The 288,358-nt window shown below is 37.1% G+C and overlaps 10 protein-coding genes across 16 annotated transcripts in view; 2 read left to right on the plus strand and 8 right to left on the minus strand.

Moving 5' to 3' along the window:
- Positions 1–16,685: 16,685 nt before the first annotated feature.
- Positions 16,686–19,285, minus strand: ccdc25 (coiled-coil domain containing 25). Its single transcript, XM_079889509.1, has 9 exons — positions 18,983–19,285; positions 18,710–18,757; positions 18,590–18,629; positions 18,448–18,499; positions 18,301–18,376; positions 18,115–18,218; positions 17,698–17,900; positions 17,292–17,337; positions 16,686–17,206 (listed from the first exon to the last, which is right to left on the minus strand). The coding sequence occupies exons 1-9, from the start codon at positions 19,005–19,007 to the stop codon at positions 17,177–17,179; spliced, it is 624 nt and encodes a 207-aa protein (XP_079745635.1). The 5' UTR covers positions 19,008–19,285; the 3' UTR covers positions 16,686–17,176.
- Positions 19,286–19,642: 357 nt separating this feature from the next.
- On the plus strand, positions 19,643–23,540 carry esco2 (establishment of sister chromatid cohesion N-acetyltransferase 2). 2 transcript variants are annotated; one of them, XM_079887220.1, is made up of 11 exons: positions 19,643–19,763; positions 20,197–20,251; positions 20,349–21,246; positions 21,329–21,407; positions 21,655–21,691; positions 21,923–22,061; positions 22,145–22,276; positions 22,363–22,452; positions 22,535–22,678; positions 22,768–22,952; positions 23,050–23,540. In XM_079887220.1, exons 2-11 carry the CDS (start codon positions 20,208–20,210, stop codon positions 23,180–23,182), a joined length of 1,881 nt encoding a protein of 626 aa, XP_079743346.1. In that variant the 5' UTR covers positions 19,643–19,763; positions 20,197–20,207; the 3' UTR covers positions 23,183–23,540. The 2 variants fall into 2 exon arrangements, with proteins under 2 accessions (XP_079743346.1, XP_079743347.1); XM_079887221.1 differs by having other exon boundaries at positions 19,647–19,763; positions 21,658–21,691.
- Positions 23,541–23,954: 414 nt separating this feature from the next.
- Positions 23,955–27,453, minus strand: pbk (PDZ binding kinase). The gene is made up of 8 exons (XM_079889023.1): positions 27,363–27,453; positions 27,122–27,195; positions 26,443–26,536; positions 26,211–26,350; positions 25,956–26,125; positions 24,863–24,992; positions 24,603–24,785; positions 23,955–24,519 (listed from the first exon to the last, which is right to left on the minus strand). The coding sequence occupies exons 2-8, from the start codon at positions 27,189–27,191 to the stop codon at positions 24,284–24,286; spliced, it is 1,023 nt and encodes a 340-aa protein (XP_079745149.1). The 5' UTR covers positions 27,192–27,195; positions 27,363–27,453; the 3' UTR covers positions 23,955–24,283.
- A 4,260-nt stretch (positions 27,454–31,713) lies between these two features.
- slc35d3 (solute carrier family 35 member D3) lies at positions 31,714–33,927 on the minus strand. The gene is made up of 2 exons (XM_079889430.1): positions 33,392–33,927; positions 31,714–32,574 (listed from the first exon to the last, which is right to left on the minus strand). Exons 1-2 carry the CDS (start codon positions 33,825–33,827, stop codon positions 31,745–31,747), a joined length of 1,266 nt encoding a protein of 421 aa, XP_079745556.1. The 5' UTR covers positions 33,828–33,927; the 3' UTR covers positions 31,714–31,744.
- Positions 33,928–36,385: 2,458 nt separating this feature from the next.
- Positions 36,386–62,476, minus strand: pex7 (peroxisomal biogenesis factor 7). The gene is made up of 10 exons (XM_079889443.1): positions 62,104–62,476; positions 61,970–62,027; positions 61,239–61,389; positions 61,073–61,150; positions 59,511–59,619; positions 50,552–50,658; positions 49,278–49,391; positions 47,686–47,741; positions 43,050–43,149; positions 36,386–37,492 (listed from the first exon to the last, which is right to left on the minus strand). The coding sequence occupies exons 1-10, from the start codon at positions 62,207–62,209 to the stop codon at positions 37,427–37,429; spliced, it is 945 nt and encodes a 314-aa protein (XP_079745569.1). The 5' UTR covers positions 62,210–62,476; the 3' UTR covers positions 36,386–37,426.
- A 2,014-nt stretch (positions 62,477–64,490) lies between these two features.
- hey2 (hes-related family bHLH transcription factor with YRPW motif 2) lies at positions 64,491–115,133 on the minus strand. 3 transcript variants are annotated; one of them, XM_079889375.1, is made up of 12 exons: positions 114,869–115,133; positions 114,418–114,551; positions 86,807–86,956; positions 84,472–84,564; positions 81,387–81,533; positions 77,258–77,355; positions 71,540–71,681; positions 67,790–67,962; positions 66,763–66,841; positions 66,580–66,663; positions 66,345–66,426; positions 64,491–65,941 (listed from the first exon to the last, which is right to left on the minus strand). In XM_079889375.1, exons 7-12 carry the CDS (start codon positions 71,564–71,566, stop codon positions 65,277–65,279), a joined length of 1,110 nt encoding a protein of 369 aa, XP_079745501.1. In that variant the 5' UTR covers positions 71,567–71,681; positions 77,258–77,355; positions 81,387–81,533; positions 84,472–84,564; positions 86,807–86,956; positions 114,418–114,551; positions 114,869–115,133; the 3' UTR covers positions 64,491–65,276. The 3 variants fall into 3 exon arrangements, with proteins under 3 accessions (XP_079745501.1, XP_079745503.1, XP_079745502.1); XM_079889377.1 differs by lacking the exons at positions 71,540–71,681; positions 77,258–77,355; positions 81,387–81,533; ... (2 more) ...; positions 114,418–114,551; positions 114,869–115,133 and adding an exon at positions 68,445–68,485; XM_079889376.1 differs by lacking the exons at positions 71,540–71,681; positions 77,258–77,355; positions 81,387–81,533; ... (2 more) ...; positions 114,418–114,551; positions 114,869–115,133 and adding an exon at positions 68,445–68,485 and having other exon boundaries at positions 67,790–67,965.
- Positions 114,512–117,754, plus strand: hddc2 (HD domain containing 2). The gene is made up of 6 exons (XM_079889393.1): positions 114,512–114,616; positions 114,692–114,813; positions 115,755–115,857; positions 115,939–116,007; positions 116,098–116,236; positions 117,565–117,754. The coding sequence occupies exons 1-6, from the start codon at positions 114,572–114,574 to the stop codon at positions 117,699–117,701; spliced, it is 615 nt and encodes a 204-aa protein (XP_079745519.1). The 5' UTR covers positions 114,512–114,571; the 3' UTR covers positions 117,702–117,754.
- On the minus strand, positions 117,743–135,834 carry tpd52l1 (tpd52 like 1). 3 transcript variants are annotated; one of them, XM_079889388.1, is made up of 9 exons: positions 135,688–135,831; positions 134,219–134,260; positions 133,738–133,761; positions 126,446–126,561; positions 125,661–125,809; positions 122,661–122,762; positions 119,782–119,820; positions 119,402–119,462; positions 118,009–119,234 (listed from the first exon to the last, which is right to left on the minus strand). In XM_079889388.1, exons 1-9 carry the CDS (start codon positions 135,704–135,706, stop codon positions 119,112–119,114), a joined length of 675 nt encoding a protein of 224 aa, XP_079745514.1. In that variant the 5' UTR covers positions 135,707–135,831; the 3' UTR covers positions 118,009–119,111. The 3 variants fall into 3 exon arrangements, with proteins under 3 accessions (XP_079745516.1, XP_079745514.1, XP_079745515.1); XM_079889389.1 differs by lacking the exons at positions 133,738–133,761; positions 134,219–134,260 and having other exon boundaries at positions 135,688–135,816; XM_079889390.1 differs by lacking the exons at positions 119,782–119,820; positions 133,738–133,761; positions 134,219–134,260 and having other exon boundaries at positions 117,743–119,234; positions 135,688–135,834.
- Positions 135,835–143,998: 8,164 nt separating this feature from the next.
- On the minus strand, positions 143,999–159,232 carry rnf217 (ring finger protein 217). The gene is made up of 6 exons (XM_079889199.1): positions 158,279–159,232; positions 148,132–148,362; positions 147,816–147,980; positions 146,414–146,615; positions 145,889–145,960; positions 143,999–144,781 (listed from the first exon to the last, which is right to left on the minus strand). The coding sequence occupies exons 1-6, from the start codon at positions 159,128–159,130 to the stop codon at positions 144,702–144,704; spliced, it is 1,602 nt and encodes a 533-aa protein (XP_079745325.1). The 5' UTR covers positions 159,131–159,232; the 3' UTR covers positions 143,999–144,701.
- A 6,766-nt stretch (positions 159,233–165,998) lies between these two features.
- The window catches only part of nkain2 (sodium/potassium transporting ATPase interacting 2), a gene marked incomplete at its 3' end in the record, with an annotated part of 155,370 nt that continues 33,010 nt past the window's right edge, over positions 165,999–288,358 (minus strand). The window contains exons 2-7 of one of the 2 annotated variants that reach the window (XM_079889391.1): positions 274,056–274,193; positions 263,573–263,653; positions 208,427–208,627; positions 178,170–178,230; positions 171,805–171,886; positions 165,999–167,742 (exon numbers count right to left, since the gene is read on the minus strand). In XM_079889391.1, the coding sequence (XP_079745517.1) occupies positions 167,733–167,742; positions 171,805–171,886; positions 178,170–178,230; positions 208,427–208,627; positions 263,573–263,653; positions 274,056–274,193 (573 nt within the window). Of the gene's footprint in view, positions 167,743–171,800; positions 171,887–178,169; positions 178,231–208,426; positions 208,628–263,572; positions 263,654–274,055; positions 274,194–288,358 lie in introns of those variants that run through there. The other variant, XM_079889392.1, reaches the window with a different exon arrangement.

Consider the following 288,358-nt stretch of genomic DNA (forward strand, 5'->3'; position numbering starts at 1 on the left):
TGGGTTGATTGTGCTGGGTCAAAAAGTTGGGTTGTTTGGGGTACTGTAAACACATTATTGGGTTGCTCATGCTGGGTCAAATGAGTTGTAAGGGGGTCATTCACAAATAAACCGCTGGTTGGGTTATTTTGACCCAGCAACTGGTTACTTTTTTCATTCTTGCGGAACTTTCTGGATTCTTCACTTCTGACTCGAGGAGCACGCCACTCGGAGCAGGCAGTGTTTTATGGTAAGTTAATATGAATGTTTACCTATATTTTTAATAAGTTGTGGTGGTAGCAGCAAGCTAATTTCACTGTTCAACATAGGCTACAGTCTTTGATATGGAAGTGTGAGGGGTAACGTATTTATTCTGTGAAACATTAATCAGCCACAGCTAGCCGGTTATTTTTTTTTACAAAAGGCTGCATCGTTATATCCTTAGTTTAAATTAAACCAGCTATATCAGCAGCCTTTTGAAAATGTAAATTCTAAATTCATCATGTAATTATCGTAGGCCTATTCATTGTGGACGTTGCGTATTTAAAAGTAAGAAAAGTGTTTTGTATGAAATCCATACGCGCAGTTTCCCTCACAGGGCTCGCACGTAAAATCAGCGGGAAATGAATCTTTAATGTACGTTAGGCTAGCTAGTGATTTGTGAGTGAAAAGTCTGCTGGCGTAGTTTTAGAAATACTCGTCTGAAGAAGTGACTGAGGTAAGTTCCAGCACAGTCTGCGTGTGTCTTCTGTAATGTCTCGAACCATCGTTTCTGCCAAAAAAAAAGGCTTTCAAGAGCTTGAAATTTGAATTTAAAACTTAAAAAATGTAAACTTACATGATAGCCTACCCTACCACCATGCATGTCATCTTTCATTTTATTGTGTGTAACGTTAAGTTAACATCTAAACGAGGCGATCATCAGCGCTGCCAGTCAGGAGATTAACGAGCAGCTTTGTGGGTTTGTGAGTTTTAATGTTAAAGACACTATCAACATTACAGTAATATTTTACTTTTAATAAAATAATGTTTTATTTTAATGCCTTAATGTTAAAAAATATTTGTCCAAATTACTCTTTTATTACTATTACTATAATTCAGTTTTCACATTTGGTCATTTGGTAATGTTTGCAATAATAATTGCATATTCAATAATAAATTGATACTTCCACAAAAAAAAGCAGTTTTATTGCAACACTCTCTAAGTGATTGTCCGGGAAGCAGACACACTCTGTCAGTTTAAATCTAAACTAAAACGCATCTCTTTTACCTGGCATTCATATAGAACATTATACATTTCTATTATTCAAATCAGTTAAATGATTATTAGGCTGCATAGGTCAGCCGGAACCGGGGACACTTTCCTATAACACCTGATGTACTCATTATTTAATAAGAAGAATGGCATCTATGCTAATGTATGTCTTTCTGTTCATTCTAAAGTTTACTGAAGTCAGCCGGATCCAGGCCGTATCCAGATCAGAAGGTGGACCTGCGCCTGGACCCATCCATGATGCATCCCTGAAGTGCCAGCCTCATCCGCCCTGTGAAGGCCTCATCGACACGACTGATCCTCAACAAACTCGTCTCCATACCGGTGTGATGACTCCAACTTCCAACCAGATAGAACTGGATAAATATTCTGAATTTTCTTATTCTATCTGACCTCTGATCTGTAATGCTGCCTGGATCATAATCATACACTGTTCGCTCGATGGCCAGAGGAGAACTGAACGACTGAGCCTTCTTCCCAAGGTTTTTCTTTCTCCGTTCTGTCACTGATGGAGTTTTGGTTCTTTGCCACTGTTGCCTTGGCTTTTGGCTTGCTTAGTTGGGGACATTTAATATTCAACAATATTATTGATTTGCCTTAAGGTGGACGATGACGCAATTTTCTTCTAGAAACAAACTTTGTTGTATTATATTCATGTTACAGTATCACTGTGAAGCTGCTTTGATACAGTCTGTATTGTAAAAAGCGCTATATAAATAAAGATGACTTGACTTGTGTAATCAACAGGTGAGGACCAACATGGTTGAATATTTACAAAATGAGATGACTGGTGAATTGCTGCACATTCCTTGCCTCAGGGATGAAATGAGGTGGGCCTTTTTGTCAGACCTTTGACATTGATTAACATTTGTATTTGATAAAGAAAAGTATTAAAGAAATGTATAAAATAAAATAAAATAAAAAATGAGATTGAAATCATACAGTGGCCTCTCTGGTTTATTGTATTACAGAGATAATAATTATTTAATTCATAATATAAAAAATATTTGTTTCTAATTTTATTAAGGCAATGAGACAAGAAATAACCCAGCACATGAGTAAGATTTAACCCAGCAAGAGGGTTAATTTCACCCACTGGTTGGGTCAAATGAATGACCCAGAAATATGGGTTAAATGGTAAAACCCAGCACTTGGGTCAAACCAACCCAGCGCGTGTTCTGTCCAATAGTGACCCAGCGGTGTGGTTAAGGTTGGGTTATTTTTTAACCCAGCAGTTTTCTGCAGCTGGCCTGAAGGTTTAGGCCCCATCCACTATAATAGTGCACGACACTTCAAGGAAGTTTCCTCTTGCCAAAGAAAACATGATGATCTCAATAACAGGTCAGAGATTCTCACAAAGCAAAACGTTACATAATTATTCAATGGCTAACAGCTCAATATTCTTACTTTCCAAGACGTGTCCTTACACCATCCATCAAAGCTGCCAAACGTAATAACCCAGGCGAAGTAATAATGTTCAAAGTTTATATTAATCATCAAAACGCACTCAAATGCTATTTGAAACTTCTCTATTGTCAGAAACAGACCTCAAACTTCAAGCCAAATGAATTTTAGCCCAGTGTATCTTTAATAACTTTCATTAATGTGTTTGCAGATGTCCCAGTGTCAAACCCTGACCTCCTCTGCTGCTCTACGGCAAAGAAAACTGGATCGACACAATGACAGAATTCACTCAGGAAGTCATGGGCCGTGAGAAAAATCTGTCTACCTCTTCTGTCAAAAAGAGCGATATATGAAAACAATGTACAGTAGATACATATTTCTTGTGCTTTAAGTTTAAAATAGAAAAAAAATGGAAAGCTAGAGGGTGTCATGTTTTCCCTCTCCTGAATAACACATGACTTGCCAGAGTAAACTGCGCCAGATGTTAAGCCACGGGCTGAGGCCAATTTCATTTTCTTTCATGCTGAATTCATTTCACGCAAGCATTTTCTCACTTAGATGTTTCATAAATTGTCTGTAGCAACAAAGGTAATGTCGAAGGGAGATTAAAAGAAATATTAAGAACTATTAAATATTTTGTGCTAAAGGCTTTAAAAAAAACAAGTTTGTGGGGTTAAATAACTGATCCTGTGGAAAACTCCCCTGAATGTTATGACTTGTGACATTATTATTGCATGGAAATTAATTTGGGGACCGAACTTGTGTTTGATATTTTTAATGGTATGCCGTTAGGACAGGGTTAGCTTATGATTTAAACAAGCAACTGCACTACGCAACAAAAAATTATAAAAGCTCTACAAACAGATTATGTCAAACGTCTAGACAGCCGCCAGAGTGTGTTGAAGTCAGAGCTAATTTTAAACCATTACTTCAGGGCGCAAGTTAAATGCTGCTGTTGTGATGGCAAATCTAAATAGTTTACAGGGAATTATTGTGCAAAATAAGTTTAAGAGCCAGTAATTTTTTATTTTTTTTAAAGAAATTAATGCTTTTTTAATTTATTTAGCAAGGACACATTAAATTGATCAAAAGTGCATGGCAGTAAAGGCTTTTATATTATAAGAAGATTTCTATTTCAAATAAATGCTTTTTATTTATCAAAGAATAATCCTGAAAAAAAATGTATCATGGTTTCCACTAAAATATTAAGCAGCACTACTGTTTTTGATATTGATAATAATAAGAAATGTTTCTTGAGCTGCAAATCAGCATATTGGAATGGATCATGTGACACTGAAGACTGGCGTAATGATGCTGAAAATTCAGCTTTGCTGAATTTATATTTTGTATAAATAAAAAAATAATTGAAAAAATAGTAATTTTAAACCCTTTTTACTATTCTTTAACAAATGAATACAGCCTTGGTGAACATAAAAGACTTCTTCCAAAAACATAAAAAAAATCTTACCCAGCCCAAACTTTTGAACCGATCCTTCCAATGCTTTCCTCAGCTACAGCTAGCATGACATTGCTCTTTTAAGAATGTGAGAGCATGCATGAGACCATGAGTTGAGAGGAAGTCAAGTTAAGAAGCAAATGATGAGCTTCACAGTTGTAGGACATGGCCTGTTCGACATGAATCATGACTGAGAGCTGGTTTGGTACAGTATGACTTTGTGATGGAGGACACGGTGAACATTATCTAGAGTAATTTCCTTGCACAGCTGTCGAAAACTAATTTTCCAGGAAAGGTTCTCACAGTACTGCTGCATTACTGTTTCATATTCACTTTGCAAATGGTCTTTTTAAATGCGTCAAAAGGGGCAAACGGCGCACCTCATGAAGCCACCAAGGTCATGATGTATGTTCTAACAACATGGCCAGACATTGTAGACATCCTGTACAGCATAACTTTAGTTTTTAGCCAGTGCTCAGGGAACAGTAAATTACACATAAACCTTAACAGACTATAAACCCAGACAATTAATAGTCTCAGTGAAAGGTCCTTTTGTGACAACCTGAACAAAACCAGAACCTCTGGACAGACCTGTTTAGCATCTACATGGTGGGTTTAAAAATCAAATAACACTGCAGATCAAATTTGAGAGGGTGGGGAGTATTCATTTTATGCTAATTTGCATAAAATGTATGACACTGGTGTGATTTGATTTTAATAAATAGTGTTAATGTAAATTATGTTATAAATACAATAGTATAGTTGCAAGTAAGCATACATTTTATTAATCCTTTATGTAATGTTTTTAATGCCTTTCATTTACATCAAATGAAACTGGAATGGGAATTTACATCAGTCACAACCTCATTTCAGAAGTCCACCACACGCCACCAATTTAATACAAGAGATATCGTTTCTTTCTTATTCTGTTTGTTACTTTTAAGTTAAATGATCCAAATAATTGAATTGAAGCTGCAGAAATGGTTTGAAATCAAACCAAATAAAACATGAACATATTTATTTGGATTTCATTATACAGACACACTCAGAGACTCCTTATTAAAACCATATGGAGGAAATGCTTCTCTCAAAACAAACGCCATCAGTTTGGAGCTTTTGGCAGAGGGAATGGTGTGATGCTTTATTGTAAAGAAAGAAAGAAAGAAAAGAAACAACTCTGGTATGTCAGTAACAGTAAACAAGGGTGGGTTCGATTTTCATCAAACATAAAAAAAAAATCATCTGGCAATGGCTGTTGAGTCAAATTGATTTAACCCTTAAACTTTATAATAAGACCAAGTTATTCCAGATTTCTGTTTGCAGGAGAAGCATTTAGATATAAATACAAAAGATATGCATTCAGTATATTACGTATTAAGTGAGCTTTGTTGTGAAATGCTTAAAGAGTTTGTTTGCAGCAATAGGTTCTCAAACTCATTTTTTCTTGGCATGTGTGTAATTAAACTATGCTTGGCAAATAGCAAATACCAAAACATGTCAAATGGGAAAATAAATGTACATTTGATAAGGACATTGGGAATATTCTCATTCTTTTTAGAAGAAAAACTTTCCGCAAAATATCATTGATTTATTGGATTAAGACAGGCGGAATATTTAACATTTTTGAATAAAATCCCCGAGAGCCCACTGCCTCTGCTAAGACATTTTACACTTATCCATGTGTTGTTTTCGTCAATCGAGCCTTGGAAAGTTGTTTCGTTTGAAATAATTTGTGAAGTGCATGCATGAAGAAAGCCAAGAGATGTTAATCTTCCAGCCATTCAGTTCAAAAGACTAAATGCAAGAAAGTTTTTTTCCAGTGTAATACAGTTTTTTTTCCATTACGGATTATATAATCAGCATAAAAATTTTATATAAAAAAGTTGAATTGCAAAATGCACATAATGTCCTAGTGTTTGGTTTGTCCTCATGCTTTAATGACAGCATGCGTGAAAGTTTGTGTACTATGTTTGTTGCCTATTAACTGTTCATTTATAATTTTAATGAAGGGTTTTCTTAGCTTAAGGAGTTTCAAAAGCTTGATTTTGCTATAAACTGACTTGTCTCTTAATCAGCACAAATTGACAATTTACTTGATCCACAAAGAATATTAAAGGGATAGTTCACTCCAAAATTAACATTTTATCATCATTTACTCACCATCATGTTGTTCCAAACCTGTATGAGCACTAAAGAAGATATTTTAAAGAATGTTGGTAACCTGACAGTTGACGGCACCCATTGACTTCCATAACAGGAAAAAAATATTATGGAAGTCAATGGGTGCCATCAATTGTCTGGTTATCAACATTCTTTAAAATATCTTCTTTTGTGTTCAACAGAAAGAAACTCGTAAAGGTTTGGAAAAACAAGAGTGTGAGTAAATAATGGAAAATTTTTAGTTTGTGGGTGAAGGGATAGTCAAACCAAAAATGAAAATTGCTTTACTTACCGTCATGTCGTTCCAAATATCTATGACTTTCTTTATTCTGTGATTCAAGATAAAGAAGATATTTGCTGGCAGGTTTATAATGACGTAAGATTTTTGGGTGGACTATCCTTTCCGTCCGTAGGAGTTATGTATCATCTGAAGTTTCCTGTTATGCATACAGCTCGGCCCTCATTTTGCATTTTCCCCTAGTCTTGACATGATTCCAACCTCCCTCCAGCTTAGCGGTGGATTTCTGCTATAGATTAATCAGCAGTTTTTGACTGTTTTGCACTGCTGTTTTGGTTTCTCAGTAATCTTATACATTGAGCTCAAGTACTCAGATTTTGATCTGAAATGGCACTGCATAGCATCTTCCGTAGGGCAATAAATCCCAGCTGTTTCCCTTTTACATACTTTGTTAACATGCCACAACAACATTGCGAGTGGCGGACATAAAATGAATGCTACATCAGCTCTGCCCTCATTTGGCTGTGACACCTTGCATGTGTTTAAACCCCCTCCTTTACCTCTCCATATGGTTTTTGAAAGGTTTTGGGTGCGTCCACCTCATTGGGTGTTCACCTCGTACAGTGATTGTAATATTATTTTCCACTGGCCTGCCTTGGTGGAGAGGAACCCGCAGCTGTAGTAACAGCCCCTGACCCCCTTCTTAAACGCAGGGGTGACATCTGGACCCTGTTAGCTATACTTGCCAGTCAAGTCCTGTACCTCCCCGAGGGCTCCTCATAGGCAACCGCAGATGAACAACTCAGCATAAAAGCCAAGACCCTCCTCTTCGTCCCACGCCATGTTGCCATTTTCTCTAATTGCGCTTGGAGGACGTTTTGAGGAGGCTGCGACTGCTTATATACTCATTTATATAAACGCCTCCACTGTCTCCATGCAGTCTCATGTGTGGCATTGTTTACATATATGGTAATTAGATGAAATGAACGCTGTAGGCATGCCAAGTGTGATGTAGGCCTCTATTCTGCGTGATATTTATGTTACGTCACATGTTGGTTTGTTTGTCAATGTAATTGCTTACCTCCAGGTTGGTCTGGAATGGAGTGGAAGGTAATTATATTTATGTCAGTTATTCTGATCCTGGTTATTGTATGGCTAGTAATCAAATGAATACAAATGCATATATCAAAATAAAAAATATTTATAATTGTAAAATAACTATAGGCATGAAATATTGATTTGATTCAATATTGAACATGTTAGAAGAAAGAAACAACTAAGTTATGCCAGAAATATTGAACTAGCACAATGTACAAGAACAACAAACAGATAAATAATTTGGCAGTCTTTTCACCAAAAATATTTGTCTGCTGATCGGCCAATCAGAATAGAGTATTACAGAGTCATGCAATAATGTGTGTATAATGAAAACGAACTAAATATGATATATTCATGTTTTATTTGATTTCAAATTATTTCTGCAGATTGGGTAAAATTATTTGGGTCTCATATATATATATATATATATATATATATATATTAGGGCTGTCAAAAGATTAATCGCGATTAATCGCATCCAAAATAAAAGTTTGTGTTTACATAATATATGTGTGTGTACTGTGTATAAGTATTTTGTATATATAAATACACACACATGCATGTATATATTTAAGAAATATTTGCATACATATACTATATATATATTTATATAGTTTATTTTATATATAAATATAATTTTTTTTATATATAAATAACACATTTTTCTTAAATATATACATGCATGTGTGTGTATTTATATATACAAATTTAATTATACACAGTACACACACATATATTATTAAAAACAAACTTTTATTTTGGATGCGATTAATCGTGATTAATCTTTTGACAGCCCTAATATATATATGACATAACATAAATAACAATATACTGTATATGAGTAAAAAAATTTAAGGGATCATCCCGGTCATGTAATAAATAATGTAAAAATGTATCATCTTTTATTGGAAAATTAAACATCATTTGATCAAACTTTGATGATTGCCTTAATCTTTTAACCGAGAAGATAGTGAACGAACTATTTAAAACAAATCACCTGTCAAGTTTATAATATATATCACGTCAGCATACAAGAGTCAAATTGGACGACAGGGACTCATCTTTAAGATGTTTAAAATATTTCAACCAGGAATGTCAGAATCAGAATGCGTAGTTTGTGCATAAAAAATGTCCGTCAAAACCAACACGTTGTATGATGTTCACTAACCTGGCAAAGTTTTTCAACTGGATTGGCATTTGTTCTCTTTAGCATGTAGTGTGAATTATTTCACTCAGTTCCCTAATCATTCTGATTCAATTTCAGCTGGTGAAGAATAAATCTATACTCGCGTGCTTTATGTATTACGTTTGGTATTGTCTCTGACAGACAGCATGTTGAATCCTCTCAGCCGCTAGTGTGGGTTCTTCAGGAAATGCATGCACTCGTTGGACATCTGCTTCACGTAAATACTACTGTGTATTGTGCACGTTATTTTTGACAGACATGAAATGTTGTGATGTTCGAATGATGTGAATTTGAAAACAGATGGATCTATAAGGTTACAATTACTTATTTCTTAGCCGGCAAGTAGGCTATTCAGTGAAGTGATTCATGCCAATAAGTGTGTTACGCCGATGTTTTTAATTCTAATATTCAAACTGACAGCCCGTCTAAGTTTTTGACAGACGTGATAACATGCATAAGGGGTGTATTATGTTTGATTTTTGGGTAATTATAAAATGTATTGGAGACGTTTGAAAAGGGAATAATATATATATATATATACACACATCTGAGATCAATATGCAGTCATCCCCCCCCCCCCCCCTCCTTTTTTTGACATTTAACTTGGTTTTATAGATATCATAAACTTATAGCTAATATAATTTCTTGTATTAACTGAGTATATTGTATTGTTGGATAACATGCATGAGCCCCATTTGTACATTTATGCATTTTGCAGACACTTTTATCCAAAGTGACTTTGCATTCAAGCACTGCACATTGTATAATGGACATTTTAGTAAATCAGCAGTCAGATTTGTTCAGCTTTCTCCAAAAACAAAGATGGTGAGGCAGTGACTGCAGTTCTAAAGCATTCTGCATAAAGAATGTAAAAGGATGCTTTTCTAAACATCATGTCTATTTTGACTATTGTTTCCAAAATTACAAGAAATTATTTAATAGGCTTTGTATGGTCACCCTGAAATGAAAACCCTTTATAAGCAATGTGGTTAAACAGGCAAAACAATAAAAATACAGACTGTTTTATAACAGGCCATTGTAGCTTTGTTGTTGAGAATTGACAAGGTTCATGCAGTGAGACATTGAACCAGTTACTGAGACGAAATGGCAACTTAAGTCGACCACAATAAAGCAGCTTTATTTCACAATAGATAAAAATAAACAAGCACATTTGGACATAAAGAGAATGACTTCCAGACCACAAAGATTACACTGACGCCTCCCTCTGACAAACCCTCAACCACAGGGACTGGGACTGTGGGACAACCTCATTCTGGGACTGAAACCGCAGCCCCCTCCTTAACGTGTTTTGCTGTAAGTGTCATCGAGAAAGCGGAGGGACTGTATGTATAAAATGCTTGATTTGCATTTGCCAATGATTTCATTTACTCAAGAGATCTAAACTCATGAACTCTTCTGTGGGACAGTTTTGAGAGAGAAGACTTTCTCCATATGGCATGTTCAAGTGATGTTTTATGTTTTCAGATGCAATGCTAATATCCTTAGCTGTTGTGCTCCATGGTTCCTCCTGGGCTTGTATTCAAAGATCCAGAATCATATGGTTGGACTCCCAAGTGAATCTCAGTGCATGACAGTGCCAAGAGTTTTTTGGACTGATGGTGAGTGTCACATGACCTTGATTTAATGGCTCCCTCTGGTGCAATCCTCGCACATTCTCCAGCTTTCCACACATGCCTGAGCTGCTCTGTTCGTTCTACAGAAATGTCTCTGAAGAAAGAATTTTTGCTTTGCCCTACTTAGGATTGCTGAACTTTTGACCCAAATATGCTATGGAAATGCTGTTCTAACACTGTGAGTTGATATGAATGTTGAATTACAAATAACTTTACTAGCTATGTCTGCTTTTAATCAGCATAGGTGTTTTGGAAACATACTGGTTTCTAGCAGTGGTGTTATTGTTAATAAAGCTAAAACTAAAACTATTAAAAAATATTGTTTGAAAATAAAGCTAAAATAATATGTTATACTATATATATATATCAGCAGTGTTATTTAGTATTATTTTTATAGTATTTTTGTTTTTATTAATCATTTGAATTAGGTTTTGTTATTATATCTTCAGTTTTCAAGTAATTTTGTCATGTGCTTTTGTCATTTTTATTATTTATAAATATTTAATAAAGCTAAAACTATTTAAAAATATTGTTTTAAAATAAAGCTAAAATAACACGTTATACTATATATATATATATATATATATATATATATATATATATATATATATATATATATATATATATATATATATATATATATATATATATCAGCAGTGTTATTTAGTATTATTTTTATAGTATTATTGTTTTTCTTAATCATTTGAATTAGGTTTTGTTATTATATCTTATTATATCTTCAGTTTTTTTGTCATGTGCTTTTGTCATTTTTATTATTTATAAATATAAATATTTCTGTTTAACTTTAATTTATTGCAGTTTTATTTTCTTCAACTTAAACCTGTTTATTTCACTTAGTTCAGTTTATTTTTGTTTATTTTTTTAAGTCTTTTTAAATTTTAGTTTACCATAACAGTTTTTTTAGTTTACCATAAAGTTTGGCTGATTACATTCACATAAATGTATATTATAATACATTTACTGTAAAAAAAAAAAAAAAAAAATATATATATATATATATATATTATATATATATATATATATATATATATATATATATATATATATATATATATATATATGGTTTAACTTAAAAAAAAGTAAGTTACCTGGTTGCCTTAAAATTTTGAGTTCATTGAAATTAAGAATTTGAGTTAATACTGGAGATTGGTTTAATAAATAGAAACTCTCAAATATTATGTTATCTGAAACCACATTAATTATCTAAGTTGATTTGACAAAGGTGTGATAAATCATGAAAATAATTGTTTACAGAGTTTGAAATAAAATAACATGCAAATAACAAATAGGCCTATGTATTCTGCTGCATTCTGATTTTTTTGCAAGCAATATATCACAGATATTTCATTTAAAAAAATCTACTGTAACTTAGGGAAGTTTTTGCAATTTATTATTAAGATATATTTGAAAGTCCGTCAATGTAGAAAGATGCTTTTTGCTGCAAGTGGTGCTCACTTCAGAGACCTAGTCCAGCTTCACCTAATTAGGTTCAAGTTTAGGGATAAGGATATGGGCAGGGCTAGGGTGTGGCTGGACCTTCAAGCTCCTCCCATTACATTCAGAGAGGGTGTGGCTAGATGTCCAGCTCCCCCCATTGGCTCTGCAGTGAGCAGCTTTTGCTGACAGTCAGATGCTGTAGTTACAACATCTAGCATACTGCAAGGGTTAACTGAGCCATGCAAACCATTGCAATGATCTCCAAAATGTGTGAATGAGCAAATATGACAGCAAGCAGGTTGTGTACAATGGAGGATCACACACCACACGGGCAGCTGCCATTCAGATGAATGTTCCTTTGATGTCCTTCCTTCTCCACCAGCTGGGAAACCAACCAGGTACAATGTTTTGAAAAACAGCTTCCACCTTAAGCTGATTTTAGCTGGATTTTCTAGCAATGTTAAAAAAAAAATTGCAAGGTGAGATAAGGTTTTGACTGGAAATCTTATGCTGCTGGTGTAAGCTTTTCATACGTGCCAGAGGAATTTGTGTTGTCAGCTGGATGGGTTGAATAGATCAGTGGGTCACGTCTCTGTTGATCTTGTCCAATCACTGTGTCAGGGGCCTCTGGAGTGAATCATCAGCATGAAGTACGCTGTCGATAAGTCAAGCACAAAATAAACCTCTAACTGTACCCATGGGGAGAGCTCATGTGTTATGAAGAAATGAAGCTGAGATGCTTTCCACTGGGTTGAGGGTGGTTGAATGTTAATGTTCATAATTTCTGAAACAATTATCATAGTTAAGCAAATGTGGTTGGAAAGCGGTGTAGGGATTTTGTAAAGATGTTACTGTAAAGAAGAGCTATAAGTCAAACAAGTGATGCATTTATGGTTTACAGATGTGGCTTTTTCACAAGGTAATCACAACTTCATTTAACTGTAGAGTGCATATTTAACATTTCTCCTGTAGAATTCATAGGTGGGGAATAGCTAAATGATGTCATTATAAAAATGTTATAATGGATTGTGTGAGGGTTAGGTTTAGGGGTAGTGCATATAAAATATTAGCTCAGTATAAAAGTAATAGAAGTCAATGGAAAGCCTGCATCGTGGTAGAAAAACAAATGTGTTTGGTCATGTTTATTTAAAATATACATTTATGTACCAATGTCAAAATCATTACTGTCACGTTTGATCAATTTAATACATCCTTGATGTTAATTTTATTAAAAAAAAAAACGTTTATGTGTATGCAGAAAACTTGGCACGTCTTGAAATGTGAAAGAGTGGCATTGCATATAGGATAATGATGAGAAGGCCTGTACTGTCTTATTGATATGATTTCACTACATTCTTTTTCAAATGAAGTTAATGCTTTATAATCACGATCCTTTGACAGTTGTTTTTCACAGCGGTTCATAAAGCAGCTCTTTATCACATTGTTTGCTGTATTCTCGCTCCCCGACGGTGCAGGAACTGTTGAATCAGACCCATGTGTACCACACATTTCCTCACATCACAGTGGCTCTTCTCCAGGCCTGTTCTTTTCTGCGCCCACTTTATGACCTTGTTTGCTTTTGTTGAAGGCTCCAGCTGGCCTGACCGGTTCGGAAGACCACAGAGGCACATCCCTTCTCATTTGTGCGGCGGTCCACGCTTCTCACTGCTTTCCTGCCTCTTTATCCCCACTCTTTCAGTGTGAGTGGACGTGTGTGGTCCCTGCCAACAGTTATGGCCGCAGCATGTGCTAATGGCCAGCGAAGATGTGAAGTATAGCTGACAGGGTCTGGTTTGTGCCCCACAGCCACATCTAGAGAGACTTTTTTTTTTCTAAACATGAGGTTAATGGAGCAGACAGGTTATGTGTGGCAGGCCATCCACCCAGCGGAGGTCTAAGGTAACTGTGACGGTGGATGATTGGACTAAACGAGTGTTTGTTAGGATTTCAGGAAGTTTTCTCTGCTTTGTTGATGCTAACTTCGGCCATGCACAGGTATGTGTATACATGGTCTGATAGTCCAAAAGAAATCCTCCATACACTCTTAAAATAAATGTTCCAAAAGTGAGTTTTCGCAGTGATGCCATGAAGAAATATTTTGGGTTCCCTAAAGAACCCTTCAACGAACAGTTAAAGAACCATTGTGTAAAGAACATTTTAATTATGTAAAGAACATTTTTCCACTATATAGAACCTTTTGTGGAATGGAAAGGTTCCATTGATGTTTAAAGGCACACTATGCAAGATTTGTACCTTAATATAACAGCTTAGAAATCATTTCGATGGTAAACGAACTCGTAGTAGGGCGAATCATCCTGATAGTAAAGTTTGAGAGGTAAATACAAGTACTCCACAGCGACTCTAGGGGTCGCTGTTTGAGAAAAATGTAAACTGCATAGTGTGCCTTTAAGGTTCTTTATGAAACCATCAATGCCAATAAAAAACTTTATTTTTAAAGGGATAATTCTGTCATTACTCATCCTCAGGTTGTCAAACCAGACAGTTGACAGGACCCATTGACTTCCATGTTTTTTTGTTTTTGTTTTTCTACTATGGAAGTCAATGGGTCCTGTCAACTGTCTGGTTACTGACATTCTTTAAAATATCTTCTTTTGTGTTCAACAGAAGAAAGAAACTCGTGCAGGTTTGGAACAACATGAGGGTGAGTAAATGATGACAAAATGTTCATTTTTGGGTGAACTATCCCTTTAAGAGTGTAGGGATCTTGCTGCTTCCTGATAGGTTAAGGTTCTCTTTTTTGTCGTTTAATTTTTGAATTACTTTTTTTTACACAAAATGACACCAAAGTGTATGTGCCAGTATGATTTAGTCATCTAGACATTGTAACTCCAAGTTTAAATCCAATTAGCTTAATACAAGCCACTCTTTTTGTAAATGCGTCGCTGGATAGGCCTGTGTTATAATAGTGCAATGCCACTGGCTTGAAAAGAATGTGACTGAATCTTTCCTATAAACAGAGCAGAAACATCCCGCCAGTGAAGGACAGCTGAGGTGCCAGTCCGAGGTCATATTTTCCAGCCCGGCCTTGGACAGGAGACGACGCCTTCACACAATAACTCCTTTCTTTTGTGTCTGTCTGTACTGCAACAACTAGTGTGCTTGCTCTGTAGGGGTGTGTGGTCTGTCAGCAGCTTTTAGATTCCTAGCCTATGATATTTCTGATCGCAGCATACCAATGTCAATGCTATTATTGTACCACTAATTTGATTTGGATGGGTCTTATTTAAATGAAATAATACAACAAAATAAAATAATTCTGGCATAATGATTTAAAATGAATTGTAATGTTTCTTGCTAGACCGTGGCAAAATCAAACAAATCAGGGTTCAAGGTTAGACCTTTAGATTAACCAATACATTTAAGTTTTTAAAATTATTTATTTATTTATTTATTTTTACGAAACGGTAAAGTTTATGAAATGTAAATGTCATAAACTAACATGAAATGTGTAAATTTTCTGGTAGCACCTCTTGAAAAAGAAATGACAATTTTTAAAAAGAGCTTTAGGATCTGTTTTGTGTCCAATTGTGGAAATTGCCTTAAATAAACCAATACATTCTAATATTCAGTGCACTTCTTTATAGAAATTGTAAGGGGTTTTACAGTCAAAGACCCAGAACCAGATATGATGAATGAATTAAAGAAAAGATTTACTGAAGATATGCAGTTTCATCAGCAGAAGTCACCTTCAATACTCACAAAGAGTTCGTAGGCCGCCCCGCTTACAATTACAAAGATCACAGCAGTTAAACCCTTCACCAAAGTCTAAGCTACGTCCTTGCTTCAAGTTGCAGTTTCTGATTGGCTAAGAAATAGATAAACATAGTAATTTTCCACACATATACAGATAGACTGAAGCATATCTCCATCGATTATGCAGCTGACACTCGGACCCTGAAGTCAGGCACGTCGTGACCTTCCAGGTCACAGATTTGGGTTGCTGGGCGCCAGCATGTCCAGAACAACAACTCAGTCAATCTCCAACAATGCCAGTGGTTCCTTAACCTGTAAGCAAGAAGACTAACACACACACTCACACACAGCTTTTCCAAGGTTGGATTTGGCCAGGCTCTAACTATAAACAGGAGAGTCGTCTCAAAACATCAAGATAATGTGTTCTTTCTCTCAAGGAGAGCTACACTTTAGTCTAATTAGAAAGTAAGGCTTTAACTGAAAAAGGTTCCCTTAAATTATAGAATTCAATGACCCCTGTGACCATAGTTGTCAGAGTACCCTAGAAAAACAGATGTATGCAGACATTAGAGAATGCATGAAAAGAACATGTCAGTAATCACGTTAACTTCTAAAACAAAGTAAAATCTCATAAGCCTAGAGAAGTCATCCCACTCATGTGATATTTAGAAGGAAAAATATTGATTAATATCTTAATTATAATCAATCATTACAAATACATTGAAGCAGCAGTTTATTACAAAATCCACACCCATCTGGTCGTTTTCATATTATGCGGTGAAATGCTGCCATCTAGTGGATGTTTTCGCCTTTTCCCAGTGACAATAAAGAAACCTCAAGCAACGTATTTCTCCTCAAATCGAATAGATTGCCAATTTGACTTGAAAGCAAAATATACCACTGAAAAGAAAACCTAAACAAAGTAAAACACATAACATGTAGTTTTATATTTTAAATCATTTAACACATTTTAATGTAATTCTACATTCATCCAGCCCATCGATAGACCTGAATATTCAAGATAAAAAGTGTGTGCGTATCTATCTATCTATATACACACCATCAAACAAACAGAAATGAACCGAGAATGTCAAAGATTTTTATTTATTTTAGAACATCAAAAAAGGAAACGTCTTGAGCTTGTCGCTCAAAGCTATCATTCCAGAAAGGCATCATTTATAAGCACAAATACCCTCTAGGTTTTAGTGTACACACAGCCATTAACATATCTCCACTGTGAATATCTTTTAATTCGTTCAAAAACATCAACAAAAAAAAACCTGTTTGAAGTACAGAATCAGCAGATATTCTCAATTTCTTTTTGTTTAAATGAACCATCTACTCTTTTATCATTTAAAGAGTATTTTTTACATACTTTACATATTGCATTTAATTTTCAAAGGAATGACAAAGCAAGATGATCTAGAGCGCTCTTGGAATTGTGCTTTATTGGCACAAGTACTGATTCCTTCTGATTGCTTATTTCTGAAGCCTGCTATGACGTCCTTTCACAAACTTGAAGATACTGTGGGGGGAAGATGGTGGTTCTTCTTTATCGCAGATCCATTTATTGATTTTACATGAAGTCATCTGAATCATTGCCATCCTGCAGAGAAAATGATAATTTCAAAGTCACAACAGAATATATGTCAATGCTCAGCAATGTATATTAAACTCTAAGGACGTATTACCTCATTTGTGGTCATGTTGTCACTCTTCATGAGCGCTGAATAATTCCTGCAGGAAAGTAGATGTTACATGCAAGTTCACAAAATGAATGCCTGTACCTGTAAATAACAGCTCTCAAAAGGACTGATTATTAAATGTTATTTTCTTACATTTAACATTTAAAATGTTGTATATACAGTGGAGTGCATAAGTCTGAGACCACATTGAAAATATTGCACAAACGCTGCTGTAACTGAAGTAAAAAAAAGTTGATTTAACAAATGATTAATTTTTTTTTTAATTACTCAAATCGTTTTGCTGATAATATAATTTGTAATGAAAAAATAAATAAAATAAAAGCATTTTGCAAAACAATTGTTTGTGTTGAGATTATAATATGTATCTCAACATCTTAACAATATGCAGTACCTTAATTCTTCCATCTCTTTTTTATTTTTTATTTCCTCCTTCTCTTTCTTCTTCTGATCTTGTATTTGAGCCTTCTTCTCATTTCTTTCCTCTCTGTCCCGAGACTCCTTCTCAGCGGCCAGATCAGGATAGCGCTCCTCTTTCGTTTTCTCTAGTCTGTTGACAATTTCGTTGATTTTCTTTTCTACAGTCACAATTTTCACCTGTTGATATTGAAGTGCAGTTGAATAAAATACAGAATTTGCAATTATTTACAAGATTTCATAGTACAATAGTAATCCCTGAACACTTCAAAATCATATAAACTGTTCAGACAGGCAGTAAAAGTTTTTTTTTTTTGTACAAATACAAGGGGTTGCAGTGTGCACAAAATCATAGTGCTTATTATCAAGCAAGCATCATTATCTCTCATCGTACCTCCTTCTGCCGATGGAAGCCTATCTGACCGACATCCATGTCTGCTGTTTTTTTCAGATTCCCCCATGGTGTGTAGACAACATTAATATTGTTCATTTTGCATCCTGTAAAAAAATACAGTTGAGATCCCACCTTCAAAACACTGTTAACAAACAAGTTTCGATGTTTCTCGTAAAGAAGCGGCACCTTGAATACTGTTGTTTTTGACCAGCTGGGCACAGTCAATCAGGACTTCTTTTGGCAAGTCTTCTATCGGTACACCCTTTAATCAATTAACAGTTGTCAACACAGAAATATTACAAATACTAAAATCCGTTTCACTTCTCAAAATACCTTTGGCATTCTTAGATACACATGAGCAGACGAAAGCTTGTCCACGTGGAACCTGGAATCACAGAAACATTCATTGCAGATCAAAACTAGAAGAAAAATAATACTTCATTCGTGGTGTCAAGCACCAAATAAACGTTCTCACCAAATATCTTCAGGCCATCCATACTTTATCAGATCTTCATCTGTTGAAAAACAAAAACAGGTATTAACGGTCTGACAAGCACAGAATGCTGAAAAGTATTATGATAAAACAAGCACTTACTTTCATATTTATCTTTGCCCATGTAGATGGTATAGGGCGGTGAGACAACTGTAAAAGATAGCATGTATTGCAACTTTTAAAAAGCACTGTTTATTCTTTCTATAAAACTGAAGAACCAACAATATAATCTCACCATGTCAAGCTAACTCACATATATTGCAGTCTTTTTGTTGTATGCTCTATATTTTGAAGCATTATCATTATTTCGTATTCATACTATCTTTGTTGACAACATAAACATGGTCTTGCCTGGGCGCACAATTCACAACTCACCGTTGCTTTTAAAGTAAAACACCATCTTTCCGCAAAGACACAACCTTTGAAATGTATTCAACAAAACAGTGAGCACATCAGAGGTAAATCATCTGAATCAGAGACACATGTCATGTGGACCATCCATTCCGACCACAACAGGAACCAAGCATCGCTGATTCGCTGCAACGAAGGAGCGATTCCCAAGTCGTGAAAGAATTGTTCGTTTGAATCGGATCTTTTCAATGAATTGGTTGGTTGAACCATGTGCCCCAGCATCGAACTGTCCGCTCACGCCAGCTACTACATAATATTTCTGCCACAAAGATGTGGTAAAAGTAGTAAGAGAGATTAGTATGCGGTTCCGAATTCAGATCAACACAGACACGAATCAGAGTTGATTTAAAATAATAAATAACTTTTGCAGACTAATGTAAATATGGTTTGTGTTTGATGTAGATACAATTATTATTTTTATTTTTTTATTCTAAAATACTTTATTTTTACAATAACCAAGTGGCAGCAAGAAACTGAATTAGGGAACTTGAACGTACAGTCCGACAGGACCGGTTCTTTAAAACAAACCGTTCAAAGGAACCGATTCGCAGAGATGAATCCGACTTCCCATTACTAACCGGATGTTGTCATGCAACACACGCTGTTTCCGTTTCCGTGTGCGCCACAACTGGCTCTGGCGCGGTGTTCAAAGCAGATCGCGGGTGAGGGGGAGAGTTTTGCCGCGATTATTTTGTTCCAGTGTTTTCTCTCAAATCAAAAAACAGAAGCGGATTTATTTGACCTGGTAAGTCATCAACTACAGATATTGTTATCGTGTCAGTGTTTAAATGAAATTTGTGACGATGATCATATCAAGCATGTATTTTCAGGGAGATTTTGCTTCTTGTCACTTGGCGCCTAGAAAATAATTGCGGTAAAAACAAGTGAGATGTGAAGTTGTATATGCTGTATGCTTTATACTCCGGGCCAAACTACATATACATGTAAGTCCTGTATCATAGCAGTAAGTTTGACAGGAAAACATTCAGTTTGATTCTTTTAAATCTCTCAATTTAATGACACACAATATTCTCACTGTCTACTGACGCAATTGAGTGTTTGTGTACTAATAATCTCAATGTAATATAATGTTAGAAAAAACAATATTGCAGAAACATAAGAATGTTCCAGAAATGAAAACAGTGGCGTCCTATAGAATTGTTGTCTTCTCATTTCAGGTGATTTGAAGATGTTATCCCGAAAAAGAAAACATAGCTCTCCTGATGCTGAAAGGTATGTGGTGTAATTTTGTTAGATATTAGATCGTGAAATGTTCTTTGCGCTTATGACTCAGATTGCGAACCATGTTTTCCTTTGTAACCTTCCACAGTAACCCATCTAAGAAACCAATAATAAGCCCGAGAAGTTCTCCAAGACGGACAACTCGACAAAAAGAGAACATTCCCATCTCGCTGGCATCACCCCAAAAAATTCCCAGTACACCTAAGAAGATGCAGAGGACCTCTTCACTAGAATCTCCTCCGAAACGGATCTCGCCACGCAAAACAGTATTAGGAGCAAAATCTTTCTACAGCAAGCAGAAGCCCCTGTATCTCACGCCTCTTGAAAGGAAACTGTTGAAGGAAACCAAGTCACCACCGTCAGCCCCTAGCAAAGAGCCATCACACCCCCCTTCAACTGCTGAGAATCCTGTTAAAAAACCAGTGAGGAGGGTTCAGAAGAAAAGCAGTGGCACTGGTCCACAGTCCAACCTGAAAGGTTACTTCACTGCTAAACCCAAAGGGAAAAGTCCCTCTGACACACAAACGGATCAGTCGTCAAAGGTCACGTTTCCCCCCATTTCATTTAGCTCCATGAAATCCAAAGGTAAACCCAAGCTTGTTGTGGGAGCAGCTTTCTTCAGCACTGGAAAAAAGGCCAATTCATTGTACAAGAAGTCTGCACACAACTCAAAGCCTAAACAGCCCTCAACTTACGAGAAACCCAACTCTCAGAAACCCGTGAAGAAGAAGGAAGTGACGTCGGCACCAGGAGAGCGTTCCCCTGTCCGCCGTGCCGTCTTCTTAAAAAAGCACCCGGAAGTGGACAACGCAGCCAAAGCTCCCCATGATGAAGATGCTGAGAGCAGCGAGTCGACACAAGTGCTGTTAAGTCCTAAGAATGTGTCTCCTCGGGTCCTGGCTGATTTGCATGGCATTACCAAAGATTTAAAGGTGATTTTGAGGAGATCCGTTAGCCCAAACAAATCCTTTGAAGCTGGTAGCCAGGTAAGATTGAACTATTGAATTATAAGATAATAACTTCAAAAAGCTTTCATCATCTGTTTCTCAAACTGAAAATGTTTTCCAGGACTCACCCGCAAAAACTGATTCAGTGTTTGATGTGTGTGACATTCCATCAGAACACAACAGCTCTCATGATGATGATGGTAACATCTACAAATGATCTATCTATATAATGTATAATCTATGTCTCTCTGTCTATATATATATATATATATATATATAAATAAAATAAATTTAAAATAAATTTAAAATAATTTAAAATTAAATAAGTAATAAAAAAAATATATATAATATAATAATATATTATTTATATATTATTGATTGTGTGAATATGTAAATAATATCTGATATTTTTTAAAAGATGATTTATTATTATTTCTCTCTGTTCAGAAGACTCATCTTTATATCCCATCTTTGGCACTAAAAGGTAAGTCCATCATATACTAATTCTTCCCCTAATGCAGTTGTGGCAAAATATTGAAGGGTACGATACATGGAAACTCCATAAAACTAGTGTGATATAATAACTCATGACATTGTTTTTTTGCCATGTTATATTCTTTCTTTCATATTTAATGTCATGACCGTGTAAAGTCGGTAAACTTTACATTGAATGCGTTTAGTTTGAGCCTTATTAGTTGTTCTTTCTTGGTCTTAGATCTCAGAAAAAAGGGATTTTGTCACCACCACTGAACACCAGCACTCCTGCACTGACTGGCACTCCTGCGTTTAAGGCCAAAGAGAGGAGCGCTTTGAGAAGAGAGATGAAGAAGCAAACGGATAACCAGCTCATCATTGTGAGTAGAAGGTGCAGTTGTTCAATGGAAATAAACGGGTGGTTCTTCACCTCTTGTTAATGGTTAATGTGTCTGCTCTTTAGGATGCTGGTCAGAAGCAGTTTGGCGCTACTTCATGCGGGTCCTGTGGGATGCTGTACAGTACAGATAGTCCCGAGGACAACTTCCAGCACACGCAGTTCCATCAGCGCTTCTTGGACACCATTAAGTTTGTGGTGAGCTGTCATGAAGTTGTCATCAATGCAGTTTACCGATTCTGCTACTAAAATGTTGCAATTTCACATCAATTTGTATGTTTTAGGGTTGGAAAAAGGAGAGGGTTGTGGCAGAGTTCTGGGATGGAAAGATCATTCTTGTTCTTCCTGAGGATCCAAAGTATGCCACAAAAAAGGTATGCAGGTTGTTAGAGCTGAAATGCGTCTTATGCCGAGTTAAATCATCAGTATTTTCTAACTTGTGCTGCTTTGTTCCAGGCAGAGGACGTGAGACGGATCGCAGACAGTGAACTGGGCTTTCAGCAGATCACACTCAGTAGCCCGAGCTCGGCTAAAACCTACCTGTTCATTAACAGTGACAGGATGGTTGTGGGATGTCTGGTGGCGGAGAATATTAGACAGGTGAGTCTTTGTCTACCTGAAGACTTTACCTCAGAATGGCAGTGATGAACTAAAGGAAAACTGATCTTACCGAACCCGATGTTTTCCAGGCCTTTCGTGTGCTGGAGCAGGCAGAGAAACCCAAAGACATGAACAAGGAGGATTTCATGGAGCGCCACAGAGCCTGGTGCTGCTCTACCGTGCCGGAAAAAGCCCTTTGTGGCGTCAGTCGCATCTGGGTCTTCAGTCTGATGAGGAGGAAGGGCATCGCCACTCGCCTTCTGGACACTGTCAGGTACCAGACATTTTCAGTGCATTAATAGGATGAAAGATCTTATAGGGGGAGTTAGCATAAATGATGTATATAAAACTATTGTTTCTTACTGATTCAGGAACTCTTTCATGTACGGGAGCCATCTGACCAAAGAAGAAATCGCCTTTTCTGACCCAACACCAGAGGGGAAGCTGTTTGCCACAAAATACTGCCAGACACCAACATTTCTGGTGTACAACTTCATCAGTTAAAGGAAAAACAACTACACTAGGCTTTAGTTTGACTGCATTTGTTAATGCTTTTGTAAGTTTTTTTCACATAAAAAATGTAAAACAAAATGTTATATGTTCAAGTGAAGTTCAGTCTAACATGATAAACATCTCATTTTATTGTGTTTTAGAGACTGATGTTTTGTCTTTAATGCTGAATTCATATTAAAGGCACGGTTTACTTCACAAACCCTGGCTGATTATTGTAAGCTAGCAGGTCCTAAAGGTTCCTGTTTGGAAAATGATTATAATTCCTTCAAGTTGGTTGTAAAATGAACAAAAACGTTCCGTTGAACTGCTCCTTTGTACATATTTTTTTAAATAAATGGTCATGTTCATGTTTTGTCTTGTACTTGTTGTGAATCAAGCTGAGTTATACAGCTTAGGTGACTGATCACTATTTAAGTTTTCAGTTTGTAATTACCCTTTTGCCTTCGTTAATTTTATATAGTTCTGTGGTGCAATGACATTTTAAGTTTTTTAATTAGTCTGCCCATTAAGAACTTGCATTCATTCTAAAAGAATTAGCCAAATGCTTTAGCATGAGCAGAGGTTTCGAACTTAAATTGTAAAAAAACAACAACCTTAAATCAAGAACTTTATTTTAGTTCTGTTCCACATGTACTTGTAGTAATTACAAGGTACTAACCCTAAACCTACTCTTAAACCTTACCTTAACTCATGTATTTACCTTTTAACCAGTACTTTCTTAGGTAAGTACACATACTGTAAAATAACATGCAACGACATTTCTAAGTTGAACACAAATTACTTTAATTATGGTCAGTAAGAACTTAAAGATTCCCATCAAGTAATGAGTCAGGTGTGCTGATTTAATACACAAAGACCATAGTTCAAATAGACACTTTAATTCAAATTGCACTGTAACTACAGTATCTAGAAAATGTCTGAACGTCAACAGAGTACATACGAACATATGTAACATGACAATCCTCAACAGAAAAATATTTACAATGTGACAAAGAAACAGCTCACAAAGTAAAATTAGAGACAGAAAAGCAGAGCAGAAACCAGACCCAACCTGTAAACATACCAATATATTTTACATTGATGGGAGGGAATTTAATCAATTGTAATGACCTCACTGTTTTTGTCACAAAGCTGGTTGTTGGATTCCAGCACCTGAACAATGTGAGCTGCAGAGGGTCTTTTATGAGGGTCTTCCTCAGTACAGAGACAGAAGAGCTCCACCATCCTCTGGTAAGACCCTCCAAGAGTGGCTGCGTCCAAAGCTGGTCGAGTTCCCAACCTCTCGTAATACGCATCTTCATCAAAACCATCCTCATCGAAGGAGTCATCTAAGAAAAAGACAGAATAGATGATTTGAAAAAGTATGAAAAGTGCCAAATCTACTCGCTATAGGATATTACAGTAAGTTTACCATCATCATTATCACCACTCTCAGTGTCCAGCAACTCCAGGTGAGGAACAGAAAGTGTCATCATCTCCCACAGCGTGAGTCCATATGCAAAGATATCAGCTTTGTCAGTGATAACCCCATCCTCCAAGGCTTCCTTAGGGTTCCACGGCTCCGTCCCAATGTAATGGGCCTTTGGATCGCTCACTGAGGAAAGATGGGTTTAAATTTGTGTTTTTAATTAACAAATGACGGAAAATGACTCATGTTAAGTCTTTTCATACCCTGCATGTTTTCATCCAGTGGCAGTGACACACCAACATCACAGATTTTGATGCTTTCAAAGTCGCCCTTGATGACAACATTGCATGACTTCATGTCTCCATGCAAAAGCCTTTTCTCATTATGCAGGTACTGAAGAAAAACAACAATAAAACACTTGTAGGAGCTTGGGATTACACAATAATCACATTTGATTATGGAAAAAGTAGAGGCCTGTTCACACAAGGACGATAATTATAACATAGTTATAAAAATCTTTCTACATGTAAAATAATAGAGTCCACACCACAACTACAACAATAATGGCAAAGAGGAACGATATCATTGGATACACTTTCAAAATGATTTTTTCCAGATGATCAATGTTAAAACCAGTTCACACCAAGAACGATAATTATAACGATTATATTAGTGTCTACACGTACGCACAATATTATTGTGTATTATAAGTATCCGCTCCAGTTATATCGTCTGGCTCTAAAATCAGGATGAATTCTATGGATGCTTGATTCCGCCACTGAATTAAAAGGTAATTGTGATTTTACATCTCGCAATTCAGACTTTTTTCCCTCAGAATTGTGAGATATAAACTCGAAATTGTGAGATATGAAGTTGCAATTCTGAGAAATAAAGTCTGAATTGCAAAATGTAAACTCGCAATTCTGAGAAAAAAGTCTGAATTGCGAAATATAAACAATTCTGAGAAACAAACTAGCAATTCTGACTCTTTCCCTCACAATTGCGACTTTATTTTTCAGAATTTCAAGTTTACATCTAGCAGTTCTGACTTTATATCTGAGGGGAGGGGAAAAAAAGTCAAAATTGTGAGATGAAAAGTCACAATTAGCTTTTGTATTTTTCATTCCATGGTGGAATAAAGCTTCCATACTCATCAGCTGGAAAAAAATCGTTGTGAAAAGGTGATTCCAACAATATCGTTCCTCTGTACCGTTATCGTTATAGTTGTGGTGTGGGCTCTGCTATTGTTTTACATCTAGAACGATTTTTAAACCTACATCTTTATTGTTAAATAGTAATCGTCCTTGGTGCAAAAAATGCCTCAAAAGTAAATGTACAAATGACTCACAACCACACCTGTAAACCACGTGCGACGTGAAGAGCCACTTTTTCAATAGTGGCCACTGGAAATGCCTGAAGACCCTCTTCACTTCTTTTCTCAATGAGGTCATTCAGAGACTGCTCTCCACCGTACTCCATCGCTAAACACTTAGAGCCGTCCTTTGCTGTGGTAAAAGCTCTGAAGCCTTTCAAAAATGAATTACAAACAAGATATTTGGCTTATAATCCTTATATTTATCTTTACCTGTAATATTTTAAAGAAATACTTGCCAACAATATTGGGGTGGTGCAGGTCTTTTAAGATCTTTGCCTCCTCGGTCAGACGCTTCTGATAAACATTCATTTGGCTTTTTTCACACTTGCTGTTGATCTTCTTAATGGCCCATGGTGAATGAGTCTGCTTGCCCATCCTGGTGTTAATATTGGCATAGATGTTTAAACTTGTCCATTACATTAACATGGAGTAGGTAGTACAAATATGCATCAAATCTAATGTATGAACCTGTTCATGAGATAGACATTGACTCCAGTCCCGCAGCCGAGCTTCTTCATGAAGGGAGAGGCAGGGATGGTGACTGGGGTTCCACATGCACCGACTGATAACAAACAACACATTGAAGACATTGTTAACTAACTTATTTTAACCAACGACCACATTTGGATCAAAACCATCTCGATGATGAGAAAGCCAATATGTGACCCTGGATCACAAAACCAGTCTTATGTTGCACGGGTATATTTGTGGCAATAGCCAACAAAACATTGTATGGGTCAAAATTATAGATTTTTCTTTTATGCCAAAAATCATTAGGATATTAAGTGAAGATCATGTTCCATGAAGATATTTTGTAAATTTCCCACCTTAAATATATAAAACATTTGTTTTTGTGAATGAATGCAGCACAATGGCCAATAGAAATGGACAACTTTAAAGGCGATTTTCTAAATATTTTGATTTTTCTGCACCCTCAGATTCCAGACTTTCAAATAGTTGTATCTCGGCCAAATATTGTCCTATCCTAACAAACCATACATCAATGGAAAGATTATGTATTCAGCTTTCAGTTGATGTATAAATCTCAATTTAAAAAAAATTACACATAAGACTGGTTTTGTGGTCCAGGGTCACATATAACGTGTAAATATAGATTAAAGTATCAGACGTTTAAAGACTACTCTACCTGGACTTTTCACTTTTGCAGGCTTGCAAGGCGTTTTAAAGGCACCAGGTAATTCTTTGTTGGCCTCCATTTCTCTAAAATTAAAGAATAAGAGATCATAATTTTGTTTACAATAACAGTTACCACAATCCGTACGACAAACATTAGACACAAGTTTAGTCACAACCAATTAAACACAAAAAAATCTAACCACAATTCGTAATATAACATATAGATAATGTAAATATTTCTTTTTAATTACAATAGAGATGCTGAAAAACGCGCCCGTATTTCAAAATTCACCGGTTTGGTTGACGTCAAACGTACGTACAGCAAGCAACAGTGTCCGTAGAGGGACAAAACTGATTGCGTGGTTTTTCGTTTATTTTTTCAGATCCCTTTTTCCTAATTTTATTCTCCAGTGGAAATTTGATTCTCTCAATCTGAAAGAACAGTAAATTAAACCGAATAAAAACGAATAAAAATGTAAAAATGAAAGAATAAAATAAAAGGCCAGTGTTGTTTCAAAATTAATTCTATAATATTATTCGTTTTCATTAATATTTTTAAACAACAAGACGCCTTTTATTTCGGAAGGGTTTGTGCTATTTCTTTTGGTGTAAAAAGTAGAAAAATTGCGCACATTCAATGTAGATTAACTGAAATAGTTAGAAATATATGTGTTTTTATATATACGCGAAGTGCATAAACTAGTCTCTTAAGCATATACTTAATGATTAGCCTATTTTTTAAAGTTCTACACAACAGCTTATTTTTATCATAAAACTGCAACACCATTATTTTGTAAACCGATGCAATGTACTAACCTTTGTCCACTAGATGGCAATATGCATGCATGATTAGGGATAGTATTAAAATTATGTCATTATTTGCTCACTCTCATGTTGTTTCAAACCTGTATGAATTTCCTTCTTCTGCTGAACACAGAAGAACATATTTTGAAAAATATGGATAAACAAACAGTTGATGGACCTCATTGACTTCCCGTATGGAAAAAAATACTATGGACGTCAATGGGGTCCCACTATGGTTACAGACATTCTTCAAAATATCTTCTTTTGTGTTCAGCAGAAGAAATAAACTTGAGGGTAAGTAAATGACAGAATTGGGTGAACCAGTTGCAATCGTGCAAACAATATTTCTTAAATGTTCTGCTATGCCAAAGCCTAGATAACCAAGTGGCCCATTGAACAAACATGCTTTTATTTTATTTTTGTGTTTCACTGCAGAGTTCCATTTTTCAAGCTTTTGTATTCAATACTCAGGGCAGAGAAGAGAGATAATAAAACCCACTTTGAAGGCAAAAACATGAACAGCCTGATTAGGTAAAGATATGCAAATCACTTTTACATTCAAGATTTGAATGTGCTGATTAAAGAGAGAATAAAAGATTAGAGGAGAAGAATTATCCATTAAAACAGCAATGACCCAAATTCCTGTTCAAAACAAAATATATAAATATGTGCTGTACTTTATATGACTGTGATGTTGCATGTTTGGTGAGGAAATCAGCTGTTGCCATTAATCTAAAGAACAATCTGTCCTGGACATATCTATTTGACCATTGAATTTTAAATTAAACTTCCACTGGCCATAAATCATATTAAGAATGGGAACATAAAACCAAACAAATGCTTCATGAAAAGTATGAAATGTGATCAGTACAACACCACAAAGCACATCTTTCCCACATATGGCTTCAAGCATGACATTAACTTTTTATACGTTTGGCTCTAAGGGTTTGTGCTATATTGTCTGGCAAATTGTCTTTTCGTAATATGCCTTGAGCAAAATGAAGAAGATAATACTCCATGCTGCTATCTATTATAACTGAAAAATGATAACAAAAGCACCTGGTTCTCATGAGAAGTTTATTTGTTTTCACTTGTTCACTGTCAGGCAAAGATGATTTTAAATGGAGGAAAGCCATGGGTAGTAACATGAATGTGCTCTAGCATAACAACAGATAATACTGTTCTGAGAGGCCTGAACTTTACATTTATTTATTAATTTTTTTATTATTATTATTGGTTATGAAAACATTAAGGGAATATTCCATTTTATAATTTTGCAACCATGTTATTTTTGAATGTTCTCTGAAACAATTTAAAAAACTTTACATGAACGTCCAACTAAATTGTTTCAGGAAAATGTATACACTGTAAAGAATTATAATCAATAAGTTGTGACAACATATGTTTTTACATTGCAATTTTTAAGTTTAATTTTAAGTTTAACTAAAGTTTAGTTTTAATTCAGCCAGCGCTCATACCTGTATTTACTTCCTGTTTTCGGTCAAAGTCCACAGTAGTCGATTGTCGAGTTCACGCGCATAGGTTTAGTTACCTATTATCACGCGCGTGAACTCGACAATCGACTACTGTGGACTTCGACCGAAAACAGGAAGTAAATACAGGTATTTGCGCTGGCTGAATAAACATCACTTTTATTAATATCTTTCACATCTACTGCAGTCAGATTCACCCGTGTTCACTCTGAAGGAATCACTCACAATGGCTGGGCACTTGTAATGACACATCAAGGATGTTAAGAGGCTAAAAGCAGGTTTAAAACTTGCCCCATTGAAGTCAACAGGGTGCAAATTTTAAAAAGAGGATAACACGGTGTAGGCAACACCGATTTTTGTCGTTGTTCTCTGTACTGACAGCACTCCAAATTTACAAAAAAATGAGCTCAATGTTAAAATTGACCGGAGTTCTCCTTTACATTTTTTAAGTACAGTGTATATATTGTTATTGTGCTAATGTTTTGAGAACATTATAAAGATAACTCTGAATGCACAATCTATTAACGTTACTGGAAGAACATTTGTTCAACTTTAAGAAAACCTTTAGCCAAAGTTCTGAGAATGTTCCCTGTGAGCTGGGAAGGAGATGCTTATCTGACTGAAAATGAAGATTGCTAGCAAACCAAAAAAATTTGCTTTTGAAAAAGTTTTGAAAGGCACCTTTGGATGTATTATCCCACCGTAAAGTGCTGACTGTGAAAGCAACCGATGTACTCTTGTTTTAGCAAGTACACTAAAGAGGCATGTTCACTGTGTGTGTGTGTGTGTGTTACATAAAGAAATGCTGTAGAGCTTCTAAATTTAGAAATATATATTTCTTTCTGTTTTGCATTTTCAGTAGTCAGTCCCTAAAGCTTTTGCTGATAGGAACCCACTCAAATGCATCCAACATTACATTTAGTGAAGTCAGCTACAACATCGATAGATATTGACTTCAATATCATGGAGTGGTTCTCAGCTGTGTCAGATTTTAAGATTGAACAAGAAGTGGCAACCCAAGACAGTATCAAAAGTAAACACAAATGTCGCAAACACTGAACTATATTTTGATTATTTGTTCTGATGTGATCCCCAAAAGGCTTTGTCTTTTTCTTGTCTCTTGATTTCATATTCTCGACAGACAATCATCCACAATCACGAAACACGTGATGGACGACTCAAACCTTATGTATCCTTGCTGCAAGTATTTAATATAGTCTAGGACTGATCATATTTTCTTTTACCTTGCATAATTGTGTTAATTATCGAGATTGAAGGCACGTCACACAACCAGTCAATGTTGTCATTGCTTTATCTGGCAAAATGCAACAAAAATGAGTAGCATTTTCCCTTCCCTATTCAAGTTTAGTTGAATTTTATTATTTGAAAAAATTGTTTTTGTCCCATTGTCAAAATAGACTTGCAATCCATTTCTGGATTGTGAGCCACCAATTGAGAATCACTGATAAATAAAGTATCTATATTGTTTTGTTAAGATGGTTGGTCTCCTAGATGGTTGGAAGTTAAAGAGGATTTTAAATAATTGCACAGTTTTATCAAGGTAAAGCAGTTGGGAAACCTGTATTATACATTTTTTTTTAAAGATGATACAAAAAGAACATAATTTTGATGTAAAATCATTTTAAATTAATTTCACATTCTACATGCAAATGGGAAAATTCAATGCCTCCTATTCAAGAATTGCATTCGTAGACAAAACACTATACAGGCACAGGCACTACGTGCATAGAAACATAAATAATCATTCAAAATAAAAGCAATCCAATTCAATTAAAGGGATGGATACTCCACACAAAAAAAATAAAATTCTATAATTTACCCTCATGTCATTCCTTTCTTCTGTGGAAGATATTTTGAAGAATGTTGGTAACCAAACAGTTTTGGTTCCCATCGACTTCCCATTGTATTTTTTGTCCATATAATGGAAGTCAATAGGAATGGAAACTGTTTGGTTACCAGCGTTCTTCAAAATATCTTTATGATCCACAGAACAAAGAAAGTCACACAAGAACGATATGAGGGTGAGTAAATGATGACAGAATTTAAATTTTTGGGTGGACTATCCCTATTAAGATATTAGATTTTTTTTCCAATAGTCATTTCAAACTGATCCTAAAATAAAAGAATCTTTTATTTTAAGTCAATAAATTGGCTCATCTGTCATGTGATTATACTCCCTCTACTGTACAAACAGACCTTTTTTATAAAAAATAAATGTTTTTCATAAAATCATGTTCAGGAGAGAAAAAGGCAAACATTGTTCACACCATCAACAATACTTCAACAATTATCATGCACTTCGTTAAAACCAATCATCAAGGACTTTGGACCTCCATATTATCAAGTAAAGTGTCTTTCTTAAAGACCTTTAAGGTGCGAATGGATCTCCAGACCCCTACATAACTGTCGCTCAGAGATTGTCTCGTAGGATCCTCTGATGGGACCCCCGGCCTTTCTAATTCTATGGACTCCGCCACTTTATTCTCACGAATGGGACCCTGGTCATAGCCATCAGCTGATGGCGTCAGGCTGCCATTGGGAACGTTCTCCAGACCATTTGGAACAGTTTCCGTATCTCCATCAGGCTTGGCTGGTTCCACATAAGGTTCTCCTGGAAGTTCTCCGTTTTTAGCGGACTCATCCATATCCTGGTAGGCCAGCTTCTTTCTGGTTTCGTGATACTTCACCGCACAGTAGGTGATGGAGCCGACGGTGTTCACTACCACGCCAGCCACGAACAGTTTGGTTGGCATCACGTCAGAGAAAGCCAGCATGCCCACGGTGATAGTAGCTATGCTCTTGACCACCCCCACAAAACTGGTGGTGACGGCAGAGTTGATATATGTACAGTGTAGTGTGGTAAAGTTCATCGCACAGCCAATGATGATGCAGGTACAGAAGATTCCTGTGATATACGGGTTCTTCCAACCTTCATATGTCCACATGTCAATGGCATCCATGCTTACAATGGAACAGATGAAGAGGACAGGAGAAGCCACCACTGCAATGGTGTACTGGGCCGTGAGTGGCCCATAATCACTGTCTGCACTCACTTTTTGGATGAGTACCAAATAAGTGGCGTGGACAATCACAGCTAAAACGCCAGTCACGTAGCCAAAAGGGTCACCTGTTAGATCTCCAGCACCTGCACAAGAACAGAGCGACACGGGGCAGAGTTAAAGAGACTGCGCCATACATGATTTATGTTCATTCAAATGAAACTCTGTGTGAGAGAAATATTTCATGCAGACATCACATGCATAGAATCTCATATTATGGACAAGACAGCAATTAGGCAAGATTAGTGTAGATGCTTTTAATTCTACACTGGATTCTAGACTTTATGGGGCGCTAGTAATCAAACTGGGGCAAGTTGTCACACTGGCTGTATAGGTTTTGATTCAGAGGACCAATAACACATATGCATGCAAATCTATATGAATCTAAAAAAATATCTAGAAAACCTTCTTAAGTTAGAATATCTTTACAATATTTATCCTCAAACCTAATTAGCCTATATAATATTTTTGTAGCTGTTGGTTAACAAATGAAAACTAGGGATTTTGTTTGTCCATAAATGTCACATTTATGTGGTCATGTTTGCTCTACATGCTACAAATATATATGCCACTTTAATAACTACTTTATTAATTACAATATTTATTTTCAAATTTTTTGCTGTTTCATGAATTCTGTTTACATTTTGCTGAAACCCTAATAAGCTGTTTAGTGACAGGTTCCATTGAAAAAACTTTCCCCCATATAGTGTGAAAACATGCCCCTATAGTGGGAAATTATTTCTCTTTTTCCCCCTGGCAATCGCGGTGATGTTCAAAGGCTTTTTTTTTTGTACCCAAGACTTTAAGGTATGTGCAATACTAACAATAAAAACTGTGATTACAAGTTTAATATAAAAAATAAAGAACTAATATATTATCTATAAATGTCCAAAATATTCCTACCAGCCAGTGCTGCTCCGCCAGTGGTGATGAGAACTGCTGTGATCACCCCAGCTGATGGATACCCATTCTTCAGCACACACACTCCAATCCCTAACGTTACCAAGGGCAGGCATCGCTTAAACACAACATACATGGGTAAACTCAGCCCCCTGAGAGACCAGAGGGTCAGCGTGGACTGCAAAGTTGACAAAATACAGACACTCGCAAAAACTTTCACTAACTGGAAGCTGAAGGGTGGTATATCTATTTTGCCCAGTCTCCTCAGCACCTCTAGTGTGAGAGCCGCAGTGCCGCTGGTCATAAACTGAATTAAAGTCAGATACGTGAAGTTATAGGTCGTAATGAGGAATTTTAACAAAATATTTAGCGATCCCGAAAAGAATCCATGGGCAACGGCCACCGAAATGCCCAGCAAACGTCCTTTGCAAACTTCCATGTCTTCCTTCGACTGGGGGTTCCCGGCGTCTCCGTATTACGCGCTGAGCTATGAGTTCACTGCTGAATATTCACGTGCACTCTCCTCTCGCGCGCGCGTAATTCACACAACACACGCGCTAGTGCTGAGCGCTGCTGAATAAATGCGACACGCGCTGCAGCTCTGACTGTCTCCTCTGTACAATGATTGAATTGGAGTCAACTGCAGCCAATCCATTTACTTTGATGTACTTTATTTCTCCAGGTAGTTTACAGATGTAAAAAATACAAGCTGTGGGCAATTTAGATCTGTCAACCAATGCGCAAAGTATAAGGTGTTAAATAGGCTAAAGTCACCATGAAATCAAAATTGAAGCTTTTTTTTTACTTTTAGTATGAATTTGTTAGCCTAACTGTTATCTATAAGCTAGTGTTGCTCCAAAATACTGACACAAATTCGCATTTAGAAGATATAAGCATTCAAAACTTACAGTCTCTCACTTTCCGCCAATATCGATCAGCGATTTTGATGACATCACTCTGCACTTCAGCTTCTCATCAGATTTTCTGTCCAATCAAATGCTCTCTAGAATCTAAAGTGTCCCGCCCCCTACACTATAGATGCTAAAGCTGCATCTGAAAATGGTCACTTTTCTATTTTCTACATAGTGAATGGCACATGGTGCACTGTATTGGGGATAGGGAACGATTCAGACAGTGTAAATATGATTTCAATTGGGGTGAATGAAGTCTGGTTTCATGTTTGTGTCACGCGAACTGCTAGCGCGCACACATTCTGCTCCGATCCAGATACACGATAGCACAAAGCGGATCATATGCGCGAGCCGGCACAGACCAGAAAATGTATCGGACCCATTTGAATTTTAAAGCGATATGGTTAGAGATTAGGAGGAAACTGCGGCTTTACCAGCCTCAACAGCTCTGGCCAAGCTGTGATATAACGAAACGCCATTGGCTAATTTAAAAAAGGGGAGGAGCTGTTCAATGTACAACACATTGAGAAATACTATGGGCCCTATCTTGCACCCAGCGCAATTGACTTTGTACACCGACGCATGTATCATTCCTATTTTGCACCCGCGCAAAGCGCGTTTTTTCCTCCACAGAAGCACGTCGCTAAATTAGGGAATGAACTTGCGCTCCCTGGGCGGTTCAGCGCAAAAAAGGAGGCGTGTTCCAGCGCAAACGTTCCTTCATGCTATTTTGCAGGTTTAGAAAACAGTTGCGCCACTAACCAGGAAAAAATGGTTTAAAGTCAGTGGCGCGTTGCGCATGTTATTCATATGCTATTTTAAGGGCGCATGCTTGGCCATAATCAATGTAGCGTGTGCACAACGCGCATACACTTTGATTCTCTCATCTACACAGAAGCAGCAGTTTTCATTTTTGCAAACCATACATTATTACGATAGATAGATAGATAGATAGATATACAATTTATTATAAAAGCATACAGCTTACACATTTACCCAAATTATCATACGCCTTTTTAACCGAAGTTAATTTGGGTGGGTTTCTCCATCCCCAACGTCCCTGACGAGAGCGTTGCTCTCCTCGGCTGTGAACCGCTCCTGGCGCGCGTCTGGCAAATCCGCCGTTATAATAGGAATCCGCTTTAGAACAAGCGCGCCTGTTCTTAAAGGGAATGTGAGATGACGCTCTGATTGGTTTATTTCACGTTACGCCCAAACCACACCTATGAATAATGAAGCTACTTCAGACCAACCCATTTTAGATTTGCGCCGGGCGCAAGAGTCATTTATCCCGCCGGGAAAATAGCAACAGCGCCAAGACCCGCCCACAAAGTTACTTGCGCTTTGCGCTTTGACACTTGCGTTTCAGATCGTTAAAATAGGGCCCTATGTGTTTCAAGGCACTTCAGTGGGCTTTTAACCCCCCCAAATAAAACTTTTTTTTTTTTTTATCTATACAGGCTATACAGGCATTTCACCTGGGTTTTAAAACTTTTTTGTCAATATAAAGGTTAGATTACAGGGACGCTCGGGAAGATATCGAGTTTGCCTAAGGACTAAACCTTTAATTAAGTGGGTTAAAAAAAAAAATTGTGTCTTTTTTTATATTAAGTTCAAGAAAGGTTGTTTGGCTGTACGAGAACAGATTGCGTGTCTAAAATGTTCTGTATAGTCAAACTCCCTGAAAGTGTTTATATAATTGCCACACCAGCTTAAGCTCTGAACATGGAAGCAATATCTAAAGTCACAGTTTGAGCTTCAAAACTTTCTGTTTACAATTTCAAAGGCTTCATATCAGTTCTGGCCATTCAAGGTCATTTGGATAACGACAAGCCATTGGAAAATCCTTGACAGCCACTATACAACTTACAGTACACTGTCTTTTATTGTTGAAGCCCAAAACTCACTTGAAGAATAAAGGGGATTGGGCTTTTTCTGTTTTCAGATCGAGGTTGTGGAATGCCTGACATCAGATGCGTTTTCTCCATTGAAATATTTAAATCTCAAATGAAAACTTGTTTTCTCTGGATTTTAATTATTGATATTTGGAGCTTTTTTATTGTTATATTTGATGTTTTCTTTTTTTAATATCAACTGTATCTTTATATACTATATAGCGCTTTGGTCTGTAGTGTAGTTGTAAAAGGTTGTAAAAAAAATTAAAAAACTTGATAAAATGCTACAAAATTTGGTTACACTTTATTTTAAGGTGTGCTTGTTACAGTTTAATTATGCATTTAAGTACTGAGTAATATTAATGAACTACATGTACTTACTAGGGTTAGGAAAATGGGTTGGTTTAGGGTTAGTTGCATGTAATTATGCACAATTTATAGTTATTACTACAGTAACTATATGTAACAAAGACACTATAAAATAAAGTGTTACCCAAAATTTATACATGAATATGATACTCATGGTATATACTAAAGTACCATAGTATTACTTGATAACATGTTACCGCTACATTACTTTTTTTCTTAACACTATATCACTGTTACACCTCTAAATGCTTGTATACTTGGCATTTGTATTCCTAAATTTTGCCCCAAGTAAAATATATCAAACAATATTCACTATGTGTCTCAAACTTTGATATGATATTCACCTATTTGTCTGCTGCAATCTAAACTGAACACAGTGCTGGAAGCAATAATAAAAATATGAATAAGATTTTTAACAAACCAGGCTCATCATTTGACTTGAGTATGATTCAATCTCATTTGATTGAGAATGAAAAATTGCATTGATTTATTAATATCAGTTTAACAAACTGGAAACAATCCGGTAGGGAACAAAAATACGTACTACATAATTTAGCTTTAGACAACAATAAGGCACTCACTGTTCAAGGTAAACTCACTTAGTTTGATTTTACACTTAAGAAACACTATAATAACATTACACTCCAAAAAGCGAGCAGTTTTCACACTCGGTGACAGCACGAGATTCCCCGTCCTCTGTACTGCGCTCCCGATGCAATGATCCTGATCCGTCCCACGGGTTCTCCTTTAATAGCGTCATTAGGAAAACCGCAGTGAAATCTTGGCAAACTCTGCACCTGTGATTAAAACAGAGCCGTGACTCCCCCGTGCGCTGCGGACCCATCTTTCTGGTGCATCAACTCCTACTGGGCGGCCAGGCATGAAGGGGTGAAGACTTTTACAGTCTCATCCCAAGAGCAGTCCACAACCTGTAAAAAAGAAAAGAAAAAAAAGGGAAGTCACACAATTAGAATGGCATCCATGTAATGTAAAAAATCTGATAATTAACTAAGGACATTAACTCTCTCCCCGTTAAAAACGTTAAAAAATGAAAGTTGCCAGCCACCACCAGCATTTTTGATTATTTTCACAAAATTTTCATGGCCTCCAAAATATTTCATGACAGAACTAGGTATTTCATTGATTTGATTATAAGGTGTAATATAAAAGGTTAACATGCTTTAACGTTCAAAAAACACATTATTTTTCACATGCTGTACATTATTGCAGCTCCTCTATTCCCAATCTATCTGAAACGCGCTGATTTCTACAAAGCCCTTCCAAGGCATTTAGAGCCTGATTTGGATTCTAAAAATGCGGATGATCTGTCGGAACCAACTTTGCAAGCACGACTTGAGCAGAACATTTGACAGTGATAAGTAGTCTTTTGTGTACTCTTCTAGGTTCAGGAAGATGTCCTCTGTAAAATGAACTGTGCATAAGCAAACATTTAGATTGTACTGGAACAGCTTTATTAATAAATCTGAACCTTTGAGAGCAAAAGCTATTTTGCTTTTGGACGGGCATTATGCTAATATTTCACTTTGTGACATGGATGTCTGTGGATGTAATATCTGGACTTGAGGTTTTAAGATGGATGCTGGTATGTTGGTACTGCATAACTGGTTACAAATTTAAAAGGGTAATTTCATGAGAACTTCTGAAATTCTTTATCTTTTTAGATAAAAGTGCTTGAAAATAACATTGAAAAATGATCACTGTAGCTCAACAAACTTTACTAATATTACAAATGGACATCAGGTAGAGGGAAGAGGGAGAGGGAGAGAGAGAGAGCGAGAGAGAGAGAGAGAGCACCCATGATATTGAGAAACAAAGGGATTTCTATGCACATGCTGCTTTACTGAAATGCACAATAATGATGTTCAGACAATGATTTGCTTGGAATGGTTTGTTTCTTTTGATTCTGCTTCAAAGACTTTTTAAAGCCTCTCCTTTTGAGCATGTAAGGAATACAAGTGCACAAAAAATTGCTACCGTACCATGTACAACTCAACAAAGAACCTCTGTTATGTTTTCCTCATGACAAATCGTAATAGAAATATCAAGACAAATTTAATAAGGGCAGCTGACATAACATGGACATAAACTTGTGATTATTATTATTATTTCAACTCTCTAACTATTCCCTGGACTAGAATAGAATGGACTGGAATAGATTTTAAGGAATAGAATAGAAGGCACAGTGTGTCCTATGACAATATGAAAGTGATATAGTGATGCCAAAGCAAAGTTCCGCTCCCTTTATTGCAGTCCTTTTCTCCGTGTCTCATTACTCCAGAGCGCTCCAGCAGAAAGCCTGTGACTCACCCATTGAGGGAAAAAAGTCCTTCATTAATTACTTAACTGCAAAATGTACAACAGAGACCGAGTGCCAGAGAGCAGCCCACAGTGCAGAAAAACCAGATGCAGAGAGTGAGGCGGAGCAGGCGCGAGGAGTGAACGGGTGGTCAGCTGATAACACAACGTTCAATATAACTGGAGGCAAGAGAGCAAGAATGTGATTCAGAGCTCCGTTCTTCTCATCTGAGGAACAATATCTGAGCACAGAATGCATGTCCTCTTTGGCAGAAACATTCTAGCTCCTTGTCAAAAGGTACAAAGTATGATGCATCACCTGCTGTGGGTGTAGATGAAGGTGGAGCGGGGCTTTTTCTCAAGAACCGCTTACAGTATAATTATACTTCACTTTGTTCAAACTACAGATGTTCAGTGCGGAGAGCAAATCTGAGCAGAGGTGATCAATCAACCTGATATGAATATAGTAAGGTATGAGTATAGTAACCATATTTTCCATGAGAAGTCTAAGTATGTGCATAAACTTTTGATAGACTGATATATCAGCTATTTGAAATAACTGAAATTGACCTATAATCAGGCCTGGTTAGCCAGTAAAGGACACTGGTCGTGTTAAAAATGTATATGCGTGAGTATTTAACAATGGCTCAGACTGATTTGTGGGTTTGGATATTGGCCTTGACAGCACCTACGAGCAGCACGAGGTGTGTGCGTGCGTTTGTGTGTACGGTTGGCAGAGAACAGGGAGGCTGCGGTAGAAAAAGCTCTTCACAGTTCTTGCCCTCGTCTTGCAGGAACAACCCACACCACCTGTAGCCTGCCAACAGCTGCACTTACGCCCCACGCCGAACTAACAATAAGAGAGAACCCATACATACAGAATTTTCCAATCCTGCAATTTTGCTGACACACTGCGGTCCATTTTTTTGTGATTTCTCTAGTTGCGCGCTATTAGTATAAGAGACTCATCACGTCTTGTAAGAAACTCACAAAATGGGCAAGACATCTAAGTGAGCTTAAAAGCTTCCCAAATTTGCATTCTGATTGACAGTAAACTCTACATTACCAAAATGAGATGTGAGGGTAATGGCAAAGCCATTATATCCTGAAAATAATGTAAATAACTTTCAGGATGCTTCGACAGCGCAAAAAGGAATCTTTAGGCCTTGAAACAGAAGCTCAAACCCGAGATGTGGATTGTGATAAAAAAAACTACAGAAATTAAGTAATCAAATAAAGTAAACTTTTATTTATTTATTTAAAATTAAAATATAAAAAAAAAAAAAAAAAAAAAAAAATATATATATATATATATATATATATATACACAGTGCTATGCATAAGTTTAGACACCCATGCTAAAGTTGACTAAAAAGAGGAATAAAAAATCATCTTTTGGAAATTTAACTTAATGCCTTAATTAAAAAAATAGGAAAAATCCAACCTTTAAGGACACCAATTCAGTATGCCATCCAGGATACTATGCATCCTGATAAAGTTCCCTTGGCCTTTGGAATTAAAATAGCCCCACATCATCACATAGCCTTCACCATACCTAGAGATTGGCATGGATTACTTTCCATAAGATCATCTCTCAATGCAAATCAAACCAGCTATTAGGCTAACTGAAATAAAACCATGCCAATCTCTAGGTATGGTGAAGGCTATGTGATGATGTGGGGCTATTTTAATTCCAAAGGCCAAGGGAACTCTATCAGGATGCATAGTATCCTGGATCCATGAAGTAACTGGCCTTTAAAAATAAAAATCTGCCTGCCTCTATGGGAATTTAACATAGGGGTGTCCAAACTTATGCACCCTGTATTTTAAGGAAGAACATTTATTTATTTACGATACATTATTCATTCACAAAGAAAATTGGTGTCCTTAAAGGTTGGATTTTTCCTAATTTTTTTAATTAAGGCATTAAGTTCAATTTCCAAAAGATGATTTTTTATTCCTCTTTTTAGTCAACTTTAGCATGGGTGTTTAAACTTATGCATAACACTGTATATATATATATATATATATATATAAATAATGTAAAAAAAGAAGTCTCTTATGCCTTGGTGAAGGTTGCATTTATTTGATCAAAATACAGTAAAAACAATAACATTGTGAAATATTAAGATAACTGTTTTGTATTTTAATTGAATGTATTAATGCAATTTATTCCTGGGAATCATTACTCCAGTCTTTAGTGTCACATGATCTTTCAGAAATAATTATAATGTGCTGATTTTGTGCTAAAGAAACATTTCTTATTATTATCATTGTTGAAATCTTTGGAAACCGTGATACATTTTTCACGATTCTTTGATGAACAGAAAGTTCAAAAGAACAGAATTTATTTGAATTAGAAATCTATTGTTACATTATAAATGTCTTTGTCACATTTTATTAACTTAAAGCTTCTAGTGTAATAAAAGTATTCTTTTTTTCTTCCAAAAGACAATTCTTACCCCAAACATTTGACAGAATACTCTAATCAACACAAAAATACACTGAACACGCAAATATTAGGTGACACAATGCATTTTCAGTTAGATATATAACAGCTTACTTTCCAGTACTGCATAAAATTAAATTACCTTATGACTTATTTCTCTTGACTGCATAAAATTAATTGAAAATCAATCAAACAAATCTAATGCATCATGCTCCATGTAAACAGATGGAAAGACCTTTATATTTACAGGCTTCAAAGAGGGTCTGAGGTGACTTATAGTTCACAAGAGCTTCAATGTTAAATCTGAGAAAAATGTCACGGTGGAGCTGAGGAGAGGTTTGCTGCAGACATCTCGTGTCAGCTCAGTGATGGCTCATTGACTGCTCTGACTTTTATTCATCACTGTGAGTGCTGAAGTCAGACAGGACCAGCTCCCCAGAGGACAGCGGCCCACATCTCAATGAGCTGAGTGCTCAGTTACTGTACGTGACCGATTCTATGTGCGCATGGCATAGAACCTCTCCACGGATGAATGTTTTCCGCAACAGACAAGACATCTCAGTTGAAGTGAGGTCAACAGACCAGGCTGTACAGTGAGGGTTAATAAAAAGTAATAGCTGCAGATGGAGTCATGGAAATATTGATTTAAGTTTCTCAATTACTGGTCCATCAGAACAGATGTCATTAAATTGCAGGTTTTGCAAAATGATATAGCCTAAAGATATTGTTCAGCATTTTGGAAATATATGATATATAACTTATATTTTATGTGTTTGCTCTGAGATGGCTAAAAATGCAGAAAAACAGTAATATTGTGAAATATTATTACAATTGAAATCTTTTCTATTTTTTAAAATATTTTTAAACATACTTTTTTGTCACAAAAGATCACAGAAAGCAAGACTGTAAGATATAGTATTAAACAAGCAGATCTCAATATTGTTCAGCCTTTTGATGATATTTGATATATAACTTATTTTTATGTATTTGCTCTGAAATGGCTAATTTTTTTTATTTGATCAGAAGTACTATACATTTTAAACTAACACCCACTGGAGATTCAAGTAGATTTTTTGTATGTCATTTTTTTTAAAACTAATATATATATATATATATATATATATATATATATATATATATATATATATATATATATATATATATAATATATATATAAAATCTATATTTTTTAAAAAGATAAAAAAAAAATAAAATAACAATTTAGTCCAACAACTAAATGAACACGCAGACAAATTATATTTCACTTTCATTTATATTATATAAATTAATATAATATACCAAAATTTGTCAATAATCAGCAATATTTCACAACATATATTTTAATAGATCATTGTAATACATGTGATGACAAGTTATGAAACAATTTTTTGATCACTTAAAATGCACATACATTTTTTGCACAAAATTTTTTTTACGCGGCATTTTTTTTGTATTACAATGTGCCATTTTTGGACTACTTAAGCTTACAGTCCAAGGATTGCTTGGAGCCTTTTTGCTGGTTTACTGAACTTTCTCCTAATATTAATTTCCTTTTTGCCACTTATTGAAAGGAGAGCATGGGAGGATACGTCTGGATTAGGTGGAATGGAAATGGGAGCTAAACTGGATTTGAACTCAAGTTGCCTACAGTATATGAGCACTATAGTGAAGACTGAAGTCAATAAGTGTTGCCCCACAGTAGTGTGTTTTGGTGAGTTTACCTGGTTGGGGATGTGCAGGTTGAAATCCAGGCCACACACGAACTCTGAGTGGTGCTCCAGTGTCTCCAGCAGTGGCTGGTTCTTGGAGTAGTCCCAGAATCTGTGGACGCAGAGCAGCAGAAGGCAATCATGCTAATTGAACGGCCGTTTGTCTTTTCTGAAAGCCCTGACGCAGCCCTGGCTCACCAGGCCCCGACTGATCCATTCAGCAAATGTAATTAAATCACCTCTCTGGAAAAAAACTCCCTGTCTAAAAGAAAACATTAGGCAGGCATTAATACTAACATTGCCATAGAGCAGAAGTGAAGGATATTATTTATAAGCACAGATTTTCACCCACAGTCATTGCAGAAAAATGCAGATGACCAAATCCAAATTAAATACAACTACATAGAGTTGCACAATTAATCGTTAAAAGATCGCAATCTCGATTCAAACACCCAAGCATTGATTCGGCTAGATGTCTATTAAACCTTTGAGAGATACGATCACAGCGAACATCCAAATCTGCATTGGGGCTGCCTGCAGTTGTCAGGTATAAAATAGCCACACAGTATCATTATTTCTGTGTAACAATAATTCAAATGATCACAGAAGTGCTGGGATAAAAGTTTATAGCTCGGATATAAATACTGATGTTTATGGTGGCGTTCAGTATAGATTAAATCACCTTTTGAGAGTAACTCGACGCTTCAAATAAAGATAGCATCAATTACATCGTTACACCAGTAGGTGGCAACATGTGACTATGTATTTGTCATTGAATTATTCATTCAAGAGATTTGTTCAAAAAACACTGATTCATCCTAGCCTGGGTTTCCCCATGCTGCCTTGCACGCAGTGCGATTTTATTCACGCTGCTAGGCAGCCTGGATACCATGGACCAGATTTTCCCCTCAAAAAGGGAACCAATCACAGAACGGGGAGGGAGCAGCAAGACGATGACGACGTCTATGCGACACACCGAAGCAGTTTGTTTATATCTATGGATCCAACATGGTATCAGACGCGAAGTTACCTTTCGATGCAGCCGTAGATAGTGTTCTAAGTAGTTTAGAACGCAAGTTTATTTCATCTTCTTTCTCGTCGAATTTCTGTCGCTCTACATACGTCATCTGGTATAATTGAAACGATTGGCTATGAGCTACGTGCAGGCGCATTTGATAGACATTCGTAGCGCCCAATAAACGGCTCTGGGCATTCGTAAACCACGCCTCAAATACGAGAAAATGAACATGTGGTTCCCAGACCACGTCTCAATGAGAAGAGGTCTGACGTTAGCCAGGCTAGATTCATCCAGTAATGAAACTCTTTATGAGTGAGTCATTGAATCATTCATTCAAACTGATTTAAAAAAAAAAGCTAATAATTCAAATTAATTAAATATTTTTTATATAGACTGCAGTAATTAACATTTTTTCAGAACGTTATTTAGTTTAGATGTCTATTCAGAATCAACGGGAAATCGTAATCTCTTATTTTGTTTATTTTGTAGTTTGATATTCAGAACACTGATATCTGTCGTACTTCATTTAAAGCAATGCATCAACCTAAACAAACTGTTGTCATTGAAAGAAAGAAAAAAGCAGAGAACAATACAGCGAAACCAATATCCCAGCCTAATTAGTTGTTAAATAACACACAGAAAGACAATTTTCCTTCTGTAGAGCACCCCGTATTAGCAACTGCCATCATAGCAACTCAGAAAAGCCAGCTGTCATGTATGAAAGAGGACACCTTATCTCCCGTAAACCTGACAGATCTAAAAGAGACTGGGTTAAGTAAACAGCTAGGTGTGTGTGGCAGCAGGTGGCTCACATGTTCTTTTGAACACAAACCCTTCAAAAAGGCTTTGTATTTAAATAAACACACATTTCTCTTTAATGCAAGGGAACAAAAAAGATTCACGTTGTTCTGTTCCTCCTGCGGAAATCACTTCTGGTAATTACCTCACGGTCGGTATCATCACAGTTTACTCTGAATGTAAAACTAATTAAATGACACCTTGGTCAAGTATGAGTGCCTTTCCTATTCAAATAGCAAATTTCCTGTAATAATTAGAATTGATTTCTATGAAAGCAAAACCACAAATACCAGTTCTAAAGCAAATTAGCTATAATTAATCTTAAATGAACTGAGAAAATAACAAACTAAAAGTTTAACAAATATAAAATTTTCAATTTAGGTACAGTAATACTAATATAGCTCCTTGTGCAATTTGTATATGGCCATTCACACTGACAGCAATTTTATGGAAAATCTGATCATAAATGAGATGAATTGCAACAAATATTCGATTTTTTCGATTTTTCCACTGCAAAAGACAAGAGATGCAAGCGCAATGGTCAAACACGTATGGCTTATATGTGTTTATATAAAGAAACAATAGAAAAGTAGCGCAGTAGAATGGAAATACGCGTTCTGTGTTAGCCGGCCCCAACTCAAATAACCCGTTACAACTGAGGTCTGCAGAAGAGCATCTCTGAACAAACAACACATCAAATCTTGAAGCAGAAGAGCTACGGCAGCAGAAGACACACCGGTGACACTTCTGTCAGATGAGAACAGGAAACTGAGGACACAATTCACACAGGCTCACCAAAATTGGACAATAGAAGATTGGAAAAACGTTGCCTGGTCTGATGAGTCTTGATTTCTGCTGTGACTTTCAGATGGTCGAGTCAGAATTTGGCGTAAATAACATAATAGCATGGATCCATCCCACCTGACCCTGCTGGTGGTGTAATTTTGTTGGGGATATTTTCTTGGCACACTTTGGGCCCCTTAGTACCAACTGAGCATAATTCAAACATCACAGCCTAGCTGAGTATTGATGCTAATCATGTCCATCCCAGAATCATGTACCTACTACTTCCATCAGGATAAAGCACAAAGCTCAAATTAGCACATGCTAGTGATTTCACTATCCTCAAATGGGCTCCACAGTCACCAGATCTCAATCCAATAAAGCACCTTTGGGTTGTGCTGGAACGGGAGATTCACATCATGAATGTGTAGCCGTCAAATCTGCAGATTTGCAAATATATATATAGATAGATGTTAACTGAATTTTAGCATACAGACTCTCCCCACCACACACATAAACATACATTTATTACCATTATATCAGCTTTTTGGATGCATGAATAATTGAATACAGGTTTCTTTCTTTTGTTTTTACTAGGGAACTGGGTGGTATAAAAAGGTTTAGATTATCGTACTACACAAATTCGCAGTGTTTATTTACAGATTGGCCGGCTCCAGGCTTAGATAAACAATGTTTAAACAATAAGGTGACTGGAAGGAAAATCAAACTCGCCTCTAATAAGACCACTGCTCAATGTGCAAGTCAATTCTCATTTTAAAAGCTTGTCAGCCCAGATAAAGTGCTCTCTGCAGTCTTTCTCTAACAGCCACGGCAAAGATCAGTTGTCACTTTTTAGGGACAACAACGGGGCTCTCACAACAGAACAAGACTATCTAAGGAATGCAATTTTCAGTTTTCAAAACGAGTTATTAACAGGCTATCAATTACAACAGTCACATGTCCCTTAGTATACCCCAAAAAAAAAAACAGAAATGTGTAGCAGTATTTTTGTTAAAGCACTTAATTTTTCTACAAAAAAGTGTTATCTAAATTATACAAATTATGTGGTAGAGCTTCATTGAACCTGGAACATTACTAGATGTCTGACAGGAGCATAAAGGCATACAAATCATGAAATGCAATGTCAGTCTTCTGTTAACTATAGTATTATAATTAGTATGTTCTTCAAAGGCCTAAAAATATCCATCAGACTTTATCACAATTAACGGTTATTAAGACTGAGGGTATATTTGTATAAAACTAATTTGTGGTTCCTTTATCAAATTGCAGCTACTAGGCAGCCAGCAATCTTGGAAATAATGAACCCAAAAATTGGCTTTTGCTTTACAACCGTGATTTCTGCTGATACGTCCTTGACGGTCCTATTAATGATCATTCTCCCAGTGCAAAAACGCAATAATCTCCACGCTCAATAAAAACACAACCATGCACAAACAGAATAAACCCACTGCAAAAGGAAATAAAACAGTCTACCCTGAAATGAAATCAATGGCTTTTACAACCCCGTTTGATGGCAAAGGGATCAGTTCTTCTGCAACCGTGCCAGCAATGCAGACTTCACCATTCATCCAAAGGCCACTAGGAAAGATCATCTGTCCTCAACATGGACGAGTAGATTTGAATAATTAATGGAAAACTGTGGGAAGGTTCTTTAGAAATCTTTCTGTGTTTTTGATGGAAGACACATCATTTCAGTAAAAAAAAATCTCAATAATTTGATTTCTGTTGCTAATTGATCATTTAATTTTCTTGAAGTGATCAGTGTAAGATTGTAAACAGATGTAATTTCTTTGTGAAGGAAGGAAACTCTCACAGGAAAGAGAGAGAACAATGACATATCTAAAAATTGACTCATTGTGGCTGAGTTTAATTCATCCAATCATACAAGAGTTAGTTCCAGTCCTCCAATTCGCTAGGACAATTTTGCACTAGGTTTATAGAACTGTACATAAAAAGTAGCAAACATGCTGTTGTGTTGATAATCAGAAGAACAGAACAGATGCATCTGTGGTCAAACATTTGGCTTACCTGACTGTGAAATCATATGAGCAGGATGCGAGGACGGTCTTGTAAAATGGGCAGAACTAGAAAGGATGGACAAATGAAAGAAGAATTAATACAGTGGCTGCTGGACAAAAAAAAAATCAATTGATGTGTATGCTGATATCTTTATCAATGAACACTACATTAAAATGCAATATTTAATGTGGCCCAAATCCTTTCATCATTTGGTAGATAGTATAAACAACAAAAAATCTGTTCCCTTGTTCCCTTAAATAGAAGTTTTGAAGCACGAAACAAAAATCACGTGAGCCAACCCACTACACATAATGATGATGTTATTAAAATACAAACCAATATTTAATAATATTTCAGCATAAACACATCGCTAGACAGGTAATGAACTAATGAACATAATCTAGCTAACATTTATAGTTCATTTGCAGCTTATAAAGTTTATGTAACAAGCAAGTATTTATAATGTATTTTAAATAACAAACAAATAATGTCAGAAAGATATCAGTTCTCATAAATACCAGTGGGGATGTTGTACAATGAGGACATTGTCCTGTGGTCGGAAACAGAGTCATCAGTGTACCAATGTGTAGTGAGCCACGGCCCTTACTGTCCTTGCTAGCAAGCTAAAATGATTTGATCAACTTAGGTCTTGGAGATCTTATATCTATATTCACATCACAAATATTGTCATTACCCTACAGGAAGAGTTTTTTGATAATCTGCAGAACAGTAAATGTGAAAGACAAGGAATGAACCTCTTCATCACTGATACAGTATAAGATGACATAACAATAATATAAAAAGTGTTCATTTAAAAGCTATTTGATATCATTATATTCAGCAACATACAATCTCATGCTTCACAGCCCTCCTCTATTCCCAGTGTAATAGCGAAACTCTGTGTTCGTAGCTCCTTATTTCACACATTTCAACATTACCTGAAAGCTGAGAGCAAAACCATTAACTTGAAACAGCTTGTGATTTCACCCTGACCCAGCTGTCTGTGAAAAGTGAGTTTTATTCCCACAGTCAAAAGTGGGTTTTATTCCCACAGCTCCATTTGGAGATACAAGGATCCTCAAGGGGCATAAAATCAGATGGAAGGACTATTTGCGTATGTTTTGTTCACAGGTTTTGCAGCAGGCTGGTCAGGTGCAAAGTGCACTGAACTCTTTAATCGACATAATTGCTGACTGTTTGAACACTCACGCGCTCACATTTTCTCCAAATCAATTACACAGATCCCTAAAGATAATCTGTTTATATACGGAAATCCATAGCTGTCACATACAGTACAGAAATACGCTTTGAGTTTCACACAGATAGAAGCTGCAGCAAGCCTCATTAATGTTCAACAGACTTGTTAAGTTAATTTAAGTCAAAGCAATGACCAAACTAATGTAACATTGAACGCAGATGTAGTAAGATTCTTCATCCTTTATCCAGCGGAATATTTCAAACTGTTTTGTGATGTTACCCCCTTTACACAAAGTTTGCATGACCCTTGAAATCACATGATTCAAGACACTCTTCTGGAAGAAATTAAGACCAGCTTTTGAACTAAAACACTAAAAATTAGTTGGCCAGTCAACTAGAAATACCTTTACTCTGCGGATGGCGTAAGAATGGCCCATCATTTGAGCTAGAGGATTTCGGATGTTCCGTAAGTCCCACACTCGGAGACTGCAGTCCACGGCTCCAGTGACCAGAACATTCTAAGAACCGAATAGAAATGAGAGAAAATGTAATTTCAGATCTTGTTATATAATTTAAAGACAATATGAATGGAATTAAACACTACTGCACACCATTTAATTTATACAGCATACTATGTTTTTTTATAAATAGTATGTGCAGTACACAGTACGCTACATTGTTGGTCACATGACTCCACTACATTACATGCTTAATTTAGTCAGTGGTATCTAGTAAAATACACAAGCTTGGAGTCACTAAGATTTTTTAAAGATATCAATACTTATTAATTTATTACAGCAAGGGAACATTAAAGGTATAATGGAGGATTTTTTACTTCCGGGTGGATCACCTATACTATTGGTCCTCCTAATTGTCAATCATTCTGGTGAATCAATCAAACTTATTCAAAAAGTGGAGAGGAAATTAAAAATTCCACAATTTAGTCTTATCTAAAATTCAGAAAGATCCTCCACTATACCTTTAAATTAATCAAAAGTGACAGTAAAGGCATTCAATGTTACAAAGAAGTTGTATTTCAAATAAATGCTGTTCCTTTGAGCTTTCTATTAATCAAAAAATCCTGAAAAAAAACTTTCCACAAACAATTATAAATTTCAACACTGATAATAATAAGCAATGTTCCCTAAGCACCAAATTAGCATATTAGAATGATTTCTGAAGGATCATGTGACACTGAAGTGCAACATCACCACAGGAATAAATTTAAGGTAAAAAAAATAATAAATTAGAATTAGAATAGAAAATAGAAAAAGTTATATTACAGTTTTTCAAATAAATGTAGCTAGCTTTGAACACTAGTTTACGTTAATACTTTAAATTATTTCAATACTTAAAAGTAATCATAATCTTGTTTAATGTGCCATTTGTCTGATAATTTCCTCAAAAAGTATTTTAAAACTTTTTCTGGATACAGAACATACTATGTGCAGTAATTTCCTGTATATTCTGAAAATTGAAGAAATAGCAGTACATCGTTTTGAACATACCTCATTCCTGAACAGATGCATAGGATCATTATGTCTATCTTCCGTAAGTGCTCTGAAACACTTCGGTACAATTCCACTTAAATATATATAGTATCATAAACTGTGTTTTGAAACTCAAATCCCATTTGTGCCCACAGACAGTCAATGAACTGAATAGAGGAAATGCTCACCTGGTCGTATTTGCACCAATCACAGCTGAGCGCTTCCGCCCTGTGTGCAGGAATGGCCAGCCGGCAGGATCCCGCTTTCACATCCCAAACTCGCAGTGTCCCATCCCCTATAGCAACAGAGATGAACATCAATTCTCAAGCGTCCGACCTTTAAATCTTATAAAAAGCCACAAAATTTCTCATATAATTTCCCAGTTTGCGATCTCAGCAGAATCCCCTGAACCATAACATTCATTTCAAGGGCCACTTGCACTCGGCGTGAATGAACCCAGGGCAAGGGCGACGAGGGAAATGTCACTGGCCAGTCCTCTGTACGCTGCACAGGCCACAGATTTCTAAAGGGAATTTCTCTTGTCATATCTCTTTTTACGCCTTTTATCTTACCTTCTTGCAGTAAAAGTTCCAATCATTCACTTTTTAAGTATAAATGTAGTACTAACAGCCTGGTGAAAAAATTTCATATGATCACTAAAACCACAGGTCCCACTTTGAATAACCTAGGATGTTCCAAAAATACATAAATAACTATATATCATGCAGAAGCTTAAACATAAACTCATCATAACGATATTAAAGCATATCTGGAAAGCTCACAGACAATAATGAATATTTAAAGTTGGGATGAAACTGAAGTTTTCTTCCATATTGTTCTATCCAAGAGGGAGGGAAAGCTATTTTGATTAAAGATTATGAGGGCACATGAATTAAAAAGAAAATGATATGCACATATAAGTCATTTATAATAAATACTGCAATATTCCATAAAGAATAAGAATTGTCAGTTTGGATTTTGTGGTGACCATTTAAAAGTGTGCTAAGGAAAGAATCTCTATAATTATTGCGAACAAACCCCTAAAGTATTAACATTTTTGGTATGCATCTCATCTTGTACCATTTGCAGCACGAACATGAATGATACCTCAAATAGCAACACACTAGCTTGGTATCACACAAACCCAGTCTGGAGTAAATATGTTCAAAAAATATGTCTCAATCCTAAGTACGGCATCAAAATACATTGCATTTATTGACGATCCAATAGATCGCCATTTAAATGAATAGCCCTACTCTAGTTAATTACATCTCAGGAGACTTACGCCAATGACTATTGTAACCCCTATTGATTTGATGATCTGCAACTGATGGAATAAATAAAAGTCACTCTGAAGTGCGACCCGCAGGGAGTTCCTGCCTGAGCTGCGCAGACACAATAAATTAAGCCTATCCCATAAACACTTTAAAGTACTGTAGGAAGATTTAAACAGAGTAGTGTTTTTGTATCACGATATACTGCAACATGGTTCCATTTTCCATTTTAACATTGTAGCATCAGGAAAAAGTGTCAGAGAATCTAAAATATGGGACCTATAGATATGATTATGATTTTTCTTTTTGTAATTCGATAGCATTACCAAACTTTGCTATGTCTTTTGCCTACATCATCTATTTTTAAAGATATTTTTCAAATGCTTTTTATGTATAGGTTTTATGATTTTACCCTTGTCACAGATACAGACTTTAATTTTAAAATATGAAAAGCCACCATAAAAATCTTACATTTTTTAAATTATGAAAATGTTAACAAAGAGTAAACCTTTTCAGCAAATATTGTGCGAAAATAATGTATTCAAATCCTCAGCTAAGATCTTTAAATCACAATGCCCCACCACTCCAGCTCCAAAAGCTGATGAGAATGTGTCAGAAAACATCACAAACAAGGCCTCAATGTGTAGGAGGCAGCTTGTAGATGGAAATACAAATTGTTTCAAGGTTTTGAGGAAAATTAATTACGTCAATATTTCAATGAGCTCAAGTTTAACAATAACTTTGATATGTGGTCTGCTTTAGGCACTTCTATTTGAATCATAGCGGAACAGATCTCTTACTGAGATTGTTGGCATGCAAGCGTTCTGCATTAAAGATTTCATTGGCATCCCCGTCAGAGAAGCCAGGGCTCCTGCTATCACTGCATTGAGTGGGAGGAGGTGAAATCTCTGATAAGGGAGGTGCTGAAATTGTCTCTTCAAAGAAGAGCGGCACTTGTAGGCCCTGTTGAATACATTATCAGATGACATAACAAACTAGGAAATTAAGATTAAATTAACATTAAAAGTAAGAGTTAGACTACTATATACACACAATTCAATATAAGCAATATGTACATATATATTATTACATTTTAAAATGTAATTTATTCCTGTGATGACAAAGCTGAATTTTCAGCATCATTAGCCACATGATCCGCCAGAAATCATTCTAATATGCAGATTTGCTGCAGAAACATTTATTTTTATTATCAATGTTGAAAACAGTTGTGCTGCTTAATAATTTGGTGGAAATCATGATACAAGAGTTCAAAAGAACAGATTTTTTTTTTTATTAAATCTTTTGTAATGAAATAAATGCCTTTACTATCACTTTTGATCAATATATAATGTGTCCTTGCTGAATAAAATTATTAATTGACTGACCCCAAATCTCATTTAATAAAATGTATTTAATATATATAAAATTGATTTAGACCCTAATATGAAATATCATAAGATTAAGAGAGAATTTTATTATTGATATTTATTTAAATATTCATACAATGAAATATGTCAACATTATATCACACAGTACGATTTAGCACATTCTGTGTATTTTTTGTCTCACCAAAGAAATGAAAGCTATGGAGTCATGTGGAGGTACTGACGTCAGTGTCCATACAAAGACTGGTCACACTGAAATACCAAAATACCAATTTGGCATTTGGCATTTGCATACTGAAGAGACATAAGGAATGTAACTTTCTGCAAGCCTGATGTTTATACATAAACTCTTTCAGAGTCACAATCGGCCCTCTTAAATCTGTGCATGAAAGCTGTGGAAAGTTGCCACATACATGGAAAGTGAAAACCTGATGCTGGCTTTATGTTATCTGCTTACATAAGTGGTTTCTGTGCTGAGAAAAGCCAGCATATATATAACTTAAACATCTTTGCTGAGGCGGCATTTAATGGAAACCGCTTCTCACATGATCACATTCGGCATTAGGTACTGGGATTTAGTATTGATTTTCAGACACATCTCATTACACACATGGTGCCAACATTTAATAGCAAAAGAAAAGGGTCCTCCATCAGCAAAGGAGTGTGATATTCTTACTTCAGCTCCTGAGGAGGGCTCAACTCAATATGAAAGACATGAATGAGATTTTATGCATATGATCTCTCAAGGAACCAAATGGGCTTCATGTGTGTACATACGTGGAATGAATTCAGGGCCAGTTTTTAATGTCTGATGCACAATAAAGGGTGCTTGACTCCTCGTCACCGTTCATGCATAAAATGCATTATAAATTGATGCATATCTCCATTGGTGCTCCATTGAATAAATAAATTAAGGTTTGCAACGTTGTGAGGGTGAGAAAATGATGGTACAATTTTCATTTCTAGATGAACTATTTGTTTTAGACCAGGGTTCACCAATCTCGGTCCTGGAGGGCCGATGTCCTGCAGAGTTTAGCTCCAACCCCAATTAAACACACCTGAACCAGCTAATCAAGGTCTCACTAGGCATACTAGAAACTTTCAAACAGGTGTGTTGGAGCTGGTTGGAGCTAAACTCTGCAGGACAGCGGCCCTCCAGGACCGAGATTGGTGAACCCTGTTTTAGACACTGAGACTCTGAGATCACATCAGCAGTAAGTGGGTGCTGCAGGCCCAATGTGCTGCTGATAAGATCACAACAGAGCCGTTTGGAGCTGATGAACCCTGTGCTCTGATGGCAAAGCCTGCAGGTTTAGAGCTGCAATGTAGTGATCAGTCCCTGATACATCTGAAAAAATGTGTGCTCATGAGACCCTTGTGAGTCTTCTTACACACACACATGCAGCAGGGAACTACACTGCGACCAAAATGGTCGCATGCGACCTTTTGAAATGCCATTGCGACCCTAATTTTTAATGGGTTGCAAATGTATGACTGATTATTTTTGTACCTACCTTATATTTTAGGCAATATGCTATGATTTACTATGAACATTTATTCAAACAGAAATGTGTATTTTAATAATACGTTTTATAACGTGCTCTGAGCATTCAACACATCAAGTTGGGTTCGGTTTTCGGTACGCATTTTCCAGTTGCATTTTCCAGGTACGCAGTTGGACCATTTTTCCTACCGACCAAAATTTCGTTATTTCAAATGTAAGCGCGCTCATAATGAGACGTCGGCGCGACCACAACATTGCCCAACATCAAATGGCAAACGTAATGCAAGCGGAACGAAACTGCTCGTTATAGTGTGGTTGAAGGACCGTTTATCAGTTTGGACCAGTGCAGCGCGAGCCGATCGTGATCATGCCACACTGTTACTACACAGCGCTAATAAGAGATCCAGTAAAGAAAGCATTTGAATTCGCCACAGAAGTAATAACATCGCTGCGAGATCTAGTGAGAAACATTCACATTTCTCCGTTATTAACGGATCAAACAGCGTTGACGTGGAAACCAGGAAGAAACATTGTGCCATGAATGAACTATCCAGTGTCCACAGATCTGCAACATTTACCATGGATTTACTGTAGTAACACTAACTGCAACCATGGAAGTTTGGCAGGAATAGTAGGCTATAATGCCTTCAAGTAGGCTAACATTACGTCGGTTTTATTTTGACATTATGGATACAATTGCTGCCCTCAAATGTTAATCTGAACTAAAATAAACCTTTGTTTATAACTACTACAATATTACATTTCATGTCAAGGAGCTGTTTTGTTTTATAATATGCTCCTAAGAAAAGTAAATTATAGCTCCAGAATTGCTCAAAGTAAAAAAAAATAAAAAAAATAAATAAAAAATAAAAAATAATAATATATATATATATATATATATATATATATATATATATATATATATATATATATATACTTTATGATGTTAGTTTTAATTAAAAAAAAAGATTTAAAAAAATTAAATCAAGGAAATTTCTCTGGCATTTCTTTCTTTTTGCTGTATCAAAAACGTACCGAACCGTGACACAAGTGTATCGTATCGAACCGAACCATGAATTTTGTGAACCGTTACACCCCTATACGGACATATGAATTTCGACACCAGTGGCTCGAAGAATACCAGTGGTTAAGGTACCAAGATGGAGCAATGCACTGTGTGTATTGTAAATTCTGTGGGCCTTCAATTGCAGGACTGTCCAAATTTGTAACTACGTCAAAACAATTCAAACACGAATCATTGAAGCTTCACAATGACAGTATGAAGCACGCGAAGTGTAGAGACAGTTGTGTACTGTATTTTCTATTGCAGTAAATCTATCCCAACCAATGTTAAAGAAAACAAGAAGGCATGTGGTTTAAAAGATGGCAAGTAAAATAAAAAGTAGCCTACATCTTACTATAAATAATTTGTGCGACCAAATCATGTTTTGCGCCAGTAGCCTAACTGAAAAAGTTCGTAACGCAAGTGCCACCAGTGGAAAAGGTTAGTTCCCTGTGCAGATCACTTTGAAGAGTACAAGCAAAAAAAAAAAAGTAGGCTACAAGCAATCATGATTATGCTACGGAGCACTTGCGCTACGAACTTTTTCAGTTAGGCTACTGGCGCAAAACATGATTTGGTCGCACAAATTATTTATAGTAAGATGTACTACTTTTTATTTTACTTTTGCAAAAAAAATAATAATACGGACTTTCGCGAGCTCACGCGTTACAATTTCCGGTTTGCGTTATAGCGTCATTAATACAGATGTGGAAATACGGATTATGTATGTATGTATGTATCATTTATGTATGTATGCCAACATAGGGGGGGGGGGGGGGGGGGGGGGGAGAACAAAATATTAACATAAAAAAGTACAAAATATTAAAGGGATAGTTAACAAGAAAGTGAAAATATTCACACTTGTTCCAAACCAGGAGGAACTTCTTCTGAGGAACACAAAAGCAGAATATTAGGCATTGGCAGCCTCAGTATCCATTTACAACCATTGTATGAAAAATATGAAAGCAAATGATGACAAAGGATGCTGATGACTGTTCAATGAACATTCTGCAAAATATTTTTGTGTTCACAGAAGTCTGAAAAAGACAATGTTTTAAATTTATACAAAATATAAAAATATAAATTTTAGATAAAGGTTTGAATTTTTTTATTCATTTATATAGCGCTTTTAACAATATGGTTGCAAAGCAGCTTTTGCATAGATAATAGGAAATTACTGTAACAGATTGTTTATAGGCTTTACAACAGCTCTTGGATAAAGTTCTACACGTCCGCATCATGTTGTTTTCTTTCTTTTTCAAAGGCATGACATTTTGTAGTCATTTTGAATGTACACAAATAAAAATATACATTTTACTGTTTCGAATGACAGAGTATGAAACGATAAAGTATAAAGTTATTTCCCCAGCTGAGGAACAAATCCAAGTGATGGCGCCGGCGCATCGCGCTTTAACAACATCGGTTCACTTCTGGCATTAACTTGACATCGCAGCCTGTTCATTATTAAATTAAAACGCAGTTAACCAAACACATAAAAAGTTATTCCGCTTGAATTGGTATGTTGTTGTACAATTAAGGCTGTGCCGACAGTCGCCACCAAGGCTACTTGCTGTTATTCCAAATTTCCCTTGCTGTGAAGATGCTGATAGCCTATACGTGTATATTAGGACTCGACTGAAGTAGCCTACGAATCCAAATGTTACATTGAAAATATGGAAACTTTGGACCGAACGAAAGATGCGCGAACCCAACTTTGCGGTATAGTTTCAGTTTTGAATCAAATAAATTCGTTTAGGCTTGGTGTTTAAAATAGGCTAAAGGTTGTTTGTAATAAAGGGCACAATGGGCTATTTTTATAGGCTACAATGTATTTTTTTTTATTATAAGTGGTTACTTATTTTTCATTTCTTGTTGTTTTCTGATACCAGTCATTTAAGGATTTGGCTAGCCAGTAAGGGTAAGTAAAATACGCATATGTTATTAATAGTATTTATAATGTTAATGTTGTATTTTATTTACAGGTCTTTTACACTATTTCTGAAAAGACTAGCCAAATAATATAATGCGTGTTTCCCTCTCAACATGACTGAGTGTGCCACGCACAAGCGCGCATCCTTATTATAGGCTAATACATTTGAATAAAAAAGGCCTACATCATAAAACTCAGAAGAGTATGTATTTTAATATCTCTGATGTTCTCTGTTCTCTGGTTGTTATAGTCAGTCTGAATGACAGTTCATGTCATGCCAATCAATCAAAACTCGAAAATAAAACGGGTAAACGGACTTCTAGACCTCAAAATGCGTTTTAAATGTCGCTCAGTGATTATATATATGTGTCGAAATGAAAGAACTGAAACAATGTCTTTATACTGAAGTCCTAATTTAAAATAGATTTCGATTAATTCATGCGCATCCATATCCATCCTCTTGTTTTCTTAGTAAGAGATGGCAGTGACGCAAATTGAACGCAAATTGAACGCAAACCGGAATTTGTATCGCGTGAGTTTCTCGTGCGCACGCGAAAATCCGTATTACATCACAAAGCAGATTACTAATTCATATTAAATCTATAAAAAAAGAAGCACATATTAATATTTTTTGTTGTAGTTGAGAAAACAGGGGAATTTAGATACATGTTAGGGGGCATGGCTAAAGGGATACTTCACTCAAAAATGAAAGTTCTGCCAACATTTATTCACACTCAGGTTGTTCTAAACATGCATGAATTTCTTTCTTCTGTTGAACATAAAGGAAAACATTTAAAAAGAATGTTGGTAACTAAACAGTAGGAGAGAGAACTTCGTTCAAGGTTTAGAAAAACTTGAGAGTGAATAAATGATTCATCATTTTTTCATCACAATCATTTTTTGGGTGAACTATCCCTTTAACTACATTTACTTTGGGCAATTTTCCTCATAATTAATTGTACTAAATTAACACATTAAATTAAAATTCAAAACTAAAGAAAAAAAAAGCGAGCTGAAGAGGATGATGAAAGCTCGCTGCTGACCTCATGGGGTGAATGATAGTACTGCATGATGAGGTGAATCATTTGCCTACTAGACATAATTAAATAACACAAGCTCAGTCTGCACCTCAATTTGTTTTTTCTGTTAATTATATTGAGGGGAATGAGATTTTGAAATGGTGCTACATGTGTCAAAACACAAACTGTATTTCCTTATTTATTGCAACTTATAAGTTGCTCTCTAGTGTATAATTCGCCTGCGATGCAATTTTAATGAGCCAAACATTACAGCAAAATCAAAACAGGGCATATACACAAACAAGCAATTTACTAACAGTTTGGTTTTAGGACAGGGTTATCATAGGTATTAGGGTTATAATATAATAGGTTATAATAACTAAAAATAAATAAAATACTTGAAATAAAATAAATGTTAACTGATCAAATAAAATAGACAAACTTGTTTTCTTTCAGCTATTGCCAAGGCAACATTATCATTTAGTTTAATTTGATGTACTAAAATAACAAAAAATAAAATAAAAATGAACAAAAACTATGGACACATAATTTTTTTTATAAATGACAAAAACACAAAAAATACTAAAATGTATCTAAAATAAAAATTGCCAATATACATATAAAAATCTAATTATTAATAAAAACTAGTTTCTTAATGATAGTAAAACAACACTGTTTCAAGATTCCATACCTCATCTTCTCATCAAAATTGTCAGTCCTCTCCCATCTCTCAAAATATAATTAGCAAAAAGACCCTTGAACTGGTAACTTGTACTGATAGTTCCTTAGGAATCAAACCCATTGTGTGGGTTTACTTTGGTGTTGCTCTACCACATGTTCCACAAACTTGCATATGCATGTCTGATCACCCCTAGATTATTTCTAGTCTGCATCCCAACACAGCAATTTTCCGAACGAAAGCAGCAATCCTTCCAAGCTTCATGGGAGAACAGATACAGCTCATTATCCTACCTGAGGCTGAAGCAAAGCATGCTGGGATATAAGGAGACCAGATGGTGCTGTATATGACACCCTCATGACCCTGCAGGGAGCTCACTAACTGACATCGCTCCGGATCCCACTGTGTGGAAAACAGGACAACCATGTAACATCATAAGCAGTATGTTTGATCGCCAATGCACATGAAAGAATGTTTTCATCTTTCTTTTAAAGGTTAAACAAATCTGTTTAATTTGGTATCCCAATAATGCATGAGTATATGGTTAGTTGCATTTAATTTTTTGTATTTAGCATTGTTTAGTGCGGCATGAAACCGAAGTTGCGATTGTCTTTTCTTCCCTTTTGTGATGTATATCTGAGTGAAACGGCTTCTCGAACAAGAAATAACTGTAGGAGAGGACTTCATTTTGTCCATCGGAAATTAATTGGATTGTTGTGGTTTGCTATTGCTGTGACAGGTTGTTCTGCACTCACACCGAAAAACACGTAATTAGAGAAGAAAAGAGATGTTATGAAAGCTTGTTCCGCCACAGAATAAAAGTAAAAAAGTACTTTTTATCTCACAATTCTAACTTTTTTTCCTCGCATAAAAAGTGGTGGAAACAAGCTTCGATAAGATGTTGCTGCAAGAGGGAGGAAAGTTATTATGATTAATTATTATACTAATTTTAATAATAGTAATTATTATGATTGTATTTTGTTTTTAAATAATAATGATGTGCATGGAAAAATAATTTATAATACATACTGCTGTATTGCATGAACTGCATTTATTTAAAATAAATGTAAATTGAATTTAATGTTCTTTGAGGTCCACTTGTAATGTTAGAAATACAGACCCTTTCCAAAAAATTAGAATATCATGGAAAAGTTTATTTATTTCCATAATTCCATTCAAAACGTTAAACTTCCATAGATTATAGATTCAGGGCCCACAACTTAAACGATTTCAAGTATTTAGTTGTTTATTTGTACATAATTTGGGCTTCCAGCTCATAAAACCCACGAAAACAGGATTTCAAAAAATTCGAATATTACATGAAATCACACAGTAATTACACAGTGATACCATGGTCATTGAACCAGGTTTTTTTTTTTTTTTGGCAGTGTGGGCAGGTGCAAATCCTGAATTTTGCTCTCAAAGCCCTGAATCTATAATCTATGGAAGTTTAACGTTTTGAATGGAATTATGGAAATAAATAAACTTTTCCATGATATTCAAATTTTTTGGAAAGGGTCTGTATTTGTACATAAAAAACATCCTAATTTAGAAGTAATAGGCTATTTGCTATTTTCCCTATCCCGTTTTGACCCTCTCTTTAAAACACTCCCCGCTACATGTGTGGAATGGTTTTGATAACACAGTTATAGTTGTAGTTGACAGGATAACTTGCGGTGTTTCATGTAAATTTGTGGCACTGTCATTCTTATATTCATCGTTCATCATTTCAGTAAAGTGAAAGTGCATATCAAACAATCTGTTACAGACAAAGCAATAGTGACACATGGTAAAAACATTACTGACACTTGTGTGTTTTGACATTACTGTCAACCGGACATAAAACTCCACTTACCACTTTTGCCGTGTGATCCCAAGACCCTGATACCACCAGGTTCTCTCCCTGTGTCTGACTCCAGTCTACTGAATACACCTGTAAGGCCAGATGTTTTGCAGTCTAGAGGTTATGAAGTGCAGGAAGCTTTAGCATGCTGTTTTGGAAGTTAAAAGTGTGAACTGACCTCTTGTGTGTGCCCTTTCAGCACCTGCAGAAGACCTTGCGGGTTGGCCGTGTCCCAGATCTGCAAAGATCCATCACCTCCTGCCGTCACCAGCACATGTTCATTGTTCTCGCTCCACGTCACATCGAAGAGGCCGTTATTCCAGTCAAAACTGCCCATGAGACAAAAAGATAGTAAACGATCAGTCACATCACTGACTCCACTTGTCCTCATATCACTGCAAGATTACACGGATTTACAATGGCCTCAAAAACGTATGAATGTCAATGGCATTCAAAATATAATACAAAAACAAAGTGTTATCTGCAAAGAAATGATTCTAGATGTTTAATGAATAATTACAAATAATAATAATAATGATGATAATAATAATACATTATATTTTGCTCAAAGAAAACAGAACCCATTTTCAGGTCCAATACGATTTTGCTGCATTGGAACATTACTTTCATGACAATTACGAAAACTTCCCCAATATTATAAATTCTTAATGCAAAAAAAAAAAAAAGAAAAGAAAAAGTACATTTGTAAAATTCTGTTTTAATTGTATATCAGTAATATTTGTGGGGTGATTTTCATTACTGTAAAGCAACATAATTTCACAAAAAAAAAAAAACAATAACAAATAAATACATAAACTAAACTGTTGTCTGTTTCTTTTGGTTTTGGTGATCTATGACACACACATATTTGCAGATGCTTTATTTAATTCCCTAAAAAATGCAAATTACCTCCTCACAAGTGAAACATCTGCTTCTCTCTGCTCCAGCACAAGAAGTGTCCCACATCCTAACAGACACAAAAGAGGTTTTCATTGGCATTTACGTCAATATCATCTAACCATGGTCATGCAAACTAATATTACCTGCTATTCCATAATACTGAGAGGAAGCACAGGCGACAGTAGAAGCGACAAAAGGTGAAACCTCCACCGCATATCCATGACGTCCTGGAGATTTAAACGACTTCATACTCTCTAATAACTAACGTTATATTATACAGAAATAACAGCGCCTAGGTCATTGTACTATTGACTCTAAAGTCCATCAAATATGTAATCACATGTAATAATAACTTCTTTTTTTTTTGGTAAAACGCCAAGCACTCGAAAGTTCGATAAATTCCCAACAATTAATACAACAGTAGATTAAGAAATTAATGCATTTGCCGGGTACACTCAAATGTATGGCAAACATGTGTATACCCAAGTACCAGATGTTTACTTCCGTGTTTTGACTGCGTAGAGAACGCAAAGCTGTGATTGGTCGGGTGAGGATGACGCCATCTCGGTCATTAGTTAAGTAGTTATGATTGTTTACATTAATATGCTATTTTCCCTTTTTTATTCAAGGTGGTTTTCTAAAATGAGAACTTGATCAGAAAATATTTGTAAAATACCATTCGCACGTATTTGCAAAAAACGAGTGACTGAATTTAGAACAAGTTGCAGATTAAAATGATCTCGCACCAGATGGCAGCATTTCTCTGGTAAAGATCACTTTTTTTTGCCTTTTCAGGTTTCACACATCTAATAATTTAAAACATTTTCTTGTAGTGTCATCATTAATGTAGTGTCACTACTAATGACACTTCATTTAGTTTTATGATAATAATTATGGCACTATGATATATTCGATAGGACTAAATGAGGCAATATTTTATGTATTTACGTTACGTATGTAGTATTTACATGGTATTCCGAGGTATGTCAAATAATTTGTTAAGTAATATTTTACAGTACGTGCACTTACCTAAGAAAGTACTGGTTAATGTAAGGTATCCATGGCCATGGGTTAAGTTTAGGTTAGGGGTAGGTTCAGGGTTAGGACCTAGTCATTATAATATAGGTAATTCATATAGGTAACACACACACATCTATATCTATATCTCTATATATATACACTGTGTATATATATATATATATATATATATATATATATATATATATATATATATATATATATATATATATATATACTGTGTGTGTGTGTGTATATATATATATATATATATATATATATATATATATATATATATATATATATTATATATATATATATATATATGTATATATATATATATATACCATACATACACACATTATGAAATACTCCAGATAATCCCAAACAGTAGAGGTTAAAAAGTCTAAATGACTGTGTACAAACTCACTGTGCCCTTGAGCCAAGAATATGACCTGTCTGAGTTGTGAATATCTATATGCTGCTTTTATCTTGTGGTCTGGTTTATGAAGCACATCTTGTAGTAGCTAAACCATTTTCATGTGTGGAAAGTAATGAAGCTGACAGGCTTACTGACCACGTTCACACCACTGACTCTTTGCCTGTGTGATGTTTTGGGGAGATCATGTGCGGCCTTGATATATGACGGCCACTTCAAAGGCAGGGGCCCGGCGTGAGAACCAGCCGCTCTAAAGCAGATAACCGGCGGATTTATGGCCTCGCACTTTTCCCATGATTGCCGGTGGGTAGCAGGCGCTGTTTTCCTTAATCCCCATTCACTTGGAAATGCTGATACTTTTTCTCTTAAGGACTTTAATGGTGTGACAGTGATTTACTAATGTAAATCTGTCTAACAGACCCTGGCATAATGGGACTGGATTAGGCCGGCATAAAGACCCATCTTGGGGAGGAGTGACTGGTGTTGTTGTGCTTTCATGTGGTGCACACTACTGCAGTCCGGCCGGCGGTTCGTTCACGCCCGCCAGAACAGCTACATAAGTTTTGACTTGAGCTGTCCCTGAGGGACCAAGGGGGACCTTGAGGGACCGTGCCTTCAAATAACAGTAAACAGCAAATGAGAACTGCTTTTGTTTTTAAGACATTGTTGCAGCGTCAGCATACAATGGCATTGAGACATTTCATAAATAAAAGGGAACATATTTGAAAAAATTGCTGGTGACTGTAACGACTTTGACTGTTGATGTACGCGTTTTATTCAATAAATGTGTTTGCAGCTTACTTTAAAGTTTGTCGACAGATTTATAACTGTTGAAGTAGCACTTATAATTGCAGTTGTTTGTTTGACTTTTAGTGGCTTCTTTTGCATTATTAGAAAAACACATAAAAGAACGCAAATATTTTTTTCGACCATACAATTTCAAGAACTCAAATTATGCTATGGGAAAACAATTACTTTCTCTCATAACATTCCACGATCTGTTGTGGTGAAGGCAAATGGAATGATGGTTTTATGGCAATATGTGCCAGAATGAAAGAAAACACTCAGTTTCTTCAGGGACATCAGTTTTTTTTCTTTTTTGCATTGAAAAAGGTTACATCTTACAGAGCGTGGTAGGGTTATTAAAAAGGTCACAAAGTTACAGTAGTAGAAAATCTCACATATGAGTATTAGTGAATGTTATTTTTAAAAAATTTCAGTAGGCCTATTGTGTAAAGTGGAGAAGATCCCGTCTCCCCCCGCCCTCCCCCCCCAAAAAAAAACCAGTAGTGATTGAAGTGCATCATACCAATTAACTCATCTAATTTCAATATAAACTCTAGTTACAATCTTACACATATACAGATTTACAAACTGGATTGTTAAATCATAGATTACAAAACTGATTCACACCTCACTTTAGTGATTATCTGCAAAACCTTTGGTTTGTCTTTGAACAAGCTGTTTTTTTTTATTTAAACTCGAAATCTACTATGTGTGTGTTTGTGAAAATCTGACAATATGCTTTTCTATGGAGAAATATCAAAGCATACATATCAATTGCAGCATTTTAGCAGTGTTTATGCAGGCACTATCCCATAGCGCAGTCCTTTACCCAAAGTTAAAAAAGTATTTTTCTTTAAAAATGACAATCACTCTTCATCCTTACGGGTGTCCACGCAGTGTGATGTGTAAAAGTCTGTCTTTCTTTCCCTCCCAGATTTGATGTTGCATATGTGCACAGGAAGTGTAGAGAAAAAAAGCCCATGGTGCTGACCAAAGCAGGCACAATAGCTGTTTTCTTTCCTTTATGTACAAAGTGTGGAAGACGTCCAGATGCAACAAGAGCAAATCCAACACTTAAAACGCTCCCACTTCAGTCCCCCACGGTCGATATGGTTTGCTGCTGCTTCCGCTGTTCCCGCTGCTCTGTTGGGATGTGGTGGATGTGGAAACGGAAGAGCTCACGGTGGAAGAAGCCACCGAAGATGCCGTTACGCTGGGGCTGAAGAGCGGGAATCCGCTAAACGACAGAGGGAAGGTTTGCGCTGCAGCTGCGGCGGCCGCTGCGTGAACGGTCGCCGATATTGAAAGCAGCGAGGTGGAGAGCGGCGGCACGCAAGGAGCGACGCTGCCTGTAGAGGGCGCTCTGAGTGCGGAGTCACTGTGGGTGTAGGAGGAGGTCAGCAGGGCTGCACCCCTCTGAGGAACCTCAGATAGCCTACTAGAGGAACTCTCTGAGGATGGAAGTCCGGTCTGGTGCAGAAACGCAGTGGGGATGGGATGCAAAGCGGCAGCCCAGTGATGCGGGTGGAGGGCCTGCTGGTGATGGGCTATGGATGTGGTCATGGCGGCCGCTTCCCTCTGCGAGGCGCAGCTGCTGAGGTGAGAAACCAAGCGGACGCGGAGCGGGTCGCTGGAGTCCAGACCTTCCACGGAGCTCAAATACCTCGCCACTTCAGTCAGACACTCCCGAAAGCCAATGCTCATGAAGTCCATGGCCAGAGAATGAGCATCAAAATATCCTGAAAGGGACAGAGAGAAGTGAGGCTTTAATCATGATGAATCAAATGCAACCCCACTGTGTTGGAGAGGCTAAACCTAAGCAGACTAGGATTGTGACCTGACCTGTTTGTATGTTTGTTTTGTCACCCCTCTGCTTCGGTTTTAACACTCATTGGAAAGCCCTAACAAACCCCCAACAGTGCAGCCTGTGAATGTGGCCCCACTCCCCTCCCATGGATTTATGAAAGCAAACACAATCCCAGGGTCAAGTGCTTCTTTTGTCCTGCCGGCACTTTCCCACGAGTTCAATCCTACCATTAACATTGATTTCCACTTTAATCTGGTCAAAAGGGAACTCTGTGCTCAAGTTTCACTACGGCGTTAGGTGGAGTGCAATACAGGAGCCAATAACAAGCAGTCTACCTTTTCCTCCTGTGGCCTGGAGCATCTTCAAATGATCCACTGTCATCTGCAATATTTCCGCTTTCTCTAACTTGGCAGATCCCTTGGGAGAAGAAATAGGATATGTTTTTAATATGATAGCTTTGATGAAATAATGTGGCAACATCCTCTTCCACTTACTTTTGATTTATTATAATTATTATTAGAAATAATACTTTCATAAAGCATAATAAAGCACACAGGGATGTGAACTCACCTGTTTCTCAAATGCTGTTGGCACCAGACGACGTAACTCTGATAAACTATTATTTATTCGGTCCCTCCGTCTTTTCTCAATGATCTGCAATATATAAAACAATCGACAATGTATCAGTATTCTAAATAAAGTATTTAAATTTTTTTAACAAATATGAAAATTATCTAAAAAGTTATGAATTACCCCTCTCCGCTTCTTTCTAGCCATGACTTGGGATGTTGTGGTAGGTGAGCCACATCTTATAAATGAACCGTTGCTTTGACTTTGGGGGGAAAGGAATGAAAACTTATCAGTGCAATGTAAAAAGTGTTCATAGTTACCATTAAAAGTACTTTTTTGATCAAGTCCTATTAAATTATATTTTTGATTTTCGACTAACAATACCAGTTAATTTAAATATGAACCATATGAAACATTTTTAGGTTAACTATAATGTTTGAAAATGATAACTGATAACACTTCAGTAAAACTTGCAGATGTAAGTCATTACCAAACATAAATACTTAATATAAAAGTCCATTAATATCTATAGCCTACATTCAAATAGATAGAAATATCTATAAAACTTTACAATAATGTTTAGTAACATGTAAACAATACTTTAAAAAAATGGTTACATACAATTGGTACATTTAGGATCCATTTCCACTTGATCAAACCCATCAAATTATTGTTGGTGCAATCTAATGTAGTCTAATGTTTGATTTAGTCATATTAAATAACATTTTGACTCAAATTAAAACAGTTCGTTCCACATTTTTAGGTAACATGACAATATACAACTTAGTTACAAACTTTATTTAGTTAACTATAGTAGTTTATGTATATTCACCATATATGAACAATATTACATTACATTAAACAGGAACTATTTTCCTGTTGAGCATTACATACTAATGTTTGTTAATTTTATTAAGTATTACCAAAGCTTTTTGTGTGTGTCATACAAACTGAGTTTATCTATAATGTCTAAGATTAAAATAATAAAAAAATATTACAATTATATTTAAAAAAATTAAAAAAAATATTAATTATAATTATCAACTTATAAATTAACTAGAATGTTTTTAAATAATACATTTAATTATATTACAGGCCTATATATATTTATATTGTAAAAATGTCCAAAGGTTAAGATCTTAAGATAACACCTAAAAGTGAATCCTCAGCTACAGAACAACAAACAAGCATCCCATGCATGCATGCTTACCCCGAGTAGTTATTCTCACTTCCCACATCAATAGTTTCATCCATGTCGCTGTCGGACGTGCTGTCCTCACAAGGCCGCTTCATGATGCAGTGCGCACAGGTACAGTCACCAAACACTCTGAGCGCCTTTCCCACGAACCGCTGGAGCCTCAGTCTCGCATTCACGCCCACGTCCTGCTTTGGGAACACCCACCGAAAAAAAAAGAAAACACGCCCCGAGCCACCGAATGGAGGTCTCAAACTTCATTCCCCTGATAATTGACTCTGCCCAGCTTCAGCACTCGCGTTCTGCACCCGAGGGCCCCAGAAGCGTGAGAAACACTTTACACAAGAAAGGCGACGGTGTTTCACAGCCTGGCTGAGCTTGGACACAGTGTGCAGATAGGCAGGAAATCTAGGTAAAGGGTTTCTGGCAAGGCTAATTTCAGGATGCAGAGTGACTTGCCAAAATGTATACTTCAGCGCGCGAATTATTAAGGAAGGAATTCCTGTCAGTAAGTTTGTTCAGGTTCGTCTCGCGCATCCTAAATTGTTTTAGCTTCCCTTTGCACAGTTAGCTAACCTTCAAATATCCTGAAGACGTTTTAAATAGAAGAAAAATTTATTTTAAATCTATATTAATATGAAAATAACGACAGAATGTTTTTTCGACTTACCATCACACAGACAGCGATCAAGCTCCGTTGCTATGGTTAACGTTACCTCACGTGCAAATGTGTAGCTTACACAATCGGACAAACTTGTATTTTTACTTTTAGGTTACTGAAAGATTTAAACGTATATATTATATGTAAAATAAAAGTAAACAAAACCATATTCTTCTACCTACAAAAGTTCTAGTCGTTTTAATAACAATCAACAAAAAGTTAAAATTGGTCAAGTGTATATTGCCTTATCATATATATTATATAAAACAAGTATAAACGCAAATAAAGTATATACTAAATATTTTAAAGACAACATAGGCTATATTTTTACATTTTTTTAGAAGCAAAAATTACCTTAAATCTAAAAAAAAAGGAAAAAAAGAATTATATTACTTAGGCCTATATTTTACCGTTAAAGGCAGGGTAGGCGATTTGTTCCAGAAACATTTTTTGGTAAGGTCCTTGCACAAATTACCCCCAAAAAATTTCGAATGCGTTTTTTTCGTATTCGTCATTCGGTGGCTCTGAATTGTCAAAACACCAGTCAAAATGCTTGCTACAGATGCGAATTTTTTTATGACGGACGAAAGTTTCGGAGGCAAGTGTGTAAGCGTGATTGACATAACGTGAGGTCGTATTTATTTTTTAACATGCAAAAATTTCGGATGCGAATTTCAGACTCAAGTGTGCAAGGACCTTCATGCTGGTTGAAAGTCTATTCCCATCTTGATAGCAATCACTAAGTTAAGTGGTCTAAATATATTTAAATGTAGCCTATATATCATCTGTGGAAGGCATAGGACCAAAAAGATTTTCATCCAATCATTGCATTCGGTCCAAATGTATTTTCGTATGTATTTTCATACCTTCGTGCACCCTGCTTATGCAGACATAATGTAAAGTTATGTGCTTTGAGACATGAGGTAACGTCTCGTGATGCTTTGCAAGCTATTTGTGTTTTGAAGGAGCCGTGGCTTTGTAGACACTCTGAAGGGAGGGTGGGATCTTATGCTTTCAAAGCTAACTTGCTATCTTGCTATTGCTAGCCGCTCCGAAGAATTGCTTACCCTACCTTTAAAAATGTATATTTAAGGAAGCATTAATTGTAAAATATTGTGTTTTTTTTTTTTTTTACAGTGTTATGCACTATTGCAGTATGTACATATGGACATACTCAAATGTTTCAATAAACCTTAATTATATTGAGATTATACAAGTATATTTCAAGTTGTTATCGGGAGCCCGTCTCATGTATTTCATATAGCGCAAAACAGTATGTTGACAAACAGAACACACTCCTAAATATATGCATACACACAGACACACTTTCACACATGGGCTCCCCATCTAGTTGGAGGCTCCAGCTGTAGTGAATTTCCTGGGTTAAACGGTGAAGACAGCACATTGTTTGGGCTCACAAAACCCCCCCTTTGTCATGTGCCTTCCCCCTGGTGGAGCGTAGCACAGTCTCCCAGGCAGCCCGCCAGTGTGATGACTCGTTCCCACAGCTCGAGCCCTGCGCTGAAACCCAATCACCATGTGAGAGACGGCCAGGAACACAAGGAGGGCCGGCAGGGCCGCTGCCACTGGGAGGTTACCGTGAGCCAAGCGTCACCCACACCACTGCGGACGCAGCCCGTAACCCTATTCTTCACATTGTTTGTTTGTTGCAAGTCCAATTTAACTAACATGATATAAAACCTTAGAAATATCAAGCTGGCATTGTGGCCTTTCACACATTAAGTTATATAGTGTCAAACTATATTTTGTTGTTAATTATATCTATGAACTTAAAGGGGTGGTTGAATATGATTTCACTTTTCTAACTTTAGTTAGTGTGTGTAATGTTGCTGTTTGAGCATAAACAACATCTGCAAAGTTACGACACTCAAAGTTCAAAGCAAAGGGAGATATTTGCTTTTAAAGAAATCACTTTTTAAGGACTACAACAAACGGCTGGTAATGACTACACAACATTCCTCCCGGGTTAGTGACATCATGAACCCTAAAATTGACATAAACCCCGCCCCCGGAGCACGATTTATAGATTATCAAGACAGAATATGCTAATCAATGACTAGAAGATAACTACACAAAAGCTACATAACTTCATCAACTAACCATTCAGAAATGTCCTGTTGCTTCTACATGTTGTCACTTCTTCTTGAGTCTCTCCATCATTCTGACTTCGGTTTGAACATAAAAGGCTAAAAGTTTTTGAAATTTTCAGTGCATGTGTGTGTGTGAGGTAAAAGGACACAAGCTGCTGAAGCTCCGCCCCCCATGCCGGGAGCAGCAGCTCATTTGCATTTAAAGGGACAGACACAAAAACGGTGCGTTTTTGATCGCCCTCAAAAAGTGACAAATTTAGCATGCTATATAAAAATATCTGTGGGGTATTTTGAGGTAAAACTTCACATACACAGATTTATTTTACATCTTGTGAAAAGGGCATTATACCACCCCTTTAATATTCAATTTTATGTAAATGTCTACAATGTAACATTATGGACAAATTATTTTTTTTAACTTTAAAAGTATATGTGGCGAGCAGGATGAGGCCTGCATTTCACAATAAAATGACGTTTACCACCCAAGAATTTCTAAAAACAACCATCATAACTAAAAATAATTTTGTGTGGTAAAATTATAAATTAAATATTTTAAATACAATAAAATGTTTATAAATAAAATGTAATCATTAATAATAGTAATTTTAATATAAATGAATTATTTTAATCCAAAAAGTATTATATTTAAACATATATAAATGTCTTTATATAAATGTGCATTTCACAATAAAATATCAAACCAAGTGGCATTTAAAGAATGACAGAAACACACACTCGACAAACATTTTACAAACCAAATAGGAGATTTTTAATGGTAAAAACAATAGCAATACAGTACTGTTCAAAATGATGGACTGGACATTTTCAAACTGGGTAATGTGATGAACCCATGTAGTGGTTTGATATTTTGCTATCTAATGCAATAAAAAAAGTTTGTAGATTTTGTATGAGAATTGAATTGAGATAAGTTTGATTTAGCTGTCCAAAAAATGTATGATCTCCTAATATAATGAATATTATAAAGACACAAACCTCAGTACTGCTGAAGGGTTTCTGCATCACCCACTGCCTTTAACACCCTGCACCAGACCCAGTCCTCAGCACAGATAGCTCCAATCAAGCTGTCAACAGCCTCTCATAGCCCAGGGCAGCCTGCAGCTCTCCCAGGTGTGACCTAAAGTATATAAGGGCTAATTAAAGCAGTCTGTCCGGCTTCACAGACCCGGACTTTCCCTCGTTTTCCCCTGTTGATGGATATGCCCACTCAAGAATGTTCAAAGTTCTTTTTAGGATAAATAAAGACAGTATAATGAAAATATTGACAGGAGAGCAGATATACACCAAGCCCTAAAGGTTTGTTTCACTCTATTTATTGCATTTGCATATTGTTATTGTTCTACACATCTACAAAAGGTCTGCTGAATCAGACCCGGTCTCCTTATATCTATGTTTTTATCCATTTATTTAAAAGGGACAGTGCACGTTATTAGCATTTCTGTAAACGGACCAGTTCACTCAAAGGACAATTACGATAACTGTTAAGTTTTAATAATTATTCTAATTCTGTGAGAATAGGGAAGTCCACACCACAACTATAACGATAACGGCACAGAGAAACTATATTGTTGGAATTACTTTCAGAACATTTTTTTTCTCCAGATGATGAATGATAATAATATTGGCACATTTGGCAGCCAATCAGAATCCATCCTGTTTTCAGAGCTGGAGCATTTAAAGCGGCAGACGGCAAAACTGCAGCACGTGCTTATAATACAAAGAACATTATTTTGCGTAGGTGTGGGTAATAATAGTTATCATTCTTGGAGTGAATGGGCCTTTAGCATTAGGGATATTTGTCATCTGTAGACCCAGGACAGAATATTACAGGGTCATCCTAAAGACAAATACAAAATAAGTAAAAATGACTACAATGATTTTTATATATACTGGATTTAAATAGGCAAATGCTTAAGAGTCTATGATTGGATCATTATTGCAGTGATTATTATGTGTCTAGCATGTTATATGTTTGGCAACAGTTCTTCTAACCCTAATTAATGGAGTGTGTAGCTTTTCATTTCTTAAACAACCATGTAGGAAGACACATCATGCTCATATTCCAGGATGACAATGTCAAGATTCATCAGGCTCGAATTGTGAAAGAATGGTTGGGAGGGAGCATGAAGAATTGATGCACCTCTTGGTGGAAATAACATCACATCATTTATTTCCATCAAGAAGTGCATACATTTTTGTTCAATATATTGTAATGACAATGCAAGAGTCCAGCACTCTGTTAAGTCTCCTCCAGCACATCCCAAACATTTTCAATGAGTTTAAGGTCTGGATTCAGAGGTGCCAATTCATGTGTGAAAATGATTATTCATGCTCCTCCCAAACATTCTTTCACAGTTTGAGCCTGATGAATCTTGGCATTGTCATCCTGGAATATGGCAACATATAATATGCTAGAAACATAATAATAACTGCAATAATGATCCAATCATAGACTCTTAAAGCGATAGATCACCCAAAAATGAAAAATTTGTCATCACTTATTCACCCTCAATTTGTTCCAAATCTGTATCTGTTGAACACAAAATAAGATATTTTAACTCTTTCCCTGCCATTGACGAGTTATCTCTTAATTTATGAGAAAATGCTTCACTGCCATTGACGAGTTTTTACGGCTTTCCGTGTTATCAGTAGCCGTTAGGGGTGTAACGGTACGTGTATTCGTACCGAACCGTTTCGGTACAGGGCTTTCGGTTCGGTGCACGTGTGTACCGAATGACTGAATGCAATATTTTGTGTGCGGAACATAGGTACATTTTCGTGTTTCCACACGAACATATTAAGTGGCGGAAGTCTCCGCGTTCAGCGCAAATCCCGCCCTGCAGCTGATTCTAAAGTTTTATCCGTCGTCACTGTAACCTAAACCAATGAAATAGACTGCAGGGCGAAAAAAAAGCTTTTCCGCTCCGTGTGCGCCGCCGCACTCTCCGTTCCGTGTGTGTGTGTGTGTCGGCCCGCTGCGCTCTCTGCTCAATGTTCGAGTCCGTGTTTGCGCTGCGCGTTCTGCTCTGTCGTTAACGGCCCAAACACTCCAATCATGTACCGATCACGCACTGGAAAAGCAAAGTCCGCTCAAATAAGGTGAAATTTCTCAGTAGTACACTTCTGTTTGCTGAGCTGGTATAGTTATGCTGGCAACAATGGTAAAATGACCTGCTCTGATCACATGCTCTGGTAATAATAGCTTTGTAGGCTACTATAGCTTTGGACTATATTTTATTTTGATAATTATTAAAAAAGTGGAAAAAAAAATCTTAAATTGATTATGTTGATTGATTATTGAAAAATAATAATACATTGATATATTTATGCTTAATATTATTTTAATATAGGGCTATTTTCTGTTCCTTTTTTCCCCCGTGTTTCATTTAATTAGGTGATTATAAGTTTAATTATTGATGATTACAAGCTTGGAGGAATTGCAATTAATTACAGCAAATTGTGCAATTAATTAGTTCTTTTTTTTTTATCGATTCCCAGCCTTAATTTTTAAATATGAGCAGGCCTACAAGCTGGGATTGGTAATGCTGCACTGTAATCATAGTTATTTATTTATATTTTTCATTATATTTTATTATGTGATATTGGTTTGAGACTGAGAGTATTTTATTTAGTGGAGAACTTTGCAGCAGTATTTTATTTCTTATTCTTTTATTTTATTTTATATCTATTTTATTATATTTTATTAAAAAGTGTTTAAAAAAAGTGTCAACAAATTGTTAAAAAAAGTTTATAGTAATAAACAACCTGCAGTTTAATGTTTGCATTTCTTTCCCTTACTGTACCGAAAATAAACCGAACCGTGACTTTAAAACCGAGGTACGTACCGAACCGTGATTTTTGTGTACCGTTACACCCCTAGTAGCCGTGTTTCCATTACCCTTCAAATTGCGCAAACTGAAATTGCGAATTGAAAATACGCCCAATGGAAACACGAAACAAAAGCTTTTTTAATGAAACTTACCCACATTTAGGTGTTGATAAAAAAATAATACATGAGGTTAGAATAAAAAGGTTGTATACATACAACAAAATATTCTGGCGGCCATGAAAATTTTGTGAAAATTACCAAAAACTCTCGCGGTGGCTTGCAATAAAATGTTTACACGCTGGCGGAGAAAGAGTTAAAGAATGTTGGTAACCAGATTGATGTTGATGGTAGCCATTGACTTCCATAGTAGAAAAATAAACTAGGTTACCAACATTCTTTAAAATATCTTTTGTGTTTTTTTTGGCTGGGCACACACATATATACACACAAAGCGAACAGAAAACATGCACATATTACATATATCTTTATATTAGATGTTGTGAAAAGAGGTTTTCACTCCTATTCTGTTTAGTTTTTTAGCATTTCATCCTTGGCTTATAGAAAACAAGTGCTAGTGATATCAGTCCGGGGCAGGACTACAAAACAAAAACCGGAATATGGCCTCCACCAAGTCTGCCAGCGGGCAGCGTGGAGCTAAAGCTTGTCATTGTCACCTCTGAGACGTCTCAGCATGTGGCCAAGCAGGTCCAAACTTGGGACGCAACTTAGTGCAAGCGTTTGCGTGTGTTTCTTCTATTCCCAGGCAGGAGGAAGGATTCCTTTCATCCCAAACATGCTTGCGTGGAGAAGGCGGGCGGGCGGCCCTGCCCCTGGGCCCGGCGAAAGGGGCCCAGCCCTGATGTGCCATGCTATCAGTGGTTCCCAAGGCTGGCCAGCCTGGGAAAAGCTGGGTGGACCCGTTCCAAAATCAGCATTACATGCATTATTGTTCTTACCCTCCCCGAGTCCCAAGCACACAATGAAAACAACAGCAACAGCCACAATCTCAAGCCCTTCTCTGAACACAAGGCTGCCCTTAGTCACTCGCAAACTGCCTTTTTAAAACCAAGTTAACTGCTTCATTGCAACGGACACTGTTGCCCGGGCAGCAGCTTCCTCAGCCCCGACTCTTCCTTGAGAGTACACTGACCTGTTTTAGATTCAGGGCAAACAAACATTTGTCCTGTTAAATTAAAGTATAGTGCAAGTAAAATGGTTGGGAAAACATGGCCATTTATTGCTCTTCAGTAAATACATCTGAGAACCAGTGGCTAGCTGCATAAACTGCTAAGACTAGTCTTACATGTTAGTCATACATTTTTTTAAGACAGTAAATAACTTACTTAAAACATAAATTGGTCATTCCCCTTGGTCACACTAGTTCTTAAGACATAGTCTTAACATAATGGCTGTTTATGCAACTGGCCACAGGATTCACTTTTATGCTAATGTTATGATACCCTAACTGGGGAACCTGGCTTAAAAAACAGTTTAAACCAGTCTAAGGTGGTTTTCTGGTCCTCAAGCCAGGCCTAACTGGTCTTCATCTGGTCTGAACAGCTGAGAACTGCTGAAAACCTTTGTAAAAGGCTGACTCGAACTGGTTTTTAAGAAGTTTCAACAACGCCTGGACCAACAGAAGTAAAAGCAACTAGGAAGTTACTGAGATCATAATCTAGCTCCATCCTTTCGTGTTCCTCAAGGGATGCTCTTGTGATTAGTGAATGAAGTTTGCATGAATGAAAAATGTTTGCTGATCAAAAATAACTGGTATCGGACTGATCTTGCTGATCAGACAACAAAGATTTTAAGATTATGACTAACCTGATTGTTTTCTTTGGTGACTTCTGGATTTAAACACAAGAAGGTTCCATTTCAGCGCCAAACTGAAACAATTAACCCCTGAGTAAATAATCTACTTCTTTCTCATTGTTATCCAATCTGTCCGAGACAAATGGGCATCTGTTTATTTTTCCTGTCAGTGGAAGAGCGAACAGCCACAAACTGACGATATCCTAGGATTGTGGACTTCTGACTCCAAAGTCATATTATAGGCGCTTTATTAGTGTTTAAGGTCACAGAGAGACAAGCAAGTGCATCCTATATCAGGAAGCCTTTTGCGTCTCTGGAGTGAAATATTTGGCTTTTAGTTGGAGCGCCGGCCGTGAGTCGGAAATCCTGGGAAGCGAGTTCATGGCAGACAGGCTCCAGGCGTCGTATGGGCCAACGTTGAAGAGAATGGGTCAGAATAATAGGGCCCTTCCTGCCATTCTCAGATTCAGGGCAGTATTTCTGTCACGGCTTTCCATCGAACTGTGTCTGGCATTTTGCTTCGGCACTCATCAACCCGCATGCTACGCTCAGAAACAAACTAATCTGCACTGCAAGTGCCATTTGGCTCAACACAAAGTGTCTGTCAGAATTATGTCAGCATCATTGTGGTGATTTTGCATGGCTATCAAGGGAGTAAATACTCATGTAAACAAGTTTATCAGTCTTTAAAAGACATTTTAAACTCTGCTATAGTGTGTACTGGTATGGGTTTATAATACAAAAATTGCATATATGGAGTGAGAACACACACAGACAGGTGCCCCTTCACTACTTCCTGTCATATGACCTGAGCTTCCTGTCAGGATACATGAGCTTGAGGAAGCCATAGGTTTCCCATTCAGCTCTCATTGTTCAAACATTGTTAACCATATTGTTTTGCATCCCTTTAATTCACTGTGGCACCTTCGTTATTTGCACAATAGCTTTGTTTCCACGGCCAAAACCTGGAACCCACAGGTCAGCTCTTCAGACAAAGTTCTAGAGCTAAATATTAAAATAAATGAACATTGAGGCATTTTTAATTTCCTTACCTTCTGAGCATTTGATCCGAACACTCAAACATGCCACAGAAGTGCATGTTGATCATTGTATTAAGGCAGCGCTAAGACGGCTTCATTTAGAGTTCAACCTACAGAAATACAACAATTTTCAGTTTAGTTCAGTTCAGCAAACTCATCCATTATGGATAAATGTTTGTATGTCATGTCTTTTGTCAAAAGCTTCATTTATTTAAATCAGGATTGAGATTTCAATTTAGAATTGGTTCCCTTTTAATTTTGTGATTTGCAATTCAAAGAAATTCTACAAAAGCACTGAATCTTGGCAATCGGGGTGTTCTTCCATCCAGGTTCACAAAGGTTAAACATATAAAATATATATATATTTTTAAATATGATCTATCCATCCATTCATCTAATCTAAATTTAATTTTAACAATTCCATATCCGGTTTGCTACCTCAATTCAAATACAATTACAAATTCAATTACCAAATCAATAAAAAACTACTAATTTAAAAAGTATTCTCAATTAAATTCTGAATGCCGCACAACCAAGATTCAAATAGTCATACATATACATACAGTATATACAGTAATATAATATTATTCATACATTAATACAACATAATTGCAGTCATTAGCTATATTTTTCAACATTTTCATTTAACTCATTCCCCGCCAGGTAAAAAAAAAAGAACAAAAAAGAAAAAAAAAGTTGCCAGCCACCACCAGCGTTTTTAATAATTTTCACAAAACTTTCATGACCCCCTGAATATTTTGTTGTATGAATATTGGAACATGCAATATATCAAAAGAAAGAACAGAACAGTTTGTTTAAAAGCCTCTGCTTTTAAACAAACAAAAAAGTGTTTATTCTATTATTTTATTGAGTTTTATTCTAGCTTAGTGCATTCTTTTTTTCTCAAAACTTGAATGTGGGTAAGTTTAATAAAAAAGCAACATTGAGCAAATTAAGATTTTTTTTTTTTTTTTTTTGAAAATCGCGGTTTTGTCAAAAACTACATCCAAATCGGATTCAGACGATGATCAAAACATAGATGGAGTAGATCGAGTACATCAACACCCCCTAAGGTTGCACAGTTCTATACTACTTCCTGGGTCGACATTTCATTCGGTAACATTTTGATTTATACAATGTTTAATGTTAATATCTTACAAATGCATATGATATCGCTTGTTTCTGCTTCTTCCTCGCATGTGTTTTGATCAGGAGATTCAGTACTTTTTCAGAAGATGCCTAATAGTGCCCCCTACCGTATAACAGTGAAAACACGGAAAGCCGGAAAATTCAATGGCGGGAAAGTGTTGTCTCGCAAATGATAGAAATTGCCGTCAATGGTGGGGAAAGAGTAAAGAGAAGACGACACTTAACAAAAGCATTGATGTTTCTGTTTGACACTGAAAATCTTAACCGTTTAATCCAATTGCATTAGCAGTCTGGCTCTGCTCCCATATCGGTGGCTTCTGGCTCGCTCTGCTTGCAGGGAAGCAGCTGCCCTGGACAACCCCAGTCGGAGCAGACAGGCAAATGTGTTAAAGTAATTAACAGACAAGAAAGAGGAAGTCATCAGCTACACATTAAGTGACCTGACCACTGTGAAATCACTACTCTATATGGCAGGATACAACCACAGTCAGAGAAAGAGATTATGCTTTCACACGTGGCACCAGTCAGTGAAGGCCAACAAGATTATCTTCTCTTCAATACTAAAAACAAACAGAAGAAAGGAGGGGTGTCCTCTTAGGACACCTGTGCTAATCATCACTTGTTAGTATTTTATTATTTATAATATATATTATTTAAATATTTAAACAAAGTTGATATGTAACCCTCTTGAAAGATAGGGGTTAACATTTAACAATTATCTGTGAAGGCGAATTTTGTTTTTCAAAACATGAGCTTGTGCACAGTTTATCTTGTGCTCTGGAAAACACCAAGATATAATAACACCGTGAACCGAAGCCATTCACCAATCGTTCCCTGAGTTTTAAGACGTTTGGGTATCACAGGCAGTGAGGAAGCACAAGGTTAGAGAGATCCAGGAAAGAGCTTTCTGCTAATCTCTAACAGGCTAAGACCCCACAGAGCCAAAACACTGATATGGTGTGTCACTGACTGGTGATAAACAATGCTGCATATTGTTGTTTTGGGCTGCACCCTCTGGTTCTTTATCAGCAAGCATCCTTCCACTCCCCATGATTGTGAAATGGCAATGGGTGTGCTACAGAGTGATGGACTTGTATAATAAATGGCAATAAATGGCAATGAAGTTGATCATGGTTAAGAGAAATTCAATGCACTTTGAGTATTTTGTTTTCATGTGACCTTTAGACGGTGGGTTTATCTGAAAAAGCGTTAAGACCCGTTAACACCAAGGATCACACGATAAATATAATGATAAAGACAGTTCTAAAAATCTTTCTAAATATTAAAAATGAGCAGAGTCCACACCACAGCTATAACGGTAATGACACAGAGAAACAATCACGTTGGAATCTCTTTCAGAACGATTTCATTCCAGCTGATGAAAGATAAAAACATTGACAGCCAATCAGAATCCATTCTGCTTTAAAGAGCTCAAGCATTAAAAGCGGCAGACGAGAAAACTGCAGTGGTTTTTATTGTTTATTAAAGTCTTTTAGGCTCACAAAGACTGCATTTATTTGGTCAAAAATACAGTAAAACAGTAATATATGAAAAATGATCACAATTTAGAACTGTTTTCCATTTTCACATCTTCGTTGATGTACATCTCTGTACATTTCAGCTGTGTCATGATCCTTCAGAAATCATTCATATGCTGATTTTGTGGTCAAGAGCATTTATTATTATTATCAATGTTAAAAACAAGAATGATATTTAATTAAAAAAAAATTGGGGGGGAAACCATGATATATTTTACTCTGGATTCTTTGAAGAATATAAAGAGACCAGAAAAACAATTATTTGAAATATAAAACTTCAATAACTTTACACATCTTTACTGTAACTGTAAAACTACTTCTAAAAAAAAGTAGGGCTGTGAAAAGATTAATCACGATTAATCGCATCCAAAATAAAAGTTTGTGTTTACATAATATATGTGTTTGTACTTGGTATAATTATTTTGTATATATAAATACACACACATGCATGTATATATTTAAGAAATATTTGCATACATATACTGTATATATTTATATATAATTTATATTATATATAAGTATAATTTTTTTATATATAAATAACACAGTTTTTCTTAAATATATACATGCATGTGTGTGTATTTATATATACAAATTTAATTATACACAGTACACACACATATTATTTAAACACAAACTTTTATTTTGGATGCGATCCTTTTACAGCCCTAAAAAAAAGTATTAGTTTATTTAAAAAAAATGCAGTCTTACTGACTCCAAACTTTTGAAAGGTAGTGTATCCTAATATAATGTTTGGACAATGGTAATCATGGATGAATCTAGAGTTTTAGTCATAGGAGGACTGAGCCACTTATCTGAATATGAGCCGTTATAGCAAAAAGAAAAAATCTTTAAGAGTGAGAACTCACAGCTAATTCATGCTTGATTGACATAATTTTTTTTAACTGCCTAATTACTTTATTTTCACAACTAGTAAGGTAGGATTCTGAATGAAATAATTTCAGATATCCTTCTCCAGCGACTGTTTTCACATAATCCCAGATTTTTAAGGTGTCTGCTAACCTAATCGCTGATTTTCGGGGGCTAAAATGAAAGGCAAGGGGAGCTGAAGGTGATAATGCAGTTTCAAGATTCAAGAATTTCAGACTAATTTTGAACTAGCCTAAATCTGTGTGTGGTTTATTTTAGGTCTGATTGGCTGGACCCCGTCATTGTATTGGAAGTCCAGACACTCTGACTTATCAGTGCGAGCAGTTGAAAAGCAGTAGCGCACATGCTTGACCCCAGGCCTTCTGGTCTTACTGTTATCACCCGAGACAGCACTGTTGAATCTGGGGGAGAATGTGACAACAGCAGGCTCAGCTCATCTTATCAAGCTGAGTGAGGGCCACCAGCTGACCATACGCAGACCCCAGATCAGCAACACGTCGGCTAATTCTTCATACACCCTGCAGGGGAAAACCTGGACTGAGGGTCCTAGCACTGGAAAATACCTGTCATCAGAAGAGCCGCGATCAGCTGCAGGAATCTTGCTACGTTCACACCGGGAGAAACGCAGAGGGAGAGGTGTCCACGACAGCTCACAGATACTCTGCCGCTGTCTTTCCCATTGGCAGAAGACTTGTCACTGTCTATCAAAGCTGAAAAAGTTCAATAAAATGGGTTATTTGTACAGAAATAGACATAATCCGTTTCATACAACTGTAAGCCACAATTTAATTTAAAGTGCATAAAGAATAGTTCACCTAAAAAGAAAACAGTTTGTCATTATTTACCCACTCTTATGTCCTTCCATAACCAATTTTTTTTCTGTTTAACACAATTGCACGAGATTGCTTTGAGGAACAGAAAATATTTCTGTATTTCAGTGATTGACAGTGGTTTATGTGCAAAATGGCTTTACTGACACACACATACTGTGAAATGCTACCGCATAGGTACTGACCGCAAGAAAGCATCTTATTCAAGGGCCTAAGCTGGTATTGGTGTAAATAATGTGTGGGTTTGTTGTTTGCTTCCATGTGGACTATATTTTGTACATACACAAAGCAGTCTGAAAATTGAATGAAGGCTATACGAAACATGAAGGCTGACATAGTGGTCACTTATACAAAATCCATGGATTCCACAAAAATTTTAAGCAGCACAACTGTTTTCAACAATAATAATAATTGTTTCTTGAGCAGCAAATCAGCATATTAATGATCTCTGAAGGATCATGTGACACTGAAGACTGGGGTAATGATGCTGAAAATGCAGCTTTGCCATCAGGAGTCAATTTTAAAATATTTTAAAATAGAAAACAGTCATTTTAAATTGTAATAATATTTTAAAATATTGCATTTCTAATTAAATAAATGACTGAGAGCATAAGAGAGTTCTTTCAAAAACAATGAAAATCTTACAGACCCCAAACTTTTGAATTGTATATCAATGGCTGATTACTTCACTCCTGTAGCAATTCTCCACCCAAACTCCAGATATATTTCTATCATCTATTAATTAATGTACTTTAATTGGGAATACAAGGAGGATAATTTAAGCAAAATTTTCATACAAACAAGCTAAAATTATACTAGTGTATTGTAAGCTTGCTGATAGACCCAACTATATGATTAAAACATATTATTTTGCATTTAATCCATAAACTGTAAAAATTTGAATACGGTATCAAAATGAACTACAATGAAATGTATTTAGAGAACTAAAATATCCCTAAACTGAGAGACCTTTCATTTCAGTAGCCTGCCACACGCCACTGGGTTGTGGTGTAAATATTGTGTGGGTTGATTGTTTGCTTATGTTTCAAGTATATACTTCATAAAAGGAATATAGAAGCTAAACATTATCAACTTTAATCGAGCAAACTATTTACATGATGACTATAAAGTTTAGACTGTAAATGGCAGGTCAGTTTTTGAATAGGCAACAGGATCATTTCAGCAATCCAACTGCTGCAAAATACTCTACGTTTTTCTGTCGAACAATATGTCTCCAGGTGCCAATATCATTTTCGTCAAAAGACATCAATCTCATTCATAAAGCCGATGCCATCTTGGAAGGAAGTGTAGTGCTACTGTACAGAATGGCGACAGCTGTGGCTTTCATTGTTTGTAGCCACACTTTCTTTCTTCCTGTAATATAGTGGTCAGCTAACATTACAGGTCAAGCTACTCTGGCCACTCTAGCTTTACTGCAGCAGAGGCTGGCGTTCGGTCAGAGATCAGAGAGCTGGCTTCCAGAGAGGGTCAGTCAGGGTAAGTAGTTGGCGATGACAGGCAGCTGGCAAAGACCATCCCGAGGATATATTGCCATGCTGAAGAATGATCAATGGCTATAAGAACAGAACATATCAGCTTCATTTACATGATTACACTTCTATTCAAAAGTTCAGGGTCAGTTTTTCAGCAAGGATGCATTAAATTGATCAAATAAATTCAAATAAATGCTGTTCTTTTGAACTTTCTACTGTATCTTAGAATCCTGACAAAAAGTATCACTGTTTACACAAAAATATTAAGCAGCACACCGTTTTCAGCATTGCTGATAATAAATGTTTCTTGAGCAGCAAATTAGCATATTAGAATGAATTCTGAAATGTGACACTGAAGACTGGAGTAATAATGCTGAGCTTTGCCTTCACAGTAATACATTACATTTTAAAATATTCAAATAGAAAATAGCTATTTTAAATGGGAACGATATTTCACAATGTTCTTGATTTGATATTAAAAGGATAGTTCAAAACTATGTCATTTATATAATTCAAAACCATATATTATTTTTTATTTAGTGACAAGAGTCTTTGAATATATCTTTTCCATATTATAACAGTTTATAATGACTATGGCCATAAAAGTACACCAATCATGCAATATCTTTGATTAGCCTTAAATAAAATGTATATTCTGCAGGTTTAGGACAATTTTCATGTTTGTGTGAACTATTCCTTGAAATGTTTGAGGGAAGTTTAGGGAATCCCTGCAACCCTTGACACTTCTTTGTGAATCTGATATGATTAATGACTGAGACAAGAAGGGGAAGCAAACCCTTGACACGCTCTCACTGTCTGAGCTGCTTCTATCATAAGGATCTATCTCTCATTCAGCCTGAATGTTTACTTTGGATTATACTAGGTGCTTCCAGACCTCTGAGAACTCACATCCCGATGGACAAGCTGATACATCCTGTTGCACTCAAACATCCATGCACTTCCCTGTAGAACACCGAAAAAGCCCTCAGTAGCTAAACTAGCTGGATATCAAGGTTGTAAAACATGTAACAGACGCTTCTGCTAATCTTTAATGACATTTCCGTGATAATTAAAGCTTGTTGTGTTTTGCATGACAGGTGCTGGTCAGGTCTTTCATGAGTGAATTATAGACTATAAAACAAGACATGAGAGGGTTTGTGTGATGTCACATCGCAGGTATGAGACACATCTGATTCAAAGTGTTTAAAATAGCATTTATGACTTAAATAAAAATTGTAGCACACTAGAAAAGTATTTCATCTACTGAATTAACTTGAATATTTCAGTGATTAAAATGTAAGGGCAAACAAAAATCCATTACATACCAAAGTTGTCTACATGTCTGTATGCCTCCTCTTCCATTAGTCAATCTCATTGGTGCCCAAGAAATACATTAGCTGATTGGCTTGCCATCCCATCTGCAAGAAGATAAACTGCATGAGAATGTAAAAATGACACATTCTTAAAACAGTGAATGAAATAATAACAGAAACTATCTACAAAAATCATCCATACAAAATACCGTATTTTTGCCTATTGTGTTGATTATGATCACAGGGGCCTTTACTAATTGTAATTAAAGGTGCAATCTGTACATTTCTGAGATTAAAGGGTCATTTCACCCGTGGAGACATGAATGTGTATTGAAAGTGGGTCATTTATGTAGAGGAAATGTGAAATTATTTTTGAATTTGGAGCTTTCTAGACTGAGAAAAGCCAGAAAATGTATTTTTGGCTTATGTGGATGAAAGACAACAACTCCCAGAATGCACTTGCTTCGCTGCCCTACAAGGCCACTCCCAAGCCACGCCTACCGGTAAGACAGCGCTGCGCAGTTGAAAACAAAAACATCAAGGCAAGGCTAGACTACGAGTGAGTCTCCGTGACGAGTTTGCCCAAAATGTCCGGGATTCGGCTTTTGCGTTCTACAGTCGCCATTCATCATGTTTACTGTGGCGAGCAGGACGAGGCTGAGGGGCGCGGGAGAACGGCGCGAGGCCGGTGGCGTGATTACTGACGACCGACACCTGTGAGGCACTGTTCTCGTATCTCGCACGGAGGAGCAGGTATTTTCTTAGCAATGGTAAAACACACATCAACCGATCACGCCACCGGCCTCGCGTCTTTCAACCGATCACGCCACCGGCCTCGCGTCTTTCTCCCGCGGCGCTAGCCTCGTCCTGCTCCCTGTATTACTGTGATTACTAATGAGCGCGCCTGTGAGATGCACCGGTCTCATGGGCTATCTCTCACGGAGGTGCGGGTATTTTCTTAGCAATGTTAAAACGCAAATCAACCGATCACTTGTTTAGCATTCATGTAAACATTACATTCAGATTCACCAATCGGGGTGAATTCAGTTAGATTGAAACAAAAGGTGAGCATGTAAACAATGGATGGCGACCGCAGAAAGCAAAAGCTGAATCCCGGACATTTTTGTCGATCTCGACGGCCGGACATGTCCGGGAAATAGAGTATGGTAACCCCTACTACTCAGCTTTCTTCGTCCCTGTTTTCTGCAGGTTTCTGCCGTTGAAATCAAACGCACTCGCACTGATCTGTGATAGGTCTGTTAGCGCATTAGGTCCAACCCCCTATGGGCGGGTTTGAAAGGGTGGATCTAGTGCTTGTAGTCTTAACAGAAATCCCCCCCTCTTACACTTCCTCCTACAATGACGCAAAATGACGATTTTTGCGTCATTGTAGGAGGAAGTATAAAGAGGTAAATACAGATTTCTCTCGTCTCGGGGGAAAATGAAAAAATGTTGCATGACCATTCAATAGTATGACTGGGTTTCTAACAATGCAAAGCTTAATGCAAATGGGTGAAGTGTCCCTTTAATATAATATTTTTTTGGCCTGGTTTCACAGATAGGGCTTACATAAAGCCATAACCTTAGTTTAATTAGGAAATTTAAGTAGCTTTTATAAACATGCATTAGAAAAAACATTACTGGTGTGCATCTTAACACAAAACAATGGCAGTGACATATTTTAAGATATGTCAGTGCAAATTGCTTTCAGTTAAAACATAAGCCTTGTCTGCGAAACTGTTTTTTATGAGTTTTATGATTTTTTAAACAAAAATATTAAGCAGCACAATTGTTTTTAATATTGAAAACCGCATTTTTGACACTGGCATCAAATCAGCATATTTCCACAATATTAATGTTTTACTGTATTTTTGATCCAATAAATGCAGCTGGTTAACATAAAAAAATCTTACCGACCCCAAACTTTTGAATGGAACGTAGTGTTTTCTCTCATACAAAGCACATCATTGTGTTGATGTTTGTTTTACACTTTATAAAGGCACAAATATGCATTTAGCACAAATGTGGTCTACTGTATTAATTATTAATTTACAGATAATTACTGATTTACAGATAGAAAACAGTACATAATTTGAAACATTTCTAAAAAGAAATAACTTATGTGTAGGCTTTAAAAAAAAAAAAAAAAAAAAATGGAACATTGAAATATTGTTTGCCAACACATCACAGAGGAACTGGCACGGAAAGTCCCTAGGACAGTGTAACAGTGCTCTCTGACCCTGTGTGGTGGTCTACGAGACAGAGGGGGTCAAAAGAAAAGTCTAGATGTGGCTCTGAAGTTGAAAGTCTATGGGGTTTCTGAGCAGCCCTGTTTGATGTAGCTCACCACGGTTGCTGCTGCCGCACGCCTGTGAAGATGTTTTTGTGTGATGGCAGCTGGAGACTCAATCGCCCTCTCTCTCACAGAGAAATCTGCATGACCCATTCTGATTGAGGAAACAGCGTTATGAGGGTCTTGACCCAGAGCTGGAAAATTCTGTGGGGGTTTGAGATGGTGACAGATAATGAGTACAGATCTTCTAGGGATAGTCTTCACATAAAGAGTTTTTTGCTTCTTATATTAAAATCACAGGCCTTTATATAGATACATTTTTTACATTTAGCAGTCACTTATATATTGCATTCACAAAATACATTTTTAGTTCATGCATTCTCAAGCCATAATCTTGGCATTGATAGCATGGCTAACAATTACCCTAAATTTAAAAGAAACATACTTAGGCTATTCTGTTAGGTTTTGTTTTGAACTTTCAACAAAGTATCAAAGTAACAACTGTTTTCATATTGCAATAATTTAAATAATCAACAATTATGTCTCCATCATTATATATGCCTATATAGGTATATACTGTATTATATAGGCCTATATGTATGTATGTATGTGTGTGTATACACATGTATGTGTGTGTATATATATTTGGTATAGTTACATCAAAATGTATTCCGTTATAGTAACAATTTACTTCATAAAAAGGTATTCAGTAAAGTAACCCAAGCACCACAAAGGAATGCAATCTGATGACATTTAGATTCCTTCAAGGAATATGTAATATGTAAATAAAGCTAAATTTAGGAGAATGATTGCAAAACTGTATACAACCCCTGTGTGTGTGTGTGTGTGTGTGTACACACGCACACTGTATACAATATGTACGTATGTAAAAATGCTCAATTAAAATGTAAAATTATGAAGTTTCGTATTTAAAACATGAAAATTTATAGCATAATTTCTGTAAAAGTTAATTGTGTGAAAACGCATTATTGTCTCTCGCAGTTTTTAAAGTTTGCAGCTTCTGCGCCACAATGTAAATACGCATAAGACTTTAGCCAAAATCCCGCTTTTTGGTAAATAAGGAAACAAGGGCCGGAGCTCAGAGAGGTCTGACCAACCGAGCGGCTTCTGCTGCGGTGTCCGAGGCTGCAGCGGCCGGTGTCGGTGGTGCTGTTAAAGCCGGTGAAGAGAGTGAGGCAGAGGGGGGTTATCGGCTCTCTGTGGGGAAAATAACAGCCCCAAGGTAGACCGCGGCAAACAGGAAGGGTGTGGACAGGATCCGAGCGCAGCTGCTGCCGCTGAGCAGCGTCTGTTCCCTCTGACTTTGATGTGTGGGCACACCGTGCTCTGTGCCACGAGATAAACACTCTGGGAGCGAGGAATTGTTTGTGTTACGCATAGCTCCGTAATGACATGCAGCCTGTGAGAAAGTCAACTGCCGCCGACAGACCCGCGGGAAGCACGTGTGGAGACCGTGACCCTGAGCTAATTGATGAGTGCATGATGTCATTGATGAGTCATAGGTGGCTCCTTTATTACCTAATTTTAAATTGAACCATTGCATTGGTTTGTATTGTATTGTGATATAATATAGAAATAATACTTTTTCAAATTATTATTATTATAATTACCTTTTTCTGAAGCAGTTCCTTTTCTGCCAATGTCATGGCATGGGCCATGCTGGCTATTATCAATTCTTAACAAATGGCTAGTGTTCATGTTCTAATCAATAAAATAAAGTCCTGCCCTACATTTATTCTCGTTGAACATGCTGTTTTACTTTTTTTTTTTTTTTTTTTTTTTTTTTTTTTTTTACATAACATTGCTGAGAATAAATTGGGTTGCTATGACAATTCACATTGACTTTAACTTTATTTATTTCATTTTTGTTTTAATATGAATATAGTATTCTCACCTCCACCATTTTACTGTTACTTTGATAGCATGGCTAACAATTACCCTAAATTTGAAAGAAACATATAGGCTATATTATAGCTTTTGTTTTAAACTTTCAACTAAGTAACAAAGTAACAACTGTTTTCATATTGCATCCCGTACATTCACCTTGGGAATACTGGATGTGGTGAAAGACTTGTGGCATTGACTGGGAGGGAGGCGGACATTCTTCAAGGGTCTAAATAAAGTCTGTGAGACACTCTTTCTCATGAGCCCGGCATGTTGACTCATGAAGCATCAACAGAGGGCAGAGTGTGTGTGGCCTTAAATCAATGCTCAGCATTTGAAACAGAGTCTGTCTGACAGAAAACAAGTGACTGGTTTAGTGTTAGCAAAGCACTGCATGATCATATGGAAATAACCATATGAGTAGGCCTGCAGTTCTGCATGCTGCATGTTAGCCTAAGGGCTCTCTTCCAAATGGAGGGTTGCCGGTTGTTTGGCTTCATCCCTCATTGGTCATCAATGGTCAGTTAGACCCCTGGCTTTTTAAATAGGCCCCTGGGGTACTAAAAAAGCAATTACGAACAAGTCAGTTTGCTCAGTCTGTTTCAAGTACTTTTCAAGTTTATTTTAGTGACACAGTGCAGTAATAGGCCACAAAAGAGAACCTGAAATTCTTAAATTATTGTTACTATAAATTATTATTCATAATAATTATAATAATAATGGTCATTGCAAGTTGCAAAAACCTTCAGATCATGATTATCAAGGTAAAACTATATTGTATGAGCTGTTTTGTTTTATTGTTTTATTCGTTTTAAATGAGATTTGCGATTTTTACAACATGATTTTTGATTGTGTAATTTCAATAAGCAACTTCATTTATTAATACACAAACACACACAAAATATGTATGAATATGAATCACACATAAATATGAATCAAATATAACTTAAATGTAAAAATATATTTTTTAATTAAATGTAAAGAAATTATCATATTAAACCCATTTTATATATATGTATATTGTCAAGATTCCTGTCTTGTGTTCCCCTTGTCTTGTGTGGACTTAAGTTATTTCCTGTTCTGTACCAGGTTTTGTAGTCCTTTGTAGTTTTTCTTGTTGATTAGTTGCTTGAGTGTATATACCCAAGTTTATCATGTTCTTTGTCTGGTGTTGTCCTTCTATGTATGTTATGTGTGCGCTTGGTTTCAGTTTTCTTTGCCTTCCTTGCCCGTGTCTGCATTTATCAGTTTTGTCTGGATTTTCTTTTATTATGTTTGTTTGAATAAATGTTTGCTGCATCTGAATCCCACTCTCGTTCCTCTGAAACAGCCACCGTTATGTATACAAACAATTTAACAGATAATTGAATATATAATTGAATATAGTTTAATTGCACATAGCTATAATTAATTTATTATCAATTCAAAGTGCCTAATGTCTTTTTAGATCTTGATTTACATTTAACTTTGATGCTTAAAGTAGGTAGGTACTTGTTGAATCGCTAACCTTATCAGTCACAGAATTGTAGTAAGATAGTAATAGTAAGACTTTTAGTGTTTGGTCAACATTCACTGACGGGAAAAAAGAGGCGAGACTTAAATGTTTTTTTAAGAAGAACTATACTTCGCTCATTAATTGTGGTCAGTTTTCCAAAGAGATCAGTGCATCAATGTCAGTATCAACGTCCTTCAACACAATGTCTGTTTTATGCTGAATACAAGCTTTTCAGAGCCAGACCTCTCTTCCTCTGGCACTCTCCATTGTCATTTTCACTCTCTGGCTTGTGACACTTTTGCGGTCTACTGAGTAGACAATGGTTTTTTTGAGCCATTGTTTGGATCTATTTATAAAGCGAGAGAGCGGTGAGAGGCAAACAAGCTCTCAGGTCCCATAGGTATTGCTGTAACCAGTGTTTCCAAAGACGTTTGTGTGCCATAAACCTCTAATTAGGTAATTGGGAATAATGGAATATTGTATTTGTTTTGACTAGTCATCATGAGTTCCCCGTTAGTTTGTGGTATTGCATGAAATCAAGAACATGCAGCAATGGGAAATTGTTGAAGAATATAACTTTTTTTACAATTCATTTTTATAATTAACAGACATACAGCACACACTGCTATAGGAACCAACTGGCAAAGCTTAAAAAACAACAAAAAAACAACTGTAGTCTACACAGTTGAAAATGTTAAATATGATCTGTCAGACATAGTTATACAGTACAGCATAAAAGCGATGCAGACAGCGGTGCCAGCGCAGGAATGGTTTCACAAGCCAGTGATTTGTTATTATAATGAAATCAGAAATATTCATTACAAATTACCATCGCAATAGGGCTTTTGGCTAGCTGCTTTCCATTTCCATATTTAAATCGGCCATATAAACCTAAATCTTATTGACAGTGCATGACAGAAGTGTGTAATTCGGTCACGTTTGATGAAGAAAAGCTCGATTATTTGAGTTCATGGACTACATCGCTGTCTTTCAGGCATGTACAAAACCCTGGCCCACTTAGAATGAGAGAGGGTGGTTCGCTTTCGGGCACAATGGGCCAAGCCCGTCAGTGCAGTGCACAATTATGCAAAATCAACCAGCTACTTACACGACTCGGGCCTTTATTTGCGTGACCTCAGCGTGTCAGAGCATGCATTGTAGCTTTGCAACCCCACACGTTCCAGAGATGCAAGCAGTGGGGTGCAGGATGCAGAGTCTTAGCTCTTGCACATTCCTGTGAGGAACGCAGGATGTGTGGGAAAGACCTTGAGGTTGGATCAGCTGATTCATCCTCATGTTTAATTCTTGGTACAGTTTCCATTTGTACTGGGGGTCTGGCTCCATCACACAGGGTTCAGCTCCATCAGAATATAGACAGTGGCTGCCGTGACTTCTAAATTGCTTTGATTGTGCTCATGCAAATGGATCCTAAATAAAATGGCCTTTGTATGTTGAATTGGGTTTCAAAGACTCAGTGAGAGATATACCGGGACCACCACCACACTAATCAAAGCGAAAACTGGGGCCTTATAGAGAAAAGCCTGAACAAGTCAATGAGAGGGCTTAACTGATCTCTATTTCTTTTAAGGCATTAGAAACGGCCTTTTTTCACCGTTCGTAAACAAGTCATAGATATTAAGAAGAAAAAAGAGCAGCACCATAAATCAGTTTGTGTGCAAATATATTTTCGCAAAATGTTTATTGAGTTTTAGCGTTCATGTGGAATCTTTTCAAATTAGCATCCTTAAATTATACTTTAATTAGTGAGTGAGAGTGTGACAGTGGAAATTAGTGCGTCTCAATGACGCACGAGAATAAGCCGAGGGAGTTCGCCGCTCAAATGACTGTGAGAATTGTGTGGAGGCTAAGAATGTAATTATGCGTTCCATGAAAGAAAAGGCTTGCGGTGGGTCAGTGATGACTTACTTGTAATTTAACAATAACCATTTTACTGCAAGAGCTAAAAGATTTCTCAGACAGCACTCTGGGCAACAAATCTGGCTAAATGTACAGTAACAAAAAAAACCAAAAAAAAAAACTGGCAGCTATAGCCTATAGTTGTCAAAATTACATTGACAACATCATCAGTACTGATATAAAGTTAATATATCCACCTACGCTACGTCAATGACTAAAATCTGCTTTGCACCCTAAAATATACTAATTACCAAAATAAGTAGTAAAATAGAAGGCCACAAGATAAAAATGGATTATGAACAATGGCTAAAAACCACATAGTCTGAGCAATGCGTTGAACAAAAAAACTAAATCAGGATACAGGACACAAATATAAACAATAACTAATGTACAAAAATAAAATTATATATTTTTTTAAATAAAATATCATTAAACTTGATGTGAACATCCTTTTACTGTTTTTCACCGTAATTCTTACTTACAGTAATACCGTTTCCTGTATTTTACAGTATAATTATTGTCATGGTAAACTTAATATATTTTTTCACCGACTGAGGAAAAATAACTTACAGTTAACCAATTAACTGGACTTTTTTTCTGTAGCATTTTACAGTTTTTCCCTTAAAACAAATACAATTCTGAACATTTTACAGTACATTATTTTAGTATCATTTCTTGAAAAGATAGAACGAGGTGTAATTATTGGTTGTAGGCAAAATTCATGGATTTAGTGACATTGCAATTTGGTGAAAGAGCAGAAAGAGCTCAATGGTTGGACAGCAACCAAGTTTAATTTAAAAAGTAATTTAACATTTTATTTCAGAAAATAAAATGTTTTATTTACTACTAAAATGGACAGAACTGTGAATGTAAAACATTTTTTTTTATTTAGTTTAACAGTCCAAGAACAATCTGTAAATTCTATTATCTGCATGTTAAACCGTCAGCACATGAACTCATTGTAAATAAATTATCTTTAACCGCAAAGCTTGCTAAATGTAAACTGCAGTAACCACAAAACCCCCTGTCACTCTGGTGGTTGGCTCACATAACTAATGATCACATGACCGGGGAGCAGGTGAGCATATGCTCCCACCACCTGTTTAATATTTAACAGTGGGAACGAGGACTTTGAGGAAGCCCCATGGCGTCTGCAGTGTCTGTGTTTCTGTGGTAACGTGATTGTTAGTGCTTGTTGGAAGGCACAAGGTCCAACACAACACAATTAGGCTGGCTGGCAGCAGAGGAGCGAGCTAATGCTGATTATAATTACGTGTTGATCTCATCGCCTCCTCCTCCATCAACAGGCTCGTTTAAAAACAGATATCCGTTAGGATTGTTTTCACACGGAGTTTCCGAACGAGACTGCAGTGATGATGTTGCACTGGACATTTAGCTTTTGTCGAACACAAAGACATCATCACAGTGCTAATTATTCAATATCCTGTGCATCAATGATCGATCAAATATTTTTAACAAAGTTATAAAATGTGAAAATCATTCTCTATTCATTGCTAGAAACTAGCAATCTAATGAAACCTTTTTTGTTGTTGCAAGAAACAAGTCATTTTTAATGATTTTTAATATAAATTTTGGTAAGACTTTAGTTTAGGGTCCAATTCTCACTAGTTGCTTATTAGCTTGCAAATTACTTGGATATTGGCTGTTTATTAGTACTTGCAAAGCACATATTAATGCTTTATTCGCATGACCTTATTCTGTATCCTTAATCCTATCCCATTCCTAAATTTAACAACTGCCTTATTAAGGCAAAATTTGTAGTTAATAGTTATAGTGAGAATTATACCCTAATCTAAAGTGTGACCTAAATTGTTTATAACAGTGACATAAAAAATAATTAATAATAATAAAAAACGTTCATAAAAAAGTAATAATATTTTGTATTATATTGTGTCTGTTCATATGTTTCATGCAGACAAATATACATGCAAATTAAACACATTCTAAATAAACAATATTTTTTATTTCATAAATATGTTTGAAATTGTATTTTAATATAAAATGTATTATTAAACAAACTCTCTCTCTCTCTCTATATATATATATATAGTTTTACATAAATTTACAAACATCATCAAACTCATACATTTACAGAATAAAAAATATGTAAAAAAAAATGTATATATATATATATATATATATATATATATATAGAGAGAGAGAGAGAGAGAGAGAGAGAGAGAGAGAGAGAGCTAGGTTTACATTCTAAAATAACACACATCATCAATCATATAGAAGCAAAAACATATTTGTACTGTTCAGTGCCTTACATCTGTAATCATCAACAACATTTCAGCTCTGAACTGTGCTCAAGTCAAACAAGCATCACATACAGCTGTCTGAGTTTATTTTTCCAAACCACAGATGAAAAGAGTGAGCAACTTTAACAAATTATGGTTCTTCTGCCCAGGAGTGGTGAGTGTGACATGCTTTCATGACATGCCTTCCCTATAAATGTGAGCCAAGTGCCCAACCAGAGACAAAACATCAGCTCTTGGCAGGTTACAAGGCTCTCTGCAGTAAGTACCTGTGGGGGTGAGCGACCAGAGCTGGAGAAAGCTAATGTGAGTCCTTCAGGGATCCTCTGCTTTGAACTGGGGTCCTGCCCACACCAGAGCTTCCTTCGCGGAGAGCTCGGGCTGTGCCAATTTGGCATCCTCCCGTACTCACACTGCTCCGCACTGACAGTTAAATTGATTCTGGCACCGCGTCGTGCCACCTGCAGCTAGCCCTCTCCTCACCCATGCGAGGTCCTGTCAAACCAGTCTACTGTCACAGGCAGTGGTGCACGCTTTTCAAAGAGTTGGCTGCAGATGTTAACTCAAGTGGGAAAACGTTTTTGTTTAAAATTATGATGAGGTTTTTGTTGCCTTGACAGATTCAGATCACAAGATGCTTAAAACGAGTGCGATTTGAGATTAGCTTGACACAAATTTCCAGGCAACTACAAGGGTCTCATAAACTATGTTTCATCCAAAGTTGCGAATTTAACTATAATATAACTATAATGTAATATAACTACTATGAATATCGCATAAAACATTTGCAAATAAAGCACCGATTCAATCCCATGTGTTCAAGAGAACAAAATTGTCTCTTCCTGGGAAACTGGTGCAAAATATCTGTAATAAAAATGGACATTGCTGCAATTAAAGAAGCCACTGTGTCTCTTTTTTGCGCATCATGCAGATGAAATGCAATAAAATTCTGAGGTGTTTGGGACAGGTCTGGGAGATAAATACTCAATGACTTGGTTTCAGAATGATCAAACCAACATTTGAGATGCTGCGCAACTGGGGTGCGTTTCCCGAAAGCATCGTTGGCCAACTATGGTCGCAAGTTCATCGCAATGTCCATTGAACTCTATTTGTAACGACGGAACTTGCGACCATAGTTGGCCAACGATGCTTTCGGGAAACGCACCCCTGGTTAGTCCAGTTATCCAATCAGAAAAGTCATGAGTTTTTGCTGTGCATTGAGGGATTTATTCGGTAAATGTGTTTCCATCGTCATCTTATTGGATAACAAAAAAATATTATACATACCTCATATCCCAAGAGGTGGATGGAAACATAGCTATATTGCATTCATTCCAATTCAATCTTTCTCAAAGAACAACAAGATCAAAATAAAATAAGTATTGAAGAGCTTTGAATTGATGGTCTACAGAAGAACTCTAAGGTTAATGGATAGACATGCAGAACATCTGCCAGTCAAAGTTCCTGGGTCTGGGAAAGTATCCTCTATGAAAGAAGACCTTCATAAATGTCACATCTCTCTGATTCCCATCACATCTAAAATAAGAAGCATGAGAAGTGACGGATATTGGCTACTTTCATCTTTTCGAACAATACTGAATCTCTGTATGGGAGACAGCCTTCATGCCTTAATTGAATTACCATCCTGTTATTGGTCTGTGGGATACTGAATGTGCCATACTATGGTGATTCAGACAGTGGCCAACTTCTCCAACCATTTTCCCATGTCTTTTGCGCAAGTGAATTGGCACAGGTCCTCAATGTTTTCCCCCTTAGCAATCAGAATTTTTTTGGTCAAGTTGAATGTGTTGAATGATTGAGTTACTGAACATGCTTTATTTTCTGACCAGGCACCCCATTGGGAGTAGCCCCTTGTCCTCAAGCATACGTTGGGTTACTAATAAGACTAAACGTTCGTGCTGGGATAATAGGCCCTTGACAAGTAGAAAGCATAACAACCACAGCAGTCATTTCCTGATCGGTCTTAAGAGCTCTGGTCTTGCAGGCCAGCGTGTCTGGTTGCTGGGCATTGAGTGAGTTTAAAAAAAAATAATACCCAGATTAATCTACCGTCTACACATTTCTGCCTGTCACTTATCTCTTATCAGAGAAGGGCTGGGTCTTTTCCCTTACAGGTTCACCAGATGAAATAATACTGGAGTGCTGCAGGTTTTGGGTGGGGTGGGAGACAACGAACAAATGACTCTGATTCTATACACAGTCACACTTACTAGCTGGAATCTCACGCACATCTGGTGCAGATATGATATATCTCAGTTATTCGATGCATTTGGAGTGTTCAGATGCTTGAACTTTATGAAATGCATTCTTACAACAATATGGCAAATGTTTAGAAGCACAAAAATATGTGTCTGATTGTGAGCTGTCAAACAACTATGACAGCCCCTTCACCCATCTACCTCCTCACCCCGAGGACTTTAAACAAGGAAAAAAATGTATGTAAAATATTGAAATTAGAAAAACAAAAATTCAATAAATGTCATTAAAAAAAACTCTCTGTCATACTAAATATTAGCTACATAATTTTCCCCTTATGCACGGCTAAACACTGCATAAGGAAAAATGTACATAAAAAGATTGATATACATATTTTTTTAAGAGACGGATAAAAAAAATCATAGTTTTTGTGTCCTATAAAAAAATAATATATCATATTTTATGTTATAAATAATTTTGTTATATTACATATTTTTATATAAAATGTAATAATAAACTAATTACATTTGTAAAATAAGTAAATGAAAAATATAGGGATACAAAGAGGGTGACACTTTCTTAATTTTCTTAAAAAAAATGATATACAGTATATATATTATATTTTATGTTATATTTTTTAATGTGACATTTTTATGCAAAATTAAATTTTTAAAATAAGTTTATATATATATATATATATATATGTAATACATTTTACTTATTTAGTGCCTTTACTCATCTCCGGATTATTTTAAATGCACACAACGCAAACATTAAGAAAGCTTTGTGGATTTGTGTCAACTCCTCTGGAGAGCCAGGGATAATTGTGTGTGATCTTATGAATGAGAGTTATTCATTTTACAAACCAAGAGGAAAAATGGTGGGAGGTAAGTCAAACTCTTTTGCCTAATGAAAATCATCACAAGAGAGGTTGTTTGGAAAGCCAAATGGAAGATAACATATGGTTTAGGCCAGGAATATAACAGTGGATATTTTGTTGTTATTTATGAACTCTAGACATCTATGGGGTCCCATTATGCCCTTTTACGATTTTGTTTTTGGGGTGTACCGGAATATGTTTTCATGCTTGATTTAAAAAAAAAAACCCTCATTATTTTTCACACATTTTACATTATTACAGCTCCTCTCTCCCCACAGTCTTTCTCAAACGCGCCGTCTAGGTCCTGTTTCGATGAAGCCCTTCCATCCGAAATACGAATTGTGCTGTGATTGGTTAGCTGGCCCAGTGTGTTGTGTTTGGCACCGCTTAGCGCGTGTTCGTGAAACGTTCGGCCCATAAGTCCATAACTGCGAGTTCTTCTCTAGTGTAAATGTAAATATTACGGATGGCGTCAATTTCTAAACCAATTCGAGCCTGATTCAGACCCTGACAATGTTAATAAACAAGAACGGATTTCATGCATGGACATTGCAAGCACGGATTTCACAGGATGTTTCAGAGTGGTGTGTTTTTTGTAATTAATACATTACATGATGTTATCCACCATTTAATTGTGATATTTGTCAGAAAACTAAGGTAATACAAACAGTAATTGGTAAGAAAACCATGGTTAAAATTCCTAAGGAGCAGTGAACCGTCATGTCAAAAGCGAGAGCTTACAGAAGCAACAGAAAACAAGCTGTTCTCCATAAAATGTGCAGCGCACAGATTTTAACCACTGTAAGTTTTTCCACCTTAAAGGAGACATATCATGCTTTTAAATTGTTCCTTTTTACATATAAATCATACATTTGTAGTCTATATAAAGCGGAACTGCAATGCTTGGGTCTGAATTCCTCATTATTATAGCTCCACAAGCCCCCTTTCTACCCCTTTTCTGACGTGCGTCTGAAAGCAACTCGTTTTGGTGCGGTCTCTTTAAATACAATTGAGACACTTCATACCCCGCCCCCTCTCCAGGTTGCAGAGGTTCAACTCCACCCCGTTCGGCCATTTTTGTAGTCTGATAGCAGAGATAGGATTATCTAGCGGCACATAAACTTTTTATTCACACGTTATTAACAAAATGTCAACAACGGAAGACTTGTCCAGCCAGCCTTACATGTTCGAGCCAGAGTCGGAGCCGGAGCGAGATGAAAATGAAGACGACGAACCTGCAGAACGTCTTCATATGGATGTATCGCAATGGTGTGTTACTGTATTTACACATGAAACTTTGGTCTTCCGACCTTTTACCACCGTGTCGATTTATTTTGATTAGTATGTGCGAGGGAGAGAGAGCAAGACAGCGTCCAGTTTGAAGACGGTGATGTCTTGTTTACACTTTCGCCCGGCTCCGAAGAGAGAGAGAGAGTGAGCGCGCGCGACCGGGTCTCTCTGCTGGTTCTTTCAGTCAAACATGCGCCACAAGCGCGGCAGTTCATCTACATTATATAATGAAGCGTTTGGGTTACTACATCCAACAACCGAACATTTTAACTTACCCTCTCATAACTTCTGCATCCTTTAGCTTGGACTACAAAATTGCAGCGAGAAATAATAATGGCGGATTGCTCGAAGTGTTGGGCTGGAAGTCGATGTCCTTATTTGGCAGTTCCGCTGCAAATACTGTGACGTAATAGTTCAAAAAACGTCATAGATAACAGAAAAATCGGAACAGGTTGAAAAATATGACCAAAACAGAATATAAAGATATCAACGAAGCACCTGAAGAGAATAATTTCATCTTTTCTGTACTTCTAAACACTCCAAATATACAACAAAATGCATTTAAGGGCTAAAAAAGTGCATTTAGCATGATATGTCCCCTTTAAGAAGGCCAAACAAAGGGGTTTTGGAACCGGTGTGAGAAAAAAAAGCATCTCTTTGACATTCGCAGAAACTCAACCAAGCCTCGTCCCCTTTTTTATGTTATCCGTGGGCGGGGATTATTTAAATGAGTAACATTATGACTTTATAAGCAAACGCATTGAAACAATCTGTTTGTTGTAGTTCTTGGAAAGTGGATTCTGATAAAATATCTCCCTTTGGAGTGTACTTAGACCATAAAAAAGATCTGCAAGGTTACAGGACAAAGCTCAAACAGCAACATCACACAATAGCTAAAGTTGAAGAACTGGAAAAGCATAATAAGACCCCTTTAAGATTAAGTTAATGTATCTACAGCCTCTGATACCCTGTGTTTATATCTGTAGGCTTTGCTCACATCCTTAGCTTGAAGACATGAACTATTACATTCTTATGCTGAGGACACACTTAACGACTATAGCTGAAACATTCTAAGACTTAACTGAACACACTTTTTAAACGGATTTTAAACACGACTGTGAACACCGACTGAACGCAACTGTGTCTGACTATGCGCGTTTGGGCATGATCAGTCGAAAGTATCAAATTAAATTCATAATCGGCCTTACAGTCGTTAAGTGTATCCGGGGCTTTACGGAAAGGCACTAAACATGTAACAGACAACTGCCTGCACAACAAGGAAACTAATAAGCTAAAGCCAGCAGCCCATAGCCCATTTTTTTATACTGATTTTCAGTTGTTAGCTTAATTTTAATAAACATTACAAATGTTGCGATGAAGAAGAAGTTGTGCACCCATGTCGGAGAGCGTAGGTTAACACCTCTCCAACTCCTTGCTTGCCGAGTCATGGCCTAACCAACTGTTTTGACCATTCTTTGAAATAAGAAATGGTTCTTGAGCTCTAAATCAGCATGTTAGAATGATTTCTGAAGGATCATGTGACACTGAAGACCAGAATAATGGCTGCTGAAAATTCAGCGTTGCCATCATAGGAATAAATAAAATTGCACAATATATTAAAATAGAAAACAAATATTTTAAATTGTAATAATATTTCACAATATAACCATTTTTACTGTATTTCTGATCCAATAAAGGCAGACGTTGTGAGCAAACAAAAAATCTTACCAACCGCAAACTTTTGAACAGTAGTGCATATATTATATTATTTCATATATTACCACATACTACTGAAATAAATATGCACTCTTTTTTTTTGTGCAGCGTGAAACATGCCATAAACACATTGGTCTATGTACGCTGTAGACATCAAGGCAGCTCACTAATCTCAGTGTCCATGAAGGAAGGATATAAAAAAAATCCCTCAACCCACATACACACACACACACACACACACAAAGTGGTCAAACACTCTAATGTCCCGGTCTCTATGATGTTCAGACACTCACTATCTCTGTGAAGTCCTTCTCTCACACACACAAATGCTCCTGTTTCACACACAACGCTGTGTCTCACACACAGCTCTCCCTTTTCTTTAATCTCTCCAACCACCTCCCCCAAAAACACTCCTCAGCACGTACACACTCTGCAGACCTCCCTCAGAGCTTGTACTCATCTCATCTCTGAACCGCATGAAAATAAGTTTGAAAGTAACTGAGAGGGAGAGATGGGAAAGGTGAAAAGAGGATGGAGAGACATGAGATGAGTGGGACTTGAGCTGTGAGAGGCTAGAGAGAAATAACGAGAGATGGAGAGAAAGAGGCAGGGCAACTGCAGGGTTAAGTGTATCTGGTGACGGGAAGAGAGAGAAAGCTAATGTCCAGCTCGCAAATGAATTGTTCATTCGAGTAAATCTTTTCAATTAATCAGCTGAACCGGTTCGCATAATCAGTCTGAATGATTTGTTTTAAAAAACAAAAGTTAAAAAAAAAGTTAAAAAAAAAAGTTAAAAAAATGATTGCAGTTCTCCTCTGAAAAGTGGTGTTGGTGTTAACTAAAAATAAAACTATTAAAACATTTTTTTCGTTAATTAAAATAAAATAAAAAATAAATATTATATGCAAAACTTAAACTTAAAAAACAAATGAAAATTAGACATGCTGCTTTGGCAACTAAGATTAAGTACTCAAACGACTAAAAACAAATAAAAATAAATTAAGGCTAAATAGAATTTTTTTTAAATAAAAGCTTATAAAAATGACAAAAGCACATAACACAATTACTAAAACTTACACTAACATTAAAAAAAATACAGAAAATATCAAAATAAAAGCTATAGTTCAAAATATGATTAAATGCTATATTATATAAATAATACCAAAATAACACTGTTTCGAACTTGCCAACTTCCAATCATCCAGGTTAACTACTCACCATGTGACAACTGTGTTGTTAACCACTCGCTGACTCAGCGAAACAAGAACATTTTCTTTCAAACATGTTCATCTTCATCCATGTTTATGAGTCCCCCAGAACTGTGAACCGCTTCTTTCGGTTTGATTCATAGCTGAGAATGGACGAGTAAGCATGTTGAGTGAAACAAGGATTTGACTGTTGGAAGTTGGAACAGAACAGAAATAATGTATAAAAGAAACCATACAGGAAATATGTTTAAGACGGGACAGCTGGAGCATTTTCTGAAAGACAGAAAAAATAATGCATATGGCTTTATTGGAATGATTAAAGAACCACTGAATTGATTCCTTTGAATCGTTTCATTGCTCAAAAGATTTGATTAACTGAAATGAATTGAACGTCCCATCACTATAGTGAAAGGGAAAAGTAATGGCTTTCCTCCAGAACTCTCTCCTCCACCCTCTCTCAGGGTTGTACTCATGGCTCTTTGGCCAGGGAGGGAGAGGAGCATCGCTGACTTTCTCGGCCCCTGCGCACAAACCACAGAGAGCTTTTTGTGATGGAAGCCCACGCCTGTCACTTACATTCGATCCTCCCGGACACGCTGCAGTGGCGGCCTACCGGGGTCGCCCCCAGGGCACCGATCAGGTGACCTTCCCACCACGTTCACAACTCCTTCAGCAGCAGGAACAACAGCATGTCTCTAGAGGCAGGCACACACGTATTTAACACACACACACACACACACACACACACACACACACACACACACACACACACACACACACACACACACACACACACATCTTACCCTTTGTGGATTACATCCACGTTTAGATACATTAAAGCACACTCACAAATGCACACACACACACACACACACACACACACACACACACACACACACACACACACTTCTCTTTCCCACGGATACACATTGTTCACTTCCCAAGCCTCATTAATTCAGTACATACAAAAAGTAACAAATAAAAAGTACATTCCTTTCTGAACTTAGGAATTATCTCACATTCACATTCACATTCATTTACAGGATTGTCTTTATGTTGCTTCAGTGCTATTTTTTAAACATGATTTATAAAATTAAGTACTCACCATTTTAAAAATAGCACAGAAGCAGGCAATTCCCTGCTGTGCACACCTTCTATCTCCAGGCATCTTATGAGGAGACATTAAGTATGTCGGAATTACCTTCAATTTGTCTGATTTGACCATCTGGGATTCTCACTATCTGGATTGACTTCCTCCCATTCAACTTTGTTCTTGACTTCTATTCTTTGAAACTCTCCCATGCAGTGTGAACGAGTTACATGGACGCACTGTGTCTTGGCCAGGGCACCGAGGGCTAAGGAGGGTCCAGCCCAGCCGATGAGCTTTCGCGATAGGCCCTCTCTGACTCCAGAATTGAGTTTCAGGACATTATGGACTGTTGATATTGTCATGTTATCGTCTCAGATGCTAGTGCTATACAGTTGAAATCTTAAATGATCAAAAAACGACCAAGTTTCTGGAAATGATAAATACTGCTGGTTCTGGAGGAGAGAATTTCAGCACCTAAAGTGCATATTTTCATGATTTTGAACATTTGAGAAACTTAACTGTAGGTCAAAAATGTCAACAACAACAAAAAATAACAAAAAAATAATAATACATTGCAGAAAAAGTGTAATGATCTCTGATGTCTGCAGTGAAATAAAGGAGATCATTGAGCTTTGTACTGTTTATCTGTGATAAAATATCATATAAATCAATTTTAGAAAATATGGGGGGAAATGCTGAAATATTAAAAACAGATTTAAGTGTACTTAAAAAGTTCTAACCAAGACAAGTTTTGTATAAGAATATAATATTGCCACAACAACAACATACACAGAAACACGCCTACCCATCACAAAAGGCCTTCTGCTATTTTAGATTTGCAAAAAAAACAAAAAAAAAAACTTACGATTTTCTGTATGATTTATAAGATTGTTTCCCCATGGGGACCGAAAAAAATTCCCCACAAGGTCAAAATTGACTGGTATTGCTATACTTTTGGTCCTCGTAATGTAGGGAATACCAGGACCACACAAACACACACACACGTTAATTTTAACCCTTGTGCATCCTTATGGACATTTTTGTCTTTTTCAGTTTTGTTTTATTGATAATTTTGCCTGTGTTAATGCTAACTGCATAGAATTTGGCACAGGAGTGTATTTTCATTGGAATTTAACTATTTCACCACAATTTCCTTTTAAAAAAATCTATTTTTGCACTACAAGATAGTTCCTCTCAGCACCTTTTTGACAAAAATGTCCCCATTGAAATCCATTAAAACTGCACAGTCCTTATGGAGCACCCCCTATTGACGATAAAAAGTAATGGCAATATAATTGGTCTGCACTTGCTTCATAAAACCTGCAAGTAAAGTCATTGGGTTCAGATTCACGAGTATGCTTGTAAAAAAATGTTCTTCTAAAAGGCAGGCTGGTGTTTTAGGGCCAGCACAATGAGTCTGTGCGGCAGTGTGCTCACAGCACTTCCCAGTGTTGTACTGAGAGATCCCCTCACTGATAAACAGTGCCCTCTCCACCCTTACACGTCTCTATCAAGATCTGGAACCGCTGCCACTTTAGTACCGTTCCCACATTGGCCTGATGCATACGCATGCAACGCACTAACACACTCCTCTACCACGTCCTCGCATTCAACATGCCCTTAGGAAATCCAAGGGAAGTTACAGTGCAGGCGGTTAAAGCAATGTACCAATGTAAAAATATCCCTTTGTGTGAGTGTTTTATCACATCTTTTGGGTTTCTTTGCATGCATGGTTTATAAGATTGATGGGTTGGACTGCGGTGTTAAATTGTTTTTAGGTTGTTTGCTCATAATACACTCCACTAATTAGCATTTGATTAACAGTAACTCACTGCAGTGGAGGCTGTTATAGTGGAACATTAAGCCCCTCGGGAAACTGTGGATAGCAGAGTTTAATACGGGGGAGGTGGTTAGAGTGAAGAACAAGAGAATATTTCATGAGAGATATGTCTATTCTGCCGCTGTCAGATCAAACATCAGTCTAAAGATGTAGTGTAGTTCAAACAAAAATGAAAATTCTGTCAGCGTTTACTCACCCAAAACTGTACAAGTTTCTTTCTTATGTGGAAAAATAAATGGTGGGAAGTCAAGAGGGTCCAATGTTGGTTTGTATAGACAAAATAGTTAAATAGTTCATATCTTTTTGTGTTCCACAGAAAAAAATAATTTCTATATACATTTAAATACACTACTGCTCATAAGTTTGGGGTTGGTAAGATTTGTTAATATTTTTTAAAGTAGTCTCTAACGCTCATAAAGGCTGCATTTATTTAATCAAAAATCTATAAAAACAGTAATATTGTGAATATTATTACAATTCAAAATAACGGTTTTCAATTTTATAAGATTTTCAAATGCAATTTATTCCTGTGATGATAAAGCTGAATTTTCAGCATCATTACATACATTATCATTATAGTCTTCAGTGTCACATGAGCCTTCAGAAATCACTCTAATATGCTGCTCAAGAAACATTTCTTTTTTTATTTTAAAGTTGAAAACAGTTTGGTTGCTTAAAATGTTTGTGGAAAGTGATATTTTTATTTTTTTCAGGATTCTTTGATGAAGAGAAAGCTAAAAAAAAAAATTTTTTTTTTTTGGAACATTTTAAATATCTTTTCTAAACGCACCCTTGCTGAATAACAAACTTACTGGCCCTAACTTTTGAATGGTAGTGTAAATTTAAAGTTTGTCACAGCATTCTTTTTAATTGATAAAATGTTCGACGTTTGAGAGATTAGACTGAACCAAATGAACTACTATCAAATCTACAAACATTACAACATGGAAAAAAGTCTAAATATAGGTCTAAAGATGAGGAAGACCAATAAGTAAGAGTGGCCAAAGCCAGAGAAACATCCTTCTTAAAACATCCTAGTCACAAACATGACTCTCATTCCTTAAACCAATGATTTACTGCTGTCAAATCAGGGTGGAGAAGTCTGTCTGGAGGGGGAAAAAAGTGTCGCCCTTTCATGAAAAATGGAGATCTGTCGGAAACGGTGAGGGCGAGCGAGCAGTGCCATGGGGTTGCCGGTGTGCAGTGAGGAAGCGCAGGGGAAAGCCTGCATCTGGTCACTAATGAGCCGCTCACAGGCAGCGGCGTTCTCATCAGCTCTGTTTGTTTTCACAGGCCTCTCTGTGTCCACTCCACGATTGTTTTGCTTGGTAGGCCCTGCCGTCGTTCTCAGGCTCTCGGACCCTTATTTATCAAGCGACTGCCCTGTTTTTTTTTTTCTTTGCCTCGAATTCATTGGGCTAAATATAATCTCTCCTTCCTTCTCGCCCAGTCACTTGCATTGTGACAGACAGTGGTTTCTCAGCAACATCGGTGAGAAGAGATAGATTGGGGGTGTTTCCCATTGCTTTAACCTTCTCTGGCTGTGGTCCAATGAATGCAACGCGAACAGGATGTAGTGCAAACATTCTCTCAAATGCGTGCGGTTGCTTTTTAGATGGGATTTTTAGGATTAATAGCTCTAAAGTAAAAAAATATGAACTTCCTGAACTGGAACTATGAAGCTATGTGAAGTTTTTTTTTAATATACATGCATTTTTAAATCATTTTTATTGACAATGACCACAAAAACACTTTTTTGACTATTAAAGTTTGTTTAAAAAAATGTAAGTAATAATCCATTTTGTCATAATCCATTCTTCATGTTGTTCCAAACCCATAAGACTTTTATACTTGGGTGTAGTTTTCCATAAAATGCAAGAACATATTTTTGTTTTGCAGTAATCACTTGCCGATTGTGCATCTATTCAGCTAAAAAAAGAAAGAGAAAAAGTTTTATTATATTTTATGCGGTTATTTATATATATATAAGCTATATAACAGTATCTCACAAAAGTGAGTACACCCCTCACATTTCAGCAAACATTTTAGTATGTCTTCTCAAGGGACAATACTATAGAAATTAAACTTGGATGACACAGTTTTGACATGTTCACTTAGGGTGTACTCACTTTTGTTGATAATAATGGCTGTAAATTGAGTTACTTTCAGAGGACAGTAAATATACACTGCTATACAAGCAGCACATTGACTACTCTAAAATATATCCAAGTTTCATTTCTATTCTATTGTCCCTTGAGTATATATACTAAAATGTTTGCTGAAGTGTGAGGGGTGTACTCACTTTTGTGAGATACTGTATATATATATTCTTTCTGGTCTCATTGACAGACATAGGTCGTCTGTTTTTACAGCTTGAAAATACAACCACATGACTTGTGATCAGTAATCCCTCTTATCGTGGACATGTTGTGACTCCCCCTGCCATAATTCCTGATCAGTGATCCTTAAATGCTAATATTACTTCTGTGCTTTTTTGGTCCTTTATAGTAGTCCCGCACATTTCTGTCCACGGTGAACGCTCGAAACGCTCGACCAGCTTAGGGATAAAAGTTGGTCCTCAGACCCCTAAAACCCTCCTGAATACCCTTTCAGGCGGCCAGCGCGGGGGGTTTGGACTCTGATCCACGCTCCTTTTTTACAAGTACCACCGTTCAAACCTGACAGCAGGCCAGCACTTCAGAAGACTGATTCAAAGGTATGGCCATGGGCCGCTGTTCAATGGGTCCTACCCATCACATGCTCTTTGGCTAAATCATCATGACCTGAGATTTCAACCACTCCGCCACACTCTTTCCCAGGCTTTTCTCCTCGTGCATGCTCTGGTGACAGCCAAACCGCCAGCTAGAACGAACCCCCACCCTCTTCCTTTTTCTCTTCAAACATTTCCTAACCAGACTGGTTCTATGAAAATACATAACCGATGCGTCCCCAAGAGAAAAGAGGGGCCGAAAGAGAAAAAAAGAGACTCCATGTTGCATTATGCAATGGAAAGGGGCCGTCGCTGGGCAGACAGTGGCACTCTGTGTGAGAGAGCGTGGGGCATGGCGGGGCGGCGTGGTGCTGGTGTTGCGCTGGGAACGGGGCGATCTTGGTGAGCCGTGGGAGCGACGGCGAGGAGGACAGGGCTCCTGGCGGCACTGTGCTTCTCTCCCCCAGCCCTTTATCTCTCACGCGGGAGAAGTGGGTCAGCTTTTGGGGCCGAGGTACGGTTACATTTGAGAGCCTCCACTGAATGAGCTCCACTCCCTTGATTACAGGGCAACGTTTCAAAACGCAATTTATCAGAAGTGTTACAAAAGATGACATGAGAAACTGACGGGAAATCTTTAGGCCTGCAGTACGTAATCTGGGAACAGGAGCTGATACGAGATTTAGTATCATTTGTGTTCATTGAAAATTATGACAATTTTATGTCCTCTAAACTCTTTGGATGTTCTAAAATAATCAGTACTATAACAGCAGTGCATAAACACTCACTGTTTGTAACACTCTGCATTTCTATTCACTAGCTAGCAACTGTAGCAGAACAAAAATAGACAAAAACTGCCTAAATCAATAATTAACTCACGTTACATTAGTTGCTATTGCTTCGTGGTTATATAGTTTTTGTATAAAAGCAATAAAACAATCTCTAAATGCTGTTGTACTGAATTTCAGACATCTGTGATTACCTGCAGCTCTTTAAAATCTATACAGTATTAAAGGGAAAGTTCACCATCAAAAATGAAAATCTTTTACTCATCCTCATGCCGTTCCAAACCTGTATGCCTTTCTTTCTCCTGCATGCATAAGACTCAGGACTTTCATTTTTGGGTGAACTATCCCTATAAGTACGTGAGTAAGTGAGTGAATGAGCGAGAGACTGACTGACAGACAGACTGATAGACAAAGTAATGGTCCAGAAAATGTCAATGATGTATCTCAATGCGCTTCCTGCAAAATCAAGAGCTAAATATTTTGGCATAAATATCTTAGCATAAAAACAATCTTTCTTGGTATACATTACAGACCAGCCTTAAGTTTAAGTTTAGCTTAGCTAAATATCAAGTCAGCATGTCATTTATGCCAGGCTGCTCTTTTAGGCATCATCGCTGGAGTTAAATTTCAGAGCCAAAATGATGGCATTTCAACATGTTTGTCGTCAAAGAGGACGTAGTGCTACTGCGTTTAAAGCGCGTCAATAATCGATTCCATGGCCGCCAAAGGCTTCACCTCCACTTTAACAAGAAGTGAGCAGAGCGGAGGCACAGACCTCTCACTGTGCATCACCGCCGCAGCCTCTCACGGGCTCTAAATCAAAGCTCAGGAGCCATGAATGACAATGTCCCTTTCTTCAGACTCTTCCCTCTGAGGAAGAAAGGCCTGCGAACCCCCAATGTGATCCCTGAGAGGGAACAGCGTGGCCTCCCCCCCCCCCCCCTTCCCACCGCTGAACTCAGTTTATGGCCGGGCTGAGGTTGCTCACTTCAAGGTAGTGTTCTTTTGAACAGTGGCGTTGCCGGGGCTCGTGTTACACCTGCCCCCGCTCTAACCTCTCCTCATTCACACGGCCCTCCGGGACAAGGCCCTTCTCTGTCTGCCTGCCCTGCCGCACAAAGCACCCACAAGCCATCACTGCCAGTGCTGTTTGTTAGCCACCATCGCCCCAGCACTGTCCGCTCACACAATGTGTGACTGTGGTGGAAAGGCCCCCCTGACACCCGGCATAGGCAGCCGGGGGGATTCCAGATCCAACACCCATCGCCATGGCAATCTACGGAAAAGAAGGTTTATGTTTTATTTATGTAAATGTATACCTTGAAGCACTGTAAGTCGATTTGGATAAAAGTCTCCCGAATGAGTCAATGTAAAGCTTTATATATAACGTTCAAATTAACCCAAGGAATTGCTTCTTAAACGTTTCTGATCCAAATGTCATCCATTTGTTTTTTACATGCTTTACAGCTATAGGAATATATCTGTATACAATACTGATCATCAGAAGATTGAGATGTTTTTAAAGAAGTCTCTCATGCTCACAAAGGCTGCATATTTGATCAAAAATACAGTAAAAACAGTAGTATTGTGAAATATTATTACAATTTAAAATTCAAAGCTGAATTTAAAGCATCATTACTTCAGTCTTCAGTGTCACATGATCCTTCAGAAATCATTCTAATTTGCTGATTTGATTAAACATTTCTTAATATTATCAATTTAGAAAACAACTGTACTGCACAATATTTTTCAGGATTCTTTAATGAACAAAGTTCAAACAACATTTATTTAAAATAAAATTGTTTGTTATAATGTTACAGTTAAGGTTAGGGCCTTCGCTGTGACCTGAGTAATTAAATGCATCTGTGCTGAATAAAAGTATTAATTTAAAAAATATTTCTCATACTGCATACAACATTTTGAGCAGTAGTGCATGTGGCAATCAGTTTATTTTAAGTCAATTTAAGACATGCTAATTTGTATTCTTTATAGTATCATTAAAGATTCTGGCCATAATTACTCTGCATATTTATTAGTTATTCTGCAAAGTGATTTAATAAACTCATTACAACAGAAGCACAATAAATAGCAAAGTGTGCTATGAGTTATAGAGTCGTTTGTTTCTGTATAGATGTTCTTTTAAGGAAAGAAATGTCTGCAGAAATTAGATTTCTGCATGCATAAAGGATTACTTTCATTGGGAACTGCCCAGAAATATAAGATATTATAAAATAATATCCCATTACAGTCATATTTCCAAATAAGACTGATTATACAGGAATATGCCAACGCAACACATCTTTGGATTTCTAAGAACAGAATATTGGTTATTGTAAACAACTAGTCACTGCTAAAAATGATTCTGTGGCCAAGAATAAAAAACAAACAAAGTAAATTCTATATTTTAGTACTCAATTTAAGCTTGTAGAAATTAAAACGTAAATACCAACGTTACCAAAATCAATTAACACCTACTCAACTTTCTGATACTAGAGTTCCCATCATGCAGTGGGGTATGCATAATTCATAAGGTTGCATTTTCACTGTTTTCCAGCTGCATTTACACTGTTTTTGTTGTTAGGTTTAGTAACTGGCTGTTTTGTGACATCTGGAGTTCATTATACTCAAAATGACCCATTCATACTCAAAAATGATCCAATGAAAGTTACCATTATTGTGTACCAAGTATTGAGATGGGTATTGCATATACTTATATTATGTAGATATGTTATCTACACAGTATATTTACTTAGATGCCCAAAGTAAAGCTCTTTAGCTAGATTTAGTGTTTTATTATTTAAGTAAAATGTACATAAAACAGATATTAGCCAAGTAAAAATTATTCATCGAATTTAAACCAGCCAAGTTAAAGTTATTTATTTATTTTCTTAACTTAACTTATTTAAGTAGATTGTACGTATTCCACGTGTGAAATTGAAAAAATTAAGTACATTTTACTTTTTTTTTGTGTGTGTGTGTGTGTGTGTTGTTTACATGGCACACATTATAAAAATATGGCCAAATTGTGATCAATATAAAAGTTGTGCATGTAGATGAGTTACTTTTCTGACCCTTAACAATCTGGCACGTCACTTTCACTTGACTATAAAGCAGTATGTGGTCAGAGCTGCAGAAGTTCTTTGCTCTGTAAACAGAGCGGCCCGTGAATCTAATCACAAACACAGACAACGCAGCACAGAGCAGGACGGCCTGTTAAAGTATCAGCGGGGTGCCGAGTGCAGACCTGCCGTCGTCCCCAACACACTCCTGTGAGTGATGCTCTGAAGACCCCACGTGCCCTCTGTAAACATCCCCCTGCGCCACTGACGGGACAGCGCCGCATTCTCACGAGAAACCCTTGTCGTATCCCACTCTTCACATCCGAGGCAGTTCACACAACTTCCAGAGAGCTGCAAAATCCCCCAAAAGAGTTCCCAGAGCATTTTTAGCTTCTGTTTCTAATATTAGACCTTCTCTGGTCAACTGAGATCAAAGGTCGGCGGAACGCTTGAAATGTAATACAACCGAATGGTTAAATATAGAGGAAGAGACAATTAGGGAGATGAGCGGTCAGCAGCCCAGTGTCTTTCTGCAGTCAGCTGTGGGTCTATTTTCTGCTGCCAGAAGAAGAGAGGAAGGAACTATGTGTTTCCTGTAAATAAAGAGAGGAGTGCGGCTGTCATTGTTTTGACAACGGAAGCTACGTCGATGTTGTTCTTTTTCTGACACCCGTCACATCTACGTGTGAAAAGAAGTGTTCCCTACTGGCCCAGAGGTCAAGAATCAGAATCATTCGCAAGTTGAAACGAAGATGAGGTTGAAAACAACACTGGGATGAAGTGGTTCAAATGACATCTGAAAAGCCTCATGTGAAAACATGCCCTATCTTGATTTCATTTTCAAAGTGATCTAAACCACAATCACAGTTTCAGTGTTTAAATGATGTAAATATCTAATAATAATAACAACAACACTAGAAGACTATACTTGCAATAATGCAAATCACATCAAACATCCAGAAAGAATCACAGAGAAATATTGTTATATTTAAGATAAGATTTTATATTTATGCTGAAATTTACACTGTACTGTTTAAAAGATTTGGTTTTTAAATTATTAATATTATTTATTAAGGATTTATTAAATTAATCTGAAAAAAAGTGAATGTGAAAAATGTATATATTTCAAATAAAAACTGTTCTTTTAAACTTTCTTAAAGGAGAACGCCGGTCAATTTTAACATTGAGCTCATTTTTTTGTACATTTGGAGTGCTGTCAGTACAGAGAACAACGACAAAAATCGGTGTTGCCTACACCGTGTTATCCTCTTTTTAAAATTTGCACCCTGTTGACTTCAATGGGGCAATATTTAAACCTGCTTTTAGCCTCTTTACATCCTTGATGTGTCATTACAAGTGCACAGCCATGTGAGTGATTCCTTCAGAGTGAACACGGGTGAATCTGACTGCAGTAGATGTGAAAGATATTAATAAAAATGATAATAATTCAGCCAGCGCACATACCTGTATTTATTTCGTGTTTTCGGTCAAAGTCCACAGTAGTCGGGTATGGTATGTGCGCTGGCTGAATTAACTTCATTTTTATTAATATCTTTCACGTCTACTGCAGTCAGATTCACCCGTGTTCACTCTGAAGGAATCACTCACATTGGCTGGGCACTTGTAATGACACATCAAGGATGTTAAGAGGCTAAAAGCAGGTTTAAAACTTGCCCCATTGAAGTCAACAGGGTGCAAATTTTAAAAAGAGGATAACACGGTGTAGGCAACACCGATTTTTGTCGTTGTTCTCTGTACTGACAGCACTCCAAATGTACAAAAAAATGAGCTCAATGTTAAAATTGACCGGAGTTCTCCTTTAAAAGATCCTGAAAAAAAAAAAAAAATCATGGTTTCCACAAAAATAGTAATCAGCACAACTGTTTTCAACATTGATAATAAGAAATAAATCAGCATATTAGAATAATTTCTGAAGGATCATGTGACACTGAAGACTGGAGCAATTATTCACAGGACAAAAATATCAAATAAATGCAGATTTAATCACTTTTTGGTCTAATAAATGCAACCTTGGTGAGCATAAAAATAAAATAAAATAAAAACATGAAGAATTTAATTTACCGGTGAGATTTTATTTGTATTTATTGGATGAATCATCTGAATTCATCTTATCAATTAACTTCTACGACTTACTTTTCACGTCATTTAGTGTTAAAAAATAAGTATTTACCAACACCGAAACTATAATTTTACATAATACATTTATGCTAAACAGACACACTTTCACTATAAAACCCTATGCATGCATGAGCTAATCATTTTAAATGGTATTTCACTAAAGCAGGGAAACTTGGAAGACTCCAGGAGTTCTTCACCTCCACTGAATCACTGATCTTAATTTCCCACAATGAGCAAAATATCCACAGCACATCCTTCCTGATGGATGTTCAAGAAGTGATAACCAGAACACCCACGAGCAGGATGTATTGACTACAAACCCTCTACAAATAGAGCGTACCTCCAGGAAACGGTGTCATGAGAAAAAGCGGTGACATAGGTAGGGGAAGATGACCATCACAGAATGAAAGCTATATCTGTCACTACAAGCACACGCCCCCCAAAAAAGAGACACGTATCCTGTAAATAATGAGTCAGCCGTCTCACACTCATTTGAATCTTATCACTGCTGTATGAAATTGAAAATGATTGTGGTTAAATCTTAAATCAATATGCATACTGTAATGCAAAGCTTTACCAGAGAAGCATTTCTTAAATCATCCTTGAATCAGTTTCGTAGTCTCTGAGGAATGTGCGTTTGTCAATCCCACTCACTCACTTTAAAGGAAACATTGTAGACAATGCATATGTCAAGGCCAAAACAACTGAGGGAAGAATGATTTTTATAACATTTACAGTCAAAAGATGGTTAAATTATTAAAATTTAAGAAGCACATGATTTCAATCTATTATAAAGTAGCAAATCTTGAATGGATCATGTTTTTCAGGTTTACAGTGATATTTTCCCACAGAAACTTGAAAGAACAAGACTTGATACTGTGTTTGTTTACACTGTGAAGTGAGTTGATATCATGATATGCTTTGATACTTTTTTATTGGTAAAGATTTGATTTAATCCATTAAATTATATGAAAATACTTATTTAATTTTTTAATGATAAAAAAATCAATAAATATTAAAAAAGATGCACTGAATATGGCACTATTTTCTTACATATAGGAACGCTCATTTTATTCATAAATGGTAATCTATCTATTGTATGCATAGAATTGATTATTTTTGAAGTACTTACAGATGTTGTTTGACTTGACTCCATTGACTTGCTTGTATTCTGTCACCATCTAGTGGCGGCTGAATGTCATTACTCTCTCAATTTTCTCGGTTTTACATCCGGGTCGTTGACGTCGGCACTCGGCATTCTATTGGCTGGTGTAACGGTCAACGGAATGGACAACATGTTACAATTCATGAAATTAGTCGGACAGCTAAAAGTAAGTGAAATTCGTAATAGTACAATGTTTTGCAGGTTAACATGTCTGCTATATTAACGCTTGCTTGTGTTACAGCGCGTACCACGAACAGGATGGGTGTACAGAAATATCAAACAGCCTGAGAGTGTGTCTGATCATATGTACAGAATGTCAATGATGGCATTAACAATAAAGGACATCAGTATCAATAAAGAAAGGTTTGTATGAGGGGTCATAAACCGAGGTTTATTTACATATATGTCGACTATTTACCTTTGAACTAACGCTGATGTTCTTCTGTTTATTTGTGAATGAGGGTTGACGGTTTAATCCACGGCACGCGCTTATTCACATAAGGTTGAGAAACAGATTGAACAAAATACTAAGTTAACTTATCCTCCTCGGGTTCTTGTGTTACGATTATAAGTAACTTCAACGACGTTGTAACGTGTTTTTCGATCATTTCCATAGAATTGTGTATAAATCTATCCAAATAAACACAGATCCTTGTTGTGAGAGAAACAAAAGTTCGTGTGGCAACAGTTGCTAAAGCATGATTGGTTACTAGAGACTTTAAGGCGGGGTTTTAGAGAGGAGTCAATTCATTTAACCATTCATACTTGTGAAGTGTATTGAGATTGATTGACATTATGTGTAGTTCATTTTGATTCATTCACTGTTGTTCGGTTCATTAGACTCATTTATCCTTCTCATTGAGTTTATTCACATTTGTGCAGTGCATTGAGATTCCTTCAGATTAGCGCTGTTCATTTAGTGCGCAAATCAATCTCATTTACACTTGTTCGATTCATTAGGATTCATTCACACTTGTGTGAATCATCTAGATTCATGTATACGTGTTCGGTTCATTAGGATTCATTCACACTTGTGCAGTTCGTTTTGTTTCAGTCACACTCGTTCGATTTATTTCTATATCAATTCATATACATATTCATACCAGTCAAAGTTTTTATTAAAAAAACTGTTGAGGCTTATGCATAAATGTTCTAGAAAGCTAATTTCAAGCAACATAAATTGTATAAAATGTCTAGAAGTTTAATAAAATTATTTAAAATTAAAAACAAAGATGTGCAAAGTAAATAATAACGATCAGTTTATTAGATGCATTCACATAATTGATCATCTCTTCTCTTCACAGATGCATGAAGCTGGCTTTAGTTCATGACTTGGCTGAGTGTATTGTGGGAGATATTGCTCCTGCAGACAATGTTAGCAAAACAGAGAAGCACAGAAGGGAAAATGTATGATGGTTTTAAGTTTAATTTTACATTTAAAATATTTTGTTTGTGTACACATTAAACATTGAGAATCTTTCTCTTTAGGAGGCAATGGTGCATATCACAGGCCTGTTAGATGATGGCTTGCGGAAAGAGATTTACAACTTATGGGAGGTCAGTTAATGATCAAAACGAAACCACAGGACCAAGTTCCTTTTATTTTGGTTCAGAATGACATTATAAACTGGACTGCATCCCTCATAGGAGTATGAGGCTCAGTCCAGTCCAGAAGCCAAACTGGTGAAAGAGTTCGACCAGCTGGAGATGATAATACAAGCTCATGAATATGAAGAGTTGGAGGGGAAACCTGGCAGACTCCAGGAGTTCTTCACCTCCACTGAAGGTTTGATCTTGTTTTCTAACTTCTAAGCTCAGGATCTAATTATATAAGTAATTCTAAGAAGAGCAAGCAAAGTAAATTGTATTAGATGTGCCCAACAGTGGCCGTTCACTCCTATAAAGAACTGCAAATGTACAAATCGATTCTGTCTCACCACACATATTTTTGAATAGGCCATTTTGCAATAACTTATAGTTTTCATACTTGCAATTATTGCTTTAAATGCAATATCTTTATATTAGGGGTGTAACGGATTGTAGCTGATCCGCACAGATCCGGCCCCACCGTTCGGCACGCATGTGATTCGCAGAGTAATTGCAAAGTTTGACCATCATAAAGTGAAAGTTTATCATTTACATTTTAGATTTGTTTTTAAGTTCTGCCAATTTAAACACTCAAGCAATTTAAAACTATTCAAGCGCAAGAAGATGATAAAGCAACAAAAGACTAAGAGAATATCAAAAATATCAATTATATTTAATTTATACACTGAAGACTCTGCAGTGCTATTTACATTTGATTATTCAATTTATGTACCTGAATACTACTGTTGGAACTACTTGAAAAATACTGTTTACTTGAATTTGATTAGTTTGGCTAGTAGATTTAGCTGTTGTATTGAAGTACTTAAGGTGTTCTCTAGTTATATTTGTCTCCCCCCCACCCACTTTTGTTTGCTGATCCAAAAAATGATCCGATCAATGACTCAAAAAACACAGTATGATCCGAAACCATGAGTTTTGTGATGTAATTCACCCCTACTTTATATTGAATATTGCTATTGATTTAAATCAGGGGTGTCAAACTCAATTCGGGCCACATTCCTGCAGAGTTTAGCTTCAACCCTAAATAAACACACCTGATCCAGCTACTCAAGTCCTTCAGGATTATTTGAAGACTACAGGTGTGTGTGTTTGAGCAGGTTTGGAACTAAACTCTGCAGGAATGTGTAGCACAGAACTTGATTTCACCAAGTGCAACATATTCCTGGATCAACATCTTTGTTTCAACATTCCAATCAACCAATCAAATTTAAGGGACAAGTTTACAGTTCATGTCAAGTTTAGGCTTACCACCAGGGTTAAGTGCTTCTACATCAGTGTGATTCACCTATAATTTTTAGGGATAACTTTAGCGTAGGGTTAGGTTTAGGGGCAGGGATATGGTTAAAACGGAATGTTGTTCCAGGATCAATGCGTCTAACTCTGCAAAATCAGGACGTGCGAGTTTGGCACCCCTGATCTAGACAGATAGAGACCCTTGTCTTTAGGACATACACTAACTCTTTTGACTGCTGTATGACTCAGATGTATTTTCCCCTCTCATTACAGGCAGGTTCCATCACCCAGAGGTGTTGAGTCTGGTGAAGAGTCTGAATGAGGAAAGAGCTCGCCACATCGCTGCCAAAGGAGATAATGCTACTGAGAAGACCACTGACACAAGCTCTCACACCCTAGCAACACCATGATCTCCATTCCTGTCAGGCAATGAAGCTACCTCCACACGTCTGTGCACAAGAGTGTTTATTTTGTCGAGATATTCTGTTTTATTATCTTATTTCGTTGTACAGAAGCATGGTTTGTGGTTGTGTGATGTTCCTGTTTGTTTGAATGTTCAGCAGGACATGGTTTGTTTCCACGGTTGTAATTTTATTAATAGAAATCAACCTTTTTATTAAAATCAAATGGGAATATGTGAAACTGTGTTTTTTAACTTTTCTTTTGATCAGTATTTTACTGCCTTCCTGTATTACATTCTTTAATAAAAAGATTTTATGACCACTGAACCTGATTTTACTTTGTTAAACGCATCAAAACACAAGGGAAATGTAAACAACTCGTCCTGCAATAATTCTAACAACTTTCAAAATATGGTTGTAAACATAATCAGTTCTACAGTTCTGTAATTTTGACAGAAAAAGTGGAAAGCAAAGCATGAAGCAGGGACAACAAACAAAGTGAATCGAAGGTCTTTGCACAGACTTTGCCACATTTTACTGTCTTAATGATGAGGGAACAGTAAAATTAATAATCCTCATGTTATGGTTTATGATTTCAGTTCAGTTCACCTTTATTTCATGACTGATGAGCCGGGACTTGGTGACTTTGCAAAAAAACGTTTAATGACTAACGTTATCAATGAACGCAGCTCAACACAACACTTTGAAGAAAGATTTTGGTTATGAAATCCTCTTCCTTAAAACAATGATTGACTTAAATGTCAATGTTAAATATATAAAGCTGCAACATTTTACACAAATGTATGGAAAAAAAAACAGGACATAATAATGCTATACATTTTTGGTCAGTGACAATTATTGTTGCCAATTAATAATTCACACCAGGCATATTAGATAAATGAATAGACTGCAGTAAAACATATATCCTTAATTTGCTGTTTGCGTCTGTTATCAGCAAACATGTGCTCTAGTTGTGGGGTATACAGCAGGAAAAGGAGCATTAACAGATTTATGACAGAAAAAAAGCAAGTTAACATCCATTTAGTTAAACATTCTTTCAAGTACTTCTCTTAGGATTGGATATTCATCCATTATTTTTAGTCCTGGAAATGTATCATGCTTTGTTGCTGTTAACACAATGTTGAGTTAGTATAAATAATGATAAAGTAACGCAGGACTACACCAAAGGCAGTCTCCTTGAAAAACATACATATATTTTGAAGAAAAGTTATAGAATAAACATGCTCCACTTGGTTGTTTTCCTTCCGTACAAAAATACTAAATATTTTGCACGGATAATTCACCAGCATACATCTGAAGGCATGTATTACTGTGTCGTGGGCCCCCCGGAGCAATTTTCACTGTGGTCTCCAGACCACTAGGAGGCATCATAGTTCCACCTGTAGACCTTTAACATCTTCAGCATGAGCGCTCACCGCTCTCAGTAACGTTGTTAGTAGGGGTGTCCTGGGCGCTGGCATGGGCCGCTGATGACAGGACCTCTTCAAAACTGCCTGCACCTCCTGTTCCTCCAACCTTTGACTGCTCACAACACAAAACTCTCATAAAATTGGATAGTGTGTTGACAACAAGCACAGTGAAGTTGAAAACTCCCAATGATAAGCTGATCAATTATTAACAGCACTGAACTAAGGGACAAACAAAGTTAGTGTTTGACCACTAATAAGGTCATTTTATGTCAGGCTTACCTTAATGTTTGAAACTGTGCTTTCGACTTTCTCCTCAAAGGACTTGAAACTAGGTGAGTTCCTGTGGAATAAAGACAATTTCATTTTACTCGTTTCACCAAACCTAATCCAACTCTAAACTTGGTCCATTCAAAAGGAGTCCTAACATCCTCTCCAGGTTTTTTGTTGTGTGATGAAAAAGTTGGTACATGCAGGTATTACCATTAATTACAGATATTTAATGCAACAAAACCACGTCGGTATAAATCGAACTGTATAAAACACTCAACCTGTAGTGTACTGTTTTACATATGCATATGATATATGTGGTATCACATTATTTGATGCTTAAATGCAATAAAAGAAATAAACATGCAAAGCAAGCTGTCACACATATTTACCTCATTGTAGGCATGCTCATTGAATGGCGTATAGAATAGCTGTCCCATGAAAGCATGGCCAAGCAAAAGAGAGGTTCAATCATCATCATGGACAAAGAAATACATTGCAAATAACTAAGACATGTCAAATGCTAATAATTGAACAGTTATAATTCTAGTTATATTTAAGTTTCACTACATCTACACCACCGTTCAAAAGTTTGGGGTCGTTTAGATTTTTGTAAATCATTCCTGTGATGGAAAAGCTCAATTACTCCAGTCTTCAGTGTCACATGATCTATCATTCTAATATGCTGATTAGCTGCTCAAGAAACATTTATTACTATCATCAATGTTGAAAACAGTTGACTTAATATTTTTATAATATTATTTGAAATATAAATCTTTTGTAACAGTAACAATATAGATGTCTTTACTGTCACTTTGTATCAATTTAATGCATCGGTGCTGAATAAAAGTATTAAATTCTTTCAAAAATAAAAATACTGACCCCATACTTTTGAACGGCTTTGAACTTTCCAATGGACTATACGTATAACTATCTCATAAAGGCAAAGATTCCTGTTATAGCTATACTGGTAGTAAGCTGCATGTGAACTGGATAACTGTACAGATCATTTTGCACTTAAAAAAAACAAAAAAAAACATCTACTCAAAGCAGGTGGAAGAAAGGGGTTCTGCTATTTATCAAAGAGTATTACATGCATTATTTGTCATAAATAGTTCACAAAGAAAAACAACAGATGCTGATTTAGTAAGTGGGAGACAAAGAAATGATTGTGATTTTGGATCTTCATTGATTTGCTGAAAATTAAAAATAAAATAAGAACAGTCTATAATGCTATGCCATAGTCTCAGACATTGAACCATGTATGATTGTATTGAAATAAAAATTGAAATTGTATTGAAATATTCATATTAACTGCTCAGATATTTGAATACCCCTTCAGACCCATATTGATTATTTATGGGAGTCCTGTCTTTAAGTCAGATTTAGTTTCTGCACCGTCACTGTTCTCATGCATCATGCAGATGCTAAAAGAAAAGCAGCTATCGCTCATCTCTATCTGGGATCTATGAACACAATATCTTACCCAATGGAATGCGACCTTTGGTGCGCATCAGAGATAGGGAAAGAACAATGTAAATCATTTTTGCTGACAGATTATAGGCCATGCAACATTTGGTCATATGAGACTCAAACCACAACAACTGATTTTGTAAATGAATTTTAATACAGAGGTCACAAAAATTATTTGGACACTTAAGTTACACTTAATGTATGAACACCAAAAAAAGAACTTTTGGCCAACTGGCGTTAAGTTAATTTTTGGTCGATGCATGAAGTCAGTTTCCCTCAAGATCACACAAATTACAAATACTTTGTCTTCATTTTGAACAATTGTTTTGTCATGGGAAACCTTGTGAAATTTTCTGCTTTAAAAGTGTGCATCTAATGCAAATGTATTCATACATTTTTAAGTGTGACTTAAGTGTACTTTTTAGGGCCACTGTATATTACATTTGCTTTGAACATTAACCATTCCCAATACTGCCATTTTTGGACTGGTGAAGTGAACGTAGCACTCAGGACTGCACAACAATAAGATTTATCATTATTTAAACAAAATAAAAAGTTCATTTTTGAAGTAGAAGATATTGATGAAATCCTGAGAAGCAAAAAGCATTACTTGTCATCCAGTGTGAACTGTATCATCATGCGCTCTGCTGCTATAGCTAGGAGCCGATGAGCATGCAAGGCTACACATTGTTCTTTGAATGTTCACTGCAAACATGAGGTAGAAAACCCCCCAGACACATGCAGAGAGACAGCGTCACACACTGGCAACCAAACACACATACCTCATGGGATACAGTACCTGAAGGCCAAACATGCTGAAGTAAAATAAAGTAGGAGGTATTGGATCTACAGTAAAATCAACACTACTTTGCTAAAGTAAATGCAGGAGTGAGTAATAAATTAGAACTGGGCTTCATTGATTTTCAGTATTATATCTCTGTAATTCATTAATGAATAAGATTGTCTTAAAATGCACTAATAAGAGCATACAACATAATGAATATCCTTTAACACTTCTGCAAAAGTTCTTATATTTTGCCAATGTTTTATCTATATTTCTGACTTACCTAAACATCCTTAAAACAAGAAACTCTAATTTGATAAGCACTACTAATAATGCATATATATATATATATATATATATATATATATATACTGTATGTATGTATAATAAATGACGTATGTGAATAAATATACTGTTATGCATACATATTAATATAAGCTTATTAGAAAAAAATATAAATGCATAACATATATTCTGACAACAGTTCTATTATAGTACAAAATGTTGCTTCTCAATATCTTGTTTTAAGAATATATATTCATTAAGAAAAATGGTTAATATACTGATTTTCTGCAGTGTTTAAGATGGCCATCTTTAAAGCATGACCATTACAATATAACTCAAACAAACTGTCAACAGTCAATCATTGATCACCCTGTTGTAGACTATGACACTTCTGAAAGCATCTATTGTCACAGAAAGTCTCAACCATCCAGAAGCCAGTGAAGAGGAGCTGGTAAATTCTTCATGCCATCACAAGCTCTTATTTCTCTTCCAGCTGGATCTGCCTCCAATCTGGCCCACTGAAAGCTGCTTAAATGAGGCTTACATAACACAAACGTGCCTCTCAATCAGACTGTCCGAGGTAAGCGCCTCAAGACCACTGCCATTTCACTGTGCAACATACACAGCATGTGTGAACTATGTGTTTGTGAGAGATCCCTAGAGGGGAAAAAAACAAAACAGGAAATGACAGGACAGCAGAAAGAGGCAGAGGGGGAAGGGACATTGTACCTAATATCCCCGAACTTCCTGGTGATGGTAGTGCCCAAGTTGCTGAAGGCAGTTGAGGTCCGCTGTCCTGCTGTGGTCAGGGTCTCAGATGTCTTTTTGTATCTGCCAGAACAGTACAAAAATAACAAATATTGTCACTGATAAATAAAATAGAACTAAATATTTCAGAAAACTAAATATATATATATACACTCGGCAATAAAAAGAAGCATCCCTTTTTAAGGATACTGTATTTTTAATGACAATTTTATAAAAAGCTTTACAAATCTTTATTGTAAAGGGTTTAACCTATTTTTTTCATGCTTGTTCAATGAACCAAAAACAATTATTGCATATGCACCTTTGGAACAGTCCTTAAGACACTAACATTGTCCAGGTAGTAGACAAAGACACAGTTCCAATAGGACACTAAAGAGACCTTTTTACTGACTCTGAAAACCACCAGGAGAAAGATGCCTACAGGTGTGTGAACAAGCCAAGAGGACTGCAGATGTGGCCAGAGCAATAAACTGCAATGTCTGACAGTGCTACAGGGAGACAGGTGATCGTCCTTGCAGTCCCAAACCACATATAACCAACCAGACATGTTTGAGAACCTGCAAGTGCCTTGGTGGAAGAGTGGAGTAACATCTCACAGCAAGTCCATGAGGATGGACAGTGCCTTTAGCCCCGTTGTAACCTATATGGTTAAATCTTTAGTGTATGTTACAGTGCATTAAACATGACATTAAAATATTAGGCATGCCAGTTCCCAAAGGAGACTAGAGAACGAGAACAAACTTTAAACCAAGTAGCCTACAGACACAAAAGGTGCATTTTCTGAATTATAATCAAGAAGAACTTTACTTCACTTTTTCTGTATGATCTCGCACAAAACAGGAAGAAATGCTGCTTCAGTATAGAGAATACAAGAAGATAGTCCACAAAGGGAACAGTGGATTCATAATGCTAATTTCACTGAAATTTCACTGGTATCTGAAATTTGGTGTTATAACCTTATATCTTAAGGCAGAGCGGGGCCAATAAAAAAAATCCTCCTCGTTGAGCCCGGATAAGAGTGAGTGACTTCCTTATTCTATGCTTTTTCATAAATGTCTATTTGAGAGTCCCATCACATTTTAGACAGCAAGTTAATAAGAAGTCACAAAATTATTTTGACCCAAAAGCTCCTCAACAAAACTTTAAACATTTAATAACATTTTACACATACAGTATCCAAAGTGGCACATTCCGATCAGTCACAAGACAAGACAAAAACTTGCGTTTCTCACATAAAGCTATCTTATGTCTTCAGAAGACTATAGTACACAAGTTGTCATTGTCATGTCATAAGGAAAAGTGCAGTGTGAACTGCGCGAAAAAAAACCTCTTGTGTTCTATGGAAGACAGAAAGTCATACAGGTTTGGAATGACATGATGCTGAATAAATTATGAAAGAATATTTATTTTTGGGTGAACTAGTCATGCTACAAGGTACATTTCGCAGCTTAATTATGTAAGGTGAATCACATTGTGGAATTACATGCTTTGAATAATAGCACATCTAGACTGACCCAAGAACAATCAACTGTAGGAGCTGGAAATCTAGTCAATTGATGAAAGAATGAGTCACTCAGACTAATACAGAAATGATCCAGATCGGTCAGAAGACGCCATCTGATCAGTTTGTCCCTCTCAGCCCATGCCAACTGCGACATGAGAAGGGCTTTTCATTTGAGATGCTAGTTACCATGACACTGTAGTAACTTAATGACCAGATGAACATGGGGATATAAACAGAGTTAGACATACTTATTATCATATAAACATACCCTTTAATGTTATTCTAACGATTATAATGTTAAACTATAACTCAAAAAAAAAAGTTTAAGTGTCAAATAATTAAAGTGTCAATAGCGAAAGTTAAGTCTGGAGACAGAATGTTAGTTTATAGAATTGTTCTATAAGCAAACTTTCTAGCAGATTTGATTTCCAAAAAATAACATTTCAACAAGTCAATCCACCAGAGCTAACGAGAATGGGCAACACTTTGGGCAAAAGTGTCTGCTAAATGAATTAATGTATAATAAATAACTGTTTTTCTGATATCATAAATTCACATAATCTTTGCTTATGAATTGTTTCTATTCATCATGCTTGTAACCTGTGTATTAATCTGTTTAAAAACAGAATAGCTGTTATTCACTATGAGAAGTAATTTTAAGTAAGCCTCTACACTATTTCCCTTTCATTGACAATAATAGGCCATTTGATTATGTCTATGTTCAGTGTGTAAGTATAAAGCGAAAGAGGGATGTGCAGGAAGCCTTGTCGCAGTGACATAATTACCGTGCAAAGGGTCTCAGACAGGCGCTATTTGTATAACTGAATGTGAATTGAAGTAGATATGGATCACATCATGAGAGCTATAACCTAAATATACATTGACACAGGGAAACACAGCAGTTTCAACATGCTCTTTCAGATTGCAATTCATTCTTAAGAAGGAAGCATGTTAGTAAAAAACAGGGGTAACACTTTATTTTAAGTTACACGTTACTACATGTACTTAGTATAGTAATAATGAGTAATAGCTTAACTACAAGTAAACCAAACCCTAATCGTAATATAGGAAATACATGTAGTTAAGTAATATTACTAAGTACATATTTGAGTAAGTACAACGTAACTATGTCACCTTAAAATTAAGTGTAACTTTACTGACGGCTCTAACTACTGACAACTCAGAATTGGTTCTCTATTTGTCTCCATGTATCATGCACTCTGATCTTTGAAACTTTGCAGACCTTTTACTTTCACAAAAAGCTACATTACACGAAAGGTAATATCTGAAGAACTACTAGGTTGTTAAAAAGTGTTGTTTTTTTTGTCCATCATTTTGGTCATGTGTCATAACCCCCACTATTTTCCTCTTGAAAAGGTGCATGCCTCTGTAGTCACAATAAGCCACAACGAAAGATGACATTAATCACAGGGTTTAGCAAACACTACTGTACTTACGCAGTGCTGGTCTGCATGTCGTACCAGCTCTTGCTGAAGTTCTGTCGTAGTTCACTCAAGGGTGTGATCCCTAGTATCTGTTTCAACTCCAAGTGACGTTTTTCTTTGGAGGCCAGGACTTGTTTCAAAGTAGTGATTTCTTCTTCTAACTGACAGAGGGAAAATAGGTCAAGGTTGGGGGCTGAGAAGCTCTTGTGATGCTTTTCAGATTTATATATAACAGCTAGAAAATGTACAACTGAACAACAAATAATGCAGTTTTAATATGAATTGTCCACTCTTTTTGTCCTTTCTGTCTCACACACAAGTACTGTGATACAGTTAACGTCAGCCTTACATGGCTTAATGGACTGTGTGGATCTGGGGGGATCAAATAGCCCAGGGAAAAAAATGGAAAAGCTTAGGTCACATGATTTCCAATCAAGGGTGTATGTTCTGGACGAGATAATGCAGGCCGTTTGTGCGGCAACAGCACAGTAAATTTCAGTGACTACAGTACAGTAAACTGGATCACATGTCAATACTAACCTAACTACACTTTTTCACAAATAAAAGTCATTTTTAAGGGTCATCTCCTTTGCACTTTTTACATTGAGTCACAACATGCAAAGAAGGAAAATGACAGATCTGCAGGATTTGCATAACATGCGAGACAATTTCTGCTTGAGCTTTGTGGCCTTTGAGTTCACAGACTAACACTGTTTCTAAGGATAAAACAGCTCTTAATGTGCCTGCACTGCACCTCGTTTTCCTAGTTTACAGCCCGAAAACATTGGGGAAAGTACCTTAGTCAGTTCATTCTCCATTTCCTCTCGCTCCTCTTCTGTGACAGTGTTGTTGAGGTCCACCTCTGACACCATGTCCTCATCCACTTCCTTTAGAGACTCTTTGTCCAACAAACCTGGAAATAAATGTACAAAAATAGAAGAACTAATGTTATTGTTAACATGTCTCAGTCATATGTACAAATCTATGAGAACACATTCTTTCACAGAAATATCTTGTGTAAACTCGATCCACCATTGCTAAAAGGATGACAAAGACCTTAAACCATTTAGCCAAAGTCTCAAACTCATCATTAAAGGATAAGGGTGTAATGAATCAGATTAGTTATGCATTTATTTATGCCACTCCAACCTGAAAATGTACATATGAATTTTCAGCATCATTACTGTCTTCAGTGTCACATGATCATTCAGAAATCAGCCTAATATGCACATTTTCTGCTCAAGAAACAATTCTTATTATTATCAATGTTGAAAACAGTTGTGCTGCTTAATATTTTTGGGGATACATTTTTTTCAGAATTCTTTAAAGACTAGAAAGTTCAAAATAATGCCATTTATTTCAAATACAAATCTTTTGTTAGGCTAAATTATAAATGTCTTTACTGTCAAGTTTGATCAATTTAATGCATCCTTGCTGAATAAAAAGTATTAATTGCTTTTTTTATTAAATCTTACTGATCCCAAATTTTAAATGGTAGTTCATATGACTTATTTATAAGTTTTCTGAAACCCTACAATTTCTTTAGCCCACATGTATTCAAATTGTGAGATTGCATTTAAAATGCTGGATGTATACACCAAGATGTGAATAAAATTGCCATATTTGCATAAACTTTTTGGAATGGAATCACTTCTTTACTTGCAGTTTATTTTTTGCGATATGATTTTCCACAAAATATAAATTCAGAACGGATGGAAACAGCTAGTTTTAGGTAAACTAAAACACAAGTTCACCCATTATGTCTTAAATGGCATTTGCCAGTATACAGAAACTACCTTTCAGTCAGTGTGACAACAGCAGTGAAGCCTTTAAACACATTTAACCATCACCTTCTCTATGTAATTATCCTGCCTCACCCCTGAATGAAGGTGTATTTTTTGCAGTTCTAATGAAAGGTTGTACACAAAAAGACGAAAAGACTGAAAACACCTTGCAAACATGCCACATCAATCATCTGAAGAAGGTAACAGTTATAATAGAGCTTTACATGTTTCCTTTTATTGGTTAGTTCGCCCAAAAAAGATTTACTCAACCCGTAAGACTTTCGTTCATCTTCGAAACACAAATGAAGATCTTTTTGATGAAATCTGAGAGCTTTCTGTCCCTCCGTTGATACGCAACTATAACTTTCTTCATCATATAAAGCGATAGTGTCTCTTCAGAAAATTTTGAGGACTAAACCACTCAATTCACATGGATTAGTTTTACAATCTCTTTATTAACTTTTTGAAGCACCAAACTCAAAGTGGTAGTTGCGTAGCTGTCAACGGAGGGACAGAAATCTCTCAGATTTCATCAAAAAGATCTTCATTTGTGTTCCGAAGATGAACAAAAGTCGTGCGGGTTTGGAACGACATGAGGGTGAGTAAATAATGACAGACATTTTTGGGTAAACTAACCCTTTAAGATCAGTAGATCACATTATGAATCCTAAGAAGTGGTCAACTGATTTACAAAATGATGGCATTTTTACAAGCATCATGGAAGTATGTTTTGAGGCAACAAAAGGCTGATTTCATAATAGCTGACATGCTGACACAGAGACTAGTGACCAAAACAGTAGTATTCTCTCATGCATTTGAGGACTGAAAGCTAACTTAGTAAAGTAAAGAGAAGAGGACATGAAAGCAGGAATATGGTTTAATTACCACAATTATCACTGAAAGCTCAACCCAGTTCCCCAAAATCCTTTAACTCAGAACACCATTATGCGTATCAGTTTCATTTCAGTATGGCAAGACATGCCTGGCATGGCTTACATAAATACATATTTTACATTAAGTGTGTTTATTGAAGAGTGAAATTACACTGAAATTAAATTACAAAGTCTTATTTGTAAACTCAAACCCCTTTAAAATTAGACTGTGAATTTTTTTACAATTCACTTAAAACTGTTCTTTAAAAGAATTATGTTGGAGATCAAAAACTAAACCTCACAATAAATGATGAAGCACAAATGCATTTGATATGCCTCCGGTAATGTGAATAAACGTTGAGGTTGTTTTTGTCCAGAAGGAAACAAGAGTCACATCTTGGAGGTCTGGTCAGTCATTACTTGGGAAACTGATTAGAGTGCTGTGGTATGAAACGCGTGATACACTTTCAGAGGCTAATGCAATCAGCAGGTAGAAGAGCAGAACGGTTTTAGCAAAAGAAAAGTGCTCAGGAATGAGATCCCAGATCCATCATTTACACCACACACAATGCCTGCACAGAAGATCATATCTACATGTTTAAAACTAAAGCAAGATGGTTCAGTGCTTGCTATAAGACATTAACTTCAGACTAAGTATGTTATGCATTTCCACTGCTCTTCATCTGTCCTTCAAACTATATTTGCTTTCAGCACACAATATAACCCATTTAGATTTTCAGGTCTCATTAAACACCTTTTACATCACGCCTTATAATTGTTTCAGTTTGAAGTGTGAAGTAAGTTTGAGTAATAAAATAGCACGGATAAATAAACCTTGTACATTTCACACAAAAAAACATACATCAATTATTTTTTTAAAAGCTTAATTTATATGTCATAATATGAACAATTAAGGTGACGTTTTATTTTGATAGTCCACTTTAAACATTCTACTTTGACTTTGCAAGTGTATTAATAGACTGTCTGCTTAATATCTGCTAACACTTTATTTTGATGCTCCCCCAAGAGACATTCTACTTACTATAAGCAACTTCATGTAGCCTAAACTTAGTCTACTAACCCTAACATCTAACCATAACCTAACAGTCTGTCAAAAACTGCTCCAAGACTTTGGTTGAGGATCCAAACACAGCTTTCTTAAAGGACAAGTTCGGTATTTTACACTTAAAGCCCTGTTTACAGATCGTTTCTGATGAAATAGAACGGTTAAGATTAAAATTTTGACACATGCTGCTGTCCCGAGAATTTTAGGTTTATTTCGCTTTCCCCCCCACCTACAGAATGGCTGCATAGGTGCACTCGAACATATCCTTCCTAAAACGCATTAAACTTTCATTTACAAAGAGATGAAACTCACCGAGTGGTCAGGGGTGTTCACTGATATGCTCATACAAAAATCGCTGCAAAATATGCTTTCCAACAGGTTTTATCGTAGTTTTTGTCCAACTCCATTGACTTGTATTGAAAGAGCTGTGTGAGGTACGGTATTACTCCGCCGCTTCTTCTTCTTCTGTGTATTCAATGAAATGCCAGTGGTTTGCTTGCAATTGGCAAAGGTGCATTATCGCCACCAACTGGGCTGGAGTGTCTATTATTCAAGCTCTCAACGGAAGAATCTACGGGTGTGAGACGTTTGGAAAAATAGATCCACAGTTTTACAACGAATGGTAAAACACCTGTTGGAAAGCATATTTTGCAGCGATTTTTGTATGAGCATATCAGTGAACACCCCTGACCACTCGGTGAGTTTCATCTCTTTGTAAACGAAAGTTTAATGCGTTTTAGGAAGGATATGTTCGAGTGCACCTATGCAGCCATTCTGTAGGTGGGGGGGAAAGAGAAATAAACCTAAAATTCTCGGGACAGCAGCATGTGTCAAAATTTTAATCTTAACCGTTCTATTTCATCAGAAACGATCTGTAAACAGGGCTTTAAGAGTAAAATACCGAACTTGTCCTTTAAGGCAATTCAAAATCATAATCCATGTAACAGGCGATGGGTCAAACACACAGGCAAACAGTCCAAACATAAAAAACAAGGTCCAAGAGACAGGCAAACATTGAAATATGGGAAAGCAGGGATATAGACACAATACGTGTAACTCAGAAACGCAGTGTCACACTAAACAAGACTTTGCAATGAATGCCAGAAAACACAGAGTTTATCAAAATAAAGTGTAACCACAAAAATTGATTTTCTCCGCACATATTAACGTGATTATTTGTGATAAAGTTTTAGTGGCCGTTTACACAACACCGTTTTCATGATTAAATTAAGTGGCCATTTACACGCCCCAATTTTAAACTAAAAACGTAAAACTTTTTATGCGTTTTCGTTCATTTACAATGACAACAACGTTTTGGGGGCCATTTGAAAATGCTAACTTTTGAATTTGGGTTTCAAAGTGCAAGTTTTTGAAAATGATACTGCTATCAACTCCGTGTAAACTACAGAAACACAATTTTGTGTAAACGGTGACGTTATGCACATGCGTATTACGTGTTCAGTCTATATGCGTGTAGTGTTTCTTTACAAAGTGATGTCGCCAACTACTGGCCTGGCATGCATAATGCCGTCGTTTTTGCGGACCTGAGTGAACAGAGATCATTTTGAAAATAGTGTCGTCTGTACGCAAAAAAATTCAAAGGAAAAACTTTTCCGTTTTTAGTATATCATTGTCCTGTAAACGTACCCTCAATTAATTAATCAGCATATTATATAATTTAACAAAATGTTTTAATTTGGTAACAGACTTACAAAAATCACCATGGACAAATTAGCTTTGACTGTTAAAATTTTTGTCTGGATATTTAAATGTCATATTATAATGGAAAACAGTCTCCAACATAGTGCTTGTGGCTGACATTTAAAATATGAAATAATCAGTATGACAATTCAGAGACACAACGTCCTCAAAATGACTTTTTCAGAGGAAAATCGCTGATAATAAGATATTAAGAAATTAACACTAACATGACAGTATACACACAAGCAAACACTATTTGAGCACTGCATACAGTCTGTAAGATTCTTTATTTGCTTTTAGATATAATAGATTTTTTTTATAGATTAAAACTGAGGGTTGGATCATTGAGCATAACTCAGAAGAAAAGCAATTATTTCACAGTTCCACCGCCTCATTGTTCAGGTTGCCTAGTAACTTTCCTGATGCCTTGCATCAACCTCCCAATTATCCCATGAATCAGATTCCCTAAATCTATTTAAGGGTCTGTGTCTCGAATAAGAAGAAGAACAGAGGATCATTTTCATTGTAAATATGTAAAATAATACCCTTTCTATTCCATTGCCTTAATACTGTGTCTACACAGACACTGAGCGTAATATTTTTTTTAAAACGGAGAACTGCGTGATATTGAATTGCTTTATTCAACAGCATCAAGATGAAATGCGGAGATATCGGATTTAAGCCAAGATCATTTGAAAAAATAATGCTATAATACAAAACAATTTTATTTTAACACCAATTAAAATAATAACATGGCTCCTGCTGAAAACCCCCAGCTAAATCCCGATTCTGATGGCAGCTGGTTATGGTTTCTAGATCAACCTTGAATCTAGACTAACTGAACCTGAAGCTGGGAACCTGGCTGAGCTAGATAACCAAAGACAACTTCAAGTGGTTGGTCATCTTGATCATCTACATAAATCTGTATCTTTTCATTAGAAACCATATACGGAAGAAATCATTCTTTCGAGTTGGTTCTTTTTGAATGAATTGGTTAAATCGGTTAGTTGAAACGGACTACTTGAAAGAACCGATTCGCTGAAATGAGTTTGACTTGTCATGACTAAAAGAACAGTAAAACGCAATAGAGAAGAGATAATCACAGAGAAACCTTTGTGCATTTTCTTTCAGTTCTATTTTTGTCATTAACGGGCCAATCAGAGTTCATCTTTCTCATGTTCTTATGTCTGGGTGAGCAAGTCAGAGTCGTGTCATGGTGTTCGGTGTGTCATCTGAGTAACTAAGTGTCCCTTTAGGGCAGTGTGCTCGACGGTTCAGCTTCTTCAAGCTCACTGGACTATGCGCTACTATTCTGTCCAACCCTCTCAGTGTCCTCATTTTCCTTCTTGACTCACAAAGAATCACTTCACTGTCCTCAGAGGAAGATTGCAATGTGTGGAGGAGGAGGCCATTCTTATCCTCATCAGATGAAAAAAACATTACTATCACCCACTGAGAGGAATGAAAGACAACACAAACCAGAGATGAGTGGGGGAAAAAACAAACAATCTTGGGTAAATCTATGTATAACACTGCTGACAACTGAATAAACCAATGAATGACTCATAATACTCAAGTCAAAATAACCATAATACATAATGTTAATACACTCAGTTGCCTAATGGAAAGAAAACTATAAATAATAGCCAAGAATAACAATTGTTCAGCAAGTTGTGTGAATGACTTTTATATTCATCTTGATTCATCAATGACACAAAAACTATCAATGGAAATCCAAATTCTGAACTTAATGCAAATCTTAATAAAACATTTTTTTAAAATACTATAATAGTATATAAATAATACTAATAGGCTTATAACACTAATATATGCAATTGATTTAATATTTAATATAGCATCAATTGCATATATTAGTGTTATAAGCCTATTAGTATTATTTATATACTATTATAGTATTTTTAAAAAATGTTTTATTAAAATAATATGTAATAACATTTTAATAATAATAATAATAATATTTATTTAGACTATTAGTTGAATATTATATTTTATTAATATTTTAAATAAGCTTAATAGTTTTTTTATTAATTACATTTTAGTTTAATATTCAGTAATTTTGTTAAGTGCTTTTGTCATTTTATTTTAAATATCTTTTTAAATTTTGCTTTAATTTATTTTAATTTCAGTCTTCGTAATTTTAGTACTTCATCTTACAAACTTATTTTATTATCGATAAGACAACATTTCTAATTCTCATAAGTTTTTCATCTAATATTTATTTTATTTTAGCCTTATATCAATTAATGGAAATGACTTTTAATAGTTTTAGTTTTAGTTAACATGCTAACTTTCATGGCACTAAACAACAAGTCTTAGAAAAGTGTGACAACTGGAACAAATCCTGATTTTTTCACAAAATGCAACACAATCTATTCAGAGCTTGAAATAAAGCAGTATAATTTAAGAGCATGGTTTCAGTGAAGAATTGCGTCATTTCTGGCCTTGCCAAAGTAATCTGAGGGATTTCTCCTTAGTGATTATCTGACTGGATTTAATTCCGTCTGACTGCTGCACAGAGACACGGCAGAGTATTTAGTGACTGGCAGATTCCAGATGGTGAGGATGCAAAGTGTGTGTAATGGGTTGTTTTTATAACTCAGCTAAGCTACATCCTTCAGATGAAATTAGATGTTTCTGCGACCTACCTGCATGGAAAGTTTCTCTGTCTTCTGTGGTTCAGCAAATTGAAAATAAGAAGAACAATGCATGAAATGATTCATGAGCTGATGATACACCAAATCCAAACAGATTACATATGGCACTCACATTTCAAAGAACATGCAAACAGGGATATTCAACAATATCATTCAAAAACAAAAGTACACAGACATGCAAATCAAACCAATGCTGACTCATTCAAGGAACCTCAACATGACATGCATTTGAAGAACAACAAAGGGTCTGTGTCTGTCAATCAAATAATATCACAATTCTAGGGTCTAGCAGTGTCTACAAGTTTTAAAATGTGCTAAAGTCTCAGACTATTTCCATCTAAAAGCACCTATGTGAAAAAGCTGTAGACAACCCATCAGCTCAGAGGTGGAAACGAGTGATCTACACACACACAGACTACAGAGGTTGGGTTTGTCACATTCACTTTCGTTACATTGCACAGCAAGCTCTTACCCCAGTCTAAAGCGTCAGAAGTCAGTACGCTAGAGTACAGCTCTGTGAAGTACGGTTGGCAAAACAAACAGATATTAAAGGTTGAATACACAAATGCACTGACTTTACTGAACATGTTGATTTAAATACATTTATTTAAAAGAAAATTAAACTACAACTACATAGGCTACTACGAATACACTGTTTTCATGGTTGTACTTTGCCATCCTATACTATACTACACTATACTATACTATACTGGGTTCAAAAATACATTTTCTGAATTCAGAACTGCATACTAGTATACTACTTGTACTATTACCATATCTTTCTGTGACAGAAATAGTAAGAGTAGTATGCTAGTATGTTTGCAAATTCAGCAACTGGCTACATTTCCAGTTCACAAACTGAACTAATAGGTTATACTTATAATTTACTTGTATTTTGTCCAAGTTAAAACTTGTATAAAATACACTATTCCATAAATTACCATTTAATTTAACTTTACTGTACTGTACTACTAAACAACAACACTGCAAAGCTACGTCAAATTCACATTTATTGTTGTAAATGACTGAGTTTTATTTATTGACATGATTTCATTTACTATACTATACACTATACTACTTTTGTTACTGTTAGTTTCTGAATGTTTACTGTAATATACTAAATAGGTTTGCTCATTGAGCACATATCAATGGTCTTGTTGTTACAGGTTATGGTCCTTGACCTCAAACATAGACCGGCCTTTCTCGCTTCAGAGCAAAAAAGGACCACAGTATACCAACGTGTAAGAAGTCTTATTACACCGAGATAGATTGATAGTATTTATATGACTTTTCATTGCCCAACCCTGCAATTAGAGTTTGTTGCACTACATTGGTGGAGCAACGCAGTACCAGGTGCCAACAGGATGTCTATACTACAGTACTACTGTAGCCTACTTAAACAGTTTTGTTTAGTTAAAGGCCAGCCAATTCACTGGTACTCCCACTGGAACATATCTGGTCACAAGATTTCAATTATTTAGCTCAGGACAATCACGTGGAAATGAAATGGAAAGGTCACATGGTTGTCCAGATCGGTGCACCTAAAGGAACATGAGAGGGAGGAGCTCCATCTAATTCTCTCATTTGTTTACGTGTTTTGGCAACAGATCCCTGGAAAAACTTGATCACGTGTCTGACTTAAGCTCATGCACATCATTAGAATGAAGCCTAAATGACTAGAGAAGTATGTACAGATAACTTTTATGTAGCTGATATTTATATAATAGAGTACTATTGGGCTAGTTATGTTTTAATCAATTATATGTATTTTTCTGGTATGCAAACTTAAAACCAACAAAACGTGCCTCTTTAATTTGGATCTACTCAAGTTATTTAAGGATACACAAAGTGAAACGATATTTACAGAAGTAGGCTATTCAAACACATTTCCAGGATTTTCACAGAACATAAGATATGAAAGTGATCGGAAAGTAAGCTCACCCTGTTGTCTGGGCTCCATATCAGCGGTACTGTGCAAATGCAGGTCCAGTACACGCACACACACACAGAACCTCTCAGTTCAGACAGAAATATCGCGTCCTACACAACCGTTTCACACACGCGTCTGCTGTCAAAACCACACCCATTACCAGGGCAGCTTCAGCCACCGACCAATAGGAGCGGCCCTAATTAGTATGTTATGATTTAGTAATAGAGCATATTTCATGGTAAATATCATATAGACTGTAAAAAAGAGAATTTTTAAATATACACAAGCGAAAGTTGCTACATAAAGACTACAACTGTTGTCCGATTCCTAAAGCACCTAAACTTGTATCCATTATCTAACAAACTGTTAGCAACATGAACTTTTTGTTTTGTTGTAAAAGACAACAGCTTCAAAATCTAGGTTTGATTGTGTGCACTTTATGTTGTAACTTGTAGAACAAAAACCGTTAAATACATTTTATTAACGTCAATCACATACTTTTTACTTTTACTACAATCCAAAATAGCTACTCTTCAAGCACAAATGAAAATCCAGAGGGAACCCATGGCTCAAAAATGATCTTCCGGGGTTTTAGAGCAACAACCTGCTCTAGGTCATTTATAATCAATAATTGGTAACTTATAAAACAAAACAATGCTATTAATAAAACCAAGCTTAATTCGCAGTCTAATATTATTTATTTATTTATTATTATTTTTTATTACAAAGGAATGCCAGTTTGGCATACCAAAATGATGATGTCATGAGTGACACGTGTACCTGAGAAGCGTCAAGGAGTTTACTGTCGGTTAAATTGTCCTTGCGGTCAACAGCGCCATCTCCTGGTTAGACACGGAAAAAATAGGCTGGCCTGAGAATGCAATGGAGATATAAATAATAATAATAATAATAATTTAGTACAAAATAGAATAGAATAGAATAGAATAGAATAGAATAGAATAGAATAGAATAGAATAGAGCAGAACATGCTCAGTTTTCAATTGAAGTACTCCTTGTGCCAAGTTATGCAAAGCGCTTAATGATGTATAACAAGAGCTAATATTTATTGATGTGACTATGGGAGCTTTAAGACAATTATTGTAATAAGGAAGGGTTTAAACTGTAATGAGTCAACAGCACTTCAAACATGGATATACAAACACAGAGCAGATGATCCTACAAAATAATAGTGTTAAAATAAAAGTATTTAGTTAATATTTATAATGATGTTATTGCTGTTTGCTAAGCTTCACAAGTGTTGGCAACATACAAAATGTCACTGTTATTTTGACCACTAGGTGTCAGACTTGTTCAAAACGACCACTTATAAAGAACCACAGCAATCAGCCCCAAATTCACTTGAAGATATGGATGATTGTGTTACTATACATGGGTACTTTGCTGGTGTTTATTATTATTATTATTATTGATATTAAAAGTGCTGGGAGAAAACAATGAGCTATGACTGATATGACGGAAGGAGATATTTATGGTATTTCCTAATAAATAAAACTATTTTTGCCATGTCCTCCCATGGCGTTTATATACAAATAAAAATGTCTATTTGAAAGAGTTAATAAAAAAATAATTTGTTAATATTATATTTTTGACCAAAATTGTATAAACCTCCATGGTCTCATGTCATCACCACCACTGTATTTGACTAAAATCCCTGAGCAAAAAAATTAATCAAACTAAATCACATTTGGTCACCAAAGAATAATACATTTAGTACATGAAGAACATTGCAGTCATTACATTTTGTCAAAAACATTGCGATAAAATTAGAGCCCTTGTATAAAGAAGAAGATCCTTTGAACTTTGACATTTTATAAATTGTAACTATCACCACATTCATATTTAGTCATTTAGCATACACTTCATCCAACAAATGAGAAAGCATCATTAATAAGTCAATAATATTTGCAGCTCTAAGTTTCAAGAGTAAGAACTACAATATACCAATGTGAGTCACCCTTTTATTGTATTAACCTGACAGAGATTGATATTAGAGTCTGGTTGAGCAGCTGGTACTGGTGTCAACAGGATGTCAGTCAGTCAGCTGACCTCAGGAAGCAAACCCCTCACAAAGTGCTTAGACAGGCAGGAAATTGATTTGACTGGAATGTGCATTATCAGAGACTACCAGCAGGGAGGGACAAAGAAGGAATCCTGAGGAAACTGTGACTCAAGTGACATGTTGTAATCTCTGTTTGCTAATGTTGTCCTCTGTGTCCAGATGGTGATCTTCACTTACATAGACAAAAGCTGATATTCTAATGGAATGCTTTAGATGCTCAAAACTGAATGTCAATATCACTGTGCAGATAAGGGTGAGCGTTCAAACTTTACAAGAGGCAATGTACTAAAAATCCTTTATTTGGTGTTCCCGGGAAAAAATGACTGCCTTTTAAATAGCTTATACATCTTTCATTATGCTGTATTATCACCAAATATTGGATTTAATCTTTCTGTCAACTTGCTTTCTTTCATTAAAATTGACTAATAGACCATAGGTCTCATTGAGCTGAGCTCATGCACCTCTGTTTTTGAGTGAAAAAAAATTCACTCAAGCTTATTCCTACATTTTTAAATAAAAAAAAAAACAAAAAAAAAAACAGGCGCGTAATCTCAGATCAATGAGGCCTACGATCAATCTGTTCTAAAAAGTAATACAAAACCTGTCCTAATTAAAAGAAAACAAGTGGATGAAAAGATTGGATACAATATTTGGAAATACCAAAGCATAATTAGTTATTTATATAAGCATATATATATATATATATTAGGGCTGTCAAACGATTAATCGCGATTAATCGCATCCAAAATAAAACTTTGTTTTTACATAATATATGTGTGTGTACGGTGTATAATTATTTTCTATATATAAATACACACACATGCATGTATATATTTAAGAAATATTTGCATGTATATACTGTGTATATATATTTATATTATATATAATTTATATTATATATAAATATTTTATATATAAATAACACATTTTTCTTAAATATATATGCATGTGTGTGTATTTATATATAGAAAATAATTATACTCCATACACACACATATATTTTGTAAACACAAACTTTTATTTTGGATGCGATTAATCGCGATATATATATATATATATATATATATATATATATATATATATATATATATATATATATATATATGTACACACACACATACAGTACCAGTCAAAAGTTTGGAAACGTTACTATTTTTAATGTTTTTGAAAGAAGTCTCTTATGCTCATCAAGCCTGCAGTTAAAAAAAAAAAAAAAAAAAAAAAAAACAGTAATATTATGAAATATTATTACAATTTAAAATAATGGTTCTCTTTTTTAATATATTTTAAAATGTAATTTTTTTTTGTGATGCAAAGCTGAATTTTCATCAGCAAGTACTCCAGTCTTTGGTGTCTTATGATCCTCCAGAAATCATTCTAATATGCTGATTTATGATCAATGTTGGAAACAGTTGTGCTGCTTAATATTTTTTTTATAACCTGAGATACTTTTTTCAGGATTATTTGATGAATAAAAAGTTAAAAAGAACTGTATTTATTTGGAATAGAAATCTTTTGTAACAATATACACTACCGTTCAAAAGTTTGGGAACAATAACTTTTTTTTTTTTAAAGAAATTAGTACTTTAATTCAACAAGGATGCGTTAAATTGATAAAAGGTGATGGTAACGATTTATATTGTTAGAAATGTTTTTATTTTGAATAAATGCTGTTTTTATGAATAAATGCTGTTAACGTTTTACTCATCAATGAATCCTGAAAAAAGTATTCCAAAAAAATATATTAAACAGCACAACTGTTTCCATCATTGATAATAACTGAGTATCAAATCATCATATTAGAATGATTTCTGAAGGATCATAAGACACCAAAGACTGGAGTACTTGCTGATGAAAATTCAGCTTTGCATCACAAAAATAAATTACATTTTAAAATATATTAAAAAAGAGAACCATTATTTTAAATTGTAATAATATTTCATAATATTACTGTTTTTCTTTTTTTTTTTTTTCTTTTTTTTTTTAACTGCAGGCTTGATGAGCATAAGAGACTTCTTTCAAAAACATTAAAAATAGTAACGTTTCCAAACTTTTGACTGGTACTGTACATATACACATATCAAATTACAAAAAAATTAAAAAGTACACAAATTATCAAATATTTTTGGAAAGTTGTTACACCCTGTGTGAGCAATGTCAGTTTTAGTCCAATGCCATAACATTAACTAGCATTTCTTGGAAAAAGAATATCCTCTCCGGGTCAAAATTACCAGATTTTGCCGAGTTAGATGTGTTCTTGGGTCAACATATTTTGTTGATCCTTGATCAACATTCCTGTTCGAAAATTTAACCATAACCACATCCCTACCCCTAAACCTAACCAAAAGTAACCCCTAAAATCAGAGGGAAATGGAACACTGATGTAGAAGCACCTAACTCTGGTTTTAAGCCTAAACTGGACATAAACTGAAAACTTGTCCATCAAATTGGTTGATTGGAATGTTGTTCATTGTTGCATTGTTTCTGCAGAACCCCAATAAGGGTTAAATGGATAGTTCACCCAAAAATGAAAATTCTGTCATCATTTACTCACTCTCATGTCGACCCAAACCTTTCTCTCTTGTGTGAATTTGGAACTCAAACATTATTAGACCCCACTGACATTAATTATATGGACAAAAAAAACATTTTTCAAAATATCTTGTTTTGTGTTGCACAGAAGAAAGTCATACAAGTTTTAGTCTGATGGTATTCCGTAATATCAAAATATGCTTTCAGCCTATGTCATTGTAAAAGCTAGCCTTCCACACAGGTGACGTTTCTAAACTTAGCTCGCAACAGCTGCTAGTTCAGCTGCACCCAGACCGCATAATGACAGGGACAACAGCTCTATAGATGAGAAAAAGACGACAGTATTTAACTCCAACATATTGGTCAGACTTGCATATTTTAGCTCGCTGCACATGCAAATCACAGCAGAAAGCTTTCATTCAGCAGAGACCACTGTCACCACACTTCCTTGAGGTAGATAGTCATCTGTAGTAGTGAGATTTTGTCGGGTGATAAACTTGTCAGCTTGTTTTTCTGGCCTTACAATATTATGATCTAAAATAAACATTAGAATAGCAGAGCAAAAGATTAACTTTTTAAAGTTTGGGCTTGGTGAGATGTTGAATAGTCAATATTATGAAATATTATTACAATTTAATATAGCTGTTTTCTATTTTAATATATTTTGATGATGGCATTAGTCCAGTCTTCAGTCACATGATCCTTCAGAAATCATTCTAATATGCCGATTTGCTGCTCAAGAAACATTTCTGATTATTATCAATGTTGAAAACAGTTGTGCTGCTTAATATTTTTGTTGGAACTCTGATAAATATTTTTCATGAATGAATAGAAAGTTCAATATAACAGCATTTATTTGAAATAAAAATCTTTTCTAACATTATAAATGTCTTTAGTGTCACTATTTATCGATTTAATGCATCCTTGCTGAATAAAGTATTAATGAATTACTGGACTCTAAACTTTAGTGTATGTGTAGCACAAGCTGTGCATTATGGAATACATGCAGAATACTTCTTGCTAACCTTAAAGTCCCCGTGAACCGGAAGTTGCAAACGACTTTTCTCCAGTGTTATGGCGTATTTCCAAGTGAAACGGAATATTGAACAGAGGGCAGGGTTTTACTTAGCGCTCCTCCTCTCAATCTCTCGCTCATAGCAGACTAACGGTTTGAGGGGAGTGGTTAAGCGTTTTCAAACCAAGCCGTCAAACCTACGTCATCAGAAAAAGACGCCATTCCAGACCGGAAGTAACTTTTCAGATTTTGATTAAAGATTACCATGGTAAATTATTATTATTATTTTTTTTATTTACTTGCACGGATTAATTGTTCACCACAAGACTAGTAATATGCGCTAACAAAGTAAATAGGGTCAATTTTGATTTCATGGGGACTTTAAGTATGAGCAATCATAATAGTGATACTTTTCTTGGCAAACACCACCAATTAAACGCAAGCGAGACCAAATGTTGGCAGCTCCATTTAATTCGCAATTAAAAATGATAAAGACATATTTGCTGTCTGCGGGCCTGAATTGACTTTCTATATCTGAAAATAAAGTGCAGCAGCAAATGTAACAATGGAAGAAAAAAAAAACATTTACAATGTGCATTTTTTACAAAGAAAACATGAATGTAACACAGGTGTTGTGCTATAGATTCAGACACACAAGTCAGTATATTTAGGGAATCAAATATTACAGGTGTTTGGAAATCAATCACAGCAGATGTGCTCTCAAAATATACAAAATGAACTCATTCATTCGAGTAAATTTCAATCCCATTGGTAAAAGGCACCGTCTGTGGAGACAAAAATAAAAAAACAACACCACCAGATTGGCAGTCAAAGCTTTCAGTTGATAATGTTAGCAAGTTGAAAACAGCAGACGTTTAACAAGCTAACATTCTGATTTTGACTCATTTCTGTTATGTCTTCCTCAATATATATGTACAGATAATTCAGTTATCTGCACTGGAGTGATAATATAGCAGATGTGACGAAATTCTCCCTGAGAATATCAGTGGCATTCACTACCATCCTGAGTGCATCTTCAGAATTGATTGTCTCCGAAACCCAATTGACCAGTTGAATTAGATGGCATTGCACAGGTTTTGTATAGGGCAATATTAGACCAGCAGGTCTACAAGTATCGCCATGCCTTAATACTCATATTCCTGATACTCCAGCCTGACCATGTTGCTATGGTTACAACCTTTCATGCAATGCATTTCCCTGCACTTTCTGGCTATCCTCCAGATCAGCCTTTGTTTGAGTATTATTAAATGGCTAGCTCAAATCAACATGGGACAGACGTTGGAGTTGAAGCTTTACGGGTTGCCTTTTGTTTAAATTTCATTGCATGTAGTGGAGTGAATGTAGCATGTCTAATGTTCACGATTATATATTTGTTGGCATGCTACAGTATTTGGTTTTTGTAACAACAGCATGGGATTGAAACAAACCCAACACATGGGAATGGATTACATTGAATCTATAACACTGTGCAATATACAGCAGGGTTGCCTATTGGGCTGATAGTCTCGAGCATTGTGTCGCTCAGTGTCTACGTCTCAGTGTGCAAAGCTAAAATATACTACAAATGAAAGTCAAAGTGTCCATGGACATTACATTTGAATGAACATTTCTAAGAATTATACACACTCAATTAGAAAATGTGATGCATCTAACAGTTTGTTCACGGCATGCACTATGCTTCCATGTTTGAAAGTCTGAGACCACACTTAAAATCTGGCATTTAAAAACCAACAATATTTCACCATTTCTAGGTCACTAGAACATCTCTAATTCAATTTCTGATATTAATTATGTGAGCTCGGTCAGATTTTCTTTAAGCCATTGAAGCAAAAGATGCTCTTTGGATCATTCTCAAATCATGCTGGGTAACATGATCATCAGAATGATTTTTTACCCCCTTTGGAATAACATGGACAGATAAGTCGATGACATTAAGACATTGAATGTGCATTAAAAAAGTAAAGGTGAATTCTGACTTAATGTTGATTTGATAATAAAACAGGACTACTAAAATACTACTACTAAAATATTCTTAAATTCATGCAGATTTTGCAGTTCAACTTTTCACTGTAATTGTTACGGTGATACATTTTTTAATATAAATATTTAGTTATTTTCTAACTTAATTTGTAATATATACATTAAAAAATATGCAATTATTGGTTTTCTACGTTTCTAATGTTTTTAAATACATTTTTAGAATTGTTTATATATATATACACATACACACACATTATAATATATATATATACATTTTTAAAGACTTACTTAAATATATTAGTAAATGATGTGTACTTATATACATATATAAACATTTAAAAATATAAAAAGATTGGTTTGAAAGCAAATGTTAATATTATTTATATATATTATATATATGTGTGTGTGTGTGTGTATGTGTATATATAAATAAATATATATATACTATATATATATATACACACATATATATATAAATAAATATATATATAATTTATATATATACACACACATATATATATATATATATATATATATATATATATATATATATATATATATATACATACACACACACACACACATTTAAAAATTAAGTTAGAAAACAAATGTTTATATTACAAATGATACTATCAGCATAACAATTAGAGTGAACTAATTTACATGTAAATACTAAATTAGACAAAAGCAAAATAGGTATCAGACTTTTGGACCCCAGTGTATTTTGTGTTTGGTTTACAGCTTTAGATTTGTGGACACTTTACATGACACAGTACTGATTTGCATGACCTGGATGACCTATATGTCTTGGCGTGGAGCTCTGGGTTCCGTGTAATTCGGGACCTTTTGTTTTCCACAGTGTAGTAGACAGAAACGTGTTTTGTTGATCATGCAAATTCCAGCGGATGTTGGCACAGCATGAAGGGGAGGGAGGGATCGAGAGGGGATAAAGTGGGACAGACATTAATTCAGCAACTCACCATCATCAAGCACTAAACGCTTACAGATTATAACATCTGATGCACGTCATAAATAGATTAAAGAACAATATAATTCACACTGTGAGGCTCCACTGCATTACACATCCAGCAGGAAATTATTTCGAGTCTAGTTCCATTCCTAAAAATGAACTGAATTCAAATCAGTTTGGGGGGCTTATAAATAAAACATTCTAAAACAAAATCTCCTCAATTAGTCTTTGATCACGATGCCAAATACGTCATGTGGAGGAGAGCGTCAATGTGCAATTGAAGATATTCACGAGATGCAACGAACAGGAAAACTGCACGTTGTGATTGTTGTATCTAAGTGGCCGGTGTTTGGTCACTTGGCACCCAGGGCTATTTTGGGGTGTCTGTTTGTGCGTCCAGGTCCTGAGCAGGATGACCGAAGCTGAATCAGCACAGCCAGCGACCCGATCCCTGTGAGCGCTTCCTCCTCCGCTTACAGATGTAGTAGATAGGCAGAGCAAACAAGCCTGAAGAGAGATCAGTCACAACACAGGACAGCTCGGTCACACTGCAACCATCAACTAATCTGGTCAAACAATCACAGTCTGAAGTAATGTGTACCAGCAAGTTCTTTACAGAAAAATAGAAATAAGTTTGGGATCAGTGCATTTTTTAAATGTTTTTAAAAGAAGTCTGTTATGCTTGCCAAGGTTGCATTTATTTGATCCAAAATTGTGTGAAATATTATTACAATTTAAAATAACTGTTTTCTATTTGTATTCTATCTGTGATACAAAGCTGAATTTTCAGCATCATTACTCCAGTCTTCAATATCACATGATCCTTTAGCATTTCTTTTGTAACATTATAAATGTCTTTACTGACTTTTTATCAATGTAATGCATCCTTGCTGAATGATTCATTTCTTTAAAAATAATGTTACAAAAGCTTTCTATTTCAGATACATGCTGTTCTTTTGAACTTTCTATTCATTAAAGAATCCTGAAAAATTTACAACACTGTTTTCAACATTGATAATAATCAGAAATGTTTCTTGAGCAGCAAATCAGAATATTAGAATGATTTCTGAAGGATCATGTGACACTGAAGACTGGAGTAATGATGCTGAAAATTCAGCTTTGAATCACAGGAATAAATAAAAAAATTTTTTGCAGATCTTATTACCGTTATATAGTAAAACAATCATTAAATTAAAACCTGCATGAATTAAAGACAATATTTTAGCTAATATTATCAAGATGTATCAAAATAATTAATTCCATAATATAAAAACATCAATTTCTTGGGCCATACAGTCTTAAATGATACCCAAGTCAGTCCTTATTGCCTGTCCTACATTTGGAATTTTGAAGGAAAAAATGCTTTATTTTACACTTTACATTTTGTAATATCAAGATTCATATGGCTTAATGTCACAACCATTTGTATATTTTTATTATAGAACTGATTTTGTTTATGAGAATTTGGGTGGGAGGAGTGCTTAATTGTCATAAATATAATGATAAAAAAGCAAATATAATTATAAAATCTTATTTAGTGGGATGCAATATAACCCAGAGATGTTCCTGACAGGGTTTATAAGATTCACTTAGGAAGTGTTACACAATCCTTACCTACGACCAAAGCCAGAGCTCCGACGACCACCACGAGGACAATGACCACTGGAGCCACCAGCACTTTACTCACTGTGGAATGAGCAACAGAAAAGCATTCAGGCTCACAAAAACAAACACATTTAGAATTCTTATCTACTTCTGGACTAAAGAGAAATGGATGGAGTGCATTTGTCTTTCTGAGCAAGTCACTTGGTTAAAGTGAACCCTGTGGAACAAACACTTGTGTCTGTGATGTATGGATGGTTGGGTATCATATGGTTCACTGGACTAGCCTGAGGACACCACACAAACACTGGCTCATGTAAAGTACACACACAGAGATATGCAAACTAAAAGCAGATCATAGAGCCGGTCATATCTCTGCAACATTTCTAACTGGCGTTATCAGGAGGTTTTTAAACTAACATGGTTTGGGTTGTGTAAACTGTTCTTTCAGGTTCTCTAGTTGTGTCAGGACATTTTGTTTTTGTGACAAAAATCTTTAACATAGAAAGAACTTAAATTAGTTTGCATCCAACTTACTACAAACAGAGCCTCGGACCAGCCGGCGCAGGTGGGGTTTCTCAGGCAGGTAGCGGTACTTGCATCCAAACACACTTAGGTTGGAGGTGTGGTCTCCAAAGAAGCGCAGATGCCTATACTTCTCCCCACATCGATAACAAAAGTTTGTGTTGCACTGTGTGCAGGTCATGTGATCACAGCCCTCCGTTCTCTGAATGTGAATCTGTTGGTATAGAGAAGAAATACTCCTGGCAATGAGTGATCTATTCACAAAGATGCACCATCCAGCCATCTATTTTTTTTCTTCTACCACATATTGGTTACATTTCTAGCCAGATTTTAAGAGCTAGTGGCACAGATTTTCCTGAATCTGGGCCAGTGACTGATATGTTCAATTAGTGAAAGCATAAGCTCACAAAATGATAATTATTCCAACAAACAATGCACTTCTCTGAATTATAGGTTGAGAAACTCGCTCTCAAAAGAAAGATCTTAGCTAAGCCCTCAGGTATCTGGCTCAGGTATGAAGGTATGTCAAACGCCCATGTTTTGATGTGTCCTCCAAAGCACCATGAATGCAGAGCACCAATGTCTGGATGGAAAACAGCAACGCCTTGTAGAGCTTGTTGATCTCTTGAAATTGTGTCAGTGGATAGAAAATGGTCTCAAGTGAACTTTAATTTAGGATCACTTTGCCCACACCCCAGTCTTATGACTTCCTGCAATGCCATGTTTACTAAGACCGTAATTAGAATTAGACAAGAGGAAAGGAAAAGAAAAACAATCCTTTTTCACTATCTAAAATGGGAACATTCTGTTTTTTCACTGACTGTCTCTGTTAATCCGAACTACGTACCTCCTATTCTTTTTAAATTAGCCATATTTTATATTTCTGTAGCAAGTCTGCTTGCTTTGTAAGTCAAGTTTCTGGCACTAAAAGTGTGATAGAAGGGTTTTAAATTGACATTTTCCATCCAGACAGTTGATGTACCCGATTGACTTCCATAGTAGGAAAAATACTATGGAAGTCAATGGGGTCCATCAACCGTTTGGTTACCAATACCAACATTCCAACAGATTAATAATTTCCGTAAAAAATGGCAGTTGTACATTGTTAGTCTATGATACCCAATACACAACCCCAAACTTTTGAATGGTAGTGTAGGTCATTTGCATATAATACTTTACCATAAGGTTCAATTTGTTAACATTAATGTATTGGGTATCATAGATTAACAATGGACAACACCAAAAGTTTGCACCAAAAGTTTGGGGTTTCAAAACCCCAAAAGTTTCAAAAATCATGATCATGTGTGACACTGAAGACTGGAGTAATGGCTGCTGAAAATTCAGCCATCACAGGAATAAATAACATTTGAAAATAAATATATAAAAAAACAGTTTTGTAGAGTTCGTTCATTACCTTGCAGCGTGGGCACTTCTGAGCGTTCCTCTGGCCATGTTCGATGACGCTGGCCCAGTGACGCAACAGTTTGTCTCCTTTATTGTAGTCTCGACACTTCAGGCCTTCATGCCAGGGCGCATGGCATTTAAAACACCAAACAAACTGGCACATTGAGCACTGAATCTGAGGGGGAATATTTAAAGACACAACAAACACAGTCAGTTTGCTTACTCAAGAATGTCTTTTACTAAAGAAAGTCGCTCTAAATCAGAGTTAAGGCACATAACTCCAAACAATGTAAGCTAATTAACTGCAGAAAGGACGAAAACCTAACCTTATACTTGTGTTCAATCTTGGTGGACGTCTGTTGGCTACGACCCTTCAGGGAAGTAAACAGGCTGCACTGGGGACACGGTTTTGTGCTGGAGTCCAGTCTGCTCAGCTCCAAGAAGTACTTGTATTTTGCAAGCTCCTCACTGGTCAGGTGAGGAATCACCAAGCTCTCCCCCAAGTAACCACTGCACTCCGTGATGGGACACACCAAGTGTGCCCGACCCACGTGAACCTTAAAAGAAACCCAAATTTACACATGACTAAAATGCAAACAACCGTCAGCAGCATTAAGGAATACGTCAGGTCAGAGGTCACCCTTCCGCCAAGTTTCAAATGTGGATATATTTCTTAGAAAATCCCATCACTTCAGAAGGTATTTATTAACCCAGTGGAGTCGTATGGATTAATTTTATGATGGATGGAAGGGCTTTTTGGAGCTCTATTCAATGCCATTACAATGCTGGGAAGAGCCAGGATATTATTTAATATAACTCTGATTGTGTTTGGTTGAAAGAAGAAAGTCATTTATACCTAGAATGGCTTGAGCGTGAGTAAATCATGGGATAATTTACCTTATTGGGTGAACCATTCCTTTAATGCAACGTTAAGCCTTTAGATGACTCCATGTGCAGTTAAATATGTAATCCACCCTGTTTGAAAACGGTTAACTGCACAGTGACGTGTGGACAGTGATTTAGCGTTCTTGGAAATCGCGGGTTTTAATCAGTGATTACAAGCTAGTGCACAAGCAGCAGGAAGTCCAACCAATCTGTGTACACAAGCAACTCAAATAGCCACTGTACAACCAACACGATACCCGAGGTACTTCCAAGTCAATGATCAACGTCACCTTCTCAAACAATCACTGGGCTATGGTAAATTGTGACTGAAGATGGCTCAGGTAGGAAGGTACCCTAGGGGCTCGTTCCTACTAGTTTGAACAGGTTGAATGCGGTATGATTTGTTGATAAATGGATATGTGTTGAATGACCTTTCCCAGTCTCCTGGAGGGTTAAGAGATCTCATGGATCAGTGAGATTCATTTCATTCTCATTGTTCATCATACTACTGCAGGGCTTTGGTGCAGCCCTACAGCTGCAGGACTGTGACTATCGGCACCTCCCCTGCGAGAGGATTACGTCCCCACCCGTCTTCTTTCGGCTCCCCTTTGGGACGACAGGATTATCGAGCACTTCCATCGCAAATAAATAATCTACTCTCAGCTCTCCTATTTTTATGATGGGATTTCAAGCACACATTTAGTGGACATTATCTGAGGTGACAATAAAAAGAGATGACGAGATGTCGGAAAATTCGAGCAAGTTTTGGGTAGTTACAAATCTGCTGGAATAAAATCTGCCATGATATCTGTAAGCAATGCACTCTGGATCAATCTAGACAAGACTGAATTCCATCTGTCCCTATGATGTGAGCATCAGGAAAGGTTGACAACAGTTACCACTTTCGGTTTACTACTATACTACCACATTGTACATCCCTAAAATATGGCTATGCTAGATAATAACCCTTGTTCTGTGGAAACTCTTGAGTAAGGGTCAATTGTGTAAGAGTTTGAACAAAGAACAAAGGTTACTTTTAGCAATGAATCACAAAATTATACAGCAAGTGACTAGTCATTTAGTAGGCCAGATTTAAAAAAATATTTTTTTTAGGGGTGATAAAGTTTAGTCGCTAGAATCATACACATTCAGCCCTTTGTTTTTTGAGCGTTTTGCCACAAGCCTTGTATTAAGTTTCTGCTGCTCTTCGTCAAGCTGCTTTTGAGTACATAAATGCATCTTTAAAAATCTAAGAAAACCAATCAATTAGGGCAAATTGAACCTGAAATCAACCTAATTATACAGGATACATTTACATACAAGAGGACACACTAAGATTTTTTTCAAAAGTACGTCAAAATCACCTCCGTGAGAACAAGGTGTGTCCCAATTTGCACCATTTTGTAGTATAAATAGTGTGAGTAGTGTTCACATTAAAAATTCCAACCAGAAAAAGTGCACTTTCAATACCCGATGATGCACTTATTTATAAAAAAAAAAGAAAAAAAAGTAGATTGTTGGACACTTCATGCACTCAAACTGTTGCAGATTATTATGTAGTCAAAGGGGAGGGTCTATCAGACTCCGATGTTGGACGACAAAATACCCATTAAAGCCTCACATACTGGATTAATACATATTGCGTTGTATAAGTGCACAGTGTATACACTCTATAGTACGTCATTTGGGACACAACTTCAGATTACCTAAGCTCTGCTGGAACAGGCTCGTACTAGTTTAGGGACGCTGCTTGAGTCATTTATAAATGACGCACTTGACTAATGCAAAAGATAGTCTTAGTAAACAGCACTAACAATGCTCATGTTGAGACAAGGGCTCTCGTGGCTGATTGTCTGGTGTCTTGTTCCCGCAGCAGGTGAGATTCTGCAAGCAGGGTGTGCTTGGAGTTTACTTTGGGATCCTAATGAGATCTGGCACTCCCATGAGAGCCCTTACCTGAGTACGTGGCACCAACTGGTGACAGCAGTGCTCGCACTCCCCCAGGGCCACCCACCGGTCCATTTTACACCTGTCAGCCTGCTGCTAATGGGCCGACCGTACAGCTAGCACAATAACGGCACCCAGCAGTCACCGCATACGTGAACAATCCTCTCAGTATGGACAGAGAGTCTGATTTTCAGCCTGCCATGTCACACGCTGGCATCTTGTATCAACTTTGGCATGTTTTCTGATTGACCAGCACCGTCTCTTGAGGCGGACTATTTTCTCGGAAATATATTTAATGGATGTGAAATCGAGTGCAGAATTTAAGCATAAATCAGTTTTCTTTATGGTAAACACCCAGTCAACAGTATGAAAGAAACCAAACTGCTGTGGGAAACACTGAAATTTAGTGAGAGACACTTATCTTTCACATCTAGTTTATATTAGTTAATCATATATTCTAATATTAACACAAACCGGGTATGGATTAACTTAATCTAGAAGAGCATTCCTATCCTTAGATGACTTTTAAGAAAACTATGCTGCATACGCAACACACAGCATGAGAAACCATGCTTGTCGGTGAGAGGATGAACACCTCAGGGTGTAAATTGTGTGTCCAAACACTTTCAGTATAGCATCCATAAAAAAAGTAATCAAACATTTTCTTTTTCCATTTCCTCAGCAGATTTCTTGCATCACCTAATTTCAGCACTGGATCACATTTTTTAATCTAAGGCCCCATGAATATCAATTACAGTAGGTTGTAGGTAACATTCAGTCTAGCAGAAAGTGTATACATTCATACATTTAAACGGATCAGTTATTCTGCAAGCCTACAAAGGTCAGTAAAGCTGTCTATACTGTACAGTACTCCTAGAAAACATTACAAGATTTGATTGCATATAAAAGATCAAATCTAATGAGGCATTTACAATACAGTACAGTATCAACACTGACTTCAGCTGAACAACAGCCGAAATGCATAATTTTCCTGATATTACTGTAAAGCTGCTTTGTATAAAGCGCTAGGCTATATAAAGTCGACTTGACTTTAAAAGTGAAAAGCAGACAGACAGACATTTCCAAAATGTTTAGGCATCACCACTGTGGCTTTTAAATGCAACTTTCACAGTGCAAGAGTAAAGATAAATCAAAGGCTTTATTAAAATAAAAAATAAAGCTCTAACACTATACAACAACTGCAACAGTTGTTGGGCCATTTTCTGTCATTTAGAGTTTTTGAAAAGAACCATGGTTAAGCTGAGCTCCTGTGCATCAGGGCTGGGCTATTGTATACCTTTATGAATTCTCTATAATTTATGAGTTAAAAGGAATTTACTGACAATCAACAGTCACACCAGAGGAATTCACCAACAATCAACAGTCACAGCAGAGGAATTTCACTACTAAACTCCAGACGGATCATTACAACATCCCTAAATTATACAAATATTTCATTTGGACTAAATCATCATCATTTAAATTCAGTATTTTTTTTTTTAGATAGCTACAGTGTTTTGGCTTAAAAATTAAGTGTTTATTGTATTACAAACCATGAATACACACACACGCCCATGCATACATCTGAAATATGTATACAGTATACATACGTACATTATATGTGACCCTGGATCACAAAACCAGTCACAAGTCGCACGGGTATATTTGTGGCAATAACCAACAATACATTGTTTGGGTCAAAATGATCGATTTTTCTTTTATGCCAAAAATCATTAGGCTATTAATTAAAGATCATGTTCCATGAACATATTTTGTAAATTTCCTACCGTAAATATATAAAACATGTATTTTTGTGAGTGAATGCAGCACAATCGCCAACATAAATGGACAACTTTAAAGGCGATTTTCTCAATGTTTTTATTTTTTTTGCACCCTCATATTCCAGATTTTCTAATAGTTGTATCTCGGCCAAATATTGTCCTATCCTAACAAACCACACATCAATGGAAAGCTTATTCATTCAGCTTCCACATGACGTATACATGTCAATTGCAAAAAATGTAGCCATGTGACTGGTTTTGTGGTCCAGAGTCACATATACACACACACACATTTAAAAAACAAACATCTGAACTATTTATAACTTGATACATTCATGATGCTGAAAATAATCTATGCTTTTGTACATAGAGCAACAATCAAAAAATAGTGCAGACTAAATCTAAGTCACAGTTTATGCATAATAATGAACAAATCACGTAGCAGCCGATCACAGAAGTCCTAATTTATTGTTGAAGTCTATGTAATTGTTATAAAAGCAGTGTTTTGATGGCTGTGGCAGTGCTGCTTCACAGGGAATGAATTTAAAAAGACACAAACTCTCAGAAATAGTCCGTGCCAAACGCTGTCAGCACACTAGACAGCTCTGAGAAGTTGTCTCTTTATTCATCTCCTTTGAAACAATGCAGCTAAAAATATTAACTACAAAAATCTGAATAAATTAGTAGACTCAGACCCACAAATGACATGTTGGAAGAAATATGGTTATGGTTGGCTATGGTTACATGTTTATAGGCAATTTATTCTTACCCATAAACATGTTATCATACGCACAACATGAATGTTTATTTTTTTATTACATAAATTCATATTCAAAAAACAAAACCGTTCTGGATCCTGTTTTTGAGCTTAATTCAAATTCAATTCACCTTAGGAATTTAAAGCAACACTTTTCCTCTTTGGTCACACTACAGGTTGGAAGCGGAATTGTCCATTACCGCTGTCGTAAATAATTTCGCCGCCCGCAGCCTGCCGTCGCACGCACACTCGCTGTTTATCTAGCACCGGCTTTGGAATGAACCATGTCCACTGACAAGGTAGAGTATGTTGTTCTAAGAAAATTTTTTGTTTTCTTCTTAACACTAAGAAAAATGTTCCTTAGTGTTGCTTTAAAAGTCATTCTGAATTCAATTCTGAATGGCCCACAACACTAATGCACCTCATTCTTTTCAAAATTACGAGACGGATGTTACCACAGTCATCTTTCTGAAAGTTGTGTTGGCATAATAGAGATATACCATATATTATGACTATCCATGTCTCTTTAAACATAAGTAAGCCGCTAATGGACTCAGTAGTACATGCCAGCATTCTGAAATATTACTCCAAAGAATGAACCAAACGCCCTTGCCATAGGCACCTGACATTTAGACTGGTCGCCCCATTTGCCAAGCCCAACACAAAGGGCTGAAATGAGAAACAGTAGCTCTGTGAAGTTAAATATTAGCTATTTAAATGAGTCTTTTGTAGTGCAGACCTCTCGCCATTTCTTTTCAGTAAAAGTGCACATTAACCGTTCACCCATTCGTTTCATCTGGTTACAAACAATATTCATAGCATTCATTTGAGCTTATCTAAATTGCTTTTGAAATCATGTACACCACAGGCCTTAAAATGATTGCAATAAAAGCAGGATTGCAAAAAGATACTGGCAATGTCATCTTCAAATAATAGGAAAAAGTGCCCAAATGATAACTGAAATCATACAACAAAAGCAGAAACTTAACTCAAACTCAGATGTTAAAGGGATAGTTCACCCAAAAAAGAAAGGTTTCTTCAGGTTTTATAAAGGTATATAAGACCTTTTAAGACCAAAATGTAAGGAATAAAGTCAAGGGAACACAACATGATTGTCAATATGTTCTCAAAATGTAAATGTCGAGGGAGAACACAACGAGTTGTATTAGCAACACTTCAAAGTTTCAAAATAAAACTTCTTACCGATCTCTATTACTTTTTAATCCATTTAAAAAAAAAAAAAAAAAAAAAAAAATTGTTTAAGGTTTGAATACCTGCTCACAACCACTAGAATATGGACATACTGCAAAAAAAAGAGCAAAACCTAGGCCCAGTTTCACAGTTTAGATTAAGCCAGGATCAGAGCTTAGTTCAGTTAGGGCATTTAAGTGGCTTTTATGAACATGCCTTAGAAAAAATGGCAGTAACATATTTTAAGATATGTCAGTGCAAGTTGCTTTCAGTTAAAACAGCTCAAACATGCATTTTAGTCTGGAACTAGCCTTAAGCCGTGTCTGTGAACCGGGAGTTAATGTCTTCATTTTGTTTCTCAAGTAATGTAACTTGATTTAAGAATGTTAAGATATTTGTACTGGAAAACAAGACAAAAATACTGAGAAAGATATTTATTTTTTACGCAGTGCATGCAATATTTAATGCCATGACTTTTTTGCTCTGATTTAAGACCTTTTTAAGGCCTTAATTTGTGGAAGGGCAAATTAAGTTTTTTTTTAAGACGCAGAAACGCTGATTTCAAAGAAAGTTGCAACTTTTTGTCCATAAAATTAAATTCAATGTGGTTAAAAACAAGACAATCTTTCAAAATAACTTCCTTAGTGTTCTGCAGAAGAAAGTAAGTCATACAGGGTTGAAATGGCATACGGGTGAGAAAATGATGGCAGAATTTAAATAAAATAATTTCCATCCATCTAGACATAGCCTGCATATGATTGCACGTCACTTAACTCTTCAGGCCTAAAGCTCACGTAGGCAAAGAGGAAGTTTTCAGTCAAAAAGTAGCTGGAATCAGAAACTCGCTATGACGCTGTACACAGTTGTAAAGCTGTCATTGGATACTATTCAAACAGACAGGTTTTACAGGTAGCCTAATCAGTCTTTACAGCAAGACCCTGAAAAGCGAAACACACGCTGCAACAATGGGAGGAGTGGCGATATATCTGCAAGCGGATATATAAACAAAATTATTTTTGGCAGCATCATCTCATAATTGTGCACTCCAGAAGAGAGTTGAGAAAAATGGTCAAGGCGTGCAGCTAAACAGGCCAAGTGAGATCACCAAACGCAAGTTACCGCTTGGGCATGAATAAGACAAAACTACACCAATACCGTCAGCCACAAAAGACGGCTATCATTATCACATCAACCTCTGTCTGACCCCCGAGATCATTCACAGGGGCAATAAATCTGATTTGAGAGAAGAGAAGCAACAGGCAAGCCAGCGTTACTCGATTATGTCCACAAGATCCCTCCAGAAGGGCAAATTGTTTCTATGTTGCCAGCAAAACGCACACAGACCTTCCAGCCAACAGTCATGTAATGTAATTAGGGCACAGAGAGGCTGAGCTCAGTGATTAAGCAATCAATTACAGCACAAGTTCTTCCTCCCCTCGCCACAGTCATGACTCATTGCAACGGGGTAGAAAAAAACCTTCTCTAGACCCCCTTCCTCTTTCTAAGAACCTGATATTACAGAACTGCGTCCAAACTAGGGATGTGATAAACTATATAGTAATGTATGTTTTTGGTTAAGGGTGACATGGAGGTCTTAAAGGAGTAGTTCACACAAAAATGAATATCCTTTGATCAATTACTCACCCTTATTGTCATGTCAAAACCTGCATGACTTTCTTTCTTTTATAGAGCACAAGAGAAAAATGCTTTTTTTAACATCCATACAATGAAAGTCAACGCTGTAAAAAGTATTTTTCATTGCAAGTCGTCAATGAAACAAAGATCATTGGGGTGTGTTTTACATGAAAATACTATTTACTTAAAACCTCATGTTTAATTTAATGTGTAACTAACCGTTTCTTTGCAACTGTTTGTGATATTTACTAGCAATTTCTAAGTGTAAACTTTTTTTATAGTAGCCTAAATCCTACACCAAATGAAGCAGTCTTATGTTGTTTGGACCACAACATTCTTCAAAATATCTTTTGTGTTCCACAGTAAAAAGCAATTCATACAGGTTTGGAACAACATAAGGGTGAGTAAACGATGACAGAATTTTGAATTTTGGGTGAACTATACCTTTTACATCTTGGGTTGTTTTGGGGTTCACCTGATGTGATCAGATGCATTTCTTAAAGGGATAGTTCACTTTGAAATTAAATTTTGGTATGTTTTAGCTTACCTCAAGGGCATCCAAGATGTAGGTGTCTTTTTTTCCGCAGTAGTTTCAATTTTGATATTTTTAGGTCAAACCGTTCTTGTCTCTCAGTCATATAATGCAGGTCTATGGTCACTATCTCAAAGAGCATGCACAGAGAAGTCCAAATTAAACAATTCCCTATCGTCCAAATTAAACAATTCCCCATTGTAAGTACACATTGATGGCCTAAGACACGAAACGAGCGGTTTGTGTGAGAAAACGAACAGTATTTATATAGTTTTTTAACTCTTGTACACAGCCACATCCAAGTGATCTGAGGGCGCGCACGCATCCTGGTGTGTGACGTGTACGCAGACTGGTGCATATATATATATATATACACTAGATGTCGCCTTGGCTACGGCAGTTCATTGGAACGAATGCCATAGGCAAGGCGGCATCTATTCTAGTGTATATATATCTATGCACCAGTCTGCGCACACGTCACACAGCAGGATGCGCGAGCGCCCTCAGATCACTTGGACGTGGCTGTGTACAAGAGTTAAAAAACGATATAAATACTGTTCGTTTTCTCACACAAACCGCTCGTTTCGTGTCTTAGGCCATCAATGTGTACTTACGATGGGGAATTGTTTAATTTGGACTTTGCTCTTTGAGACAGTGACCACAGACCTGCATTATAGGACTGACAGACAAGAACGGTTTGACCTAAAAATATCAAAATTGAAACTACTCTGGAAAAAAAGACACCTACATCTTGGATGCCCTTGAGGTAAGCTACAACATACCAAAATTTAATTTCAAAGTGAACTATCCCTTTAAGCCGCCTTTTCACTGTCTGCAATCTTTAGATACAATTGTCGCAATTCTAGTCACACAACACAAGTTGAGATATGTATCATCTTTCTTAAGCAGTCGATAGTCAGCTTAAGGCCCCGGTATACTCATGGCGAAGTTCTTTTTTGTTCTTTGACTGGAGTAAAAAAAAGTTTGAAATATGTAACTAGCGGTATTAATTAAAAGATGCCACTTTTCCAAGAGGTTTTTACAATGCAAAATCTAAAGTACACCATGCAAATTAAAGCACCACCATTAACAATTTCAAATTAAAATTGTCTGGATGACTAATTGACCACTGTGACTGCACATGCACATGCTGGTGTGTCAAGCATCTTTGAGGAACTCAGAAATATGGTCATTCTTTTTTTCATATCACACAGACATGACTAGTGTACAGTCACAGTGTTACACAATAAGGGCCTGTACTCTGAAGCAAAGGGAGAACTAATGACAAAGTCTGTGATGAGCACATAGGCCAGTCTTGGCAGAACACAGTAAATTCATCACTTCTCTAAAGCAGGACAGGACAGGCTGAGAACGTTTTCACAAGCACAATAGAGAACCTCTCCATTAACAAACAAAAACATGCTATAATTAGAAGACAAACAATAAGAAAGAGCAAATATCAGGATGACTGACAGGTGATCATCCACCTTGGTGTACATTAAAGACCATAATATGGTAATCATTCAGTACCATATATCACAGTATTACCATCACTGCACCAGGGTATAAAGACTGGAAAGCACATGAAGATCACAGATTCACAGCTTCAGGAGGCTGTGATTCTCATTACTGGCATGTAGAGGCATATTAGGCACAAACAAAGGGACATCACCGAAAACAAGACTTTTTATTCAATGCTGAAAAGAAAGGATAAATTTGCAATGAAATGGGGTGGATGTGGATACCTGCGAGATGATGTATCTTTTCAGACATTCTTCACAAACGGCCTTTTTGCAACAGTGTAGCGGCATGATTTGTTTGTCATCAAGACAAATGCGACATGTTAACACAACAGATAAACTGCTGTCAGCATTATTATAAGAGTGGTTTATTCCAGACTCCATCAGGTCAGAGACTGTATAAGGCTCTGGATAGGGATCATGGTCCAATTCTGAATTTGGCAAGTCAGGAGGTAAAACCAGCACATCTGATGATGATGATGATGATGATGTAGTCTCATGATCAGATGTTGTTTTCTCAACAGGTATCCTATAATTATCATTGGCAATACAGTATACAGTGCAGTAAACATGCTCTTTTGATTGGCTGGGATCTTCATCACTCTTGAAATCAATATTATAATCAATATGATGATTCCCATCTGGACTTCCCAATCTTGAGTTGCTCTCCATGTCTTGTTGGAGACTTTTTGTGCTACATTGCATCCTTTCATCATACGTTTCATGATCCAAATCGTTCAGCTTGATGCCAAATCCTACTTTCTCCAGGTTTTTGGGATCTTCTGCATCTCTGATAGAACCAAAATTCCTTCTTAAAATATCCACGGCTCTTATGTTTTCCCTCTCGTTATTTTCTTTATTATTGCCTCCCGGTTCATGTTTGTGTTTATGAAATTCCAAAACATCCTTCGAGGACAATGATGATGATGACACCTTCGCCTCGCTGCTGCGGACATCCTGGCCGAAATCAGTGCTCCGTATCCCGCTGGATACATGGACAGATTCCCCGTCGCGTCCGGTATAACCGGGCATATTTTGCGCGGTGACATTCACACGAACGGAAGAGTCATCTTCCATTCCCGAGCGGTCAACTTTCCATTTGTGCCAAACACACACGGTCCGGTTTCAAACTCACAAACTAAAAACAGAGCGAGTAACTATTATACCACTTCCGGGTCTGAAATCTCAAATCCTACTACGGCGAAGCGTCGGCTTATGAATATTAATTAAGCCACGGTGACGTTACTGGGTAACGTCCCAATGGCGCACATCTGTCTTATGAATATAAATTAGGCGGCTTTGACGTTGTGTCGTTGTCTTCCAATGGCAAAGACCTTGTTTATAAATATTAATAAATCCTTCAGCATAGTATGATTAATAAATTCACAGCTGGGAATTATGCTACTTTTGTTTATGCTCAACTAGGTGAAAACTATTGTATAACCTAGTAAATGCGTCACATCAAGACTGCAGGAAACTTTTGAACCTCCTTAATCTCATCAAATTATTCTTGATCTTAATAATTACCACTTTAAATGTTTTACTACGTGTTAATACAATTTTGTACTTTTTATATTTTGATCAGTGGATATTATTTATCTGACTGTATGACAAGCCGTTTTGACTTTTTTCATTCCCAGGATATGAATTCTTGATATCAACAATTAAATTTTCACTAGTTAAAATGCTACATTTTATTAGTAGGCTAACAATGCAAATTTGTATATCAGGAATTACATTTCCACTTGCCTAGAACAAATGTTAATTCTTGATATCATATCAACAATGACGTCATCACTCGCAGAAATATGAATTCATGATATCAAGAATTAAATCAATAATAACTTTGTTACTAGTAAAAATATAAATTCCTGATATCAAGAACTCAATTTTTTACTAGTTGAAATTCATTCTTGACATCTGTTAATGTATTTCAACATGTTACATTTGTTATTTCTGATATCAATAATTAGGAGAGTAATTTCAGATATCTAAAATGGCTTTTCTTAGTAACAATCACATTCACACTAGAGGGAGGTAGAGCGTAAGGTATAGGCTAAACAAATCTCGATTTGCAAGCTGGTTCTGGTTTGGTGCTTCACAAGATAAGAATGCCAGAAAAAGAACCACATAAGGAAATGCTGAGTGTGATGTTTCTTTGGAAAAGTAAAAGGTAAATTAACCCAGTAATAGGTCACAGTGGGCATGTTGTACAATACATGCTGAATCATCATTCTGCCCCACCTTGTTGATCTCCTTTAGGATAAAGAGGCCCCTGGGTCCCTGATGATATTTGCACATTCACAGCATCTTTAAGCCTTGCAAGGTCAGAAATGAAAGCTTTACACTTCATCCATAAGCAAAAAGGGATATCAAGTTGCCATTAATGATGTTAATAATATACAATATATTGTGTGTATCATAACTTTTGCACCATGTTACAAATTTTAATGTAATTTTATTGATTGATATGCATTAGTATGCAATGCTTATATATATATATTTTACATTATGCAAACACATCAAAACACAAGATGGCCATTCTTTCAAAAAGTGCAACTGTTTCCCAAGATGGCTTTTTAAACGGAGCATGTTAGTCAAATCTTAGTCACTGTCATGTGGCAATGTATAAAAGCGTGACACAAACCCGTCATTAATTAATAAATCAAAATCACGGGTATTAGTCATGCTTAAACGTCCATCTGTTTGGAGGATTATTTTAAAAATTCTAAGGAGTGACCATCTGTTATTATCTGTGATGAATCGAAGAGGGGTCACAATGTCACAGAACGCATTCAAGCACACATCACACATTCAAAGCAAGCGAATCCTGTTCTACACGGAGGCTCGTTTCAGTTGTTGAAGCAGAGAGCCCCTCCCTGCCTCTTCCTTGAGCCATCTATATTCATATTTACTGCCATTTTAGTGCCTATGTGGATATAAAAGGTTGGATACAAAGATTGCCTGTGCCATCACAATGCCAGGTGCTTCTGGGTGGTTGCCAGGGTGTTGCTATGCAGTTGCTAAGGTGATTTGACTGTTTTTTTAGCATGCTGCTTTGTAGTTGCTAGGGTGTTCTGGGTTGTTGCTATGCGGGTTGTTTGCTGTCCTATATCTCTATGATATTCTTTTTTGTGTGTGTGCTAATTTTTCATCTGCCAAGCAAAATGTTATGTCCGATCTACAAAAACAATAGGACCTCTTTTCAACAAGCTACGCAATTTCAGGTTTAATTCATGTCTGTAGATCCTTTAGAAGTGTCGCTTCAAAGTTTAGGAACAACTCCCAAGCAATATTAGCAGTAATAGGCCTGATAGGGATTCTTGCATTATTATTAGAAAGCACCACTAATTGTTACTATAATAATTAAAACTATGTGGGATAACTGCTTTTTAAAAGAAAAGAAAAAAACAAACAAAACAAAGGAAACCAAAACGTTATTAATGAGAAAGTGCCCCAAAAACACTTTTATAAATCTACAATTTATATTTTGGAAGTGTCGGGATGGATTTTGCGGGAATATTACATTATTTGCATACGTACCTTAGTCTCCCGCGCTTGTCACGTGGTGCGTAGAATAGCATGAAGCTAAAAGTGACAATGGATGGATCATTCCAGTTGTGAAACAAAGAAACTGTTACAGTATTTCTGTGTCTACTTTGAGCCGAAGGCGAAGCACATTCAAAACAATGGGTCTCACCTAAGCATTACGCACAAATCTGTGCGTGAAATCTGCGTACAAACGTTTTCAGGAACAAACCATGATTCACCAAAAACTTTGGTAATAAAATGTATTCTAAATTAAAAAAAAAAAAAAAAAATTAGGAACAATTGAAACCACTCATAGCCTATCCAAAAAGCAATTTCTCTGTGCGACCTTATAGGCTAATCTTGTTAAGAAGCTATATTTAATCTTAACACGACTATAATTATAGTATATTATATTAGTTTTATATAAAATGATATAATAAAAAAAATCTTAAATAGGCCTATATTTCATCATGTAGCCTAGTCTACGTGAAAGAGTAAGAAAAGCTGCTTCAGGCGTGAGGTTTCTCTGAATAATGCAGATAGCCATTAGCCGGCTAACGAGAGGACAGTAAGCTGGGTCTGTATAAAAGGTGTTTATTGTGTTTGAACTGGTTTTGAGAATGACACACCTGGCTTATGGCTTTGCTCGACTGAGCGGCATACGTTTGCCGAGAGTGACGAAAGTCTGTAAAGAAAAAAATGTGCGGAAAGCCCTAATATGGAGATGGTTTGGGCGTGTTTTATGCAAAAGCCTAACTTCGTGTACGCGGTCGCTTATACTCCAAATTTACTAATGAGATGATTTAGAATGAGATTAAAGGTGCTGTATGTAACTTTTTGACAATGCTACAGCCAGTTATTTTACTTGTGCGTTCCATGTCGGAATGTCTGTTTTTGTTCCGGTCTGTGTGATCCCGCCCACTGCCAATTTACCCAATAGTATTTCGACACCCCAGGTTGCCAGTTATCGGAAAACACAGCGTATTGCAGCCATGGACGCCAGCAAACAAACTAGATCAGAGATCGCAGATTCTACCCGACCTAAAAAAGCCTCAGCATCCGTCTAAAAATCTCTATGAACGGGAGCATATTAAAACACGGATAAAACAACTCTCTCAAATATTTTGAATTTGAACTGCGGCGCACTCCTATTTCACACCGCTTGCTGTCAATCTTACATACTGCACCTTTAAGAACAAATTCATGTGCGTACGTGCGTTGCGGATACTTTTTGTGAGAATTTCTCCTGTGCGCACAATTACAAAATAATCTAGGGAATGAGACCCAATGTTATTCCGCGAAACACATGCAGTTTTATTTTTTTTAACCGCTAGAGGGCCAAAACTTACATATTGCAGCTTTGATTATCAAATCATAAGGGAAAACTTCAGAAACTTTGCACTGAGAAGCCAAAGCAATTAGATGATTCAGTCCTATAATAAGTCATAGCTCCCATCAATGATGTAAAATATTATGCATCATTATAATGATTCAACTACTTATGGGGTCTGTGGCACAAAGCCCAGACTCAGTGATTGATGGACAGGTATAAAACGTTAAGGTAATGGGAGGGAAAGCTTATGCCATCAAAAAGTGCAGGGAACAGCTTCAGTGTCAGCAGCATTCTTTGGCAAAATCCGGTCTTTCATCCCTATATATCACCTCCTTCCACAGCACAACCTTTCTCTTCTCTTTAAAACACCATGCAGTCTTTGTAAAGAATGGAACGTGGAGATAATTGATTCCCGTTTTGCGTGGTGGGTTTTCCGCACATCATCAATAGCTCTAAACGTTGCGCTTTGCAGATTACGACGTGACCTCCACGTGCAGCTCAAAGCGCAGTACACATACAGTATCTCAGTCATTTCAATTGATCCCCTCCCTTATTCCTTTAGATTTCTTCACTGGGTCTCTGCTGAAGTGGGAACAAAGTGCTCCAACAAAGCCATATTTTTGTTCTCCCTTTTTTTATTCCAAGAAAGGTTTTAACTAGATGCATTTATTCCAAAATCAGCTTGCAGACTCTCAATTACATTCAAAAGCCCCTTTGAAAAGATTTACCGTAGCTCAGGTAACGGCATCACTGATTAGGTGTGTGTGTGTGTGTGTGTGTATATGCGATCTTTAATCACTTGCTTCCCACTGGGCAATTACACAGCACATGACTGTAAAACAAACAAACGCAGCCTGTTAGCCGTAAGCATTTACACAAGAACAAAAGGCTGTGTGAAGAAGGAACATGCACATCACTGCTGATATTCAGGGCTTGTGGTGTATGATTGACAGCGGTTCCTTTTTAAGTGGAAGACAGTCATTGACAATGTCAAAGCTACAGTCTGTTGCTAGGCACAGTCGCTATGTGCTGTATGACATGTTACTATACTTAGACATTACATAATAAAGCAAAGAAGTGAAGTAAAAGAGAATAGAAGCAAAATAAAGAGTCGTTAACACAGTCTGGTTTTATTTACAGTCATTTTTTTAAAAGAAACAGAAATAGAAAAGCCCTATCTAATCAAAACTCATCACTGAATCCAATGAAAACAACTTGGAAAACTGTTTAAAGCATCTAGTGTCATTTGTTTTAGAATATCTTAATGGACCATTTAATTAACGAGAATGGTTGAGCTACTCTTACACAGTATATCGTCAAATAAAAGCTATATTTTTGAATTCGTTCAAACCACTTCACAAAGTATTTAAACTAGTTTCTAAATCCATATTTTTTATTTACAGTTTTGGTTAGAGCATTGTCGTTGTGACATCACATACACTCCTGGGTAGAAGCATCATGCAAGATTTTTTGGAGCATATTCATTTTCATTCAGGTTTCTTTCAGCTCAATAATTATGATAGTCAAATTTGATATTTAGCATTGTCAAGTCTTGTTTTACATGATGCAGGGTAAATCTCACATAAGTTTAGACTGTGCCTTGCAAGTATATTGAGAACCAGAACATTTTTTCTTTTATTTGCTTTAACTTTGCCCTGTTTATTCATTATAATATAGTCTAATCAAGCACCATGTTGAATCAGGATGTATTTACATATGTCTTAAAAGTCACTCATACAGCAGCCAGACTGATGCAAGATGCTAATCTTTAGTAGTTTAGGCAATCACGAACCTCCAAACAACAAAAGTTATAAGGGCGAATCTCTTGAAAACATGTCCAGGTCACATTTCACCCCCAAATCCCCAAAAATAAAATAAAAAATGCTACTAAAACGAGATGGTCCTCACTGCAGAACATGAAATCCAGATCCAACTCCTCCCACCTTACATATACCTAAACCTACCCATCTCCACCCCCTGATCCCTAAACCCACCCCTAAACCTACCAATCTCCACCCCTTAGATCTGGATCCAACTCCGCCCCCTGGATCTCGTGTACTGCAGTGAGGTGCTACTGACTAAAACACTTAATTATATATAGATGTATACATTATTACTCCAGTTTTCAGAGTGACACGATCCCTCAGAAATCATTCTAATATGCTGATTTATTATCAATGTTGGAAACAGTCGTGCTGCTTAAATATATATATATATATATATTTTCAGGATTCTTTGATGAATAAAAAATTTAAAAAGAACAGCATTTATTTACAATAGAAATCTTTTGTTACAATATACACTACCGTTCAAAAGTGTAGGTTCAGTAGTTGTTTTAAATAAATGAATACTTTTATTCAGCAAGGATGTGTTAAATTGATAAAAAGTGATAGTAAATATTTATATTTGGAATAAATGCTGTTCTTTTTAATTTTTTATTCATCAATGCATCTAGAAACAAGTATCACGGTTCCAAAAAAATATTAAGCAGCGCAACTGTTTCCAACATTGAAAATATCTGATATCAAATCAGCATATTAGAATGATTTTTGAAGGATCATGTGACACTGAAGACTGGAGTAATGGCCGATGAAAATCCAGCATTGCATCACATAAATAATTATATTTTAGAGTATATTAAAATAGAAAACCATTATTTTAAATTGTAATAATATTTCACAATATTGCCTCGATGAGCATAAGAGACTACATAAAAAATAGTAATGTTTCCAAACTTTTGACCAGTACTATTACTGTAATAATCTTTGTGCATTACATTAATGTAATAAATAATATTATAATTTATGATAAATTTTAAATTAATTCCACATATTAATACAAACAAAATAAAATCTAGTTTTTTATACAGCAAAATATATTCTCTCTATATTTTGATTTTGGGGATGAAATATAACCTAAATATATACGTTTCTGAAAGGTTTTGTGAGATATACCCATACAGGTTTCCTTTCCTAATGTCATCATTCTTATTGAATCGCATTACCCATTCATACGTCACTCCATATTGAGTCGGATGCACAAAGACTACGGGGAATTATTTGCCAGTGAGTTCTGGAGAGTGGTGCGGCTAAAATATCTTTATTAATTATCAAAGCCACTTAGCTTTGCCAGAGCAGTTCACAAGGGGTTTGATTAAACACAGTTCAGTCAGACCCTCTGTTTATGTACAGCCGTTCTGGGTGAGAGCAGATTGCCATTTATTGGAATGTTCACAGGATGTCATTTTAGGCACTTTCTCTACACCAAACCACAGATATATGTCTGTCAACCCCACACAGTTACTAGAATCAGTTCAAGGGAAAAGATAATATACAGTGGAGAAATACATATTTCATCATCCATTATCTGTTAAGGAAGGGGAAAATGCGTTATTCAGCTGTGTTTGGCATGGTAGTTTGACCGAAATGAAGACATTTCACGCTTTCACGCATCATACAAGGGCTACAATATGTGCAGTATTTTAGGCGATTGAAAGTGCAGCACAAAAAGAAACTCGTTCCTTGATATTCATTCAGGAAGCAGGTTACAAAAAAAGCCATACAGCGCAGCTGAATCCAGGGGAAACCTCTCACTTAAAAGTCGGGGAACAATTGCGTTAAGAAATGATTTAGAGACTCGATATTCTTGGGTTCCTGCTACTACACAAAACAAAAACGTTTTAACCCAAAGTAGACTCCTTCCACACACCTCCTCGTACATCACATCACTAGAAATACTGCATCTCTACCCCTATCCCCCCTCAATATGTACAAGTATATCGAAAAAGAAAGGCCCACTTACACGGCATAACAAATTATTAGTCTACTAGAAAAGAGTGAACACTGGCACACATGTTAAAAAAGGCTTAAAATAGAAAGAAGTTACAATTGGTTTTCTATCCGTTATCTTGTTAACAAGACTCAACACCGTCTTAAAAAACAACAATATTCACAAGTAACCTTTCGGAGTAAGGACAGTCGCTCTAGGCCAACTGTAACCCCTTCCGAGGTCGGCCTATGTCTAGCTGAAAGATATTAAATACGCAACAGATTTTAACACCTCATGCAAACAAATACGGCTGAATCCAATGGTGACGTCGAACCGATAAACTCATAGTTTTTTTTTTTTAGGACTGTCTTTAACTCCAAAAGAAAAATATGAATCTCTTAGCAGCTACTGATTTGTTTTTTTTGTTTGTTTTTTTCTTAACTGTTCTTGGCACTTTCAAGACGAGTACATCCAGGAGAGAGAAGAAAAACTACTTGGGTTGCAATTAAACACCGAAGGTAATCCCAATGCTTAGTTGGAATAACCCTTTGTAAACAACCGGAATAATGACTCTCCACTCCATTTACCATTTGAAGGACTGTAGGACTAGATAACTAATATCATACTGACTGGTTAATGAACATTCTTTAAGGATGGATGGATGGATTCCGTGAAAGTCAGTCGGACACACTGACACTATATCCGTTCGGTCCATTGCACGATTCCAAGTCTTTCTTATTGCAGATCTGTCCGCAGACATCGATGCGATCTGTTCCTCTGTTTTGCACTGCTAATGGCCGAGAGAGAGAGAGACGAGAGTCTGCTGAGGGGGTTCGGCCACACGAGGGCTCTCTCGAGCTCCGGAGGAGGAAGGGCTGGGCGTAGACAAAGAAAATCCACTCGGTTGCTCGAGTCTTTGAGGTTAAAGCGTCGGTTCCGTGTTCCTCCGACAGTCAGTAAGACACTATCATGTTAAGACATTTACGTAGAAAGACAAGTTCAAACATCAGTTCATCATTTTGACTGGGTGATAAGGCAGTTATCCTTTTACTTTGACCTGTGAGAGAAGAAAACAAGTGTTAAAGACTGTTCTAAACAGCATAAGAAATAATGAAATGCAGTGCATGTAATACAACATCAGATTGACTGCTTGATTAAGGTCAGCTGGGTGAAACAAAGCATTTTTGTGCATACAAAATATTTGGGCACTTAAACAACATTAAACATTTATGAATGACACTGCATTAGCTAACAAAAAATCAAACCAAAAGGCATTGCTATTAACAAAACACAGCACATGATTTTGAGTGGCAATTTCATTGTACAGTTTGTGTTTAGCGTGCAAACGGTCCCGGGTTCAAAATCAAATCCCATCGTATGATTTTTTTGAGAAAATTATCATTATGCATTCATTTCGGACCATCTTTGATATTTGTGATATTTTGAGTGGTATGAGTTGCAGGTCTCGACTAGACTGACCAGATTTCGACATGAATGGGTGATTTCTGCCACAGCGTATTAGATAAACACTTCTTTATACACAAAAATGTGTGCAACTTCATTTATTAATCAATACATTTGAAATATAATGTTTTTTTGGAAAAGTGCTCCCTCAGTTAGAATGGGAATGATGCCTCTGAACCACATCAATACAAAACACTAGATACAGTGTTAAATAAAGACAAAGAATGTTAGTGGAAGATGTGATGTGTAGTACGTATGTGGTTATACCTCGAGCACAATTTGTTTGCAGATGACACTTAATTTTATACTTTGAATCTAAGGCAGTGAAATTCATACATTAAAGTGCCGCTTTCTTGCTTTTTCGGATATTACCTTTCATGTTGTGTGAAATATCAAAGATCAAAGTGCACGATAAACTGAGTTATTGTCTCCTAAAAGAAAGAACCAATTCTGAATTGAATGAAATGAGTTGTCAGTAATTCCTGTCTTACTTCCTGCAAAAACCTATGTAGGTTTCGTTTGTAACAAATTTGCATGATGCCAACCTATGTTCTTCATTGGAAGGAGGAGAGAGGCGAATCCTTTATTGAACCGTTTCAGATGCTGTGAGAAAATAGGTGAACCTGCAATGTATATTATGAGAAAAGTAAAGTGTTTTTTGACCATGGATGCATCTAAACCTATTGTAGGAGACCTTCAAAACAAAATGAGGAACCTTTAAAATAGCATAATAGGTCTCCAAGTATGTTTTAGAGCCACTGTAGGCCTATTTGTGTTTTTTTTTTTGTTGCATTGTGAGTTCAATTCCCTTCTCTCATGTCGTCCTGCCCTTCTAACTAATTATTAGCTGTGACCTTTTCCACTTTTCATTATTCTATTCTTCTCCACACTGAATCTCAAAATGCACTCAAAAACAACAGGAGCACGCGTAGAAAAACCTCCTCCCCGAAATATCAAAATATGCCATCTGCTTATGGATGGACCTGCCATTCAAAGCACTCCAATGAATTATGGAAAAGTGAGAGTCTGACATTTACAAAGGCAAGAGACTCATGACGTGACAGAATGATTTAGTCAGCCGGCCATGTAATAAATACAAAACATTGGCTGAAAGTGAATATTCAGTGCATTTTCAACAAGGCACTTTCACCAAATAAGACTAGGGGAGCACCCGTGGGTACAGAGGGGGTGCGGCTCTTTAAGAGAATAATTAATTTTCTCTGTAGTCTTTCTCTGGATTCTGTGTAATCCTCATTAATCCCAATTTTACAGCATCTGTTCCCAGAAGACGAGGACGGAGTTGCATAAAGCATTGTTACCCGTCACAGATCTAAGCCCATGTAATTGCACCTTTCTGCAATATACATTGGTGGCAGAAAATGAAAATGCATGGAATAATGAAGCAGCACCCAAAAATATTTAATAATAACAATTCATTTCACTAATAATAATAACAAATGTATTCCGCTGATCAATTACTTTAGTAACACTTAATAAAGTTTTATTCATTAACATTATTTAATGCATTAACTTGATATTACATATAACACAATGTTACAGTTTTTACTGTATTTTTGATCAAATAAATGAGGCCTTGGTGATTTCTTTCAAAAAGTCTTTTGAACAATATGTGGATATAACGTGTTATCGTAACATGATTTTTCTGAATTAAGCTTCCACAAGGGAAACCTTAATGTGAATTCTCTAGGGACAAACTATAAGTCTGTATTATTGGTAAATCAGCTCTGTCTCTTGCCATTTAAATCCATATGGGGTCTCGTTTCTGATCGCATATCACTGGCAGGATTCCATTCAGCTGTTTTCCCTGTGTCTAGACTGTGGCGCTGGGCAGCTCAGCTGAGCCCTTCCTTCCCTGGAGGATGGCGGGGAATGTTCCGGCTGGTATTTTGCCGTCAGTGTCACTTGTGTTCCAAAACTAGTGACAGGCACATTTGGAGCCCCGCCATATGTTTTCACATCAGTTGGGCTGATGTCACCCACAGGCCAAAGATGACTTTAGATGATGCCATAGGGTGAACTAAAGTTGAAGTTTACATTTTCAAGTTACATATATGGTTTTAAGGGCTGTTTACACGACACCGTTTTCAATTAAAAATGTAAAAAAATTATGCATTTTTCTGCTCATTTAGGCGGCCTGAAAACGCAAGCTCTTGAAATCGGGTTTTTGAAAACGCTACCGTTATCGCCTCCATGTAAACTACAAAAATGCTAAATTTGTGAAAACTAACGTGCTAAAAACTAAAACAAAAAAAAAAGAGCATTCGTGTTACGTGTTCAGTTTATAGGCATGTAGTGTTTCTTTACAAAGTGACATCGCCATCTACTGGCCTGGCAGCAGAATACAGCCATTTTAGTCGTTTTCGTGGATCCTTGTGAACGGGGATTGTTTTGACAACGTTGTCGCCTTTATGCGAAAAAGGCAAAGGAAAAACGTTTCCATTTTTAGTACATTGTTGTCGTGTAAACATACCCTTAAGTTTTAGTTAACTATAGTATAACCTTGGCTAAAGATGAAGGGTCTCATCTCAAATCCCAAATACACCCCGATCTTCCATTAATTGGACAAACAGATAGTCACGCCACAAACTCACGTCATTATTGCTATGCTGGCTGGTTTAATGTTTTGATAGTGCCTATATATACATTAATGGCCTATTAATGGCTTACTTATAGCTTTCTATTCACATTAAAGGCATTTACTTTCTTTAAGAGTTTTTTTTTTTTTTTTTTTTTTTGCGAATGGGTGTTAGACTAGAATATAAATCAGATCTGCTGCATAGTTTTGATGTATTTCCCTAATTTTCAGTGACTCCCCCAAACCCTCCTTTAGTTCGGGTTGGTCTTCCATCAAAGAGCTGTCTCTATTTAGATAAAAGGCCTAAGCTTTGATCGCATTGCTGTCTCACCTCCTGGCATAATGGAGTGCATTGTGGACATAAAGGCTGACTCTATAGAACACAATCACCAATTGATCAGTGTCAATAAGCCAAATCCTCTTAAATCTCCCAACGATCACCCAGTCCCACCTCTGAGCATTCAACTACTTCCTCATAAACATTTAAGCTGCCAACAGAGACTAAGCAAACAGATCTCCCCCCTAATATTGACCAAAGCTATTGTCCCAGCCAGACTGACAATGATATTATTTTTTAGAGATGTTCCACTAGAGATACTCCTAAGGGTTTTGTTTTGCTCCTGATCTGTCACGGACCACCTCTCATAAAACCACTTTGTGGAATGTCCAGCATGTCCAACAGAGAGTGTTGTGAACCCAGACACAAACACGTGAGAGCACAAGAGTCTACAGACTATGGCTGCCGCACAAAACAGTTGGATCCTTATACATTACTTACATTTTGCTGTGGTATTATAATCTGTAAAAAAGTTATTCAAATAATACTTTAGGATTTATTAATTTGACAAAATCATGTTTTTTTCAATAACATGATATACACTTTTGATTGTTTTATTTGACGTAGACAGACAGACAGACAGATAGATAGATAGATAGATAGATAGATAGATAGATAGATAGATAGATAGATAGATAGATAAATCAAATACAGTGCACCGTGATAATTTACACCAGTATATGATAAAACACTGTGGTACCATTTGTGGTAGTGATACTTACATGTACATTGGTTGTAGTTGCAAATGCGATGTCTTCTGTGGCCCTTGGTAACCGTATGAATCAAACCCTCCTATAAAGTCAACTAAAGAAAAGAGAGAGAGAAAGGAAGAGGAAAATGGGGAAAGAACGAGAGGATTATTTAATGCTTTTTAGGGTTGTCGTTCATTCAAATAAGCACCTTTTGGTTTTGTATCCCGTGTGTGTCAGTGTGATAATCATGTGTAGTGGATGAACAGTGACCGTATCCTCTATGAGACTGATATCTTTGGAGGCCGGCTTGTGGCACGCTGCCGGTCGGATAATATGATAGGCTAACATAAGGCAAACTGACAGGATTAGCCCCCCCGGCCCCTCTGTGAGGGCCCACCAGCTGTTTCAGGCCCTGGAAGACCCGGGTATCTGGGCTTTCCACAAAGATGCAAAGGTAATAAAGTGTGTGATAAAGATCCAGGCTTTGGAAATCCAAGGCTGTTTCCTAGACTAACGAACACAGGAGATAAGCTGTGGAATTAGCAGAGAGCTTCTCTCGTGCATCCCAAACAGAAGGAGAGGGGAAGACTGAAATGATTATCATTCTGATGATAGATTTTAGGGGGCATATACCTACAAATCCCCTAATCCACATAGGTCTCATTGTTGAATTAGACCTTTGTCCTGATCAGTGTTATCTGGGGACCCGCAGAGGTCAGTCTGAAAGCTTGTGCCAGTGTTATAATACAGAGCGTTCACTTCAGCGAGACACTGTTAGCATTTTACACTCTCAACATTTATATGTTATCTGAGCTTGATTGGATTTCATATAATTAATTCTGTAATTTCTTTCAAATTGATTGACAGTCCTAATACAATATTTAAAAAAAATGTTTTAATTGGATCTAATACAGGATACCAGCTGCGCGTTCTTGCTCTCACATTTTATCTCTCCGACAACTTTTAATTTTCACTGCTTATTGCGCTTAAACAGTCAAATACACACAAAATAATGTCAAAATGCTGGTGTTGCCGAGTATTCACATAAACACAATGTAGTAGAAAAAGATAATGTGTAACAGTATAATGGGCATGTGTCAGGTCTTAAAGTGACAGCATCCTAATATACCTGGTGCCAAATTATGAGATAATATTAAACATATGTAGGCCTATATGGCAGTTTTCCCCATGGTTTCGATGCCAAATGTGTGACGTCACAAATCCCACAATATCCAAAAGAGCCGTTTTTGTGACTTGATTAAATAAATGCTTTGATTATGATGAGGAGTATGTTTTAAGCCATGAAACTTGCAATATGTTTTAATGGTACAAAGACCTATTACATGTCAAACGATCAAGGCAAATTTGATTTCACATGTCATGACCCCTTTAAAATGTAGATTACAGCTGTGATGGCAAAGTTGCCATTACTCCAGTCTTCAGTGTGACTTTTGATCAATCTAGTGCATTGTTGCTGAATAAATATATTCATTTCTTACTGACCCCAAACTTTGAAATGCTAGGGCATATAAAAAATACACAAAATAACATTTAAAATGGAAAACATTTAAACATCCAAACATTCAAAAAATGGAAGAAATTTAAGCTACTGTGCGCTGCACTTCAGAACATTCTCATGTTAATGTCCTTTATAAATATATCTGCAGGGGGTAAACGTTAAAATAGATTGCCTTGAGGCAGATATGTGCCCTTAAACAGCTTTTAAAACATTTCCCCTTCCCAATGGAACAAATATCTCAAGTTGTTTTACTGCTGAAATTCCTCCTAGCTAGTCCTGCCAAGATAATGGGAAATGCTGGGATCACTGATCCAGTAATGAAGTAAAAAAAAACAAAGCGGACAGATCGAGGGTCTATGCGCCGCCTTGAGCTACAGCATTAGCATTCAAAGACATACAACAACCATCTCTCGACCTCAACAAAATGACTCAAATAGCTATTTATTCTGCTTTAAGCGACACATCCCAGAAAGGAGCCATTTCAGTGGCACCGGCGCTGCAGGGAATTAGGCTGAGATGGACGTTTTCTCCTCACAGACTCCATATAGCAAAGCTTTACGAGTTTTATTGTTTTGGCTTCACCCTTCCAAAGCTTTTCCTCCGACAAAGGCATTTGTAAACCGCACGCGGCGCACAAAGGCTATCAGCATGAGTTCCCACCTCCCTGCAACCACAAAGCCTGATTGCATATCCCCAAAAGGAAAGCCTTAACCTAATTTCCTTGTTATAGATGCAAAAAGTGTTTCCCCACAACTTGTGCGCACTGACAGTCTTCCTAATACTCTCGCTCTTGTTTTTTCGTTCTCTCAGAGGCAGACTCATTTAAATACTGTCCTTTCTTTAAATGGGCCCTGGGACGTTACCCTTGATAGTAGCTGTAATTATGTGCGGACCGTGTTGATTGGTTTGAGCTGTTCATTACCTTTGCGGAGGTGCTTCATGTACTATATTAATTAAAGCCGTAATGGCCAATATGGCTTTCTGATTAGTGTTTCCACGTGCCTCAGGGACCAAGCCATCAATATCGTTCACCTGCTTGGAGGATTCAGAGCTTCAACCATTATATTCCTCAGTAGAATCTTCCTATGGCCACCTTTGGAACATCAACACCATTGATAAACTCTCAATGGACACTAAAATTGCCATGCAGCCGCGTGTCTTTCATCACAAGCGCTCCGCCAGTCACTCTAACCGCTACCCATGGACTGATTGGGAGAGACTTTCAAGAAGGATTTCCAATTACACAGATGTTCTAGAATCTCTCCTGATCACTGATTGAGGCAATCAGGAACCTCATTGGACACCAGGAGCGCTGCGGAATTAAGTTTGAGGAAGTTAACCGAACAGAGTGGCGGCAGAAGTTTTTGCGATGCAAAGCTTATAGCTCATTTGACTAATCTAATGCCAATAAACTGGTTTATGTGAGAGGATGAAATTATTTCGTTTTTGAACACATTGCTTAATTGGAGTGTTTTATTCATAAGGCTGAATAAGGCTGTATCTGCAAATTTCTAGGGATTCTGATGTAAGATGCTTTTTTTCACCACAGGTTGTAGGTGAAGCCTCATCAGCATAATATATTAATGCTCTGCCAAGACGCTTTAAGCTTGACGTCAACTAGTCACTGATCATGGCCTATAGAGGACACAACAGGATAAGAAATCTTTAAAGTCCACATTTACGCTATGTTTCCAATAGTTAAAATGACAAATAAATGCATACTCCGAGAGTGTTCCACAAGATTTTACCATATGTTTGATTATACAACCTCATCTGGAACGCACCAACAGCTCAAGGTTCAGGCTTATTTGTTCATTAATGATGTCATCAGCTACTTTAATCACATAAATGTCGACTTGAAGTCATTTAACCCATGATATATATTCTCTGAATACTTTTAGCATGCTATTGAATATGGCAGTGTTATTGTTTTGGGTTTTGGCGGACTAGATCTGTTATGCTGCTGCAGAGAAAGTATAGACTTGCTTCTCCTAATAATAGATGCACAGACACACTGCTGTGAGCATGTAAGATAGCAGATCTAGGCAGGTGGTGCTGGGGGAGGTGGAGGGTTTCAAAGGAACTCTGATAGCGCACTACAGGACTAGCTTACAGCAAACAATGAAACATACTATTTAAAGGTGAACTAAGTAACTTTTTTACCTTAACTGAACAGCTTCGGAGTCATTGGAATGGTTATATTACTTATTTCGGGTTGAATGGTGGTCGTTTCGCACCCCCCTGGTGCCCGTGAGCGGAAAATACGCACTTGCAACTTTGAGCCGGCGGGTCGCCGGCCGCCGCGTCAGGAAGTCTCGCGTGATATCAGGTCTCGCGATGTAAACAATTGCTTTAAGGCCAAAAGAAATCTGCTAAAATGCTGTCATTATTGCGCTCCCTCACGCTGTTCGAACCCGAATGAAGAAGACGTTTTAAAAAATGTCCCATCTGCTTTGATGTCGTTGATCTATAGCCTCTGGTGTCTGAGAATCACCAACGAGTTTTTACAACAGTGTTGTCAAATATCTATTCCGAAGCTGTGGGGGGAGCTCTAGAGACAAACCTGCGAGCAAAAAGCGAGAATACAGCGAAGAAATCCCGAAGCTACTGAGTGCTGCTTTAAATGTTCAGCAAGCTATTTCAGAGGCAAATCAGCTTGTGCCATGCTGTAATGATGTGATTGCTTGCAGACTGCATGCAAATGACCTATCAGCCTGTGCCCTCTAGAGTTTCATGACCCAAGCCATAAATATTTACATGCTAATTAATATAAACACAATAAATTACTTGTTTGGGGTGTACCATAAAGCCCACATTTGTTAGGCATCCTCCTTCTTTGTCCTGTATTTTCAATACATTTTATAATTTCATAATCAGAGTAATCAGAATCATTAAACTTTACTCTGTATGTGTACATGATAAATGACCACAAGATAAAATGTTGGTGATATGTATGTAACTGCCTGACATTTTTTTATCTGCTGAATGACGATCATTTTCTTCAAATCTGCCAGTTACTGAGGGTTCAGTGTAAGCAGATCCATGACAGCTTTGGCGCCAATACGCTCGGTTGTTATGTATCGTCATCATTGTCCCGCATTCTCATTGGCTTGCTGGCATCTAGGGGATTTCATGCACAATCCCTTGGAATCCCTTATAATCCTTTAATTATTTAATTCCTTTATTATTATTATTTATTAAATAATACATAATAAATCTTAAATATATATATATATAAATCAAATGAATTCAGCCTTAGTGAGCATAAGAGTCTTCAAGCATTCAAAAGCATACAAAAAATTATATATATAATGGATCACGCTCTGGCTTGGACCAACATCCCAATGAACTCATGCATAAAACTCAAATACACACAAATATCCTGGACTAATAGAACATCATGCTACACTGGATGTATTCTGCCACAGGGCTCCCTCTTCATGATCTTAAAGTGTAGTGAAGGCACTCCGTTTAATGAGAAGCTGGCCCTCCAAACACGGCCATGCTTAATTACATACAGAGTAAAGTTTAATGATTCTGATTACTCTGATTGTGAAATTATAAAATGCATTGAAAATACAGGACAAAGAAGGAGGACACATAAACAGCCACACACACACTTTTACATGCATCTCTTTCTGTTTTAGTTGCTTGGTGATGAGAGAATGATGAGAAAAGGGGAAAATAAGGATTGCCTCTGCAAGAGAACAACAGTATTGATCTTGTATGCCAGGTTTAGGCTGCATATCCTTTGTTATTGTAGCTATATTCCTCAAAAGACTCTCCCCAAGAAAAAGTTGCAAGCATCTGAAGGCAAAACACAGTAAATGAATAGAGTTTCTTTATCCTGTGGAACACAAATGGGGAAATGTTGCCCACTGTTTTCAATATAATGAAAGTGAAACAACAAAAAAAGCACCATAAAAGTATCATAAAAGTGGTGCATATTCCAAGTCTAATGAAGGTATATGATTTGCATTCTCTTTTTGTGTTCCAAAGAAATAAAGTCATACCGATTTGGTTACATGCGAGTAAGTAAATGACCAGAATTTTCATTTTGGGTGAACTATTCCTTATACATATAAGGGGTATTATCAATCAGTTCATTGTGATTATTATGCTTTCTAATCTTTTATCAGGACGGAAAGCGATTAAAGAGAATGATTCATGTGTCTCAGAGTGGCAGTGGCTGCAGTGGTGCTAAGTGTGGTCGTCTGAACATTACAATGGGAACAATTTTATTCCTTACTTTAAAACACAAGGCCACAGGCTGGTCGTTTAGGATCAATAAAAGCAATCTTTTAGATTCTGGAACATCTAAATTCAACTGTTTACTGGGGCATTCAAACTAGGCTAAAGATCTGTCACCAAGAGCAGGAAACAAATATTCCCCCACAATGCTAAAGCGTAAAATGCATGTTCGATTTCTGTGAATATAAAAATCTGATAGTGTGATCCAGTTTGGTTTATACTATATATATATATATATATATATACATCCTGAATCTTTATAGGGGTTTAGGTTCTAAACTAAAAATAAGATTAAACAAGTCATATGTAGATGCTTCTTTCAAATTCTTTCAAATTAAATGCCACTAGTTAAAACAAACTGTAATTTGCACCACTATCTGTTCAGAATAAATGAAAAGAAGCCTAGCGTTGGGGATTTGTTGCTTTCTTCTGTTTTACTGAACTATCGAACCGTGACCCCAAAACCGAGGTACGCACTGAACTAAGACTTCTGTGTACCTTTACACCCCTAGTATATATATATATGCTTTCTACCTACATACACACAATGTAATTTTAGATCTCATACATATATTTAAAGTTGAACAAAAACACACTCATGACTCAGTTATGAAGATATACTCACAGCTGTCCTCCTCTTCTGAAATGAGCTTCACAACATAACAGGCATAGATGAACCCAGCGAGCTGTGAAGAGAACAGAAAACAACACTGATTAGAATAATCAGCCGCACTAATCAATTTCCCTATATTAAGGTTAAGAGTAAGGCAAAAAATGGAACTGGAATAATAATGTTTCCCAAACAGGTTTCCCAAACATTCACTCCTTTTGCGTTGTTCTGACAAACTGTCTGGAAACTTTAAGTTGATGTTGGATTGAAAATTAAAACGAAAAATTGAAGAAAACTAGTGGCTCTTTTCAAGTGTAAGTACAAGAAGAAACATTTCCCTATGCTAAAAATAAACTTTTATAATATACACGAATATTCTTTCTCAAGAAACTGACCAAAATGATTGAGGAATCCAATAAAATGCTCTTTAGAATGACAAATCATGATTTTACTTTGACAAAACCCAACTTTCTCTTTCAACAGAAAATACATTAACAAAGGAAATTAAACTGTTTGGCAAATCATTTCATGTGGTAATTAAACCAGAATAAGAACCATGGAAGACCATTAGTAGTTCATTCGGTTAATTAGACATAAAAAGATCATTTTTTTAACAGTAGAGAAAACACGTTTATGTTTTGGTCAAATGAGAGAGAATCTGTATTAAAAACAGGAGAGAATGAAGAGATCAAAGATAGAGGGTGGTAGGCATATTTTCATTGATGAAACAGGTGTTGTATCGGCGAGAGCTTCACATCAAACTGAGACACCGCCACAGGAAATGGGTCTTTAGAGCAATGAGGACAGAGCGAAGCAGAAATGTTGGAGTCTCTGTCGCTCCAAAACACAGCACTTCTGAATCCTACGAGCACACGGATGCACAAAGCTCCAATTTTCCTGGCTCTGAATCACTCATCAGTATCCGTGTTTAATGAAAAAGTCGGTCGGTGGCACAATTGGGACTTGAAGAGGGATAAATGTGAAATGATGATGAAAAGATCGTACGAGAATTTTGAGTACTGTAAACACATTTACTGGACAAACAAAAAGCTTGGATCTACACGGAGCCGACTCTTTAAAAAGCTCAGGGAGCACAGCTGGTTTTTATAAACCCTCTTCATCAGAGATCCCTGTTGTTGTGTGTTAAACCTGTGATTTTATAGAACTGGACTGATTGGACATCTCTGATCGAATCAAGAGAAATTATAGAGTGGGACGGCTTGAAGTCCATTCGTCTGCACCGCAAAATCAAGGTCTACAAGACCAGCACAAACACAAAGTTTACTTGAGTTTATTCCAAGTAATGAGGTGACCAGTTGCTTTTTAAATTTTACCTACACTTATATGTTACTATTATTTAATAGCAAATACACACAAAAACCTTTCAGTTCCGCATATGTGGGAAGAAAAAGGTATAGGAATAAAGGTGTAGAAATGTCGTAGGAGTTTTTTTAGTATGTGCTGAGCCTGTTGGGTAGTGTAGTTCTAGAAAGTGTGTATCATGAGTCAGTCATATACAGAGTCTTTCCTTCAGCTGTAGTAAATAAATCTTAGTGCTTCAGTAAAATCCATATAGTTGTTCATACTTAATAATGATTTAAAATATATAATACTAATTCATATTATAAATAACTATTGTAATATAATATGGTTAACTGATGTTCAGCAAATTTTGTATTTTCAGCATCATTATTCCAGGCTTCAGTCACATGATTCTTCAGAAATCATTCTCATATGCTGTTTTGATGCTCAAGAAACATCTTTATATTATTTTCAATGTTGAAAACAGGTGTGCTGCTTAATATTTTTGTGGAAACCGTTATACATTTTTTCAGGTTTTTCTGATGAAAAGAACAGCATTTATTTTTAAATGATTTTTGTAACAATGTAATGCATCCTTGCTGAATAAAAGTATCAATTTCTTAAAAAAAAAAAAAAAAAAAAACCTTACTGACCACAAACCTTTAAAAGGTAGTATATGCTGGGTGGATTAAAACTAGCAAAAAAAAAAAAAAAACCCAATAAACAATCAAAGCACTTCCACTATGGACAAGTTGGACAAGTTAATGGTAAGAAATTGTAACACAAAATAACCTTTTATGAGTAACCCAACATGTTATTTTTAAAAGTAATGTTCCTCAACACTGTGCCACATGCGCTTAGAGCAAATGTACTTTGACATACTCCTAAAAAGGCCACCCAGACTTGGCTTATAATTAAGAGGCTGAGCGCCATTTGCTTTTCTACGAGATACAAACTCGTGTCCCCTCAGGGGATGCTCTAGAATGCGGCCGTGTTTACAAGAGTGTTTATGTATCGTCATTTCTTATCATTTGAGCAGTTCATTTAACTAAACTCACAGAATAAACTGTCCAGGACTGCATTCCCGGTCCAATCCCTCCAGATAATCACAGTGCGGCGGTAAATGGGAGGATTTAGGATTCCGAGAATACCTCAAGGTCTTGCTCTCATTTACACGGAATAATGTACCACTCCCTCCTCCTTCCCAGCGGCAGTGGAGAGCATGAGGCCACACTCACACACATGCAATCCGTACCCAGACAGGGTCATTTACATAATACCGCACAACTATGTGAAGGACAAGGGGCCAATGTGCTGTCACCTCGGCTCAGCACGTATTGGGCCAGACAGTATTCTGGTTCCCAGTTCCTTGGATACAGCAAGCAGCATGGATGAGGAGACAATGGAGGCGGCTAGCAGCCAGCATCTGTGTGTTTGTGTGGGGAAAGGGGTGGATTAGGGTTCAACATACACAATGCAGGCTGCTCTTTTGATTACCTGATGCTATCATCTGCCCCATTGTGTTTGCAAAAGATGTAAACCAAATTAGTGGGCTGTAATAAAAATAGTCTGTACTAACTGTGTGATACAGAGCAGAGCAAAAGACTTGGAATGGAATGGTGGCAAACTGTTTACTCCAATTTGGCAAAAAAATAACATGCTAAATAACAGCATGGCTAAAGGAAATATACAAATAAAATGTAATGTAGAACAAATCATGTAGAACCATTTTGCTGTAGTGTGTCAGTAGGAAATATCAGTTTACATTTCCAAACATTCTTTTTGCCATTAATTCTAATAATCCAGTGAGATTTGTGTATGCACAAGGAGTCTGACAACAGCCAGGATGATCTGATCTCACCATCATCGAGTCCGTCTGTGATTACATGAAGAAACAGAAAAAACTGAGACAGACTAAATCCAGAAGAACTGCGGGAACGTCTCCGAGATGCTTGAAGAAACCTTCCTGCAAAGCTACCTGAAAAACTATGCGCAAGTGTACCTGGACAAAAGCCGTTTTAAACGCAAAGGGTCGTTACACCATATATTGATTTGAATTAGTTAATAGAAGTTAAATCATAAATAAATTCAATTTATGATTTTATTTTTGAAAGCATTCTCACTTTACAGCATTTTTAACACAAGTGCCAGTACTTTTCACAGTACTGTAGCTTTGCGGGAAGGTTTCTTCAAGCATCTTGGAGACGTTCAGGCAGTTCTTCTGGATCAGATCATACCGGCTGTTGTCAAACTCCTTGTGCATACACAAACCTCACTGGATTATTACAATTAATGGCAAAAAGAATGTTTGGAAATGTAAACTGATATTTCCTACGGACACACTACAGCAAAAGATAGAAATAACTGACTTAAAACCATTTTTGGAGGGGGGGGGGGGGGGGGGGATATTAACATGCCTAAGACTTTTGCACAGTACTGTGTATATTTTTTTTTGTACAAAACAAATATAGAATATTTGAAATATAGAAATTTTGTTTATGTAAATATATTACTACTCAATGCATATACTACTATACAAAAAGTACTAGACACAATACAATGTAAATGGAAGGTCAAGTACGGCACACTGCATTGTGGGATACATATTCCACACACTGTAAAAAGTGATCAGTTGACTTAAAAAAAGTGAGGAATCCCACTGCCTTAAAATTGTCAAGAAAATAAACTACATGCGTAATTGAAAAAATAAAGTTATGTTAACTTGACAATTCCACATAACTTAATTTTTCCAATGACGTTTATTTACTTATTCTTTTTATGGCAACGGGTTTCCTCACTTTTTTAAGTTAAGTCAACTGATCACTTTTTACAATGCACTCCACTGTCATCTGGATATTCCATCCATGTTGAAAACTTAGAGACTGCAAAAATGAGTAATAATAAGAAATGAGAGTAAGAGCTGAATGATAGTGTGCTACTCTAAACAGCTCTCTCTCTCTCTATCTCACACACACACACACACACACACACATACACACACACACACACACACACACACACACACACACACACACACACACACACACACACACACACACACACACACACACACACACACACACACACACACACACACACACACACACACGTTGTTGTATTGTGTACCCTCTTCCTCTGCCATGTCATTCCCAATAGACAAGACTGAATTTAGATTCTATACATGTGAATAATACATGCAGGGTTTCTAAAGAGGTGCTAAATAATTGAGGATGCATCTGGGAGCAAGGATTGATCTCGATGCAAGTGTCTTAAAGTTGAACCTCACGTACAAGCTTGCTCATTCTTCATCACCTGCAGTTTCGATTAACGAGTTTTAATGTTTAATATGTTTATCTTCAAAGCATGGAGCAACTCGATTCACTTCACTTTGAAAAAAGGCTTTAGCAAGTTAGGAACGCAAATGTTATTGAAGCTACATCCGTTACAATGACTTACACAGAAACAGGCTGCATGTCTTACATGACACAGAATAGCAACATTTTGTGTGCTTGTTAACAATGATTTACATCCTATTACAGTCAGAATAAAGAATTTATCTCCCATATAAGTGCCTCTGAATACATTAATTTATCAAAACAAAAGATACAGCATTATTTGAAATGAACTTAGTGAATTCTGACTTGACAGGAAATAGCTTGATTGTCTCTTCCAGCACAAGGTCATCTTTGATCAGCCTTGTACATCCACTCAAGCTTGAAATATTTTGGGTAGTTGTACAAAGCTACCATTTAGCCATTAACATCGAACTAGTTTCCCCTGAATGATATCTATAATATTAAAAGAAGTGCAGTGCCCTTCAACAAATCATTTCACTATTGTGAACAAGTCTCTCTAACCCTGAGAATTTAAAGATCTGTTTTAATTTTTTTGGCTGCTGTAATAAAATAAAATAAAAGCTAAAATATTACACACTACAGTTCAAAAGTTTGGAGTCAGTAAGAATAAGTCAGTAAGAATAAGAATAAAAAAATAAGAATCCTTTTATTAGGCAAGGATGCATTAAATTGATCAAAAATGACAGTAAGGACTTTTGCATTGTTACAAAAATCTATTTCAAATAAATGCTGTTCTTTTGAACTTTCTGTTCACCAAAACAACCAACTGAGCATATTATAATGATTTCTGAAGGATCATGTGACACTGAAGAGTAATGAAAATTCAGCTTTGCCATCACAGGAATAAATTACATTTTAAAATAAATTAAAATAGAAAAAAGTTATTTGAAATTGTAATAATATTTTACAATATTACTGTTTTTACTGTATGCAGCCTTGGTGAGCATGAGAGACTTCTACAAAATCTTGCAGACCCAACGAAAAAAAAAAATCTTCGGATGACTGCTGTTCTCTAGCGTTTCTTCACTTTCATTAAGATCTGTTCTTACGGTTTCCCTACATAACCTACTTTCTCTTTCACTCTTTTTCTGGGCAGAATAGCTTGGCTTAATCAATTTAGGATGTTGACACAGCATCAGTCAACCCATTTCTGTGGCAATGTGGATGCCTGCTTCAAACTGCGCTCTCGCACTTGGCGGCTTGGACTAATTCACATGTCCTTGACTTCCTCCTCGGGCGCTGAGCCTCTCTCCAGGTGGGCTGCTCACTCCTGGCTTTTATAGACTGCGCTAGTGAGCTACTTAACATGCCAACAACCACCCGTGTTCTGACGCACCAAACGTCTTCTGCAATCTTCCAAGTGCAAACACTTATTCGGAGGCAGTCGGCTTTATGTTTTTATTTTTTTAACACAGCATTCTCAGCACAAATCAAGGGTGAATGCTTTATACACTCTTTATGAAATGATTTAAATAGACGACCGGAAAGAACGGCCGTGTTCTTGTAAAACGCGGACAGCTGACACAAAGAAATGCTGATTATATTGCCGTTGGGGTCTTTTAAAGGGCGAGAGGAGAAGTGATGTGTTTTTTATTACTCATCGTGGTAAAGTCAAACTGTTTTTTCAGTAAATCAACCAACACACAATAATGGTAACAACTTTACAGGGAGGTTTCATTTGTTAAAGCTACACTGTGTAACTTTTTTAGTTGATTCTTAGCAAAAAACACTTAGTTCTTTCAAAAATATATGTGCTCATTAATGTATATTTACTTCTTTCAAGTAATAAAGTATTCTCGTAAGTTTATAATCTGCCATTGAAAGTACATACGGGTGAGGGGTTCGAATGCCGGTCGCCATGTTACCCCTCCATCTTGAAATTACATTAGCCAAAGAGGGACATACCTGTAAATTCAAGCGTCGCCTTTTGCGTTTTTCACTCAGTGACACCGTGACGAATGCGAGGGGGAGATTACTCGCGAGCTCGCGAGTGCCGGCAGATTTGAAAGATAGTGGTGTGTGTGTGTGTGCGTACTCACATTTGAAAGAGAGAATTAAAACGTCAACGCGACAGACAAATCAGCAAGACCATAGTCAATATTGGAGTAACTTTTCCCAGATGGAAAGAGCTCATGAGGAGAAAAGATTTTAAAACGGACGCCGAGGTTGCCTGCTTTCTTCTCGACAGGTAATTCAGCCTGATGTAATTCATTTGTGTAAATTCAAAGTTTTATAGTTGCTTGTCTAACCATAGCATGGTTGTGCATAACGCCAGAACGACCTCTAGTATAACTTCATCCTCGCGTCAATGGTGAAAAAGTATTGTTTACCTTGTAACATAAATCTGTGCTGCGACGGATCACAGGTGATGAATAGTTTTAAAGGCGCAATTTTTTAAGCTATATAAAAAAAAGGACACTGTAAATTTGAGTTATTTTTAATTGCTTTTACTTTGTACACATTGTAACGTTAGCCTAATCTGATTATGCTGGGATAGCCGATTCCAAGGGTGACGTTTACCTCCTGACATCTGTCCTGTAGTTTTATTCATTTTAGACGTATTGTTTATTATTGTCATGGACGAAGTCGATAACTGGAAGCCATGTTAATCTTGGAATAATGCGGCCACCGTAGGAGTTAAAACGCCCTCGGAATTGAGAGGAACAGAAACTAATATTCACTGGGTAGTCATATACAATTTCACCGCTAGATGGGGGTAAAAATCACACAGTGTAGCTTTAACATTAGTTAACCCAGTACATTTGTTACTGTATGTGTTAATCTTTGTTAACATATAATAAAAATACAGCTGTCCATTTCAGGTTACTTCACAGTGCATTAACTAATGTTAACAAATACAACTTTTGATTTGAATAATGTATTAGTAAATGTTGAAATTAACATTAACAAAGATTAATAAATGCTGTAAGTGCAGTTCATTATTAGTCAACTAATGTAGTTAACTAATGTTATTGTAAAGTGTTGCCATAATAATAATAACTGCGAGTCGAAATGAAGGTTAAGGGTTTGTTCAAATCCCTAAGTATTAAATCATCTAATAGAGACAAAGACTCGATCTTTTGACTTGGGCCAGTATAGCAACCACCCGAAACATCATTGCAACACTATTTTATTACAGTTTAATGGTACAGTATTTGACTTGTAAAGTATGTTTAATTGGGTCTTTTGCGCTAGGCTACAGAAATAAAAGACATACCATCTTTGACCTTCAACAAATGCCGAAGGAATAAAAGAATGAAGCATTCAAAGCCTCATTTACAGTTCAGATCATCTAAAATAAAGTTCAGAGCATTTTCAATCTGAGGCACAAACACTAATACTTTGTTAAAAAAAAAAAGACAAATGATTTAGTCCTTCTGGTTTCAGAAAGTCACTTTTTAACCTAGCGCTGCCTTTTAGTCCTCGGAAGAAAACAATTTCAGTGTTGACCTCCTTAGGCACTGTCCACCTGGCTGTTAATCTGAATTAGATGCAGTACATTAGTGCGGCTAAGGCCACGCTATAGCTCAGAGCTAGCAAAGTGAAGTCTTGTTAGCAATGCTAAATGAACCTTTTTAGCTTTTTAATCACGGCTAAGAACTCCCTTCATTCACCGCCTTGAGTTCTCAACTCCTAAAGAGTCATTTTATAAGAAAAATCATGCAAAGAGGGAACAGGTTTTTAAGAACATGTTATGGAGGCACGTGAGATCACTGGGGTAGTTTTTATTTGAGAAAATATGTACTTTGACATATACTATGATACTGAACGAGTATCATATTCATGTGCCATGGTATTTATATGGCACTCCAAGGTGCATTAAACACCACAGTCTAGCACAGTCAGATTGCCACATTAAATAAAAGCTAAACTTACTATATGGACAAAGCAGACAGTCTTTTTTGCCATGTCAGTGCACATTTTTCCACAGTGCACTTGCATCCAATAAATCATTTCAATTTGCACAGAAATGATTGAAATTAGCAATAGGATAAATGTATAAATAAATAAACATGATTTAATATAGAATATTTCATAAAATATTTCAATATTATTTAATAAAACAAATGAAAATGTTTGCTAAATAAATCAGCTAGAATAGAGTATCACAAACAGAGGTTTCCCAGGCAGGCAAGCTAAATTAATGACCCAGTGTTGACTCTGAAATGATCACCTGACACTGCTTACGCTGCAAAACCAAAATGAAAAAATGCAGTCGACCCTCTTCCAAATGTTTTCAGTAATTTCTTCTTCATAAATCACAGATAATAGACTTTAACTCTGTATCTGTATAGCTGCCAATGTTTTTCTAAAGGGCAACAGTCCGTGAGTCAGTTACACACCAAGAGTTTTCGCTTTGTTGACAATTGGCAGAACTCGCCAGTGTTAGTGGGGAAGGAACACAAAAAAGTGAGTAAAGCCAACACTTTCATCTCAACTGCTTTGATTCCCAAACAACACATCACACCCAATTTTCCACTTTCACAATTGAGCAGGCACTTAGCCAGAGGGGATAAGCTTCTCTATGACACAGTAGCACCCAATGCTCATAGATGAAGCTCTGCTGCTACGCTTCTTGAGAAACACACAACACAGACCTTCATAGACTACAGCGCTCCATAAGCATATTGGTGATCTGTCGCACCAAACCTGACATGGCAGGAGAGGAGCGAATGAAGAAATCTCACCTCTGTGTGGCCTATGAACTCTCCAAAGAACGGAGACCAGAAAAAAGCAATTTTAACCCACCCACAAAGGCCTCTTTCTTGAGATGGATATTATACTGTATGTAAAGTCTGACATGCAGCAGGATACAGATACAGCTTTCTCCATTTTACTCTTTGCTATTTGGAATTTTTCTATTTAATAACAAATATGATTCACAATAGCCATGTGTTTCTTTTACAAAGAATCTCACGAATGCATGTCTAGATAATAATTTGTCCCAAAATTTTAAGAAACAAATGACCAATTTCTTCATTAAAAAACAACTTATTTGTTATTAATTAATTAATTAATCAAAGATTCATTAATTAAATATAAAATACTTTCAGTAAAACCAACAGGACCAAACAAATTAATATAAAGTGTTAATAAACATGTTTCTATATAACTGTCCATTCACATTAAACTGTGAAAAGAAACCTGACATGCTACTCAATGCATAAACTAGGCTATATTTAACAATACATTTAAACAATTAAAACAACTACACACCTTAGCTTTAGCTTTGTGTACAAACAAACAGTATACCATGCTGTATAAATGATTCAAAATATAAAATACATATCAGGATTATTTACATTACAATAATGAGAATAGGAGAAGGGGGTGTACCTTAAATGGCCCGGAGAGGCCTCATTTTAAATTTAACAAAATAATTTATTTCTATTGACATTGGTGTGAAATATGTAAAAAAAAAAAAAGAAAAAAAGGAAAGATTCATATCAACCCATTAAAAATAAAATGATATAATAACAAATATAAGTGTATCTAAAATATTATATTATAATAATATAATATAATATAATATCTAAATAAGTAGGTAACATGCTTCATTCATACTTTGATGGATTTATGCATTTCAGCTCTGGTTTCTTTAATTTTTACTGGCTTCTGCAGAGCTGTTTTCCTTCACTTGATGGTAATTCATATCGTGGCCCTGAGCTCCCAGCTCCATTGTGCCTGGATTGATTGTCTGCTGTAAAAGCCGACTCTCTAAGTAAAGAGCATAATTGCTCTTTGTTTACAGTAATGAATTCAGACATCTCATTGATCTTGACAAAATAATGTTTGAATACCTGCTCTGCATACCGGTTGCCAAGAGTGCCAAAAGCCTGGAGCGCGATGGTGCACGCTTGCTTCGCATTTCCGGTTTTACACTCTGGAAAGTGACAAAAGTGCCGCCAGGAGTGATGCTATTGAGTTGTGACTCAATACAGAATGGCATAAAATACACAAATCATAAAGGCAGCCTCATGAGCTTGTTCAGACAGCAGGAGGAATAATTTGCAAACCGAATGAGACACACGACATAATGCTTGGCAGACCTCAGGCCTCCTGATGTGTTAGCGCTCATATTTTAGAAGGCAAAGATGGGTGGTGGGCAGGTGTCCAGCTGAGATCGAGAGGTCAGGCTTCACTTGGAGCAAAGCCGCAACGACTCACGGATAATTGCTTCAGTGACCTCCCGAAGCCCTCCATCAGTAATGGCAATTTTATAACACACCAGAGATATTTCCTTTCCTGGTGGAGTATAACTGGGTAAGTGAAAGGTTCTATCCTGACAAACAGAGGAACAGACAAAAGGATTTAAAGCTGAAGCCTGCAGGTGGTGGGTTGGTTTATATTGGATGGCGCGGCTACTGGAAGGTACAGAGATGTGATTGCTTGGAAAAAAGGGGAAAAAAAACCCTTGCAAACGATTATAGTAAATAAATTGCATGTTTGTTTTGTCAGGGCTTTGGAATAATCTCTCTATGTCATAACAGACGTAACATAGAAAAACATCTCTGCCTACTATAACAATGACAGATTTGACAGTTATTTGATTTCAGTCTGGCTTGGTTTGAGTCCAGCCACTAATACCATACGTTATACGTGTTGAACATTGATCTCGTCCAGACTCTGACAGAGTAATGACTTGTATGATGAAGAACCATAAGATCCCTGCCTGTCACTCACACCTCGTATTCAGATGAGATAAGCTTCCAAGTCATTTACCAATTCTCTTTCTTGCTGGCTTTCTCTCTCAGTGCTCAAAAGATCAGCTTCAAAGACATTATACGTGTGTGTATGTGTATACAGTCTCTGGTCAGAATTATTGGCATCCTTGCTAAATACAACCAAGAAATCTGTGAAAATAAATATGCATAATTAATCCGTTTGACCTTTTATTTAAAAAAAAAAAATCACAAAAAAACTTTCATTGAAGTAAAACAAATGTCATTATGAATTAAATGTTTTTCTCTAATACACATTGGCCACAATTAACGGCACCTCGTTATTAAATATGTTTTGAAAGCTCTGAGTTTTCTCCAATTATGCCAGATGAGTTTGGAGAACACCTGACAAGAGATCAGAGATCATTCCTCCACACAGTATCTCTCCAGATCCTTCAGATTCCCAAGTCCAAGTTGATGCACTCGTCGGTTTTCTAGGGTTCAGGTCTGGTGACTGGCACGGTCATGGCAGAACCTTTACTTTGTGCTCAGTTACCACAACATGTTTGTGTTGATTTGGATCATTGTCCTGATGGAATTTCCAAACAGGGTCCTATGATTTCTAACAGAAGCAGATTTTGTATCTGTTTGTATTTGATAGAATCCATGATGCCATGTATCTAAACAAGATGTTCAGGACCTCCAGCAGAAAAATAGACCCACAGCATTAAAGATCCAGCAGTTTAATTGTACACATGGGGTGCTTTTTTATATATATTATCCCTGTGTGCACCAAACTCTTGAGTGTTTTCTGCCAAAAGCTCTTTATTTAGTTTCATCAGACCATAGAACCAAATTCTTTTGAAATTCTAGTAGTGTCTTACAACTGAATATGCTGCAATTCTCCAGCTGTGATCCTTAGAGAGTCTTTCTTTATCCACTCAAACTATCCTCCTCGCCTTGCATTAAGACAAGATAACATGTCCTCTTCTATGCGGATTCGTAGCGTTTCCTGTTTATTGGAAATTCTTAAGTATTGCCCTGATGGTGGAAATGGGAATATCAATGCTTTAGCTATTTTCTTACAGCCACCTTTTCAGCGAAGCTCAACAATCTTTTGCAGCACTATCAGAACTATATTCTGGAGAATGGATAATTTCATGTTCCTAGTCACCCTGGTGTGCTGAAAATTGTAAATATGAAGGGGAATGTACTTCAGAGATATTTTACTCAAAACAATTTATAGAGGTACCAATAATTGTGGCCAACGTGTATTAGAGAAAAACATTTATTTCATAATGTGACCCCATCCCCCACCCCCACACACACTTTCATTTGTTTTACTTGTTGAAAAAGGTTAGATTTTTGTGATTTTTGAATGAAACAACAAAAGGATACACAATGCAGATTTATTTTCACAGCCTTCTTTGATCATATTTACCAAGGGCGCCAATAATTCTGATCACGGCTGTATACAACTAGCTCTTCTCAGCTGATTCTTGTCAACCTCTTGCTCGTGTGGTGTTTGAGTAATAGGGCTCCGCCATTCAGCCTTGGTCTCCGATTTCTCTGACTTATCAGATAAGATGCTCGGCCACGTCAGCCGCGCCGGAGATATCAGACCTCCTGTCACTCAACCGCGGCCCGCATCGTTACTCACTCCGGCAGAATGACGGAGAAAATAGCAAGACAAGAAAGAGAATGAAAGGGGTCAACAAATGGATAAAAAGAAACAAAAATAGACTTTGAATAAGATCACCGGGGGAGTTCGGCCTAGTGTTGACATTTACGAGAGCTGATGGCAATCGCCTGCTACACTGGCATCTGCCAAGCTGATGATTTGCAGTGCACAACTCATCCTCGCCACCAAATTAAGTCTTGAATCGAAATTGGCTATGGCAATAGGTTTCCACAGAGGTCTTGAGGGATTGGCATGTAATGAGGTCGATTGATTTTCTTTTCCTCCGGGTGTTATGTTTTGTCAAAACAGTTACCTATTCTTCTTTAGGCGCTCTATAAATCGTTCATGGACTGACAGCTTAAGAAAGGTTAGTGTTGTTGTTTCAATAGAAATGCAAAGGAATGGTCACATCTGCATAATGGCTAATGAGAGATGGATGCATCCGTATTTAAATGCTCTTTTTAAGGAGTTTTAAGATGAAAATGGACTCAATAGTGAGATTAGTTGAACCTTCATGTTGAAAAAAAGTCCTCATTATAAAGTACATTATAAATAAATAAATACATTTAAAGTAATTAGTTTAATAAATAAATAAATACCACAGGACTCAGAATGACTGCATCAGGGGTGCGTTTCCCGAACAACGACGTAACTCGTGGCTTAACTACCATAGTATGATGCATCGTTGAAGAAACCAACTAGCCAGTCACGACTGTTTCCTGGAACCGTATTGTGGTCGTTTAACCTCGTTGGTTTATGATGTCATTCAGGTGGTGGAGTAATAACTTCTTTTAATGAATCTGTTTGAGATCAAATTAACGCTAGATGTTTTGATATAAATTACAGACATGGCATCTGAGGACTATTTCTCATTTTTCTCAGTTAATTTGCTATTTCCAGATTCAATCAGGATCATTCTTATAGTAGAGCACGTTCGCGCATGCACACTCTTTAAAAACGGTGCTTTAAATCTCTTGAAAAACTAAAAGATGCAAATGACATTTATATGTATTCAAAATAAAAGATACAGGTTGTACTGAATGTCAGCTTGCTTATTTTGATCAAGATTAGGTGTGGGAATCTCTAGGCACCTCACGATTCGATTCGATTACGATTCAGAGGGTAACGATTATCGATTATTAACGATTTTTTATTTTTTTTACTTACTTGGTACTTTTAAAGCAAGTATTTATGATGATCCATAACGAACTTACTTCCTATATTAATTTTATTAATAAAACAAATGGAAGTGATTTGGCAAGTCAACTGTAATCCTTCAGACAAAAAAAAAAACATTTTGCTGTAGCAAAATTACAAACAGTTTTCATTCAAAAATATAGAATTATGTACCAGCAGCTCTCATATAATGCTTGTGGACTTATACATATTCTGAATAATTAGTAACATACAAAGCCGCTCTTATACACAACTAAATAATAAAGAGTTATGACTTGAAATGTTTACTGTATACCACAATCAAAAACAGCTTATACAAAAAAAGTGAATGAACATCTGCAGAGAACACAGTCAAAATTTAACTTTTTGTGACTGGCATTGCACATTTTGCAGGGCAGTATAACGTACGTATAACAGATTGGTTTACAGTATATTGATGTGAAAACTAAACAATACAGAAAGCAGCTCTCATACAAAAAATACTAAATAGGTAACAATGAAATTGCCAATTTTCCATACGTTAGCTTTTAACGAAGAGCGTACCGTTCGAATTTGGCGCTCAGCCATCATGCGTCTGTTATGTGCGCGCGAGTCGCGACTCTGTTATAGGCTACGGACGCCACACACTGTCCGCGCACTGCACGTCCGCTTTAAGTTCCACCTTTTGCGTTCCGTCAATATTACGTTATTAGATTTTATTTTTATTTTTTTAGAAAATCGATTTTTTGACATTTGTGAATCGATTCAGAATCGTCCACGTTCGCATCGCGATGCATCTAAGAATCGATTCCCCCCCCCACCCCTACTCAAGATAAGGATTTATTAAGTCCACATGTCATGCAAACTAGAAACTATGCTAACCACAGGTCGAGAGCTGTTTTCGATGCTGTTTGTGAATGTTCGTTGGAACAATGGTTTCGGGAAACACTGACTCGTTGAACTATGCTGATAACGACAGAACTTGCGAACGTAGTTGGCTAACAATGCTTTTGGGAAACGCAACCCCTGGATGGTTTAGTAGTCACCCAATAACTGAGTAGTTTATTCAGATTTTGTTAGCTCTACAATTATTTAGCTGCAGTAATTTGAAGGTGGTGAATTTAGACGCAAAACTTCTCCGAAAGGCTTTTACTGTCAGCACACTACACGCAACCGTCTTTGCATCCGCTTTGAAGCAGCACCTTTCATCCTCTTTAAAGCACCTCTGCTGCACTCAAAGCACATAAATAAGCCCTCAATAAATTTCAGATCAATTACTATAGGGCTCCAAATATTTATTTCATTTTTGGTCTATCATCATGTTCTACGAGCGTTGCATTTTTAAGTTAAAATCTCAGGACTCCTTTCATTCTGTCTGACTGTTTTTAAACACAAGAACACTGCTAACCAAATACGTCTGATCGGTGTCTTAGCACAGACTAGTTGACCCAGCTCTCTTTATTTCAGGAAAAAAGGGTTAAAATATATACCATGGTAAACAACGAGCCATGTCAGAGCTTGAAAAATTGCCTTTGAGCACATAATCCTTTTAGCCTCTCTGCAATGATTGCATCCAATTTGATTCAGTGTTTGTCTTTTCCCTTTTGATGGGACACATATTTCCTTCACAAACATGGCACTCACCTTTCCTTCATTTTCTTATCATTGTCATACATAGCTCAGAACAACAGGCATCGAAATAAACAGTGGAAGGAGAGACATGTCTATTCAGCTGTTAAAATGAATGTGTGAGTCTGGGATCCAGTAATCCTGAGAATGCAGAAAGCAAGCAGTATTAAACTGAGCAAGTACAGTATGTCCACCCATGAATCTTAAGAGACGGCGCAGAGGGAGAATTGTTAACGCACAGGGAGTTATGCAAATTCTACCACTCAATCAACAGGCTTATTATACAAAAAAGTTACATAAAATCCGGAAAAGTGGGGCTATTAATATACGATGCAAATATGATTCAAATAGCTTTAAGCTCATTCATTTAATGTTGCCGTTAATGGACCCTCACTAAACAATTACAGACTAATTGGGGATATACATTCACAATATATTTGTGAAGATCTTGCTGCTAATATACAATTAAGCTACATTATTTGCTTTTTATTTAGCCATTAAGTTACATCAATATATTAGTTTTGCCTTCCTTGCTTGTGTGTTAAGAAATATGTTTTTAATTTGAACTTTAGAAGTCGTAAAAACAGCATCAAATCATTTTCAAATTAGTTCAAATTAACTATTTAAATGAATATCAATTCAAAAGTCTGATTCAGTTGCATGACTTGTTTTTAAAGGAGGGTAAAAAATAAATGGCATTTCTCATGTATTGAAATGTTTTAGTAAAAACATATGCAGGTAATATTGCAGTTTAATACTAAATAATGTTTTATGAGTGAATATACATTTTACTTTAATTTCTTGCGTTAAACACTTATTGAATCTACTTGGTAACTGTTTGGTTAAAATTACTTGATTCATTAAATAAACATACCATGAAAAATGTATTAAAAAAAATCAGAAGCCAGAGGTTTGGTAAAATAAATATTTTAAAAATATATATTTTTTAATTTAAACAAATTAATTAGTTAATTTAAATAAAAAAGTTAATAAATAAATTTATTTTACATTAATACAAAAAAATAAAAAATAATAAAACAAAGGAAACCATGCTGCAGCAAACTGATATCAAGATATATTCAATATATTGTTAAAAGGCTACATAATAAAGAGATGTCTTGTCTTATATCTAGCCTTGCGGAGCATAATGATAACCCTACCATCAATAAGATGATGCACTGTAATTAAACAAAGCTTGATTGATTATGAGTGTCATTGAACATGTTCAAGCTCATCAGTATAGCTGCTGTTAATAGAGGCTTTCATTGACTTGTCTGACTGGACTTAGCTGCCTGTAGAGAACTGCGCAGGTTTGGGACAGGTATAATAACGAAAAGGACGTGACTCAAAATCTCCAGCTGTCATAAGTCCTATAAACCCGGCATGACCCAGTCATCTTAGTAGAGGCCTGTTATATTCCCCTGCATGAGAACAGACTGAGGCTTGACACAAACCGGGACTAGCTGAGATTTCTGTTAGCATATGTCATGCCGCACAGTCGTGACAGCTGATGCGGAGGTAACCACCAGGGATGAGAATACACCCAGCGCCCACATTGAAGAGATTATCATGACGTGAAATTTTCATAGTCCACATGCTTAAGATGCTTGAAGCTGCTCACTATCATTACTGTATCGTCTCTGTAATAGAGATGGCATTTAATATTTAAAACATCATGCAAGATGAATAAAAAGCAATTGCGTTAGATACTGAAGCTCTCATTGCACATCCTAGTGAGCTGACTTACTGCCTACCTTCTGAAGCAGCATACTAACCATAAAAGAAGGCTGTGACTTTGTTAAATGGTTACACATGACCGTTGCAGAATGCAATTTCAACCTGGGGGGAACCCTTATCGTCAAGGTTCTGATGCGTTTTGGACTTTTAGTTTGCATTCATCAGTTTCATGTTTTCTTTGTTCTAGTTTCCCACCTCTATGTGAGTTTGTCTCTATGGTTACAGATATGATTAATTATTCATTTAATCTGTGTATCGTTAATTAACCTTATTTGCCTTAGTAAGTTCCAGTGTTGTCATTGTTCAGTTGTCCGGTCTCATTAATGCTACGTTGTGTTTGCTTGCCTGCCTTTTGTTGGAGATACCTTTGGATATTATTAAAGACTGTTTAAACCTTATTCTTCATCTTCATGTGCTTTACTACCAGGTATCGTGACACCTTTATATACACTACTGTATATTGCCAAAAGTTTTGGGAGGTCTTTACATGCACATGAACTTTAATGACATCCTATTCTTATTCCGTAGGGTTTAATATGGAGTTGGCCCACACTTTGCAGCTATAACAGCTTCAACTCTTCTGGGAAGGCTTTCCACAAGGTTTAGGAGTGTGTTTATGGGAAATTTTGACCATTCTTCTAGAAGCGCATTTGTGAGGTCAGGCACTGATGTTGGACAAGAAGGCCTGGTCTCTGCTATAATTTATTACAGTCTCTGCTATAATTTATCCCAAAGGTGTTTTATCAGGTTGAGGTCAGGACTCTGTGCAGGCCAGTCAAGTTCCTCCACACCAAACTCGCTCATCCATGTCTTTAAGGGCCTTGCTTTTTGTGCACTGGTGTGCAGTCATGTTGAAACAGGAAGGGGCCATCACCAAACTGTTCCCACAAAGTTGGGAGCATGAAATTGTCCAAAATGTCTTGGTATGCTGAAGCATTAAGAGTTCCTTTCACTGGAACTAAGGGGCCAAGCCCAACCCCTGAAAAACAACCCCACACCACAATCCCCCCTCCACCAAACATTACACTTAGCACAAAGCAGTCAGGCAAGAACTGTTCTCCTGGCAACCGTCAAACCCAGACTCGTCCATCGGATTGCCAGAGAACAGATCTCCACTACTCTAGAGTCCAGTGGTGACGTGCTTTACACCACTGCATCTGACGGTTTGCATTGCACTTGGTGATGTAAGGCTTGGATGCAGCTGCTCGGTCATGGAAACCCATTCCATGAAGCTTTTATACATTATGTATCTGATACTCACTGTTCTTGAGCTAATCTGAAGGCCACATGGAGTTTGGAGGTCTGTAGCTATTGACTCTGCAGAAAGTTGTCAACTTTTGCGCACGGTGCGCCTCAAAATGTGCTGACCCCGCTCTGTGATTTTACGTGGCCTACCACTTCGTGGCTGAGTTGCTGTTGTTCCCAGTTGCTTCCACTTTGTTATAATACCACTAATAGTTGACCGAAGGCATATTTAGTAGTGAGGAAATTTTTGGGAGGACTATCCCTTTAATTGAAATTCAAAAATTGATTTGGAATTTTAAAGATATTCTCAATTAAATTCCAAATGGCAACAAACCCTGAAAAGAGAGCAGGTCTTTTGACTAGACTGTCTATGGGAAGCCCTTCTGGTTACACAGTCTGCTCATGGTCAGGCCGATCCCAGGGCTGTGTGACATCAGTGCTGCTCTGGTGTGCTGGACACAGCTCATTTACTGATGCATCCATGCATACGAGAGCCCCCACTCTCCCCTTCATATCTGTGTCTGTGTGAAAGAGAGAGAGAGAGAGAGCAGAGGTTTGGCCAACTGCCTGCCAACACTCTCTCCTTCTCTTTCACTGTGAAGGAGAAATCTTCCCAGGAACAGTTCCCAACGGCCCAGAGGTGGACTCTCGAAAATGAATATATGCCAGACATTCAGCTAAACCTCACAAAGGACTTCTGTGGAGAATGTCAGTTTGACGTATGCTTTTTCAGTACATTAGCATTGCGTATGGCAAAAGGGTTTTGTTTCAGGTGAGTCCAATTTTCTGCATATTACACGAGCGGGTACAAGAGAGCCTCCTCCTCCTCCTCTGTCTACACGCTGCTGGATAGCAACACAACAGACCTCACGAGTACTCAGGGCAGGAGGTGAGGGAGAGAGCATTAATCACAGATGAGAAGTGTTATCCCACCATCGGTGCTCTCTTCCCCTCTTATCCTCTGTCTTTCCCACAATGCACTCACTGCAGGCAGCAGCGGATACAAGTGCGCACTCTGTTTCTTCCCAAGCACCTGAGGAAATTAACACACTCTCCTCTAAAGGACCTCCAAAGTTTGTGTCTGCAGAAGGGTTGTTTAGAAACAAGTTTGAAGTCCACTGTGGCATCTTCAAATGAGGAGATATTTCACACGAGTGCTGTCATATAATCCTGATCTTTTCTAGAGATTTAGTCATGGGCCAAAAGAAGAATCTTCTTACAGATAATAATAAATAAACTTACACAGGTACTGACCATGCACAATGCAATAAATTGGCATGGAAGTGTGTGCCGGGTAACCCACCTACATACTCATGAAATGGCATTTGCAACTTATTTTACCTTAATATAACGGCGTGTTATAATATGCTATGGACATTATTTACAATTCTAAAGCGATAGTTTACCCAAAAATAAACCCAACTTGTATGAATTTCTATCTTCTGTGGAACAGTTTTTTGTCCATACAATGAGGGTCCAAAACAACACAATTGACTTTCATTGTTTAAACAAATTAACCTTTGTCAAAATATCTTCTTTGGAGTTCCAAAGTCATGTAGGTTTGGAATGACATGAGGGGGTGTGAATGATGACAGAATTTGTATTTTTGGCTAAACTAACACTGTACGATTGAAAACAGTCCATTTTGATTTCCTCTTGACTTAAAGGGGGGGTGAAACACTCAGTTTCAGTCAATCTCATGTTAATCTTGAGTACCTATAGAGTAGTATTGCATCCTTCATATCTCCAAAAAGTCTTTAGTTTTATTATATTTATAAAAGAAAAATAGGCTGTACCGAGTCTTCCCGGAAAAAACCGAGCGGCTGGAGGCGTGCCGTGTGGGCGGAGCGCCGATAGCTAACAACACACAGGCATTTGAAGCAGTTTTACCAGAGAATGTCTAATAGGAAGAGAATTGGCACTCTCTGCTTACTTCCGGTTTCTGGACTGGCTGCAGTAACACGTCTCTGTCCATGCGGGGGCGCTCGCAGGCGAGTGCAGAATGAATGGAGGTCTATGGTGAAATACCCCTCAAAATCCACTTTTCTCAGGATATAATTTTTTGTCTAGTAATTTGAATGTTGTATTCGAAAGGAGATGCAAAGAAATTACACATTGCTGGGTGTTAAATTTTTTAGAGTCACTTATTTGCTTTAAAAAGTCTTAAAATGTCAATGACGTCATTAGCAGAATGCTAGCGTGTTATGGGCAACAACAACTCAACCTGTAAGAAATCGAAAAGAAATAAGTACTCGTTCATTCAACTTTCGACCTATAACCCATGTTGAACTTGCAAAACCTACAATAAAATCTGAGATTTCTCAACGGCAATTGGGTGAAAGAGACACATTTAGCCGTCTAGCCCCATAGACTCCCATTCAGTCTGCACTCGCCCGTGATCACCTCCAGTGGAATTCTAATGGAACTGCAACCAAGATCGATACAATGGGGCTAATAGGAAGTGCCAAGGCTCTCCGTAGACGGGCTCTGGTTTTACTCACCGCCTGCGGTTCCAACGCACGACCGTGAACCTTTATCGTTGGGACTGCTCCATCCTTAAGCATTAGACGATCTGCAAATCCGGCGTCGAACTGGGCCTTGTTTATAAACCTATGCAGCGCTGCCGATGATTTCCTGTTGAAGTGCGTTGATGTGCGCGGTCTCGCTCTCCTCTGGTCGACGTGTGCGCGGGCGCAATTTTCCGAGAGAAATGCTCATATAAGGAGTTCCACTCTCGTCTACGTCATCACGATCGAAAAAAAACAGCCGAAACTTGTACCAACCCGGAAGTAAGATTTTCGGCACAGAAATTCTCTGTTATTCGTCCAAAATATTTTTTTTAAACTTTGGCCATGTTTAGCATGAGAATCCATCTCTTTAACACTGTAAACAACTCTGAATACATGAAACACCATTGTACCCCCCTTTAAACATCAATTAGACATTACTGTTCGGTAAGATTTATTTATTATAAGAACTTTATTTGATCAAAATACAGTAATATTTTGATTTATTTTTTTATTTTTTTCTATTTTAATATAATTTGAAATTCCTGTGATAGCAAAGCAAAATTTTCAGCATTATTACTTCAGTCTTCAGTGTCACATGATCCTTCAGAAATCATTCTAATGTGCTGATTTGCTGCTCAAGAAACATTTCATATTATATTTTTTGTTGAACCTGTGATACATTTCTTTTTCAGGATGAATATTAAGTTAAAAGGAACAACATTTGTTTGGAATATATCTTTCGTAACATTATAAATGCCTCTAATGTCTGACTCCAAACTTTTGAACAATAGTGTAAATGATTGCCTACAATTTTGCTCTTTAATATGCAGAAAGGAATAGCCTATGTATCTGCTCTTCTGCTTCACTTGATCATTTATAGAAAATAAAGACAGATATTTATAACCATCAATTTAAATAAAATTCTGTATACCACCTGTTTTCTGCGGGCGGAGAAAAGCATGTTAATTACACCAGATAAATAAAGTGCATTCTATAATAAGCTTCATTTGCATAGAAAAGAGGCGTGTCTGCACTGAACAGAAAGACAAATGACTTAATGACTTCATTTAAATACGTATGCTAGTGCATAAACCACCCGGTCAAGTTGAACTGCAGGTGTTTAGTGAATATTATGCAGGTTTTTGCACTGAAATATCATGCTACATTGGTGAATTCCCCCCACAGAGTTCAAGAGGAAGGGAACCTGGGATTATCACGAAGCGATCGTTGTACGATTCCGATATTAGCTCACACCACGGGCCTTTCATTATCATACAACTCTACTTAATTACTTTCAGACTGACGCTCCCTTACTGTGTAATGATGCATGCAGCCTTACTAATGTCTGAGATGCTTGTAAATGAATGGTCGAAGGCTCCACATCCATTTCGGCTGGAAGAGAAACCTAATTAACTGAAGGTGCCGCACTGTTGCTCTGACGTGGGAAAACAATGGGAGCAAAGGCGCGTCTAGGAGCCTGCTGCAGGTGCCGTTCGGGAAAAAGAAAAGCACAAAGTGGCTGGCCGGCAGGGAAATGACAGCACTCCCTCCCAGATGCCTCGTCTGTAATCCACATAATTATCTCTGTGTGTGTGAAGATCGAGCTGTCATTACTGTAGTTCACATCTACGGCCTTTCAACAAGCCACATCCATCTCCATATTACTGAATCGAATTAACCCCCAGGTTATTTTCATTAATAAATATGAGATAAGAAATTATTACTTGGACACTTTGTGTTCTGTCAAATGACTGTGTTTTATTGAAACAAAAATGTGCTGATCAATTGTGTTCTTGTCAGCTAGATAAAACGAGAAGTGCGGAGAGGGAGCGAGAGAGCGGTTGTCACCATAGTTAACTGATCAAAGAGGCACTTATTCGCTTTAGGAGAAAATAATGAACGAGTCAATTTTTCAACACCCCGATTCCTATGTGGGGAACAAAGACGATCATTATGTATCTGAAAGCTTGAGGGGATGATTGAAAATGTTGTCTATGCATCCAGACACAACTGGGGACGGTCTGAAACATAAAGAAACACATTGTGAGGCGGCAAAACAGCACAGAGTCCAGAGAAAACACATTATGAACGGCAAGACAAAGACTGTTGAAACACTGCATGATAAAGCTCTTGTAGGACTTACATCTGAGCCCTGACAGTCTTGACAAATGCTTTTGATTCTTGTTAGATTTAAACAGCAAACATTACTGTATGTAAAGGATAATAAACACACAGTCATTATCACTAAAACTTTTATCACCCTGAAAAAGTTTAGTTTGTGATAAATGATGCTGCCTGAAATACATACTGTATATACAACAGTCCAAAAGTTTGGGGTCAGTATTTTTAAAAAACAAGAGAAAATTATTCAGAAAGGAAGCATTAAATTGACCAAAAGTGAAAATAAAGTCATTTAGAATATTTCAAATAAATGCAGTTTTTTTGAAAAATGGATCACAGTTTCCACAAAATATTAAGCAGCACAACTGCTTTCAACATCGAAAATAATGAGAAATGTGTCATAAGCACCAAATCAGCATATTAGAGTGTTTTCATCATGTGACCATGCGACACTGAAAACTGGAGTAACGAAGCTGAAAATTCAGCTTTACCATCACAGGAATAAATACATTTTATAATAAATGTAAAATATATTTTTTTGACAATAATTCACAATATTACTGTATTTTTGAGCCAATAAATGCAGCCTTATAAGAGGCTTTCAAAAAGATATATATATATATTTGCCGATTAATGATAAATGGTATGATAAATGTACGAATGATAAATTACATTAGAATTTTATACTTTTTTGTCCAAATAAGTTAAAATAAAACACTATAAATTCAAATCTATTGTTTTCAATTCTACAAGTGAACTCAGGCATCACAAAAGTACAGCATGAAAATGGATATTCAGTGAGAATTGTATTAGATGACAAAAACAGTCATATGAAATATGGGAAATCATTTTAAACAACCTGAAAACTTCAAGTTTCTTGGACCTTCAAGAAACTTGGAGCAATAAACTAAGCTTGTCTCAGGTGGGTTCATGAAACGACCCAAACTGTGACTCTCCGCAGGGACACCATGAACAAACCGCTAGCAATAAACTTCAAGCCTTGATATTGTTTTACAGTCCTTTGGAACGGCCCGAGCAGCCAGCGGTGGGACTCAACTCAGCACTTCTGCTGACACAGACATATGTCTTGTCCCTTTCAATGCTTCAGAGAGAGTTTAATTCAATCATTGTCTTATTGATCCTGGCCTACTGTAACAGTTTCTGTGTTTAGAAGTCTAAGCATTATTGAACATGCAATGACTTCAACAGTTTCCTACATAATATCTGACAGCCCCTAACAATATTTCTTATTCCGCATATAAAAGTGTGTGTGACCCATAGGAAAGAAAAATCACTAATGAGATCTCTTTAATATCTCCTAGACAGTAATAAAATTAAATGAAGGGAAAATGGTGAATTTCTCAAGCTTTTATTATGAAATAAAAAACATTTCTCATTAAATTCTTCCAAGACCATAAGATTTGAGCTTCTACATTCACATTCATTCTAGCTCTGTACTCTTTCAGCATGTCAACAACTGGCTCATTTTTAACAATTTTTAATCCTATTTCACTGTTATAAAATTAACAGCAAACCAATTTCTGATTTTCATATATATAAAAAAAATGTAATGGATCAAAAGTGCTTTATCACATCACTCACACTGGCTGGGCAAAGCCATTAATCAGGCGAACAGGCGATTTATAACAGGCGAAGAAATTTTACAATAAAATACTATTTCAGTCTATCCAAATTTCACGTTTAATTCAATGTGTTACTTGCCATTTATTTGTGAAATTAAATTTGTGAAAATTGTTTCTACACCATTTCTTGTCAGGTTTAGAGAACGTTCCCATAAAATAAAAGATGTGTTTTCAGATGGCAGTCTGAAATTATATACTTCATCATAAGGTACAGTTAAAATAAAAATAAAAAACTGCTAGTGAAATCCCTCACATGTACAGTCAGAGGGTGAAGCTCCCTTGGGAAGCAGGTGTGCTTCAATATTGTCATTTCCACAGCGCCACATTCAGATCTGTTTCATCAACACAAATGCCTAATTACATGGCATGTGTGAAGTCACTATAAAACACCTCAGCAGCCTAGGGATCCTCTCATACACCCTCAAGCAATCTAACAGAGCTTCAGCTCTGTAATTACAAGAAAGCAGACAGAAAAAAATAAAATAGGGATTTTTTTTCTATTTACCTATGTGGGTATAGCACCGTCCCTAAACCGCACATCTTCCTGCAGTAGAGATCAGGGGCCGTATTCACAAAGCTTTTTATCTTACCACTAGGAGTACTCCTAAATCGCACTAAAAGATTTTAGCTAGGAGTTTTCTCTTAAAAGTTATTCACAACGCCGTTCAGACCTACTCTTAGTAAAGAAAAATGACAACTCCTAAACTAAGAGTGAGTCTTCGTTGCTATGGATGACGTCATTACTCATGCACGAGCTTGACTGAAGTGACCACCTTGATTGGCTGATGATTGTAACGCAGGAATGATTCCAAACACCTCCCCTACGATGATGAGTGACAGGTGACAGGTCTGAGAATGCGTGCGCTACACAAGTAGTGCGAAGGACGGAAGATGATGAATAACTGAATAAATAGCCTAAATGAATAAAGAGTAAGGCAAAACAAATAGCCTAGTAGCCTAATAAAACATATGGATTGATGCAATATCTTTGCAACATTATTGAATTAATCTGTCACTATATGCCTCTGCCTACGTTTGCAAAGAGAAGAACATTTTAATTTGATTCACAATGAAATGTTACAATTAGTTTACATGCAATGAGTAGCCTAGTTTTGGTTGTTGTTGGTGGCGTTATTGCATCATTATGCCTACAATGCAAAATTGTTCCCTCGCGATTGGAAGCTCCTGCAGCCGCCGCATACGCATTTCAAAACACCGCAACGTGAAATGCCACAAAAGCGGTTTGTGAATAGGTCTTAGTGAGTTAGGAGTCCTCTCGGCTTCTTTTAAGCTGTCCCAGGCTTAGGTGCTACTTTTAGGGCTAAAATGCTTCGTGAATTACTCTTAGTGAAAAAAAATTAGGAGTCCTAAAGTTACGAGTGACACGCCCATTATTTTTAGGAGTTGCTCCTAAATACGCCAGTTAGGAGCTACTTTTAGCCTTAAAATTCTTTGTGAATACGGCCCCTGACCATCAATAAGTGAATGGACCTTATTCACAGCAGCGCCATCTTTGATTTTTAAGGGGAAGTGAGGGATAGACTTCCATCTTTTCACATTATTTAATGTTTTTGAAGTGACGAAACACTGCAAAAATGTCTTTCTAAGAAATTTCAGTAGACAAAAAACTCTAGACAACATGAGCTGTGGAAAATGATAAGTGATCTAGGAGCCATTGAAAACATGGTAAGTCTATTCCTCACAACCTGTGATGGCGCTGCTCTGAATAAGGTCTATAGCTGGGCCTAGAGAGAGAGAACACCACAAAGCCGCTGAAAGCTCCCACCAGGCGCTCTGTCTGCACAGACAAGCAGCTGCCTTTCTCCTCTGCTATTCGCTATACAATATCTCAACAGGAACATCAGTCATAACAGAGGAAGGTCTATAAATATCGGGGCGAATGGAGCCGATACCTGCCTACAGCTCTTTATGAGACACAGGCGGTCACCATTAAAGTTACTGACCCCCAGACATCACGGCTGATAAGGTACAGTATACCAGCATTGCAAAGAAACACTCTCGCTTACAGCACGTCACGATACAACTTGAGATATTACGTGCAAAAAGCTTGTTATCAGTAACAAAACATTGTTCACAAATGTTGTCTTTGATTAAAACTTGCAGAGGTAGTTGCCAGTCAGATAACATGTTCATCAACATGCCAACTATATTTATTGAAGCATATATATTTGTATTGGTAACTGACATTAAATACTTTTTGGAATTCCTGTGGTGTGACATTCCTCAATTAATCTAAAACTATATAAAAAAGATTTAGCTAATTTTTAATAATAATAATAATAATAATAATAATAAAATAACAATAATACATTTGTAATTATTATAATTATTATATATATACACTCACCTAAAGGATTATTAGGAACACCATACTAATACTGTGTTTGACCCCCTTTCGCCTTCAGAACTGCCTTAATTCTACGTGGCATTGATTCAACAAGGTGCTGAAAGCATTCTTTAGAAATGTTGGCCCATATTGATAGGATAGCATCTTGCAGTTGATGGAGATTTGTGGGATGCACATCCAGGGCACGAAGCTCCCGTTCCACCACATCTCAAAGATGCTCTATTGGGTTGAGATCTGGTGACTGTGGGGGCCATTTTAGTACAGTGAACTCATTGTTATGTTCAAGAAACCAATTTGAAATGATTCGAGCTTTGTGACATGGTGCATTATCCTGCTGGAAGTAGCCATCAGAGGATGGGTACATGGTGGTCATAAAGGGATGGACATGGTCAGAAACAATGCTCAGGTAGGCCGTGGCATTTAAACGATGCCCAATTGGCACTAAGGGGCCTAAAGTGTGCCAAGAAAACATCCCCCACACCATTACACCACCACCACCAGCCTGCACAGTGGTAACAAGGCATGATGGATCCATGTTCTCATTCTGTTTACGCCAAATTCTGACTCTACCATCTGAATGTCTCAACAGAAATCGAGACTCATCAGACCAGGCAACATTTTTCCAGTCTTCAACTGTCCAATTTTGGTGAGCTTGTGCAAATTGTAGCCTCTTTTTCCTATTTGTAGTGGAGATGAGTGGTACCCGGTGGGGTCTTCTGCTGTTGTAGCCCATCCGCCTCAAGGTTGTGCGTGTTGTGGCTTCACAAATGCTTTGCTGCATACCTCGGTTGTAACGAGTGGTTATTTCAGTCAAAGTTGCTCTTCTATCAGCTTGAATCAGTCGGCCCATTCTCCTCTGACCTCTAGCATCAACAAGGCATTTTCGCCCACAGGACTGCCGCATACTGGATGTTTTTCCCTTTTCACACCATTCTTTGTAAACCCTAGAAATGGTTGTGCGTGAAAATCCCAGTAACTGAGCAGATTGTGAAATACTCAGACCGGCCCGTCTGGCACCAACAAACATGCCACGCTCAAAATTGCTTAAATCACCTTTCTTTCCCATTCTGACATTCAGTTTGGAGTTCAGAAGATTGTCTTGACCAGGACCACACCCCTAAATGCATTGAAGCAACTGCCATGTGATTGGTTGATTAGATAATTGCATTAATGAGAAATTGAACAGGTGTTCCTAATAATCCTTTAGTTGAGTGTATATATATATATATATATATATGTGTGTGTGTGTGTGTGTGTGTGTGTGTGTGTCATCATTATAATATATATATATATATATATATATATATATATATATATATATATATATATATATATATATTAACTGCATTATATTACTATAAAAAACATAATATAATTATAATATAAAATTAATAATTTTATTTGCATAGCATCTTTATTACATTTCAAATAAATAACTGTAGATAAAACAAATGAGCTCATATTAATTGAGAGAGTACATTGACTATTTGTAGTATTTGTATAAAAATGAATTTGTCTCACAGCAGGACCATTACAAATGAAGAAGTGAGGGCAAAAAAGATGTTTAAAAATAATTCATTAATTAAGAGATTCATTAATGTATATTTCATTAGCTAAAAGGTGGTAAAAAGGTCAAAAACTTAAAAACTGTGGGGGAAAAAATGGTGACCAATTACAGGACATTTATTTTCTCGTACAGTATACTGTATGGGATAATAAGGGGCAATACATCATTTTAACCTAAATTCTTTATGTTGATAACATGATATCATAATTTAGGTGCTGACGATGGTCACCAATTGTCCAGATTTGAACAATTTATGACCACAATTTAGCTCCTTAAGTAGAAATATTTAATGTGTCTCCCAATTTAAATAAAAACGGTATAAAATGTGGTCTGTATACATAACAATTACACAAGACTGAGAAACAAATCCTGTTTAAAACAGATGATGTATAGAATGTCATACCGCATGATACTGCAGTTGCTATTTGAAATTTCATGTCAACTACCCATTTAACATCTGTAAATGATACCTTTCAAAGTGAAACACAATATTTCTATAAAAAAAGCAGGCTCTGATATTACTGCTTCACATTTTTCCTTGCCCCGGCGGCCTTGGTTACATCAAAAGAAAACAAATGTCTTTTTGTAAGAAATCGAAGGATATTACAGTTAGATTATGAAAACAAAATAATGTGGACTGATGAATCATGCAGTAAACAGGGTCAAATTTAATTTCATGTTGCGTTGGGAAAAAAAAAACATGTTTGAAATTAGATTTCGCTGTATGAGAATGAAAGCTGAGGGAGAGTATTGTACAGGCTTGTAATCAGAGAATTGCTGAATCCACATTGGAGGGGGTTCACTTCACTATTGCATTAGAGACGCTGATTGTGGAAGGGGGGAGTAGAGGCAGGTGTCGCAAGTAATGGAAGAGATAAAGAATAAAGACTCGAAGGAAGGTAGCATGCTGAGCTCCTATTAACAACCCGCATTCAAGCAATATCAGCACTGGAGCTCGGCCAAACTGCTCGATGCTTCTCATACTCTGAAGCATTTCCTGAACCGATATTTACAGACTTGGTGTAATCAACTGGTTTTCTTTTAAACAGACAAAAACAAATGTACTGCGCCGACGACTGCCGAATTTTCCACACTCTAAAGCAGAGCTTCTCATCCTTGGTAACAGTCAATTATATAGTCTAGCTGTCAGCGTACACTAATATTTAATCGTAGAATTTCACGATCGACCAATCAGAAGAGACATGTAACAAAGGACCGTAAATACATATTTAATACCAGAAGCCGCGATCACAAGCACAGCAAAAGGAAAGAAAAGCCCTGTAAAGGATTACTCACAGCCAGGATAATCTGCAAGGAACTGTGGGCCACCTCCACATACTGGTACTCCAGCAGGCAGCCGGCGATGCTGATGTAGCGATGGTCCTCCGGGGCCCAGGAGGGAGGAGGGGTCACGGGGGTCACCCTGCACCCCGGGCCGTTCTCCATCCACCAGGTGCGATGCATGGAGATGTTAAAGGTCATAATCAGGTCTGTGTCCTGCAGGAGAGAAAAATGAGTCATAAGAGATGCTATACCAACATTCAATTGAAATGTTAACACTCTATATGCTTCTGTGTCACCATACAAAAGTAGAATGGCACCAGAGATATGAGTATATATTTAGAACAAATGCCAAAGATCATCATCCAAGCACTTGCTTTTACGGTAAAGTTAGTCCATTTCCCGGCAATCAAATAATTTTAATTATGTATTCAAGCTTACGAGATGTAATACTCTGAACGCAGACTTATTTAACAATGTAGGTCAAATAACAAGCACTCCGGGATATTTCAATCATGCTAAATCCAGTCCACTCTTGTTTAATGGCGGCTAAGAGAGCGATGGATTTCTCCCCAGTAAGAAACCTTAAATTATAACCAATAGAAACGCATGATTTCATTCATTAGTTTATGTTAAAACGATCATATATTCTGGCTTGCGATTATAGTAATACTTACACCCATGATCTACAAAGTCAGACATTGCCTCACACTGGAAATAGGATCTCTAGGAGCCAGTGAAGGGTTTGTGTTTTGTTGTATCATTAATCAGTTTCAAGCTTTTAACATTTTGAGGCACAATTATTTAAGTGGCGAGACGTCAAAGGGACTCGCAGAGCAATAACCAGCCAACACATACTTATAAATGTGGCATGAGATTAATTCCACAATCAAGTGGTGAAAGAAATCACATATCTCAAATTCCAAATTCACTTTTGTGTGCCATTTTTCAGCCTTAATGATCCGCAAGCTGGCGACTGAAGTGTTTGCAATATCCTGGGTCATTTGAGTGAATGCCAGTTACACAAGCGGAGGACTATTTACCAGGGCTTTGCCTTTGAGTATGCAATGAGAACATATTCAAACAAATCCATCAGTCTCAAGAAACACACGCCAAGCCTAGACACAAAGCAGAAAGAAAGAGACAGAGCCCTTACTCTAACACCTACAGATGCACAGCTGCATAAATGTGATGCACGCGCCGAATGCCCCACGAAATCCCTCTAGAGAGCAGCGATTGTGTATTTTAAAGACAGATTTTAGGTCCTACAAGTGTTGAAGCTTAGCACTGAGCGAGCCATTCATGTAGAAACCTCCTGTAATTTTCCTCCTGAGGGAAAACAACAACAACAGCATATAAGAGTATAGTTCTTAAGAAGTGCAAAAAAGGAATAAAAATAAGAATTGTGTGTAGTTTACTCCATGTCTTTTAGCTTTGAGGTCATCTACATGCCAGTGCACTCCTAAAAACTGACAAAACGGAACTTAAGATTTTTGCATTTGCAGTTTAGTCTTTCTCTTCCATTTTGATGACTCATGTTAAACAGACTCTTGTCCAATCAGTGCTCCAATCATTTGAGATGACTGACCCTTTTTCTATCACATAGAACGGCAGCTATACTGTATGCACTACCAATCAAAAGTTTTGGGTCAGTAAGATTTTTTATTCTTTTATTCAGCAAGGACACAATAAAGTGACAGCCAGAAACATAATCAAATAAATGCTAAACTTTCCATTCATCCACATCCAGCATATATCTGTTTTATTTAGAAAAAAACAAAAAAAAACAACCCCTGATTATATTGATTTTTAAGAACAAAAGGAAATAACTACCAAATATCCATGCTAACAAAAGTGTCTCTTTAGCATTTGTCGAAAACTTGCCTCCAGCGTTTTCTGAGGCAGAGTGAATCATCCGAGGGCCCCAAGTCACAGTCCCCATTATGTTTTCTTAAAGGCCGCTGGAGGATCAATCACTCACCCGCCTCCGTAAATGGCTTCACTGTTTGCCCAGCCAGTGTGGGTGATGTGATAAAGCACTTTTAATCCATTTCAAAACGCACACTAACGGCAGACATTTTTGTTGAAGACTTGCCCAACCTCACACTGCAGTGTCTATCTCAGCGTGAGAATGACATTGGCCGTCTAAAAGGCTTCTGAATTACTCTCCCTGAATAAGCCCTGTTCCTCCTTAGAGGGATGCTTAGCACTTCTCGTTCTGTGGAATACAAACCGAGGCCTCAGTGCACCCTTGCTTCTTATTAAAACATACAAAGAACCTGAATGGTTGGATTGATTTGTTTCCACCGAATCAATACCACTTTTACAGCAGTGCAGGGCAAAGCCTTGTTTGTCTACAGAAACACATGTATCACGCTCCAATGACGGACATAAATAGCCATCATGATGCAAAAAGTGAATCACAGCTTTGACTGAATGCAGTATCATCCAAGCACACAAAGTACACAAACGCCTTTGGCTTCAAACTTTTTAAAGGAATTAACTGCTATACAACATATTTAGGGTCTGTATAAAGATTCAAGGGGGTCTCTGGAAAATGTAAGAATTTTTTTTTAACAAGATGTACTTTAAAAATGTATAATCGTTTTGAAAATTAAAAAAAAAAAACTCACATTGTATCACATTGTATTTTTTTTTTTCAATCATTTTGCTTTGGCTTCAGGCTATATTTAAAATAAAAAGCCAATTGTATTATTTTGTAATCAGCATGATGTCTTTATAAACTGCAATATTAAAGGTTGGTCGTTTAGACATGTAAATGCAGTAAGTGTTAATTTCGTCATCAGTTAAATTTTTTCCCTGATGAAGCGAGACGATAACAAAATTAAAACCGGTTTTGAATGTCAAAAACTATGACGAACATCTATTGATATTTTCGTCCATGAGTAAAAACAAGATGAAAATGTTAGGGAGGGATGATTTTCAGAACTGATGTCCTGCGTGTTGGATGCGCAAATTTGAATTGTAACGTGCTTATCAACCCAGCGGGACATAAGGTATCATACACTTGCTGCATGTCTCATAAAATTTTCAAAAATGTAAACGTCTGGGAGAAAGAGAAGAGCAGACATATGGAAAAGCGTGACAACAGGGAAAGAGACCCGTCTAATCGTGCTTGAATGGACGAATACAAAAAAATCGTGTCAAAATGTCAGTTTGGAAATTATTGAGAAATGCTTACTTGATGCATTACAATTGAACTAAACCCATTAGATTTTAGTCGACTAAAATATTATGCTATTTTGTTTGTTTTCAAACTCTGCTCTGGCTGTTGCCTGTTCATGTGTTTTGTAGGAGGCGTGGTTTTAGAGAGCGCTCTGATAGGAGGGTGGGATCTTAAGCTTTCAAAGCTAGCTAGCATCTCCGAAATTGCCAACCCTACCTTTAAATAGGATAAATATATAGTTGCCTTTATATTTTAGAAGGAGGTCCCTTGCAAAGGGTTTATTCATTTGAAGGCCCTTATCATTAAAAAAGTTTGAAATGCCAAGTTAGACCCAAGATGTGCGGGACAGACATCTTCTTTCTCTTACCACAGAAAGAGAAAGACATGGGCTAAATAAAGTGTACATGTTGCCTCACTCTCCCGCTCTGTTGCTTCCTGTCTCTCTAACAGGTGTAATGAACATCAGCAGAGTGGATAAACGCGATCCATCAGCAGTCAAATAGCAGGACAGACTGCTCAACACATCAGCATTTCAATCTGCAAAGCGGCAGGGGTCCCGCAGACAAACACTCCTCCATTATTCTCCGTGCCAGAGTCACCGCGACAGGACGGCCTGAAAGAAGGCCTGGCAGTGAGGGGTTGTCAGGACAGTGTCTGGAGATGGATGAGACCGTATTTCAATAGGAATTATGGGCCGACGTGCCAGCATGCTTTATAGTGAGTGATGGTGGACAGCGGTAAAGGAAGTAGTTGATGCCCTGCTAGGCCAATCAAAACAAAGAACATACTGTATTTAGGATCCCGTAGCTTGATACTGTTGTGATGTAATGTCTCAAAACAGTAAAACATCCCTATTAATCACCAGAGTGTATATTTGAAATAAATACATATTTTTTTTATGTTTTTAATAAAAAATACAGTAATTAAAATACCACAATATTCTAAAATTTGATTACAATGTAAAGGTACACTGTTTTTTTTAAATAACTTTTTTCAAAATGAACCAAATTTAAATAATGAGTCAATACATCATCAATCCTTCTTAGATTCATTTTCAGCATCATTACTCCAGTCTTCAGTGTCACGTGATCCTTTGGAGTGAGCCGATTTGGAGTTCAAGAAACACAGAAATCTTTTGTAACATTATAAATGTCTTTTGATCAATTTATAGCATCCTTGCTGAATAAAAGTAGTGCATTCTTTATTCTGTATTCATTTATAAAAAAACTGACTGAAGAAACTTAAAACTAGAAACTTTTTGTAATGATTTATGATAATAAATCAGAGCATGGTGCAACAACGTTAAGGTTGTGGGTTCGATTCTCAGGGAAAGCATGCATTGACAAAAAGTGTGCTTTGAATGCAAAGTAAGTCACTTTGGATAAAAGAGCTTGCCAAATGCATTCATGTAAATGAAAAATGTAAATGTAAAATAAAAAAAGCATTTGCAGTAGTTTCATTGACAAGTTTAACACTGAATCAATGTATATGAAAAGAAAACAAAGGTGGCATATTTCAGCAGAAAGCTCTATAGTCTGGGTCCATCAGCCTCATACAAGTTCAATATAAAGATTCATGAACATATTCCGATCAAAGGAACAAATCATGATTTCTATTTGTTGACCCTACGACTACGCTCGAGCATATTTGTATAGTCATGCTGTGAAATGAAATTCAAGAGAGGCATATTGACTACAGATAAAACCCTGGTGTTCCACTAGAAACAAGAGATTTGATTTACTCAACGAACAAAGGAACATATACACACTGAGAGAAATTATGACCGTCTGAATGTCCCCTACTGTTTCTAATAAAAACATTTCCGCTGGAACAACATCCTACCATTACTAAATCACAGAGGACAGTCAGTGCTTTAGGAAATAAATCAAAGACATAATATTTGCTGATAATTAGTGTGTGCTAAGGCAATTATATCAAACTTAAGAGTTTTTCAACAAAGCCAAAGTTTGCTCCATTTTCTATGCACAAATGAAATAAAATAAGAAAATAAAATAATATCTATTCCATTCAGTGGGAAAAATGATTCAAAAAGATAAATTGCTGTATAAGTTTTGATAAAAACAACATGAGGGTGACATAACTTTTATGTATGGGTGATTTAATCCTTTAAAGCCAAAGGGCCAAGAATGATATATGCTCTTCCTAACACCACAGTAAAGGGCCTTGTTTTGAAGTCACACTAGCTTTCTTACACATGCAATTTATTTATGCTTACAAAACCCAGTGGTCGTGTTGGGATAATTCTCCATCATCAGGGATTGTTTGTTGTCGGAAAGCAATCAGAGGGCGTTTGGAGGGGATCAAGTTGGGAAGGCTCGGCCCCAGGATGACTGTCAATCATCTATCCATCAGTAAATGGGTTTCTGCAGGCGAGAGTTACAGAAATATTTCCCTCAGGCTAACACCGTGATATCTGGACTGGGGCAGAACAAAATGAAAGATTAAGACTACCAGGGACAGACTTTATTTATTTATTTAGACAGGCCAAGCCTAGTAGAAGTGGCTAAAGTATCAGAAAGTGAGAAATTGAGATGGTTTGTTCTTTTCTAGAAGCGTTGTTTACACAAAGATGATAATAAGCATTCCGGACTCCCATAATGCCACATGACTTCGAGATATCTCAAACGCAGCATCCAGTGTCTTCATCCATGCTATGAAGTGATGTCACCATGTGAGAAGTGGTTCGAAATATTAATGGCTTAATGTCACACGAATGTGAATTTTTCGCCCTCAGAAAGGTACTTAAACATCTTTGTTGCTCCAGCTATGTTTTATTACCAAGGGAAAACCAGTTTATAGTGAACCTGCTGCCTCCTTTTACCCAGTGGTTATCAATTAGCATGGAGCTTCAAATGTTCAATCTCTGGAAAACTTTGCTAAAATGTCCATAGCTTGAATATACAATACTCCACCTATAAGACCGGCATATTACAGAATAAGTGACAAGAAGCAGTGATTAAAGAGTGTTTTAGGAATGATGAAATAAACTACCTTTAAACAAGCTAAAATACTGTAAGTTACAACAAAATAAAAGAAAAACACTGCACACACTCCCATATAATAATAATAATAATAATAATAATAATTAAATTAATATATTGATAAATACATATTTACTTTAATTAATTTAGTTTTATTGTTATTATTATTATTATTATTATTAATTAATGAACAAATTAATAAATATATTGACAAATAATTTAAATGTATTATATATATTTTATTATTATTAATTATAATACATAAATTAATTAATTAATTAATTTCCTAAAATGAACATATATTGATTTAATTCAATGAATTAAATATTTTAGGAAATCAATTAATACAAAAATAGTATACATCTCTTCGGTATGAATCATATTTGAAATAGATGTATATGGCACTAACAGGTTACAGGTGTCTGTTCTTGTTGTTTAAAAGATCAGAAGACATGTTAAACATGACATTTGCTTGGCATACAGATCTCACTCACTCTGCTGACTTCTGGAGTCTCTGTTATTGTCACAGCAATTGCATGACCACAGGACCGGCAGAAGGGTCCGGATCATCACACACACTCTAATTGGCTGTCTTCACAAGGAGGTTTACTCTCGGCAGATTGACACACTGGGAGGTCAGCAATAAATGTAACATAAAAAAAATGAAATAGAAGTGTTTAGGTCCATGGACACCAACCCAATATTTGTGTTAATGAAGGCTGGAACTCTCATTGGTTAGTGTGGAATATGGATGAAAAGCCTGACTCCAGGTAAAATATTGGTCATTGCTGGTTGCAATGCATTTTGGGATTCCCTTATCTGCAAAGTATATAACTGATGCCATAGATTTTGGCTAAAATCTAGCTAAAAAGTTTTTTTCTTACTCTTTGGAATAGTCTTCACATTGCAAGCACGCTTGCAATGACTTAAAATGTTGCCTGTGTGGGAAGATTCTGGAACAGAGTCAATAGCGAACAAGTAAGTGTTAGATAGGAAACCTGATTCGTACCTGCATCCTGCCAGCACAACAGCTTTCGTGTGTAATGAACATGTGCAAAACCAACTGTGCTACAGCTAAAGCAAAAGGTGCATCATTTTAATCAGCATAATCATCATCACTGAATTCATATTTGTTTTGTTTATATTTTTGCAGACTTTTTATCTCACAATTCTGACTTTTTTTCTTGCAATTGACTTGCGTGACTTCAGAACTGCATGATATAAACTCGCAATTATGACTTCTTTTCTCAGAATTGTGAGATATAAACTCTATATAAACTCTAAATGTCTTTTTTTCCCATCAGAACTGGACTTTATAACTCACAATTGTGAGTTTATATCTAAATCATAAGTCAAAAATGCAAGATATAGACTTTTTTTTTTACAATTTATTCTATACACCTACTGTCAACAATCAGCAATTTTTTTGGAGAAATATCTGAGACAAAGTGGGATAGTTGAAACATAACTGAGACGAATTATCCAGAACTATTTGCTTTTTCATACAATTTTTCAATAGGTCCTCTGAGAAAACGCCCTTTAAGCACCTGTACTGTTGCTAGGCGAAAAACACATACCTCAGATGTCTCTGCTGATGTCACCGTCGGCACTGAGAAACACCTTGTCGAGGAGATTCAGGGCACTGGCTTAGGTTCTACTAAAGCTTCCCATGTAAACAAGGGCCCATTACAGGAATCCATCGTGTTTATGATGGATGGATGGATGCACAACAAATATTTTATGCCAGCAGAAGAGTTTTGTTTGTCCACAAGAGCATGAAATTATCCTTTTTAGCAGAACTGAATTCATTTGGAGCTCCTAAAATAATAGTGCATGCTGCCATGACGCTCCAAAAGGAGCTGTTGCTAATCGACAGACTTTCTTTTCTCGTCCCTCGGAGAGAGATGTTTGGAGTGAAAGCAGATGCATCCGTCACAGGCCGAGATGTGACATTTGAAAATGTGCGTTAGCAGATGGAGGATTGTTTATATTTATGAATACTGCAGTGCGATGACTACATATTTAGCACTGGAGTGAAGCACGCCCGCGCCACGCGTAGAAATGTCAGGGATAGAGCATGGCGCCTTCGCTAAAACCGAATCTGAATCCTGGCAGAGCAGCTGAAAGTCAAAAGGTGTAGCTTGGTTATAGCCATTGAAATGTACAAAATGAAAAGATTTAGATGCGGTGGAAGAAGACTGTCTTGAAAAATGGGAGCTTCACTTGACACATTTCTTTCTAAACCTGCCTTGTACTACGACAAACAGCTTTTGGTTTCAGTCACAAGGGTTTTTGTGTAAAAACAGAAGCTATGTTTTGGTTTTCAAACAGATATATTTGTGATTTGCTTTGATATACATTAAAAAAGATATATATACAGTATATGAGACCATTGTAAAATGTAAGGCTACCCTTTTTTTCTAGGATGTCTCTTATACTCACCAAGGCTGCATTTATTTGATCAATACAGTAAATATAGTAATATTGTACTGTTTACCATTTAAAATGTAAATTATTCCTGTGACGGCAAGTTGAATTTTCAGCATCATTACTCCAGTCTTTAGTGTCACATGATCCTTCAGAAATCATTCAAATATTCTGATTTGCATCGGGTCAGAGTTCACTCTTCGGCCGGAACTAGACTCGCATACGGTCGTTACCAGAAGCCAGTGATTACAGTTTATAAAGTTATAAATATGGATGTATTTTTTACAAAAACACATCACTTTGCTTCAGAAGGCCTTTATTAACCCCCTAGAGCCGTATGGATTACTTTTATGATGGATGGATGCGCTTTTTTGGACTTCAAAATCTCAGGTACCATTTACTCTCATAATAGCGCTTGGAAGAGCCAGGATATTTTTTAACATAACTCTGATTGTGTTTTGGCTGAAAGAAGAAACTCATATACACCTAGGATGGCTTGAGGGCGAGTAAATTATGGGATCATTTAAATTTTTGGGTGAACTAACCCTTTAATATCAATGTTGAAATCAGTCATAATTCTTAATATTTGTTGTAATAACTTTTTTTCAGAATTATTTGATGAATAAAAATAATTGAAAAGAACAGCATGTATTGTGAAATGGAAATCTTTTGTAACAATGAAAAAGTAGCTTTTGCATAATTGTTGAATAGAACTATTAATTTCTTTTAAAAAAATCTTACAGACAATCTGACTGGCAGTCATTCTTAAAGATCAAATCAGAATTCGGTACAGTGAGAACAAAGCCTGAGATTCAAAAGAAAAAGTACCATGGTATTTTTTTAAGTACCTTGGAATACCATGTTAGTACCATGGCCTACTGTATATATCAAAGTATCGAGGTATTAGCCTCTGACACCTGGTCCTCAGCACATTGCGTGAGAGGGATAGAATTGAGACAGAAGAAAGAAAACAGAGAAAACATGAGGGGGGTGGAGGAAGCTTCCAAACCAGTCACCGCTCATCAGTTCCTCGGGCGCAATATTGATCGGCTGAGCAGGCTGGATATTAGAGAGGTAATTCACTTTTTAGATAGAAGGCGTAGGGGAGCAAGGGCTGCCCCATTTGTTACCCAGGCTAAGGAAATCATTGATACTGCCACACTATCAGGTGGACCCCTGCGGAGGACAGTGGTTTGATGAGGTGGGACACTCAGACAGAGAGTCTTCTTCATCTCCTCCTGAACTCACACGCAAAATGGATCAAGGTGCACACTTTAGATAGTGTTTAACTAAGGACAATTGAGTTTCTACTACTGTAGAGATGGAAATCGTAATGAATTGAATGATTCCAGCTTAGCACTTTGAGAAAGAAATATTTGGAAATGCAATTCTTACTGAATTTTATGCCCTCAGCAATCAGTTACCAAATTTCCAACAGAGCAGAATAGCAAACCAAAAAGAAATGTAATTTTTAAAAACAATCCTTGCAAAAAGTATTTGTACAGTTTTCAGAGGTGACATAATTGTAATCTAATGATTTTGTCTTAAATAAAATACTACACACAGAGGCAAAAGTATCACAGAATGGTCCCATGCGACATGTGTTGTATATTCAAAGTGTTCTCTACCTATATGTTCTCTAGAGTTTGGTAAAAAACACACCAAAATATAATGTAGCCTATTTAATGATTTAATTTTCATTTTAGAGTGAACTATCCCTTTAAATATTCTTCAATGAACCAGCAATGCCAATAAAGAACCTTTATTTTTAAGAGTGTAAGAGCGATTCATTCGGTAATCGGACAACACTGGTTGCGCTGTATGTTTTTGATTCACTTAAAATGAACCATCTCACAAAAGGGATTCATTCAGGAATCAGGCTATACTGGTGCCGCCGCATGTTTTTGACTGGCTAAAAAAGCTGGCTCATAAGAAGGATTTGTTTGGGAAAATGGAATACACTGGTGTGACAAAGTTTTTAAATCACTAAAAGGACCGGCTCATTAATGGGATTCATTTGGGAATCGGATTACAGAGGTGGCGCTATCGGTTTATGATTCACTAAAAAGAACCGGCTCAAAAGAGCCGTTCGTTCGGGAATTGGATTAGTTGCAGGGTCACAGCGCAGATAATCAGCGCATTTACAAAATGCATAGAAAAACTATTCAAAATTGGTGCAGTGGAACACACATTCTGTGTGAATTTTAGTGAGTGTTTTAGTATGGTGTTGTGTCTCCAGAAAGAAAGCATTAACGGTATGTTACAGTATTTATTTTCTTCTGTTTACCTCACTGCAGACTGGAGACTCTGAACACCGCATTTATAACATCAGCCATCAATCACCAAACATGTCTTAAAATGCAGTTTCATCACAAACAACCTCAGGGAAAACATATTTGGTATTAAAACCAACTGAATGAATTACATTTTCATTTCCTTACATCGTACAGATGAAAACGATACGGACACGGTTTTCAATATCCTTAGCTGTGTGTGCAATACAATAATGTCTGTCCAGGAAAATTGACAATGGTTCATGCATTCATTTCAATATTGACAATATCAATGTTAAGTAGCAAAACTGTTGTTTTGATGTCTAAATCTGATACATTGTTAGCATATCTATTTACAGATATTTCCAATTACAATGTGACAGGTGCCATTGAATAAGTGCCAGTAAATATATTTGATTCTCAACTGTAAAGTTTTGTACGAGTTTTCCAAAAGTCTTTTCAAAAGAAAACCGGGAAAGAGAGAAAACGAAAAGGGTATTAATACAAATATATTGCTGATTACATCAGAACTAGATATTTCAAAGCAAGAAAACATTACAGGGCGGCTTTTGTGCCATGATGTAATTTGCACTCCAGTGACATAAATGATAGTCAAAATGAGTTCAATTGAGAGGGAATCACATGTTATTTAGCGAACGATGCAGACGGGACAGAAGCACGTTGTGTGTGACACAAGCTTTTTTAGGTCATTATTGAGAGCAGACCATGGATGATCAAAACAAAAGAAGGGAGCGAAGATGAAAGCGAAAGAAATCAAAAGCCACTGAGCCTCACATGAAAAATAGGGCAAGTTACAGCAAAACTCTTATCTGCATGTCATTTACACAGCAAATAGGAAGAGAAACATGGGAAATGATGGCAAAGAGGAAGTGGAAGAGAAGATGAGAATGGAAGGAGTGTCCCTCTGAAGTCTGCGACTGCTTTCTGGAGGGCGGACGGAAAAGCGTAGGGGATGAGGGTTATAAATGAGACAAGGGCAAAAGAGAAAGAGCTGAAGATGTGGGTTGTTTCATGGATGATACATGGCACTGGCCGACTAATTGCTGCTGAGCTTTCTCTGTGCTGGTTTCTGATTGGTTGCCCGCCGACATCGAGCGCCCGTCATTAGACAGGTTACACACAGGCCAAAAAGCGAGAGACTTTCGGACACAGCCACCTGTGCCGAGAGCAAATTAAATTCCACACTTCCTTTAACTGGTGCGGCACTTTTCCCTAACAACCCATATGGATAGATGAGCTGGATGCACGTTGTTGAGGCGTCAGAGACATTATCATGCTTCACTAAAGACAAGCACCATATGCAGTGGTTCTGATTGCGCTCGGGCTTTGCTGTGGACTCAAATAGCGGCAAAACAGCTGTTGGGAATTGAAGGGAAAAGCATTAAAGTCACATAGCCTGCGTGCTGAACCAATAACTGACTGCTTTCTGAATAAACGTCAGTGTTTCTTTCTTTTGTTTTTGTTGCAGTGTCAAGGCTCAATCCCGTAATTTGGCCATTTAGGGGGTAAGAACTCAAATGGACCATTAAATGAATGGAAAGATCAACAGAGACAAACAGGGGGAACGTGCAGATGGGAGACAGGGTAATCGAGCAGACAGAAGAAGAAAGGAAGGTACAGACATAAACGTTTTAGTGTTGAGGCAGGTTAAATACGTATCCAACTTGTGTGCTTGCCAGACTCGTATACAGGGAAGACAAGGTATATGCCTGTAACACAGGGACAGTTGCAACACTGTCAGTTTAAAATAAAGGACATGCAGGGATGAAATTGCTATCAAACAGGGCCACCGGCTTCTGAGGAAAGTGTCCTTGTTACATATGTTACATGTAGTAATAACAGTAAATGATGCATAATTACATGCAACTAACCCTCAACCAAATCCTAATCCTACCCTAACCCTATAGTAAGTACATGTAGTTGCTTAATAAAACTCAGAACTTAAATATATAATTACACTGTAACAATGACACCTTAAAATAAAGTGTAAATGTAAAGTCTAAAGACGAAAATCAGTTGTACATGACCCTTCAAAAGTTTGGTGACAGTAAAACATTTAAAATGTTAGAAAAGATTTCTATAAAAAAAACCAACAACATTGTTTTCAACATTCAGTGCGTTTACATGCACCCTCATAATGCGATTATAATGGGATTTTGCAAATATTGCGATTAAACTTTACCAAACTAATTTTGATTTCTGACTTAAAAAACATTAAATAATCTTTCTGATCCCAGACTTTTAAACTGTATTTGTACTTGATAACCGTTTACACATGCAGTTTATGGATAAGTTGTAGATTTCAAAACAACTTTAATTTGTAGAAGTCAAATGTAAGAAAATGATATCAAAAGTTACAGATATTAAAGCAAACAGTGCCACAACCATCTCCTAATCAGTTGCTGGGTCTCCTAGTCACTTAGCGGTGCATCAAAGCCAGCCTTTTTATATGATCTGAATGGTCTAATTGAGGTCAGAATGTTGGGCAAATGAAAAGCATGTGATTTTTGTTTTCTTTTTGCAATGCTCTTCAGAGAGCGCTGATGATTGTGGTCCATTGTGCTTTTGACTTGGACCATAATGGCCAGTGGTATTAATAGACATCTGGGGAAAATAAAAGCATGCACAAATGATAAATTATATTTTTTTAAAGAATCTTGAAAGCACTGCCAAAAGCTGATGCTTTTATCTACTACCGCTTATTTTCCAATGACTGAATCCCCAAAGAAGTCCTTGCTCAAGGGCACCGTCACTGTAGAAGCAGGAAGTGACATCAGTAATACCTCATCTTGTTCACTTCAATTCCTTTTCAGTATCGGAAAAACACTAACCTTTCAGCTGACAGCCCAGATCATTAACCACTAAGATACCTGTGACACTAGAGTACAATTGGTGAAGAAAAGTCCATTTGAAGAACATTTAGAAATCGAGAAAAAACAGTTAGCCACTCAATCATCACACCGTCCTGATGTGTCTAATCTGTTCCAAGACGTTTCCACAACTTGTTTTTGACCTTTCAAAGCTAGACACCCAAATGTGAGATCTGTCCTTTTCATCAATGAAATCTCAAATAGCACTCATTATGTGAAGCTGTGTGACTGCTTGACACCAGGCAGACATCTGAACCCGAGGTGGTGACCAGGGGACACCAGAGGGCAAAAGGTCAGCTGGCATCTGTTTTGTAGCTATTAAGTCCCCTCGCCACAAAGAGCTGGCAGATTGGGCAGGTGGGGCTTTCAGTCGGGCATGAAATAGAGAATTACATCTTAAACACAAGGTTCAAGCTATAAAACCAAATCAATAGAAGAAGGAACATCTTCATCCCCTAACTCTCAAGTCTGTGCACGGCTCGTTCTGGAGCAGATGCTTAGATGTGGAAAGTGGGTCAAATAGATATATAGCTTCTCTGGAGGGGCTCTGCTGCCTTTCTGAAGTTTTTCCCCTCCTCGCGGGGCACAAGAGACGCGGCCGCTATGACAGACTCGTGTGCAAACCTCAGTCTCGAAAACGTTGCCAGGGTGCAGCTGGACAACATGGATTGAAATGTCAGGCACTTTTTACAACTAGCCTGCGACCTCTCTCACATGAGATCACTTCCATTACAAGCTGAGATTGTTCAACGTATTTCAATGTAAAATCCGTTCAAATAGCCTTTAAACTTGACTTTTCAGGTAATCTCCGCCAAGTGTTCTGAATGAACAAATGGCATTTACAGTACATCTTAAATCGCGCATTCTTTTGCGGAAACTACATTTTTGGATTAAAATTGCAGACTGCTTTGGCTAAGATATACAATATGAAAATTTCTGTAATAATTTACTATTGACAAACTTTTATGATAAAAAATACAGTAAAAATAGTAATATAGTGAAATATTATCAAAGTTTGCGTTCGATTTTAATATATGTTAAAGTGTAATTTATTCCTGTAATGGCACAGCTCAATTTTCAGCATCATTACTCCAGTCTTCAGTCACATGATCCATCATAAATCATACTAATATGCTCATTTGCTGCTTAAAAAACATTTATTATTATTGTCAATGTTGAAAACAGTTGGGGTTTTATATTTTTTGTGAAAACCGTGAGACATTTAGAAAGTTCAAAAGACCAGCATTTATTTGAAATATAAATCTTTTTTTAACATGATAAATGTCTTTACTGTCACTTTTGATCAATGTAATGCATAATTTCTAATATAATTATTAATTTCTTTCAAATAAGAATAATTAAAAAATAAAATAATACTGACCCCAAACTTTTGAACAAGACTAAAAATCTGGTTATAGATGAGTTAATCAATAAAACAAAAGCAAATTATGGTATATGGGGACATTTTGAAATAGATAGATAATAGAAAAGATTCGGTCACATCCAAAGGACAAAACAGCTAAATGAGAGTGCTCAACCACAAAAAAGTTGCAAAAAAAAGAAGACAAACCACACCACAGCTCCAAAAATAACACAAACAAATTTATGTTCTCACCACATAGATAGATAATAGAAAACAGGAATCAACCCCAGGGACATAAAAGTATCCATAGTGGAAGAAACACCGAGATCATTTATGCAAATCATTGTATTTATGTTCTCCCATTTTTTGTTTGTTGTTTTTCTTGTCAAAAGGGATCATTAGCAAAGCAAGACTACAGTATTAATTCACTACCTGGGGGCGACCATTAGCTGTATATGCAAATGCCACGGCAGAAAAGTGAAAACTAAAAGAGGGCTCAATGGTACATGTGGGAAGTAGAATAGTATTACATGTTGTTCAGTAGATGAAGTGTCAGTTCCTTGAAGTGCTGGGCAAAGCCATCGGAGGAACACAGAGTAATCTCTCTCCTGTACTCACACGGCATCTCATCAAAAACCAATAACACCATCTCATCATTAGCCTTCTGTAAGATACACGGCTCACACACCGACTAGGGCTCAACTACGTGCCTCTAGATCTCCCAGGGAGACGGCCGTGTCACACTGACGGAGGGTATGAGAACTACTCTGAAATGCAGCGCCAGCTCCGAAGACTGAATTTATTCCAGCAGCAAAGGGCATAACTGAAGCAGCTTAAGGTCAAACTAATGCCCACCAGACGCAGAACAAAAGGATTTACAGGCACATGCGCAATCTCGGGAATTACAAGCAGCCGGTCTAATACAGTAGTGCGCGCTGTGCAAATTAAATAAATAATCGCTAAGCACAATCGCATGGTGACACAATCCAGAGCAAAGTTCTGAAATATGTCTTACATATTTCTTCCAAGGGAATGCATAATGTTGTGTAAGGGCATTTTATGTTACTAGGCCGGCAAGGGTTGTTCTAAACCTTAAAAAAATACATGATATTCAACAAACAAAAATGCACAGACACAGCTATAAGCATAAGTATAACATAAAAATGGTAACGGCAATATTATGCAAATTTCAGACACTTGGGAGCAAAATGATATAGTAACAATGAATCATAAGAGAACAGACTCAAGCCGTGAATATCTGATGTTTATGTGTGTGTGTGTGTTTATATTATATATATATATATATATATATATATATATATATATATATATATATATATATATATATATATATATATCAGTCGTGTAAAGACGCCACACTAAAAGATAAATCACTCCATCTGTCTTTTGTATGAATTGCACAGTATTTTTCATATTTAGAAAGCTTTTGTTCTAGATGTGAACAAAGGCCCGGCAAAGCAATACAATGCACATGTTTAATATTCATGATGAAGAGTTAATTATTCAGCTTTCATTTTTATGTAACATATTGAACCTTAAAGCTGTTTTGTACTCCACAAAGCCCTGTGAACACAAATCACATAGCATGTTCATGTCGTAATCTCACTGTAATCTCTAGATCTTGAGGGGAAAAACAGGTTGTAAATAAGATTCTAACGCTGTCTCCAAAACAAAAATTAACCTCAGTAAACAAACTCAAAGAAAAGAGCATATATTAAAAAGAAAAATATATATTTTAATCATTGGTGGTGCTTGTTTTTATTCAAACCTCTCAAGTGAAGTCACCTTTATTTATGTAGAGCTTTATACAACACAGATTGTTTCAAAGCAGCTTTACAGTGATAACATGAAAATGATTCAGTGATTCAGTGATGCAAAGTTCATTTCTGGTGTAAAAGAAAACAGTGTCATTGTTCATTGTGCCGCTGTGAAAACCAACAATGCAGGTTTGAGAGGTGGCGCCCCGACAAATCTCGCGAGAATCACGACTTGTTTTACGGCACGATGTCACACACATCAACAACATATGAAGCAGCCTCTATGGAAGACACTAGCACGCATTTCAGACGTGAATCATGGCGGAGTCGACGAAGAAAACGAAGAAAGCGCGGTCGGAAGAGTGCAGAGATGGCTCTGCGTGAGTGGTATTTGCGACAGTAACGTTAAACACAAGTACTCCACAGTGGCTCTAGGGGTCGCTGTTTGAGAAAAAACGGAAACTGCATAGTGTGCCTTTAAACTTCAGCATTTAACGGTCTTTGGTGTTTTATGCCCCCAACGTCGCCTTCCAGGCAGCGAGGGGATGGGTAGGTTTAAGGTTGAGGGTAGGGTTAGCTGCCTCTAAGGAGCCATTGGGGGCATAAAACACCATCGAGCGCATTTAACTTGCCCTGTTTGTGCTACACACATGAATGATCCTTCAAATCATGCAGTGTGTTCAGGAAAATTATAATTTTTCGGGTCAGCAAAAAGTTCAAACGTTATTAAAGACAAGTGAACAGCAAAGAATAAGAACAAATACACTAATTACAAGTAAGATAAATACAAAATAACATAGTAATAAATAAAGTAAGATCTAACAGCAATATTTAGGTACAGAAATGTAATAATTAAATGCATTTATAGACTGCTGTCACTTTAAGAGCTGATGCACAGATCCAATATAATCATACACATCTGATTTCTTTCTGAACTTTTTACATTTACTTAAGACAAAACAAACTGTTTACGTGAATACCAGCCAAGACAGGCAGTTTGACATCATTTTGTGTGTGTGTCCATTCAAGCGCAAGAAGACGCGAAAGACAAAAAAAAAAACGTGCAAATGATAAACTTTCACTCTAAAATCATAGTAACTCCCAAGCAACCACGCAGAAAATCAGGAATGACACACCCTGGCAATGTTTTTCACATGCAATCACTACTCAAATTTTCTTTAGAAAAAATAATGAAATATCCTGCTGACTCAGCAGTGCTGAGCCTAATGATGAACTTTAATGCGACTAAATTAATTACATAATATGGTTATATGAATCATACCAATTACTTGTAGAAATGCTCTTTTTGTTCACACTGAATTAAACAGTCTTTGCCTAGTCGTCTACAGATTTCTTCTCGACTAGCATCCGTCTGCTCTGATAGATCTGGTCTTTTTTATTATTATTTTTTTATCCATAATTGACCTCTGGCTGCATTTTAATTTGACTAATGTCACCAATTATTCTCCTGATGTAATGAAGTTATTTGTGCCAGAAATAAATAATAAAAAAATCCCCCAACTCAAGTCTGTTATCATAATTTGTTAAACTGTATTAATCAAAATGGTCCATAGTCAATTGAGGTAAAAGCTTTTCCGCTCCCAGTTTGGACTGAGGCCCAATTTATGAGTGCCATTTAGGAGAGTGAACGGATCAATAACGGCTGTGAACCGGCGCTTGGGTTCAACATACAGTACCATCTCTAGAGGTACAGGAGTAAACCACAAACTAAAAAAGATAGTGTTAATATAGTCTACTAAATTACTGAAGAAAATGTTTGTTAAAGTCTTTTTCATCAACGATAACTGAGATGATAAGGAAAATGAGCATCACCGCAATAATAAAGTATTTTAATCAAGACACTATAAGACAACTATAACTAAATCAATAACTATATTAGCATCCACAACAATGGACCATAACGTTCTGTTTATTATAAGTGTGCTGCAGTTATGTCAATAGCATCTTTAATTGCTGGAGCTCTTTAACATCAGATCGATTATGATTGGCTGTCAAAAAAAAAAAAAAAAAAAAAATCTGAAAGTGATTCTCTTTGTCATTACATTATAGTTGTGGTGTGGACTTTTCTATTCTCATAGAATTAGAACTATTAAAAGTTTATAGTTATAGTTACAGTTATTCTTTGTGTGAACGGCCCTCAAATTAAAACAAAATGTTTTCGTCAATAGACAAAAAAGATGACAAAAAACCTGTAACTGAAAACGAACTGGCTCCACACAATGTGAGTGTTTGGGAAACCCCTTTAAAAACAGTCATTTTATTTGTAATTCCATCTGTTGGTGTTAATGGCACTGAATTTACACACTTCAGATTGAGAAAGTATTTTAACATGGGGGAAAAAAACTGCACACATCATCTGTAAGCATACCGAAACAGTCTATAAACCAGAGGCGATGATTTATATGGAGCATGCAAAAGTGTTTATTTCTAATGAGGCAGAGAGGATAGACTGTTAGGTGAAGATGAAAGATGGAACATACAGAGTATGTGGATGTGTGTTTGTCCAGGTGGGCTTTAGGTAGGAGAGCGGGATAGGGACACAGCTCATTAATTGGGAAATGGGACTCCTGGCGACGAGGCTAAGGACATCTGTTCCCCTGACAGGACGTTTGCGGCCAATTCTGCACCACATTGCTTAAGGAAATGTTGTGCTTCACATCAGAAAATTAAATTGATCAAGTCTCTTGGCATCATATGCGTTAAAACGAGTCCAAAACAACATAAATGTGCTATCCCATCTGTAGCACGTTTCATTTGCAGCTAATGCTTAAGGAAGGTTTGAGTGGGATGACATTGTGGTGATTATATAAAGGGTCTTTTGTTAGAGATTTTGCGGTCCATCCATTGACAACTACCACTTTGATGCTTCAAAAAGTTCATAAATAGATCGTAAAATAATCCAAATGAATTGTGCGGTTTAGACATGATCACTTTATATGATGAACAGATTGAATTTAGGCTTTTATTCACATATAAACATTTATCAAGTCACACTTTAGATATGGTAAATGGAAGCTCAAGCATGCTTGCTTGATGTGTGAGAACCAATGAGGTTCATTCTCGAGTGTTACTCGGCACGATTGAGCTTCCGCAAGAACCAATGAGGTTTGTTTTTGTGCATCAAGCAAGTACGGCTGAGCTTCTGTTTATGTTCGCTGATCAATGTTTACATGTGAATAAAAGCCTAAATTAAATCAGTTCATCAAATAAAGCGGTTGTGTATCTTTAGGAAATTTGGACTAAACCACTCAATTCATTTGGATTATTTTACAATCTCTTTATGAACTTTTTAAGTGAAAAGTGGTAGTTGCATGGACTGTCAATGGAGGGACAGAAATCTCTCAGATTTCATTAAAATATCTTCATTTGTGTTTCGAAGATGAACGGAAGTCTTGTGGGTTTGGAACATAATGAGGATGAGTAAATTATTAAAATTTGTAACCCTTTTAAGTTATCAACATCTTACAGTGATAAAGAAACATTCATGAATGAGAAAATAAAGAGTGGGATGTGCATGATGTTTCAAGGAGTTATTAGGCACAATAAGCTGTGAAAAAAGAAGTGCAGTAATGCAATCAATTCTCAATGCAATCCAAATTCAGTTTTCTTTTTTGGCTTGCTGAGCCTGAATGGTCAAATACACACACAATTATATGTCAAAATGCCATGTGGAGCATCCATTGGTTATCATGAAATAAAATTTCTCATTTCATGTAATAAGATTTTGGTCATATTGCCCACCCATAGTCTAAGGCATGCATTCATTTGTGTTTTATTGTAGTTGATGAACCCCTTAAAGACAACAGCTGTTTGCATACAAACAAAACATCTTAAGTTCATCAAGTTAGTGTTAAAGTGACCTGGTAAAACAGGCAAATGGAATACGCGAAACTGGCGGGTTTTGTGCGACTGCCATTACGCCCCCTCCCCTAACCCCACTTACATCCAAATTGCTGCCATGGGAGACCTTATGAGAATAATGGTAAAATGGCTACACAATCATGCTACTAACACTGCTGACCTACAAATAATTGGGAAATGAGTTAGCTGGGGGCCTGGAGGGGTGTGTATGTGTGTGTTAGCAAAAGAGTTTGTGGTTTGGTTCATTTCGCTGATCTGAACTGCCTGAAGTATTGTGCATCCCTCCTCCAATCACCTTCCGAGGAGCAGGTGCAAGATGGGAAATGGAGAGCTACCCCCTAACCATATGCCACACACACACACACATATCGCCCCCCTAAACCTGTCTCTCTGTGATAGGCCAAATGAATAAGCCCCAGAAGCCACAAATGAAGGGCTCTGGTGTGCCTGGCATAGAGATGGAGAACAAGAGGGCGTCTGGGCCATGCAGCACCCTGCAGAGCCAAGTTGGACCCCAAGGCGGTGAGGTCAGCGAGCTTCTATAGGGAGGCAGGGGAGTGTGCCGGGACCATTTGCACCGCAGACAAAGTGACAGGGGCCGAGCGTATCCAACAAGCCCAACCGGCCGGAAATGACACAAAGGCAAACAATTTGGTTTGCTGCCTGAGTAGCACTGGCGCGCGGCGAGCTGTGCACCCTGTTTTAATGGAATCACAGCCACGCACAAAGAAAGAGAGGGGGGTAAACGCAGAGCCTTTGCTTTCTCGGCCCCTGTCAGGCTTTGAGCTGCTAGATAAAATGAAGCCATAAAAACAAATTAATGAGCTTAAAAGGCTGAAAATGAAAAAATATCACGTTTTGAGTTAGATTATACACATTGCATCCACATTAAGAGTATGGTCACTTTAAATCTATGATTCATGAAGAGATTCACATTGGTTCACTTCAAAAGAAGATAGTAGTACAAATTGAAAAGTGACCTGGTGCATCTCTTTTTTCGTCTATGATAAATTTATACCATCTTATATTTAAAAAACAACAATGAGGTATATATGAAGAGGACAATCATACAGAAATTTTGGGTATCATGGGTATTGCATTGCACACACAGATTTACAGTGATTAAGCTGTGGTAATCAAATACTTTCTCATAAAATGAGAATTTTAGAGTCATTTTAGATTCACATCTTTCAAAAAACATTAACAAAATCTTATGAAATATTAAAGCATTAAAAAATCGTATTTGTGTGTGTGTGTGTGTGTGTTTGTGAGCAACTTTAATTTACATTTAATTTTTAGCTTGAGAAGCGTCTCCACCATCAATTGTTAAAAATGGCCGTGCTTAAACATACAGTATGTGCTCAAAAGACAATAAAATATCCAGCAAGTCATGCTAACACACCAGTAGCTCCTCACTTGAACCCTCAAATCAAATCAACACTTGTTTGCAATCATTCAAAATGGCACGTGCGAATGTTCAATGTTTTTTGTGAATTTTACACGAGGATAAACTTGCTAACAAATAATACAGTGCGTCTAGCCCGAGCCTGTGGGATTGAGAGCAGGTTTAGCCAGAGATCCGCGAACCTGAACCTGGATCATCAATCGCATGGTGTAACGGCTTCTGCTGCTGCTTTTAATTTCCCCAGTGCCTCTGAGTCCTGACTCCGTACCGCTGGAAGGAGTTTCACTTTAAAGTGACAAAGGCATTTACTGAGGGAGAAATAATGCCAGTCGATGCCGGACTCTGAGCCGACCTCTCCGATGGGAGAGAGGGTCATCTCTTTGCAGGAGGATGCAAAGTTCTGATCCAAAGCCTCCAGTGTCAGGATCATTTGCATTTAATTGCAATACCAAAATCCGCTCACAAAGTGGAGGTTTAACCATCAGAGTGTGTTATAGGAAGTCATTAAGCCTGGATCGGAACAGCATGCACATATACCACACCATACATTTTTATATATAACATACTCTCTCTCAAGCTATATAAACATAATACGGCCTGGTTTCACAGACACTAACCCAGGATTAGGCCTTAGTTTGATTAGGACATTTAAGTAGCTTTTTATAAATGTGCCGTAGACAAAAAAAAAAAAAAAAAAAACTTGTACTGGTGTGCATCTTGAGACAGAACCATGACACTGACATATTTTAAGATATGTCAGTGCAAGTTGCTTTCAGTTAAAACAGCTCAAACATGTATTTTAGTCTGGGACTAGGCTTAACCCTTGTTTGTGAAACCACGGGTAAATATAATACTCACTGGAACATACTGCTGCTGACACGCGAGTCAAATGGAGGTTATGGTGATGAATGCTGTGAGCCTTTCTTTATGAAACATTACCTCATCACCAAGACAAGAGATGTAGAAAGAACGAAGAGCTAAGATTTCATGCGCTGTACTTTGCTAAATTTATATAACAACCCTTGAATAAGCGATATCCATCTCCTTACACGAACCAAATGAATGTCTGGATGTTACGCCAATTATAGGTTTCATTCTACAGATTGAAATCCACTTGCCAGCCCGACAGCAAAATTTTGTGCTGTCAAAGTCAGTTTAAGGAAAAAAAGAGCTAATTTTAACACTGTTTCTCATGAAAATTTCAGGCTGCCAAGTCTCTCATTGATTTCCATGGAATCCATAACAGAGTGGTTATGCCTAGAATACATCTAACTTTCACACCTAATGTGGCAAAATCACAAAATCAACAGATTTCATATTCAGAACAAAGCACCAACCATCCATAACCCAATGACATAGTGAGCACGTAAGTCATCCGAGTCCACGCTATTGTTATGACAAAGGTAATCAATCACTCCTTTGTGCAATTGGCATTCTGGTGCGGACTGGTGGAAGTATGCAAAGATAATGAATGAGAAGAGTGGAGCACACGTCCCGGCCCCAGGAGAGGAACTGTCACTGAGGGGATGTGATGACGGGCATTTGGGCCCTGCTTGAACGAGAAGGGATCACATGACTTGTCTTGTCTGCACGGCTAAGACGAGAAGTGAGGAGAACAGCTTCTTAATAGACTCAAACGGACAATGATTAAACAAAGAAAACGGTATTAGGACAGATTAATGACTGGACTAGTTGACAGATATTATTAATCATGACTATTTGATGGATGTGGATTGATAAGAATGTTAGCAAGAAAATCTTTACTTTGTAAGTTCGTAGCATTGTATATTGATTCAAAAATCTTAATCAACTGAATTACATTGTATGCAGATTAATTAATTTACAGTTTAACACATCAATATTTGCTAAGAAAAGGCTTTACAAATTCTAGATGCATTCAAATTCACTGAGCTTATCATTTAATCAATTATGATGGACACGAAATAAAATAAATAAATAATTATTAAGAAATAATATTTATGAAATCTCTTCTTTTTTTGTAATAATTTTAACAGAGAATATATTTTTATATAAATAAACATACTATACATAATTCATGTGCATTTATTGAAAAACTACACACTACCGTAATACAGTTCAAATGTTTGGAGCTTGTAAGATTACAAGGCTGCATTTATTTGAATAAAAATGGAGAAAAACATTAATATTGTGAAATATTGTTACAATATATATATAAAAAAACACATTTCTATTTTAATATATGTGACCCGTGCTGGCAAAATGAGTTTTCAAAAACAAGTTATTGTTATTTTCACATTATATAATTTGTTGGAATCAGACAAAAAATGAATGAGCTACACCAGTTTGAAGTCGATAGAGTCAAAACCAAATATCTATTGGACAAATGTATATATATATATTCAACTTTATTCCCATGATACCACAATTGTTTGATTAACATTAACAGACAGCCTATATTCTGACCTACTGTACCACATGCATCTAATATAGCCTAATGTTACACATCAGATGTTTTTCCCCAACAGTTAGCCAAATATTCACTAAACACATAACAGATAATGTTTCGTGAATACTCGCCAAGACAGATATTTTGAAATACTGTAATTCTGTGTATATATCTGGATTGTGCGCTGAGGCGTCTTTGTGCTCACGTGTCAGTGTCATGTGTCAGTCAGTGAGAGTAATTGTTTTGTTTACATCAGCATGAGTTTGAAAATCATATTTCATTGGTTCAGATTCATGTCGATATGAATATTCACAAAGTTGGAATGTTGCACTTTAAAACAATACCAAACTTGTGCTGAGGGACAGCATTTTTCATGGTCCAAGAAAATGGTAATCCTCTCAGAAAACATACAAATAGAGATACTTTTAGATGTTTAATTGCTATTTGGAGCACAGGGATCGCAAGGGCTGAGGGCTTAATGAACTAATTTTTGTGAAAACCTCAAATTCTACCAAAATTGAAATTTTACACTTGTTTTGCCTGTAGCTCGTAATTATACTGTGCACATTCCGACTTATTTTGCCAGCATGGGTCACATATTTTAAAATGTAGTTTATTCCTGTGATGGCAAAGCTGAATTTTCAGCATCATTGCAGTCTTCAGTCACATGATCCTTCAGAAATCATTCTAAATTGCTGGTTTGGTGCTCAAGAAACATTTCTTATTATAATCAATGTTGAAAACAGTTGTGTCATGATGCTTTTTCAGGATTCTTTGATGAATAGAAAGTTCAAAATAACTGCACTTATTTAAAAAAAAAAAAAAAAAAATGGTATCAGAGTAAACGTCATTTACTTTTGATATACATTTAATGCATCATTATTTCCAGACAAAAGTGATTTAAGATAGCTAATTTAACCGTAGAGTCTAATGGTCTTTGTCCGAACAGCATTAATTCCGAAGCACTATGGTATCCCTGATTAACCCCATAATGGCCAACTTATATTTATCTATAATCAGCTCAATTGCTCAGCCACTGCTAGTTAATTACACCTCTAAGGACATATTAAGCAAGTAGAAAAACTGAGGCGCTAAAATGACGGCCCACTCATACCGCCTCAGGGAACATGGAGTCCCAATTTGACGTTCAAATCAAATTTGACTGTATAACAATGATGATTGCAAAATAATGGCCTTGAACCCCCTGGAGAACAGTCCAGGTTTGCTAAACTGCCTCTCAAGCAAGTCGAAAATTGGCACAGACTGCGGTGTGTCTCTCAGTTACTTGATCAAGCATTACAGGCAACTCAATGTTATTTATTTTTTGGAGCACTGGCTTAATTTAGCCTCGAAAACTGTAATAAGATTTGGTTGAATGTGAGGTGTAGGTGGTCTATCAGAGAGACTTGGATCATTTCCATACATTTACGCACAGCTTGCTGTAGAATTACTCTTTCTCTCTCTCTCTTACCTCATGGCCAAGGCTGTGGAATTAAACTCCTTGGGGATTATTGTTATTTTCCACCCTTGAAATGAATGCAGGAGATGCACAGATGAGGCACACAGCCCGCCACATGCACACACAATGAAGATATTATGCTAATGTATGGCATGTCCATTTCCCATGGAGCTCCTCTCATTTACACAAAATGCCATGTGAAAGAAAGGAAACTGCAGTGATGAGTGGGACAAAGAGACTCTGTGCTGCTTGCTGAGACTTGGTTAACCCAAAAACAAACATAAATAGCTGCGTCATGCTAATGAAAAAGAGGTTATAAGCTGAGATGTGTCTGCTCTGCAGTTATCAATTTACTTGCAGCTATATGTTGCTTAACTGTGAACATCTGATCTCCCTTCTTGGAGCTGCAGGCACCACAAGTAAGTTAGCTGGTGTTGTGTTTGATAACGTGTAGCAGAAATGTCTTGGTTACGAATGTAACCCTCGTTTCCTGAAGGAGGGAACGGAGACGTAGTCGTACGTTACGACTGATTGGGATCCCATTCAGTCGCTCACGTTCGACGTAGTCGTATGTTACGACTGATTGGGATCACGCTTAGGGAGCCTGTGCACATTGTGCACAATGCACATTGGCGTGCGTGGATTGCATCTTGCGCTCCGCCCCGCAGTGCGGGTATAAACACGGAAGAGGATGCACGCACCAGTTGTCTTTTGCTTCGGAGCCGAGCGGAGCCCGGGGTCAGTGGTGGTCCAGCAATAGTGACGTAGTCGCACGTTACGACTGACTGGGTTCCCTATTAAAACGCCACTAGTGCTCCCACCTTCCAGTGTCTAGACAAAAGGCAGGGAGGTAACATGTGGAGAACAACACATATGGACTGAGCGAATTACCAGGCAGTACAACATATGGAATGTCACTGAGGTGGCTCCAGCCAAAATCGCCGTGGGGATCACAACATATGGACCCAGCCTAGCACAAGTTCCACCAGTGCATACGAGTGGTAGGCCAAGCATCGGGCGCTCCGCTTAAGTCCAACGCCGAACGGGTGTGGAGGAACTCAACAAGGTTCGGCAAAAGGGTAACTCAACTGGAGAAAAATGGCACACGTATCCAGTCCATAGGAGGGGAATGACGCAGCAATGCTTCATGTGAAGGGAGCCCATGGAAAGCAACCGGCTCGACACAGGCTATTTTCAAGAAGGAACAGAGAAAAGCCAGGGCTTCCATCGCAACAGACCGCTCCACTGGAGGGATAGCCTTTTAACCCTTCGCAGCTCCTTCATCAAGGATAGTCTGGGGCACGGTGGAGGATTCCAGACGAGCCCTACCACCTCGGCGGCCCTTTTGGGCATAACTGCCATCTCTGGATCTGGCTCGGGCAGCGCTGGTCTCCCAGAGGGAGGCAGTGGAGCAGAGTCGTCATCTCCAGAGCCCAGCTCTCCCTCCGATGCTGCGATGGACATCCTGTCCTCTGGAGGGGCCCAGAACGAAACAGCTGGTCGGTCCACTACAGAGGGACCAGCTCGTTCCTCTGGGAGCTTCACCGGTTGCAGTGTGAAGGAGGAGTGAGGAATCCACAGGGCTTTGCTGGGCGGATTACCCCTCACTGTAATCCTCAGATCACCCAGCCCATGCGGCACTCCAACCTTCTTCTGGGAAGTTGGCCCAGAAGAAAGACTAGAGCGGGGCATAGGGGTGGGGACTCCACCTTCGCAAACGAACACTGCGATGGTCATGTTCCCATCTAGAACATGAGTCATCCAGGAGAGCTGCTTCAGCGTGATGTAAGTCCAAACACGTGATGCATCTATCGTGACCGTCAGAAGGGGACAGAGCCCTACCGCACCTAGAAACGTATGGATGGAATGGCATCTTGAAAAAGATGCAAACACACCCGTGTAGCTCTTTTAGGAAATGGGACCCGTCGCCAGAGCACACAGGGGAACAACCGCGGCAACCGTTTTCAGTGAAGCACTCACCACTTCCGCCCTCAAACCGGCCGTCAACAAAACACTCTTATTTAAATGCTGTTAAAACAGCAGTTGAGAGCTTCCGTAGCTCGCAATCACCACTGCGCACACACTGTAGAAACACCAGAACTGGGAGAGTCTTCCTAGAAGAACACCGACAGACTCGATCGTTGTACACACAACACTCTTCAGAGACATCCGAAAACCGATCGGCTCCGAAGCGAATGACTATGTCGAACGTGAGCGACTGAAAGGGATCCCAATCAGTCGTAACGTACAACTATGTCGAACGTGAGCGACTGAAAGGGAACTTGGATTAACCCTTTTGGGAAAAACAAACAAACATTTTAGAGCAGTTTGGATCATCTCACTTTTTCAACTTCAGTTAGTGTGAAATGTTGGTGTTTGAGCATGAAAAAGATCAGCAAGGTTACAAAGCTCAAAGTCCACTCCAAAGGGTAGTTCACTTTCCAAGAACTACAAGGAACAGGTTGTTTGGACTACAACGCGTTTTTCCGGGCTTTGTGAAGTCATAATGTTACTTATTTAAATAATCCCCGCCCACTAAATACACAAAAAAAGGGACGAGGCCTGGTTGAGCTAAGATATGCTGTTTTTTCCACAACTCATTTGTTTGACCTTCCTTAGGGTGACGAACTTAGAATGGTTAAATTTATTTTAAACACTGTTCCTGAACATTATAACACATATGCACATTTTATGGAGAACAGCTTCCAGAACCTCAATGCAGGCTACGCACAAAAGCTTCTCCTGAAATGGAGCAGTTTGGACAATTTGTTGTTTGTGGATCACAACCTGTAAGTATGTCTTATTATCTGTAATTGCATTTTCTATTAACAGTTCCAATTATAAGTTTTATTTTGTTGCTGATACAAATAAATGGTGTAACATCGTATCTAAAATGTATAAGAAAAAAAACAAAAAAAAACATATCACTCTGAACCGTCCTGTGAAGTCCGTGCTTGCAAAGTCTGTGCATAAAATCCGTTCTGGATGCTCCTCTTGTTTATTAACATTTCCAGGGTCTGAATCAGGCTCGAATTGGTTTGAAATCGACGCCATCCTTAATATTTACACTAGAGAAGAACTGTTAGGGATCAGTTATGGAGGGATTGGACGTTTCCCGAACACATGCTAAGTGCTACCAATCACAACACACTGGGCCAGCTAACCAATCACAGCACATTTCATATTTCGGAAGGAGGGGCTTCATTGAAAGCGAAACTAAACGAAACATTCGGGCCAGACTGGGGAGAGAGGAGCTGTAATGTAAAATATGTGTAAAACAATGTGTTTTTGAACAATCAAGCATGAAAGCAAATTCTAGTGCACCCCAAAAACAAAATCAAGACTTTGTGAAAGGGCATAATAGGACCCCTTTAAAACCCCTTTAAATTTCAAAATGGTCAAAGTTTGTTACTGGCACAAGCTAGCAGCTTAAGCAGTCAAAACCAGCATCAAAGTGGCCAAATCATACCAAATACTAGTCAATAAGATGCAATTTAACTGGACATTTAAGATAGTCACAAACTTAAATATAAAATACAGCAATATTGTGAAATATTATTACAATTTTAAACATTTAAAATAATGTATTTACTCTCACTTCGAATCTATTTAACATGTCCTTAAAGGGGGGGGGGGTGAAATGCTATTTCATGCATACTGAGTTTTTTACACTGGTAAAGAGTTGGATTCCCATGCTAAACATGGACAAAGTTTCAAAAACTAAGTTGTACGTTTGAAGTAGGGCTGTCACGATGTTAGATTTTTCACACCACGGTTATTGTGGCCAAAAGAATTCACGATATCGATATATCGCGATATCTATAGAATCTATGGGGGGGGGGGGTTATATAGTTTTTCTTTTTTACCCAACAAACATAAGGATACTGATAAACACAAGGCACATGCATTTTTACTTCTTGCGTACTCAATCTATGGCAAATTTTTGTGAAGGAAGACAAGCATGTGAAGTTTATCTGGTTTCAAACTGAAGCCAAACACTGTCTGAAGGTTTCCTGAAGAACTGAAAAGCTCTTAAACCTATTGTTGCACCAGCGCCAATAAAGTCATGCAGATAGCAGATTTGAATAAAAAATCAAGTGCAAATACAAATACAAAAATAAGATGAGTAAAGAAAACGGGGTTCTTAATTTTAATAATCACCCTTTATTAAATATATGAACACAGAAACCCCCTGTTAACAGTTAATGTCACCTTTCCCATTCCATGATGACTAGTAAAATAATAGCCGCGTCGCGTCTATGACAACTCGAGGTATTGCACACCGGACACGCACTTTCTCAGTTTATGGCCAGCAATATCATTATGTTTAAGGACATTATGGAATTGAGATAATGTCTGTACTATGTTATGATTATACTGTACAATTAAATACAATAGTTGCTGAGTCTGTGATCTGAACACTTTTTTCTGCGCTCTGTGTCGCGGCAAGATTTTGAACACGGTCCTGAGCCGTTGCTGGGCGCCGCGGACAGACGCCGAATAGAACCGCGCTGTGCTTCTCGTCCGGTGTGTGTACACTCATACAGAATGTGTTCGAATTTTAAAGACGTGGCGCTGCGCTTCTCGTCCGGTGTGCGACCACCTCTAAGGTGCTGTTTTCTTTGAAGCCGAAGAACTCTGTTGTTAATACTGGCGAGCTCAGCTTACTTTTTTCGGGTGTGGACAGAGTGTTTCACTCTAGCTGCGCGGGCGCGGACGAGCGCTGCGTCTAGAAAACGCCAATATCGCCAATACCGGTATATTGTATTGCTCTAAATTAACACGATGTCGATATTTCATGCTTTGAATATCACGATTATCGTCAATACCGGTATATTGCGACACCCCTAGTTTGAAGGAGTATTTTTGTTCCAAAAATACTCCTTCCGGTTTGTCACAAGTTTCGGAAAGTTTTTTTCGAGTATGGGTATGTGTGACGTCAGATGTAACGGAATTTCCTTATATGGGTCCTAAGGGCACTTCTCCGGTAGGATCGCGGCCGCGCGCGCACTCGTAGACCAGAGCAAGAGAGTGAAAGCAGTTCGCCATCAAAGCGCCCTGCCCGGCTTTTGGGAAGTCAATGTCACCAAAGAAGTGTGTTTTTGGTTGCCAGGGCAAGACAACCCTGCACAGATTCCCAAAGAACCCAGCGTTAAGGAACCCGTGGATGGAGTTTGTTTTTCTGAGCATAAACGGAGTTGTGTAAGACTGTTTGTTCCCTGCATTTCGACGATGATTGTTTTATAAACAAAGCCCAGATCGACGGATTTGCAGATCGTCTAATGCTTAAGGATCGAGCAGTCGCAATGATAAAGGTTCGCGGTCGTGCGTTGGAACCGGACGGTGAGTAAAACTGTTGAACATATGTCTCTGTGTGTTGTCACTAGCTCGGCGAGTTAGCACAGCTAAGCTTCGCCCACACGGCCCCCCTCCAGCCGCTCGTTTTTTTCCCGGAAAGACTCGGTACAGCCTATCTTGCTTTCAAAAATATAATAAAACAAAAGACTTTTTGGAGATATGAAGGATGCAATATTACTCTATAGGTACTCAAGATTAACAGGAGATTGAGTGAAAATTAGCATTTCACCCCCCCCCCCCTTTAAATAAAAGCATTAAAATGAAATGCAAAATTGTATTGACCCTATATCAATACAATTGAGTAGCCTATATCAAATTATTTTTTAAAAGTCATATTATAGTATTATATGATTTATTACTTTAATATATTACAAAATATTTCTGGAAATAATTATGACTAAAACCTGCCAAGGTTAGGCTAGTCAGTTTTGCTGAATTTAGAGGGCACTTGTTAGCTGGCCCTCCAGCTAAGCCAGTTAAACCCCAGTTTTGCCGGGTTGGGAGACTAAGTAATCCATTTTAAAGCAGCAAGCCACTTTAGACAGGTTTTTTTTTTTTTTTTTTTTTAGCAGTTTAGCTAGTCTAGGCTGCTTTTCATAAGAGAAAGGGTAAGCTAATATCTGTGAGGGCTCTGTCTAATGACTAGTTTTACTCATCAGTGGGATTTCTATCAAGGGCACTAGTGGACAGGAAGACATATGCACTGGGTTCACAGTAAATGTCAAGCAAGCTACAGCTGCTGGGTCCCAGATGGGTGATCTTTAACTGCTGCCATCTCCATGACCTCACCTGGTAAGGTGCCCTGTGGGGAGTCATGGGCGCCCAGTTTCTATTCCGGACTGAGCAAAGACTGAATATCCACTGTTCCAGGCCAGTGGCATCATCCAAAGGAAAAATGAGTGTAGATAGAAGTGAAAAAAAGGTACTTGTACAAGTTTGCAGCCTTTAAACCACATAAATAAAAAAGGGGAAATGGTGAAAAGGAGAGCTGAATGATAAAGAGAGAAAGAAACAGAGTTGAAATTCAGTTGCATCATTTAAACAAAGAAAGATCACATAAAAATATTCAGAATTTTTGCAGTCACTCCTCTCAGAAAACACAGACAGAGAACACACCCATTATAGCGCAAAGCATCAAAATAGCTGGAAAACAATACAAAAAGATCCAAAAAGTGTGTGAGACTAAGTCAGCTCCAGCTGAGTTACCATTCATGAGCAGTTCAGCTGAACAAAGAATCTGAAAAACTTGTATGATGGGATTCAAAAATCTGTTTTTCTAACGTGTTTTTAATATTTAAAATACAGTATATGATATTCATACTTTGCACGTGACGTCACAAGTACTGGCTGGCGGGCAAGAACGTCGTTCTCCAGCAACGAAACCCAGTAAACTAATCAAGGATCTTGCCAGGACGTCGCCAGTTTTACTATACAAAAGTTGGTGTTTTGAGGTGTACACGACATGCCAGATAGTTGTGCGATTGGATGCACTAACCGCAGATGAGATAAGCAACCTTCACAGTATAACATTACACGTCTGTGCAGTGCTCATTCCATCACTCCATCAAAGGTAATTTCAACATTTGTTTGAATACAATGGGTGTATGATCATGTAATCGTGTCTTTAAGTTACCCTGTAGTTTCGTCAATCAACACCACCAGCTGGTTCGGCGAGTCAGCTGTTTGTGTTATGAGTCTAAGCTAGGCTAACTGTACGTTCACACCGCCGCCAGCGATTGCGGCAAAATTCATTGACAATGAATGACTTCCGGGCACTTTGACGCTCTCGCCGGTGGCGGTGTGAAAAAGTATGCCGGTGGCAAAGTATGAATAGTATGATAAGCAATATCACACTGTTTTCCCCAAATATCAGCTCAATTGCAAATGTACTGGTGATTATATACAACAGTTTAATTAACAATAATTTTATATTAACTGACTTACATTTTAGGCACAATATTGTTTTTGCTCTCTTTCATAAAAGTCACATCTGAGCCGCTGCACATCTCTGAGCAAACACACAGCAGTGATTAATGAATCTGCCTTTTTGAATGACTCGGGTGAGTCAATGATTCAATGACCCATTCATAAAGAAAGTGGCTGTATCCGAAATCGCATACTTCCCTACTATATAGTATACTATACGAAAAACAGTATTTGACAAAAGAAGTATGTCCGAATTCACAGTACTCATAAAAGAGTATGCGGAAAAAAGTGCGCATTAGATGGACACTTTACTATCCTATGAGGCCACGGGAGAGGATTTATAAATGTAAGTGAAGCGACGTAACTGATGCTGGTAGGTCACATGATAATGACAACATGGAGGACGTAGTACATCCGGATTACATTCATACAACACACATTCATACTATATAGAAGATTCTTTTTCGTGGCCGTGAAGTAATTACTTATTAAAAATAAGTACCTACTCAAGGGGAGTATGCGATTTCAGACACAGCCACTCACTTGCTTCATTCCTAAATTAATCAAATGTTTTGAATTAATCGATTGAATGGATGATTCAGTGACATGCCGCCACCTACTGGCTGATTTAATTTCAATTTTAAATATTACAAATTTGACATAAAAGACGACACATTTAATTAGGTTCCTGACACACCATAAGGTGTAAATAAACCTGGGCAAACACGCTTCCATGACCTTCATCAATACAATTCCCCAGAACAGCTGGAACACATAAATGCAGAACCCTTTCAGCTTAACATGCTTATTACAGCCAAATTATAAACATATGTTAAGAGTCTGGGGGGGTTAGAGACACTTGTCTCAATGGGGGAGAGCTCAATGTCATTAAGTCTTTATTCTTTGTTTAAATCCCCTAAGACACAAAACTGAGCCAGACAAACAGGGAAGCACAATACCAAAGCATAACAAATTAATGAACAACTGACCCTGTTGACTGTACATTCAGATTCTGGTAAGGCCTTTATCCTGAAAGATAGTTACATGATTTATATCTATTGGAATATTCATGAATACATATACATAAACTGACATGCATATTCTATACCTTATGATGTATTTTATTATTTTTGGACAGAAATTCAATCATTAATTATCACGCATTATCATACATCTGTTACAGTTATGTTCAGTTAGTTTGTTTTCATGGACTTTCAGTTTGCTTCATCAGTCACGTGCTCCTTTGTTTGATTTTCCCGGCAGTCATCAGTTGTCATGGACACTCATCTGATCATCACACCTGTTCATTATCATTTCATTATCTCTGTGTATTTAGTTCCACTGTTTTCAGTCTTTGGTTGTCGGTCGATGTTTGCGTGTTTTATGTGTTTACCCCATGTTTTACACACGCACTGTTAAACCTTCAGTCTGTTCCTGTGTTTGTTGTAATATTAAAATCACTTTGTATTGAATCTTGTCTACCTTCATCTTCATCATCCTCGTCTTGTGACAGATCAACCGGCCAAATATGGATTATACTGCAAGGTTTGCAGCGATTACCCAAAAGGTTGTTGATGTTTTTGTTTTCACAGAGGGATTCTGTCGTTTTAGCATCACCTGCCCCTTCGACGACAAAACCCTGAAGTCTTTGTTCTGGATAGAGGTGAACTACCACCAACCCATAGACCTCCCAGAACACTCTGGATTAAAATGGAGGGACGCTATCATCCGGTGTCTGGATAGTGTCTACCCCGATCCAGAACACAGCTGCGGAGGAACCGTGTGTGTCCCCCGCAGACGGAGAGCTACCACCCGCCATGACATGTTAGCCAGAGCTCGAGAATTAAAAGGGACAACGCTGACCCTTGCCCCGGAAGAGGACCCCCCCAGTGAGTCTGACCAGGGGTGTGAGCCCCGAGGGTATAATGGTGGAAATAGAGACTGAGGACTGGCTGATTGACTTCAGTGTGGAGGTATCCTCTCCCACCCACCACTCATCAGCACCCGTGCGAGTGGATCTTGTGGCTTTGTCTCCGGTCTCTGACCACCTCGGTCCGCCTCGCCCCGTTGACCTGTCGGCTCCGCCTTGGCTCCTTCCACCTTCGGCTCCACCAGACACCCTCGGCCTTTCGACTCTACCGGGTTTCCTCGTCCCACCGGCTCCCCCTTGGTCAGTCGTCACATCACCTCCGGCATGGCCTTGCGGATCTTCTGCTACGCTACGTTCCTCCACCCCTAAGGCTGCAGCGGGCTCCTCCTTCCCTTTGGGTATGCCTCGGTCCTCCATCACACAGGCATCGCCTTAGTCCTTGGGTAATAATAATAAAATAATAATTTGTTACATTTATATAGCGCTTTTCTAGGTACTCAAAGCGCTTTACATAGATGGGGGGGATCTTCTTAACCACCACCAATGTGCAGCATCCACCTGGATGATGCGACGGCAGCCATATTGCGCCAGAACGCGCACCACACACCAGGGTAATCTGGCTCTACTTCAGACGCCCGTCGCCGTGGCATTTCCTAGGCCTCCTGTGCCAGCAATGTCGCAGGCTCTCCGTCTGGGCCCTGGGATCCATCGGCTCCACCTCCCCCGGTCGTCCCCCAGTTGACGTCAGCCTTCCCTCCACCTTGGCTCCTCCCTCCCTCTGGGTCTGTGCCTTCAGACAGATACCATCATAGCCGCTGGGGTCTCGCTGTCCGTCTGTCACCATTCCTCCACCGCCTGCCATCCCCATCCCTTCACCATCTCCTGTTACCATCCCTGCTACATTTCCACACCCTCCTTCTAAGCCTCCTCCTTCTCCTCACCAAGTCGCAAGGTTGCGCCTTCTCGGGAGGGAACATCAAGCAGTTCACAAGATTTTAATATGACCACATTCTGATAAAAATCAGATCATCCTTGTGCATGTAAACACAGTCAGTGTGACAGATCCAGAACATGTGGCACAGTCCTAATGAGTGTATACGCTTCAGGCTGACTGCGTCTGACTGAAGAAAAACAAGAGGGGGTCTAAGAAAACGACTCAGTACTTCTTAGTATATAAAGCAAAAGACAAGACACCAAAGGTGACAAAAAAGCTACGATCTGAGATTGTTTGCTCGTTTGTATCAGTAACATGCTTGTGATTGTCTGCAGTGATTTTTTTTTTTTTGCATACATCTGTTTAACCCAAGAGTACAAATTTACTTTCATAACTCACATTTCACTGGTGAAATACTGGACACACATACTTAAGAAGAACTGAGTTGAATGTCAGTTGCGAATCTTTGCTTGTTAACATACTGGATATCTATTTCACAGAAGAGCCTTTGATAAAATTGAAAGGTGCGTCAAAATGATCTTGATCAAACAAAGCTGGATTTCTGTTGTTTCATAGCACTCATTACCAACAGATCCTTTGATTCACCAAATTATCTACATATCAAAACCCCATAATAATTCATTAATAAGAATTTAATCATTTCAATTTGATAAATGAAATACATGAAAAATCATATATTTCTTCAGGTAGCTAAATGACAATGTTATTTGTCATAATAATGTTTCTTTGATGTTCCTTTCAACACAGTTCTCAAAAAACCCAGACACAAAACATGAGCGTGATCATGTTTAAAATAGCCTGATCTGAAAAACTCCAGCTTTTCCCTGTCTGTTCAGCCTCCAGAGCTTGGAGGTGTTTGACAGAGCCTGTGCAACAGATTTATGGCAAAAATATGAACAGCTGTTGGAGTTTAATTTATTTTTTGCCGCTTGGCTGGCTGCTTTCTTTCTTTGTCCAGCATTAGCCCAACCATGTTCTAGGACTACAGCTAAGGATTTTTTTTTTTTTTTTTTCAAACTATGACGTTAGTAAGTCTTCTATTTCCAGTCATATTTGATACATATTTGATATTTAAATCTGATTAATTCTGAAAATATAACAACTACATACTGTATTTTCAATATCAATAAACAAACAATTTAGGAAAAGCCCTCCAGTCAAACACTTTTCCTGGCACTATACAAATTGCTCTGTGAAAAATTCGACCGATTCACAGAAAATGTGAGGCACAACAGGTAGGCTACTGATATCTTTACTGTTCTATGACAAGAAAATGAAGACATTCCTCAGTGGACACAGCAGAAACCAATAAACCGTTCAAGTCTCTTAATACCACATCCAGGGGCGCTTTGGTCAAACCTCCTGCACCGAAATAAAAGAAAATGAGGAAAAATTATTATTAGACCCATATTTCTTCTACCTATTAAGATTAATAAATAAATAAATACTGTTGAGATTTTAGTTTTAATTACAGTTATTTTTGTTGCCTGGAAAGAAAAAAGCAATTCTTCCAAGCAATTGCGAAATAAGCTTGACCTTTAGAACAAGCCCTGGTGTTTCACAGTCAATGAACTAATTGCTCTGCATGTGTAATGGGGCACAGAGAAAAAGAACAGTCGAAGAGCAAGAAAGAGAGAGAAAGATAGAGAAATAGTGAGACTTACACAACCAGGCATGCAAACGATCTAACACGTGCACACACACACACACACACACACGCACACACACAAATCACCTTCAATGAAGGCTGATTACCATTCATTTGTTTAGCACACACTCGATCAGCTAAGATCCCACAGGAAAGACAAATCACAAATGAGATATCTTTAATTTCTCATTTGTTTCTCCTAGCAATGAGATTAAATGGAGAAGTCTGCTTCTCAAATGTGTCTTTTGAGAAAAGAAAGCAGTAACCTCATTTGCCTCCTCTAGTGTTCGTTTACACGACAATGATGTACTCAGAACGGAAAAGTTTTTCATTTGCGTTTTTCAAGTGATTCACGTACAGACGGCACTGTCACAATGATCCGTGAAAACGACTAAAAACGCTGTATTCTGCTACCAGGCCAGTAGTTGGCGATGTCATTTTGTAAAGAAACACTGCACACCTATGGACAGAACACATTATACATATGCACATGATGTCACAGTTTTCACAAATTTGCATTTCAGTAGTTTACAGGGAGGCGGTAACGTTATCTTGCACTTTGAAACACGTTTTCAAAAGTTTGTGTTTTCAGGCCCCCAAAACACAGTTGTTGTGTAAATGAATGGCCAAAACGCATTAAAAAGTTTTTTGGTTGAAAACAGAGTTGAAAGCCTCCTAGAGTTTCACAACGTCTGTGCTCAGATTTGCAAATATTAAGTCAAAGATTTCAATATTACAATTAAACTTTTGTATCAAAATTCTTCCATGACTAAATGATCTGGATTATATTACTCATTTTATAGCACTATAATCTTACACCATTTCAGTAGTTTAAGGAGGAAAATCTGAAACAACGTTGATCCTTAAAGGTGAAATGAGCAATTTCTGTCACTAGTAGCACTAAATAAAATGACAAAAATAATGACACAAGTTTTTTGAACTCTCCCTTCATTTCCTATTGGCCAGCCAAACAAATAACCCCGCCCCAAACTCACATCATTGGTTGAGACAATGTTGCTGTGTTGGGCTATTTTGGATGCTCAAATAACTCCACCTTAAACTACAATAGAGCAATAATTGAGGAATAAAATTATTAATTTGGGTATAGACATGGTGTCCAATTCAGTGTTGTTGTTGTTAATTAAAACTATCAAGAGTTCTTTTCAGTATTTGAAACAAAGTTGCAATAAAATAAATGAAATATAATAGTACAAGAAAACTTACACTTAATGTTTTTTTTTGTGCTGTTAGTTGAAATTTAGAAACTAAAACTAAAATAAAACTAAATTAAAACTAAATATTAATATTAATAAAACAACTAATAAAAATGACAAAAGCACATAACAAAATGACATTTTTTTAAATTAAAACTAAACAAAAACTCATTCAAAATAATAAATACTATAAAAGTATGTAAATAATACTATACTACAGTATATGGTCCAACTAATATGACCACCTGTAATCTTAGCTGGAAGAAATTATACAAACAACATAATTATATAAAAACCCCACCACTCTACAACTGCTGTATATTACTAGATTAGTTCCATCTCAAACTAATGCATCCATTTGACAAAAAAATGAACTCTACAAAATACAAATCAACAATAATTTCATACAGCCACCATAAACGGCACACCGTTAATATAGGTTCAATTAGATCACCTTAATGACACTCCTTGATCCATCCACACAAAGGTCAACAGCTCCTCTAAAAGCCTCATTCTGAATACTTGTATTAGAATTAAACAATTTAACTAGCCCATTGCAATTTCAGTCACACATCTCTTCAAAAGTTCAAATGTGTGGGAGTATTAAATTTGCTATTAACATTTCACTGTTGAGTGATGGCCGTCCGACGCAGGTCACACCAGAGGATGTTGATCAGCGAGTCTTCTGTGAAACAAAGGATGACTGGTTGGAGTGAAACAGATGTGAAGGTTTATCAAAGACTACGAAAGCCAGATTAATTTCCTCACTTCTACTTTCAGAAGAAAAAAGCTTTGAAAAATGTGCAAAGACATCCTTGTGTGATCACCTAATGCCCCTGCATTTTAACAAAGCACTGTTGCTTTTGAGACACTCGAGTCAAGGTTAAACTACATGCCTGCACTTCCTTCAAAGATTAAACTCTGAGAACACAAAGTGATTTTTTACTGCTATGCTCTCTACACCTCTATGGTCTGCAGTGGTGAATGCACATTTCATCATATTACAGCATGTGGAGGAACTACTCTCTGTTCAAATGTTGCCTCTCCAGGGATTCTGATTTATGCAGCTTCCTGTTTTTACCACCCAGCTTCCTGGTCCCCATGAGAGGTGGGTGGCCTGGGGCTTTGATTGCATACTGAGCCTTTGGTGCCTGTTTTGGTCTCAAGCTGCTGACACATCTCACTCTGAGTGGCTGAAAGCATGTTGGGAAATGACAAGTGGTAGACTGCACATCCACTGGTCAAGCCCTGACAAATCACTCCATCCTTTCCTCAACTGATAAAGCATGACAGGCAGACTTCTCAGCATGCATGACTTTCCAGACTGGTTTAAGTTGGTTAGTGCTGTAACTGTAATGGAAAAACACTACAAAATTACTAAAGTAAAAACTTGCTAATTGGTTAACTGCAAGATAACATTTAGAGATTTTTTTTGAACCAGTATAAGTTAACATTGTATATATATATATATATATATATATATATATATATATATATATATATATATATATATATATTACTATAAAATAATTTTAATTAAAATAATAAAAAAGTCTATGAATTACCATAATTTACTGTTTAAATATATAACAAAAAAAAAAAAAAAAATTGTAATAATGATAAAATGTACACTACCATATACAAATTTAGAGTCAGTATTTTTTTTTAATATTATTTAGGAAATACACACTTTTTCAGCAATGATGCATTTGATCCAAAGTTACAATACAATTTTTTTTCAATATTGATGATAATAATAAATGTTTCTTGAGCCCCAAATCAACATATGAGAATAATTTCTGAAGTATCTTGTAACACTGAAGATGGGAGAAATGACACAAATACGTTACATTTTAAATTATATATTACAATAGAAAACAGTTATTCACAATATTGCCGTTTTACTATATTTTTGATTAAAGTAGTTCACTTTATAATGAAAATTAGCCCATGATTTACTCACCCTCAAACATAGGTGTATATGACTTTCTTCTTTCAGACGAATACAATCGGAGTAATATTAATAAATGTCCTGGCTCTTCCAAGCTTGATAATGGCAGGATTGCAACCAACAGATTGAAGCTCAAAAAAGTGCATCCATCCATCACAAATGAACTCCAAAAGCTAGAATTTTACTAGAATTGTAACGTGTTAAATATGAATATTTTTCTTACACAAACCCATCGCTTTGCTTCAGAAGGCCTTTATTAACCCACTGGAGCCGTTTGGAGTTCATTTATGATGGATGGATGCACTTTTTTGAGCTTCAATCTGTTGGTTGCAATCCACTGCCATTATCAAGCTTGGAAGAGCCAGGACATTTACTAACGTAACTTCGATTGTATTCGTCTGAAAGAAGAAAGTCATATACAAGATGGCTTGAGGGTGAGTCAATCATGGGCTAATTTTCATTTTAAAGTGAACTACTCCTTTAAATAAATCCAGCCCTGGTGAGCAGAAGAGACTTCATTCAAAAAAACAACAAAATCTTACCAACCTTAAGCAGCTTTACAGTAAATACATTTTTGAAAAATATGAGCCATAAATAAACTATAATCAGATGTGATGAATCACACCCGTTTTTAGTTAATTTTTGCAACAACAACAAAAAAATTACAAATATTTTAGTATAAAATATTTTTATATAAATGTATTTTTTTTAGAAAATACTTAAAATAGCAAAAGTAAAAATGTGATATGTGCTGGTTAAGCCAGTAAAGAAGCTTGCTGGGTGCACTAGCACAAATATATTTACTACTTAAAAAGCAATCCAAAATACTGATTAAAGAAAATAAATTGCAGAGTTGCTCTGAATGTTAAAATTCATATGGCTTCAAACAACAAAGTATATGCATAAGTATGAATATGATAATACGCATCTGTTTAGTACTCATTTCAATGCTCATTTCATAGTTCAGGTATTCCCAAACAACTGCCTATAGTGCATTGAGTATTATAACTTATGACTCAACCCTGCTGAAATACAACATCTGATTGTCTGTGTGGGTGAATAATGGGAGCGAATTCTTTGCTCTGAGGAGATCTGTGGGTTTTTCAGAGAATTTGTGCGTGTTTGTTTGTTTTGCGCTGAGTGACATTGAGGATGACACGCTTACTTCACAAAGAGCGCAACGGGACCCAAACTGAGGCCCCCTGCCGAGACGTGATTGATGGCAGTAGCTTCCAAAACCACAGAAAAGAATCTTTAATGAACAGACTTTCCCTCAAGATCACTGCCAAACGACGAATAGACATAATGACGAAGTAAACTCGGAGTACTGCAGCAAACAATGAGAACAGTTTGGCTCTCAAAAGCATGTTGATTAGGACGAGTGCTACACCGTGCGATCGGTGGCCCCGTGTGCGAGTGAGGCCAGATCTAAATGTAGTCTCAACAAATGAAGTGACAGTGTGGAAAATGGAGTTCTCCATCTCAGACATGGAGGTAAGACCCCCTGCACACATAGCGAACGTCTGAATGGCGCATTAGTGTCACTCCGATCTTAATGGCACATTGAAAGGGGAACTTTCATTGTCATTTCTAATAACACAGGAAGCCCTTAGAGCTCAATGTTCATCAGAAATAAGATTGGGCTGTCACCCTGTTCTCTCCCTTCACATTAACCCAGAACCGCTCCAAATCCTATGAAGTCTAAATGAGAGCTTTGTGGCTTTGAGTCCATGTGTGTGAACTAAAAATTCTAATTTAGTCTTTCTATTCTAGGAAAATTAACTAAAAATATTGATGACTCATCCAATACTAAATCATGAGTCCTTCAATTTCTTCCTATTGCACTAGGAAATACACCAATGAAGGAGAGAAAACTGCAACTCAAATCAAGCCGTTATATTTGATATTAAACTATGATGATGGAATTTAAAATCTATTGATTTTTTAGAAGGCCGTATTTCAAAAGAAAATCATTATTTATCATTAAATTTGCACCCTTGTAGCAACATGTGTCCTAAGGCATAGAGTTCAGAAACAGCAGGGTTCAAATTGCTTCAAGTTATTTAGCACATCATTAGACTAAATTAAATATAATAACATTTGTAAAACTCAAGGCCAGTCATGTAATGTTACAAAAGATTTATTTATCAAATACATGTTGTTCAATCACAATTTCTATTCATCAAAGAAACCTGAACAAAATGTATCACAGTTTCCACAAAAATATCAAGCAGCGCAACTGTTTTTAACACTGACTATAGTAAAAATGTTTCTTGAGCAGCAAATCAACATATTAGAATGATTTCCTGAAGGATCATGTGACACTAGTAATGATGCTAAAAATCCAGCTTTGCCATCACAGGAATATGAAACATTTAGGCTATATTAAAAATAAAAAACAGTTCTTTTAAACTGTAATAATATTTAAATATTACTGTTTTTACTGTATTTTGATAAATAAATAAATGCAGCCTTGGTGAGCATACATATTAATATATATATATATGAAGAGTTCAGATGCAAAAGCCTCTAAGTGCCATCTGAAATTTTCTTCTTGAATGATCATTTTTATAAAGCTTGTATATTAATTTCACTTAAATGACAATTAATAGCTAATTTGCATTGCTATTTAAGTGAAATTATTGAACTTAAATATACGAGCTTGATAAAAATGATCATTCTAGAAGAAAATTTCAGATGGCACTTTGAGGCTTTTGCATCTGAACTCTTCATATAAAACCAACCCCAAACTATAATGCAAACCTTAACTACTAACTGCATATTCACTTTACTAAACAATACAAGTAACAATGGAAAAAAATATTTTTACCCCAAACAACTCCCCCATTCTCATTAAAATAAGCTTGTGGTTTCCACTTTAAAATCCAGTGAGTATTGTCAAACTCACAGACCATGTAATTTTGTTATCTTATTAGGGAAAATAAGTGTTGTGTTCACAGTGGTGCGTTCTGAGAAGCAAACAATTATCTCTATGAGCTTTACTGTCAGCCAATGAACCGCATTAGAGCGAGCAGCTCGCACAGGTGTAGCCCAAACTCACCTGTGCCCCAAATACCTTCCCTCATCTCCTCTCTCCATGGCCAAGTGGCAGTGATATGTCCTGATGGGGAATGATAGCCTCATTGAGCCACTGGATGGGCTCAAAGTCATTTGTTTTGAGAAGCCAGGGCTGACAGGCCCAGCTTTTCCCCACCAGCTCCCAATGAAATTGACTTTATCACTTTCACCCCCTGACAGTTTTTCAGACTTCCAACATTTTACTGAATATGAGGACTCGGAGTATGTTGACAGGCTGGGCATTTTAAGCTGCCTTCTTTGTAAGGGGGAAATAAACCCACGGCGACATAGTTCTATGGATTAAGATGCTGTTATTTTGACAGTTAAATCAACAGTTCCATAGCAACTGTGAAATCCTAATATAATACTTATAAATTCATGCTACCAGGCAAACATGTTAGAAGTTTTTGGAATTTGCATTGGGAAGCTATGGAGAATAACTGTTCAGTATGGACAGTCACACTAATGCTAAAAAAAAAAACTTTTTAATGTTTTTTGAAAGAAGTCTTTCTGCTAACCAAAAATACAGTAATTATTATTTTTTATTTTTTTTGGTGAAATATCATTACACTTTTAAACAACAAAGTTTGCTATTTTAATATATTTCAAAATGTCATTTATTCCTGTGATCCTTCAGCATCATTACTCCAGTCTTTAGTATCACATGATCCTTCAGAAATCATTCTGATTTGCTGCTCAAGAAACATTTCTTAATATCAATATTGAAACAGTTGTACTTTATATTCTAGTGAAAACCGTGATACATTTTCTTTCAGGGTTCTTTGATAAATAGAACGTTCAAAAGAACAGAATTTATTTCAAATAGAATAGACTGAGAAGCAAAACTGTGTAAAAAAAAATCATATCACAATAATTTTGTATTTTCAGAGAATCTGCCTTCGAGTTTTGTGAAGAATGTTTGACACAGTCTGAACGTGACTAATATTTTATCTTTTTGCCTAAAACTTAGCTTTCTTAAAAAATTTGAGTTTGCATGTTTAGACAATGTTAAATAGTCAATATGAATGTCAGGTAGCTCATTATATACAACAGCGCTTACTAAACTAGATCCTAAGCAGCAAGGCAAGCACGCAATCTATCCTCAGGGATGGGGTAGACGATGGGGAGCGTCTTTCAGATTGCAAAGCGCGGTGCAATCTGCAACTCTCTTCTCTCGCCAGACTGTCTGTGTTTGCTTATAAACTAGTGGACTGGATGGATGCTGCTGTGCTATTTGCTTTGGGCACCTCCTCAAAATCTCAGCTGTCACTTTTGCTCAACACCACTATCCTAAAGTAATGGCTCCCAAATCCCATTCCAAACATGCACATGTGGACTTGGAGATAGGGGGGTGGGGTTGTGACAGACAATAAACTCCTGAATATTCACATTAAGATTGATAAAAATATGTGGATAAACAGGAAATGCTTGCACACATACATTGGGCCCACTACATCAATAGTCAGTCATTCTTTGTATTTTTCCTCATTTCTATTAACCTAACCTACAAAACCACACTACTGTTCAAAAAATGTGGGATCGGTGATATTTTTTAGTTTTTTTAATTAATCTCTTATGCTCACCAAGGCTGCATTTATTTGTTCAAAAATACTATTACAATTTAAAAGAACTGTCTTCTCTTTAAATATATTTTAATTCATAGAGTAATTGTAATTTATTCCTGTGATGCAAAGCTGAATTTTCATCATCATCATTACACCAGTTTTCAGTGTCACATGATCCTTCAGAAATCATTCAAATATGTGCTGCTCAAGAAACATTTCTTATTATTATCCATGTTGAAAACAGTTGAGCTGCTTAATATTTTTGTGGAATGTTTTTTCAAGATTCTTTGATGAAAAGAAAGTTTAAAAGAACAGCACAAGTCCGGACTGGCTACTGATTTGGCCCACTATCTTGCTCTAATTATTATTATTTTATATTATTGCCTGCCCAATGTGCCAAAGTAATCATTTCCGAATTCGGCATTTGATAATAAATCGACAATAAATCATGAAACTGTTAGTCTTAACTAGCAACGCTATGATTGGGCTCATGTCCACGTTGCGCCTCAGCTAAACAGTTTTACTATATTTGTATGAATTATAGTTTTGTTAAATCTTGGGTATTCAAGTCATTCTAAGATTTAAAAAAAAAAATTGATTCCGTGCAAAGAAATTTCAATGAAGTGGTTGTTTTGCAAGAGAGTTCGGTGTGGGTGGTCAAAGAGTACTGGCAACCTGTGAGAAGTGCCGGTACGCAAGAAAAAAAGAGGGTAAGCAACAAATTAAAATATTCTTCGAGCACTGTTCACAAAGCTTGTCATAAGGCATTCTGGGACTGCCATCTACATAAACATGCAATGCTGCCTTAGAATGTGAAGGCAGAACAATTAATTTTGCTATCTTTTGGAACAGTTTCCGCATCAAAAGTGCTCTTAAAATGCTATCGCCGTTGGCAGTTTGCTAGGTTTTTGCGATAGATCTAACGTGCCTATTCCTGCACCTTTACTTCCTACTCATATAAGTAACAGAGTGAGTCTTGACTAATATTGAGTCCTGTGTGACCTAAAAAAATGAGAGACTGGGAATTGTCTCTTGTATTTATCTTCATTTGTTTCTGTGTGATCTAAATCTAATTGCCTGTGCTGGTCTCAACGGATTCTCTGCTGCTTAAACACATTACACCCACATTGATAAATCATGAACTGCACTGTCACAAGGAAATAAATTATGCTAAATAATATCCTATAACTTTTCTAACTCATTAAAGTTGCGTTGATGACTTAGGGAGCGGATTCTGCGAGGCGGATCCACGAACTCCATTTGTTTGCCTCTTCAAGTTCTCTCTGTTCCAAAGGAGAGCGTGTGAAGACATCAATGATACCGAAGTGACTTTCTTCTCCAGCTGACAACGACTGACAAGATCCCTTGTGGGATGTGAAGCTCTGTGAATTCTCCAGTTAAAAAACGAAGAGGGCGTCTAACGGCAATGAAGACTCACGGAGAGCCTCTCGAGAGGGCTGTGGAGGCTCTCGATTTTTCCCACAAAGCTGTAGCTGTGACAGGCTGCCAGCCTCTCTGACAACGAGTTTCAGAAAGACACATCAGGACTGCCAATCCAGTGGACCAACAGCACCGAAGCCACAGCACATCAACTGGCCTTCTCTTTATAGACTTGTTCTGTAAACACTGAAAAGAACTGAAAACGAACTGAACACTATAAATAGTTTTAAAGGGTTTTTTACGACGCTCAAAGTTCAAAGCAAAGGGAGATATAAAAAAAATAGTCTTGGATCCGCTTTTAACACCGAACCTAAAGGCATAGGGATTAGAGCCCGACCGATATGGATTTTTGGGCGCCGATGCCGATACCGATAAAAAAAAGCCAGATACCGATATATCGGCCGATATTATTTATGTGTATATTATAATACAGTAGCAATATTATTTATGTGTATTATAGTACAGTAAGTTTGGACACACTTTCCAATTGGTGTGTACAAACTTTTGATGGGTACTGTATATAGAATACACAGTATAAACAGAATAAATACAGTATATAAACGTTTTGCAATGATAACTCAAATGTGGTGATTAAACACTTGTGTGACAAAGATATGTAATGGAGGCAGGGTGAATGATAGAATGAGAATTTGAGTTGTAACCAAACTAGTTTGCATTGCATTTTATATTATATTATATTCTAAATACTCTTCTATTTTTAATCTTAATTTCTCTAATATCTACCAGTGGAGGAAGAGCTCAGATCTTTTTAGTAAAGTAAAATGAATAATATCATAATGAAAACGTTTATAATTACATATGTACAGTAGTTTTATACTATTTTAAATAAGTAGTAGCCTAAGCAAAATGTACTAAACGTGAAACTAGGCTATAGGGCTGGACCCGAATATTCGAATATTCATTCAGTGGGTTGGTATTCGATTTGAAAATTTGACATTCGAATATTTGTTGTTGTTGTTGTTTTTTTTTTACATCTGGGATCCCCCGCAAAACGGTTCTCATTTGTGCTTGAATAAGGCCGGCGACACACTGACTGCGTGGCATGGCCGTTTTTATTTCGGCTCCCATGTTAACAGGTTGGAGTTTGCACACTGCCTGCGTGAGACACGCGTCTCTCAGGCGCGGCTCGAGCCACGCGAAAAACGCATACTTGCTAGAAATAGAACCGACGCGCAAGTCTTCGCAAGAACAGCGGAGTTTGTATGGACCGAAGTGCATGTCTGAGCTTGTGTTTTGGATTAAGCTGCGTTGCTTTGACATTGTGGAAAATAGAATAATAGAAACAAAATGTATTAGCCTTTTTACCCGTTATTATCAATCTAAATTAATCTCGTTTTTTAATTTAACTTAATTTCGTTTTTCTTTATTTAAATTTCGTTTTTTCTTTATTTAAATTTCGTTTTTCTTTATTTAAATTTCGTTTAATTTCTTTATTTAAATTTCGTTTTTCTTTATTTAAATTCCGTTTTTCTTTATTTAAATTTCGTTTAATTTCTTTATTTAAATTTCGTTTAATTTCTTTATTTAAATTTCGTTTAATTTCTTTATTTATATTTCGTTTTTCTTTATTTAAATTTCGTTTTTCTTTATTTAAATCTACCCTTTACTGTGTCAGTAATTTTGTTAGTCAGAAAAATATTAGACTACCTTAAAAGTATTGCTTAATTTAACAGACCTGTGTGTGTGCGTTTTATATCACTAACAGTGTCCGTTCTCAGACGCGTTCTCTGCCCGCGTGAGGTGCACCGCTTCCCGCTCGCGCTGTTCTGTAGTTTACTAAAAGTGTATTAATTCTGAACGTGTCGCGTCTCCATCTGGCTACTTTTAATGACCCTATATAAAGTGTTATAATTACATAAATTATTGGAATATTGCTTGATGTTGTAACGTAGCAGAATGAGCTTTAACACTGTGTCTACACCGGACGCGCTGTTATTTTTTTGCCACTTTTGCCAGTTCTTTGTAACAGCTTTTAGGTGCTTTATTGGCAGCGCCATCCTTACATAAATCACTGCACGCTGCATTTTTTTAATATTAATTTATCGGCCGTTATAAATGCCGATACCGATAGTTAGGAAAATGCCTAATATCGGCCGATAATATCGGCTTGCCGATATATCGGTCGGGCTCTAATAGGGATACTATCACAACTTGATTGGTCGGCTTTTATGACGTATATTTCGAGACTGAACTTACTGAACATCCAAAACAATGTTGTGTGCTGGGCTAAATGCGCTCATTGTATGTGCGTAGCCTACATATGGTGGCATTTTGACCAGCTGAGAACTCGTGAAGAGCTTATAAAATGTGTAAAGGAGTCAAATAAGGGACAGGAATCACTCAGTGAAGATCTGCTGCAAAGAGATGCGGTTCTGGTGCCTGTACTGAACTGTGATGGGCAACATCGCGACTATGACGAGAAAAAACAGGTATGCTTTAGCATTCTGTCCTTCTTAGCATCATGTGTTTGGTTCGTTTACATGTCTTTGGTCCATGTTGCATTCATATTTCATTCAAACTGCACTAGAGTTTGTTTGGTGTGCACCAGGATTTGGATGGCAGAGTTCATACTTATTCAAATTAACATAACAGCACTAACAGAGCAATTGCACCAATCGAATCAAACATGCCAAGTGTGAATACACTTTTTTTTTTAAATAAAGTTAAAATGAAAACTGAATATATAAAAATAAAAGATAATTCAAAATATTAAATTACATAATACTAAAATTATACTAAATATACTACATTCTAACAGATTTGGAATGGCACGAGGGTCATGATGACAATTTTTTTTGGGGGGGTAAACTAACCCTTTAAACGAAGCAAGAAGTTAAATATTCATGAAACAAAAAGGTGAGGGAAATTTCAGCATTCGCTTAGCAACATCTCTATTGAAATCTACTGTGATTGGAGTCTCTCGTGAGAAGCAATATATGTGAGTGGAAGTGACACATTTCAAATCATTCACTTTCAGTAGAGGTTCTATCTATTTTCTATTCTATTCTCACAACAGACAATGGCCTTGTGATATGGTCACTGGATTTAATGAACAATATCCCATGAATTATTCCACTAGACTACATTTCTTTCGATAAATCCTCAACCACATCCCTCTACCGGCCTATTTTTACTTTCCTCACTTATAATCCCAATTAACATCACTAACTGTGGGATTTTCTTTTAACTAAGACTCAAATGGAATTCACGGTGCAACTAAATAATATCCACCAGATACAAGAAATATGTCAATGCAAGGTGATGGTCGCATGGCCTCCTCATCAAAAAGATCAAAAGTGGAAAAAAGTCGTACAACAAGGAATCTACCCTAAAATAATCCTTTTTGCTATCCTGATCTTGTAAGCCATGACTTTACTAATATAAAAACCTTGATGTGTGACACATCGGAACCTGATGGCATGAGAGGCTATAACAGAGAAATGATAGCTGAAGCCGGCGATCCGTCTGACATCTTTGACACCCTAGCTTGCAAAGCAGATCTAAAGTGAAATGTTCATTCTGTCAACTGAGATGCTTGATAAGATTGCACGTTAATGACATATCAACCAGAAGACCAGATTGACTGCCAGACATTTCTAGGTGATTTAGAGATTAAAGGATCAATCTCCATTACAGATCTGTGCCCGAGGAAAGGAGTGCAGACATTTGCGTTTTTATCATCAGTAATACACTTCATCACTTCTGTCCACCTTATACCTAAAAACACTTTTTGTGAAAACAATCTTTTGAGCAATGATGTCATAGAACACATATCCTCTGCAGACTAAAGCCGGGTGCACACTGTACGATGTTAGCCGTTATTTGGCCGTCTGAGACAAATTTTGCAAATCCTAAAAGATTCCTCTTATCCTAGGCTAAAATCTGCAGTCTTTGATCGCTAGATTGACATGTTCGCCGACGGTAAATAAATGATCACTGTGATAAAATTTTACCTCAGATGAAATTCTGGCAGTGTCAGAAGATTTGACACACAGTCCTGCAGTGTGACTTCTCCTACGCCAACCGTCAAATCAAATACCAATAGAAGCGCAGAAACTAATGACGCAATTAGTGCGACAACAACAAACCCAACGCTTTCTCCAACCACATCATCTTTTTTTTTTTTTTTTCAACATTAACACTAGAGATTTTTTTCTTTGCTATACATCATTTCAATCGCGCATGTAATGCAGCTCATAGTAACTGAATGTGTCACGGATTAATAATGTAAAACTCTGTATGAGTTTTCGTGCGTGCATCCGTTTTTTTAACGTTTTTTTGTGCAGTCTGACATTAATGACAACTGAGATTCTACAGTGTGACATGGCTTACAATGGGGGTCATGTTCATACATTCTGACAAGTGAAGCGATGGGTTTGCGTAAGAAAAATATCCATATTTAAAACTTTATAAACTACAATCACTGGCTTCCGGCAATGGCCATACGCACATTCACGATAGAGTCAAGTTCCGGTAGAAGGGTGACCTCTAAATATTTAAAATTGTCTTACAAAAACCCATCGCTTCGCTTCAGAAGGCATTTATCAACTCACTGGGGTCGTATGGATTACTTTTAAAGCTACACTGTGTAATTTTTTAAGTTGATTCTTAGCAAAAAACGTTGTTCTTTCAAAATGATATGTGCTCATTAATGTGTAATTACTTCTACCAACTAATCAAGTATTCTCGTAAGCGTAAAATCTGCCATTTAGAATACATACGAGCGAGTCGCTCGAATGGCGGCAGCCATGTTGCGCCTCCATCTTGAAAATACATTAGCCAAAGAGGGACATACCTGGAAATTCAAGCTTTGCCTTTCGCGTTTTGACACTCAGTGGCACCGTGACGAATGCGAGGGGGAGATTACTTGCGACTGCCGGCAGATTTGAAATAACACGGCCACCGTAGGAGTTAAAAAGCCCTCGGAATGGGAGGGGCTAGAAAGTAATATTCAGTTGGTAGTCATAAACAATTTCACCGCTAGATGGGAGAAAATCCTACACAGTGTAGCTTTAAGATAGATGGATGTGCTTTTTGGAGCTTCAAAAACTCCACACTATTTAAAAGGGGAAAATTGAGGGGACACTAAAGGGGACACTATTCAATGCTATTACAAAGCTGGGAAGAGCCAGGATATTATTTATTATAACTCAGCTGAAAGAAGAAAGTCATATAGACCTAGAATGGCTTGAGGGTGAGTAAATGTACTTTTCATTTTTGGGTAGCGATAATCTTTGGCCTGCAATTACAGACCGTCGTTACATGACCAGTGGCTTGAAGTGCATATATAAAAGCTTGCACTGACACTGAACTGAAGCAGCTGATGATAAACAGAAATCAAAATAAAAGTAGGGGTCTCCTCAGCTGACATGGAACCATAAGAGTTTTCAGGATAAAAATGTAAAGGGCTCCATGGATCTAGTAATCAAGTTTCATGGCTGGTTTGCCATTTAATTGGGTACAGTATTTGAAACTTTAATACGTAACATATTTGCTCGCTATCTCTACACACATGAATAGACAATGGACTATTTAATAAATTATTATTAGCTGAAATGAAGGAGGCAAAGATGGGAAAATAGAGGGTAGAGGGAAAAACTATGCAAGAACTAGATGTTTACAGTTTTGGCAAAAAAGTGCACTTGCCTGTGCAAAACTCACCGCTAAGATGCTAGAGTGCTGTAGACATCGCAGTTGCTAAGGTGTTCTGAGTGGTTGTAATTACGTTGCTATGTATGCGGTTGCTAAGGTGTTCTGAGTGGTTGTCACTGCGTTGTCATGCAGTTGCTAAGGTGTTCTGTGTGGTCGTTAGTGCGTTTCTATGTGGTTGTGGGGGTATTCTGAGTGACTGTCATTGCGTTGCTACGTATGTGGTTGCTAAGGTGTTCTGTGTAGTTGTTATTGTGCTGCTATGCAGTTGCTGGGATGCTCTGAGTGGTTGTTATTGCGTTGCTATGCAGTTACTGAGGTGTTCTGTGTGGTTGTCAGTGTGTTGCTACGTATGCAGTTGCTAAGGTGTTCTGAGTGGATGTTAAAGGGTTAGTTCACCCAAAAATGAAAATTCTGTCAGTAATTACTCACCCTCATGTTGTTCCAACCGCGTAAGACCTTCGTTCATCTTCGGAACACAAATTAAGATATTTTTGATGAAATCAGAGCTATGTCTCACTCCTCCATAGGCTGCTATGTAACCGAAACTTGCTGGCCCAGAAAAGTTATTAAAGAGATCGTTAATATAGTCCAAGTGACTACAGTGGCTCAATCTTAAGTATATCAAGCGACGAGAATACTTTTTGTGCGCAAAAACAAACAAAAATAACAACTTTATTCCACTTTTCATTTCCTTCTCTCTGGGCCTCGTAGTGTTTTTGCGCTGCGCGTCTGTGTTGCACGTCATCACGCATCACACACATGACCGGCGTCGGCCAATAGTGAGCCTACGTGGTGACGTGTAACACAGACGCGCTGCGCAAAAAGACTACGCGAACCAACTAGAGGCCCAGAGAGAAGGAAATGAAAAGTGGAATAAAGTCGTTATTTTTGTTTGTTTTTGCGCACAAAAAGTATTCTCGTCGCTTGATATACTTAAGATTGAGCCACTGGAGTCACTTGGACTATATTAACGATCTCTTTGATGACTTTTCTGGGCCAGCAAGTTTCGGTCACATAGCAGCCTATGGAGGAGTGAGACATAGCTCAGATTTCATCAAAAATATCTTAATTTGTGTTCCGAAGATGAACGAAGGTCTTACGCGGTTGGAACAACATGAGGGTGAGTAATTACTGACAGAATTTTCATTTTTGGGTGAACTAACCCTTTAATGCAATGCTATGCGTTTTCTGGTGTGTTCTGAGTGGTTGTTATTGCGTTGCTATGCGGTTGTTTGTATGTTCTGAATGGTTGTCATTATGTTGCTATGGAGTTGCTGAAGTGTTCTGAGTGGTTGTTAATGCATTGACATGCGGTTGCTGGTATCTTGATATCTTACACTCAAAAACAGCTAGATGTTGGACAGCTTGATTTTGACAGCTAGATGCTGTCAAAAACAGCAACATGATGGAAAAGATTGAAATTCTTAAAGTTGGCAAGCCATCTTAAAAAAACAACAAATTGATGCACCACCGATTAACTGTTTCCAAGCCATTGACATTTTTCTGGCAATCCATGTTTTCAGTGTTATATAGGGGGTGCTGTTATGCATCGTCTGAAAGAGTAAAGAATCCCCGAATCCAAAATTAAGCAAAGAAGAAGCTTAGAAGATTGCTTACACACATGTAAGCTACTGCGATCATCAAACATTCAACAGCATTTAAATCAAAACTGCCTAATGTTACTGAATGAAGTGTCGAACCCATAAAGAGCTATAGGACTGCCCAACCTTTGGGGGTGTTGATGGACTCGATTTACCCGATCTATGTTTTGATCATCATTCTGAATCTGATCTGAACAAAGCCTTTGACAAATGCGATTTTCTCAGCTTTTTGTTCAAAATGTTGAACCTACATTCAATTCAAATGTTGATAAAAAAATGCATGAAGCTAGAATAATTTTTTCACCCTGTTCTTTCTTTTGATGTATTTAATGTTTAGATATTCACACAACAAAATATTCTGTGGGCCATTAAAGTTTTGTGAAAATGATAAAAAATGCTGGCACTGACTTGCAACATAAAAAAAAAAACCTCGAAGGCAAAGAGTTAAAATATCAAAATAATAGATAGTTAATCTATCTAGATAGTTAATCTAACTAGGCAAACTGACCCCAAAACTCAGTCCAAGCCCTGTATCCAGCTCTAGAAAGGATTTTAATGTAGACCCAGCTATGACTCTGAAATACTGATGAAATACCCAATACATGCCTTTCCTGGCCTAATACTAATGCAGGTTGATGATCTGGAACATATTCCTTAAAAAAAGCCACTTTTAAATTCATGAACAACACTTAGTAAAATGCTTACAGAGCTTAGATATAAACAGAAAACACTGATACCCAAGCTGAGGGATTATACATTGCAAAAGAAGTACAAAATCAGATGTTACCTTTGAAAGGTCACCCACTTCCAAATAGAAACAGATGATGAAGACATTCCAGGCGACCCACAGCACCAACCAAACCGCATACTGTAAAAGAGACAAGAACATGGTGTTTGAAAGATCCATTTCAACCTCAGACCCCCAATAACCACCTAACCAAATAAACATTTGCATTTGCGTGATTAATTGGCATAAGTGGGAAATTTTCTCTGTAATTAATTCTCCGATGTGTGTTCCTTAAAACATTCTGCCTCCACAAATCTAGAATCTGCCAAAGAAGCGATATGGGCAGGCGATGCATTTCACGGTGGAAGCAAGAGCCCTGTGTGGGAGTTTGTGAGGGTGGCTCGTTCCCCGGTTCATGAGTTAACGCTTATCGAAATAGCGGGATGTGATTATAAAACGATGAAACATATTCCCCAGCAAAATTGTAGCCGTCGCAGGGGGGTGTCTCTGAAAATGAAGTAAATTTTTGTTAAATAAACACAGGTCTCATCCCGTTTCACATCATTAGGGAATGCCGCAAACTGCTATTATGTTAAACGAATTTGTTCAAAAGATGAGAGTAGAGCGGAGCGCTGAATTTGCTCATGAGCATTAGCAGCTCGTAGCATGTTATTACTGATTAAAATGTGAGAGGTATGCCGCGTGAGAACTCAGAGGTCTGTTAGGCAGGCAGTGATCTTTAGATAAAATAACTCTTATCTGATCCAATTCAAAGTGAGACAGGTGAGTACAAATGAAATACTGAGCGAGGGGAAATGCAAAATCAATCTGAATTACCTGATGGGACTTGAGCGGAAAAACTCGGCCTTTAACGCTTGAAAATGAGCAGTTAGCGACATGCATTTCGAGTAGCTCCCCAAAAGTGGCTCTAATAGATAAATCAATATGGACTTAGCTTTGATAAAAATGGGCATGTGCAAAGACACTTCAACCTCCCGTTACAGATGTACTACCTCTCTGCTAGGATTGTGCACCATTCAGAATTGAACTAAGAATGCCTGCTAAATTTTAATTCAATGCCTGGATTTAAACTGAGCTACATCATGCAGAATTTGAATGCAAGAAATTCATATCACAAATTTTTAACTAGCATTTTTAACTAGAAAAGCAAAGATAGTCAGACTTTGTATGTTGGTTTGTTAAAGTCTCTGTTTTGAAAAATAAAAGTTTTAAAAGCTTTCAACTGTGCAAGTGTTTATGCAGACAGAACTATAGAGCAATTCACAGATAGATAGATAGATAGATAGATAGATAGATAGATAGATAGATAGATAGATAGATAGATAGATAGATAGATAGATAGATAGATAGATAGATAGATAGCAGTGATGCGCGGGTTGATCCAAAATGAGCGGGTGCCTGTGGTCACCTGCGGTTACCCGCGGTTACGAGTCATCCAAAAATATTTTTAATGATATTCGGGTCGCGGTCGGTCGGGTCGTTTGAAATAAAGATGCCAATTAAACCTTTGTAATTTATATAGTACTAGACACAATTTTCTATGAAATACATAGGCCTACACTTTATTGGCTGAATAATTGGCGCGAAGATGACGCACGAGCTCAGTCTGCAGGTAGAGATGGAGGCGGCAAGAGAAAAGGTGAAGACTGAGCAAAGTGTGGGAGACATTTGGGAAGAGCAAAGTGTGGGAGACATTTGCCGAAATAATGAAAGATGATGACCAAAGTGCTGGCTTTGTCATGTGTACTTCTTGCGATGCTATTTACACATTTGATAACCACAAAACTGGCACGACCAACCAGGCACGGCGCCAGGATTCCAGTTTTGGATGGGCCAGTGGGTGGGCCTTAAATTAAAAACATAAAAAAAAAAAAAAAAAAAAAACGTTATCCAATCACTGCTTAACCTAATAAAAAAATATTGACTATAGCCTACTGTTATATTATCTGTGCGTAGACATAATATAGATTTTAATAGCTTGATGCTCTTTAAATATTTTGTTGCATTGTTAAAAGTAAATCCGCGATCGCTCTCCATGGTTCTGACCAAAGAAGAGCGCTTTGGAATCTCCATTACGCATCATACACATTACCTGGGCTGCATTTTCCGATAACGTTGTCTCTTAGCGCGCTACGAAGACTCTTAAGGTATAACTTAACTAAAGGTATACTACCACTAAAGGTATATCATTGCTAGGCGTCTTCAGGGCTATCATCCACTCGCGAGGCAGAGGCGCTGGCGCCCTCCTAGCAACGGCACTGTTTTTGGTAAAACATGATTTTGACGACTTCATTAAGTTTTGTTTTATAGAAAACTCTTTTTAAAAGATTTTCGTTTTGTATAAATTGTATCTTAATTTTGATCAATGTTTTATCAATCAATTGCCCGTATTTAATAAATAAGAAGCAAATATATAGCAGACAATGTAATAAGGCGCCGACACGATCACTTGCATTGCACGTGAACTGGAGGGCGCCGAAACTCAGCTTGTGCCTCACAGATTTGAGAAATATAGGCTATATATTACAGAAAGCTTGAAATGTCTACTTTAAAACGAAAATATTCAAACCAAAATAAATAGGCTATGATTATGTAATCCGAAATGTGCATTTCACATGCATTTCTCTCTGGCGTTCATGGCGAGTCCGCATCGTCAACTTCATCTTTGCAGCGACACAGAAAACACCAGTTTATTACTAAACAATTAAATGTCTCCTTGCTAATTTAGACACATTCATAATCATTACTTTAACCGGTTCTTTGTGGCAAGCTTTATGCGTGCGGTCATAACGCTTATTATCCTGTAGTAGGCTATAGCCTATTTAAGTAATTAAATTAATAGAAAGGGGCGATTTGTCCACGAATGGCTTAAATGAACAACTACTAGTCGACTAGAGAAAAAAAAAATTAGTCGGAGGCAGCCCTTATTCCACATATTTTCGAACCTGCAGGCCATTCTGGCTTGAGCGAGCGACCCTACAGAATGAGTGAGCGGAGCGGAATATTCAGAAATGCGCTCTCCGCTCACGAGCTCTGATCGGAACAAACCCGAACCTCACTGTCTGCTGAACTTGCGCAGAAACATCAAAATAGACATAGCCAGCTTTTTAAAATTGTTTTTAAAACTAAACATTTAGACTATTTTAGTACAAATTATGAGCTTATTGACGATTTTTTTAAATTCTTGACAAAATTAGAATATATTAAGTTATATTAAGACGCTACAATGAGCATTTACTAGGCTACTTTAAAAAAAATGCGGGTCAGGAAGCGGGTCGGGTACAATATTTTCTTTTTCTTTTTTTGCGGTCCGAGTTGCGGGCGGGTTAGTTGAAAACGTCGGTCGGGTGCGGTTTGTTTATACATTGACCCGCGCATCACTGATAGATAGATAGATAGATAGATAGATAGATAGATAGATAGATAGATAGATAGATAGATAGATAGATAGATAGATAGACCAATTAGCTTATAGACAGATGGACTGAAAAGAGAGATAGACAGATAGACCATTTGATAGACAGACAGAATTTGATAATGAAAAGCTAAATGACTTAAAAACTAACAATACTGAGAAAAATAGTTAAACTAGTTGTAACCACGCTACTGCTCAACACATCTTAAGTGCAAACAATCCTGGGCAGCCCTTTATTAAGTCTTACACATGATTTGTTGCTGAATCTAGTCATTATGATTTTCAAGTTGAGCATTATTGCAGCCATTTATTAAAGCTGACCTTGTACAAGAGGATTGACTCACTCAGGTCAACCCCTGCAATGTAGCAGTTCTTTATTTACAGATTTGCAGTTATATGCAAAGAATCGTGAGCGCCTCAGGCTAGGGGCAAAGATCAACACATCATGACTGTCTTCCAACTAGAATGTGGTTGATGTATCTCCTGTCTTCCATGCTCTGCTGTATAAGAAGGAGCCTCCTCCGCATGTTAGAGCAGGAGGGGGTCTAGACGGAGCGATTGACTTCAATTAAGTCTCATAATCCTGCTTGATATCTCTAACACGCATTTGAGTTGATCCGGAGGGAGGAGGTTATGAACGCGTTCTTGACGAGGGCTGTTTCAGCCTAACCTTTCCCCACAAACAGAGCGCACCAGACCGTTGAGACTCAGAGACGGGAGGAATTTTGCCATCTTGAAATCTGACGTGTTGTCAGGACATTAGATACAGAAGATGTGGGCATGTAGTGGAACCTCATTTGGCCATTTGCCAGCCACTGGAACGTGCCAAGTTGAATTAGAATAAAAATTTATCTGGCCTGACAGCATCCCCAAAACAGATATAAGCAAGAGTAATGTTCGAATGTGAGCAATTTATCTCTGTAGGAGACTCTCTCTCCATCTCTCTGGCCAGCCACTGCTCCTTGACTGAAAAATTGAGCATTGTTTATTCCAAAGGGAGACACATAACACTAAAAAAGGCAATCTGTTTCATCTCAACTGGGTGACATGGTCCGAGTCACATTTGAGTCAATGACCCGGTCCGTCAGTGCATTGATATCTCTCTGTTACACTGGCCAGGGTGTTAAATGTCCGTTGTACCTGACTGTAGAGAAAAGCTGTCACAACATGCGGTCTAATCTCATCCGTGCTGAACAACTGTTTCTTCCACAATACCATATATTAGGTATAACATGCTTGATGGACTGGATACAAATATAAATCATGCGTAAAACTGTCTAACACCATGTCTACACTGGATGCGAGTGGTCAACATAATCTATTATAATCAGCGTTTCTGTCTACACTGGATGCAGCGTGATGCAATGAGTCATCGACTGTAAATTGATGCCCCCTTCCATTTCTGATGCGTCACAACAATCTTCTCTCCCAGTGTAGACACGGTGCAAGGGTGTTTCACATGATTCATTTGATTCAGAACCAGATGCATTTTCTCCCTTAATTGGTTTGGGCATACATTAACACAGCAATCACTCAAATCTGCACCAAAAAGTTGGACCAAAACTACCTTAAGGAATACAAAATAAGAGAAAGAAAGCTACAATACATCCATTGAGCTTTAGTTATAAAAACATTCTGACCAATGAAGGGACAATTTGCTCACATCCCTGCTGAAAAAACAAAAAAAAAACAAATCTTAAAATCAGCCTAAATCAGTTTGCTGGTCTTAGTTGGTCTCCCAGGCTTGACTTTTGCCAGGTTTTGAGCACTTTTCAGCTGGTCCGATGCATTCCCATGAATTTTTGCCAGGGTCAATATTGTCCCTATCACTTTTTGAAACATCTCGTGGTATGAATGTACCTAATACAAAAGAAACATCTCCAGTTGATCATCAATTCGTTCGTTTGTGTTAAATAAGAGGCGATCTGGAATGTGTTGTTTTTGAAAACATGCTGAGTGCTCGTTGCCGCTGTTATCAGTGGCAGAATGCAACAGTGTTCTCTTGGTGCTCGTGCACACTGTGCAGTCTTCACACAGATCAGCACTTCTTTCTATCACTTAAAGCTGTTGCGGAGACTCTCTATTCGTTCCAGTGAATTCACAAAACATGAAACATGAACATTAAACATAAGCTCTATGTCAATAAATTAAACTCAATGTACTACTGATATTGATTACTGGACATCGTAATGTTATTTTTTGTGCGTTATTTTCCAGCAACTTCCCCCTTACACCCACAGTCCTGTCCCACCCACTTTTTAAACAAAGTTAAGCCACTGGTCAGATGGATAGACCAGCTGGCCACACAGCTAAACCAGCTAAATGACAGCTTAGCCAGACTGGGTCACCAGACCATATTAAAGCAGTTCAGATCAGCAAATCAGTTTAGGCTGGTTCAGAGTTTAGGGTTTATTTTAATATAGATGTGACAATGTGACACAAATGTTGGTCTTTTTTTTTATTTACGAACCAAATTAAAGAGAAAATGCAACATTGTAACAATTTAATCCATTTTGGACACAAATACAGATCGTGATTAAAACATCTAAGGATGTTTTCATACCTCCCTTAGTTTGTTAGAGAATACAGACTGTCCATACTCAATGTGAAACTGCTGCAAACAACAATCACATCCAATCAGAACATATTTTGGGCCAGATTTCCTAAACAGGGCAAATTATTGTGAGAGTGTAATTCCCATGGGCGGCGCTAGGGAGGAGCTAGCAGGTGCTTCAGCACCCCCAAGAAAGACCAAAGCACCCCGACAGCACCCCCAAAAATAATTTCTGGAAGCAATTATATTCAGGCTGTATTTTATGGAAGCCCTGAACAGCATGGTGAAAAAAAAAAGAAAAGAAAACTTATCTTGTTATTTCGAGATATTAAGTCATTATTTCAACAATATATTTTAAGTCGTTATTTCGAGATAATATCTGTTATTTCGACATAAGTCGTTATTTCGACATAATATCTCGTTATTTCGACATAATAAGTAGTTATTATGCACGCGTGTCACCGGATTTACAAATGCACATCTTGCTTGTTCTTGCTTGCATGCTTTATCTTGCAGATAAAGTACTAATTGTTGGTGATTTTAATATACACATCGATAATGAAAAAGATGCATTGGGTTTGGCATTTAAAGACATTGTAAACTCAATTGGAGTTAGACAACACGTGTCAGGACCTACTCATCGTCGTAATCATACTCTAGATCTAATATTATCACATGGAATAGATGTTGATGCCGTTGAAATTCTGCAGCAGAGCGATGACATCTCAGATCATTATCTAGTCTCGTGTAAATTACATTTAGCCAAGGCTGCAAAGCCGACTCCGTGTTACAAATATGTTAGACCTATCACTTCTGCCACTAAAGATTGCTTTATTAATAATCTTCCTGATCAGTTTCATCATTTTAGCATCCCGGATAGCTTAGAAAAACTTGATATTGCAACAGAAACTTTTAACTCTCTCTTTTCCAGCACTTTAGACACAGTTGCTCCTTTGCGCTTAAAGAAGATTAAAGAAAATAATCCAACGCCGTGGTACAACGAGCACACTCAGGCCCTTAAGAGAGCAGCCAGAAAAATGGAGCGCAACTGGAAGAAAACAAAACTAGAGGTATTTCGCATTTCATGGAAAGAGAGCTCGATTGCATACAGAGAGGCTTTAAAAGCTGCTAGATCTGCTTATTTTTCAAACCTATTATAAGAAAATAAACATAATCCTAGGTATTTATTTGAAACAGTGGCTAAACTAACGAAAAAGAAAGCTTCAAACACAGAAGGTTCCAAGCAGCACAGCAGTAATGACTTTATGAACTTCTTCACTTATAAGATTGATAATATCAGGGATAAAATTATAACTATGCAACCGTCTACTACAGTATCGCATCAGGCAGTGCATTGTAGTCTTCCTGAGGAAAAATTTGATTCATTCGTTGCTATAGGAGAGGAAGAATTTACTAAACTTGTTAAATCATCTAAATCTACAACATGTATGTTAGACCCTATACCGACTAAGCTACTGAAAGAGATGCTTCCAGAGGTCATAGATCCTCTTCTTAATATCATTAATTCCTCTTTGTCTCTAGGATACGTACCAAAAAACTTTAAGCTGGCTATGATTAAACCGCTTGTTAAAAAAATGCAACTTGATCCTATAGAATTAGTCAATTACAGGCCGATCTCGAATCTACCTTTTCTGTCAAAGATACTAGAAAAGGCAGTATCTTCACAACTACTGTATGTTCCTTTCTAGAAAGAAATGATATCTGCGAGGATTTTCAGTCCGGATTAAGACCATACCATAGTACTGAGACTGCTCTCGTTAGAGTAACAAATGATTTGCTCTTATCATCCGATCGTGGTTGTGTCTCTCTATTAGTGTTACTCGATCTTAGTGCTGCGTTTGACACCATTGACCACAACATTCTTTTAAATAGACTAGAAAACTATGTTGGAATTAGTGGAATTGCACTAGCATGGTTTAAATCATACTTATCTGACCGTTATCAGTTTGTAGCAGTAAATGAAGAGATGTCTTATCAATCACAAGTTCAGTATGGCGTACCACAAGGCTCAGTACTAGGACCGCTGCTGTTCACTCTGTACATGCTACCCTTAGGAGATATCATTAGGAAACATGGAATTAGCTTCCACTGTTATGCCGACGATACTCAGCTCTATATTTCTTCAAAACCTAACGAAACTTACCAATTCACTAAATTAACAGAATGCATAGCTGATATAAAAAATTGGATGACTCGTAATTTCCTACTTCTAAATTCTGAAAAAACAGAGATTCTAATTATTGGACAAAAAACTTCCTCACGTAATAACCTAGAATACTGTCTAACACTTGATGGCTGCTCTGTTAAGTCTTCGTCGTCGGTTAGGAACCTGGGTGTGCTCTTTGATACCAATCTTTCATTTGAAAGTCACGTGTCTAGTATCTGTAAAACCGCATTTTTCCATCTTAAAAATATATCTAAATTACGTCATATGCTCTCATTGACAAATGCGGAACAATTAGTTCATGCGTTCATGACATCATAGATTATTGTAGGCTAGATTATTGTAATGCTCTACTGGGTGGTTGCCCTGCCCGCTTAATAAACAAACTACAGCTAGTTCAAAACGCAGCAGCTCGAGTTCTTACCAGAACCAGGAAGTATGACCATATTAGCCCGGTTCTGTCAAAACTGCACTGGCTCCCTATTAAACATCGCATCAATTTTAAAATATTGCTGATTACTTACAAAGCACTAAATGGTTTAGCTCCGCAGTACTTGAGCGACCTATTAACGCATTATACTCCTTCACGTCTATTGCGATCTCAAAATTCCGGCCAGTTGATAATACCTAGAATATCAAAATCAACTGCTGGCGGTAGATCCTTTTCCTATTTAGCACCAAAACTTTGGAACAGCCTTCCTACCATTGTCCGGGAAGCAGACACACTCTGTCAGTTTAAATCTAGATTAAAGACACATCTCTTTGACATAGCGTTCACATAATACATTATAGACGTCTATAATTCAATATTAGGCTGCATAGATTAGGTCAGCTGGAACCGGGAACACTTCCCATAAATCCTGATGTACTTGTTACATCATGAGAAGAATGGCATCTACGCTAATTTTAGTGTCTTTGTTTATCCCAAGGTTTTCCCGCAGCCTGCCGGATCCAGGCCGTTTCCAGATCTGATGAAGGACCTTCGCCTGGACCCGATGTCAACGCAGTGCTGAAGTGCAAACTAGCCTCTCCCTATGGAGGATCCCTTTCCCACTCTACAGATAAAGCGTCGTCGGGAAAACTCAATTTGCGTATCTACCCCGAATTGATAAAATAAAATTAAATTCTGAATCAAAACTATAAGGAAACACCAGTAATTTGTTTAGGCTTGGTTTTTAGGGAATTCCAAACCTGCACACATATATTCAAACGCACATAACTATAGAACCAATTCTTAATGCGCATGTGAACGCCATCAGCGTTTCTCACAGGTTTGCGTTTAAAGTCTGTGTAGAGAGAATGGTGTCGTCTTGGCGGCCCTAATTTAAAAACAAATGATCATTGCGACAGAAGCGAATCAATCAAAACTAACTTTAGCTGGAAAATAACTTTATTAAAGAACCGCTATAAAGCCAAAACAATCTTACGTTAAATTATACATTTACCTCTGTAAAGCTGCTTTGAGACAATCTACATTGTTAAAAGCGCTATATAAATGAAGATGACTTGACTTGACTTGTTGCACGCACACATATTATGTCGAAATAACGAGATATTATGTTGAAATAACAATATTAATAATAATAAATCTTTAAGAATATTTGATTGAATGCTGAATGTTGTGCTTGTTCAATGTAATAAAATTAAAACTTGAATTGTGATAATTAAAATAATTGAATATTAAATATTGAGTGGCCAAGTTTTGCTTATTTATTAATAGTATTTATATATGATCATATATTAAGCTCCCCCTTAATATATTATATTTTTTTATTATATATATTATATATATTAATAATTGTACAGCTCCCCCTGTCAATGATCTAGCACCCCCTCAGCGCCTGCGTTAAAAGTTCTCCGGCGCCGCCCCAGGCAGCGTTGATGGAAGTGGAAAGTTCTACGCGTGATCTACATTCGAGTCTACTTGCATCTGAAAGGGAAACAAATTCATATGCAATAAGGTCAGCTGCAAACATAACTGTGTCCTCGCCTTTTCAGCGCTAATTTCACTGTCTTTAGTAAATCCTGACAGTAGTTTTTTAACGCCAAAAGATGGTTTGCGCTGCTGCAAGCTGTTAGTAAATCTTGCCCTTGATGTTAAAGAGCATATGTGGAGCTGGATTTTGGACCAATGAGATTTCAAAGTTTGGTTTAAAACTCAAACCAAACGATTGTCAAAATGTCCTGCTGCTCATCACGGTTGCAAAATAAAACAAAAACGTGTCAAGGAACAGATTTGCCTGGCTAGGACTAAAAGTGGGACAGTTTTATGACACCAGTGGTATTAATACAACAAAATGACAGCATAACCTGCAGGGGTGAAAAAGAATATGTCACAAACAGAATATGAAAATATATGCAAACTCACCATGGTCACATATCGCGGTCTGAACTGTACTGTTCCAAAGAGTCCTAGAATCACTGTGATGATGTGGACAAAGTTTGTGAGGATTGGAGCCCACTGGTATCCAAGGAAATCAAATATCTGTCGCTCCAAGATGCTGATCTGGAAACGAGAAATAGAGGGAAAATACACTGCTTTACTAAGCAAAAACAAAGACAATATATTGACATACAAGCATTTATTAGCATAAAAGCGTAAACAGATTTCGTTTTATGATGACACTCTGATGCCAGCTGGAAGGCAGGGTGAGATGACGGACCGCCAGGCCACATGTGAGAGCACACAGCCTACAGGAAGCCAGAGGAATACCCCTGTCACACAGGCGATTAATTAGGACAGAGACGTGCCGCTCTCCGGAGTTAAACCCCCACCCTTCCACAAACACCAGAGTTGACTTGGAAATTAAAGCTGGCAAGTCCAGCCTCGCAGCTCTGGGTGCTCCAATCTCAGCCACTGATTGGACATGACACTGATGTCAATACCACAAGCTATGGCACTTCCAAAAGCGGACCAGTACAGGGTCACGGTTTTATCCCCAAAGGACTTACAAGCAGCCAGCCTCATAAAGCTAATGCTAATAGAACCCGTGTCTCCAGTTGCATTCACCAACAGGCACGAGAAGCCTTTAACAACCTCAGATGCTCAAGGTCTTTTCTGGAAAGGAAACCAAGCAAAAATCTCACCATTGAATCATCTGCTTTGCCGCATGATGTAACAGAGGATAGTAATGGGCATAGCGTCAAGAGGAAGGTTGAAAACACAAATGTCATTGTGACCTCAATAGATTCATTTAACAAACAGCTTCTCAAGTGAACACCAATAGAGGCCTCAGAGGATTCAATAGCAGCATGAATATCAAATGACTTAAAGTTGCACAGACATGCTATATATGAGTGTTTCCTACTGGATGTTTTTACTTCATTATTAGAATCTTGAATATTCTGGAATTACTAAATGAATCATGGTTAATTTAAAGGGGTCTTTTGACATATAAGGGGCAGTTCACACAGAACGCGTTTTCATGACCGCTTTAATATAACAACATTCCTAGTTTCTATTAATAAAAAAAAGTTAAAAAAAATCTTAGTCAAAAGGGAACCAATGTCTTAAACTACACGTTGTCATATGAGCAGTAATATTACCAATTTGAGTTTCACAAACAGTTCTTGCTTCGACAGATATGAATAAAAACAAAGTCCCGTGGTTCAGTAAGCGAATCAGAAGTTAATTCAGTAACCACTCTAGCAGATTTAGTGATTCATTCAGTGAAGCATTTGTAGGACTCACAACTTATTAAAATATAATTTGCAATGGCGCTGTAGATTGCATGACAGTGAAGTAAACACTGTTCTTTGTAATTGAGCAGTAGTTCATGCTATAAATCTATCAACAGTAGACAAAGCTCAGGAGTTTATAAATCTGTGCATCTTGTCCATGCAGTTCTGCCCAGTGAGGACCAGTTTGTGACGCCCCTCCACCCCCTGGTCTCCCCGAGGGACGTGTCTTCTTTTGTCTGGGTGTTTCCTTTGAGCTTCTGCTAGCATACATCTGGTGAGCGTGTCTGTCCCAAACACTTAAGTCTTCGATCATAATGAAAGGTATTATCCTGACAACACCAAGCAACACCAGCGCACTTCACACAGGTTTTTTTTATTAAGAATCGTCACAGCTCTGGGGTGCAGATGAGATTAGTTTTGTGTCAGAATAAAAGTAGTTCCCTTTCCAAATTCCACACACTTTATTTTTTATTTTTTTCCACAATTATGTTTGCCTTCCCATTCAGCCTTCAGTGGCATGGTGTGTTTTTATGAATCATGGCATGTGATTTCCCCCTGCACTAGCTCTTGTTTATTTTCACTGTCCTCCATATTTCCTCTATGAAACAGATGGATGAAAAGACAAATGCATTACCATCTGTTTTCTTAAAGGAATAGTTCATAAAAGAAAATTCTGTCATTATTTACTCACCGTGATTTTGTTCCAAACATATAAACTTTCTGAAACACAAAAGACTGTTTATGAAGAATTATTCTGGTAGCTCCTTTTTATGAAATTACAATGCATGGGAACTCAGGTTTTCAATCTTCTAAAAAGGACACCAAATCACCACTTCAACTCGTGCACTATATTTCAAGTCTTCTGAAGTCACACAATATCATTGTGATGAACAGACCAGAAATTAAGATGTACTGTAACTCGGTTGAAATGTTTACATCTGATCTAGCTCTCCTTTGAACATTCATAAGAGTTTATGTAGCGATTTGTAATAAATCATTTTTGAGAGTCAAATCTTTCCAATAAATAGACAGATTTTGTTAGTAAACCCGGTCTGAATGATTTGTTCATGAATTGGACTGAACACATTCTCAAGTTCAACTCAATAACTCCATCGAGTCAGAGGGAATAACAGTTCGCTAGAGGGAAAGATTATTAGTAAATAATTACTCAAATCTTAAAAAGAAAATTTCATATGCAGAAAAAGGGACGAGGCCTGATTGACTTGCATTAGTTGTTGAAACTCGCAATTATGGTAAGGGGCGTGACATTTCCAAAACATATTACATGCAGTTGACCAATCACAACACACTGGTCTAGTCAACCAATCAGAGCACATTGCACTTTTCGGAAGGAGGGGCTTCATAGAGACAAGGACTAAACAGGGGTGCGCTTCCCAAAAGCATCATTAGTCAACTATATTCGCAAATTCCGTCGTTACCGGCATAGTTCAACGAGTCTGTATTTCCCGAAACCATCGTTCTAACGAACATTCGCAAACAGCATCGCAAAGTTGTGTGGTTGGAACGACAGCTCTCGACCTGTGGTTAGCATAGTTTCTAGTTTGCATGACATGTGGACTTAATAAATCCTTATCTTGAGCAAAATAAGCAAGCTGACATTCAGTACAACCTGTGTCTTTTATTTAGAATACATACAAATGTCATTTACGTCTTTTAGTAAATGATTTTGAATCTGATTGAATGATTGAATCTGGAAATAAAGCAAAATAACTGAGAAAAATGAGAAATAGTCCTCAGATGCCATGTCTGTAATTTATAGCAAAACATCTAATTCGATCTCAAACAGATTCATTAAAAGAAGTTATTACTCCACCACGTGCGTGACGTCATAAACCAACGTGGATGAACGACCACTTTGCGACAATACGGTTTCGGGAAACAGTCGTGACTAGCTAGTTGATTTCCTCAACGATGCATCGTACTATGGTGGTTAAGCAGCGAGTTACGTCGTTGTTCAGGAAACGCACCCCAGAGCGTTACTGACAGTGTGGGAAGAGAGGTGCTGCAACAAATTTTAAATATGTAAACAATAATCAGTTTTTTAACATTCAAGCATGAAACCCTTTTCTAGTAGACCCCAAAAAACAAAATCAAGATTTTGTAAAAGGACAGAATATGGCCTTTTTAAGTCTCATGGTCTAATTCTGATACCTTGAATCGCACTTTTGCTGCTTTTTGATGCATGAAAGCATCAGTTTTCATTATAGCATGGAAAAGAGCGACCAGTACAATTCTTCAAACGTTCTGCTTTTGTGTTCCTGGGAAGAACGAAAGTACAAGTTTGAAAAAACTTCAGGATGAATACATAATGGCATTCAATACAAGAATTTTGGCTGGAGTACTTGTTTAATAGGTTGTTTTCCATTATTCACCCACAAAACATGAGCCAGAGAGCATGATAGCACCACGTTCGATCCATAATACCTTCATTATCAAAAGCGCTTCCAATGAGCCATGCATCACACCAATTCTCAGAAGCACTGTTCGCCTATTGTTATGCAGCAACTACAAGCACACAGAAAAAAAGTAAAACTATTGATTGACTCGACTCAGTGGTTACATTGCTTTAGCGAAGTCTTAAAACTACCACCACCCCTGAAATCAACTAATAAACCACAATGCTATGGTGTTGAAGGGAGACCATATGTGTAACATTGACAGTCGGTTTTGATTTCTGTTCTTGTCTGTGTCTGGTTATCTGTTTATTATTTCAGTTTAGTCTTCCTCTGCCCCAGCCTGTTTGTTTCGATGGTTACATATTGATTAGTTTGTTCTGTTCAAGTGTGTCTCGTCATATCTTGTTAGCTCTCCGGTTTGTATGTGTATTTAAGCCCAGTGTCTAGTTCAGTCTTTGTCAGTTCTAAACGTTGTACTATATTGGTTGTTCCGTTCCCGAGTCTTGTTCTTGAGTCTGTATTTGTGATGTTTTGAGTTTATTTAATAAAAGACTGCTGCACATGGATCCTGCTTCCTCCTCTGCTTTAACCAACGTGACAATGTCAGCACAAAATACAATCTGCCCTGTCTGCGAATAGGTTGCAAAATGCAAATATTGCCAATTATGTTATATTCTGTTGTTTGGTGAAAGATGGCGTGTTGACAATGTCTTTAAAACACGTCTTAATGGCACTTTCATTCACAGTTCTCTTCTGTCAGGCTTTTGTAGACACCTGCGCTTATTGACAGAATTCCCAAAAGAGCCCTGGCATTAATATGCATGTCCAATGGGGGGGGGGACACAACCTAAAGGGATTTTATGGGGAGGTTGCAAGCTCTTGTCTGAGGTGTCCGTCGGGATCACCATTAATGTGGTCCCTGGGCCCCGTTTCATATAAACAGTGATGTAAACAGCATTGTAGGGCAGCTGTGCTCTGAATGAGATTTATCAAGTCATTTTCATACATGAGAAATTAGATCCATAAATATGAGAAGAAAATCCATTAATGTTCAGAAGATAGGCCTTAAGAGATGAAGTGCAAAATCACTGACTAAACACTAACAAAAAAGAGAGCAAACATTCAGTACTTCAGTATGCACAAGTGCGCATCTATAAAAAAATCATAACACTTCTACTAAGGCTCTAAAATTACATTCAAAGCCACTGAAACGCTGATATACAAAACCAATAAAAAGTCTGAGGTCGGTAAAATTTTACAAGTTTTTGAAAGAAGTTTCTTATGCTCACCAAGGCTACATTTATTACAATTACAGAAAATATTGTAAAATATAATTACAATTTAAAATAACTGTTTTCTATTTTAGTATATTTTAAAATGTAATTTATTTCAATGATGACAAAGCTGCATTTTCAGCAGCCGTTACAGTGTCACATGATCCTTCAGAAATCATTCTAATATGCTGATTTGCTGCTCAAGAAACATATCTTATAATTAGCAATGTTGAATGCAGTAGTGCTGCTTAATATTCTTCTGAAAACCATACGTTGTCCAAGATTCTTTGACTCGATTTTTTTTGTAACAATGTTAAAGTCTTTACTGTCACTTTTAATCAATTAAATGTATCCTTGCTGAATAAAAATATCCATTTCTTTCAATAGAAAAAATCTTACTGACCACAAACTTTTGAACAATGTGTTTTCAAAATGATTACAATTTACATCAACTCATTTGGGAGACACTTATATAACTTGTATGTGGGAATTGAACCCACGACCTTTCTGGCACCATGCTCTATCAGTTATGAGAACACTGCTTCAAGCCATTAAAGTGGTAAACAACTTACAGTTAGCATAATGAACGGTATTACTTGGTGTAAGAATTGTTTACTACAATTCTAAATATTAAGAAATGCAATTATTTATTGAACACACTGCTATTGCTGTAATTTTAGAGAAAAAATAAGCCACTTAAGACCATTAGCTACGTTTTACCACGGTCGAGGGGATTTTTGTCTTGTTTTTTTAAACACCCCTTAACCATGGTAAATTGACAACAAGAAGTGAGAGTGTCAAGCTAAAAGCATCACTAAACCAATTCAGTAATGAATATCGAATGCAAAGGTCAGCGTAATCAATTCCTGTAATGATATTTTCCCTTCCTTATGCGCACATAATGTTTTCTCATGATTATTACTTGGCAGCAGAAGCATCCCATTAGCGATTAGCCTGCTATAGCGTACGCTTTCAGTCTGTGATTGAGATTAAAGTTCATTCTCCCTGTGACAAAGCCGAATCTCATTCTCCCAACCTTGTGCTTTCGTTCGCCTCTCTCCCACTCAGTTTCTCTCTTTCGTCCCAATTTATAAATTTCTTTCGGTGCGAAGGGAGACGAGCAGCCTTTAATCAGAAAGACAAAAGCTAATCAATCAGTAGGGGCAGGTTGAATAGATAGCTTCACCCGCATTTAAAAGAGGCTGGCCGAGTTATAGCGTTTCCCAGCATTAGCGCCACCGAGCATTAACTACAGATTGAGCATGGGCTAATGAAGAAAGCTCCCATGAAGCACGGCAGAGGGAAGACGCATCTTGGCCTGCCTCCATTGTCCGTCAGTAATCCAATTTCATCTGCTGCTGCCACCAGTGATCTTAATGTTGCTCTGCAGAGATGAGACTGCAAAAATAACAGCAGAATTGAATGGTTAACTAATCTATGACACATTCACTTGGAGTAAGGCGGGGGGTTTTGAGGTATGGAGACATTTAAAGATTGAGATATTGCAAATTGTATTTACACTTATTAAATGTCTCCTGCGACATTTAATATGCTGCGTACAAGAAATCCTTTGACTATGCAACGTCAGAGGAACCAGCCAGACATTACAATGGGCGAGATTGTTTCATGAGAGGTCTTCGCTTCAGGCAGTAAAGAGAGTGACAATTGTTTTTCCAAAAGTGTATTTGGATTAAGTGCAACTCAGCACCGCACATAAACCTGCTTCTCTGAATGGACTTTATGTACTATAGTAAAAGACAGATTATGATTGCAAATGAATATGGTACATTTTCTAAAAGATCTATTTCTTTCAATTGCCTCAAAGAAGATTCTCAGGGCCAACTACTGTTAAGACATAATTAGAAGCTCTATCAAAGAACATTTGAAACCACCTACAAACTTATCTTTGTACAGTTATATGAAGAAATCTAAACTACACAATGTCAATTAGACACATTCAAGGACCCCTGCTGTTCTCCCCTGTGTTTTATGTACAATGGCCATGTTAATGCAAAAATTCAAGTGGGCGTTTCAATGAAATATTCATATATTCTAAATGAAGGAATGAAATAGGGTTTGTTTGACAATAACTGCATTAGAAGGGAAATGGGAAATGGGAAGGAAGGAAGGAAGGAAGGAAGAAAGGAAAGAAGGAAAGAAGGAAGGAAGGAAGGAAGGACGGAAGGAAGGAAGGAAGGAAGGAAGGAAGGAAGGAAGGAAGGAAGGAAGGAAGGAAGGAAGGAAGGAAGGAAGGAAGGAAGGAAGGAAGGAAGGAAGGAAGGAAGGAAGGAAGGAAGGAAGGAAGGAAAACCATTATTTCACTGTTTTAATTTATTCCTGTGATTGCAAAGCTGAATTTTCATCATTAGTCCAGTCTTCAGTGTCACATAATACTTCAGAATTCATTCTAATACGCAGATTAGATCCTCAAGAAATTATTATTTTTTAACGTTTTTTAAGTTTTACTGACCCAAATGTTTAAATGATAGTGTATACACATAGGACCAGACATCAGTTCAATCCTACATTAAATGCAGCATGTTGCTACAATTTACATTTAGAAAGGAAGAAAAAACATTCATTCATTGTGGTCCAAAAAAAGAAAGAAGGTCATACGGCATTAGAACAACACCAGGGTGAGTAAATGATTACTTCATTTTCATAATAGGGTGAACTATCCCTTTAATTAAAAGGGGGAAATCTATGGTATGGCATGAAAGAGCAAAGGAAGGAAAAAGACTCATGAAGGAATTTCAGCTGGAAGCGTTTTAAATGCAGAATGAAAGAGGTGATGGTAGTTAAGAGCTGTGTTCCTCCACTACTGACTACAGTGACAGGAAGCCATCAGTTTTAGGTGATGTACATCATTATGCACTTCTTTTGTTCCTCTTTAGCTGAGAGCACGGCCTGCGGAGGTGCACAAGAAAGACAAGACAAGATGAATCCAACAGTTCAATGGTTCCAGATAAAAGTATGCAAGTATGATGATTTAATGATGACTTAATGGGGATATCTGGTATAGTTTCAGATACTGCTGTTATTGTGAAATATAGTGGCATATCCATCATATTCAATGAAAAGGTTTGCACAGGTCTCATTATGAAATTTCTATAGAAAAATCTATCCATCTATCTACTGTATCTTAACATACTTTCATTTATATATGTACATGTACGTGTGTGTGTGTGTGTGTGTATATATATATATATATATATATATATATATATATATATATCCTCTCTTTCAACTCTACGAATTCAGACCAACTATTCAGGGCCGACTGATTTTCTTTTTTGTTTTGTTTTTGCATTCCTTTTGAAGGCTTGGAAGGATATTTAAATATGATGTACAGCAAAATATGACATAAATCTCACAAATATCCATTATCACACTAAGCAAACACATTCCTGCCTTGAATTTTCATAATCCATCTCAGGATAAATAAACAAACAACTTCAATTCAAGAGCTTCATTTTATCCTAGAAGACTTCCAGGAAATGGTGCAAAAAGAAGCACATCAAGTCCATGGCTTGCACAGAGAGCCAGTAAACCAGTGTAATGAATGGCAACATTTACACGCATCCAGCAAGAGGTTACTGAAAATGCACAAGGTTATTTACATAAATAGAGCTGTCTGAACGTGTTCATTACCACACCGAAGACTTGCTATTCGCACAAATCTAGGCATTCCACGCTAAATGACGCATGTTGGGCATTTGAAGAGTAACTGTGTTGTTTGTAATAGACATTGAGGATGACTTCCAGTGTCAGCATGTAACAGATACAATGATGTGTAGTGGAGGGATTACGTAGAAGCTGTCAGAATGTGTAGCTAAGCTTGAAAAATGGCATTCATTATCTACTTCACACAATGGGCCGTTTCATATTCTTGGCCTCCTGATCTTTGGCCAGAATCCTCAAAGGTCTAAATGGCAGCAAAAGAAAAGCTCTCTGCTAAAGTAATTGTGCTTTACACCCACAGAGCAAAGAAAAAGAGGTCACGGAGGAAACTGCAGACATTAATATACTTAATTTCACATACTGAAGATTTTGCTGCAAGACAAACAACTAAAAAATGCCAGAGAGCTAGATATATGTTCCTCAAAAAATAAAGTCAAGAACCAACTCAAAAGCCATTTCTCAATATGCGTTCTTGTCTGTAATTGTTTTCTTGTGGACTTGTGAAACGTCCCCATTCGCTGCCCAAGTACTGTTCCAATTCAAAGTTAATCAAGGCAAGTACAGTTTAGATCTCCGGATGTGCTCTTGCTCCACCCCTTTTATGACTTGTGCAAACTTGAGACAACCAGGAATCCCAGAATGCATCTCGCACCAACCAGTGAGCATTAATACCACTGTTATTGTCACGAAATGCAGTTGTAAGAGTTTTTCAAACATGAATGTAGTTGTTTAAAGCTCAAATCTGTGGTTTATTTATAAAATTAGTGCCTATTTGAAAATTTGCTCCGACGTTTTCGGAGTCGTGAGAATCAGGAGATCAACGGACGATCAGTGCTCATGTACCCAGCCCAGGTTTAAGTAGATTAAACTCGGAAGATTGAGTTAAGATATTTTAATTAAAAATTACTAGCTCACAAAAAAGAAACATATGCATTAAAGAGTCATTCACAATAAGATCAATAAAATACATTTATAAAACAGATTTTTAATCTCAATCAATCTCAACAGAATGTAAATCGGGAAGCAATTTGCCATGAATTACTTTTCACACCCATATTTGAGAGCCTCATTAATACAGACCAGTGAAGAAGAGTCTCTTGTTTGCCACCCTGAGGTTTTTAAGGAACCAAGTGGCGAATGTTAATTTCCTTAGTATGGATGGCTCTAGGGGTGGGAGGAGGAGAGCAACTGAATAAAATTCATCAAGATACAGCAATGTTAATGATGATAATCTATTTTAATATTCGTTTGCATTTAAATGAGGCTGGCGAAAGAGCCGTTGCCCGAGGGCCAGAAAGATGATCGAGACTGATACGGGAATAGACCACGCAGTGAACTCAAATGTCAACTGAGCGGGATGGAAACTGCCAGCATGCGGAGAGAGCACACTGTGAGAGCTGCCACAATGGCTTTACTAATAAATATGTAAAATATGAACTAGTCAGGGTACAGTAGGAACTCTAGAGATGCATGGAAATTCAATCCAAATGTCATATATCCTTCAGGTTCTTCTGTACGACCACTGAGGCAATATTAAAAATAGATCCCTGACATAAAACCTACTGTAGGTGATGCTACATAAATGACACAAATACATTAAATGATTCAGTCCTCACTGTGGCAGTGACCTCCATAGCTACAGGGTAAAAAAGTAACCATAAGCTGATTTCAGTGAAGAAGCCCTCTAATTGGCTGACCTTAAACTGTCATCAGGCTTCATAATTGCTTGACGCTTTATTTATTTCACTTCTCACTGGGTGTGTTTGGGGAAAGTGCCACCGCTCATTTAAGCGATTTTGTCAGAGAAGTGCTGGTAAATAGCAGCATTACCAAATTTCGGTGACTGACAGTTTTTCCCGTTCGTGCCAGTTTCTTAAAAGCCCAAAAGCTCTGCTGCCACAAAGAGCTGGAATCCGCTCATGGAAGTTAATGGGAAATAACAGGTCAGAGAAACCTGTTTTCAGGGCTTTAGAGACCATGAAGTCATGGTGTAACAAACACCGGGGCCAGTTGAGCTTCACACTTTCATCTGCTTTTTGAAAAGTACAAAGATGTTTCATAATGGCAGAGTCAAACGTCCATCAATAAAGTTATCTCGAGAAATTATACGCTCCCTGAACTCCCTCAAACCCCACTCCGATATGTTGTTATCTAATACAATAATATTCATACATTTCTAAGTGTGGCTTAAGTGTCCAAATACATTTTGGGGCCACTGTATTAGTGCTCAATTTCTATGTATGCAGTGAAATAAATATTTACCAATCTATTAAAATAAACTATTGATTTTGAATATGCCAGGCCAAGCTCATTAGACTGGTGCAAAAATCTTATACTAATATGAGACTGAGGCATTATATTCCAATACCAAGGCCAATAAAATAATTTCCACTGTGCTTGTTAAATAAAGCTGTGTTTTTTAAGAATTATTTGCAAATATGCATTTGCTGATTAATAGGCTGCGGAATAGGTGGGGAGATAAAATATTTAGCTAATAATAACACACAACAGCAGCGCTGGCTGACTCATCCAGCACATACTGTACATTACAGGGTTGATTCGCTGATCGTTGATCAACAATAATAAAACTGTTTAATGGGTGTGTTATTAGTGCTAATCAGATATTACTGGAGTATACTGAAAAAAAAAACTTTACACACAGTCTCAGGAACTGAACTCTAATGTTCCCAAAGTGTGACGTCATAAACACACACACAAACCTTTTTTTTAAATTCGTAAAATACATTAAATACAAACAAAAAACATAAATTTCCTTAGCAACTAAGAGAGTGTCCAATATACTTATATAATTAAACATATGGGTAGTTAACTTCTAATATACTACTGGTAAGTTGATAGGCTATGTCTTACAAGATATTGAGAGACATTAAAATGAAATTTTCCACAATGCAGGACCATAAAAATGAACAATGAACAGCCAATGGTAGGTGGGCATGACGTCTGAGGCTGAGACTAGCTATTCCCAAGCAGCAATGTGACTAACTGATATCAGTGACTAAAGCTGCATAAACCAGTTCTGATCTACGATACAACAATGTTTGTGGTTCTTCTGGATTCACCCATAAAGCATCGTTTGGGTCAAGAAGTTGAGTGCAGTGGGACGATGTAAATATTCATTATCATTCATACTTATATAAATCTCCTGTGAAAGTCAGGCATGTTCAACAGCCAGGGTATTACTAAGGTCACGTTGCCACAAGCCCACATGCTCTCTGATGACAGGCACCCTCTGGGGAAGAACATGTGCTGATGGAGATGGCCTATTCCATTCAGCAGAGAAGAGGGGGGGGGGGGGGGGGCATCTTCCCACACTGTCACCCATAAAGCACCCCTTACACAACCATCATTCTTTATATAGTATCGGAAACAGTTTCTTCTAGACTGCATGGAGATGAAATGGAGAGAAAATGGGACTCATATTTCTCCAGAGAAAAATGTGTCTCTTCCCCTTCAGAGTCTCCAAACTGTGCTCAGATTTGACCAAAGTCAATATGAACTCAAACATTTCTCATCAAAGACCAAATTATCTGATACACATATGACAACACTAGTCTCATTTGTGTCTATTTTTTATTTTAAATGATCAAAGGCAGCTTACAGCAGATATGGCATATGGCAGGGGTGCCCAATCCTGCTCCTCCCGATCAATTGTCCTGCACAGTTCATCTCCAACCCTAATCAAACACACCTGAAGCAACCAATTAACGTCTTCAGCATCACTTGAAAATTAAAGTCAGGTGTGTTTGATTAGGGAGATGAAGTGTGCAGGACAGTCGATCGGCAGGAGTAGGATTGGGCACCCCTGGCATATGGCATAAGATAGGATTCTTATTTATTTAATGCTATCTTATCCCTTAAGGCATAAATTCAGCCTAACGTCAGTAGGGGAATATGAATGATGAGTCACCCTGTTCTTACAGATTCTCACATAAATGAATGGCAGTCTGAGTGAAAGGTCTTGGTTATGCATCATCTCTTTGTTGTGGCATCTGGGTGTCAATTAAGTAGAGCGTCCCTACTGTCAGGGAAGCATTTCGGAAAGAAGAGGCCGCTACAGTGCGCTACTGTGGTGCTTTGATCCTGAGAATTAGACACACAACAGGCCACAAACAAAGCACAGAAGGTTAGGAATCAGTTATAGACAATCCAATTCCAAACTACACCACCCCTTAAAAAGATCTGTAGTCTGGAGAGAGATCTGGCAACCCTTTCTACAGTTATTTGAAGACCCAAAAAACTTTCCCTCCACTGCCTTACATTTACATCACAGTCATGACCTGTGATTTGGTATGTTTCAATATATTTGAATCATACATATTTGGATATGCAATGAGAGCAAGATGAATCCTCAATGTTTTTTCCCGACGAGAAAGTATATTTTAAGTGTGTGCATGTGCTAAAATAAAAGTTAACTTGGTCAACTTTTACACTAATATTCAAAAGTCTGGGGCTGATAGGATTTTTATTGTTATTTTTTATTTTTTTTAAGAAGTCTCTTATGCTCATCAGGACAAAACATAAAACAGCAATATTGTGAAATATTATTACAATCATTTTTAATTTAAAAAGCAATGTATTCCTGTGATGGCAAAGCTGAATTTTCAGCACCATTACTCCAGTCTTCAGCCTCACCTGATGCTTCAGAAATCATTCTAATATGCTGGTTTGGTGCTCAAGAAAGGTTTATTTTATCATCAATGTTGAAAACAGTTCTGCTGCTTAATATTATTGTGGAAGGAGAAATATGCTTTATTTTTCAGGATTATAACATTATAACATTACAAATGTCTTTAGTGTCACTTTTGCTGAATAAAAATATAAATTTCTTTAAAAAAAAAAATTCTTACAGATCCCAAACATTTGAAAAATAGTGTCTTAGCATACATACTGTCTCAAAGCTAGCAAACATGGATTGTGCTGCTCCTTTTTCAATTCATGAGATGAACAAGAAACCTCTGAGACTAGCTTTGACAGAAAGTGACATAGACAGGGCATACAAAGGTCAAAACCTATCTGATATCAAAGCAGAAAAATGTCCCTTGTCATAAAGGAGAGGAGATTATGGTAGCTCATCTCTGATCCGTGTGAACGCCTGGGATTTAGGGGCACCTTTTCCGATGATTCCATGACCTTTTCGAAGAGAGAATTATAAAAAAGCACAATGGATTAAGTGAAACAAGGAGAGAGAAAAAAAATCAAGCAAAGTGGCTGTCGACTTTAATTACGAAAAAGCCCTGAAAATGGGTGAATTTTCCACAAAAGTGCTTTGGGACCCTGGGTCTGAAAATTGCGAAAAAAGTTATATTGTGCCCTGGGGCCCTGGCAAAGTCTCGCTATTGTGTTTTGACTTTGGAAAAGTTAACAGCCTGTTCCTAGGTCAAATATATGGGCAGGAGGATCCTGCAGAGGCTGCTATCGAAAACTTCCTGAGGCTTAATGATATCACTCCATTGGGAGAGGAATTGATCGTGTGCGTCGACCACGAGTCCACGGGAGAAACTCACTGATTGCTTGATTCATCAATCATCTGACCCTGTCATCGATCAGACGGAACATTAAGGCAGCCAGCCGATCCCAATTTTGTCCCTTAAACACCA

This window comes from Squalius cephalus (genome assembly GCF_949319135.1).
Source record: "Squalius cephalus genome assembly, chromosome: 12".
NCBI lineage: Eukaryota > Metazoa > Chordata > Actinopteri > Cypriniformes > Leuciscidae > Squalius > Squalius cephalus.

Coding starts and splice junctions, on each gene's coding strand:
- ccdc25 (XM_079889509.1), bottom strand. CDS start 19,007: ATGGTGTTTTACTTTAAAAGCAACG. Junction 18,377..18,447: donor TGTATCTAAGAATGCCAAAG/GTATTTTGAGAA, acceptor AATTGATTAAAG/GGTGTACCGATAGAAGACTT. Junction 17,207..17,291: donor ACAACATGACCACAAATGAG/GTAATACGTCCT, acceptor TTTTCTCTGCAG/GATGGCAATGATTCAGATGA.
- esco2 (XM_079887220.1), top strand. CDS start 20,208: ATGTTATCCCGAAAAAGAAAACATAGCTCTCCTGATGCTGAAAG. Junction 21,247..21,328: donor CCTTTGAAGCTGGTAGCCAG/GTAAGATTGAAC, acceptor AATGTTTTCCAG/GACTCACCCGCAAAAACTGA. Junction 22,277..22,362: donor TGGACACCATTAAGTTTGTG/GTGAGCTGTCAT, acceptor TGTATGTTTTAG/GGTTGGAAAAAGGAGAGGGT.
- pbk (XM_079889023.1), bottom strand. CDS start 27,191: ATGGAGGCCAACAAAGAATTACCTGGTGCCTTTAAAACGCCTTGCAAG. Junction 26,126..26,210: donor GCACCACCCCAATATTGTTG/GCAAGTATTTCT, acceptor CATTTTTGAAAG/GCTTCAGAGCTTTTACCACA. Junction 24,786..24,862: donor ACTGGATGAAAACATGCAGG/GTATGAAAAGAC, acceptor ATCTTTCCTCAG/TGAGCGATCCAAAGGCCCAT.
- slc35d3 (XM_079889430.1), bottom strand. CDS start 33,827: ATGGAAGTTTGCAAAGGACGTTTGCTGGGCATTTCGGTGGCCGTTGCC. Junction 32,575..33,391: donor TGGCGGAGCAGCACTGGCTG/GTAGGAATATTT, acceptor GTTCTTGTGCAG/GTGCTGGAGATCTAACAGGT.
- pex7 (XM_079889443.1), bottom strand. CDS start 62,209: ATGAAGTCGTTTAAATCTCCAGGACGTCATGGATATGCGGTGGAGGTT. Junction 47,742..49,277: donor ACGCCATCCGCAGAGTAAAG/GTATTTCTAGTT, acceptor CATCCTTTCTAG/TTCTGCCCATTTTACAAGAC. Junction 37,493..43,049: donor ACCTGCACATCCCCAACCAG/GTAAACTCACCA, acceptor TCTTTTTTACAG/GTTGTGGACTGCTCTTGGGA.
- hey2 (XM_079889375.1), bottom strand. CDS start 71,566: ATGCAGAAACCCTTCAGCAGTACTGAG. Junction 66,664..66,762: donor CTAGAAAGAAGCGGAGAGGG/GTAATTCATAAC, acceptor TATATATTGCAG/ATCATTGAGAAAAGACGGAG. Junction 66,427..66,579: donor CAACAGCATTTGAGAAACAG/GTGAGTTCACAT, acceptor TCTTCTCCCAAG/GGATCTGCCAAGTTAGAGAA.
- hddc2 (XM_079889393.1), top strand. CDS start 114,572: ATGGACAACATGTTACAATTCATGAAATTAGTCGGACAGCTAAAA. Junction 114,617..114,691: donor AATTAGTCGGACAGCTAAAA/GTAAGTGAAATT, acceptor CTTGTGTTACAG/CGCGTACCACGAACAGGATG. Junction 115,858..115,938: donor AGAAGCACAGAAGGGAAAAT/GTATGATGGTTT, acceptor CTTTCTCTTTAG/GAGGCAATGGTGCATATCAC.
- tpd52l1 (XM_079889388.1), bottom strand. Junction 125,810..126,445: donor TGGAGAATGAACTGACTAAG/GTACTTTCCCCA, acceptor TCCCTCTGTCAG/TTAGAAGAAGAAATCACTAC. Junction 119,463..119,781: donor ATGAGCATGCCTACAATGAG/GTAAATATGTGT, acceptor TTTATTCCACAG/GAACTCACCTAGTTTCAAGT.
- rnf217 (XM_079889199.1), bottom strand. CDS start 159,130: ATGGAAGATGACTCTTCCGTTCGTGTGAATGTCACCGCGCAAAATATG. Junction 145,961..146,413: donor GGTCCGAGGCTCTGTTTGTA/GTAAGTTGGATG, acceptor CTCATTCCACAG/TGAGTAAAGTGCTGGTGGCT. Junction 144,782..145,888: donor AGCTCTGGCTTTGGTCGTAG/GTAAGGATTGTG, acceptor ATCTCTCTTCAG/GCTTGTTTGCTCTGCCTATC.